Raw genomic sequence first — 239495 nt, 5'->3', positions numbered from 1 at the left:
GCGCGGGTTGGCGGTCTCAGACGCGGAGGCAGCTGAGATTCGTCCTCCACCACCTGGATTGAGGCGAGTCACTGCACCACCATGAGGACTTAGAGCACATTGGGAATTGGGCATTCCAAATTGGGTGTTCCAAACGGCCACACATGAGACGCGAGTGCCCTTCTCCCTTCAGAATTCCCACTTCAAGGGCTCAGCTCACTTCCGTTTGGAATTTGCTCAAATTGTAACAATCACTGGCAGAAGAAGATGGATGAGCATGACAAAGCTGCAAGCACGGTCCAAGCTCAGTCACCAGTGCAAGAGTACCCTTGGCACTACTAGGGCTGGGCAAAAAAAGTAAAATAAATTTAAAAAAAAAAAAAAAAATATATATATATATATATATATATATATATATATATATATATATATATATATATATATATATATATATTGTCGATTCAATATCGATTCTCAAAAGCCATGGATCGATCTTTTACTCTATGTGCAACCCTCCACTACAATAAGAGGAAATCACTCGCATTTGCAACCAAATTTCGCGCTATAGGCCTATGACTAAAAATGTATAATTTGCCAATTGGCTGGTAAATGTTTAGATTTCAAATGTTTTAGGATTGTCCCGTATTTAAAGATAAAATGATAGATTTGTCACGTATTTAAGCTGGTCAGATGGCGTCACGGTGAAATCGTTCCAGATCGCCAATTTAACACTGATATAAGTTGGAAAATTTGCCTACGTGGGTAAGGGACTGTCTGAAAAGTCCACACATTGTGCTAAAATGTGCTAATGCTGTGGAGGGTGTGGTAAGGGACCATCTGAAAAGTCCACAAATCGTGGTAAAACTGTGGAGTTTTTCTATATAAATGTTCAATAAGATCAAACAATGTATGTATACGATCATAAAGACAAGTACAGGTGAAAGAAAAAAGAAACAAATAAAATAAATAAAAATGATGAAAAAAATCAAAAATATGTATAAACCATCTAAAATGTATACATATGATAAAGAAGACAAATAATCGAAAAAATTAAAATGAATATAGTTTTAACATATAAATGATGTTTTTTTTTTTTGTTTTTTTTTTATAAGTCATGGGTCAGTTAAGTTCTCATTTTAGCATATAAGAAAGGATATACAATTTGTATTAATAATGCATATGAACTCAACACATTTATTGCTAAAACTCTGGAGGATGTGGTTAGGGGCTGTGATCCGCCCCCCCCCCCCAATATACCAGTATGAGTCGATATCGAATCAAAATCGAATCGAATTGAGAGCTTGTGAATTGAAATTGAATTGGGAAATCTGTATCAATACCCAGCCCTAGGCCCCACCTTAGTGAATTATTTTCCTTTAGTGGAGTTAGTAAGGAATATTACCAAGGACTTTTTCAAAAATCTGCCATCAAATCTGTTTTAATTCTTGCTATGTTACTTTTACTTTTTAAATACTTAAGTACAATTTAATGTGGTACTTTTTTACTTTCAAGTATGTTTCTTGTTAGATACTTGGACATTTAATTGAGTAACATTTTCACTCTGTATCCATACTGTATAATTTTTGAGTACTTTTTACACCCCTGATTAAAAGTATATTAGAATGTGGAGACCGTGTTCAAGGGAGGAAATTTTTATTTTGTTTTTTAAGGACGACTGGACTGGAAAGACGGCTTTAAAATGAATGGCCACTGAGGGAGATTAAATCAGTAAGGTGTCAGTAATGCAACATTGTGGATGCCAACTACCGTAAAACCTCAAAGAAGAAGAAGAAGAAAAAGAAGCGTCTAAGAAATGCCTGTCCAAATATTCTTAATGAGTGGGTTTCCTTTACATGAAGTGTTATTGCACTAATCCCAAAATATGGATTTTTATTATTATTAATATTTTTTGTGTGTGCAGTATATTTAAATCAATAATTAAGTGTAAAAGCTTCATAAACCAATTAGCTGTTCATATTTACCTTAAAGGGATAGGTCACCTCAAAATTAAAACCCTGTCATCATTTACCCACTCTCGTTCCAAACCAGTATGACACAGAAGTTAAGTTGAATGTTAGAGACTGCCTCAGTCAACATTTGTTTTTCCATACAATGAAAGTTAATTGTGACTGAGACTAGCGTGCATTTATCATAATACAGTGTCTAACGTCTCCTTTGTGTTCCACGGACAAAAGAAAGTCATACAGCTGAATTATTAGTGCGTAAATTGTCACTTAGTGCCCATTTACGCCACCACAAGGCAAAGTTGTAACTTACGTACAGCTGGTGCAACCGGCCTCTGGTCATTTTCATCATCCTGTATTTATTGAAAATAGCTTTTTAGTCATCAACCAGTAATCACAGGAAATAATCCATTAAGTGTAACTCAATATAAATACATTGTTGAACGTTTTATTCAGGCAGATGCGTGTGCGCTCGTGGGTCCTTGTATTTCAGCTAAATGTCTGTGTTTTCTTTTTTCCAGGAGAGAAACTTCGATAGCTTTTTGCTTTGGGCTTGACTCAAATTCCCAATTATTTGGCGTTTGGTCAAAGAATTAGCACCTGTCTTCCCCGAACAGAGGTATGTATGCAACAGCGACTTAAAACAGGACATTTGGGGTTCGTTTCTGCTATTATAGCCTGCGGAATTCGCGCTGTTTTTGTTTGCGGCTCTTCCTAGCTAGCAATGCTAAGCTAATAGCCCGTCTACACTGCACGCGACAAACGTTATAACAATCTAATCGCGCGCGAGCAATGTAAATAACTCTCGATTATAATAGGTGTGGTCTAGTTCGTCGCGAATATTTAATCGTAAAGCACACCGTGATTTTCACTCAATCAGCGGAAGAATTGCGCAGTGAGGAATGATGGTTTGCGGCATCGCGCTGAAAATGCGCATTAAGGTTCACATCTGACCGATAGCTCGAATTCATTCAACGCGCTGTATTCGTTCAGTAAATTTACAAAGCACATTAAACTGGACGTTCATAATTACAACCAGATGGATGTGTAGTTACCTGAACCTTCGGCCCCAACTTCAGAAGTCCTGTAAGTAGCCTAATTTGTACAGTATTTGTAATGTGTGCCAACGTCGTAGTAATAAGCTAATAATTGGTAAGTGAATAACTTCTGAATTATCAGGGTTTTTGATGACGGTTGGTACACTCTCTCGCAAATATTAGCGCTGTTAATTTTATGCCTGTACATAATTTGCCATGCACTAATATATACAAATTTTATGTATCAGTTTCTCTGGACTGACTATTTATAGGTATGTGTTTGCGTTAAATGAACATCTGTTTTATTTTATAAAGTACTTACAACATTTCTCCCAAATTCAAAATAAAGTCATTTATTTGCAGAAAATGACAACTGGTCAAAATAACAAAAGATGGTGTTTTCAGACCTCGAATAATGCAAAGAAAACGAGTTTATAACACCATACTAATGTTTTAACTTGGCGTTCAGAAATCAATATTTGGTGGAAGAACACTGATTTCCAATCACTGCTTTCATGCGTCTTGGCATGCTATCTACCAGTCTTTCACATTGCTGTTGGGTGTTTTTTTTTTTTTTTATGCCACTTCTGGAGACCTGGAGAGGCCTTCAAGCCACAGTGTCTCGCCCCCACTTGTGAAATTTGGTGGAGGATTGGTGATGATCTGAGGATGCTTCAAGCTGGAATCGGGCAGATTCGTCTTTTGAAGGATGCATGAATCAAGCCACGTACAAGGTTATCCTGGAAGAAAACTTGCTTCCTTATGCTCTGACAATGTTCCCCAACTCTGAGGATTGGTTTTTCCAGCAGGAAAATGCACCAGATCAAGACCCTGTCATGGCCAGCCCAATTTCCAGACCTGAACCCCATTGGAAACCTCTGAATGTGATCAAGAGGAAGATGGATGGCATAAAATCACTCAACAGCAATGTGAAAGACTGGTAGATAGCATGCCAAGACGCATGAATGCTGTGATTGGAAATCAGGGTTATTCCACCAAATATTGATTTTTCTGAACGCTAAGTAAAAACATTAGCCTTGTGTTTAAAAAATAAATACAAAGATATGCATTATTCGAGGTCTGAACACTACATCTTTTTATTTTTCTCCCCAATTTGGAATGCCCAATGCGCTCTAAGTCCTCGTGGTGGTGTAGTGACTTGCCTCAATCCAGGTGGTGGAGGACTAATCTCGGTTGCCTCCGTGTCTGAGACCATCAATCCTCACATCTTATCACATGGCTTGTTGAGCGTGTTACCGCGAAGACACGGCGCGTGTGGAGACTTCACGCTATTCTCTGTGGCATCCACGCACAACTCGCCACGAGCCCCACCGAGAGCAAGAACCACATTACAGCGACCACGAGGATGTTGCCCCATGTGACTCTACCCTCCCTAGCAACCGGGCCAATTTGGTTGCTTGGGAGACCTGGCTGGAGTCGCTCAGCACGCCCTGGATTTGAACTCGTGACGCCATGGGTGGTAGTCAGCGTCTTTACTCGCTGAGCTACCCAGGCCCCCCCCCCCTTTTTTTTTTTTATTTTTATTTTTTTTTTGTGTTATTGAGCAGTTGTCATTTTCTGCAAAAAAAAAAAAAAAAAATGCTCTAAATGACCAATATTTTTATTTGGGAGAAATGCAAGTACCTTTATAGCATAAAACAAATGTTTACATCAAGAGAAACTGGTAATTTTGCAGTCTCTATTTTTTTCTCCAGACTGAGGTGTCTGTCTGTCGCACACTATGGACCTACACTTCAGAATTTGTCATTGTTTTTCTTTTCCCAGAATGAAGCTACCGAAACAAAGTAATGCATCATAATAAAAAGGATTTGTTTTTATCTATAAAGAATTTTACATCCCCTCTTTAAAGATTGTTTTAATGATTTCTTTTTTTCTAGAAGGTTTCATAGCCAAATAAAAAGAGAATTCCAATTTTAATGTTTTTCTGTAAAATACATAAACTTCATGATACTGATTTGATTCATTAAAAAAAAAAAAAAAATGGGTGTTTTGTAACTAATCTTATCTTGAAAATGCTTTGAAAATATTACAAGAACAAATGTTTTATGGTAAATAAAATGCAGCAATTAATTATTGAAGACATAATTATTGTTCCTGTCATCTGTATTTGGAAGGACAAACGCTACTTTTGAATTGTCATTGGAGTAAAGAATGCTTGTTCATACAGTTTCCATTTAAGATGAGAAATAATCTAAAACAATAACTCTGGTTTCAGTTTAAAAAAATAAAAGCTCAACAATAGTATTAGTATTAAACCTTGGTTGTCTGAGGTTCTGAGCACTTTAACCAATGTATCAAAGTCTGTAACAAAACAAACAGATTCAACATCTTAAATACAACCAGGAAGTGAGACTACACTGTTTTACCCTAGGCTTGCTTTTTTTTTTTTTTTTTTTTTCAGCAGCGGTGCTGTTGTGCGTGCATCCACAAGCCCACAAAGCTGGACCAGTGTTAATGTTTTTGGTCATAGCATTGATTTTGAGGGTGGGATGCATCTGTGGGGGGGAAGCACCTAATTTTTAGAAGGCTAAATTGAAATATTCTGAGTGTGAATAAGATGGGTCTTTACAGATTCCTTTCATCAGGTTCCTACTGATTAAACTACAGTCATCTCTTGTAATTTCTGAAGGCAAACAAAACAACTTGCATTTTCAGAGAGCATTACAAGAGTACAGATTTTACACAGAGGGAAAACCGATAGCTTGGTCCATAATTATGAAATTAGGAAGGCACTAACTGATTGTTCATCCTACGTTTTAGAAATGAGCTCGCGGGCCACTAGAAATGAAGCGAGTTGACACTTGTTATGCTGTGACGTCACTAAGTAAGAGTGTGTGTGTGTAACGGATGGGCACGAGTAGTCTGGTACTCGGATGTGGCAGCAATGATCGACGGTGATCATGCATGATGTGACTTCTTAATTCGAAATTCAGCGATTACCTGACAGTTAAACACGTGTCAAAGAGGGAGCTTATTTTTAGTGGTTTAAGTGCTTGGCGCTGAAACCCTATTGTAATTGTTAAGATTTTTATTATTCCGCCACAAAACTGATTGGGCAGAGCAAACCGTAAGGCCTAGAGACTTGAAACTTGGTCAAATGGTAGTAGTATTGCTCGCTACTCAGAAACACTAACTTGGCCAAATTGGTCAATAGGGGGCACTACAGCGATCAAACGCGAAACTGCTCATAACTTCTAGACCGTTTGTAGTAGACTCAAGTGCTTTTATACCATTGGAATCCTTGGCCCAAACAAAACGTATATCTCAGATTTCATTTCCACCTATAAAAATTTTCCGCCATCTTGGATTTTTCATAAAGCATACTTTTGTGAACTAGTCCTAGGTTTTTCGTCCGATCGGGACCAATCCAGTGCCAAACGATTCCATGGAGACTCAATATCAAAGTTATAAAAAAAAAAAATTGAACTTTCGATTCGAGCTAGCTACGGTATGCGAAAACATCGGAAGTAGGAGTGGCCAATTTGACGTAAATGGCTATAATTCTTGAAGGAAATGAGATCTTCACCAAACTTGGCATGCTTATTTTAAGAGGTCGATCTTTGGTTGGCCAGAAAAGTTAGCGAGGTTTTGCCACATGGTGGCACTATAATACCAAAAAAATTGAAATTGGCTGTAACTATGAAACCGTTAATCCTATTGACTTCAAAATTTGCATACATTGTCTTTGTCTCAGGTGCTATCATTGTCTGTATGGACATTCACGTATGATGAAAAACATGGCCGCCATCGGCCAATCAAATTTCAGCAGCTATTACACAAGGCTAACAATGACCAATCGGAACGAAACTTGGTGGACCTATTTGACTCTTGGTCTGAGAGGGTTGTGCTAAGTTAAAAAAAAATCGGCCACTAGGTGGTGCTATCACGATATTTGTAGGTGTTAATGGTTGTATATAATGCAGTGTTGTGAAAAAACACAAATAATATCACCTGATAGCTCTTCTCATTCTAAACAACTTTGCTTCAAGAAGCATTGGTGTCTTTCAAACCGTTCTATAAATATTTCAGATAATGTTAAAAACCTACTTATGCAAACTTGTCCTAGGTTTTTCACCCGATCGGAAGCAAACCAGTGCAGAAATATACTCTGGAGTCTGATTATCAATAATTATAAAAAAAAAAAAAGCTGACATTTCGACTCGCGGTCGCTAAGTGGTGCCAAAACATTCGAAAAGGGCGGGCCATTTTTACTAAAATGGCTATAACGCCCGAACGAAATTAGATTTTTACCAAACTTGGTACGCGTGTGTATGAGCTCAATCTGAGGTCACAGTAAAAAAAAAACAGCAGAGTTTGGCCACTTGGTGGCGCTATAACAGGAAAAAAAACAAACCGCTCTAACTACGCAACCGTTAGTCTGAGTTGAAAGTCGACATGCAGTGTCTTTGTCCAAGGTGCCATGAATGTCTATGAGGACATTGGCGTATCTCAAAAAACATGGCCGCCATCAGCCAATGAAGTTTGAGCACCTATTAGACAAGGTTATTGGAGGCCGATCGGCACAAAACTCAGTGGGCCTGTTCAACTCCTGGCCCTAGAGGTCTGTGAGAAATTTGAAAGAAATCGGACACCCTTTACCCTTTGGTAGCTATAACAGTGTCATTTGGAAAATTGGTGTGGTCAAGTGAACAAATAAGCCCAAATTCCTAAATAAATACTCAGAACTTAATGAAATTAGCTGAGCACATGTGACATATGATTCTAAACAAGCATGCAGGCTTTTATGGAAATCAGACCATAGGTGGCGCTATGAGCTTTAAAGAGCTTTAAAAACCATATATTTCCTTAGTAAATTGGCTGTAAATGGTCTATTCCATCTATGATCTAGATGGTTACATGCTTGCTAAATAAAACACAATACCTTTTTACGCATGTGCTTAAAGGCCTTAAACCGCTTGAACCCCATTAATTGCTGCTCACAGCTATATTTAATTTTGAGATTGATTATGTTTGAGGGGTACATTAGTTATGAGACGTCTCTGACAAAGTGATATATGATGCTGCAATGCTATCGTTACGATAATAGTGTAATTAACCGTGTTTTGAACACCCGTCTCTGCAAAACATTTGCTAAACACGTTTTGTCATTTAATGTAAGAACTTTGACTTGTTAATGGATATTATTCGATAAGTGAATGTTCGTTACTGACTGTAAACCTCCCTGCCCTAAGTAACGTGGTAGTTGAAGATTTCCCCACGAGTTTCAAAGTTAGAAGTCCGACAAAGTGTCATTCCGTTGCACTTTCCCCAGTTGAAAGGTGGAAATTCCAAGTCTCCGAGTTGAATGAAACGCTTCATGAATCATCACAGCAACAACAATATGGAGCATCGCAGCTTTTCCCACAGGAGCGAACACTTGGACACACACACCAGGCGTGTGGCAGTGGACTCGACACGCTGCAAATGTTTTAAACGTCTAGAGAGAGCGCAGCTAAATGGAACAGAATGCAGCGTCTTCAAAACTTAACTTCAAATTCACGCCTATTAAAAACGCGACGGTTATGGCGTTTCCTGTTCAGCCAACCGCGATTTGAAAATGGACTGTTCAGACAGACACTAAGGGGCCGTTTACAGGACAACATTTTCAACTAAAAACAGAAAACTTTTTATGCATTTTGGCTGTTAGTTTACACGACAACGGCGTTTTGGGGCCTGAAAACGCAAACTTTTAAAAACTGGTTTCAAAGTGCATGTTTTTGAAAACGATGCAGTTATCGTCTCTGTGTAAACACAAAAACGCGAATTTGTGAAAACGATGACGTCATACGCACGCGTGTTCAGTCTATAGGCATGCACGCGAGTATTTCAAAACAACGCGCAAAACATTCAAAGCTACAATGGCGGACTACAGAACTGTGTTTGTGCTGCTCAAGACTTGTAGTATTAAAGCAACATCATCTGTCCAGACAAAATTGCTCTACTTTCGCCGTCTTTGTTTGTATTCAACGTTCTGTGGAAGAATGCTTATGTGCGCAAGTGCGTAGTGTTTCTTTACAAAGTGACATCGCCAACTACTGGCCTGGCATGCATAATACAGCGTTTTTAGTCATTTTCGCAGATTTGTGTGAACGGGAATCGTTTGACAACGTTGTCGTCTGTATGCGAAACTTCAGAAACGCGTTTTTAGTACATCGTTGTCGTGTAAACATACCCTAAAAAAAAACTAGTGTGTGCTTACTAAGATAATTACGGTAACCTGAAGGAAGAACAGACAGACGCGCGTTGTGCACATTCCTTCATTGAGTTGGGCAGCGAATCTTCACATAATACATAATATAATCACAATCATATTTTGATTATGCAATCTTTTGTACATTTTGTATTAGATTATTTTATAACAGCCTATAAAAATGAATAGATGATGCACTGGAACAACAAGATGCAATGTAGCAGCCAAAGAAGTTTGTCAGGCATGTTGTTCTATGTATGTATGTGTGTGTGTATAATATAATATATATGTGTGTGTGTGTGTGTGTGTGTGTGTGTGTGTGATATATATGTATGCATGTGTACATAACTAATATATATGTCATTGCCCATTGAGTAATTAGTTCGAGTACTCGAGTAGACAAAATGAATCCCGTGTATCTTTCGCGGTGTAGAAAGCGCACAGCTGACTGGGGCTGGCAAGCATTATGATGCGTCAAGTATATTAAATTAACCATGTGAAATCCCAACAGCGGCGCTCATAATTCAGCAGTGGCACAGCGCAACAAAATATTTCACTACTGAAATCTCGTTATTTTACAAATTTCTCTTTAGTGACCGTTTCAGTAGTGACCATTTTAGCTAATTTTGAGCATAACTCTAAAATGCCTGGGGAATATGTGTTTCAGTAGTGACAATTCTTAAAGTTACACACTGATTTTTTCAGACTTTGAGCACATTTACATTAAAATGATGGGATCTAAACTACTCACCATAGGGCCATGATGGGCAGGGATGCAGTCTAAATTCCTGGTCCAAGAATTCAGGAGTGTGGCTAAAATCAGGCTGAACCAAAGGACTAAAACATTTTGTGTTTTGGTTGTGACATGAGAATGAGGGAAAATTAGCATTTTTAAATGAAGTGTAATTAAACCATAAATAGAATCCTAAATATTTTTCTTTTAAAAGAAAGCAAAAAGATCTTTTTAAAAACTGAAAAAATGAGAGAGTAAGTATTTTAATAAATTGAAATTTAGGGTTAGGTTTTGGGACAGCCACCTTCTAATAGAAAGTACTCTATAAATTAGGTTTTTCTATAGATGGCCTACATCTCAATGCCTTGGGTTTAAATAGATCATAACATTCTCATGACACATCCAATATTGGAATTCATATACTTTTTAAAAAAAAGTTATTTTATTGTGGGACCGCAGTTTACACCAGTTCTGTAGAATAGCTCTATTATTTTATGATTGTATCATCCCACTAAATGACTCTTAATATACCACATGAAGTACATATTTTTTTTTTTAATTGTTTAATTTGGAATAAAATGATTTTTTTAAATATATATGGTATTTGTGAATCACATTTTTGTTTGTATTGTTAGCACATCCATTTGTTCTTTGTAGATCTTCTACTTCTTGGATTAAAAAGTTTAATTTTCAGTATACCTGATTAATGATTTAAATATGTGTTGTAACATAAGTAGTTTGGGATTTTGTCCACACTAGCTGACACCCTGTATTAGTAGATATTTGCACCTTATAAAGAATATAAGTCAGTCTTTGTTTATGTAGATTGTAACTGCACCATAATATGAAATTTAGCCATTACCTTTTATTTTAGGGTTAAAACTTATTATGATATATTGCAAGCTGATTCTGTACAGTCTTTACATGCATCTTGCTTTTATAAAAACAAATATTGTCTGTACTTTCCAGATTTGCGTTCATTTAGTGGCCCACAAGTCATGTCTGGTATAGCGTTAAGTCGTCTTGCACAAGAACGAAAGGCTTGGCGGAAGGACCATCCTTTTGTAAGTATAAGGTGTTTCAGATCATTGTTGTTCAGCTGTCATACAGATGTGTAAAGGGAGATTATTCTTTTGTTTTGGTAAACGCTTGAAGTATGGTTTTCAAGGCTTTGCGTAAAATTGGGGGGACTTTACATTACAGTTCCCAGTCAACAAAATGTTTTTAGAGAGATGAATTATTAAGAACTGCAGGATTAGCCTTTGGGAGGGAAATGGCAAATCGGTTGCTTAAGAGGGTATTTTCCATTCATGGTGAAGTTGTAACATTTCATGTAATTTAAGCTCCTGAGAAGTCATTATTGAAACTGTAGGGTTGTATTTGTACAAAAACAAAATGTCTGTCTGTCTATCTATCTTTTGCTTTATTTTCAGGGTTTTGTAGCTGTACCAACAAAAAACCCTGATGGGACTATGAACTTGATGAATTGGGAATGTGCCATCCCTGGAAAGAAAGGGGTAAGAGCAAATATGTAAAAGGCAAAATTTATTTTTTGCATTGAATGGCAAAGTTTTTATTTTACAGTATGGAGAGCACCACAAAAAAAATAGTGGATGCTTGCTAAATGTTTTTTCCAGTCTGCTATTAGACATGTTTTTTCTCCTCCCAGTTTGAAGTATTTATTTTCTTCTCAGACGCCGTGGGAGGGGGGCCTATTCAAACTTCGGATGCTCTTCAAGGATGACTATCCTTCCTCTCCACCAAAGTGTAAATCAGATGTTCAGTGGTGCTAATTCAGTGTCTGCACTTTGATGTGTGCATGTTCTAATTGTGCCAACTTGTTCTATATTGTTATGAGGCCGTCTCTTCCTTCAGGTAAATTTGAGCCTCCTTTATTCCATCCGAATGTATATCCATCTGGTACCGTGTGCCTATCTATTTTAGAGGAAGACAAAGACTGGAGGCCTGCCATTACAATCAAGCAGGTAAGCAAAAAGTTGTCTATTTTCAAACGTGCTAGCTTGTCAGAGATGTAGTTCTTGGGTTACTTAATTTTTTTTCCCTCAACGAACAGTCATTAATGTGGAAATCTGACAGATGTGACATTGAGTTGCATATTGGAATATTCAGTATGGCATCCCTGGAAAGAGAGATACTTTTATTAACAAAGGTAAAACAATAATTGCCCAACATTGAAACATTTAAAGGAATGTTCCGGGTTCAATACAAGTTAAGCTAAATAGACAGCATAATTGATCACTACAAAAATGTATTTAGACTCGTCCCTCCTTTTATTTAAAAAAGCAAACTCAAGGTGACAGTGAGGCACTTACAGTGGAAGTGAATGGGGCCAATTTTGGAATGTTAAAATACTCGGTTTCAAAAGTATAGCCACAAGATGTAAACCATATGCATGTAAACATGATTTTTAGTGTGATAAAAATCACTTACTAACCTTTTATAGCCGGAAAGTTATAGCCAATTTTACAACTTCGTTACCATGACGATGTAATGTCGACAAACTCGCACGTACGATCAAACCGGTATGATTACACTAGGCTGGGCTCAGATGCGTATGATCAGACTGGTTTGATCTGCGTTCGTGCTGCTGTTTACCAGCAAAAGAGGGACTGAAGCGGTATTCATAATGAACCAGTTGCTCAGTCTTTTCAGCATCACAGTATCTTTTTTGTTTTATGTTTCAAACAATCAATAAATAAAAGTATAAAGCCCTTACTGTCGGAGCGCACTGTTTTGATGCAGCGATGTTTTCTGACATCAAAGAATATACAAACTAGTCAGTCCACTCGAGTCTTCTACCATTCCTTCCGTCACTCATTCTAAACACTTCCTGGGCTGGAAAAGTGTAAAGGCTAGTTTTTTAGAACCTTCTATGCACCTCATTTTGTATGCTTATGTGATGAGATGAACTCCGAATCCTATCTTGCATTGCAACGAAAATATGGCGGTGTGCATAGCCAGCAAGTGCATTCGCGATCGCATCTTATCTATCATTATAAACATCTAAAAACCACATATGTTTAATATAATCTTACGTTCAGTGCATCTGCTGTGAAGTGCGTTTTTAAAAAAAAAAAAAAAAAAAGCTACATTATGAAACTTTTTAAATAATGTTATTGAGGGCAACAAAAATCCATCTTCCAAACCATGTCTTTACCCAAATACACTTTGATAAACCTATAATAATGATTTATATTTTAGAGCTGTTGGGACGGATTTCGTGGGGAAATTGCATACATGTGTCATTTTGCCCATGCGTGTTGACGTCATCTCCGTACACAGAGAAAATAATCTCCAGCTACTGTATATTTTATTGATATGGTTGGTTTATGTATAGTTGTGTAATCCTACAAACACACAAACATCTGTGTGTGGTGAAATACAATAATTATACTGTAAGTGGTGCAGAACGTTTCACTTGCTAGCACACGTGTGCAATCATTTTATATATCCTTTAGTCCTAGGCTTGCCAAGGACATGTGAGTCTTGAAACGATGTTGACCACTGGTTGGTAACAATGACGATCTATAAATTAGTTACTACATTGGTCTATTTGGCCAGAATATCCTGCAGTTATAAAAACTTTACAACATTTGACCTTATCAGACTAGCAATTGGTATGTCTAATGTTAACACACATTGCCTAACTTTTGTAGTGTAATTTATTTCAAAACATCAATGTTTCCAATAAGTCAAAACAACAGCAGAAGATATGGCACTTACCTGCTCAGATGACCTGTTTTCAGATATCCATCTTTTCGTTATTTATTTGTCCATTCGCTCTGAAAAGATATCCTATATTCATGTGTACACCGGTGCCTCGAACCACATTTATCCACGCAGAGGAGCAGAGCCGGAGCACAACTTTCGTCATTACCAAAACAATATTCTTCCGCAAGACGCATGCGGTTTTATTTTGAACCGCTAGAGGGCCAAAAGTTACATAGTGTAGCTTAAGTACTGCGTGTATTAAAGAACTCATGCTGGGGGGGTTAAATTACTGTAAACATGACAATTGAAACCACTTTACAGATAACACATTTCAACAGAAGAATTAATGCAAGTGCTTTTATAAAATAAGCTTAACATTTCTGTTTAAACCCTTCAAAAATTGGACACATTCACTTTCATTGTCTCCATTCAATTCCGTTGTAAGTGCCTCACTGTGATCTCTTGAGTTTTGCTTTTTTTTTTTAAAGAAAAGGATGGACAAGTCTAAATTTGTGGTGATCAACATTATGCCACAAATGCTGTCGATTTGAGCTTAGTGGTTACCACAACTAAAACTCAGTTTTAAGGTGCGGTCACACTAGGCTTTGAGCATGCAAATTTTTTTGGACAATGCAACAGACCATGTTATGTGGGAGGGCTTCTCAATATCACAAATAACCAATAATATTATATTAAAAATTAAAATATTGTCTACTCCCTTTCCTGCAACAAATCTCGCAACTTTGAAATATGTATCCTTTGAGCCAAGATGTCAACGTGTGACATTTCGGTCTCCTATTGGTCGTGCATCCTCTTTGGTACACAGCGTAGTGCGACATGTATTCGCAAGAGCTTGCGTTTCCGCTGCATTTGGATGTGTTTGAATGGAGCACGAAGTGTAGTGTGACCTACTTAAGTCATAATTTCTGACTGTGTAGTTACCGTGTTTTGCCTTTGCAGTATAGATAGATTTTGTTAAATACGTTTAATTTGCACATGCAGTCACCTCTGACATGGTTTAAAAATATATTTGAAGTTGAATCATTGTTAAGTTGGATTTCATGCAAGTTAAATGCAACTAACTGGTTTCAGGTGAGATTTAAGATATTCAGTATTTTAACTTCAAATGCATGCATTTGGATTCATTTGGACTACTGGGATGTTGAGAATCTCCATAATTAGACTGCACCATGTACTCCTGAAGAGGGCAGTATTATCTCACGAAGTGCCACAATTTATGTAAAGTCCTTTCTGTATCATTTGTTTTTCTTAGATTTTGCTAGGAATCCAAGAACTCCTTAACGAACCAAATATTCAGGACCCCGCACAGGCTGAGGCATACACAATTTACTGGTACGCATTTCCCAATGTAAATAAGGTTGCTTGCAATTACATATTGCCTTTCGGTTAATCTTATGTTTGCATTTCTGTTTCAGCCAAAACAGAGTGGAATATGAAAAAAGGGTCCGAGCACAAGCCAAAAAGTTCTCTCCATAAACCTCCAAGATTTCCCATTGTAATGGAAATTGGTTTTGACCAGGTCTCCTCACCCCAGTTACTTCTCCCTTACAAATCATATCCATTTCATACTAATTTCTTGATGGGCTTAAAGAAATGAATGTGTTGTGCCATTGTCAATCCACTGATGCTCATTCTAACGAACTCTCTAAGGGTTTTACAATTTGCCCTTTTTGTATACTGTTGCCATTTGGGCTAATCCACAGTAAAGCTCACACCGGGTTGTGTGAGGAATTATTTTTTTTATTTTTTTGTGGGGTTACTTGGTAACACATTGCAGTGCTTAACATTTACAACAAAAGGCACAATAAACATCCACATTGCAGAAGAAATAGTATTCCACAGATGAAGAGGTATGAGCCTAAAACTGCTTTCATTTCGCAATTTTTATTTTTTATTTTTCTCTAGATTGCCCTCCTTTAGTCTCTTTCATGGTTTTAATGATTTAAAACTTGCTATTAATGTCAGTATTTCAACTGCTGTATAATGATACTTTTATACTTTAAATTAGTCTCTAGAGAAATATCCAGTCCTGATGCAGGCAGTGTATGAAGCATGTACCATTCAGTATGCTAGCATTGTGCTGCCTCGGCCGTCTATACCATTAAAAACACTTAAAGGCCTCTGAATCAAATTGAAGGCAGGTTAGTTTACCGCTGCATCAGTCTTGTTGTGTTTATATGGTGTTTTGTTCATGTAAGTGTATAGAGTAAATAAAAATGTTTATACAAAGCCAGTTGTGTGGCAGCAGGTACATTGTGCACAAGTTTCAAACCGTGTTGGATCAGTTTCCACCATCCTTGAAAGGTAAGTCATCACGTGGTTCTTGGGCTGGAAATGATTATGCCAGTGGCATAGTTTATTGGCCAAGTTTGCTTTGCTGTTGGCATAGATTTTATTTTTCTAAAGGCTGAATCTGTTTTGGTTTGCATTAGACTTATTACATTTAGACATCTGGAAAGATTGTATTGTGTAAGTTAGAGTGTTAAAATGGAAATGGGCCGTGCCTAGATTTTGCGTGTCGTTGTGGCACCTATTCTAAGATTATTTATTGGGCCTAGCAGACAGTGCTTGTCCCTTGCAAGGTCAGTGTTTAGTGTAGGGATCTAGCCAGATGGCTTTTGTGCCCATGAGACTCTCATTAAAGGTGTAACACTGGCTGGCCCTGAATTTCATAAGACTTCTTTTAACTGAAATATATTAAAGCAGGAGAATTTCCATACTAATTATGTATTCTTCCTCATCAAGGTAATGTTTAATCATGCTGACATTAACTTTGCAAGGTGTTACTGTGCGCATTCCCATGAGAATTGCAGTGCTCGCAACTGTTAGCTTGTCAATGGGGCAGTGGTTGCTCAGCGGTTAAGGCTCTGGGTTACTGACCAGAAGGTGGGGGTTCAAGCACTGCCAAGATGCCAGTGTTGGGCCCTTGAGCAAGGCCCTTGACCCTATCTGCTCCAGGAGTGCTGTATCATGAGAAAAAAAATAATTATTTCACTGTATATGTTCAAATGTATAATGTGAGACAAAAATAAAGGCTTCTCCTCTCGCAGAGGAGGTTTCTAAATTCTGATCAGTAAGGTTACCTGGAAACTGTTAGCAAGAAGTCGTTTCAGAGTGTGGAGACCAAAAGATCTGAAGACGTTGTAATTGCTTGAAGGGGATTTTTAATGTGGAATGTCTTGAGTTAATGGTTTTAAACTCTTGGATAGCGTGTTTTGATCTTTTGCAAATATGTAATGTGCATGGGTTTTTAAATAAAATCTACCATTAAACTGACAATATAATTGTCACTGGCAAAGGCAATTATCACTACTACTAAGGCCTACTGACACCGTATTAGCCAATGTATTTTGATAATTAGGATCTATACAAACATATCTCCTGAATCTTAGTCACTTATGCAGCTTGTGGGAGTTCTTGCAGTAACGTCAAGAGCCTTAACTGCCATCTTTGAGTAGCTGATTAAATAAGATTAACACACAATGCAAATTACGGTTCTGCAATGCAAATTGAATCATTAACAATGCTACCAGCATCCTCAAGCACTTCATCGTTTTTACTCATATTTAGGAAGGTGCCACTGATATTTCCTTTGTCCGTGTTTCATAAATGATGATTGCCATTTAAAGACCTAGATATTTTTCCTCCTGACGTCTGTTTCATTTTAAATGCCTTATTTCCTCTTTCCAGAGTTGTTTCATTTAATATCAATTTAGGACTCGCTGGATGTAATGGGAAATTGCTCAGGTGTTCAGGTTTCACCATCTAAGACAAGGAAGAGAAATACATTTGATGTATTGCCCTCCCAAAACCTGGTTGTTCAAATCAGAGCTGACATATGAAAATCTTAACAAATGATACCTCCGCCTGCTGACGTACAAACTTCTCAAAGTACGTTTAAACCAAAACGCCCAGCTCAATGTCCCCTTTTCCTGCAATCTGTCACAAAACTAAAGCTGTAGTTGATTTAAAGATGCTGTTAGCACTTGAAATAGTCTGAGCTATCTGGGATGGTTCACTAACGACATGCCTACGGAAACTAATGAAAGAACCTTTTCCTCAGATCAAAAACCAAGAGATGGTTATCTGCAGTCATCCACTGAGGGATCAACCACACCTGATAACACTTTAAAATAAGGTTCTATTGGTTAACATGAACTAACAATGAACAACACTCATTAAAAATTCATTCATCTTGGTAAAGGTTCATTTCAACATACTAATGCATTTTTAAAAGCAAAAGTTGTATCAGTTAACAATAGTTAATGCACTATGAACTAACAATAAAATTTTTATTTGTATTAACTAACATTAAAAAAGATGAACAAATGCTGTAAAGAATCTATTGTTCATTGTTTGTTCATGATACCTAATGCATTAACAAATGTTAACAAATGGAACCTTATATTGTAGTGTTATCCCACACCTTTAAATTATAGCACTAGTGGTCAACTGACATGGGTTTTAAAGACTAAATGTTCATAGCTAAAGATCAAGGTGGCCAATATAATGCTAATATGTACAATACATCTTATTTATAGCAAATAAGATGTTCCAAATGATTGCAGAATTTAAATAAGCACATACTTTACATATACAGTATTGTTAATTGGCCAATGCCGATATATTGGCCAATTGAATGACTTGTTCTGACATTATAGCATTGATTACATTATGTAACCTTTCATTTATGGAGGTAGTAATTAAATTTCTCAGCAATATTTGGTGCATTAGTTGAAATGTACTTTATTTTAGTATCCTCAGTGCCAAGAAATAACTTTCCTGTATTTGTGTCTTGCTCTTTATAGAACAGAGCACTAATTCAACTTGTGAGATGTTTGTGAAGCCTTTCAAATTAACTCGATTTCTGCTTGAATGACTCATGTGATTTGAGCTGCAACCAGGTAATAACAAATAGACATATTTAATTATACAACATTTTGCAGTGCTGTATTTATAATGAATAAATGGTTGGAACAGCCAAAATAATTGATGGAAAGAATAAGCAAGCATATATATTTAGCAACTAGCAGAGTGTCCTTTTAATGGTAGAAATTAAATTGCTGTTGCCACTGAGTTTATTTAGAGTGTTTGGTGTGGGGTGTTGTTGCTTTCAGATAATGTTTTGGTTCACCAAAACTATTTCAGCCCCTCCTGCCTACCTTAAATGAAAGCAATTTCCTATCTCATGTTGTGTTGCATTTCTTCGAACAATGTAACTTTTTGAGGCTTTGTCATGATCGTTTATGATTGCACCATGGAAAGCTTATAGTATATGAACGCTTACAATTATACTAAAGAGCAGGGTACTTCTGAAACGTATTCCACTACAGATTACAGAATACATGCTGTAAAATGTAATTTGTAATGTATTCTGTTAGATTACTCAAGGTCAGTAACAGATTCTAAATACTGGTAGATTTTTTTCACTTGTTTTGACTATAAAAACTCTGCCAGTACAGTAAGACAAAATACACGTTAAAAATACATTCTCTGAAAAACACTAAACGGTGTTGTTTCTAAAACTAGATAAATCTAATTGATCTTGTTTTAAGGATTTTTGCAGGAAAATAATACAAAAATTATCAAGAATATGATTTTTGCCCTAATATCAAAGGTCTTACTAGAAAAATAAGAAATTATAATAAAAAAAATATGATCGTGCCTGGTAACGTGCATGTAAAATGGCTAGAAATAGCATTTTAGCTTAGCGTGAAGCTGACAATTTACACAAGGTTTATTTCTATTTCTTCTGCTCCAAACGTACTTCAGACTGTACTTCTCTGTCTGCTCGTATGAATGTAACACATCATAAGAAAGTGTTTCACCGCTGTTCAAATGCACTTTGGATCGCATCATTTATATGTATAAATGTTTTCCATCTGAAAGGACTAAATATTAAATGAAACAAATGACAATAAAATGCAAAGTAATCTCTTCAGTAATCAAAATACTTTTTGAATGTAACTGTATTCTAATTACCAATTATTTAAATTGTAACTGTAGTGGAATACAGTTACTTATAATTTTGTATTTTAAATATGTAATCCCGTTACATGTATTCCATCACTCCCCAACCCTGCTAAAGAGTGGTCCTGATGGTGATTCTACAAAATTTCAAGTGCAGTCTATGTGGAATACTTGAAAGAAATATTTTCATTGATTCTTTAAAAGTGTTGTGTATTTGAATAGAAAATGGTACACAGCACCACAAGTGGATTGGTGGAAGTGGAAACCTGTGAGCTTCAAAGCACCCATCAATTGCAACAACACGGGCTATTAATAAAGTGCAGATCTTAATTCTCCATGTTACAAGCACTCAGCATTTTCGAGTGTTTCGAGTCATATCATTAACCTTAAAAGCTGTTTTATTCTACATGGAGAGGGTCCCCTTATGGGGGCGGCCATGTTATGATCACATGACCAGCCAAATATAGCTGAGTTAATCTCAGTGACTGCCTTGTTATTGGACAGTTTCACTCTTGGATTAAATTCATCATGGCTGACAGTGAATAGTGAATTTCTACAATGCCATCGGTAACTGAAAACTACTGCATTTGAACAAAGCTGCATCCAGGTCCCTTGGTGTCAGTGCAAGTCCAAGACGACGTCAATGAAATATTACTGAATGCACCTATAAGATAAAGTACATATGTATCATTTGTAAGTGGTTTTGATATGGTTGTGTAACTTAATATCGAGTTTTTTTCCACTCAGGTCCTGTCTGTGCATTGAATTTGGGGCGAATGGTCATAAGCCCTTGCACCTGAATAGTTTATTATACAGGCCCAGGCAAGGTATGGGGGCTTATGAGGACTAGTCGATGTTGGTAATAAGAGTTATTGTTGTGGTTACAGTTTTGTTCTGTGTTAAATTATGGTGTTTTATTTGAAGTCCCCATCATGGATATTAGTGTTCCTTCTAACTTATGAGAACTTTGCTCACACTACATACAGGTGCATCTCAATAAATTAGAATGTCATGGAAAAGTTCATTTATTTCAGTAATTCAACTCAAATTGTGAAACTCGTGTTATTTAACCCGTGTTAAATAAATTCAATGCACACAGACTGAAGTAGTTTAAATCTTTGGTTCTTTTAATTGTGATGATTTTGGCTCACATTTAACAAAAACCCACCAATTCACTATCTCAACAAATTAGAATATGGTGACATGCCAATCAGCTAATCAACTCAAAACACCTGCAAAGGTTTCCTGAGCCTTCAAAATGGTCTCTCAGTTTGGTTCACTAGGCTACACAATCATGGGGAAGACTGCTGATCTGACAGTTGTCCAGAAGACAATCATTGACACCCTTCACAAGGAGGGTAAGCCACAAACATTCATTGCCAAAGAAGCTGGCTGTTCACAGAGTGCTGTATCCAAGCATGTTAACAGAAAGTTGAGTGGAAGGAGAAAGTGTGGAAGAAAAAGATGCACAACCAACCGAGAGAACCGCAGCCTTATGCGGTTTGTCAAGCAAAATCGATTCAAGAATTTGGGTGAACTTCACAAGGAATGGACTGAGGCTGGGGTCAAGGCATCAAGAGCCACCACACACAGACATGTCAAGGAATTTGGCTACAGTTGTCGTATTCCTCTTGTTAAGCCACTCCTGAACCACAGACAACGTCAGAGGCGTCTTACCTTGGCTAAGGAGAAGAACTGGACTGTTGCCCAGTGGTCCAAAGTCCTCTCTTCAGATGAGAGCAAGTTTTGTATTTCATTTGGAAACCAAGGTCCTAGAGTCTGGAGGAAGGGTGGAGAAGCTCATAGCCCAAGTTGCTTTAAGTCCAGTGTTAAGTTTCCACAGTCTGTGATGATTTGGGGTGCAGTGTCATCTGCTGGTGTTGATCCATTGTGTTTTTTGAAAACCAAAGTCACTGCATCCGTTTACCAAGTAATTTTGGAGCACTTCATGCTTCCTTCTGTTGACCAGCTTTTTAAAGATGCTGATTTTATTTTCCAGCAGGATTTGGCACCTGCCCACACTGCCAAAAGTTGGTTAAATGACCATGGTGTTGGTGTGCTTGACTGGCCAGCAAACTCCCCAGACCTGAACCCCATAGAGAATCTATGGGGTATTGTCAAGAGGAAAATGAGAAACAAGAGACCAAAAAAATGCAGATGAGCTGAAGGCCACTGTCAAAGAAACCTGGGCTTCCATACCACCTCAGCAGTGCCACAAACTGATCACCTCCATGCCACACTGAATTGAGGCAGTAATTAAAGCAAAAGGAGCCCCTACCAAGTATTGAGTACATATACAGTAAATGAACATACTTTCCAGAAGGCCAACAATTCACTAAATGAATTTTTTTTTTTTTTTTAAATTGGTCTTATGCTGTATTCTAATTTGTTGAGAGAGTGAATTGGTGGGTTTTTGTTAAATGTGAGACAAAATCATCCAAAAGAACCAAAGACTTAAACTACTTCAGTCTGTGTGCACTGAATTTAATGAGTTTCACAATTTGAGTTTAATTACTGAAACGAACTTTTCCACAACATTCTAATTTGAGATGCACCTGTATATCTTTCAAATTGAACATGCAATATGTGCATTATGGGATAATATCTATGAGAAGTTCAAGAAAGGCTGAAGTAAATGAACTGAGTTTGCTTAAAGTTCATTTGTGGCTTTATGTAAGCATTCAGTTTAATGCAAGTGAATGGATGCCATGAACGTGGGTTTGTGTGATTCTACACATGATTGGATGTAGTTGAATTTTACTCACTTTACTCACTCAGTATAATATGATATAACTGATAATGACGTGTAATATATATCTGAAATCATACAACCACTAACCTTAATTATTCTAATCAAAAAAGCCTTTTTTTTTTTTTTTTTTTAAACAAATTTGGCTTATAGAGAAATGGAATCAATAATACTATATCTAAATTCAAATATTATGAGCTTTTTTTGGTTTATAGCCTTAAAATGAAGATTCTTGATGACGTCAATCCCAAGCCATATCTGTTTTCATCTATGATGCTATGATTTAAGCTTAGCTATGAAATCAATGAAAGTAAATAACCAGTGGACATTTCCTCTTATTCTCACACCACCTTGTGCACAGGTAATGCTGTTAAGAGCTTCCTCCAGCTATTTGGAAATCCTTTGCTGGGAAACAATGCCTGGGTGGTGCTTTGTTTTATTGGCTCAGCTAAAGAATAATTTCAGTGTACTGAGAGGCACCTCACCCCAGCAACTACATAATGAATGTGTCCGAGCCTATTTATAGTTGCGGGGAAAGGCATGGCGATGTGGGTGGTGTACATGGGTGAGGAGTACTGTTGATGGTGGGGTGTAAGGACTGAGCTTGAGGGGGGGTGGTTGTTGGGGGTGTGGGGTTGGGGTGACACCTTGCATTGGCTTCTGGTCTTGAATTTTGAAGCTTCATCCATAGATGACAAATAGTGAAATATCCTGCAACAGGGTCTGATGTACAACCCCAATTCCCCTAAAAATTGGGACAGTATGAAAAATGCTAATGAAAACAAAAAGTGATTTTTAAATTATATTCACCCTTTGCTATATTGAAAGCATTACAACTACACATTATATTATATTTTACCTTGTGAATTTCATTTTTTTTTTTTTTAATGTGCAGTAATTTCTTGCAACACGCTCCAAAAAAGTTGAGACAGGCATTTTAAGACTAATAACAATTTGATGTTGAAATAACAAGGCGATGTGAAACAGGAGATGTTAAACAAGTGAGGCAATCGTGTCATAGTATATATGGAGCCTCCAAAAACAGCCTAGTCCTTCAAGAGCAAAGATCATTGGAGACTTGTCAATTTGCCAATAGATGCTTCAGAAAATAATCCAACATTTTGAGAACAATGTTCCCCAAAGACAAATTGGAAGGATTTTGGGCAATTCAGTGCATAATATAGTTAAAAGATTCAAGGAATGTGGTTAAATCTCGGTGCGTAAAGGGCAAGACCAAAACCATTTCTGAATGTGCGTGATCTCCGATCACTCAGATGTCACTGTCTTAAAAAACGTCATTCATCTGTAATGGATACCATGAACATGGGTTTGTGTAAACCTTTGTTAGTCAACACCACTCGTCACTGCATCCACAGATGCAAGTTAAGACTTTACTATGCAAAGCAGAAGCCCTACGTCAACACTGTCCAGAAGCGCTGCTGACTTCTCTGCGCTCGTTCTCATCTTAGGTGGAAAGTAGAACAGTGGAACTGTGTTTTTTGGTCCAACGAGTCCACATTTCAAATAGTTTTTGAAAAACACAGCCGTCATGTTCTCCAGGCCAAAAAGGAAAAGGACCATCCAACCAGGTCCAAACGCCAGTGTCTGTATGGACCAGTGGTGTCTCAGTGCCAATGGCTTGAGTAACTCGCACATCTGTGAGGTCACCATTAATGCAAACAGATATTTACAAATTTTGGAGCAACATATACTGCCATCCAGCACGTCTTTTCCAGGGACGTCCCTGCATTTTCCAGCAGGACAACACCAAACCACATACTGCCTGGATAACTGCGTAAGTAGAGAGTGCGGGTGCTAGATTGGCCTGCCTGCAGTCCTGACCTGTTTCCAATTGAGAATGTGTGGTGCATTATGAAGCACATCATAAGCAAAATGAAGTCCCCGTACAATTATGAAGCTGAAGACCTGCATAATGGATGAATGGGGGAAATTCCACTTTCTAAACTTAATAAACTTGTGTCTTCAGTGTCCAAGTGCTTATTAAGTGTTATTAGAACAAATGGTGATGTTTCACAGTGGTAAACACTCAACTGTCCCAACTTTTTTGGAGCGTGTTGCAATCATCTGATTTGAAATCACTGTACATTTAAAAATTAAAAAAAGAAAATGAAATTCACAAGGTAAAACATCATATAATGTGTAGTTGTAGTGCTTTCAATTTAGCAAAGGGTGAATATAATTTACAAATCACTACTTTTTCTTTTTATTAGCATTTTTCATACTGTCCCAACTTTTTCGGAATTGGGGTTGTAGTAATAAAAGCCACAAATTGAACCGTCCAGAAACATATGATCTTCAGAGGAATTTCCAGATTGCTCTCCGTTTTTCTTCTGTACAGAAAGTATTTCCCATTAAGCGACTCTTGGCTGTGTTTTCGGAATAGTATACTACGATATTATACTTACTATTTTTGAAGTACATAGTATGTATGCTGTAACCAGTATGCAAATTTGTATACCCTGAATACCTACTACATTTGTCAAAATTTGCAGTATACAGAGCACAATTTCCACTTCGTGATTTTTTTTTCTCACTCATTATTTTGTTATACTTACAGCAGTTAAGATGGTTTTACACAAAAGGAATAAAAAAAAGCAAAATAACTATTTTATTTCCAAGATGATAACTGGATGGCACTCACAAGCATTGTGATGAGGTCATGTGACATCAATGAAGCATATTACTGTTTGAAACGATTATCGTGGAATAACGCCTACTGTTTCACTTACTCGCCTACTTTTTTTTTTCTTTTTTTTTTTGTGGATTTTCTCCCCTTTTTCTCCAATTCCCTAAGTCCTCATGGTGGCGTAGTGACTCGCCTCAATCCGGGTGGCGGAGGACGAATCTCAGTTGCCTCTGCGTCTGAGACCGTCAATCTACGCATCTTATCACGTGGCTTGTTGAGCGCGTTACTGTGGAGACATAGCACGTGTGGAGGCTTCATGCTACTCTCCGCGGCATCCATGTGCAACTCACCACACGCCCCACCGAGAGTGAGAACCACATTATAGCAACCACGAAGAGGTTAACCCATGTGACTCTACCCTCACTAGCAACCGAGCCAATTTGGTTGCTTAGGAGACCTGGCTGGAGTCACTCAGCATGCCCTGGATTTGAACTTGCGACTCCAGTCAGCGTCTTTACTCGCTGAGGTACCCAGGCCCCCACTAGCCTACTTTTAAAGAATAGTAGGCAGTATACAGTACATACTGTAGTAAGCTAGTATTCTACTCTGAACATAGCCCTTAGATGCATCCCAAAACACACACTTCTGCATTATTCTATGTCATTTAAGTAGTGCGAGTAGTATGTTAACACTGAAAATGCAACAAAAAGAAGTGTACTATACGAGTACCTGGATGATGCACTTCAACCATCAAAACGGAGTGTGGAATGTTGGACACTTTGTTCATTCAGCGCTCGTAGCTTGCTGTACGTTGCGGAATGGACGGCGTTACCTGGCTGCGTTGCTGGTCTCACAAAACATTTGTAAATAATGGAAAATTTTGTAACTAGCGAAAAATCAGTAAAGACAGCACCTTACCAATGTGAGTAGTATGCTTTACCAATACCCCATACTGTGTGAATATGTACATTATTTGAGAAACAAGTGCTGAACTAAGGTTGGCTTAACTGCGCTAAAGCTAGCAGCAGCACGTTCGCATGCATTTGAAACATCACTTCCATCAGCTGTTAAACGGCGAATGCATCGATGTAGTAAAAAGCTGTGTCCCAAACGACACACTATACATTATGAACTTACGTGTATGCATTTTCAAAGTGTAGTATCATCCCAAATGGAACACTTCACATTTTTTTACTACACGGACACATTTGCTGTTTAACAGCTGATGGAAGTGACGTTTCAAACTCAAGCGTTGTGTTGCCGCTAGCTTTAGTGCACTATCCACCCTCAGTTTAACACTTACAGTGCATCCGGAAAGTATTCACAGCACTTCACTTTTTCCACATTTTGTTATGTTACAGCCTTATTCCAAAATGGATTAAATTCATTATTTTCCTCAAAATTCTTCAAACAATACCCCATAATGACAACGTGAAAGAAGTTTGTTTGAAATCTTTGCAAATTTATTAAAAATAAAAAATGAAAAAAATCACATGTACATAAGTATTCACAGCCTTTGCCATGACACTCAAAATTGAGCTCAGGTGCATCCTGTTTCCACTGATCATCCTTGAGATGTTTCCACAACTTGATTGGAGTCCACCTGTGGTAAATTCAGTTGATTGGACATGATTTGGAAAGGCACACACCTGTCTATATAAGGTCCCACAGTTAACAGTGCATGTCAGAGCACAAACCAAGCCATGAAGTCCAAGGAATTGTCTGTAGACCTCCGAGACAGGGTTGTATCGAGGCACAGATCTGGGGAAGGGTACAGAATTTCTGCAGCATTGAAGGTCCCAATGAACACAGTGGACTCCATCATCCGTAAATGGAAGAAGTTTGGAACCATCAGGACTCTTTCTAGAGCTGGCCGCCCGGCCAAACTGAGCAATCGGGGGAGAAGGGCCTTAGTCAGGGAGGTGACCAAGAACCCGGTGGTCACTCTGACAGAGCTCCAGCATTTCTCTGTGGAGAGAGGAGAACCTTCCAGAAGAACAACCATCTCTGCAGCACTCCACCAATCAGGCCTGTATGGTAGAGTGGCCAGACAGAAGCCACTCCTCAGTAAAAGGCACATGACAGCCCTCCTGAAGTTTGCCAAAAGGCACCTGAAGGACTCTCAGACCATGAGAAACAAAGATTGAACTCTTTGGCCTGAATGGCAAGCGTCATGTCTGGAGGAAACCAGGCACCGCTCATCACCTGGCCAATACCATCCCTACAGTGAAGCATGGTGGTGGCAGCATCATGCTGTGGGGATGTTTTTCAGCGGCAGGAACTGGGAGACTAGTCAGGATCAAGGGAAAGATGAATGCAGCAATGTACAGAGACATCCTTGATGAAAACCTGCTCCAGAGCGCTCTGGACCTCAGATTGGGGCAAAGGTTCATCTTCCAACAGGACAACGACCCTAAGCACACAGCCAAGATAACAAAGGAGTGGCTCCGGGACAACTCTGTGAATGTCCTTGAGTGGCCCAGCCAGAGCCCAGACTTGAACCCGATTGAACATCTCTGGAGAGATCTGAAAATGGCTGTGCACCGACGCTCCTCATCCAACCTGATGGAGCTTGAGAGGTCCTGCAAAGAAGAATGGGAGAAACTGCCCAAAAATAGGTGTGCCAAGCTTGTAGCATCATACTCAAAAAGACTTGAGGCTGTAATTGGTGCCAAAGGTGCTTCAACAAAGTATTGAGCAAAGGCTGTGAATACTTATGTACATGTGATTTTATTTGTCCCGTTTTTTATTTAATACATTTGCAAAGATTTCAAACAAACTTCTTTCACGTTGTCATTATGGGGTATTGTTTGTAGAATTTTGAGGAAAATAATGAATTTAATCCATTTTGGAATAAGGCTGTAACATATCAAAATGTGGAAAAAGTGAAGCGCTGTGAATACTTTCCGGATGCACTGTACATTTCAATAATATACATATTCACACAGCATGGTACAATGGTAAAATGTTTTACTCACTTTTGCAAGGTGCTGTCTTCACAGAAGTTTCGCTAGTTGTTATATTCTCCATTATTTACAACTGTTTTGCCAGATCACCATCGCTGCTGGTTACTCCGCCCCTTCTGCTATGTTGGCAAGCCGTGTGCACTGAGTGCAGGAAGTGTCCAACATTCCACACTCCGTTTTGATGGTTGAAAAAGTGCATCATCCGGGTACTATTAGTACACTTCTTTTTGTTGCATTTTCAGTGTAAACATACTACTCTACTTACACTTCAAAATGATGCAAAATAGTGCAGTGTGTACGAATATAGAGTGTACGGTTTGGGACACACCTAAAGTGTTCAATTTGAGATGATGCAACACTTTTAAAATTCATACTACACTACATGGCTGAGTGCATAGTGTATATTGTAAATGCATAATGTATAGTGAATCATTTGGGACACTTTTCCTGAGTGTGCGCTAGATTTGAAATCTTTTCAACACAGAAGTTACACAGAAGACTTCCGCCCCCAGGGGCACTCCTTAATGCATTAGATGAAGAATGGCCCTGTGATTGAACAGCCTGGGGCTTGACTTCAGTCTGAGAGTCCCTGTGCGAGACTTTAAACAAAATTAGCAGCTGGCATTTGGCAATGATTGCATTTAGTTTTTTGGAATTGACTTCTCAGATCTGTCTGTTTAGAATGACATTTGGCTCGTCCAATAGCTATGTTGACATTCATTTAGGTAATCACGGTTTTACAAGTTGAAATCATTAACCGCAGCTCAATACAAGCAGCTAATTGATTAAGAAAGGTACAACAATGGATTATTTATTGAGAGTTCCATGATGTATTTCGGCTTTAGTTTGATACTTAATGTAAATCTAGCTATTTTTCAGCTAGCTGTATTATCACTGTACTTTGTTATATTATCCTGGCATTAATAAAAAATAATTCCGCAAACTAGTCAATACTGAGTACATGCACACATGCTCACATCTTACCAAGCTGAGGTCATGTAAAAGCCTTAAAGTGATAGTTCACCCAAAAATGTAAATTCTCTCATCATTTACTTACCCTCATGCCATCCCAAATGTGTATGACTTTCTTTCTTTTTTTTTTTTTTTTTTTGCAGAACAGCAATGAAGATTTTTAGAAGAATATCTCAGCTCTGTAGGTCCATATAATGCAAGTGAATGGTGACCAAAAAGCACATAAAGGCATCATAAAAGTAATCCATAAGACTCCATTGTTTAAATCAATGTCTTCTGAAGTGATATGATAGGTTTGGGTGAGAAACAGATCAATATTTAAGTCCTTTTTTACTGTAAATCTCCAGCTTCGACCAGCCCCGACCAAAAGGTGGTGATATGCACTAAGAACCAATCACCAAAAAACAAAAGGAGAAGAATGTGGAAGTGAAGTGAAAATGGAGATTTATTGTTTAAAAAACCACTTAAATATTGATCTGTTTCTCACCCACACCTATCATATCACTTCTAAAGACATGGATTTAAACACTGGAGTTGTATACTTTTAAGCTGCCTTTATGTGCTTTTTGGAACTTCTCAGTTCTGGTCACCATTCACTTGCATTGTATGGACCTACAGAGCTGAAATATTCTTCTAAAAATCTTAATTTGTGTCCTGCAGAATAAAGAAAGTCATACACATCTGGAATGGCATGAGGGTGAGTAAATGATGAGAGAATTTTCATTTTTGGATGAACTATCCCTTTAAATTGTTTCCATTTATCAGCGTATGGTCATAAAAAATGTAAGTAAAAAACAGTCAGCACATATTTTTGCCCATTGCCCCGATTTTGCATTGCATGATAACACCATTACCAGCACTCTTAGTGGCTTATCCAATGTGCGCAATTGTTGTGCACATGCCTGTTGACATTTTTACGTTTAAGGCAGAGAATAATCCGATGAGTTAAAGTGTCATTGCGCTGTCAGACTTTTGGAATAAGCTGATTTTTGATAGTTATCAATGTATTGATGTGCATGTTAACATACTCACTGTTGAGATGGTGTTTCAAATACAGCTGCTGAGGGAGTAACAGTAAATTTGGCATCTCTCTCTCCCTTAATTTTTCCTCTTTTGGAAAGTCATGGTGTATCTTTTACCTATATAAATGCCAGCTGTGCCATTTAACCTGATGATCCAAACCCAGAAATGTAAAAAAGGGTCAATTTAAAAGAACATTTCTATGTATTCTACTCTTTACATCTACGCTCCTTCTCATGTGCTCCTTTAAATTAACCCTGTCAAGTGAAATCAAAAGATTTCATCATTTGACAGAGTTATGTTAAAGAAAAAAGAACAAAAGATTTGATAGATTGAAAGGAGTGGAGGTAATTTTCCTCATGTGTGCATATCAGAAGAATGATTTGCAAAGCCTCGTCAATGTTCTGAGCTTCTTTCTTACCCTGAGCACTGAAAGCATCAAGATTCATCATATTCTCGAACATATGTGTCTGAACACAAGGCTCTCACATGTTTGGTCTATGACAGCATGAGTCGCCGCACTATTTAGGAGCGCAGGTCCATAATTCTGTTTTTCTCATACTAATAAATGTCTCAGATCTACAGTCTGCAGGATAGCACCTCCTCCTACCACTTTGTCAAATTGGAATAAAATAGTAGAGACCTACATAAATGCCAAGCCTTGGCTGGGGTTTCTTTCAGCAAACTTTGTTGGAACAGCGCTGAACACGAAAGTCTAGAGATTTTTATGGAGGTTCTGGAAAATTTGCCCTAGTTGTCCATTGTTGGCAAACCAGTGAGGGAGAGTCAAATACTGAGCTTCAGATTCTCATCTACTGATTAATAAAATGGATGTAGGCTGTGCTGTCTGTGATATTCATCTGTTTGGCAGGCAATACTGATGCAGCACATGGAGGACCTGTTATGCTCCACATAATACAGAGTACATGTTAAATGTTCACACTTATTTATACATTGTACCTGCTGTAAACTGGTTCTCAATTCTGATTTAAAATATTTTAGTTTCTAAATATTTTATGTTCTAGTATGTCAGATCCCTGAAAACAGGTTTGTTTGTGTGATCTACACATGAGAATATTGCAAAGCCCATCTCTCTGTTCAAAAGCACAGAGCTGACAGCCCCTCAGCAACAGCTCAAGGCATGCAAAGTATTCTTGCACTTCCCTTTACCATATATGGATCACACCGGTGCGCGCGAGAAGACAGGACAACAGCTCAGAGAAATTAAAACGTTTTCCTGTCATCGGATGCGGACAGATTAACGTTTATCGCTTAGTTCACATCTCCCGTCTTAAAGGGGTATACCACCAACCAGTTGCGTAGAATTGATGGGCGAAGAAAAGTCTGAGACGCACAGAAGCATCGCATAGCCGTGAATGAGACATCCACAGGTGAGCTGCATGTTTCCCCCCCCACCCCCCGCTGTACATGCATTATATTGAGCACATGATATACATTCGTAAGACATAGTGAATTATAGTCAAATAAGCGTTAAGGAAAGGATTATTTGCTTTATTCGTGATCTACGAGCATGCAAAATGTTGTTTACTCTTGCTAACATGCACGTCTTTTTTTGTTTTTGTTGTTTTGTGTGTATATAATATTAAATCAAAATATTGTATGATTTATGAGCTGCATAAATGGTTTATTGTGCATTTAAGGTCTGTCCAAACTGATTAAGCTTTTAAAGCATGTGATCTAATGTTTCAGGGTACTTTTACTCTTGTTACTGCTTTCAGAACTCAGTTTATGTATTATAGTATACTCGTTCACCACCTGTAGCTATGTCGCAACAGATGTTATGAATGGTAAAGTAGCGCTCAGATGGCGCAGTTTGACAGCAAGAGGGATTTTTTGTCTAAATTGACTGACAACGCCTTAAACCGGTACCATCGTCTTGATTTTGTCATTTCAGTGAGAAAGAACAGTAATTGGACAAAAGTAGAAATATGCATGATTGTGCAATATCATGCATACCCTTTTATTAAGTTTTATTGGTCTGTATTGTGTTGAGCTGTTCAATTTTTTATTTTATTTTATTTTTTTAATACTTTTTTTTTTTGCTAAGTTATATAATGATACAGTACATAACATGGTGGACATGAGTTCAAATGGATAAAATCAGTCTTATGCACAAGAAAGGAAAACATAAACATAATTGAATGACTTTTAAAATGGATTTCCAAATGACAGATTTAAGCCTTAATCACAGAGGAAATCTAATGCAGAAATAATCGAAAGACGGGCGTCTGCATAACTTAGGGTACCCATAAAATAAATTCTACATTTAAATGCTAACACATATCATATTTTACCCCAGAGCAATGTATTGATGGTGCAGTGGTGCATAAGGGAGTTAGTCGCCAAGACAACAGCACATATAAGACAATGCTGACAATCCAAGCAAAATAATGTAGCAAGTGTGGTATATTCATTTAAACAGCTCAGAGTGCAAAAACTTCTTAAGAAAACAGCTTGAAAATTAAGTTGGAATATATATATATTTATATATTAAATAAACAAACACAACTGTTGATCTGTGCAAAATTAAAGTGATTGTAAGTTGCAGTAGGAAAATAATTTTTGAGACAGTAGACTGTTTAATTTCTATCTTTTCAAAGGATTATCTATCCTGTTCATGTTCAACAACATCTTTTATATTGTCAAGAATTTAGAAATATTGTATACAAGATTGAGGTGTCAAGATGCAAAATACCTTTTTTTTTTTTTTTTTTTCTACGGTGAATGTTAAAAAAAATAAAAAAAACTTGCTCAAACTCTTGTTCCACCATAACTGAATGTGAAAGCTCCACAATCTTTCCTTTGGTGTCTGATTGACAGCTTATGTCTGTGCTGTTCTTAATGGGGGCTTCAGCAGACGTGTGAGCACAGCTTCCTGCCACAGGTGAAAGACAGCTCTCCTTTCTCTTGTCTCTCTGTCTGTGAGTTGTTGGCTTTGAATGCCTCACTGGTGCTTTAGAAAAACAAGTGGAATTGTATTACTTTATTCTCTTTCTCTATGAATTTTAATGCAGTCTTTTACTAAAAACAGCAGGCGTTCTGCAATCAAAGAGCTTTGATTTAAAGTGAAACCCCATTTTATTATAGCTGTTGGCTTGCAAACAAATTTTGATGTTCCAAAAAGCACATAAAGGCAGTATAAAAGTAATCCATATGACTCCAGTGGTTAAATGCATATCTTCAGAAGGGATATTATAGGTGTGGGTGAGAAACAGAAGAATATTTAATTCCTTTTTTGCAAGAAATGATTCTCCCTGTCCAGTAGGGGGTGATATGCATGAAGAATGTGAATCATCAAAAACAAAAGAAGAAGAATGTGAAAGTTAAAGTGGAGATTGACTGAGCAGGGAAGAGAATTTATACTAAAAAATGGACTTAAATATTGATCTGTTTCTCACCCATACCTATTAAATTACTTCTGAAGACATGGATTTAACCATAAGTCTTATGGATTACTTTTATTCACTTGCATTGAATGGGCCAAAACAGCTGAGAAATTATTCTACAAATCTTAATTTGAGTTCAGCAGATGAAAGAAAGTCATACACATCTGGGATGGATGAGGGTGAGTAAATGAGATTGTAGTTCAAAACCAAAACCTGAAACCAAAGCTTAGCTAGATATTTACAGCTATAGTTTTCATTATTGGGGGACCTATCCCTTTAACAATATCCTATGCTGCTATGCAAGCACTGGGATTTTCTTTAAGAATTGCAAATCTAGTTCGTTTTATTCTATCATACAGTGCATCCGGAAAGTATTCACAGCGCTTCACTTTTTCCACATTTTGTTATGTTACAGCCTTCATTATTTTCCTCAAAATTCTGCAAACAATACCCCATAATGACAATGTGAAAGAAGTTTGTTTGAAATCTTTGCAAATTTATTAAAAATAAAAAATGAAACAAATCACATGTACATAAGTATTCACAGCCTTTGCCATGACACTCAAAATTGAGCTCAGGTGCATCCTGTTTCCACTGATCATCCTTGAGATGTTTCTACAACTTGATTGGAGTCCACCTGTGGTAAATTCAGTTGATTGGACATGATTTGGAAAGGCACACACCTGTCTATATAAGGTCCCACAGTTAACAGTGCACGTCAGAGCACAAACCAAGCCATGAAGTCCAAGGAATTGTCTGTAGACCTCTGAGACAGGATTGCATCGAGGCACAGATCTGGAGAAGGTTACAGAAAAATTTCTGCAGCATTGAAGGTCCCAATGAGCACAGTGGCCTCCATCATCCGTAAATGGAAGAAGTTTGGAACCAGCAGGACTCTTCCTAGAGCTGGCCACCTGGCCAAACTGAGCGATCGGGGAGAAGGGCCTTAGTCAGGGAGGTGACCAAGAACCCGATGGTCACTCTGACAGAGCTCCAGCATTTCTCTGTGGAGAGAGGAGAACCTTCCAGAAGAACAACCATCTCTGCAGCACTCCACCAATCAGGCCTGTATGGTAGAGTGGCCAGATGGAAGCCACTCCTCAGTAAAAGGCACATGACAGCCCTCCTGGAGTTTGCCAAAAGGCACCTGAAGGACTCTCAGACCATGAGAAACACAGATTGAACTCTTTGGCCTGAATGGCAAGCGTAATGTCTGGAGGAAACCAGGCACCGCTCATCACCTGGCCAATACCATCCCTACAGTGAAGCATGGTGGTGGCAGCATCATGCTGTGGGGATGTTTTTCAGCGTCAGGGACTGGGAGACTAGTCAGGATTGAGGGAAAGATGAATGCAGCAATGTACAGAGACATCCTTGATGAAAACCTGCTCCAGAGCACTCTGGACCTCAGACTGGGGTGACGGTTCAGCTTCCAACAGGACAACGACCCTAAGCACACAGCCAGGATAACAAAGGAGTGGCTATGGGACAACTCTGTGAATGTCCTTGAGTGGCCCAGCCAGAGCCCAGACTTGAACCCGATTGAACATCTCTGGCAAGATCTGAAAATGTCTGTGCACCGACACTCCCCATCCAACCTGATGGAGCTTGAGAGGTCCTGCAAAGAAGAATGGGAGAAACTTCCCAAAAATAGGTGTGCCAAACTTGTAGCATCATACTCAAAAAGACTTGAGGCTGTAATTGGTGCCAAAGGTGCTTCAACAAAGTATTGAGCAAAGACTGTGAATACTTATGTACATGTGATTTTTATTTTTCCCATTTTTTTTTTTTTTTTTTTTTTATTTAATAAATTTGCAAAGATTTCAAACAAACTACTTTCATGTTGTCATTATGGGGTATTGTTTGTAGAATTTGAGGAAAATAATTAATTTAATCCATTTTGGAATAAGGCTGTAACAATGTGGAAAAAGTGAAGCACTGTGAATACTTTCCGGATGCACTGTATGCCATCAGCCTCAAAATATATTATCGTTGTTCTACTATGAATTTTATTAACCAGCCTGACAACTGAAAATGTATATATATATATAAAAAAAAAACCTTAAGAGACAAAAGCTGCTTAACAATGTACTCAAAAGAAAACCAAACAATATTTAACTGGCTGTCAATGTTTAGCATTCAGTAACACAACACTCTAACAGCAAATGACTGTCATTGAATGACAATCTAATTTGTTCCTTCACATGGTGAGTTTAAATGCAGGTAAACATCTCAAATGCAGCTAGGAAAGACAGCTATAGCTACACATTATTTTCTTTTCAACAAGACCCACAGGGCTTCAGGTTCAATCGATCCCAATTGCAAAATGTCTGTGTGGTATTATGTCTGATGTTCACATTGATCAACATTGCAGATTGGCTCTTTGAAAGTGGCCTAGTGAGGAATAAGCTGGCATAGATCCCCTGATGGCCCCATACACCTTTATCAGGGCCTGGAGGATTACTGGTCTTATCGGCTCCTAGATCATAATGATATGTGCCCCTGTCCCTCCCCTCTGCTCCCTCTCCCCTGTAGAACCAGGTACACAGAGGAGCACTTTTGATTTGGCGCAATACAAGCAAACATATGTCACACACCTGCAACACCAGTCCTGCACCTATTGCACTTATGAGCTGCTGTGTCTGTCTTTAGTCATACAGGTAAAAACTGATGACATCCCTGCCTCATGTTTTCACTCAATGGTCTCACTCAGCTCAGGCTATTCCACACCCACACAACTAATGCTGCTGACATATTTGGAGAAAGAATTGTGTGAAAGACCAGCATTGCCAGACATCAGAATATGTTGTGTTGGATGCTGGTCCCTAGCATGGGATGCTGGTGTTCCTACCAGAATTTTTAACTAGCTTAAAGGTGCACTCAGTAACTTTTTGCTCATGCCATCTTGGACTTACAGTGACACCTAGTGGTGTGGAAGCAGCATCATTCAAAATCAACAGTTTTCAGTTACAGATGCCATTGTAGAAATTTCAGGTCAATTTTTCAAGTTTGGACTTTGGGATCGGGTTTGTAATTTATGAAAAATATAAAGGACTTCTGAACTTGTTTCGCCCATGAGTTAGGGACCGTTCTGTAGCATCTGGACCAATCAGACACACAATTATTCATTATTTAATTTAATGAATAATCCAACAGACGTCTCAAGACAGTAACAAGCAAAGGTCCAAGTAGGCCCAAGCAGACTCCGAGATGTCTGCTCTCCCACTAATCATTATCAGCTCTTACTCCCCCTTTGCTGACACTGGTCCAGCAACTAGTGGACCTCAGAGACATTCCAGATGGGGGAAGGTAGCCACATGCAAAAGCAAAGGAATGTGGCTGAGAAGAAACTCACTCCATTCCCCCATAGGAAAGACACATAAAGCCCATAAAACAGACTTTTCTTAATTAATTTATAGACAAACTGTTCTATAAATGAACATGCATATCCTCAGGACATTGTGTGTATGATTATTACTGTCTCGTATAGTATCTTTTGTACTGTATACTATTTTGAGCATGCTTTATGACAGAACCACTAGATAATGTAAAATTATTGGTATCATGCCTCCTATCAAATTAATCCTTGTGTGATGCCCTAAACATTGTAGTATAGCATCCCCTTATAGCATGCGTTGTATGCTTGTTATATTAATCAGAGCATAAAGGGGCACAAACTGCTAGCTTACTCCAATCATGCGAATGAGTCAGCTTCCAAACAAAGGAACATTTCCCGCTGGAAAATGGCACTTTTCTTATTGGTCAAGCCAAACTCAAGAGGAGTGACCTCCCTCAGGAGTTAAAGTGCACTGTCGGAGTGACCTCCCTCTCTCTCTCTCTTCTCTCTTTCTCACTTCTGCTCATGGTTGCTCTTCGTGTGGGACGGGAAACACCCGGTCCGACCGTGAGGTCACGGGCCGGCAGGCCTCAAACACATCAAGCCATGTGTAACTTCCTTGACCATAACAGAGTCAAACTAACACTGCAAGTTCATCATCATTTCTTCATTAAACGCGGAAGAAATTGATTGCAACTTCAACACCATCGACTCAAAGAACCATCAAGACTTTCTCCTGAGACTGCATCCGGGCGCTCTCTCAACAGCCAAGGCATTACAAGTATCGTACAATTAACTAACTAAACAGAGGTTTAGTATAAGCTGTGAACCCCTTTGTTAACAAAGGTTCTTTGAAGTAAGAAACTGATGGTTCTTTCAGATGGTTAAATGACTCTTTTCATAGCTTCATTCCCCGGTTCTGTTCTGGTTTCATTCACTTTCACTTTTCCATTTCCCATGTATGCATGATTTGTGTGTATGTGTTTGTTTAGATTAGTTTGTTTAGATATGTGTTCGTGATTTAGTTTAATAAAGCTTTTGTGTGCATTCTTGCGAGCTGATTCTGGTCTGCAATACCGAGTGATACTGAGAACAGATTAATTGATTGTAATGTTAATTCAGCTACATCAAGTTAATTCTATTAACTGATCCAAATATTTATAATTGATGTCACTTCAAAGCTGTACCTAAATATGTGTGATATTATTTTCAATAAGCCATGAGAATAATATTACTCCAATAACAGAATTAATCATAATTCCCTTATTAAAGCTAATTTCTTACAATAGAAATTGTGAGCAGATACAACGAGACGTCGTATTACGATTTTAATGGTGGAGAATTTTATTCAGACAAATAATCTAGTTGTTTGTCATTTATCTAATTTATAATGGTTGTTGAACACGACTAATTCCATTATAAATTTATTTTCATAATAATGTAGAATAAGGACAGTTTAATTTAATTCCTAGCTCTCACATACTGCTTCCCTACATATAATGGTGGAGGTACGCGGGCACTTTAACCCATCCTGTGTACATTTATACTACCAAATTCGCTACAGTTCACACCGAACGTGTTTATGCATGTGTCTGCACTGTTTTTCCATTGTTTTCCTATGTAATCATGCACTGGGCAAATGTCCTTGACTGCTGCACTGTGTCTCGCTGTTTCTTCGGTGTCTCACACAGGACCGGCCCATTTTTAGACACGATGTCATGTTAAAAATAACTTGCACCTGCATTCTGTTTCATTCGTTGCGCTGCGTCTAGACTGTTTTTAGCGCAGGTGTCACAAAGATTTAACATTTTGAACAAGTTCAGGCTGCAAAGAGGTGACTGTTACAATGTTTAACATTATTTCAGATTGTTCTGCAACAAGCAAAGTTTCAGCGCTTGATAAACGGCAATGTTTTTTTCCCCTTTTACGCTAGTGTGCTGAGGGGCCGCCGTGGCTTGTATGTTTACTGTTACAATACTGTTACAAATGTTGCCTACGATGTTTAAATAAAATACAGACTTTTGCAACATGGTGAACATTACATTGCAGCATTAGAATATAAACTCTAGGTGAAAGTAAAGTAAATAAGACAGAAATATATTACTATTGCATACAACAAATTAGATTAGATTAGATTAGATTAAACTTTATTGTCATTGTGCAGAGTACAGGTACAGAGCCAATGAAATGCAGTTAGTATCTAACCAGAAGTGCAAATAGCAATATGTGTGTGTGTGTGCTCAAAGTAATAATAATGTATCATATTATAATGAAAAAGTGGACAACAATGAATAATTGTTGGGTTAAAATAATAATAATAAAACTGAATTCCAAATTGTTAGTGAGTGAAGTAGTAGGTTTTGTACACACTGTTCATAAAAAAAAACAAAAGAATTTTTTAAAAAATATATGTAGGTAATTTTTTATTTATTTATTTATTTTATTGTCGAAAAAACTGGAAAACATGCATTAATTATCTTGAACTAGAATTTTATTTCATTAAACATTTTGAATGTACTTGGCTACAATGGCTAATAGGATGAATTTAAAATTGTGATTTAAAATAAATTTTATGCAATTTTTTTAAGCAAAATTTTCAAAATAGTGCCCCGGGTTGGTTGGTTGCTTGGGGCCTCAGAAATCGTAAACACGCCCCTGACAGTCAGCCATGATAAATTTAATCCAAGAGTGAAAGAGTCCAATAACAAGATGGCTACTGAGATTAAGTGAGCTGAGGGCGCCCCTCCCCCATGTAGAATGAAATGGCTTTTATAAAGTTACTGATATGACTAGAGTACTCATCTCATGTGAGTGGTCATGATTTTATACATGTTTCAAAATTACAGTTAATTTCTTTAGGAGTACAACTTTTTAATGGGGAAACAATTACTGAGTGCACCTTTAACCAGCAAGCCTCCCTTTTATCAGAAAGATCAAGTAGGTTGACAACTTTTTTTTTTTTTTGCTTTTTTTTTTTTTTTTTTTACTAGTGAACAACAACTCTAGGTCAATGAAACAAACAAAAAAATAAAAATAATTTTTTTCGGGTCTATTATTCAAAAATACATTAAAATCCGCACAAAATTCATGCAAAACAATTACTTAAATATGAATTTAAAGTAAAAAATAGCTGAGTGGTGTAACTGTAAAATTTAATTAAATTAATAAAAGTCTCATTAAAAGTACTGAAAAAAGGGTTTGGAATAATCTTTTATTATTATTAAAAAAGCAGTGAAACAATTTTGTTTAAAAATGATTGAATATCTTTTGTCCACCACATCAAAGTCAAGTGGAGTAACCAACATGCAGGTAGCAATTCTGTTGTCATATGACCAAAACTATATAAATAAATAAATAATAACAAAAAAAAAAAAAAAATATTTGAAGATAAAAAAATAAAACATCTGATATTTTGACATATTATGAAAAGGCACATTTTGTTGAGGTCAAAAAGAGTAACCCCTTACAAAACTTATTTTGACAATTTTATTACCTTGAAAAATATGTTTGAATTTTTTTGTTGAAATTAATGATTATGTGCACTCGTTTATTCAAGTGCAAGGAATGCATTTTAATACCATTTACTTAATGGTTACACCATTTATTTGTATTTGTATTTTTTTATTTTTTTATAAAATGCTATAAATGTTTTTAGTCATATGTCATACTTACTTGTCAAAGACCCCTATGCTGGTCCACCAGCAAGACCAGCACTAAATCAGCACTAATTAGAATAAACCAGCTTGGTCTAAGCTGGGCTAATAAAGGTGTTTTGTTTTGGAGGGCCTATTTGATTGGATTACATTGTGGTTGGAAAGGTTAAAGTTTATTCATATATTTTTTATGTGCATGTGTGCATCATTTCATTATCCAAATGAAAAAATTGGCACCCTTAAAGGCAACCTTTTACCCCACCATTCAGAGCTTCATAATGAGAAGGACACTTGACATTTCGGCAATTTCATGAAATACTGGAGAAACGGTTATGGCTCAGTCTGTCAGTGCTTATGCAAAAAGACTTCATTGTGAAAGAAGAGTGCTGTGATTGCATCTATGACAATCACAGGGCCTGCCATCACAAATTATTATGAAAACAGTGTCCCTATTGGACTACTTTGCAAAGAGCAAGATGATATGTAAGGAAAATTAAGGATAAGCAGGGATCTATGTGAGAAGATAATTAAATCAATAAAACAATTTTGAAATTAAGGAACTGAAATTGATATATTTTACAGTACTGCAAGTTTGAGAAATGAAAGAATAGAAACATATCTGATATTAAATGTGACTGGGGCACTTTTAACTTTCACTAGTGAGATTTGGAGTCCTTTGATTTAAACACCATTTTATTAGAGCTGTTGGCTTGCAAATGTCCATCCATTTTTTTCCATGCCTCACTAAAATCATGACAACTTGTGGTCATTTGCCATTTATTTTATAGAATAATCAGCTGGCCCAATTTAGTAGTGTAAATTTCTCTCCCTAGTTTGAGAAACCTTCCTGAAAGTAGCAGTTGTTCCACTCTGATTTCGACGATGAGTTATTTCTAACCAACCTGCCTTAGTAAATTTCAAATAAATCTGGAAGAAGTCATGATGTTCAGCAATAGTTTTTATTCTATATTATTCTTATTTTCTTTTATTCTATCATATGACATCATTTGACAACTGATATTATTATTTACAATTATTATCATTCTGCTATGAGCTTGACTACTGAAAAATTATAGCAGGAGGCTCCTAAAAGCCTCCTTTTTTCTTCTTCTTTTTTTTTTTAATCATTTTCTCACCCTCATGTTGTACCAAACCTTTATGGCTTTATTTCTTCTGTGGAACACAAGCGGAGATGCTCTTTTCCTTACAATGAATGTGGTTGGGTACTAGGGGGTTTCAAGCTAAAAAAAAAAAAACATCAATATAGGACCAGAAAAGTAGTTCATGTGACATTATATGCTAAGTATTCTGAAGCCATACAATAGTTTTTGTGAGGAACAGAACTAATTTAGGTTGCACTTTATTTTTCAGTATGTGTACTTTTAGTAAATTTAAGTCATTATTCACCAACAGTCTTGGTGACCATTCACTTTCATTGTATGGAAATGACTAGCTTAGACATTCTGTTAGATAACTCCTCTTGTGTTCCATATAAGAAAGAAAGTCATAGGGGTTTTGAACGACATGAGGGTGAGTAAATGATGACAGAATTTTCATTTTTGGGTGAACCATCCCTTAAAGGAGCTCCTCAAGGACCCAAAATAAAACCAGATGGAAGAATAGAAACATATATCTGATTTTGCTTAGCTGATTGGGGCACTAACAATTGAGTTTAGGAAGGGGGAGTCCAAAGACCCTGAAGATGCCAAATCTTTCCCAAAATCCCTAGGTCACCATTGTCAGTTTAACTGCCCTGACAAAAGGTGATGAAACCTGATTTGTGCAGCTTTTGTTGAATCCAGTGTACCTGCACTGGTGGCTCCTCTCGCTCCACTTTTACCATAGAGAACCCTCTATCCCCAGCGGAGAAGCATTTGACTGCCAGCCTCACAATCTCTCTATTGAGCAATGGTGTAATTCAAATGACCCTAGAGTCTATGCGAGGGACAGCAGCTCAGCAGCAGGGACAACTGCTGGAGAAGGAGCTGATGTCTGTGCTTTTGGCTACGGCAGAGCTCCCTTGGCAGCTGTTACCTTGTGTTTGGTAACACGTCAGTTTGCGCCTTTCATGGGAGTGATGACTGAGATGGAGTGACATCCAATTCAGATGGTGGAATGCATAATTGAAATGAGTTCACCTGGGAAGCAGCTGCTCGCTGGCCTGCTAATTGCCTCCAGTAGGAGCTAAGAGCTCAGGTGAATGCACTGCTGTGCCGTTCAATATGTGCTACTTTCCATTCCTGTAAAGCAACTGGTGGAATTTGTGCTCTATGCGGAAAAATGCTGTGATTCTGCGAAACTGCTTTGCTTTGTCCAGTTCCCCGACTTCTCTTAATGCACGTCTGGTCAAATTACGGGAATGTGAAAAGCAAACACATACTCTCCTCTTGTCCTGCAGGGTTATATAGACAGAGAGAAGCCATACAAGAGCTTGGGCTTCACATTAACCCAGATAAAAAACAGCCAAGACTGACTGGTGACCAGCTTAAAATACCAGTTGAAACCATATTATTGCATCTTATTTAGAGGCAAAGAAATCTCGTGTAGCCAGAGCAAGTGTCCAAGAACCGCCCACTTAGACAGGAAGAGCCGTCTTAATGACATATACACATCACATGCTGTTTAGGTGCGGGGTTATGTGAGATACAGTATATCATAATAAAAGACCGGCATGAGAATGTTTTTTTTTGTTTGTTTATTTTAAATAATAGCGTGGCAGTGTCCACGAGTGAGTTGCACAAAAAATGTAGGAAAATGTGCAGAGAATCCAGCCCAGAAAACCTAAATGCAGATTATTTCACCGACATAACTATGTAAACAAAGCTGAATATAAATTTAGGCTTGTGGATATCCAATTTACTTGCTGCTACGTGCCTCAGACTCAGAATATCTTGAAAAGATTTGATGTCACTTAACTGGCAAATCTAGTCAGTCTTTCATCCTCACAAGCGCTCATTGAATCAACCTGGTACCTTGTGAACACGACTCTGTTTCCAGTCGGACTGATAAAATAATCCTGTGTGCTTTTATGTTGTTTTCATGTCATGTCATAATTACTGTAATTACGAGATGGCAACTCGGAGGTTCTACTCAGAGCCGTTAACGTCCTCAGGCCTTGTAAGTTATTAATTTCTATGGCAACACTTATAATGCCAAAACGGTTTTGTTGTTGATAACAGTAATATGTTTATCACTATATTAATTCACCTCGATATGTTTTTAAAAATGTTAACGAACAAAAAGAAATGCTCCAGGCATCAATGACATAATAAAATAGCATAAAATTAATGATTAAGTAATGATGAAATGACGACTGAATTTTTTAATGTTTAGTCTGGGTTAAAGGTGCTGTAAGTGATTTTTTCATGGAAAAGTATTTTGCTCATTCTCATAATGTTGTCTTTGAAGCGGATCATTGAGGCTATGATTCATAATGTTTGTCAGTTGAGAGCGCTATTGTGCCACGGTTGAATTTGGCAGCCACAGTAACAAACAATGCTGCTCTTTTGGTCTCAAAATATTCTTTGGGGATGGGGTTTTGGAATGAGGGGGCATGGCTAATTCAACGGCTCAGTGACGTGAAAGCTTCAGAAAGCTAAAATCACTTACAGCACCTTTAAACAGAAATATGTTCACTACCTTCAACAGTTGAGGCCGCTTCACATGACGTCATGAAGCTTACATAGAATTCTGAGTTTACAACTTGTAATTATGAGTTCTACGAAGACGCAAATGCTTTTTACAAGTCGGAATCTCGTTATTATTGTAATTCTGACATGACATGAATGCATCATTACTCACGGAAATTCTATCAATCCAGTTCATGGACTGTGGCAGTCCTTGGCATCTGTTATAACTGTTCCCCACTTTTTGAAAACTTGCCCCTCCAATCCCTAACACTGACACTTTTTGCCTGCCTCACTTTATGGGAAATAATCATCATATTTTGAGAGTTTCACTTAACTTGTCGACTGCACAAAGAAAATATGCTAACTGGCCTGGTAAATCGAAAGACCAAGCAAAGGCCAATACTAACTGTTTGCAATGGCCATGTCTGAACAAGCATGCAATCGTTAGGAGGTAATATTTCTCTGGCTACCTGCCTTTTAGACTGCCTTTCAGAAAATTCGATTTCAGCTAGACCTAATAAATATTTGGCCAGGCTCAACAAGACCAAGGGCAAGAGTTGGTCAGGCTGGTCTGCCAGCAACAAAAAACAGTGTGTACCAGCAATAAACCATCATTCTACAAAGACCATCTTGGAATTTAAGCTGGCACAAACTTGTCTACAGTGTTTTTTCCAGCTTGGAACTCTCTTTAACTTTTAAACCACCTACAGAAAAAGTCAGCCTTACTCCCAAAACCTGTCACTCCAATGTAGCAGTGTGGAGTGAAGCAAAATTCACTGGAAACATGCTAGATCTCCAAGCAAACATAGAACCATAATCGTATTTATGTCTTGGATACACAGAAAACAACTAATACAACAGTGGGCTTCATAACTCTTCCACATTAACATTTAAAGATTTGACAAAAGAGAATGTTTACTGTCATGAGATGAAAGAACTGTTTGTACATCTGCATGCAACATCTCAATCAAAATGATATTCCACCACTCATTCTGTCAGTCTCTTTCGCTCGTGCCTTACAACTTTCATTTTTCCCCCTAATTTTTTGTTTCTCTCCACATTTAGAGATTGCTTTTCCCTAAGATGTGACTGCATGTGGCATACTAGTGAGTCACTCGCACTCTGTAGCTAGAATGAAGTGGCTGTTCTTCACAGCTCTCAAACTCCTCAGGTTAAGAGCACAGAGCGTAAGCTTGCCATAATGGCCGTAACAGAGCTTGTGTGGAATTCTTACTGTCTCCGTCTGTGCCAAATTTGCATTCTCGGGTGAAAAAAATCACCAGCGTTGTGACATTGAGAGTAATTGCAGGCTTCGCTTCTCACACCAGTGACCGCTCGCTGCGGCTGAGACAAATGTGCCTGACACATACATCAATTAACGCTGGACAGGAGCCGTGAGCGGCCTATGCAAAGTGTGTTTGTAAGTAGATTATGAGAGGGAGGGATGATGCCTGTAATTACTCATTGTGCCCGTTGTGAGCACAATCAACGGCCGGCCTGAGAGGTGGACACTCTGTTAATTGTTGTTTCTTTTTTTCCTCCACTCCCAACTTTCAGAGAAATGCAAGGGATTGTGATAATGGCCCCCACACGTATGCTCATTCTCTCACCTTTTCACCTCTCCCGCTGTGTAGCTGATGCAATGTGTGGTCTTTGCCACAGATAGTGAATGAGCATGTCGACGCTGCTGGAACTGAAAAGCAGTGTGCTGAGGCAGGTGCAGAGGAGTCATTCCCTGAGGACCAGGAGGGAGCCACAAGCCTCCACCTCCAGTGGTGTTGGAAGTCCCCCGACTCTCGTACGCCGCTGTGGGACCATGGTACACAGGTGAGATAGTAAATTCTTGAAAATAAAGGTTCCAGTTAGAAGAAGGGTTATGTCATAGGAGAACTTTTTATCATAGGAGAACCTTTTAAAGAGTGCCACAAACAATGGTTTACTCTCCAGTTCTTTAGAAAACTATTTGTGTACTTGGGCTTTAAAGAAGCTAAAACCAATACGATATGAAGAAACTATAATGTAACTAACACTGAGAGCTTTCTAATTTCCAAAGTAGGTCTAGTCGATTTTACGATTTCATTCGAATTAACATTTTGACATGATTTTCATTTTATTAAAATCAAGGAATCAAAGTTTTGCGTGAAAATATTAGCGAACGCTATATTTAGATAGTTTGTTAAAAAAATAAAATAATTATACCGCTTGGCTTGATGCTGCTCCGAATCTGATTAGCTGCACACTGAAGGTTATTCACATTAGGATGACCTCGTGTCAAAGTAAGGTGGTAATATTTTCAGTGCAATTATACTAAAGCAATATTACACTCGCAATTGTGCTGTATGGCCCTACATCAGTGACTCGGCCAGCTGAGTGCCACAGGTAATAACAGCTGTGCTAATTTAAGGCCATACAGCACGATTGCAAGTGCGATATTGCTTTTATACCACAGTTCAAAGAACAAATAAATAAAAAAAATATGAGGAAAAACTATTGACTGTCACAGACTAAAAAGCATTTGTGCATGGAAATACTTTCTTACGCCACGGATCAGGATCTGCTGTCGCTAGTTCAAAAGATGCGCACAAGCCTCCACAGCTAAATCGAAACCTTAACTTCAGAACTAGTAACGACGGCTTGGGCTGTTTCTAACAAGTTATTGGAGAAACAAGGATCTGTGTGTGTTTGTTTGTTTGTTTGTTTGAGAGAGAGAGAGAGAGAGAGAGAGCAAGAGAGAGAGAGAGAGAGAGAACAAGAGCGATTGAGCTTGTGTGATTATCTGCATCAGTAGTGCAGTATTAGTCAGCTTGCTGAAGATAATAGAATTCAAATACATCCTATTTATTCTGTGTAAAAATAGCCATCCTAGCAGGGGTCCCCCTCGAGTATTTCATGGTATCTGGTGCACAAATCATTCACTATATAAACCATTCTCTCCTTCGCCATGTTGATTATATCTCCTCACAACGTGGAAACTCTGAAAATCTGAGTATGTGTGATTACTCCGTCGTTGTGTCTCTCAGCTGTGATAAGTCTTAATGCTGAATCTGTTAGTTTAACTCTATTTCCCAGCTGTAGTAGTGTAGTAGTAATCTGAACGATCATGGAGTGAGAGACAATGCTGGTGACGTCAAAGAAACCGCTTGCTGACTGGCGTGCACTACCTCAATACACGTCAAACTAAACTGGCTCATAACACATACAAATTTTCTTTTGTCACTGGGAAAAATGAAAAGATATGCATCTTTTACACATCTGCACTGCTCTTAAATTTTAGTTTAGATTGCCACAAACACAAGCGGAGTGATAAAAACAGTGAAGCGTCTGAGTGCTGATGGTGTGAGACATCAGTACTCATGAAACATCTCTCATCCAATCAGATTCAAGGACCAGAACTAACTGTTGTATAAAGTGTAATATTATACAGTGTGACTGCAGCTCGACTTCGTCCAGCATATATACACATCATCTGTCCATAAATAGCTTTGCCGTTGTGTGTCTGTCAAGTATGATAAACAAATGTTTTTTCCTCTTTTCTTTAAATACCAATATTAATACGCTATGGATTCATTGGGAGAATTACAAACCTCCAATGCTCATTCTTTTACCATGATGATACAGATAGGTTGCTAATTATTGCTTTGATCAGTGACATGTTTGAAGCTTTCTGCATTTACAGTATAGTCAACATTTGGGAATTAATCACTTTGACACATTTTGCAATTTAAAATGTAATATGATAATAATTTAAATTATATAATTTCGCTGCACTGCTCAGAATATTTCACACAGCGCTGAATGAAGCGGTGAATGCAGACTAAAACGCTGTCTTTTGCGGTTTAGTAATCGTGCAAGGACATATTGTGTTATTAATCTTTATTCAATCAGTTGTGCAAACTTAATGGATACCAGGCCTGAGTCTGCAGGTTTCAAAGTGTTTTGGATGACTTTTCTTTTATCCATGTCCATTTTGGCACATTTGAAACGCAAGTTCATTTCCCAATCTAAACTGAAAAAAAAAAAAAAAAAAACTTGTCTAAACTGGGTTTATGGGTTTATGATTCTAAAGTTCATACAAATGGTTTTATATACTGGTAATGAATACTTGCTAGATAAGCTTGATAATTTCTTGATTGATTTCTAGATAACTTTCTAGATAGACTTGGTTTACATAAAAATTGGCTTACAAGTATTTAACAGTATTCTTATAATATTATTTCTGAAAATCTACAATAGCTTATTTTACAAGTGAAAGATATTAAACAAGTGAATTTATTGTACATTTGCACTATGTTGACAACTTCTTGTGTTGTGCACTTTGTTTATTTTTGTGTGTTTTTCTTGCACACCTAAAGAAAATGTAATTGTTGAATTTTCTTTATTAGTTAACTACAATTAAAAGTCGAAATATCGTGAATCGTCCTTAAGTTTTAAAAAAGCAAATTTCGTTTTTATTTCCTTTTCTTTTTCCGGGTGTAAAACATTTGATGTTTTAAATATAAAACACATACACAAAAAAAATCATTCTTGATTAAAAAGATGATTACCTAAGGGACTGCAAAGAAATATTCCAATTTAAAGACACTGTGAAATACAAATTTAAGTTTTGTCTCTTAGTCTATGACTGTTAACGATGAGGCCCTCTATATGAGACCATAACAACTTTTCGCAGATACACACTTTAACACACAGTTTTTCTCTTATTTTCTTTTCTCTTCTCTTCTAGTAAAATGTGTCTCATCCTGTACATATGTTTTGTCCAATATGAGAATGTCTCTCTCTCTCTAAATATAAATATAAATACAGTACCACCTGCCTCTGTCTAACACTAGAAAGAAGCAAATAATGAAAGATTAACTTTATTTTCTTTTTCCAGCCATCAATTGGTGGGAGGAAGTGGCTGGAATATATTCATTCTGAAAGTGTCTTCATTGATTTTGTCCATGGCTGTCAAGTGTGGTTTAGCTGGACTGTGTAAACTGAAGGCTAAATCCTATTTAAAAAACTAAATAAAATAAGAGTGATAAATGAAGATTAGCTCTTATACTTGTACTGGAACCCACGTAATGGAGGTTCCCGTCTCCGAGACCCTACGAAAATGTCTGGAAGTCATTTGATCTGACCCTGGTCAACATAGTGAAGAAAACTGTACTTGCCAAACCATTTCATGGGGTCTATAAGAACCTTGAGAGAGACTGTATATGTTAATACATCTTTCAAGCAGAGGCCTTTTATTTCAATGTTTTTAATGTTTAAGTTTTGTATTGATCTATTAACTTCCCCAGATCTTAACAGATGGTGGGATGACTGTCCACGAACAGGCCAGTGACTCACTTAGCTCTCGGACGCCTACTACATCTATACTACATTGATGCTTTGAGAATGACTAAATCTCAACACCTTGCTCTATCACATTTCAATTTTATCAGTGTTAAGAATCCAGAACAAGAACGGCCTTTGTGTGGCTCATGCAACAATTCCCTTTCCTGCTCAATACAGTATTACAAGGCCTTTTCTTTTCCATTCAGGCTTGGTTTTCAGACAATTTCAAGGCAGCACAGACCGATATGGTCTCTGTGTTTAGCAAAAAAAATGATAATGCAAGGCAGTTTGATCTTTTCGAAAAAGGCAGAGAAAGTCTTGAAACTGGGGCTATAAATATCACACAACTAAATTGTTTCTCAGCGCTTCTCCATCACAGCCGCAGGATAAAAATGCAAAAGATAGTAGTCAAAATACGTATTATCTAGATTGTACTTTCACTGAAAAAAAATCTGTATGTTTTCCCGAAAAATATCTAAAACAAATTAAAACAATTAATTTTACATGATAAGCAAAGCTGCATAAGACAAATAGTTTTATTGTTATTATTGTTTTAACAAAATTTAGTATGCATAAAACAAGAAAAAAACGTTTTTTTTTTTCCAATGGGGAAAAAAAAAATTTTAAGAAAAAAATGGTTTTATGCATAAAAATAAAAAATTATGCAAAATTTAGTATGTATAAAACAAGAAAAGCCAATTTACCATGGGTTAAGAAAAATAACCTTAATTTAAGATATATTGTTTGAAAATAAGTCATATTATTTGTGTAGTTTTGCTTCTCAAGTAAATGTATCATTTTGTAAGATTGTTTAGATATTTGTAGTGGAAAACAATACAAACAGACAGATTTGTTTCCTCCCAGGTCATGTGACCATTCATATAAGTCATGTCCATAAATATTGGCTGACTGGGTTTACTGCTGAAGGTAAACAAAGTGGATTGTTTTTTCAGTCATCCACTCAGTCTGTCTTATTTTGATTTCTTTTCGACTGATATCAAAGCCAATCGTAATGATGGGCATATGAACATTGAGGTTTCTATAGCAACCTAAATGTCTGTTTACCACAGCTGCTCCTAAAATATGAGCTGCTTTATTTTTAAAGACTGCTTCTACGTTGTCTAGGAGGGAAAAACACCTGTTACATGCAGCACAGAACTAAATGACTGTTTGCGCTCGATTTGATATACCTTCTTCGCTGTTGTGTTTTATACGATGTGTGGGGGGAATTTCTGCTATTTATGGCTAAACATAAATAGCCCCCCCCCCCCGCCCCACCCCGCCCACACACACATACACCCCCACACTATTTTCTTAAAAAAAAAAATTAAATAGTTTAATTTACTTATCCTCCTGTCGTTCCCAACCTGCATGCTGTAATGTTTTTCTGTGGAAGAATCATCTTGCAAGTCTTATTGATACAAACACTCGATTCAATTAATAGTGACCTTGTCACCTTGTTACAAGCTATAAAAAGGACAAAAAGCAGAAGAAAAGGACAATAAAAGTATTCCATATGACTTGTGTGTTATATTCCAAGTCTTTTGAAGCCATACAAAACCCAACAAACCCAATTTAAGTCGTTATTCACTGATAACCTTACTCTCCAATGAGCCATTAACTCAAGAACTGCTGTGACTGGATCATTGAGTCATTGAGCATGAACAAATCATTCTGTACAATCCATTCTCCACATCAACTAGTTCACTGAAAAGAACCATCTCAAAAGAACGATTCATTCAAGAATTTGGACTTGAGTTAAACTCACCGAAGAGTATCAGTGAATAATGACTTAAATTTCAGCATGTTTCTCACACAAAGCCCTCAAATGATGTCAGAAGACTTGAAATATACAGTAGCACATAAGTCATATGGACTACATTTATGTCACTTTTATAGTGTTTTTTTGTCCTTTTTGGAGCTTAAGAGCTGTGAATATTGCAGTGTGAATATCCTTAAAAATTGCTCCTTGTTGTGTTCCAGGAAAAAACAAAAAAGATAACAATATGCAGGTTCGGAACAGCATGAGGGTAAGTAGAAAATGACAGAATTTTAATGTTTGGGTGAAATATTCCTTCAGCTAGCAGCTGTACTAGACAGGACTCTGATTTGTGTGAGACACTGTTGCCTCAGGCTTTATGACTGTCATCATTAGGTGTGCAGGAAGCCGTTTGTCTCCTTCATTAGCACCAAAGAGAACTAATGCCTCTGACACAGACACTTACTCATTAATATTATGCAAATGGTACAAAGCTGTGCAGAGCATCCCTTTCCTGTGAACTGTATTCACAGTACATGTGACTCTGATTACAGCCTATGGGAGATCTACAGATCTACATGTTTGAAAAAATATGTTGGTGGAATAGACTGCACGAGGAAGCTTCCTCCTAGCTCACTCCGGCCGAGATGAAGAAGGGGTTTTACAGCCCCTACTTCATTGTACCGAAAAAAGGCAGTGGGTTGCGGGCAATCTTGGACATGCGAGTACTGAACCGGGCTTTACACAGACTCCCGTTCAAGATGCTGATGCAAAAAAGCATTCTAGTGAGCGTCCGGCATCAAGATCGTTTCGCGGCGGTAGACCTGAAGGACGTGTACTTCCACGTCTCGATTCTACCTCGACACAAACCCTTCCTGCAGTTTGCATTTGAGGGTCGGGCGTATCAATACAAGGTCCTCCCTTTCGGCCTGTCCTTGTCCCCTTGCATCTTCACAAAGGTCGCAGAGGCAGCCCTTGCCCCGCTAAGGGAAATGGGCATTCGCATCCTCAACTATCTCGACGATTGGCTAATCCTAGCTCACTCTCGGTATGTGTTGTGTGCACACAGGGACCTGGTGCTCTCGCACCTTAGCCAACTAGGGCTTCGGGTCAACTGGGAAAAGAACAAGCTCCTCCCGGTTCAGAGCATTTCTCTTCTCGGCTTGGAGTTGGACTCAGTCTCGTTGACGGCGCGCCTCATGAACGAGTGCGCACAGTCGGTGCTGACCTGTTTGAAGGCGTTCAGACAGAAGACAGCAGTTCCACTGAAACTGTTTCAGAGGCTCCTGGGGCATATGGCATCCTCAGCGGTGGCCACTCTGCTCGGGTTGATGCATATGAGACTGCTTCAGCACTGGCTTCAGACTCGAGTCCCGAGATGGGCATGGCACCACGGGACACATCGCGTGGCCATCACGCCGATCTGTCACCGCCTCTTCAGCCCATGGACCAACCTCACATTTCTACGGGCAGGCGTTCCCCTAGAGCAGGTCTCCAGGCGCGTCGTGGTTATGACAGACACCTCCAAAACGGGGCTGGGGCACTGTATGCAATGGGCACGTAGCCGCCGGCTCATGGATGGGCCCGCGGCTACGTTGGCACATTATCTGCCTCGAGTTGCTGGCAATTCTGCTCACCCTGCGGAGGGCAAGCATGTGTTAGTTCGGACAGACAACACAGCAATGGTAGCTTATGTCAAGCGTCAAGGTGGTCTGCGCTCCCGTTATTTGTCACAACTCGCCTGCCGTCTACTCATCTGGATTCAGCAGCACCTCAAGTCGCTGCGAGCCACTCACATCCCGGGGGACTTCAACACTGCAGCGGACGCGCTGTCACGGCAGGTTACCCTCAGGGGAGAGTTGAGACTCCACCCTCAGGTGGTCCAGCTGATTTGGAGTCGATTCGGGCAGGCACAGGAATACCTGTTCGCCTCCTAAGAATCCTCCCACTGCCCGCTCTGGTACGCCCTGACCGAGGCACCTCTCGGTATAGACGCACTGGCACACAGCTGGCCCCCTGGACTTCACAAATATGCATTTCCCCCAGTGAGCCTACTTGCACAGACCCTGTGCAAGGTCAGGGAGCAGGTTGTCCTGATAGCACCCTACTGGCCCACCCAGACATGGTTCTTGGACCTCACGCTCCTCGCGACAGCCCCCCCGGCTAATTCCCCTGAGGAAGGACCTTCTTTCTCAGGGACGGGGCACCATCTGGCACCCGTGACCAGACCTCTGGAATCTCAATGTCTGGCCCCTGGACGGGACGTGGAAGACTTAAGTGGCTTACCACCTGCGGTGGTAGACACGATCACTCAGGCTAGGGCCCCCTCTACGAGGCGCCTGTATGCCTTTAAGTGGCGTCTGTTCGCTAAGTGGTGTTCTTCCCGACGCAAGGTTCCCACGACCCTTTTTAGGGACCAGGTGGTGAACCTGCAAGCGCTGCCCCAGGAGGAGGCAGACCCAGCCCTGATGTTGCTGTGTCCAGTGCACACTTTACGCATCTATTTGGATCGCACACAGAGCTTTAGAGTCTCTGAGCAGCTCTTTGTCTGGGCCTCTGCCCCAGTCACCATGTTTGTAGAAACTCCTCCCCCATAGAGTAGGACCTACCATGGGACTTCTCCACATGACATACCTCCGACAAAGTTCGGCAAGACCATGTGACGTATTTCCACTCAAATTACCCCCCCCCTTTCTGGGCGGGGTGTGGTCTCCGCGGTGTCTTCCCCTTGGGAGGGACACTCCCCGACGTAGACCTGGTGGCCCCAGACAGTTAATTCCTTTTTTTTGGGAGAGGAAAAAAAAGAGGATAAGAGGCCATGACTGGGCTAGCCTGTCTCTATCATTTGGGCAGTCGACTTGTCCCCAAAGGGCCGTTTGACACTCATAACAGCATTGGGGGAGGTTACGTGTCGGCCTGGTGCGCTGGCCAGGAGGCACACAGTGGTCTGCCCGTCACACACCACCAGTTCACGTAACACAGTTTAGCCAGTTGCAGCGTTTCATATAGGGACCCCTAGTGTCACTACATCAACACAATGTCGAGTGAGTGACAGATAGGGAACGTCTTGGTTACTTGCGTAAAAAAAGACGTTGTGTCCCTCCTGCCACAATGCTGAACTACCTGCTGAAATGGCCGGACCCTGTCTCGGCTCCTCAGCACAAAACCTGAATGAGTGGTTGCATACCAGCTCCTTTTATACCGGTATGTCTGGGGGAGTGGTATGCAAATACAACTCGCCAATTTTCATTGGCCTTTTATCAAAGACCAGAGGTCACATTGATACCCCCGAAAGAGCGATTTGTCATCATTTTAAAGGCAGAATGAGGTGGGGAGTTTTCTAAGGAGCAAGACACCGCATCAATACAACCTTTTTATTAAATCACATCAGTGCTAAGGTGACAAAATGTCCAAGTGAACATTTTTGTACCTCAGAATAAGTGAGTCTATTCTACACTATTGCTCTGAAGCAATAAAACTACTGTAGATGTATTGTTGCTTAATACTTTTCTAATAATAAAGGAGTAGTGAACTAAGAATAAAGGACATGTGTGCTTGAACCATGACCATAAATTAAGCTTATCTAGTAACATTTATTTTACATTTGAAAGTGATTATTTAACACATATTGTGAATTTAAAGGTGCACTCATTATTTATGAAACATTATTTGTAGAATATAATTTTTGAAAAATATGTTTAAAATGATGCACACTCACATGAGATGATAAAGCAACTTCAGTCTATAGTATATGGTGCTTGATGCATTTTCATGAGCGCTACCAGTTTGAAATAATTTGACCAGCCGAATATTGCTAATTTATTTTGATAATCTCCTGTAATTGGAATTTTCTCTCACAAAATATATTAATCATAGCTGACTGCGCATAGTGCATTTCTACAATGGAATCAGTAAATGAGAACATCTGCTTTTTGCATGAAAAAATGCATGTTCCTCACAGAATGCTATCTTATGACATCAAAACACTTTTACTAGTGCATGACATTTAAGGTGGTACATTTTAACATTCAGAGTGTCTATTTGCACCCCAGTGTAAATAGCATCTGCCACACAGGGCAGCTATTTGCACCCCAGTAGTCTGGTGAAACCACAGAAATATACGACAAACTCACCAAAAGATGTCGCTGCAGTGGCGTGAGGCATAAAGACAGTGAGTGAATGTGTACTGTTGTCCTAGCATCCGCGGTTCGATTCCGCCTTTTGTCCCACTCTTTTCCCCATCTGATTTCCTGTTTCAGCTCTTAATATTTCCTTTAATACTACTTAAAATAATAAATAAAATTAGTTTAAATGTTGATTTCATCACAGTGATTTAGTCACGGTGAATGTCGGGGAGTGCAGAGAAGGGTTTAATCTGGAGACGGGGTCTGTCGATCGCACTCGTTCCCGTGGCTCGGCATTGCTTGTGTGTAGATTGCATCATTGTATTACTAATATTGTAATAACCATGTTTTTTGGTAGAAACCGTAATTTTAATGCAATTAGCCATGGTGTTAGTACAGTAATATGGTGGTAATATAGTAACCATGGTTAATTTTGTGGTTACTGTACATTTTCAACAAAATAAAATGGTGAAAGCACGGTTACTGTAGTAAAACCAAGGTTATTTTTCTAAGGAAAGGTTAAGGTTACACTGTAAAAAATGTCTGTAATTTTAATGGTAAAAATGCTAAAGTAAAAAAAATGTAAATTAGTTAAAGAGTAGTTACTGTAAAATATACGTAAAGTTGTTAAAATATATTTAAAAATACAATACATGTAGTTTTACGGTAATATTTTGTAAAAATTAAAAAAAATTATGTAAAAAGTATGATTTTCCCATATAATTAACAGTTAAAATTTATATTATGTTTAACAAGAGAGTACATGTACTTTTTACGATAAACTATTGTTAAAATTATGGTAAAAAAAAAAAAACAGTAATCGGCATTCCCAGAATTCACTGCGTGACCCATTACATTTCATTATATTTTATGGGAATAGTTATGTTTCTAATTTTTAATATTAGTTATGTACTTTGGGGTGTCCTGTGTTATATTTGATGTGTTTACTTAATGTTTATTGCATTATTTTAATTTCACATGTGTTACCCTGATGGTGTTTAGTGTTTGTGTGAGTGACACTGTCTCTTCATGCTTATTGGTCATTGCTCCTGGAAGGGCGACTATTGGTGAACTTCATGTCATCATGTGCCCTTCTGTAATTACTACGGTGATTAATGATGCATTCTAAAATGAAAAGCAGAGTTATACACTTTCAGAAGGTTAATATATTAAGTTTATCATTTAATAATATAAACGATGGTACTGCACCGTAAAATATATTTTAAAAAACGTTTTAAACTGAAAAATGTACAGGTTGTTCTGTAAAGTTGTTTACATTTTTACTGTATTTTTAACATAATTATTCTGGCAACCATAGCTGCCAGCTGTTTTTTTTTTTTTTTTTTTTTTTGTAAAAAAACAGTGTAAAAAAACTTTACAGTGTAAGTTTAGGGTTAGGGGTTAATGTAGTTTGTCTGTGGGACTCTAAATAAACATAATAACACACTGCAGTGATGCCCATATACTGTATGCTAGTAGTTAAATATGGGTGCAAATAATATTTTATAATATCATTATTTGCACCAGGTTGCAAAAAACATCTGACACTGTGCACCAGGGTGCAGTTACTATCTACCATTATTTGCACCAGGGATGGGGTGCAAATAATATCTGCCACTTTTTGCACTGGGGTCTAAATAGCATATACCATTATTTGCACCAGGGTGCAAATAGCATTTGCCTTTAATATTAGCATTTCATAACCAACAACAACAAGTTTTTTCAAATGCAATCAAATTGTGCAGTAACTCAAATGATAGAGTGTTGAACTTGCAAATGTGATGCAAAAGACCGGGGTACGAGTCCAGAATAACAAGCGAGTTGACACGTAAGATGAAAGTGTCATAAAAGTATCACAAAATGATGTGGTTGTTTCAGCAGTTGTGTTTATCATTTGCTTTTTTTATGACACTATCGGTTAGGTTTAGGTTTGAGGTTTAGGGTAGGGAGGTAAGTTTTGTTGATTGACAACTCGAAAGAGCATTTAGATTAAAAACCTCATCAGTTTGGGAGAAAATTAAATAGCATTTTGCACCACACATTATACAGTTGCAATCAAAATTATTCAACCCCCCTGACCAGCAATGCATTCTGGTGATGTGAATTAAAACACATCAACTAAAACCTCAGTGAACAATCAAAGTAAGTTTTTAATACACATTTGAGTGATTTTGAGAACAAAGAGTTCAGTTTTCCCAAATTTTAAAATAAAAAATAACTAATTATACTAAAATAACTCTCCACAATTGTCATGTCAAAAATATTCAACCCCCAAAGTCAGTCATTTGTGGAGCATCCTTTATCCTTAATAACAGCAAATAAATGTTTCAGGTAAGTGTTCTCAGGCTTCGGACACCTCTCTATTAGAATTTTACACATTTCTCATGAGCAAAAGCTTCCAGCTCATTGACATTCTTTGGTTTCTGTGCTCCCACTGCTTCCTTGAAATCCCAACAAAGGTTTGCAATGGGATTTTAATGATGGACTGAAAGGACCATTTAAGGACATTCCATGACCTATCCCTGAACCAGATTTTGACCAACTTGGATGTATCCTTGGTGTTATTGTCTTGCTGGAAAGTCCAGTGATCACTGAGCTTCAATTTACACACTGAAGACATCACATTTTCATGCCAAAATGGCCTGACACCTGAAAGAATCCATGGTGTCAGTCACATAGTCAGGATAGCGTTTCTTGCAGCCGCAAAACACCTCCATAACAGGACTGACCCACCTCCATGCTTGACTGTGGGGATGGTGTCGTTCTTGTCATCACCTTGTCATCTTACTCCAGATGTACTGCTGACCCATGGGTCTAAAACTCATTTTCAGTTTAGTGTCATATGTCTATAAAACCTTCTTCCAGGACTCCACAGGTCTTTCCTATTACTTCTTGAATATTCAAGTCAACATTTCCCTTGGTGAAGTTTTGCTTTCTTCCACACCCCAAGAAGGTTGCTGTTGTACCATATTTAAAAAATGTATGAATGGTGCTGCCAACTTTGTTAATTGGAAATTGAAGTGCCTTGGAAATGTACTTTTAGCCATGACCTTTCTTGTGTAATGAAATAATCTCCTCTATTAACTTTTGGGACAGTTTTTTTTAATTGCATTTTTTGCATAGAAATACATTTTTGCTTACAACGCTAAACTTAAATTTTAAAACTTAAATAAGTGCCATTGCAGATTGATGACTTAATTTTGTTTTAAAACAATTACTTGTGTAGCCTTACATATTTAAGAAACAGCTACATTCAATAGGGGTTGAATAATTATGACAAGGCTGTATTTAAAAAAAAATCCTGCTATTTACAATTTACAATTGGGAGGTTGAATAATTTCGATTGCAACTGTATTATTTAGCAAAAAATGTCAACATAATTGTCATGAGATCAGGCTGAATAATTTGATTTATGACAGTCCAAATTATTCATGCTTCACTGAGATAATCAGAGAATGTGAGAAATACAACAGTATCTGAGCCTTGGTATGTAAACTTTATAAAGCTGTGACCGACATCTAAATGACCTGGTTAAGAGAAAGATCTCATATTATGATGCACCCACAGTACACTACGGAAAATATGAGGAATATGGCTGATTGGCAGAAGCACTAGAAATTAGCGTAATCATATGCAGTACAACCTGAAGGGCTCGAATGGAACCAGAGGTAATGAGCTCCATCCAAAAGTTTATTTCCTGTTGTGTGGGCAAGTATTACTTTCATTTTACATACTTAACATTTCATTTCACAGGGCATATGTCTGACTCATGAGTGCCAAGCTGTATTTTCTGAAGTCAAGTCTATGGTTGGTTGTGCATTCATGCCTGTGTGTGCGTATGTGTCTGTGTGCGTGCATGTGATATTTCAGTAAATAATTTACTTTTTCATTTTTCTGTCTCTGATACAAACTTTGATGTCTGAGTAATGAAAATAAACAATATGGCTAAAATAATAAAAAGCTTAATGGAAAAGTCTGTTTCCTAGCAACATAAATGTGGACAGCCAAATAAGCTTTGTGCCTGTTTGTGAGTGTGTGTGTGTGTCACTTGCACTCGTATGAATCATAAAAGTTGTAATAATCCATGCCTCCCATGCAATCACTTTCAAATAAGAACTGCACAGAAATGTTGAAAAGCTTTGATTGGAGATCAAAAGTCAAGACGGAAAGTGTTCATGACTCCAAGCATCACCCACATCATTGGTCTTCACCCATAACACTCCCAGAGGAAGATTTTATGGCTCATAAGATGCTCTTTCATAGCTTCTGAGACTTAATGAAGCCTGATGTCACAGATGGTTCTCCTAAAATTCATTAGAAGACATAACAAGACACATAGGAGGCAATTGTCTGACCACCAAATCAGACAGAAGGAAACGGACAGTCAGGACTGCTGAGAGGATTATTGGTGCCCCCCTGCCCACCCTCTAAGAACTGTACATCTCTAGAGTGAGGAAACGTGTAGGTAGAATCACTCTGGACCCCACACACCCTGCCCACTCCCTTTTTGAACTGTTGCCCTCTGGCCGGTGCTAAAGAGCACTGAGCGCCAGGACATCCAGACACAAGAACGGTTTTTACCCTCAGGCCATTTTCCTCATGAACTGCCTCAGGACTCCCCCATAGTGCAATAATGTATAAATATGTCATGTACATATGTAAATTCACATATTTAATTCAATAACTGTTCATACCCCTACCTTGCACATACATTACCACTTGCACATGTACATATGCCATTCTATTATATGTCCTATTATTTGAATGTCGATTTATACTCTTACCTTGTTTTATTTTCTGTGTCTCACTGTAATATTCTGTGTGCACTTGTTTCTCCTATCACCAAAAACATTCCTTGTTTACATGAAAACACTTGCCAATAAAACTCATTCTGATTCTGATTGTTGATATATAAGAGTATAATGCTACAAAATTAATGCAGATATTAAACCCTTACAAAAATGGTTAATTTGCGACAGATGGGTAGTTAAAATGTGTCACATTTGTAACAATTATTACCAGAAGTTTGCAGCAATTTGCATTATAAATCATTAGTCTGTGGTTATAACAACATGCAAAAAAGGATGATTTTCATGCAATACTTGCCAAATAGTGAGTCATTTCACTTTACATGTTATAAATGTTTAATATCACTTGTACATGCATTTTCATAGATTACACATGCATGACAAGAAAGGCAACAAAGTGACAAGGAAAGTGGCTACACAAGTGAGTTAAGACATTACAGAAATATAAACACAAAGCGGACTGTAGCAAAATGACATAATCTCTCTTTTTAAATTTACTATAATGATCTATTTTTCCTGCATTGTGTCATAAATCCTGAATTAGGGCAGTTTATTTTTTGATTTATATACACTACCGGTCAAAAGTTTTGAAACACTTGACTGAAATATTTCTCATGATCTTAAAAATCTTTTGATCTGAAGGCATATGCTTAAATGTTTGAAATTGGTTTTGTAGACAAAAATATAATTGTGCCAACATATTAATATATTTCATTATAAAACAAAAATGTAAAAAAAAAAAAAGGTTTTGAAATTGATGACTTGGACCAAATAATAAAGAAAAGCAGCCACTAAGTGCCCAACATAGATGGGAACTCCTTCAATACTGTTTGAAAAGCATCCCAGGGTGATACCTCAAGAAGTTGGTTGAGAAAATGTCAAGAGTACATGTCTGCAAATTCTAGGCAAAGGGTGACTACTTTGAAGATGCTAAAATATAACACAGTTTTGATTTATTTGGGATTTTGTTTAGTCACAACATAATTCCCATAGTTCCATTTATGTTATTCCATAGATTTGATGACTTTACTATTATTCTAAAATGTGAAGAAAAAAAAAAAAAAAGTATAATAAAGAATGAGTAAGTGTTTCAAAACTATTGACCGGTAGTGTAAGTACGAGTAAGTGATTTATTTAGCATTTACAACATGTTAACAAGTTAAAATGCTCACTATTTGGCGAGAATTGTGTGAAATTTTTATTCATGTTGTTATAACTGTATATAAATGATTTATAATGCATTTGTAAATAAATGATTAGTCATTAAAGGTATAGTTCACCCAAAAATGAAAATTATCTCATCATTTCCTCACCCTCATGCCATACCAGATGTGTATGACTTTCTTTCTTCAGCAGAACACAAACAAAGATTTTTAGAAGAATATCATAATGTGAAAGTATAGTATAAGTGAAAGTGTAGATTTATGGTAAAAATATGACTTAAATATTGATCTTTCTCACCCACACCTATCATATTTCTTCTGAGGACATGGATTTAACCACTGGAGTCTTATGGATTACTTTTATGCTGCCATATGTGATTTTTGATGCTTCAAAGGTCAAGGACTTACAGAGCTAAAATATTCTTCTAAAAATCTTAATTTGTGTTCTGCAGAAGAAAGAAAGTCATACACATCTGGGATGGCATCGGGGTGAGCAAATGATTAGATATTTCTCATTTTTGGGTGAACTATCCATTTATTGAACCCTTTTATAATCCCTTAACAAAGGGAATATTAATTTGATTGCATATACTTTGAGTTTTGATTGATTTTTTTTTTTTTTTTTTTGATTGATTTTACTAATATAAGCACAGTTTGTGATGTTTATGAGATCTCTTCTGGAATCTTAAAAGTGCTGAAAGCACCTTTTGTTTTTACTTTTTTCTTTAAAACTTTAAAAGTTCTACCCAACACATATCAATGGGAAATCACGCATGTCTCCGTGACAGCCCTTGGTTTAAAAAAAAAAAAAAAAAAAAAAAAAATGAATATTGTGAATATTTTTTTTTTTCCTGTTTGGGTTTGCTGACGTGTCCTTGGAGTTAGCAATGTGATAATGTCTAACTGACATGTCTTTAAAAATTAGCAAAACAGCTGAAATCACCTACAACACCTTTAAGCAAAAGTGTTCATTCTTTAAGTGTTCATTTGCTCACCATTCTTATTGCTGTCTCTGAGATATGCTTTAGAAATCTCATTTGCAATTTCTCTTTCCCAAGGGGAAGAACAAAATAGTCTAGACAGTCCTAGATTAGCCAGATTATTATGTAATATATAGCCTAATTTTCTGTATATTTATAAACAAATGTATGTATACTCAAACTGTCAGCCCTAATTCTTCTCCAGAGGGAATCCCATGTGCGCTCTGTTGGATATCTGGAGGCACACGTATCTAATGCACGCCTGCTGTGATTGCTGTGATGTTGATAAAGAAATTATGTAGAGTACTTGGGCAAGTAGGATAAATAATGAAAGAGAGGGGGTTGGAGAGCTTGTAGGGGGTTTTTGACAGCTGTATGGCCATATTAATACATTCTCCCCTCATTCCTCCACACTCTACTGAAGTCAGCCAGGGCAGAGCAAGAGAGATGGTGTTATTCCCTAGGTGCTCCGGTCTGCCAACCAATCCCACATTGAATGTGATATCATCACCATGACGACCGGGTCTGGAAAATTCGCAAATAGCAGGGGTCCAGGAGCTCACCCTGCTTTGCCGGAGAAGCACGTCTCCCTCCCCCTCCCTGGATCGCCTCACGGTACAATAAATGAAGTTGGACAGTGTGGAAGAGTCTTGATCATAAGCGACAGGACGCAATTGTATACTTGTTGCATTGATGATGTTTAAACAGTGTGGCAGTGACACTAATGAGGACAGAAAATATCCATCCTCTTCTGATCTCCATGGAGGCTGTCTCTCTGAGATGTGCTTCAAGTTGTTGATTTTCAGGCTTTTCAGAGGGATGGGAAGGCCTGTCACCTCAATCCCCAGTCAGCACAGGCATTTTGTAGATAAACTAGAAACAACACAGTCCATGACAAGTTCTCCTGGTAAAATCTGCTGTGAAAGTTCACCATCATGTTTGTTTGTTTTGCTTGGCTGAGCCGCATCTGGTTTCTGAGCCTGTTCTTTCTGATGAGTAATACATTACCTGTCCTTCTAAAAAGACTAGCTAATACCAGCATGCTGTTCCAGGTTGGTTTATGCTTGTTTTGTGCTGGTCTAGCTGGAGGACATCATAGCCATGCTGCTCAAGTCAAGTCATTTGTATTTGTATAGCACTTACTGCAATACAGTACAAATTGTTTCGAAGCACCAGCACAATTTAGCTGGTGAAGCTGCACTGAAAAAAAAGTTAACCTAAAAATGTGCTTCATGTGGTACAATCTAAATTAACTGGTTTAATTCAAGTAAAAAATAGGTTACCTCTTTTTATAGTGTGGTTGGTCAAGGAAGTAATTCTGGTTAAGCTAGTTAAGCAGCCTGGTGAACACAACCTTAGTCTTAACCTCCTGAGACCCGGGCACGACTATTGTGTGCATTGTCCATTTCCCTTTTTGATTTGCAGCTAGTAGCACCTAATAAACATGATTTTTTTTTAGAGCAAATAGTTTTCCTAGAAATGTCACATTCTCGGTGAGTTCGCCGGTTTGTACTGTTTTTTTTGGTTGTCTTTCCCTCATGTGTGTCAGTTGCCACCACCCTTCAGAAGACTGATGGCACCTGTCCCCATCCTTAACACTCCCGATCTTTCACGGCAGTTCATGGTGGAGGTGGATGCGTCAGAGGTCGGTGTTGGAGTGGTTCTGTCGCAGCGCTCTTCCTCAGAAGATGCATCAGAAGATGCATCCATGTGCTTTTTTCTCTTCACCTTACCCCAGTAGAGCGAAATTACGACGTTGGTGACAGAGAATTGTTTGCTGTGAGGCTGGCTTTGGGTGAGCATCTTAATTCCAGACAGGCACTGTTTTTCACGCGTTTCGACTTCGTACTCTCGTACTGCCCAGGCTCAAAGAATATTAAGCCCGATGCGTTGTCTCGATGTTTCAAAGTCGAGACCTCCACCATCCCACCGGATACCATTCTACCCTCCTCTCGGGTAGTGGACATGGTGTCCTGGGATGTGGAGGCTAAAGTCCGTTCCATTCCACGCTGCGCAACACTACCTCTCCTGCCAAGTGCCCAGAGAGTCTGTTTTTTGTTCCGCGATCGGTCAGGACACATGCCCTCCAGTGGGACCACTCTTCCAATGTAGCTTGCAATTCAGGGGTGGCTTGCACTCAGGCGCTCATTAGACAGAGTTTCTGTTGGCCATCGCTAGTTCAAGATGAACGCCTGTTCTTTGCCTCTTGTCCCATTTGCGTGTCTAATAAGACCTCCAGTCAGCCCCCAGCCGGGCTCTTCCAACCGCTGTCAGTCCCTTCGAGACCCTGGTCACACATAGCCATGGATTTTGTTACCAGTCTCCCCCCATCCCATGGCAACACAGTCATTATGAATGTAGTGGACCGGTTCTCGAAGGCGGCTCATTTCATCCCCCTCCCCAAATTACCCACATAAAGGGAGACAGCGGTTGAAGTCATTAACAACATTTTCCACATTCATGGCCTCCTGCTTGATGTGGTTTCTGACAGGGGATCCCAGTTTGTGTCACAGTTTTGGGCAGAATTCTGTCGACAGCTGTGGGCTACCATGAGTTTATCTTCTGGGTTCCATCCCTAGACTAATGGGCAAGCGGAACGGGCCGGTCAAGACCTTGAAAGAACCCTGCGCTGTGTGGCTTCTCGTAATCCGTGTTCTTGGAGCTCTCATTTAGTCTGGGTCGATTATGCCCAGAATTCCTTGCCATTGTCGACAGGGTTATCACCCTTCCAGTGTAGCCTCGGGTACCAACCCCCTCTGTTCCCCACCCAGGAATCCGACATTTGGGTCCCATCTACACACGCATTCATTCAGAAGTGCCGTCGCACCTGGAAAATAGCCAGAGAAGCCCTCCTCTGGACTGGCGACTGTATTAAGAGGTTGGTGGGCCGACACCGGTCTAAGCCCCCAGCTTACCTGTGCGGTCAGAAGGTCTGGATGTCTTCCAAAGACGGGGGCAGTTTACTGTCACGGTCTTGGTGAGTTCGCCAGTATGTTCTGTTTTGGTTGTTTTTCCTACTTTTCCCTCAGACTGACGGCCCTCCCTCATCTGTTTCGTGTTTTCTGTGCTGATTGCCAGTCTCTGCCTGTGCCGTTGGATTCTGGTTACCAGCCATCCAGTATCTTCACTTGCCATCAGCCCCGCATATTCTTCACCTGAGGGTTCCTCAAGGATCTGTTTTCCACACTGCCACGATGCATACACTCCTATGAACACACTCTTCATCTTCACGCTGCAGTCGGTGCCAGGATTGTCGCTGCTTGCCAGCTTTTTTTTCCCTTCAATTTATTGAGTTCAATAAACTCTGTGAACTGTTCCTCCGCACTTGGATCTCTTGTGTTCTCTCTGACAAGAAATGTATGTCCTCATATGGGGACAGCGGGACTAAGTTGTGGACCAAGCTATAGAAATTCAGATTTATTTTTATTTTTTTTATCAAATTGATTAGGTTTCCAGGAGTGTTGGTTATTCATGTTTTTAAGACATTACAGGCATTACAGCTGATTTTCTGTAAACCTTCTTTGGAACAATGTGTATTGGCACAAATAATAAAAAAAAAAGCACAAATAAAAAACTATACAAATAAAAATGACTTGATTTGATTTGACTTTTATGTTACAATGTTTTCTCTAATTTGGCAACAAAATCTCAATCTCTTTCCACTGTCAAACAAACAAGTGATAGCCAGTGCTGTAGCATTTTACCAGTCAGAAATATACATAAATAATTCTGTTATGGCAGCATCGTCCATGTAACTTTGGGTACTTGGAGAGGAAGAGAGCAGATGCAGGAGTAGATCTTTTAATAATAGACATAGGAGTGGAACAAACGCTGGAGTAGGAACAAACGCTGGAGTGGAACAAACTATAAAGCTAAACATGATAACATAACACAACGTAACACTTCAAGGACTGACAGGGAATGAACAAAACAGGAGGGTATTTATACAAACAAAGGCTGATGATGAAATGGAGGACAGGTGAGGATGATAGGGAACAGATGGAAGTGATGAGGGCTGTGAATTCTGGGAAATGTAGTCTGGGGGGAAACTTCAAAATAACAGTCCTTGGGAAACATGAGGGAGACAGACTGTGACAGTCCAATAGTTGCCAACCATGTTAAAATAAAATTTAGAATTATAAATTCGGAATGTACTGTATATACTGATTATCATTGTCCTGTGACTGCAAACCATGTTGAGTGGTGCAAACGTCATCTGCAGCCTGAAACTTAACTTTTGACCAGAAGTTAGGAGTGAATGAACTTGGCTGAATAGGAAAGCAATAGAATGCTCCCTTGCTCCCTATTTAGTGAATTACTCAATATCCAGTGTGTTGTCTGACTACACTGGTCTCAGAACAGTTTGAAAGCCCCCTTATTTTCATCCTAACTCCATACAGCCTCTGAAAGCAACATTTTCCAGTTTTGGATGTTCTCTTGTTCCCTAATTAGTGAATGACTTAACCTCCAGTGTGCTGTCTGTCTGCACTGGTCTCAGAACAGTTTTAAATGCACCTTATTTTCATTCTAACTCCATATACTGCCTCTGAAAGCAACATTTTCCAGCTTTTGGATGCACCCATTGATTCTCCATGGTGATAACACACAGAGGATATACAGCAGGATTTCCTTGGTAAGTTTGACCCAATGTCCTCGTAGGAGGTCATTGTGTTTAACAGTGTGCTGTTTTGCTATATATCGCTGAAATTTTCAAAATGACATTTCAGATGTTACTCTTTTGACACAAACAGGTTTCAATGTAAAAATTAAATAAGGTTTCTTACCAGATTTAGTTTAGTTGGAGTGTCTCCTAAAGACAAACTTCACTGAGATTAATGTTATGTTGTTTTTTCACATTATTCTGAGTGTCAAAAGTAGAACCCTTTAATGACAACCTAGAATATCCTGAACTGAGATCACGCAGGGTTGCACGATAGGCCTGTTGTACCTAAGGCTGGTTTTAGAGTGTAGAGTAAATTACAAGAAGTACTTTTAACTTTAGTGTTGTGCTAAGTGAATTAAAAATGTATCATTTTGACTTTTCCTCAAACTGTGGCCATTGTCTAAAAGTAAAATTTCCATTTGTCCTCATCCTGTCATATGTCAACGGTTTCAGCATAAATTTGACAGTTTGACAATTTATTACCACTTCTCCATTTATCTATGTCCAAGTCATAACATGTCAACCAAAACAAACATTTGCTGGATGCCTGTCAAAGATCTCAATGCTGTTGCTCTGCTTATCCTATTAGTGTGAATGAATAAGACTCCAGATGAGCTCTCAGCATATACTGTATGTGATTGTGATTACAGTGTAGAAAAAATACCCCAGTCTCTACTTGAAGAGAGACTCCTTTTGAAGCCTCATTATATAATTAAAGGTAAACAAAGGTACAATGTTTCATGACTGAACTGATCCATCTTTATTTTCAGGGTTGCCAGGGGAAATGGGGAGTTCTTTGACCGCATGAATAAAATCCTCCAGAAACAGGATAGTCTGCTGCCTGCCAGCCAAACTGAGGTAACTTCTTTCTTCAAAAGATTGGGCTTCCCTGCTTTTACCAGGGTGTATCCTTTTCACTAATCCCCCAGTATCCTCAATCCAAAGGCTTTGTTCACAACGCACACAAATCATTTCTGATTGTTAGGACTGACTGTCATTTTGCAAGTGATGAAATCTGATCCATTTGTACAGACTGTGTAGTCAATATCTGGTGTATCTACATTGGTTGCAGTTGTAATGATGTCAAGTCAAGTCATTTTTATTTGTATAGCTCTTTTCATAGAGCACATCATTTCAAAGCAGCTTTACAGAAAATTATGCATTAATATCTGTAATGTCTTAAAGTCCTCACTGAGCAGTTTAAATGAAAAACGTGACTGATAATTATGCTTTAAAAAATATTTATCTTTAGGCCCCCAGTGAGCAAGCCAAAGGCGACTATGGTATGGTACCCAAAACTCCATTAGTTGGAGAAAATAACAACAACAAAAAAACCTTGGGAGAAGCCAGGCTCAGCTGGGGGACCAATTTCCCCTCGGGCTATACAGCATAAATACAGTATAATGCCAATATTAGTTTGTATTAACAAGTTGTGTATCATTTAAGTAAACTGAGTAGATGTTTATGGGCAATGTTTAAAACTAAAGGATATGTATGATATAAGGGTCAGCACAATGCCATGACACTTTCTCTTACAACAATAGAGAGTAGCTTTCAGCGTGGACAGAAAAGATGTAAAACTGGAAGTTTTCTTTATACTGTGTCCAAAACCGCAGATAAGTTTACTTGTCACTACATAGTGAATGTCACCTAGTTTGCTATATGAGGAAAGAGTGAGTGAAAAATGTGGCGCCAAAAAAAGGATTATTAGTTGTAAATTATGTAATACAGTCAACGGAAATGCACACAGTATTTTATTAACTGTACCTCCTAATCCAAACCGTAACCCTAAACCTAACCATCAGTGAATGATATATATACATATATATATATATATATATATATATATATATATTATTTTTTTTATTTTTTTTTAGCTAAAATAAAGTGAAAATGCAGCCGCTGACTCGCCCTCATCAATGAATATGTGAACATGATTATTTCTTGTCTAGGGGATTGCTTGTGCAATGTGCTATTAGTAGCGCTAGAGGGAAATGTAGTCACATCTAAATTGATGCAAAAATGTCTAATAGGGGATGGCACTTGTCAGTAATTCAGTTGAATGGGTTTGATTTCAGGGTACATGAACTTTTTAAAGTAACATGTCAATTTCCCGTGTGATCATGTTGATTCTAATACAGCTCCAAAAAATATTGGACAATATGTATGACAATTCATACAAGCGTCTTGTATGAAATAATGAAAATGACTGTCAAATGATTGTTCCAATGGAGGCTTGGATCTGGTTTGTGAACATCTGATTAAAAAAATTTTTTTACAAAAGAAAATGCACGTATTTGAGTCGGATACTGCATAAACGTCAGATTTTTGCTGCCTGTCTGAACAAAGCCAAAGAATCAGGCTGCATTAAAGTAGAACTATCTTGTGTTTTTCTGCGTTAGATAATACAGAAGTGGTAGGGTGAATAGACACATTGAGTTTGGGGGTTCAGATTTCACGCTCCCTTCGGTGGAACTGCAGCCCCTCTCTACCTCTCAAATAAAAACAGCAACAGAGTTAATGTGCTTGAATTAGATGTTTATTGAAGAGCTTTCCTCTCCCACTGTTCTCGCAGGAAATGTTGCAAAGGACAGCAATCAGTGTTGCCTCCAAGTGAATCTTAGTGTTAAAAACATCATTATTACTTAAATGGGCAATAGTAGTGAGTATTCAGTGGTTAGAGAAAATGTGTGAATGCTATGGGGTTCTATATAGTCCTGAAAATCTGATTAAACAATTAATATATAAAATGAATGTCTTTATTGAAGACACTGATACAACATCCATATTTTATTTTTAATTATATTTAGAAACTGGTGGTACAGTACCTTCTTTAGAAGCAATGTTTTCCACTGTTGACTGAATAAATGCACATATCCTATGGTAATATGCAGTAATTCACAGGTTGACTTCACTCTTCACTTCTTAGTGTACGTCGCTGTGGTGCTATCAAAACATTTCTATTTATGTTTGAGTAGCCTGTCCAGCCCGACACAGCAACATTGACTCAACCAGTGGTGTGAGTTTGGGGTGGGACTATCTGTTTGTACAACCGATGGAAGAATCTGTTTGAAAAAAAGTGATTACTTTCACAGTTTCGTTTGATGACACTAGTATTGTTGAAATTTTACACTTCAGCTTCAAGGCATTTCTCTTTAAAAGCGCTTCACGTCATTGAGACATTTGTGCTGTCTAGCTTGAACTGCTCACTTCAGATCACGTTACAACATTTAATTTGGTTAAGGTCAAGACTTTGACTTGGTGAGAATACAACATTTTTCCTGGTTCCGCTTTATGTACTTGTGTGTGTGTGTGAAGGGTCACACTGTTAAAACTTCACTTCAAGAACTGGCATCCTGACATTCTCTGTACATTTTGCTGAACAAATCAAATAAGTGCCATTCTTCTCATTTCAAGGGAGGGATAAAAAAAAAAAAACCTTGGTGCAGCACGCAACAATGAAAATGATATGAGGAAATGTCATGTAATTTGACGGGATAAAAATTTCAGCTGACCTACAGTAGATGACAGACAATAAACAATAAATGCAAGGAGAATAAAGGTAGATCATAAAGAAATACTATACACAGTGAATGGAGATGAAGAATACAATTCAAATTCAGTATCCTCTCAATGACCACAAGTGATCCAGTTCTTAGGCTGTAAATCATGATACTCTTACTACCATATGGCCAGTCTGGTATAAGGTTCTAATGTCGGAATTCACCATTTTGCTTTTGCTTCTCTCAATTATGCTGTAAAGTTCAGTTTTAATCTCATCTTGTTGGTACATTTTTCCACCAGCTGTCTGAACCATTCAGGTGGTCTTTGACAAAGCTCATATGGGCAGCAATTTTCTTTTAGGAGAGCAGTGAATCCCTCTTTAATAACTTCTTATGTACGCCACTCTTGCTCAGTGTTTTCCTTACAATGGATTCATGAAAACTGACAAAAGTCAATGCAAGAGTTGCTCACAAATCACCAGCTGTTATTCTGAGCGTGTTTATGACTTTCTGAAGTATTTTGCTTCAGGTTCATGACCAATTGACCAATTCTGGAAAATCACTTCTTGAAAGAGTAAGAGGCCATTTATATCGAACTTATTTTTGTGTGCATCTGTGATCTTTTTATTGTATTTTTTTATGTAAACATGCACTAGATTGGACGTTTTTTACCGTTGTGCCATGCAATTCGTTGTCTTGTGCAGAAGCACTATGTTTTAAGATGCACTGTCAAGTTAAAAGAATTTAACCAAAAAAAATAAAATAAAATAAAAACATTTTTTCGAAATTCTGACAGAAATTCTCTTATAAATGAGCCGATAACAACCTCAGTAGCTCTATCATTGGAGAAAGCACAACTGTCAACTGAGTTTTACAACAGTAAATCATAATCCAAGGTACTTCAAAGTATACAATGGTACTACCATGTACATGTCCAAAAAATCATTGTAGTACCATGGCAACATGATGAAAAACTATGGTAGTTTTTGGTTAGTGTAGAATCAAATACTTTTCTATCTGAGCCTTTCAGAAATCACTTCATAAGCCTTGTGAAGACCATACTTTGAAGATAGAAACCTGAAACTCTTACTTGATTGTCAGGTCATTGATTAGAACATTTGGTTCAAATTGCTTCCCTCAGAGTCCTAAATGTGTTGTAGATTCACAAACTGTTCCCATCAAAAAATGTAAATGATGTATCATTGTGTTCAATTATAAAGAGAGTGGAGAGTTTATTGCCATGTTACTGTTCAGATCCTCTTCGTCTATTACCATAACTGAGCTCATATTTTGGATAGAATTAGAAATGTCTCATTGAGAATAATTCTAAAGGGTTTATAAAGTATTCTCTCACAGCTCATTGAAGCCATCAAATCTACGTGGTTACAGAGCTTCTGAGCTCATTGTTAAGCACAATTAATGGTCTTTCCCACTCATCGTTGATTAGATCACCTCTTATCTTTGTTTCTATCGGTTCTTCATCCTCATACATATAAAGGAGGACAGCAGCTGCACTCCTCCACCCCCAGAGTGCAAGGACAAGGCTTTTGTTCCAGAGAGAGCAACCAGGGATGAGGTGAGTCTCATGGTTATCCTTTAAAAAACATTTTGAGTGAAAACCATGAATGATTCAGATAGCACTAAACAGGCACATTTCCTTCTGGTGGTACAAAATGTACACAGATGTTACACTGTGTCCTTATGAGATATGATGCAATAGGATTCCAGCGAGAAGTAATTTGTCCAGGGCATACCTGCCAACACTCCCAATTTTACTGGGTTTCTCCTGTTTTTCCACCCGTCCTCCCGCTGTACTCCTAATTTACAATTTCTCCCGATAAACTCATGATTTTTCACATCCACACTTTGCTCAAACGGGATCGTAAATATGAAATATGCATCCTGTAACGAATCAATACAGTACATGATTTGTCCCGTAAGCTGGCCAGATGGTGTCACAGTGAAATCGTTCCAGATCGTTAATTTAATTATATAAATTGGAAATTTTTCATATGGTGGGTAAAGGTTGCTGAAACGTGCTAATACTGTGAAGTATGTGGTAATGGACCATCTGAATACATGGTCAAGTACTTGGTATTATTCATCTTCAATATAGTATTACTGACCGGTACTGCCGCTTCCTATATGTATATTACGCAGACAGGCTGCCATTCCTCGCACATACGAACTGTCAATGTACAGTTAATGTACTATGTGGAGCAGGATTTTGGACCCATGAGAATTCACAGTGGGTGGGGCTACCCAGTGTGACTTCGCAGAAATAGAAACCAAGCGATCAATCATATGTCCTGTCTCATCGTTTGTCGCTGTTGCGGCATCGTTAGAAAAAAAACAATGATTAACTTGAAAAAGGTACTTTTTGTCGCTTTATCAAGTCACGTTTGTTTAGAACACAGTGTTACACTGAAGTTTTGATGAAGGTTACACACTGCTATGATATATTTGAAATGATATTATAAAAATTGTTCTCTTTCAGCTTGACTTGTTGTATGAGGAGGCGATCTACACCGTGGTCAATCGGGTCGGGGTGCCATCGCCTGAGTATGTCACAAATGAAGGGGACATTTTCAGCTACCTGCAGAAGGTGAAATAATTATTTTCTTTGTTGACCACATCGTACATGATTCGAACACTTACAAATGATGTAAAAAAATTAAATAATAAATCAAATAAAACAGAAAACAGAAAAAAAGCAGTGGGGCTGTACAACAAATCCCACAACATTTTCATAAAACCACAAACATCACAATATCTGTTGTTTACAATTGCACTCCAAATCAACTAAGACTTAAATAAATATCAAACTCTGATTGATTTCTAAATAGAAATGAAACAGACAGAAATATTTGTTTCATCTTTTGCTTTCAAAGTGCTTGCATTCTCTTGAAAAAGGTAATCCTTGAAGGGATTGTGGGGGAATGGTTTTGGTGGTGGTGGGGAGGTTTGTTTACTTTGAGTTGATTTTATGAGTTGGAGCAGATGCTCTTGACTCAGACATGATTAAACATCAAATCCCATGACCAATGGGGATTGATGTTCGGTGCTAATATTACACCAATTAAGCCCCTGTCACTCTAGAGGAGTATGATTCCATCCTGAGACCTCCAACGAGGGACTCCCTATGTTCTGAAACTGCCTTGTTTGTTGTTTTTAACTTGACACAGCGTCTAAAAATGTGGCGGTCCTGTGAGAGACACTGAAAAATCAATGAGTTGCGTCACAATGGTCAAAGAATGCCGTCATGTTTACATAGATAAGCTATTGAAAAACAGTGTGGACCCATGCATTCGGTGTGAACGGCCCCTTACTTGTCTCTATGACTGCGGCCCATGTGTATTAAAGGGTTAGTTCACCCAAAAATGAAAATTCTCTCATTATTTATTCACCTTCAAGCCATCCCTGATGTGTATGGCTTTCTTCAGTGGCAACAGGTCCTACGTTTGTTGTGTCTGATGTGTAATATTTTTCTTCTGATTACATTTTGCCTTGACCACTGACATAACCTGACCTTTGATTGCCTACAATAACAAGCAAAGACCCATTTTACAAGGAAAATAATTTTCTACACTCACAGTCTGTGAATTAGATTAATTTGTTTTAACCCTAAAATGCATACGTAACTATACCCCCTAGAATGCAAATGGGTCAAAAATGACCAGGTGTAAAAATTAGAAGATTATTCTTCAAGGGAAATAATTACAATGATAATTGTTATAATAATTAACATTATTAATTGGTTAATATATAATGTATTTTATTTAAGGCAGCGGTTATTTGCACTAAGTGCGATATAGATGCTATTTGCAGTAAGTGTAAATAGCAAAAAAAGCATATTTTTTGCACTAACTGCAAATAGTGTTAGTTGCTATTTTCACCCCTAATTTAACACTAACATACAGTTTAGGGGCATCACTTGCAGAATGTTTATTGTGTTTATTTAGAGTCCCTCAGACACCCTACACTGACTCCTAAACCTAACCCTAACCTTCCCTTAATAAAAATTAACCATGGTTTTACTACAGTAACCATAGTATCACCATGGTATTTTGTAGTAAAATCATAGTAACCACAAAATTAAACATTGTTACTATATTAACACCAAATCATTGTAGTAACACCATGGTTAACTGCATTAAAACTATGGCTTCCAGCAAAAACCTGGTTACTGCCATAATACTGTAGTAAAACCATGGTTAATTCCTTTCTCTCAACTCCCAGACGGTCACTGTGACCAAATCACTGTGAGACAGTCAACCTTAATATAAATTTTTAGTTATTATTTTAAGTATTCAAGGAAATATTAAGAGTGGAGAAAGGAAGCAGGATTGGGAAAAGTGGGACAAAAGGAGGAATGTAACCCTGGTTGTAAAAAGCACATCCACATAGTCATTTTACACTATGCTATTGCAGTGACACTTAGGCTGCATTTACACTGCAAAGCTTAATGCACAGATCCGATCTTTTGACCATATCTGATTTTTTGTCCCGTCTGTTAACATTCACTGAAGACACGACTCGTATCTGATATCTGTGTTTACATTAATCTCCCGCCCAAACTCAAATGATTCCTGTGAGAATGTGGTCCAGGAAGCATCAGGAATTAGTATTCAGAGTCCATATCTTGTATTATTGACTAAAGTTTTGACAACTATATACAAATTTCTGGCCAAAAATTTATATACAAAAAGAACAGTTGAAGTTCTTATCCTCTGATCCTCATCACAGAGGTTCCAGTTCAGAACTCATTCAAGACTGAAAGAACAGCACTTTTCATCAGAAGGTCCAAACCATTTGACTCTAACAGGAATAACACAGGGGCCATACACATAACTTCCACAAGACTGGCCGGGGGTGCCAAATTCTGCCCCGAGCCTGAGACAACATGTCTGTTCTGACTGGAATCTCCCAAGGCACTTTTTCCAGGAGAGTGACCAGAGTCGAAAATCATACTTGAAATGGTCAAAACAGCACCACTAACAGAAGCTGAACCTGATCCTCCCGAAATCTCTGCAGAATCGCGTGCAGCAGACTGTTTGTTGGAAACGTGTAAAGACACCATTGTCAGCCACTGATGCGCCAACGCATCGATGCACAGAGCTGCCAGGGGCGAGAGGGGAAACCAGAGGGGACAACGTGACGTCTGCCACATCCACTCTGCCAAACCTTTTCCAGATTTGTTCCATAATCTGAGGATATAATGTCCACTCTCCAAGCATCAAGCCCTGTCTGGACAGGAGATCCGTCCCCAAATTCAACCGGCCCGGAACATGCAAGGCTTGTAGAGACTGCACATTTTCCCGTGCCCACAGAAGAATACACCATGCCAGCCACAGCATGGCATGAGTACGCACTCCTCCCTGGCGATTTATGTAGGACACCACCATCCTGTCGTCCGACTGGATAAGGACATGTTTCCCTGAATCTCTGGGAGGAAAACTTTTAACGGCAGCAGCACCGTGAACATCTACAGACAATTTATGTGCCAGTATTGCCGCTGGCCCATCCAAACCCTGTAGGCTGGATGACCCTTGTATACAGCGCAAGAGCGAATGAATTTCCTGAATCAAAAACGGGGCTTCTCGAATAAAAATGTCTGTTGGAACAACCCTGTTGAACACCGGTGGAGTTCACCTGAATTGAATTATGTAACCATGCTTTTTCATTCAAATTACCCAGCTCAAAATGCCCTTCAGATGCTGCCAAGCAGACAGACAGGGAGACAAAGGGAGACAGTTTATGTACCAATATTGCCGCTGGCCCGTCCAAACCCCGTAAGCTGGACGACCCTCATATAAAGCGCCCCAGCCCGTGGGGGAGGCGTCTGTCATTATAGCTTTTCGGCAACACACCTGTCCCAATGGAACGCCCAACAACAGAAGGTGGGTCCGTTTCCATGATAACAGAGTTCGGTAGCACCCATGCGTCACTTTGAAGAGATGGAACGCATGTGTCAGTGGTTGAAATCCCTTTGTGGAGTTCACCCAGCACTGAAAAGGTCTTGCATGGAACATGCCCAGGGGAATGACAGCAGAAGCCACGATCATGAGCCTGTGAGATGTTCTTGTAGGGCCCTAAATTGCTCAGATGGCTGAGAATGACAGCTTGATGTTGGGCAGCAAAGTCTTCGAGAGGGCTAGCACCAAACAATCATCGAAATAATTCAAAACGCAGATGCCCTGAAGCCTCAAGATCATCAAAGCCGCATCCATGCATTTTGTGAAAGTGCGTGGTGCCAGTGCAATCCAAACGGAAGGATTTTTTCGGGACCATAAAATAACTGCTGTAAAAGCCGCACTCTCTCTGAGAAGGGGGAATCTCCTCTATTGCCCCATTTTCTAAGAGAGAATGAATTTCCTGAATCAAAAACGGGGCTTCTCAAACAGAAACGTCTGTCAGAACAACCCCGTTGAACACAGGCAGAGTTTGCCTGAAATGAATTACGTAACCATGCTTTATCATTCAAATTACCCAGCTCGAAATGCCCTTCAGCTGGTGCCAAGCAGACAGACGGGGAGACAGAGGGATTAATGCATGGCTTTTGCCTGCAGCGCGACCTGTAACCACTTAGCTTGGCTTACTTTTGTGACTGCCCCTGAACCAGCGCCACAGCACAGGGAAGCCTTTGCTCCTCTACTACTGAGGCTGGTTGAAGGGAATTTGATAATGTTTTTGCCTTTATTGTATGCAGGCAGAAAAGATGAGCACCCTGAGATGCCTTTACAGCAGGGACATTGACAGAATAAACCTTTTCCCTGGTATTTTGTATGGGGAAATGTTTATTTGGGAAAACTTGTTCACCACAATGGCCCCAGCATTCTTTACGGGGGGACAACGTGTGGTGCTTATGTTCATTGTGTGTTTTGTGTACACTTGTGTTTTATGAACTTTGAATTCTGATATGCATGTCTTGAGACCCTTGGTCATGGAGACAGAGGCTGAATTCGGAATGTGAATTTTTAATGCGGGGGGAAACTGAACTATATTCTGGCTGTCAGGTGTTCAAAGTGTGAACAACGGCAAACTCAACCCGATACTGTCTGAAGGGCAAACAGGAATGACATGGATATGTTTGTACAGTCCGGTTTCGTTCACTGAATGGGGGCTCACCCTTCGTTTCACTGCAAGTCTGTCAGGCTCGCTTCTGCTGTTCTGCCAGCCGTTTAAAAGGGGCCGGTCCAACATCCAAATGCTTACGTGGACGCGCCCGTAATGGTGGGAATGAACAAGGACCCCAATCCTTCTGAGGGGGTGCAAAACTCATGTCCAGCACCTTTTGCGGCTCTCTGGTGGGGCAATGTGAAGATAACGAATGTGAATGCACCGGAGCTGCGGAAGACATTTCTCTCTCTCTACGAGGAAGCATCTGTGGAATGCGGCAGTGTGTTGTTGCACAGCGTGGAATTTTTCCACCACCGACTGGACTGCATTACTGAACAGTCCGGATTGTGACACAGGGGCATTCATTAGAAAGGCCTTGTCCTTGTCACAAATATCTGTCAACATATGCCACAGATGGCATTCTGCCTCCACGAGGCCCGCCATATTCCAACCAATAGCACAAGCAATGTTTGGTAGCTCTTAGTGCCAAATCAGAAGCTCGGCGCAGTTCCTTGACAGCCTCAGCATCCAGTCCAGATCCCTCGTCTAAATCCCTCATAAAATGGGCCTGGTATGCTTGTAAAACTGCCAGCATGTGCAAAGCTGTAACCGCCTGGCCCGAAGCCTGGTAGGCCTTTCTCAACAAGGACGACGTAACTCTGCACGGCTTCGAGGGAAGAGTAGGCCTTGATTTCCATGTGGTCACCAAAGAAGGAGAGAGATTGGCAGCCAGCGTCTCTTCCATCGCCGGGACCGAAGTATATCCGTGGTTGAAAGCTCGATACACATTAAAAAACTCAGAGGCCGATTGATTTGTAATCCTGGCCATATAAGTTTGATCCCAGGACTTTGAAATCTCGCGATTGAGGTCCGGGGAAAAAGGGAGCGGCCTATGAGGCGTAGCTGCATGCTGGCCTGCTGGCCCACTAAAAACAGTCATCCAAGATCGATTTACTATCCTCCAACTGGGCTTCATCCGGTTAATCCAGGTGTAATTTTTCCACTGCACGTGAAATAACCTCCAGCAATTCCACATAATTTGCTGAAGGTCTGGAAATCCAACCGCTAGGAGGCAAGGCTTAAGCCTGGCCATCGTTGAGATCCTAGGAATCCGATGCCATAGATATTGGGTCCTCATCCTCAGCACCGAAGGAAACCGCAGTGCTGGCCTCAGGGCTAGGACACAAATGTCCACGTGTAAACTCCATGGGAGAACATCTAGCCGAATCTGGAGAGAGTGACAGAGAGAACTGTAGATCAGCCTGCTGCTCAACTCCCATCTCCTCGGTATCCGCGCCGGCCTCCCACGAGTCAAATGTCCGCATGGCACTAGCAGACACGCGGTCTGCACCAGCACGCGGCTTGACCGAATTTCAAAAGGAGGCGAGCCTTTCACGGAGAATCCTGATGTTCATTCACAATCACTGTGGGCAATCCGATCCCTCCAACGGGGCCTCCGCATGGCAAAAACCCAGACAGGCAATGCACATGTCGTGGGAATCTTCACCGATGATGAACCGTGTGCACGGAGGTAAGCACTTCCTAAATTACATCCTGTGTTGCCACTCAAAAAGGAGAATAATAATGATCCTCACTTCGAGTTGTTGGTACAATACAGGCCAGATGAGATCGTGCACTGAAGAACAGAAAATTTGACTCGATGGTGCGAAGCAAGCTATTTTATGGAGCCTGTGACGTAGCTCCCTAGGGGTGTCGCTTAAGTGCCATCAGCCAGTAAACTGGTGTGATTGTATAATGGCTTCAGACCACGTGACACTCATTGCGTGTCCCAATGCGATTACCCAGCTCGAGTTCCTACGAAAGGGAACTTATTCGTCCGAATAAGGCTAGAAGTCAGCAGTGGTGTGACCAAGTCCACATGTTTGACGACAGGGAGTGGGTACAAAACATAGCCTCAACAAGAGAAGCTTTGAGTTTTTGTGCGAGCACCTACAGGCACGTCTGCTTCATAAGGACACGCAGTTAAGAAAAGCCATGGGGAATCAGATATGCGTGTTTAGACATAGGTCAGATGTCCAGATATCGGACGTGTATCTGATTTAAAACCACATTTGGAAGTGGCTCAGATCAGATGCGAAAAAATCAGACCTTGTACGGATTTTTGCATTTACACGTGTGCAAGAATATCCGATCTGTGTCAGATGTGATTAAAAAATCACATTTTTTGTGACCATGTAAACACAGCCTTGGGATAGAGTTTGTCTTTAATTTCTGTGTTTCTACTAGACTACTGGAGTGCAAATAGCCGCGCTGTGTGCCAGGTGCTATTTTCACCTAGTGCAAATAGTCACTCTGCTTATTTTAATTCTGAGGAGTTTCACACATATTTAAAAAAATGTAGTAGATGTTTTGGGTGAAAATATACAGAAATCTTTATTACAGTAATATGGCCCATCTCCATTTCTGGTTGTACCATGAAATGTCTCAGCAACCCTACTTACACATACATGTATGAACAAATGACTAGGATCACAAGATCACAAAGATGGCAGGACTTGATATACTTACATACAAATAAATACGCCACGAACTTGGCATTTAACATATCATTATCTTACATACTATAATAGTTGGATAATAAAAACAATCCATGTATTACAAGTGTAATACCAGTTTGTACTGAAAACCATGCATATACATTTATGGAAACTAGGGTAGTGTTGCAAACTCCATCTAATAAAAAAAATGAAAAATAAAAAAAAAAAAATATATATATATATATATATATATATATATATATATATATATATATATATATATATATTTTTTTTTATATATATATATATATATATATATATATAAATATATATACACACTACCGTTCAAAAGTTTGGGGTCACTTGCCTGAAATGTTTCTCATGATCTTAAAAACCTCTTGATCTGAAGGCATATGCTTAAATGTTTGAAATTAGTTTTGTAGACAAAAATATAATTGTGCCAACATATTAATTTATTTAATTACAATACAAAAATTTTATAAAAAAAAAAAAAAAAACGTTTTTGAAATGGATGACTTGGACCGAATAATTAAGAAAAGCAGCCACTAAGTACCAGCATATATATATGGGAACTCCTTCAATACTGTTTAAAAAGCATCCCAGGGTGATACCTCAAGAAGTTCGTTGAAAAAAATGCCAAGAGTACATGTCTGCAAAATCTAGGCAAGGTGTGGCCACTTTGAAGAGGCTAAAATATAACATTGTTTTGATTTATTTTGGATTTTTTTAGTCACAACATAATTCCCATAGTTCCATTTATGTTATTCCATAGTTTTAATGACTTTACTATTATTCTAAAATGTGAAAAAAATAAAAAATAAAGAATGAGTAAGTGACCCTAAACTTTTAAATGGTAGTGTATATATAACTAAATGTTAAAATAGTCAGTTCACATGGTCAAGGATACCTGAATTGAAACATTTTTCAAGTGTCAGATGAAACTTCATGTAAAAATGATTTTTTTCAAATAAAAGTATTTTAGGGTTAAAAAATGAAAAAATGTAGAAGCATTTTAACTATGCATTTCCTATTCAATGTTTTTTTTTTTTTTTAATTACACAACTATTGCATTACCATAATCATAAATGGTTGAGGCCTAAAGCTATAATGTCTTCATATATTAAATATTTTTTTCTAGAAACCAATAATGTCCTTGATGACTCTCTCATTCAGGTCTTTGATATGGGTCAAGAGGAACACAACATTATCCTGCAGAGAGTGAGAGAAGCCAAGGTGAGGGTCTTACATAAATTTTGTCCCGTACTGCACACAGGGATCCCACACCTTTTGACCAATGAATTTCCATGACTTTTACATGACGTTTCCATTCACTCATGATAACTGGATAAGGATTTTCAAAAATCATTTTATAGCCATTGCACTCACAAAGAGCAATATCTAGCCAACTAAATATTTTAGAGCTGAGCATTTCTAGATATACTGTGTATACATACATATATATATATATATATATATATATATATATATATATATATATATATATATATATATATATATATAGGATATAGTATATTTACAATAGCAAAGCCCATGACTTTTAAAGACTTTATTAATTTCCATGACATTTCCAGGTCTGGAAGTTTTTAAATGACATGATATTTCCAGGCGACCCTGTAAATACTCTAACTCTCTTCTTATCAACCTTTTGCAATGACAATCAGCTTGATACCAAGTGCCCACTTCTTATTTCTTAATGGACAGTTTTCACTTTTTTTCTTTCTTATCAAGCAGTGTTGGGTAAATTACTCAAAAATAGTAATCCACTACTAATTACTAATGATTTCTTTAAAATTTTGATCACATTACCTAACTAATTACTTCATTGAAGAAGTAATCACATTACTAATTACTTTTTTTTAAGTTACTTTCTAAAAAATATTCTGCTCAACAAATTCAAACAAATGTCTATATTTCCTTCTTGTTCATTGTTACATACAAGTCAAACACTCAGCACCTCACATTTCTCCTTCACAATGACTTGTTACGGGGCCATAATTCATGTATTCTACATAAATAATACATTCGAAATATGCATAATCCTTTAATGTACTTTAAAGTAATTATATTAATTGAAAGTCTGTAACTGTAATCTGATTACAAGAATTTGAAATGTAATGTTTTACATTCCTTTTTTTTACTTAAAAGTAATTGTATTATAGTAATTAAATATTTTGTAATCAGATTACACCCAACACTGCTTATCAATAAGGGCTAAAGAATTTTTCAAAAAGTGAAATACTGTATATCTTAAGAGAGGCCCTTTTACTCAACAGAGCACGATTAATATATATATAAAAATAAGTTTTTAATCTTTTACGAGACTGCAAAGAAACTTCAAATTGTCACTTTAAAAGATTCCCCAGGTACCTCTAGTACACTCTTAAAAGGTTTTGAAGAGAATGGAAAAATGTTGTGCTACTTGAATGTTCTTTACAATGATCCAAGCCTTCATTTGCACAGCAGTCTCCCTTCACCTGTGTTACACACAATATGCTCACATCTAACACTTGAGAGAGAAAACTTCCATTGATTTCTTTGCTCCCAACAGGCCTTGGCTCTACAGCATGGCATGCTTGCATTTATTTTACTGTGCACTCACCCAGGTGCCGCCACCATGTCAAACAGCAAATGAAACATGTTTTTATTGCTGCTTTGGTGCCATTCTAATCAATGTCTGAAATGTTCTTTTGTAGAGAGCCAGCTTTTCTCTCAGGGTCTCTGTAATGAAAGGCAAAAATCTCATGGCAAAAGACGCCAATGGTAAGATGTTTTTGCCTTTCGTAGCTTATGTGTTTTTTTTTTTTCTTTTTCTGGATTCTAATATCACATCCTTTTGATGCACTCTGAAGCATTTGATTTTTTTTTTTTTTTTTTTTTTTGGAGATTCCAAAACAAAAGAAATAGCAAGACATTATATCTAAATTTAGACATAATATGCTAATCCTTCTGAAAATCATCAAAGGACATTTTATTTATTTTACTTGATGCATCAAAGAGTTGTATTAGCGTTATGCTTTATTTTGTCTGCAAAGCTCTTTTTGTAGATCCATAATAAAGTTGTTCAATCATGATGTCAATTTGTTGACCAACCAGGGAGGCTAATTTGCCATGGATTCCTCAGGAATTTCCAGCTTTTATAATAGCGGTGACTGATTACTGAGTAAAATCTGTGGTTAACATTATCAGTAAACTTTCCTGTTTTGTTCTACAACATAAAGTTCACAGTCATAATTTAAATGTGAATAAATAAATAATATTATAATAATCTTGCCAACACAATCCTCCTGCATCCATCTTGCTATGCAAATCTATGGGACTCATCTGACCAAATTTGTAATGTTTTTCACCCCTCACAACACTCTTGATGTAACACTAGTTAATTACTGCCATAACTCCCAGCTATTTTTTTTCTTAAGAGAGTCACTTCAAGCAGGGCCATAGCTAGTGGGGTGAAAGGTGGTAATGATTCTAGGGGCCCAAAGGTCCAGGAGGCCCCACAACATATTCTAAACTGTATTTTTTATAGGAAAGGGGCCCAGAGCAATATACAGCCAGATTACCTTGCTGTCTTCAAGTAATGTTAATAACCACAAACCTTCTTTTACTCATAAATCAAAAACCGCTCTTCTAAAACAAATGAGTAATTCCAGAGGGAACCGATGGCCCAGAAATGCTAATTCTATTTTGAGTTTAGGACTACAAACTAAACTGCTCTATTCTAACTATATTAATAATCTAACAGTGAGACGACAAGCTGCCGCTTTCAGTAAAATAGGCCATTTGTTTGTCTGTACTTTGGTTTAGTTTATCCTGACTTATATTAAATTAACCAGCACTCATCTTTACCTTTGTCAAACTGGTTGGTGTGTAGGCTACAGTGACCCCTACTGCATGCTGGGAATTCTCTTGGGACAATCGCCCAAAGAGACAGAGGAGAAGAAGGAGAGGAAGTTCAGCTTTCGCAAGAGACGGGAAAAATTAGAGAAGCGTTCCAGTGTTAAGGAGGTACTTGCGGGCAGAGATATCCAGGTGACTGATGTCAAACCTGAGACTCTGAACCCGGTGTGGAATGAACACTTTGTTTTGTAAGTATCTTTCTGATGGAACTGTAAGAATAGAACAGATATTATTAGATATGGATATATATAATGTGAATCCATATTAGATATGGAAACATCTGTGAAAACTAGGCCTACACAGAATCCATGCCCACAGAACTTTACGGAAAACTCTGTAGATTTCCACAGAATTCAAACCTCATCATTCATAGTTCTACACATCCCTCTGCCCTGGCATGTTTGCCTAATTCAATCTATTTGGTAGAATTCCCCAAACTTTCCCCCAAAATCAGTACATTAAATGTGAATAAATGCTGCAGATTCCGTCCACTCATTATAATGAAACCAATTAGAATGGAATTGTGCCAACATTTGAAAATGTGTGTCTTCCGCAGTGATATTGATGATGTTCACAATGACCTCCTGCATTTGGACATATGGTAAGATGAGTCAACATGTCCTTCAGAATGAGAACAGTCATCTGGGTTAAACCTGCAGTCAGTTTTTCTCATCTCAATGCTTGTTATTTTCCCTCTCTAGGGACCATGATGATGATGTTTCTGTTGCTGAAGCTTGTAAGAAGCTGAATGAAGTCAGTGGACTCAGAGGAATGGGCAGGTAGATGAAAGTCTATTATCTTAAAGCTAATGAGCCAGAGATACAGTTGAGTACAAACGTCTGAGTCATATTTGGAAATTTAGGATTCAATATCTAATTTAAACTTGGAAATAAACAAAGTTTTAGGATTTGGAACAATTTCAAACAAAGGAATTTTATAATGCATAATGAAAAATAAATGATTCTGCATTTGACAGTGACAGTGTTAACATCTTTGTACAAAAGGTCAGATTTTCTTGCCTCCATTTAAGCACAAAAGATACTCTTTTGAACATTTTCAAATCACACTGGGATGACATGGTTCATCATGTTTTGGACTTGTGGAGTTCATGTTGGCTCGAGTGCCTGCTGTCATTAATGCAAAAGGGTGACATACCAAATACTAAAATAATCTCAAATTTATGTCAATTTATTATTATGCTAATAATATAATATTTAATGAAAACTTTTCTATTAAATTAGAAAAATGCAAAAGAGAAGCATTTTCACTAGTCTCTGACTTGTTGACTCCACTGTATGCCTGAAAAAAAATAAAAATAAAAATAAGAAAATGGCTTGAATGTATGATGTCCAACTCAAATGTGTGAACAAATCATTGCATCATACTATTAGATATTTCAAGCAAATTGCCAAATCCGTGAGGGCTAACGGGGCCGCCGCGTCAGGAAGTGAGGAGAATGCTGATGACTTCCTGGGATGTATCAACGTCCCACTGAATGTGAGCTCTAATTATCCACACTTACCCCTACAGTGGTGAAGCAACCCTTATCTCATCCAGTTCGTCATTCAATCTACATTCATACCACATTCTTTCTCCCACTAGGAGATCCCAGTCATTGGTTATGATAAGTGGTTTAAGTTAGAGCCGAGGTCCAGTGCCTCTAAAGTTCAGGGAGAATGTCACCTGATTCTCCGCCTCTTCACCACACAGGTACTACTGCTCACCTGAGGTCTCAGGACAACTATTATGGTTAATGGTGGAAACATAAATCCACATCCAGGCATACATGTGGAATTTCAATAGTAAAAGCCTTTATTATAGGGGCTACATCGGTGCGTTTTTAAGATGTAGCACCTATAATAAAGGCTTTTTATACTGAAATTCCATGTGAGTGCCTGGATGTGGATTTATGTTTCCACCATTTTTTTCATGTAATAAACCCCCTTTCCAGAGCACCTTTGGCATTTTTTGATATCAGATGTGCTCTTGGACATAATTTATTTTCAGTTATGGTTAATATTCTATTCATTTTCACAGATGGATTTTCTATGCTTTCTTTTACTCAACAGAGAGACACGGCATTATGTAAAATGGCCTCTAATGTGACCGTTCACAAGAAGATGCTGAGTCAGATTCTGGAGTACGAACACAATCAAATTCAGGTTGTGCTTTTTATTAGTACTAGATTCACTTTATGGGCATCTACAGTGCCCCCCATTTGACAATATTCTTTTGACAGAATATTGTCAGAACATATTCTGACAATTATGCTACATATCAGATCAGAATGTTTGAATGTGTTTGCATTATATAACAAATCATTTAACAAACGAAGGGCCCTTTTTTTAAAGAGATAGTTCACCCAAAAATGAAAATTCTCTCATCTTTTACTCACACTCATGATATCCCAGGTGTGTATGACTTTCTTTCTTCACCAGAACACATTTAAAGAAAAATATGAAAATATCTCAGCTCAGTAGGTCCTTAAAATGCAAGTGAATGGAGATTTCTCTTTTGAAGCTCCAAAAATCACAGACAGCCAGCATAAACGTCATCCATACGACACCAGCTGTTAAGTTAATGTCTTCTAAAGCGACATGATCGCTTTTGGTGTGAAAAAAGATAAATATTTAAGTACTTTTTTAAACTCTAAATCATGCTTCCGTTCTGCAGCGTTACACGCATGTCACGTAATTGCATTGGCATTTGAAACACGTGAGAACTGACGCACGTGCGTCACAGTACACCGGAATAGCAGCGTTGTTTTCAAGTGAGGAGGAACGCTTACAGTAGCTTGGTTGGTTTTGGTTTAGGTATTTATTTGTTTCTTTACTCACAATGGTGTTTTTGTGTGCTTATCCTGGATGTCTCAACCGAGTGGAAACGTGAGATTACGTCTGTATTATGGCAACGTGAATATGTCACACGAGAGACCGCTTGAACTCCACCCTCTCGTGAAGCTTACTGAAAGCTTTGGATAGTAGTTAAAAAGTACTTAAATATTGACATTTTTCACACCAAAAGTGATCGTATCGCTTTAAAAGACATTAATTGAACTGCTGGAATCGTGTGGATGATGTTTATGCTGACTGTCTGTGATTTTGGAGCTTCAAAAAAGAAATCTCCATCCACTTCCATTTTAAGGACCTACTGAGCTAAGATATTTTCCTATTTTTCTTCAGATGTGTTCTGGTGAAGAAAGAAAGTCATACACACCTGGGATATCATGAGGGTGAGTAAATAATGGGAGAATTTTCATTTTTGGGTGAACTATCCCTTTAAGAGCCCTAGCGCTAAGCGCAGCACTGTGCCATATGTTATAAGTGCAAAGTCAATGGGAATGCCCATGACATTTTTTAATTTTTGTGCAAGCGTGCGCTAAGTCTAGGTACAAGTGGGTTTAGTGCAATTTAATTTGGAGGTTCTTTTCCGGTTATTTCAGCATCTGCGTGCTAGTACATTATATAGTCCATTCCCTGTCAAGCTCCAGCAATCTCATATACCAAATCCAAACATTTTATCCAACTTCTTCTCCAGGAACTAAGTTTGGACTTTGAGCTGAAAACAGACCTGGTTTTAAAAAATAACAAATAGTGCAAACACTCCCACCCATGCCCACATGTGCTTTGCGCTGGCATGAAAACTGCATGCAGAATTAGCGCTTTTGCGAAAATTGGATACAATTTAGTGCACAATCATTGAGTGTAGTGCTGCGCTTTGCGCACTTTCGAAAATAGAGCCCTAAGTGACATTTATTTTAATGAAAGATAGCACAAGCACACTTTTCACAAACAAAAAGAAGTTTAAGTTTTAGATGTGTACGATCTAAACCTGTTGTTACTCTGCTAGGACACCAGTGTGAGCTTGAGGGGAACTGACTTAATACATCCATTAAAAATCACCAGTTGCTTAAAAGTAATTTCAAAAATGGCTCCCAAAAGTTAGTTCTGAGAAAACCTTGTTGCATCACGTGTTTGCAGATGCTACTTGGTTTGATATTTTTATTTCTAATGCAACAGTTTTTTTACATTGTGTGACATTAATCAAATTAATCTCAATTAATCACATATCAGTATTTGCTAAGAAAGGCCCCAAAATAAAGATAAATTAATATATAGTAAACAAAATTATCATAAATTTAATATAATTTATATAATAATACAAAGATATTGTATTATTGTGAATTGATTAGACAATACAAAAAGTGGCTTTAGAAGTTGAGATAATGTCAAAATACTATTTATATCCATATCAGTTTTAACATAAGCCCAGCACTAGTCTACAGTTACAGCAAGTCAATTTGCAATCATTCAGTTTGTCTGAAATAGACTGTTCTTACAGAATGTGTTCTTGCGACTGTCTTTGCTTTGTTTTGTTTATATACACATGTGCCAGACTGACATTTTTGGAGCATCTCGCTGTGGTTTTGTCACATTTCACTGGTTTTCAGCATCTGGCACCATAAATGCTGCCTTGTTAGGGCACTGTGCAAATTAAATGTAGTTTGAAAAATGGGTCACAACACCTCTGCACGTTGCCTCTGCAGCTGGGGCAGTGACTGCTCATGTGTTACATGATCAAGCTTGAATCAAGTACTGTACAAATTTCTCAGTTGACAGGGAAATTCCTTATCACGTAATTACAGAATGAATGGGCATGATTAATTGCGTAATTTTTGTAATGCATAATTTACAGTGCCTTGCAAAAGTATTCAGACCCCTGACCAATTCTCTCATATTACCGAATTACAAATGGTACACTGAAATTTCATTCTGCTTGATATTTTATTTTAAAACACTGAAACTCAAAATCAGTTATTGTAAGGTGACATTGTTTCCTTTGTTGGGAAATATTTTTATGAAAAATTAAAAAAACTGAAATATCTTGCTTGCATAAGTATTCAACCCCTTCACATTAATATTTGGTTGAGCCACCTTTTGCTGCAATAACTGATTTAAGTCTTTTGGGGTACATACAGTATGTACCAGCTTTGCACACAGTGACGAAGTGATTTTGGCCCATTCTTCTCAGCAGATTTGCTCCAGGTTGTTCAGGTTGGTTGGTGACGCTTGTGGACTGCTATTTTCAAATAGTGCCACAGATTCTCTATAGGACTGAGATCAGGACTTTGACTGGGCCACTGTAGGACATTTATCTTTTTGTTCTTGAGCCACTCCAATGTTGCTTTGGCCTTGTGCTTGGGATTATTGTCATGCTGAAAGGTGAATTTCCTCCCAAGTTTCAGTTTTTTAGTGGACTGATGCAGGTTCTCTTGCAGTATTTCCCTAAATTTTGCTCCATCCATTCTTCCTTCAATTCTAACAAGATTCTGGGTCACTCACATGCTTTCTGGCAAACTCCAGACGTGCTTTCAGATAGTACTTTTTGAGTAATGGCTTCTTTCTTGCCACCCTCCCATAGAGGACAGTGTTATGCAGTGCTCGTTGACTGGTGCACCATTACTCCTCTCCCAGCCACTGAAATCTGTAGCTCCTTCAAAGTGATTGTTGGCCTCTCTGTGGCTTCTCTCACAAGTCTCCTTTTTATTAGAGCGCTAAGTTTTGAGGGACAGTCATTTCTTGGCAGTGCCTGGGTGGTGTGGTGCATCTTCCACTTCCTGATTATTGATCCAACTGTGCTCACTGGGATATCCAAACATCTGGATATTATTTTATACCCTTTCCCTAATCTATGCATTTTTATTACTTTATCTCTAACTTCTGTGGAATGCTCTTTGGTCTTCATTTTCCTTCAGATTCACATCCTGACCAATAATCCTTCAACAATGTATTTTTTATCCAGAAAATGTGATTGCAACTTTAGTGATTCACAGGTTGATGCCAATGGTAATGTAACTGTGTCTTCGTTAGGGCAATTTCTTTCATCGGTATAACCTGGCAGCTTCCACAGCACAGGGGTTGAATACTTATGCAAGCAAGATATTTCAGTTTTTATTTTTATTTTATTTTTTATTTCCAAACATAAAACCAATGTCACCTAACAATAATTGATTTTGAGTTCCAGTGTTTTAAAATAAAATATCAAACAGTATGAAATTTCATTGCACCATTTGTAATTCAGTAATATGAGATAATTGGTCAGGGGTCTGAATACTTTTGCAAGGCACTGTAATTAATTGCACTGAATTACTGCCTTAAATTGACAGCCAATTACTTCTTGAAGCCACTGTATTTCCATTGTACATTTATGTGAGACAAAAAGCTTGCCACAAATAATTGCACCATTTTACTTGCAGAAAGAGCCTTATAACTGGAATGGACAGGTGTGTGCGGCTGCATGGACCATGCTGTCCCATCATGCAGTGCAGGCTGACCTCTCCCCTTTGCAGCAGGCCATCATGTGTGTATTAAACATTAAACCTTTAGTGAGATCACTGCACACCAGTGAGACACCACGCAGTTGGCATGTTTATTAACATGAGAATGACAGCATGCAAACAGCAAATGCTTTTAACACCGAGCCCCATCCTGATAATCGCTGCATGTCCCTGCCCACAGTGCGACTGGCACTAGTGTGTAAAACGGATGTTTTTGTGTGTGTTTGCAGCCGTTGGCAGTGTTACAGCAGTCATCACCGCTCTCAGAGGATGAGCTACGCTCTGCTCCTCAGACTGCTGAAAACAGTGGAGGCAGAGTGGGAGGATACTGCCGTGAATGGGGAGCTGGTGGGTTTTAACAACAGCTCGCTGACCCTGAATGTCTGGGCATGTTCATGCACCATAATATAATAACTGAGCTTTGGCTCTAGAGTATAGAGCTCTGCTAAAATACTCTGAAAGGGTTAGTTCACCCAAAAATGAAAATTCGGCATTACACAAATGAGGTAATAACGCAAGCACGCCCAAATATTTAATGCTGAATGCAATTTTCGAGGCCACAATTCTCGATCTTACTGGTTGATTCTGTGTTCTATGGGTGGAGGGTTCAGCAGACTACCATTGTCTAGTATACTTTACTGGGACTGTGTTTTTTTTAAGAATCAGTTCTTGAAAATATCTGACTACACCTCACGCCTTGATATATGGCCAGTTATAGCACTCTTCTCCATAAATTTATCATCATTTGATGAATTACTGCTGCCATGATCAATAACAAATGTACACAAACATCTCTTTTTGATATAAAATTCTATTTATAGCACAGCGTCAGTTGTGGAAGGCAAATAATGCTGAGTTTTGTCAATAAGGTGCAACCAAGAAAAAGCCTAATTTATATGAGTTGAGGTGTGTTTGCACTGAAAAGAATGACAATGACTTAATTTACTGTAAATACTCATTGTGCCGTGATATTTCACTGCATTGTGTACCTGCTTAAAGAAAATTGCTGTTGCTTCATGAATAAGATGCAGGTTTTTGTGCTGTAATACCACACGCTAAACTGACACAACTGTTTAGTGAATTCATCTCTGAATGTCTGGGTGCTTTCACACATTGTAATACATTGACTGAGCATTGACTCAAGTGCTCAGTGCTCTGCTAAAACACTCTTAAGAGGCTGTGGAGTTTTAAACATTGAGGCTCTAGTTTGGAACTAATTCTTTTCATCTGGGTCTAATCTTTAATTATGTGTTTGTGAGTGCAGGAGGGTCTCTTGGCAGAGAGCTTCAGGCTTTACTGTGATTACTGCCTGTATCAAATGAAGAGCATGCGTCAAGTATTCCCCTGCAACAATTCATCTGCCATCATACGCTGTGAGCTTATGCTGAGGTAAACTCATAGCCACATAAAAAAAAAATAATTTAAAAAAACCACACAACACTTGCACCCTACAAAGATTCATGAACTTGTACACATGTAGGAGAGACTGGGGACACTTGTAATGAGAGCAATTGTATCAGACTAAATTTCTTCAATCATAATTATGCTAAAAAGATGACCACATGTCAATCTAAAAAAAAAAGAAAAAAGAAAAAAAGAAGTGCTTTGTTTGGTAAATCTTAATTAACTAGTTTGTTTTAAGTCAAAATCCTATTTAAAATCACTGAATCAAACAGAGTACATCAGGTTATGCCAACAAAACTAATTTTAAGGGTTAGATCAGGTAGAAATAGCTCATTAGGGTAACAACTGCAGGTTGGTATTTTTTACATTGTACACTTTCGGTAAAGTTCTTGCTCTGCCTAAAAAAAGGGAGTGGAATAATTTCACTATGTGATACATTTTCAACAAAAAACTGATTTCGACTTTTTTATGTCCAACATTTTTATCCTGCTGTTTAGAGATTTGATGCCTTTGAAATTCAAAAAAAAATGTATTTCTTGGTTGTTGGTCACAAGTTTATATGAATGACAGATGTACACTCTGTCACTGGTTAGATACAAAATATTATCATGGCTGTGACATCTGGGTCAATAGCAGGGCTGTAACCAGAACATGTAGAGTGGGGGCTTTTTGTTTTCATTGGAGGCACACTTTTTTATGATCTGAGACACACAGATAGACCAAAACAATTCCACACCCAATACAAGACAACCCAGTCACTAGTTATAATCGAAATAGACCAAGTTTATATATATATATATATATATATATTTATAAAAAGTTTAATAACACCAAAACACCACACAAACAAAATAGTCCAGCCTACAACAACTGCGATAAATTACACCACAGCATATTTGCATTTATGTAACATACTTTAATTCTAACATGGATTTCATGCTCAAACATTAAAATAAAGCCATATGTGAACACATTGCTGATTATTAACTTTTATTTATAAGTAATAATAATAAGGGTGTTTATAGTCATCAGTGTTTCATTCTGTGATCCTGCATGTCAAATATGACTAACAAATATTTTGATAAGTTTGCTACATTAAAAGTTTGCACCCAGTAGTCACTGATGCACAAATGCTGATATGTTCTATGTGTCTAAAGTATATAAAGAGAATAAACTAGTCTTAATCAACTCACCCAGAAACCATGATTCAGCTTATAACAACTTAAAATATAAAATATAATCTACATGCACAATAAACAATAGTAAAATTCATTACATCTCTTGACTGTTAAGTTTTTACATGTTTTAATAACAATGTTCTTTAATAAAACTAGCCATAAGCATATTTTCATTACATTTGGTTTGTCATTAATAAAACTTACATTTAGCTGCAAGCTCGTTCAAATCCTCGGTTCACGCATGCTCATAGTATCAGCAGCTCCTCTGTAATCCTTGACAAACTTTGACAGTTATTTGGACTGGCTCATTCGGTTCTTTTTGAGTCAGACGTGACCGAGAGGCTGAATTTTGTTTTTAGGTTCAGTAAACGATCTAGTAACTCGTACGAGCCACCTATAGCCTGTATGAATCCAACTTGTTCATTTCAAACTCGGTCTCAGGCTTCTAGTAGTCTGCATTTAGTGTTGTTTTAGTAAGTTGTTGCTGATACATAAGTTAATGAAATTCTGATTTCTTGATGTCACAAATGTCCATCACATTTAGCTTCTTTAAGTCTAATTTAAAAATACAAACACAACTAGAAAACTAATAAATTATTAATAATTTGTATTGGTAAAATCATCGAGTAAGAATGCCTATTTAATTCTGGATATTTTAAAATTATTTTTAAAATAATTCCAAAATAACAGAATCAAACATCTGTAGGTTTATAAATGTTTATTCGGCTACTGCCATTAACATCTCAACACATTGCAAGTTCCTGGTAATCCTCGGCAAACTTCAACAGTTAGTGGGACCGGCTCATTCGGTTCTTTTTTAGTTGGACAGTTTGACGTGCTGCGTAGCCAGTACAAGTACTTCAGCTCTTCGTCTTGCATCATCAATCTAGAACTATTGTTTGATTCAACACAATTTCGTGAACCGGCTCGACTGGTTACTTTCTGAGAATTGGCTCAAAAGAACGATTCATTCAAGAATTGGACATTACTATTTGCGAAGAAAGGAATGGTTTTCAAATGCTAACTTACTAATTGATCATTTCTTGCATTTAGGGGTGCACTTCCCCCTAATGCCTGTCCTTGGCAACAGACCTGGTCAATAGTAAAACTTGTTATGAAATAGCGATTGCATTTTATGACCGCATTAAAAACAATTTATCTTTAAAATAAATAATGAACAAAGAATCTAGTCGAAGACTGTTTTTGACTCACCAGCTGATTAACATATTTCACTATTTACTTATTTCAGATAATTACAATGTAGGTCCCACAAATGTTTGCTTTAAAAACATATAATTCCTGACAGCTAAAAGAATTTGTATAATTTAAAGGTGAAAACTACACCATATTGCACGGCGCTCTGGATTGCTTAATTCTGATTGTTCAATGGTGCCATCTAGTTGTCTGGTATCTCTGAGTAACAACCGCACATCCGAGGATTAAGACATGTCAAAACGCTCGTACGTGTATTGCGAATCGTCTTTTTTTCTTCTCGGATCACTGTGTGATCTCTACAAGTAAGCTAATAAAATAATTTTATCTCAAATCAATGTTTAATGTCCATTTATTTATTTATTTATTTGGCAAGTAATCATGTAATAAGATTCATAATGAGCAGTCAGTCATTAATTACAAAATGAACACCAACAGAACTCTGCCCCAAACCGTAGGTGCTGTAGTTATGTTATTATAAATTTGAGATGTATAAATATGCAAAATAGAATAATAATAAAAAAAATAATATTTTTAAAGTGTTACAATTTCCCACTGTAACAATCGCCAATATATTACCACATATCACTCTGATTTCTTGAATTTAATTAAATATTAGGATCTTGTCTCTCTCATTGTAAATCTATTAATGCTACAGTTACTTTGGAAACACATAAATGTTCCTTATACCAATAGGTGACAGGTAGATTTGTAGTAGTCTGTGAGTTGTGAAGGAAAGGAAAATAGGAAAAAATTTACAATTACCCCCAGTCTCTCCTACACAGAAACCAACATTTGCACAGTCGATTTCTAGTCAGAGGACCAAAATAGATCCATTTGAATTCAGATATTTCTGTCATCATTGAAGCAGCTGTCTGTGCAGGCTCATGGTGATATGCCCTTTCTGACTCCTCTGGGTAGATCTGTACTGGGTAGCGGGACACGCAAAAATTGATATCCTGTGGGATTTTCCCAGTGTTGCTACTATAATGTAGTACAGTACACTGGCCTCAGAGACACATATACACATACATAGAGCACAATACATGCAGTATCCAGACAGTGTAGTTTAAACTGAATGTTCCTTGGATATTGATCTACTGTGTATGTGTGGTTTAGGAGCATTGGTCACATGCAGTCAATGGCAGCCTTTAGATTGGTGTGTTCAAACCGCAATGAACTACACTTGGAGATAGCAACAGTTATAAAGGTAATCCAGACCAACAATGAAACATATAAAGAGTGATTTTAAACACCTTTAGTTTTTGTATCTGCAGTATACAATATTATATAATGGCTCATACATTATTATTACTCATAATTTTTGGTTTCTTTGCTTGTTCCTGAATTTAGAGAGGCACAGTTGAGTGGTATGAAGGAATAATATCAAACATTAAACCAGATGAAGGGGTAAGTGTTGATTTTATAACAATTGCCAATAAAAAGTGTTTTCAAACATGATTTCATCCATATAGCTACACCATATGCAAGCAGGCAAAACTAAAATGAATACCTAATTTCAATGGCCCTTATACTTTTTTATATTACCCAGCAGGAATTTTAAATGTGGAACAAACAGAACATTTAGTATTGTGTGTGTACATAGGCATTATTTTTTATTGTATTATGGGATATTATATATGAAAAGGCACACTGCTGTGGATAGGGCTCCTGCAGTTTCATTATTTGCCATAATAACTGAACAACAAAGTGTTGGTCTTGTAATGTTTCTGTAGACTCTTGAGGAACAGTTGAGGCGTTTGGTTATGGTGGTAGATGCTGTTTGTGTTGATGTGCAGAGAGGGCAAAATGTCTACAACAAGCTTTATTACAGGTAAATTCTGTAGCACTCTGCTTAAAGGGATAGTTTACACAGAAATGAAAATTCTGTCACCATTTACTCATTGGCCCTCATGTACTGGTTACATTCACCATGCAGTTACACTGAACAGTGACTGGAGCTGTCAAGCTTCAAAAAGGTGAAGAAAAAAAAAAGTATCATAGAAAGCATCATAATATTTGTCCATACGACTTACTGTACATTCCAAGTCTTCAATAGCAATAGCCTTGTGTAATGAATAGACCAAATTTATGTCATTTTTCATTGATAATTTTCCCCTCCAGTGGATTGTTAACTGCTGCAACTGGATTATTGAGTCAGTGATTTGAACTTGAGAACTGAATCATTTTGATCATTCAGACCAGTTTTGAGAACTGGATCAACCATTTCATTGAAAAGATCCAACTCAAAAGAATGATTCTTTCACAAATCGGACATTGCTTTTCTCATGAACCCTCATGAATATGCCAAGAAGAGCTAGAGCAGAAGTCATGATTTTCAGTTAATAACAACTTTAAATTCCAGTCTGTTCCTCACACAAAGCTATCTTATGGCTTCAGAAGATTTGGAATACATTTGTATGTACCAGCAGTTGTATGGACCACTTCTGCATTCCACAGAAGAAAGTCTTATGAGTTTGGAAGATGAAGGCGAGAAATAATTACAGAATTTTCATTTTTGGGTGAACAGATTAATTTTAGAAATTAAATGAAGCATTTAAAGGAATATATGGGTTCAATACAAGGTAAACTTAATCAGCAGCATTTGTGGCATAATGTTGATTACCACAAAAATTCATTTTGACTTGTCCCTCCTTTTCTTATAACAAAAAGCAAAAATCGAGGTTACAGTGAGGCACTTACAATGGAAGTGAATGTGGCCAATTTTTGGAGGGTTTAAAGTAGAAATGTGAAGCTTATAATTTTATTAAAGCACTTACATTAATTCATCTGTTAAAACTCATGTATTATTTGAGCTGTAAAGTTATTTAAATCTTAAATTCTCCAGGATAACAGGGTTTATGGCATTACGCCATGGCAACAAAGTTGTAAATTTGATACAATTTTACACAGAAAAGGTTAATATGCAATTTTACCACACTAAAGTCATGTTAACATGCATATTGTTTATGTCTTGTGGCTATACTTTTGAAAAAGTTAGTATTTTAGCGATTACGCATTGACCCCATTCACTTCCATGTAAGTGCCTCACTGTTACCCACATTTTAGCTTTTTTTAAAGAAAAGTAGGGATAAGTGGAAATACATTTATAAAACATTATGCCACAAATGTGGTCAGCTGAGCTTAACTTGTATTGAACATGTAGTATTATTTAAAACAAAACACAGAAAATACATTGTTTTGTGTCTTCTCTTTCAGCTCTGTGAAGGTTGACTTCTTCAGTATCTCCTACCGGCAGTTAGAGAAACTTGTAAGTATGAGAGCGCCCCTGGGAACACTTACAGATCTCCGTTAAAAATAGTTCCTGCTTAGATAAACAGGAGTTGAGCAACAGTGAGGGAACTTGAATTTTCTGCTATGTCTCCAGGTGGCAGATGACGTGAGTGTTGCGATGGAGCGAGTATGTGGGAACCTGGAGCAGGAGAGTTCTCGGCTCACCCAAACGATGGGAGAGACCCTGTTTGAGCTCTACATGTCTCTTAAGACTCTCAAACGCTTCAGGGAATTCCTGCCACTCAAGTGAGTCATTGGGGTCCTCGTGATCCATCTGTGAGGGTCGACAGCTAAGAGTGCTAATTCATGGAAAGAGTAGTTCTCTTAGTCAGAGGATGACTGTACATGCGGGTTGATAGATAAATTATTTAAGGTCATAATTGGCTTTTGTACTCTTAATGAGTACAGTATTGGTCAGTAATGGTGATTTGGATTCGGTCATGTCTTTTCAGAGATACTAAGACGTTGGCTCTAGCTGGATTTCACAACTGGTTCAAAACCTCTATTCACAAATGGTTGCAGATTGTACATGAAAGGTCCACTGACAGGATCCGTAAAGCAGTGGAGATGGATCAGGTAAGCTGACAGCCAAACAAAGGATAAATAATTATGACAATGGCAACAACTGGCCAACCAAATTAGGATTTTCAATGGTGATGTCAGTATCTAGAGAGCAGGGTGGCTGATGGCCATTATTAAGCCTTTATAATCATTATGATAGTGCCATTATGAATTATTTTGATAGGGTTTGGGGTTTTTCAGAATTTTCCATCTAAATGGCATTATGTAGAGAGCAGGGTGGCCAAAGGCTGATATAAAGCCATCATACCATGGGTTGGTAACCTCTTGCACACATGTCACCATTGGATTTACTGTTTATGCATTAGATTTATAATGGATTTTTTTATCTTCAACAAAGTCACAATAATGAACAGAGTCTGCTTAAACAAATACAACATAAACAATTATACATTTTAATGTCTTTATTGAGCGCAATGTATAATTTTTTATTTTTTTATTTTTTTATTGAACACCCGCAATTCTTAGATGATTCATTTGATCATTTACACAGTGTACTTTGGCTTATGATGCTTTTGCAAAACACATCTAATTCAACTCATCAACTCTTTAGTAGGGACTACATGAAATGAAGTTGCAGTGTCAGATAAGGAAAACTGAATCTGCGTCTGATACAAAATGCACATTGTTGGAGGCATTAATATTCAGAAAAAGGCACTTAAAAATGCAATAGATCCTTTCATATTACCCTCCTCAAGTGAGAAAAATTTACAGTTTACCTACCAACAGTAAGAGTTTGTAATTTATGTCTAAAGCATAGCATATGGTCTATTTTAAGTGTTTGTCTACTATGAATGTTTGAATGGTACAGTTGGAGCCGATCCAGAGTCAGACTAAACACAGCTCCTCGGCGGTGGATGTTACAACATGTTTCAGCCAGGTTCGGGAGTTCTGGGTCCAGCTGGCATGGCCTGATTCAGCGGGAGCCTTCATTTTCATCACATGCTTGACGGATGTGAGCACAACTGAACTATCTAAGCTCCACTTTCATCAGCACACCATTTATGCTTGCACAGCTGGAGAGCTAAAGTCCAAAAATACTGCAAATAAAAAGCATGTTAGTAATGGAAAGGAGAATTGATGGTTTCATCCACATAACGCAATTCTTTCTTGGTGTGTGGCAGAATTTCTGCAGTGAGGCAATGTGTTATGCTGAGCTGATCAAGCACAAGATTGAGAGGGGCCAGCTAGGACAAGACCACAAGAGCTTCATTGTGCAGGTACAGCCTCTGGGTGATGGGGGTTTGGCTTTTATTATGAGTGAAGTAAATGTCAGCGATGAGTGTTTCTCCCTGACAACACTGACGTCTCAGCGGTGCACCTGTGTCACAGTGTTACTGGCCTCATTAGCGCCCCCCCTTTTTATTTTTACACTACAGTATGTGCATGCTATCACCCTCTCTCCACCTCATTTAGAGTATTTAGTGCAGAACTATCTGTTATGTTTACACAATCACTGCTTCTGATTACCTTATATGCATTTAGAATGTTATGTTTTCATCTGTGGGTCGAGGTGCAAGCTTTCTATGTACAGTGGAGACACAGGTTAGCCTTTGAGGCGCTGTTTCTAATGCTGCGTTCCGTTCAAAGTCAGATGTGGGATATTCCTACTTGAAATCCCTGACCTCCGACCATAAAGGCATTCCAATGCCTGATGCTAGGAAAATGATGGCAGAGTAAAAACTGCAGTGCTACCGTGACGCATGACCTTACCAAAGAGCTTACGTCATCCCTCTAATGAGTGCACGATGTATGGAAGCGAACATTTGTAGTTAAAAATATATAAGTATTGTTTTGTATCTCAAAATATTCAATCATTTGCGTTCAGAAGAATTTTATTTGTCGACTGGAGTCCTGTGGATTATTTTGATGCACCCTAAATATGCATTTTGGACCGTCAAAAAATGGAGTACATTCACTGGCATTATTTAGAGGAGGAGGCCTGAAATGAAATCCTAAAAGTCTTAAATTCTGTTTTGATGAAGAAAGAAACTCAGGTACATCTTGGATGGCCTGAGGGTGAGTAAATTATAAGCAAATTTTCATTTTTGGGTGAACTATTCCTTTAATTAATCAAATTAATTACATTTAATCTCATATCAATATTTACTGTGAAAGGCCCCCAAATAATGGTAATTCAGAATATGATCTGCCTGGTCCTTGGTTTGACGAGACATGTTGCCTGTACTGCCCCCTACTGCATCATGGTTGTACATCAAGCTTGCATTGGAACATTCCTTATTATGGAATTTACATATTATGGAACGTACAAGTCAGGGGTTCATTTCTTTGACAGATAATTTTTCATATAAATCGACAGCCCTAGTAATGATAACTACAGAGCACATTTTACTCATAAATTGAAGATTTTCTCAAATCGAAAATTTGAAATTCCATAGGAACCCCATGGTTCAATAATGCTATATTTTTCTGGGATTTAGGACTACAAACTGAACAGCTCTATTGCTGAGCGCACAATAAGGAGGTGAAAGCTGGAGATGTATCTACATATCAGACACAGTGTGTCTTACCTTGTTAGCGCCCCCCTGTTCATTTTTGCATTATATTTCTCTCTCCCTCTGCCCCATTTAGACCTTATTTTCTGTCTTCTTTTCTTCCCACTTTTTTACCTCTCCTTTCCTCATTTCCAATCTCCCCTCCTCTTCTTTCCCGGGCTCCTGCTTTTGCACAGGTTTGCATTGCTCTTAATAGCACAGAGCATGTGCGTGTTTACCTGGGGGGTCTGCCACGGGAGCTGGACTGGCGGGGGGTCCAACAGGCCATGGAGGAGTCGTGCGGTTTGGAAGGGAAGGAGCAGGTCAACAATTCTTTGAATGGGCAGCTCTACAATGCTGACATCGACCTGCAGAGGGAGGCTAACCGCCTAATCACACACCTTACTGATAAGGTAATGGCAAACACATTATCAAGAGCAAAGCTTAACTGCTAATAGAGCATATTATATCAACAGCTTCAGTACAGTCATAAGTATAGTACTGTGAGATGCAATGTGCAAGACACATGCACTGCACAAGAATGTGTGATATGCTAACGCTGTTATCTGTCACTTCAGGCACAATGTGGTTTAACCATAGAACAAGGTCTGGATCAACATTCTTGGTTGATAGGAAAATTTATATGAGACCAACAAAGCATAGCTCTAACCCTAAACCTAGCCTTACCTAGGTTCAGCTTTTAAAGAGCCCATATTATGCTAATTTACAGGTTTTATTTTAGGGGTCTACTAGAATAGGTTTACATGCTTTAATGTTCAAAAAACATATTATTTTTCTCATAGTGTACACTGCTGCAGCACCTCTTTTCACCCTCTGTCTGAAATGCTCTGTTGTATCTCCTGTCTCTTTAAAGCCCCCTTTCCGAAAAGCCTAGTCTGCTCTGATTGGTCAGCTGGCCTAGTCTGTTGTGATTGGTCAACCACGTAGAGCGTGTGTTGGAAATGTAACGCCCCTTACCATAACCTAGTTTCAGCTCCCGAGTCTTCCTGAGCAGCTGTAAACACTACTGTAACTATGGTAACAGTGGCGTCAGTTTTTGCTGTACCAGCTCTAGCCCGAGTTCGATAATGAAAGTTTGGAAGAACAAGCTGATCGACCCGAACCACCTTCGCAAGCACAACTTGAGCAGGACATTTCACAGTGGTAAGTTATAATTTTGTAGCTTTCTTACAAGTACACTGTTGATTATTGTGAACCTAACAAAGCTTCAAGTAAAAGACACATAGTGCATCTAAATTAGTCATCTTTTGCTGGAATGGGTGTAGCCAAACTTTTGTTGCCCGAGATATGAACGGAGAACAGAGGCTTACTCCCGGTTAGTGAGCAAGTTCGCCGTGGCTACTGTGGATAGCGGCCGTAACATTACAGCTTGTTATTATATAATTATATAAGACTCTTGAGATCGACCATTTTGTTACACAGTTTTAGGTAAAAGCCGGCCCACAGCTGAATAGTAAACCCTTACCAAAACAATAACATTACATAGCAAGTTAGCCGAGCACTGCCGTGGATTGCAGAAGTAAAATGACCATTTGTAAAAATAAATCCATTTCCACACTTGATCACTATTCATGATAGTAAGAACAACAAACAATCTGCATAATTCTATAAAATTTTAGGTAAAAGTGGGCCCGCAGATGATTAGCAAAACTTCTTCAACACAATAACATTAGCTATCAGGTTAGCAGAGGCCTACAGCTGTGCACTGGTTGTACACCGTAGCTACAACACAAAACTCCGCATTTGAACTCTCGGTAACAGATTAATCCACAAATAATCAAACATACTAACAGGTTGTGTTCCTGAAGCACCAGATTGTCCCAAACAAAGTGGCAACTGCACCATCTTTCAGGGGTAACCGACTTGAAAATACAGCATTGATTGTGGTTGTACTGCTGAGGAATAGTGGTAAAAATAAATGTGAAATTCTGTTGTGCGCTAAGTTCAGGAGCGGGTTTGGTTATTAGCAATAATTAATAATTATCAAAGATAAATATTAATTATTAAAATCAATAGAACATTGATTAGAATCAATGTTAGCTTTTTAATCCTTTAAATCAACAATCATCAAAGATAATAATCAATTGTCAAATTCAATAGAATATTAATTATTAACAAAGATAATCATTAATTATTCAAATCAATGGAACATTGATTAGAATTAACAATAGCTTATTGATCCTTCAAATTCAACAATCATCAAAGATAAATATCAATTATCAAAATCAATAGAATATTAATAAGGATTAATATCGCCGGGGCATCACCCTGGAATCAGGGACTAATAACCAGACAGTATAACAGTCTCAATATTAGATTGTTCTCTTAGGAAAATCGACTTCCGGAGAACATCGACATTCAAAGGCAAACGTCATGGTTACTTGTGTAACCTCCGTTCCCTGATGGAGGGAATGAGTCGTTGTGTCGATGTAGTGACACTAGGGGTAACTCTTGGGAGCCTGAGACACCTCTGGTCTTTGATAAAAGACCAATGAAAATTGGTGAGTGGTATTTGCATGCCACTCCCCTGGCCATATGGGTAAAAAAGGAGCTGGTATGCAACCACTCATTCAGGTTTTATGCTGAGGAGCCGATATAAGGTCCGGCCATTTCAGCGGGTAAATCAGCATTGTGGCAGGAGGGACACAACGTCTCGTTCCCTCCATCAGGGAACGGAGGTTACACAAGTAACCATGACGTTCCCTATCTGTCACTCACTCGACGTTGTGTCGATGTAGTGACACTAGGGGTCCCTATACGAAACGCCACAGTTGGCTGAACTGTATTACGTGAACTGGTGGTGTGTGGGAGACAGCCTCCCTTCCAACCTCTCCTGCAGGAAGGAAAGCACTGATCCGACTGCGCATCTCTGGGGGTCTTCCCGTCGGGAAGAACACCACTTATTGAACAGACGCCACTTAAAGGCATACAGGGACCTCATAGAGGGGGCCCTAGCCTGAGTGATCGTGTCTACCACCACAGGTGGTAGACCGCTTAGGTCTTCCGCATCCCGTCCAGGGGCCAGACATGGAGATTCCAGAGGTCTGGTCGCGGGTGCCAGAGGGTGCCCCGTCCCTGAGAAAGAAGGTCATTCCTCAGGGGAATTTGCTGGGGGGGGGGGCTGTCACGAGGAGTGTGAGGTCTGAGAACCACGTCTGGGTGGGCCAGTAGGGTGCTACCAGGACAACCTGCTCCTCGTCCTCCCTGACCTTGCACAGGTCTGTGCAAGTAGGCTCACTGGGGGAAACGAATATTTGTGCATGCCAGGGGGCCATCTGTGTGCCAGCGCGTCTATGCCAAGGGGAGCCTCGGTGAGGGCGTACCAGAGCGGGCAGTGGGAGGATTCTTGGGAGGCGAACAGGTCCACCTGTGCCCGTCCGAATCAACTCCAAATCAGCTGGACCACCTGAGGGTGGAGTCTCCATTCTCCCCTGAGGGTAACCTGCCATGACAGCGCGTCCGCTGTAGTGTTGAGGTTGCCCGGGATGTGATTGGCTCTCAGCGACTTGAAGTGCTGCTGACTCCAGAGGAGGAGACGGTGGGTGAGTTGTGACATACAATGAGAGCACAGACTGCCTTGGTGGTTGACATATGCTACCGTTGCTGTGTTGTCTGTCCGAACTAACACGTGCTTGCCCTGGATCAATGGCCGAAACCTCAGCAGGGCGAGCAGAATTGCCAGCAACTCGAGGGAGTTGATGTGCCAATGCAGTCGCGGGCCCGTCCACAGGCCGGCAGCTGCGTGCCCATTGCAAACAGCGCCCCAGCCTGTTTTGGAGGCATCTGTCGTGACCACGACGCACCTGGAGACCAGTTCTACAGGAACACCTGCCCGTAGAAACGAGAGGTCGGTCCAAGGGCTGAAAAGATGGTGACAGACCGGCGTGATGACCACGCGATGTGTCCCATGGCACCATGCCCATCTCGGGACTCGAGTCTGAAGCCAGTGCTGATATGCATCAACCCAAGCGGGGTAGCTACCACCGAGGATGCCATATGACCCAGGAGCCTCTGAAAAAGTTTCAGTGGAACCGCTATTTTCTGTTTGAACACCTTCAAACAGGCCAGCACTGACTGGGCGCGCTCATTCGTAAGGCGTGCCATCAAAGAGACTGAGTCCAGTTCAAAACCGAGAAAAGAGATGCTCTGAACCGGGAGGAGCTTGCTCTTTTCCCAGTTAACTCGAAGCCCTAGTCAGCTGAGGTGTGAGAGCACCAAGTCCCTGTGTGCGCACAACATGTCTCGAGAGTGAGCTAGGATTAGCCAGTCATCGAGATAGTTGAGAATGCGAATGCCCACCTCCCTTAATGGGGCAAGGGCAGCCTCTGCGACCTTCGTGAAGACGCGAGGAGACAGGGACAGGCCGAAAGGGAGGACTTTGTACTGATACGCCTGACCCTCGAATGCAAACCGCAGGAAGGGTCTGTGTCGAGGAAGGATCGAGACGTGGAAGTACGCATCCTTCAGGTCTACCGCTGCGAACCAATCTTGATGCCAGACGCTCTCCAGAATGCGTTTTTGCGTCAGCATCTTGAACGGGAGTCTGTGTAAGGCCTGGTTCAGTACTCGCAGGTCCAAGATTGGCCGCAATCCACCGCCTTTTTTCGGTACGATGAAGTAGGGGCTGTAAAACCCCTTCTTCATCTCGGCTGGAGGGACAGGTTCTATCACGCCCTTCCGTAGGAGGGTAGCGATCTCCGCGCGCAAGGTAGCAGCGTTTTCATTCTTGACCAAGTTGAAGTGAATACCGCTGAACCTGGGCAGGCGCCTGGTGAACTGAATTGGGTAGCTGAGTTGGACAGTCCGGATCAGCCATCGTGACGGATTGGAAAACGCAAGCCACGCATCCAAGTTCCGCACAAGGGGGACCAAGGGGACAACGTCGTCGGACGTACCGGCAGGTTGGGCCTCGCGGCGGGGCAGAGCTTGAGGTGCCACACCACATTGTGCTGAGTCTAGGGACATCGAAGCACTTACCTGGCTCCTTGTGACCACCCCCGGAACAGCCTGGGAGGAAGAGGCCTGTCGACTGATGACGATGACGACTGTGCACACCGGGTTTGTGACTCAGGGAGGAAGGAAACTGCTCTTTTGCTGAACTGTTGGGTACCGCAGCCACTTGGGCATGTGGCGAAATCAAACAAAAAGGTAACAAAAGATTTTCCACCCAGCCCTCCATCAGGGGATGGAGTGGTCGTCTTACCGGCTCCAGGTGAGTGGGTTCCTTCTTCCTTGGGTCACCCGTCTCAGGGGCACTTTGATGACCTCTGTGGGTTCTTAGGCGCCGCCTGTGAGACAGGTGGCATCTGCTTCCTGCGGTGGGCTCCACGCTGGGGCTGGGCCGAAGGGGCGGGCTGCGGCGGAGCCGATCCAGTCACCGCGGGGGGACGCCCTTGGCAACGAGCAGACGGGGTGCGGGATCTTGAGCCGCGCCGGGGCAGGATGTGCCGGATAGCCTCCTTCTGCTGCTTTACCGCCAAGAACTGCTTGGCAAAGTCCTTGATGGTGTCGCTGAATAGGCCAGCCTGGAAAGTGGGGGCAGCAAGAAACCGTGTCTTGTCGGCCTCACCCATCTCGACCAGGTTGAGCCAAAGGTGGCGCTCCTGGACCACTAATGTGGCCATCGTCTGCCCGAGAGACCGCGCTGTGACCTTCGTCGCTCGGAGAGCGAGGTTGGTCGCCGAGCGCAGTTCCTGCATCAAATCTGGGGCGGAACTAACCTCGTGCAGTTCTTTCAATGCCTTGGCTTGGTGGACCTACAGGAGAGCCATGGCATGCAGGGCAGAGGCGGCTTGTCCAGCAGCGCTGTAGGCTTTAGCTGTCAGGGACGACGTGAGCCTACAGGGCTTGAACGGAACCTTAGGGTGTCCACGCCAGGTGGCGGCGCTCTGCGGGCATAGGTGCACCGCGAGCGCATTATCCACCGGGGGAATCGCCGTATAGCCCCTGGCCGCCCCGCCATCGAGGGTAGTGAGAGCGTGAGATCTGCGGAATCGGGGCCGGGCAGTAAAAGGTGCCTCCCACGATTTCGTCAGCTCCTCGTGCACTTCCAGGAAGAAAGGCACTGGAGCGGGGCGTGGCTGCTTTGAGCGGCGCTGCAAGCCCAGGAACCAATCATCAAGCCGCGAGGGTTCAGGGGAGAGCGGAGGGTTCCACTCTAACTCGATGCTCACGGCCTCCCGGGAAAGCATATCCATCATTTCGGCATCAGCCTGTGACTGGGCAATCGTCCCCGAGGGGGGGAGCCCAGCTGAGGCTTCTGCGTCCGACTGGACAAGCCCGCTCTCCGATGCTGCGCTCCAGAGCTCATCATCTACGCGGGCTCCGAACAAAAAGCCAGACTCACCGTGAGACTAGCCGGCAAACTCATCCAGAAGCCCGACTGGGGCAGACGAGTGTGCTGGGGAATGGGAGGTCCGCGGGGGGATACCCGGCGAAGGCGATCCCATTGGGGTCCCCAAATCGCCCCCAGTGCTAGCCACGCTGGCCTCATACCCGTAGATAGAAGGACCGAGGCGTTGCCATGGTCATGTTCTCGCAATGAGAACATGAACCATCCACAAACGCTGCCTCCGTGTAGGTTGCGCCCAGAAACGAAAGACAGCGATCATGACCATCCGAAGTTGAGAGATAATGACCACAACCAGGAATAACACACAATCGGAAAGGCATCTTTAAAAAGACGTGTCTTTAAAAAGACGTTCCATGTGTGCTGCTCTTTTAGAGAAATATACTCTTTTAGAGGAAAAAGCTCTTTCAGAAACTATACTCTCTTTGTTTTCTGCCGAAGCGCCCAGGGGCGTTCTCTGCAGTGCACCAGTGCAGAGGAGGGAGAAGCCGCTGAAATGCACCGTCAGATCCAGCAGAGGTGAATGAACAGTAGAATTCAGCTCAATGAGCATGACCGTTCGGCCCTGAAGAGAAAATCTGAATGAGTGGTTGCATACCAGCTCCTTTTATACCGGGGGAGTGGCATGCAAATACCACTCGCCAATTTTCATTGGCCTTTTATCAAAGACCAGAGGTGTCTCAGGCTCCCAAGAGTGACCCCTAGTGTCACTACATCGACACAACGTCAAGTGAGTGACAGATAGGGAACAATGAAGGCTTGAATCCAAGCACTGACATTCCCAGCCAGCCCTTGACACAGGTGTATGCAAAACAAACCAAAACTCTTCTCTTTGAAGTATAACAAAGTTTATTGATGCAGTAATATCAATTAATAATCAATACAATGCAGTCAATAAACTTCCGACTTACAACTACAAACTAAACAGTGACATGATCAGATATGGTAACCAAAATAAGCCTATAACATATGAGAGGAAGGTATGTGTGTGTGTGTGTGTGTGTGTGTGTAAGGAGTGACACGCACAAAATGGTGAACGTGACTCTCGTGGAGGGTGCGTCACGCATGATTTCCGGCCAGAGAATATGGCTGCGAATGTGGGTGGAGAGAATCCGGTTAATGGCATCTGCCTGTTTACCGCGTGTCTCTGCTTGTACGATAACTTGGAGACAAAGCTGAGCTTTATCACCAAGTTATCTACTAGCTAAATGTGTGTGTGGGTATGTTTGTGAGGGGTCTTGTGTGTGTGTGTGGTTAGTACGACAGAGAGAGAATTAGGTGGCACCAAAGCCGGTTTTGCGATCGTAGGAGAGAAAGCAGCTGTTACTTTAGCACTTAGAGACGTGGTGAACGGCTCATAAACCGTCCCGCGGTCTTTGGTTCTTTAATGGATAAATTCAGTGTGCCGGTCTCATCCGCGATGGCGGAAATACACAACAGTCCAACGTGGTTGGACTACAACACAGCAAATCTCATTTGTGATAACAGTACATTACATTAATACCTTAAGTATTATTAGCAGCAATGAGCGGACTCGGCGGTCCATAAACTGTACAAGCAATAACCTTGATACACAAGAATAACACACTATAATATTCTATCTCTGCCCAGACATAAACCTCTTACTTGAATCGCGTGAGAACGCAGGTAGAATGTGTGTTTGTCCGTTGTTTGACCCCGACTCAGTTCCTCGAGGCTCGGGTGATGACTGGAGGCCGTTTCCTCGCTCTGTCGGCGGGCGGCACGGCGGCTGATTCTCGGCGGGCTGGCGGAGAAATCAGCGACGTCGACTCAGTTGAAGAGGGAAGAGAAATTTTCTTTCTTCACTTCTGCAGGCAAACGGATGAAGATGCGGATTGGTCTCCTTCAGATCCGTTAGAGTATTCAGTGGAACACAGAGTTATCTCAACTCGTCCAGTGAGATGGAGATTGTATGGCCACATTTTCAAGTCGTACGTTACTTCCTTGTGCAACAAGGCTACTAGTGATGGGTCGTTCATGAACTAATCTTTTAACGAGTAGTCTCAGAGAGTGATTCGTACATTTTGTGTTGGCCGCGCATGTGCATTGCACAACCTCGTTTGTTACGTGAAAACCGCATAGGAGACATAAATGATTAGTTCACCTCTCGAGTCTTATGGTCCGAGTCGTTCGTTCTTTTGTCACGTGACAGCCGTATATGCTATGCATTGCTCACACAGGAAACAGAAATTATTAGTTCACCTTTCGAGTCTTATGGTCCGAGTCGTTCATTCTTTTGTCACCTGACAGCCGTATATACTATGCATTGCTCACACAGGAAACAGAAATTATAAGTTCACCTCTCGAGTCTTTTGGTCCGAGTCGTTCATTCTTTTGTCAATTGACAGCCGTATACGCTATGCATTGCTCACACAAGAAACAGAAATGATTAGTTCACCTCTCGAGTCTTATGGTCCAAGTCGTTCGTTCTTTTGTCACGTGACAGCCATATATGCTATGCATTGCTCACACAGGAAACAAGAATGATTAGTTCACCTCTCGAGTCTTATGGTCCGAGTCGTTAGTTCTTTTGTCACGTGACAGCCTTATACGCTATGCATTGCTCACACAGGAAACAGAAATGATTAGTTCACCTCTCGAGTCTTTTGGTCCGAGTTGTTCGTTCTTTTGTCACGTGACAGCCGTATATGCTATGCATTGCTCACACAGGAAACAGAAATGATTAGTTCACCTCTCGAGTTTTATGGTCCGAGTCGTTCATTCTTTTGTCACTTGACAGCCGTATATGCTATGCATTGCTCACACAGGAAACAGAAATGATTAGTTCACCTCTCGAGTCTTTTGGTCCGAGTCGTTCATTCTTTTGTCACGTGACAGCCATATACACTATGCATTGCTCACACAGGAAACAGAAATGTTTAGTTAACCTCTCGAGTTTTATGGTCCGAGTCGTTCGTTCTTTTGTCATGTGACAGCCGTATATGCTATGCATTGCTCACACAGGAAACAGAAATTATTAGTTCACCTTTCGAGTCTTATGGTCCGAGTCGTTCATTCTTTTGTCACCTGACAGCCGTATATACTATGCATTGCTCACACAGGAAACAGAAATTATAAGTTCACCTCTCGAGTCTTTTGGTCCGAGTCGTTCATTCTTTTGTCAATTGACAGCCGTATACGCTATGCATTGCTCACACAAGAAACAGAAATGATTAGTTCACCTCTCGAGTCTTATGGTCCGAGTCGTTTGTTCTTTTGTCATGTGACAGCCGTATATGCTATGCATTGCTCACACAGGAAACAGAAATGATTAGTTCACCTCTTGAGTCTTATGGTCCGAGTCGTTCGTTCTTTTGTCATGTGACAGCCGTATACACTATGCATTTCTCACACAGGAAACAGAAATGATTAGTTCACCTCTCGAGTCTTATGGTCCGAGTCGTTCGTTCTTTTGTCACGTGACAGCCGTATACACTATGCATTTCTCACACAGGAAACAGAAATTATTAGTTCACCTCTCGAGTCTTATGGTCCGAGTCGTTCGTTCTTTTGTCACGTGACAGCCGTATACGCTATGCAGTGACAAAAGAATGAACAACTACGACAAGAAGATTCCAGAGGTGAACTAATCATTCTGTTTCTCATAATTTGTCCTTGGCTGCATTATCAATTTTTCCTTATTGGGACTATAATCAAAGTTTGCGTAAGTAGACGTGTTGGGGGGTATTTGGCTATTGAAAATGTAACATTTTAATTTAATTCTGCTCAAATGAACGAAATGAATGAAATAACTTGAATAAAGATTCTTTCATTTTGCTGAACGAGACTCAAAGATTCAAGTCAGTAAAATGATCCGATCTTCCCATCACTAGAGGCTACACCTGAGAGCAGCGATGAGTAATGTCTACGCATGGCACGCAAAGTTGCTGGAAGCGATGCCCAGAAGGATCTCAGAGGTATTTCTACTCCCTGTGACGTCATGGTTGAGGGGCGTTCTGTTGTGTGCCTCATCCAATAGGAGTTGAGAGTTTGATCCTTTGGAATTTCACACATAGGTGTAAAGTGAGCAAGGCTTCATGGGATTTGTAGTCTGTTTTGGACTCCCTTTATTTGATTTTGGCATGTTTGTTATCAGTATGATTTTATGACTGTGTATGTAGGCCTCAGTCAGGCTTTACGACTGTGTGCAGGCCTGCCTTTGTCTTATATCTGAATACATGAGGCCCAACACTTCAATTCATCTTCCTTTGGTAGTCCAAACAAAGAGGTTTTGCTTTTGCAGTGAAGAAAAAAGCATCTTCTTTTTGACATGGCGACAACACTTAACCCAACTTATCCTGGCTTCGGTTATAACTACGTTTGTTTGAGGGCGGGCCAAAGTTGCCCTTAGGCGGGCATTATGAAAATGTGTTACATAGTGACGTAGATACTTTTGTCTTGTAGTTCTTGAGCAGTGTTGTCTGTGGGAGAGAATAACTCCCTTTTGCATGGACTTTGTGCTTTGAAACTTTGCAGACCTTTACATGCACAAAGAGCTATGTTACACATTAAAGGAAAGGTAAAATCCCAAAAAGCATAATAGGGCCTCTTTAACAGTTCACCCGTGGGCCACCCACAGCCCGTTTACTGACCTGCTGAAGCATACTGCACACAAAATGTTTTTCTGATCATGGAAAGCTCCAATCTGATTGGCTAGACCAATACAGAGTTTCTTTGAGTGAGGCTGTCCGATGGGACAGAGTTTTGAGGCCATTAATCATTGATTTGCTTTGTTTTCAGAGATCTATCCATTTTCATATTTGCTTGCTACTAAATATCATGTAAATATGTAAATGTAAACTGTGAATAGTCATTGTCAGTGTGTCTCTTTCTGTCTAATTGAAGTCAAAGTTCTAGCTTTGCAAGACAAAGCCTAACTCTAAACCCATCCCAACAAGTATACTTGAATGATTGAAAGATAGGAGTGTTGTTTCAGACCTCAATTCTAACTTCAACCCAACCCCTAAAATCTGAGGGAAATATTTGGCTGATGTTCCAGGGTCATACTTTATCTTTGCCCTGCTCAGATGCTTCCTGAACTCAGGAGATGCATTCAACACATCAGCCTCTCTCCAGACTCCATCAACAATGATGAGGTAAGAGCGAATAACCCAAGAGCAACATTCAGTTTCCTATCTGTCACTCACTCGACTTTGTGTCAATGTAGTGACAATAGAGTTCACTCTTGGGAGCCCCAAACATCTCTGCATTTTGGAAAAAAGGCCAATGAGAATTGGTGAGTGGAATTTGCATGCCACTCCCCCGGACATACGGGTATAAAAGGAGCTGGTATGCAACCACTGATTCAGATTTTCTCTTCGGAGCCAAGCGGTTGTATTAAGTGCACTGAATTCAATTCCCTCCAAAGACACACCTCAAAACTGCTGGATTTACGGCGTATTTCAGCGGCTTCTCCCCCTCTGCACCCGTGGAGTGCAGAGAAAGCCCCTGGATGCTTTGGCAGAGCAAAAATAAGAGAGTATATTCTAAAAGAGTATATTTTCATTCACAAAAAGAGTGGCACACACGGAACATCTTTTTAAAGATGTCTTTCCGTTTGAGTGTTATTCCTGGTTGCGGTCGTTATCTCTCCGCTTCTGAAGGCCACAATCGCTGTCATTTACGTGTCTGGGCACTGCCAATGCGGAGACATCGTTCATGGATGAGTCATGACCTCATTACGAGAACATGACCATGGCAACGTTGTGGTTGCGACTTGCCTTCGTAAGAAAGCAAGCCACCCCAGCGGCTATCTGCACCGGTCCATCTACCTACGGGTTTGAGGCCACGTCGGTTAGCACTGGGGGCGATTTGGGGACATCAATAGGATCACCTCTGCTGGGTATCCCCCCACGGACCTCCCATTCCCCAGCATGCTCGCTTATCCTGGTCGGGCTCTCGGACGAGACCACCGGCTCGTCTCAGCGCGAGTTCGACTTCTCGTTTGGAGCTCAGGAAGACGATGAGTTATCGAGCGCAACATCGGAGAGCGGGCTCGTCCAGTCTGACGCAGAGGCTTTGGCTGGGCTTCCTCCTTCGGGAACGGTCGCCCAGTCTCAGGCCGATGCGGAAATGACGGACATGCTTTCCCGGGCAGCCGCGAGCGTTGGGCTAGAGTGGAACCCTCCACTTTCCCCTGAACCCTCATGGCTCAATGATTGGTTCCTAGGCTCAGGGCGCCACCTACGGCCATGCCCTGCCCCGGTCCCTTTCTTTCCGGAAGTGCATGAGGAGCTGACAAGATCGTGGGAGGCACCTTTTACTGCCCAGTCCCGGTCTTTCAGCTCCCTCGCTCTCACTACCCTCAATGGTGGAGCGACCAGGGGTTATTCGGTGATCCCCAGGTGGATAAGGCGCTCGCATTGCACTTGTGTCCGCAGAGCACTGCCACCTGGCGCGGGCGCCCGAAGCTCCCATCCAGGGCCTGTAGGTTTACGTTGTCCCTGATGACTGTGGCCTGCGGTGCCACTGGACAAGCCGCCTCCGCCCTGCACTGGCACTGGCTCTCCCGCAAGTACACCAAGCCAAGGCTCTAAAAGAACTGCACAAGGGTAGTTCTGACCTGGGATTGAGGCAGGAACTGCGCTCGGCAGCCGACCTAGCTCTCCGGGCGATGAAGGTCACTGCGCGGTCTCTTGGGCAGGCGATGTCCACCTTGGTGGTCCAGGAGCGGCACCTTTGGCTCAACTTGGTCGAGATGGGAGAGGCGGACAAGGCACGGTTCCTTGACGAACCACATTTCCCAGATTGGCCTGTTTGGCGATGCCATCAAGGACTTTGCCCAGCAGTTCTTGGCGGTGAAGAAGCAGACGGAGGCCTTACAACATATCCTGCCCCGGCACTGCTTAAGACCCCACACCCTGTCTGCTCGTCTCCAAGGGCGTCCTCCTGCAGCAACAACACGGATCCGCCACAGCCCGCCCCGTGGCCTGGCTCTGGCATGGAGCCCTCCGCAGGAAGCAGACGCCACCTGTCTCGCGGCCGGCCGCTAAGAAACAGAGGAAGGCTTCGAAGCAGGGAGGAGAATATTTTATCACCGCATGCCCAGGAGGCTGCGGCACCCAAAAGCCTGACAAAATAATTATTTCCTCGTCTCCTGGGTCACATGTCCAGTGCGCACGGCCGTCGTCACGACCACCGTCCCATTTTGGCAGGTATGGTGCTCCAGCAGCAGATCCCCTGCCCCTGTGCGCCCAGCTGTGGCACAAACATGCCCGCACGGGATTGGTTCTGGTGGACTACGGGGACAAGATTCCTCCTCCCCCCTCCTCGGCCAATCTTATGGTGGGTGGCAGGAGCCAGGTAAGTGCTTCGATGTCCCTGGACTCAGCACGGCCATGGGGCTCGAGTCCCCTCGACGTGGTACCTCGAGCTCTGCCCCGCTGTGAGGCCCCACCCGCTGGTACATCCGACGTGATCATTCCCTTGGTCCCCCTCACCCGGAGTTTGGGCACGTGGCTCGTGCTTTCCAACACGTCACGATGGCTGACCCAGACCGTCCGACTCGGCTATGCAATTCAAGTTCGCCAGGTGCCCGCCCAGGTTCAGCGGCGTCTGCTTCACCTCAATGAAGGGCAAGAACGCCACTACCTTGCGTGCGGAGATCGCTACCCTTCTGCGCAAGGGCGCGATAGAGCCTGTCCCTCCAGCAAAGATGAAGAAAGGGTTCTACAGCCCTTACTTCATTTTACCGAAGAAAGGCAGTGGGTTGCGACCAATCCTGGGCCTGCGAGTACTGAATTGGGCTTTGCACAGACTCCCGTCCAAAATGCTGACGCAAAAACGCATTCTAGCGAGCGTCCGGCATCAAGATTGGTTCGGGGCGGTAGACCTGAAGGATGCATACTTCCACGTCTCGGTCTTACCTCAACACAGACCCTTCCTGCGGTTTGTCTTCGAAGGCCAGGCGTACCAGTACAAGGTCCACCCCTTCGGTCTGTCCTTGTCCCCTCGTGTCTTCGCAAAGGTTGCAGAGGCAGCCCTTCCCCCGCTAAGGGAAGTGGGCATCCGCATCCTCAACTATCTCGATGACTGGCTAATCCTAGCTCACTCTCGAGAGTTGCACCTCAGCCGACTGGGGCTTCGGGTCATCTGGGAAAAGAGCAAGCTCTCCCCAGTTCAGAGCATCTCTTTTCTCGGTTTGGAGTTGGACTCAGTCAAGATGACAGCGCGCCTCACGAACAAGCACACACAGTCGGTGCTGAACTGTCTGAAGGCGTTCAGATGGAGGACAGCGGTTCCACTGAAACTTTTTCAGAGGCTCCTGGGGCATATGGCATCCTCAGCAGCGGCCACACCGCTCGGGTTGATGCATATTAGACCGCTTCAGCACTGGCTTCAGACTCGAGTCCTGAGATGGGCATGGCACCGCAGGACACATCGCATGACCATCATGCCGATCTGTCGCCGCCTCTTCAGTCCTTGGACCGACCTTGCATTTCTATGGGTAGGGGTTCCCCTAGAGCAGGTCTCCAGGCATGTCGTGGTTACAACAGATGCCTCCAAGATGGGCTGGGGCAATGTATGCAACGGGCACACAGCCGCCGGCTCCTGGACTGGCCTGCAGCTGCATTGGCACACCAACTGCCTAGAGTTTTTGGCAGTACTGCTCGCCCTGCGGAGGTTTTGGCTGTTGATCCAGGGCAAGCATGTGTTGGTCCGGACGGACAACACAGCGACGGTAGCGTACATCAACTGTCAAGGCGGTCTACGCTCCCGTTGCATGACACAACTTGCCCTCCATCTCCTCCTCTGGAGTCAGCAGCGCCTCAAGTCGCTACGAGCCACTCACATCCTGGGCGACCTCAACACTGCAGCGGACACGCTGTCACGTCAGGTTACCCTCAGGGGAGAGTGGAGACTCCACCCTCAGGTGGTCCAGCTGATTTGGAGTCGATTCGGTCGAGCACAGGTAGACCTGTTTGCTTCCCGGGAATCCTCCCACTGCCCGCTTTGATATGCCCTTACCGAGGCACCCCTCAGTATAGTTGTGCTTCCCTGAGGAAGGGTCTTCTTTCTCAGGGATGGGGCACCATCTGGCACCCGCAACCAGACCTCTGGAATCTCCATGTCTGGCCCTTGAACGGGACTTGGAAGACCTAAGTGGCCTACCACCCGCGGTGGTAGATACGATCACTCAGGCTAGGGCTCCCTCTACGAGGTGCCTGTATGCCTTGAAGTGGCGTCTGTTCACTAAGTGGTCTTCTTCTTGACGTGAAGACCCCCAGAGATGCGCAGTTGGATCGGTGCTTTCCTTCCTGCAGGAGAGACTGGAGGAGCAGCTGTCCCCCTCCACATTGAAGGTGTATGTAGCTGCTATTTCGGCTCATCATGATGCTGTAGATGGTAAGTACTTGGGGAAGCACGACTTGATCATCAGGTTCCTGAGAGGCGCTAGGAGGTTGAATCCCTCCAGACCACGCCTCATCCCCTCATGGGACCTCTCTGTAGTCCTTCGGGGTCTACAGGGAGCTTCCTTTGAGCCCTTGGAGTCAGCTGAGCTTAAGGCACTCTCTTTGAAGACTGCCCTCCTGACTGCGCTCACTTCCATCAAGAGGGTAGGGGACCTGCAGGCATTCTCTGTCAGCGATCGTGCCTGGAGTTCGGTCCGGGTTACTCTCACATGATCCTGAGACCCCGACCGGGCTATGTGCCCAAGGTTCCCACGACCCCTTTTAGGGAACAGGTGGTGAACCTGCAAGCACTGCCCCAGGAGGAGGCAGACCCAGCCTTGGTGTTGCTGTGTCTGGTGCGAGCTTTACGCATCTGTTTGGATCGCACGCAGAGCTTTAGAAGCTCCGAGCAGCTCTTTGTCTGCTTTGGTGGACAGCGGAAAGGAAGCGCTGTCTCTAAACAGAGGATCGCCCACTGGGTCATTGACACAATCGCGATGGCATATCAGGCTCAGGACACGCCACCCCCTGCGGGGTTACGAGCCCACTCTACCAGGAGTGTGGCGCCTCTTTGGCAGACATCTGCAGAGCAGCGGGCTGGGCAGCACCCAGCACCTTTGCGAGGTTCTCCAATCTCTGGGTTGAGGCAGTCTCGTCCTGTGAATTGTCAGGCACGAGCAGGTGAGTTCCGGGACAGCTGGCTGGGTGTACCGCTTGCGCATAGTGCCTTTCCCCTCCCTTGAGGTGAAGACGTGCGCTCTTGACTCCCAGTCGTGTTCACAGACTGTGATCCCTGGATGACTTTCCTCCTTAGCCCTCTGGCAGTTGAGTTTGCTGAGAAACTCACTGCCGGCCCAGTACGTGCGCTAATGAGACCCTGTACTGAAGTAGGTGCTCCACATGTGCTGGTTCCCCGAAGGCGACTCCATGTGATGTCTTCCGCAAATCATTTCCCTGTCGGTAAACTGCATCTTCCTTGGGAAGAGACCCCTCTGCCCCTGGTCGCCATGCTCTGTAGAAACTCCTCCCCCTTCAGGTAGGACCTACCATTGGACCTCTCCACATGACATACTTCCAACAAGACTCGGTAAGACCATGTGACATATTCCACTCAAAATCCCCCCACCCCCTCATTTTGGGCGGTGTGTGGTCTCCGTGGTGTCTTCCCCTTGGGAGGGACACCCCCCAGTGTATGGCTCCCAGTTGGTTAACAAATTCCACTCTTCTTGGGGAGAAAAGAGAGGAAAAGAGGCCTCGGCTGGGCTAGCCCATCCCTGTTGTTGGGCAGTTGACTTGTTCCTGTAGGACCGTTCAATGCTCATAAAAGCGTTGGGGGAGGTTACGTGACAGCCTGGTGCACTGGCTACGAGGCACACAGCGGTCTGCCCGTCACACACCACCAGTTCATGTAACACAGTTCAGATAGTTGTGGCATTTTGTATAGGACCCCTAGTGTCACTACATCGACACAACGTCGAGTGAGTGACAGATAGGGAACGTCATGGTTACTTTCGTAACCTCTGTTCCCCGATGGAGGGAACGAGACGTTGTGTCCCTATTGCCACAATGCTGAACTACCTGCTGAAATGGCCGGGACCTGGTCTCGGCTCCTCGGCACAAAACCTGAATGAGTGGTTGCATACCAGCTCCTTTTATACCCGTATGTCCGGGGGAGTGGCATGCAAATTCCACTCGCCAATTCACATTGGCCTTTTTTCAAAAAAGCAGAGGTGTTTGGGGCTCCCAAGAGTGACCCCCTAGTGTCACTACATTGACACAACGTCTCGTTCCCTCCATCAGGGAACGGAGGTTACGAAAATAACCATGACGTTTTATCAGATCAGCATAATTCAGCTTTGGCCTAACATGTATATTGCATTTCCATGTGTGTCTGTGTCCTATCTTCAGGCAGTGGCTCCTCTGATGAAGTACCTGGATGACACTCTAGTCATCCTCAATGAGTCACTGGTTAAAGAGAATCTAACAAGGTAATTACTTCCTTCATTTAGTGACAGTGGCAAACCTAAGGGTTGAAGTGAAAACCTATCATTGAAGTGATAACAATAATGACAGAAATTTTCACTTAGGAGCATGTTTTTCAAGTAAATAGTGCATTATGAGGTGAGCTGAGTGGAAAATGACTGTGTACCGAAGGTCGCCGTGTTCGTGAGCATAATCTTTCTGGTTGTTGTGTGTACCAGGGTTCTGCAGAGCCTGTGGGAGCTGCTCCTGCGCATGATCCTGGACACTGTGGCGGAGAACAGAGGTGTCCAGGTGGAATTTTACGCACGCTTCCAGTACACGGTAGAGGTCAGTGCAGATGAGTCATAAACAGTGTTATGTCTTTGCAGCCAGAGCTATTGTCAGATCCTTTTGATACTTAGAAAGTGCTGCTGAAAGCCAATTACACTACATGGTCAAAAGTATGTGGTCACCCACTTTAATTGAAAGGTTTGACTATTTCATCTACACCCATTACTAACAGATGCATAAAATTAAGCATACAATTGTACAATCTCCTTAAACAAATATGGCGACACTTTACAATAGGGTTGTAGTCATTATCATAAATTTCTAGGAATACATTTAAGGTTTTATAATGGATATGCCATGTTGGTAGGTTTGATTTTGGTGGACTAGATCTACTTGAGGCTGTGGCACACTCACTGCGAAGTTTGAAACAGCTGAGCAACAACATACTGTTTGTGAACATAGGCGATACCGGCCACACCGCTGAGGGAGGCATTTAGAGGAGCATTTAAAATATGAGGACACTCAAGACTGCATGAAAAACATCAACTAATATGACTTTAAACTGTGTTATCAATGACTTCATGCCTCATTCTATGAGTAGAATTCACACGAGATCAGTTAAAGGAGCTGATCAATGATTATTATTGAAAGTAACAAACTGTATATGCAATACATAATGTGTAAGTTGTAATGTTTACCTTTTCATTCATGGCGCTAACACGCTATACGTGGCCATAATATGCACAGATTACACTGTTATTGTAATTTTTTAAAACACTGTTACTACTGTAAAGATGGGTGTATAAAAGAGGGTTAATGGGCAGAATACAGAATGAGAAAGAATGATGATAGGCATATCTTATTTTGGACAGATATTTTAATGGCTTTCGGCTGTAGATAGCACATGAATGCATGGGCAGTCAAGAGTATTTGAGTAGATTTGATTCCTTTTGTAGACTAATTAAACAAAAACATTGCATTGGAAAATGTCTCTATGCGAAAGATCTAGATGTAGGTAAATTTGCACCAGCATGTGCTGTGTTCATGTTGACTGATCTTAACTAACTGAAAGGGAATTAGTTGTCAGCCTCAAAGTAGGTGGAGCCTCAGGTCACACCTACCGAGGACATGGACCAATGGCACTAAGAAGGTGTTTAGCAGTTGGTACAAAGTTTTCCTGAAAGTTCAAGCTGGCGAGCTGTTACAAACCACCAAAACAAACTAAAAAAACATATTCTTTTTGGCCAGATTTTGTTCTAAATGATGTCACACCCATTCGTTCTTCGATTTCGTATGAAGTATATTGAGGCCTTTATACTGCTGCTGCAGGTGGTGCTTGGGAGGAGTGTTTCAGAGAAAAAAACTCTTGTTAACAATGGAGGCGATTTAAATGTTAGACAAAAGGAAAGTGTGCAAGTTGAGTGGCTAACAGATTACATGTCAAAGAACCTATGAACCCCAATGAACACCTTTGGGATGAATTGGAACAGACTGAAAGCCCCATCGCCCAACTTCAGTGCCTGACTTCACTGATCCTCTTGTGTCTGAATAGGAGCAAATGTTCATTTTAAACATTCAAAAAGCACATACTGTATGTAGTGTTCTGGTTTCCACATATGTTTGGCCATATAGTGTATGTGTACGGTCAGCTTGTAAATATGAAGGGTTTAAAACAAGTGTACTACAAAGGGCAGGTATCCCCTTGCCCAGTTTCCATCAGCTTGCATTCACACTCATGGTTTTCACTCACAGCATCCTTGGCATGTTCAAAGCACATTAGATATTTCTCAATGTGCTTGACCGAAGCTCAATAGATGTCCCCACTAGTATTACAATATGTGAGATCTAGTATTCCAACAGAGAGGTACTGGCAGAAACTCACAACAGATTTACACGAAAACTCATGAAATGCTGCGCGAGTGTGTGGGCTGAACATGTTGTTTGCCATATACCATAGTTGGTCTGTTAGCATAACAAGTCTCAAGAGTGTGTTACCAGAGTATGTGCAGGTCTGCTGGTCTCTATGTAGTCATGTCATGGAAAAAGATACAGAAAAACTAAAATAGAAAGAAAGAGGGAGAAAGTTGACTTGTATTGATTGTCAGTCTGGTACAGCAGACTTATGATAAGACATCTTGATGCTATACTTTTTTGTGCAGACACTGGTGCGTTTTTTTAATTCTGATGGAGAAGGGCTGCTCCTAGAGGACCTTAAAAGTGGAGATTATAAGGTAAGGACTTGACCAATGGCATGGGCTTAAGCACTGAATGTTTTTGGTAAAACTGAAGACACATCTCTTCCACAAGCACTTTACCAGACCACAACCATATCTCTTCTCTGTTTGTCTACTTGTTTGCATTTCTTACTTCTGATCTAGAATCTGTACTACTCTAGCTACTCTTGGAGCTTGGTAGTGTGATCCAGCAGATATTGCTTATTATGTTTCTTATTTTTAAGTCACTTTGGATTAAAGTGTCTGCTAAATAATACATGTAAATTACTAAATGTAAAGCCCTGAATGTTTTTATCAACTTGTTTTCACCAGAGGACAAGTTTTCATGCTTGGTCATTTTCATCACAATTAAATCCATCAAGGCTGCAATTATGTTCTATAATTAAGGAAAGCTAGACTTTGGACCACCGGCATTAGTTAAAATATCATTATTATAATATTTGCATATTTTTTCTTATTCTGCCATAAAGTGGATGCTCGTTTACATTTTGGCACAACATTCAGCTCTGAAGAACACACCAAAAAATTAAACATGTTTGTTGGCATGGTCAAAGTTTCCCACCATCCAGAAGTAATAAGCACCACATATTTCACAGACATAACTCTGAAGACAAAGTGGAATACACAGCTGTGCTTAAGGAGTTAGTTGGCAAACAAACTTTGTCAAATCCAGCAACTATATTTTTTTCTCAGAAGTATATTTTTAACAGCTTGCTAACTTCAAAACAACACTTAAAAACACCCGGCAAGTGACATCATATTGCCATCAGGTTACAGTGTGCATTAGACTATGGAAAGCCATAAGAGACAAAATTATTTTTAAATACAGTGTTTTAAAATGCAATGATTTCCAACCATTGTTTAGGTCTGAGTCTGAGATTAAGGTTAGTGGACCTTTTTAGTCTTAGATCTAGTAATACTGAGAGAATTACTCATTTATCATAATGCTCCAAAATGTATAATAAAATGTATTATATTCCAATATTTCAAATGTCAAAGGATGGCCCCACATGCATTCATTTTGGTATGCACTAAACCCCAAATATCCGCTGACCCTAGGACTGCCCCTGACCAGTGGTACTGACCAATGCTGCTAACAAAATGATTTCCCTCTTTCATCAGGCCCTGGACGATGAGTTGCGTCTGAACAAGTGCTCCTCCTTTGAGCTGATCGAGCAGTATTTCCTGGAGAAAATCTCCCAGCAGGTGGGTAGGAGTCCTGCTGAGCTGCCACTGCTTTCAGCACCAGCCCTGCAGAGAGAGGAGGTGTTGATTAGGAGCACAAATCACAAATACTATTCCTTCCTCTGATGATTAAAAGTTTACATCCATCATTTCCCCTTTGACTAAGCGTTCTTTGCACTGTGTAAGATTTTTAGTAAAGTCTCTGACTGTGTCTGAAATTCCTGGTGAGCTGACTCGCTTTCTGCTGCCGACATGGGCAGCTGTCTATTTCAATTGCATCCTAACCAAAAAGAAACTTTATTAACATTGTTAAAGAATTCTTAATCATATTCGCATTTGCACAAGGATTAGTGAAGTCAAAACTCTGTGTCTCTTGACTGATCGCATTGACAAAAACCTGAACTATTCCTTTCAATGTTCATTCATGCCCACAAAACAAAACAATAAGTGGACTGCATACCTTACAGTTGATTCTAGAACTATTATGCTGCTAAGCTAATTAATAAATTATCTAATAATTAGTTTATACATGTAAACATAGCACACACAAATAATGGGTGAAATTAAACATTTTAAATTGGATGAAACAATTTCCTCTTGATACTTCTCTGTAATAAACACAATATAATAAATATTAGCCTTGGCTTCGTCAGCCATCTTGGATGTCATTTTTCGCAAAGTTTGGAAATTTAAATGCCTTATCCATGAATGATACATGAAATAAGGCTGCACATTTGTGAAGTATGTACCAGTTGCATTATTTTGCTACCTACAATTTGAAACAACATATGTATCAGGGAAATGCCCATGAATATCCAAAAATAATGTCTTGGTAAGCAGCTCACTAGGTTTTGAGACAACCTCTATTAGTAATATTTTCACTAAACCAAGCAAATTGTAGAGTCCCAACATGGTGGTAATCTGTTATTAGATCCAAACTTAAGATGCTGATTTTAGAAATATTTTTTTGCTTTCGACTCTTATAAGTAAGGGATAATGGACAGTCAGCCGGTTATTATCACAAAATAAACCCCAACAGGGTCATCAGGTCTTGTATCACCATCATCTTGTCATCATCTTCTTGTATTTATTTTGCGATAACAACTGGCCAACTGTACATTATCCTGCTTATTACATGGCTACTAACCAAATAAAATGTAAAATTTTGATTCACGATTAAATTATGTAATTATGTGAGAAGAAATAAATTGCTGAACAGCAGAAATCCACCTCCGGTTTGCACTGGAGTTCTGTTGGTGTTTATTTTGTGAAAATTATTGTTTCACTCCTCATTATACCTCTTATTACAAGACTTCTTGCCAAATAAACAAATAAATGGACATGAAACATTGATTTGCTTTGAAATTATGTAATTATGTGAGAAGAAAAAAAAATCGCTGAACAGCTGAAGTCCACCTCCGGTTTGAGTCAGATTTCTGTTGGTTTATTTTGTGAAAATGATTGTCTCACTCCTCATTATCCTGCTTATTACAAGACATCCGGACAAATAAATGGACATGAAACATTGATTTGCCTTGAAATTATGTAATTATGTGAGAAGAAAGAAATCGCTGAACAGCTGAATTCCATCTCCGGTTTGCGACAGTTCTTTTGATGTTTATTTTGTAAATAAGGACCGTCTGACTGCTCATTTACAGCTTATTTCAAGACTACTTTACAATAAATAAATAAATGCACGTGTAACATTGATTTTAGATTCAATTATTTTATTAGCATACTTGTAGAGATCGCACATTGATCCGAGAAGCAGGAAAGATAACTCGCAAATTCACAATACCTGGATGAGCGGTCTGATTTGTGGCTGTGCGGTTCTTAATAAGAAATATCTGAACACAAGATGGTGCCATTGACCAGTCAGAACCAGGTATTCCAAAGAGCTGTGAAATCATTTGTAATAATTTGTAAATGCACATTTGCTTTACAGCGAATCCTAAAGCACAGTCGGTTTGGTCGTGTCAGTGTGAAGTGTTACTATGATGCCCCTGAGCAAAGACTCACTGTGGAGATACTGCATGCAGCTGATCTCATTGCACTAGATGCTAACGGTAAGCCTGTGTGACAAATGTTCCTTTGTTCTCCCTTCTTTGATCTGAATCTGAATTGGACTCATCATTTCTGCCTTCCTAGGCCTCAGTGATCCATTTGTGATCGTGGAGCTCTGTCCTCATCACCTCTTCCCGACAGCTCGGAGTCAGCGCACTCAAGTAAAACTCAAAACTCTGCATCCTGTGTTTGATGAGCTTTTTTACTTGTGAGTACCTGACCAACTCCTCACTCACTCACCACTCGGTCACGATAGTCAATGAGTCCTCGTTGAGAGGTCAGCTTGTTTATCTTTTTCTTCTTCTTCTTTTTTTTTTTTTTACTTTACAGTGGTATTTTAATTAGCATGGAACAATCCTCTTGGAAAAGTTGCATCTTTCACTTTATCTTCTTTAAAGCACTACTGTTACAGCCTTACGTAATCAGAAGCACATCTTTGGCCATTGCGTCTTGAGTTGCACTGTTTTTTTTACATTTTGGCCATGAGCATTGCATCATATAATGGCTTTACTTTATCGGTGTAAGAAGAAACCAGCTTAAGAATAAACCAACACAAGGACATTTTTGCCCATTACCCTGATTTTGCATTGCATGTAGGGGAGAGCAGGGCACAAACTAACACTTTTTGGAATTCTTAAGTTTGTGTAAATGTACTTGTGGTTCGATGTATTTTTCTTTTTTCACATTAATTTCACACATGTCTATTACACATATGTGGTCTTGTTTCATGAATACAGCGTATACTTTTTTCGCAATATACCTCGAAAAAAAGAAAGTGAAATGTTACAATGTGCCCCGCAGGTGAGGTGAACATGCCCCTGTCGGCGCACACTGGGATTTAAACCTGGCTGGTCACTTCTGCTGGCGATCAGAGAATTAAAAGACTATGTAAGATGCTAGCTAAAAGATTGGAGATTAAAATTATACCTAGTTTGCCTCATTTTAAATAAACAGTGTGGCAGAATGATCCGCCCCTCTGGCTCGTCATCGTCGCCCCACCTCTTAGGGCCGCCCTTCAGCCAGGCTCACGACGGGAGTTGGGCGGGAGAGCGAGAAGAGGTGCATAATTAATAAGCCTCATTTGGTCAGCGGTGAATGAGGCACACCTGATGGGGATAATGCTTCATCACCACTGTCTTTAAAACGCAGTGCGCACCTCTTCTCGGGGAGCCGGCTTCAAATCTCCATGTGTGCACACACTGTCATCCTCGCACGCCCAAGACCAGAGCTGGGAGGGATCGGACGAGCGGACGAGCGGACATGCTGCCGGACGCCGTAATGAGTCGCCGGGGGTGAACAGCTCACGTTGCCGCCGACGGGTTAGATGCCAGGCCGCCTTCCCCTCACGCTTGCCGCGGGCCTGGGAAGACAGGCTGCCAGTGACGCCGCCGCCCAACGCGCCGTGGACTTTGCAGGGGAGCGTGAGCAGCCGACTGACCCAGCCCGTGCCTGGGCTTTCCTATGAACACTACCCCACCCCTTTCACGGAGCCCCGTTCACCGTGAGGATGCCAGATTCCCCCTTTTATTATGAACACTATTCCCCCTTGGACACTTTATTTCCCCTTTTGGACATTTTTACGTTTATTATTGTTTCCAATAAATGCCTCTCTGAGGCTTGATGCCACACCCACTGTGTCTGTCTTTTGCTCACCCTGCCACAGTGGTGGAGAATGCGGGCACTTTTGTGGGCAAAGACGGCACAGTTGGGCACCAACAGTTACGTCACTCTTCCCCTCATTCGCCGGTTCGATGGAAAGCCTGGAGTGGGACGGAGAAAACACGAGGACGGCCTCCCAGCTGCAGCAAACTGTACGTGGCATTTAATAAGCATTTACCCTGTAGCTGGCTGAGGCTGTCATATTAATTCATGTTTTTTCTCTGTTCCCACCTGGGTGCGAGTGAGAGGAGGAGTTGGCCCGGAGAGGTATCCCCCTTACGTCCACTCTGACCGTAGGGCCTGGTTGAGGAAGTAGCATTCACGTGTGGGCGGCTAAAGAGTGTGCACCTCCGGCTCTGGATTGCATGATTGGATGTGAGCATGGGAGGTTCCGACGGGGTGACACTTGGGGGGGAGATGTGGCGGAATGATCCGCCCCTCTGGCTCTTCAATGTTGCCCCGCCTCTTAGGGCCGCCCTTCAGCCAGGCTCATGACGGGAGTTGGGCGGGAGAGCGAGAAGAGGTGCATGATTAATAAGCCTTGTTTGGTCAGCAGTGAATGAGGCACACTTGATGGGGATAATGCTTCATCACCGCTGTCTTAAAAATGCAGTGCGCACCTCCTCTCGGGGAGCCGGCTTCAAATCTCCATGTGTGCACACACTGGCATCCTCACACGCCCAGGACCAGAGCTGGGAGGGATCGGACAAGCGGACGCGCTGCCGGACCCGTTCTTCAGACCTCCGGACGCCGTAATGAGTCGCCGGGGATGAACAGCTCACATTGCCACCGATGGGCTAGATGCCGGGCCTCCTTCCCCTCACGCTTGCCGCGGGCCTGGGAAGACAGGCCGCCAGTGACGCCACCGCCCCACGCGCCGTGGACCTTGGAGGGGAGCGTGAGCGGCCAACTGACCCAGCCTGTGCCTGGGCTTTCCTATGGACATTACCCCGCCCCTTTCATGGAGCCCCGTTCACCGCAAGGGTGCCAGATTCCCCCTTTTATTATAAACACTATTTCCCCTTTTGGACATTTTTACGTTTATTATTGTTTCCAGTAAATGCCTCTCCGAGGCTTGACGCCACACCCACTGTGTCTGTCTCTTGCTCACCCTGCCACAACAGTAAAAACAGAGATGAAAATTTACTTTCATGTGAATTTGTACTTTTGCTACTTTAAAATGAACTTTTGGCGATATCTTCCAAAGTTTTTTTTATTTGTTTTTTTATCTACACAGTGTTGATATGGCAACAAGTAAAAAAAATTACGTTACGTCTTACCAGCGTGTGTGGAAACATTTAAACCACGTGTTTTACAACTAGCCACGCGTTCCCCTAAACAACTTAACCGGCATTCACGGCTTATCCAATGTACACAAGTGTTGTGCGCATGCCTCTTTGAGGTTTGTAACCAAAAACAGAGAATCACGATTACTTCAGATGTCATGTAAATGCAAATTTGTTGCTTAATCTGTTTTTTTTAAATAAACTGACTTTTGGGAGTAATCAGCATATTGATGTGATTGTAAATGGGTTCAGTGTATTGGTGTGCATGTTAACAGGCTCATTGAGGCAACCCACTGACATGTTGATTTTGAAAAATGTAGTTATCCCCATACAAATAACATATCCCCAACTCACCACTACTATGTAGTGAACAGAACACTATTTGTATTGACTTTATGAGTCCCCTTGCTTCTCCACAGCCATGTTAGCCCTGAGCAGTACAGGCACAGGTGTGCCTGCCTGACCTTCACTGTGATGGATTATGATTGGTTGTCCACCAATGATTTCGCTGGCGAGGCCTTGGCCCCACTGAGTGACTTCTGCTGGCCAGGCAGACCGAGTGCCACGCCCGCTGGAAAGACCCTTCAACCCGTCATCCTGCACCTGTCCCGCCAAAAACCAAGTGGTACGCTGACCTGTCAATTTATCTACCCACCTGTGACATGAGGCAAATTTCTTTTAACAGTAAAGATAAACAAATATTTACCTTTTCTCAGAACTAACATTACTTACCTAGTCTTGACCAACTGGCCACTAGGTCATCTTTAGTGGAAGTTAGTTCCCCTCAAGATCACACAGGTGTGCTAGCATATGTAACGCCTGTAATTGATGACATTATCTAAGATTCACTATGATTTAAAACCTGAAACTGTTAAAATATTGGTTGTCTTTGTCTTGATTTTGAAGAGTCTAATGTATTATTTTAAACCTATCTTCTTTATGTTTAAATACTGTGCTTGAAAAACGTGGTTGTGCTATATGACCAAAGTTCAGCCATGCAACTCTATGCGGCGCAAGCTGATAGGTTCTTTGACTTTTATCTGTTAGCAAGTCGGTTTGCTCACATTACATTGTACACATTTGATAGAAAGGAGGAGGCGAGAACCGGCTTGACAATATAAATAATATTTTAATAATAAAATAAACCAAAAGGACAAACACACACAGGTGTCGGACAGCTGTCCGTAACTCTGTCTCTGTCGTGCTGCCGTCTCCGGTCGGCTTTATCCCTCTCGGGCTTAATCAGCCTTATTAGGGGCCGGGTGTACGGAATCACAACCCGGCCCCACCCTCCACCCTGCCACAGACATGTTAAGCCAATTAGCTCTCATGGTGTAAGCTGATTGGTTCTTTGACTTGTAATTCGGTAGCTAATCAACTTGCGTCTCTCTCTTTGTTTAATATTTATATGGCTCAGTTTTGCAGACAAGCCAGTTTCACTACAGTGTGATGCAAGAGTTTTTTCTCTGAAACCCACCTCCACCCCAGCTTCACTTGTCTAGATCTGCTACATAGGTATTTTTTGTTATGTCTATTTGTGCAGCATTATGTCATACATGCTCGATGCAGCATGTCTTGCATTTTGCCTAATTGAGCAGCAGCATGTCCACATGCTAACTCAATATGTATGTGTATTTTCTAGCTGTAGCAAGTCTCTGTACTTGTTATGCAGCAGCAGCAAAAGAAGCAGCAGCTTAGCAGGTCTAGTCCGCCAAGACCAATATCCTATCAATATATCATACCCACCTTAACATGCTAAATCTTTCCGGTAGTTGTCATGGCTGAACTTTCAAGTAAATGGTTGTATATTTAGTTATGAAATGCAATAACTTAATACATTTTTAATTGTGGTTTAATAGGATAGACCTAAAAATGAAAATTCTCTCATCAGTTGCTCACCCTCATGCCATCCTAGATATGTATGACTTTCTTTCTTCTGCTGAACACAAAAGAAGATTTTTAGAAGAATTTCTCAGCTCTTTTGGTCCATTAAATGCAAGTGAATTGGTGCCAAAATTTTGAAGCTCCAAAAATCACATAAATCAGCATAAAAGTAATCCATAAGACTCCAGTGGTTAAATCAATGTCTTCCAAAGTGAAATGATAGGTGTGAGAAACAGATCACTTTCACATTCTTCTTGTGTTTTTGGTGATTCACATTCTCCATGCATATTGCCCCCTACTGGACAGGGAGAAGAATTTCTAGCAAAAAAGATAATAAAAAACAATTATTGCTATATTATATATGACAAAGTAAATAAATTATTTTATTGATATGAAAATGTTTGAAGATATGGATTAAAACACTGGAGTTGTATGGATTACTTTTATGATGCCTTTATGTGCTTTTTGGAGTGTAAAAATGTTGGCACCCATTCACTTGCATTGAATGGACCTACAGAGCTGAAATATTCTTCTAAAAATCATAATTTGTACTCTGCAGAAGAAAGAAAGTCATACACATCTAAGATGGCATGCGTAAATGATGAGAGCACTTTCATTTATGGGTGAACTATCCTTTTAAGTGTCTAAATACATTTTAGGGCCAGTGTATATGTGACTTGCTCCATCATTTTGAGTAACTTTGACCCAGAAACACATTTTTAAAGCATTATATCTAAGATTTTAGTAGAAACACAATAATTAAATCATTAGAAAGCTGAGATTTAATCATTTAATTGTTGTTGTTGTTTTTTGTTTTGTTTTGTTTTTTGTTTTTCCTTTAGTGAACAATACACTAGTGTTTCTGGATCAAAGTGACTCAAAATGATGAAGCATGTCACATAATATTGTTATTCAAAGGTTACATCAAATATTAACATTAATACTAACATGACAGTGAAGTCAGTTGGACTTTTAAGATCTCATTGTTATGTCAGCATTCCATTTAACATTGCTTGACACTTAGTGTCTGTTGTAGCCTGTCCAATATGATTTCGTTTTTCTCTTGAAAGGATTTCCAATTACATGTGTCATTCCCTATTGAGAGGTCTGCCATCAAAACATTATTTTTGTGTCTGGTCTGATGGATTCATTTCTGACTTAGGTATTTTTATTGATACAGAGAAGCCCATCATGAAGATGCTTGAGGCGAGAACAGGAGACAGAGAGGCGCAAGAGTTTGTACGAAAGCTCAAGGAGATTGAGAAGTCAATGGAGGAAGAGTAATGTTTCCCCTGTAGTGCACGTATTTCTGATGTAGTCTTTTTTTACTTGTTGTACCATGTTTACTCTTCAAATGCAAACTCTTTTAAATGTGTATTTTTCGTGTTTAAAGATCAGTATTTTATCACTGTTCAGCACTCTGTGCTGTGGTTTAATGTTGAAGCCCACTGATGGAGCATATTGTTAATAGAACTGTATGATTTTAGCAGTAGAAGGGACTATTTTGAAAAAAAAAAAAATGACACAAAAGTGTATTTGAGGTACAGATTAGCTTGTCTTGAACTTTGAAATACTGAGGAGACAATAAACATATTTTACTTTTGAGGATTTTCAACAAACAAAACAAACAAACAAAAAAAAAGTACTAAAATGTATCTATAAGCCACAGTTTTGAAAGTGTAGCACAGGGCAGGAAAGATAGAATCTTGATAATTTTTCGTGTAATCAAAAAGCAAGAACCTATACACTAATGTTTACCTTATTATTGATCGAAAGTGTTCTCTGTTCACTCTTATCAAGGAAAATACTTTCAGAGAATTTGTTTAAATCTTAAACTGTGAATGTCAAGTATTTGTCCTTGAATCAATCTGGGTTGTGTTGAGATTTTATTGCAGCATTTCTGTAAGATGTTGTCTTTCCTAAAGAATGTATTTGTTTATGCCAAGTGGTTCTTCAATTTATGGGTTTAGTGTTTTATTGTATTTTTCTCTGCCAAAATTAACAGTTTTTATTGGTAGTAAATGATTATAGAAAAATTAAGGTCTAATTTAGGATATTTCTCACATTACAAAGGCTTCTTACTATAATTTTCGGGATCACTTACAAAAAATACTGTCGTGATACACTGTTAAAAAAATGTTGTCAGTTAACTTGTAGTAACATCTAAGTGAACTGGTTTTATTCAAGTTTTAAAAAATATTATTTAATATAACTGACTTCATTAGGTTACACCAATGCAAGTAATGTTTAAGGGTTAAGGAATAGTTCACCCATAAATAAAAATTTTCTCATCATTAACATTAGCCTCATGCCATCCCAGATGTGTATGACTTTCTCTCTTCTGCAGAACACAAAAGATTTTTAGAAGAATGTGTCAGTGTAGGTCCATTTAATGCCAGTGAATAGTGACAAAAATGTTGAAGCTCCAAAAAGCACATAAAAACAGCATAAAAGTAATACATACAACTCCAGTTGTTTAATCCATGTCTTCAGAAGTGATCCAATTGGTTTGGTGTGAAAAACAGACCAAAATGTAACTCCTTTTTCACTATAAATCTTGCCATCAGCGGTCTCTAGGCACCATCATGATTTCCTCTAGCACAGAGCACTAGATGGCGCTGGGAAGTGTAATTGAGCTTGAAATCATGATCGCCAAGAAGATTGCTGATGTCAAGGTTTGTAGTATAAAAGGAGTTATATTTTGGTTTGTTCTCACCCAAAACTGTTTGGATCACATTTGAAGTCATTAATCACAGTCATATGGATTTATTTTATGCTGCCTTGATGTGCTTTTTGGAGCTTCAGAGTTCTGGCCACCAGCTGAACTATTCCTATAACATTTTTTGTGTTCTGCAGAAGAAAAAAAATCATACACATCTGGGATGATACGAGGGTGAGTAATTGATGAAAGAATTGTAATTTTTGTATGAACTATTCTTTTAAGGTAACAACTGCATGTATCCACTTTTAACAGTATACCATGGTACAATGATGGTATCAGATAGTAATACTGGGGTACTGAATAATATACCATTAATTTACTACTGTATTTGCATGGTACTCCAAGGTACAATGGAACTACCATGGTACATGTCCAAGAAACTATGGTGTTCAAAATGGTATCCTTTTTGTTAATGATGTCAGCATACTTTTGTAAGCTTAGACACTGTTGGGAATCATTGGATTTATGAACTTGTTTTTTACAAACATGTTTTTCCATCTCTTCATTTCCAATAGCACTCACCAGATAGAGCTTCTGTTCAGCTGCATCCATTGTAATAGCTTATTACATTTGCTCACGAGATTCTCTCATTTTTTGACCTTTACACTTAGCATCAGCTTTTCACCTCCTGGTGTGTGTAAACCAACAGAAATGAGTCTTGAGAACACACTCACTAATAAATGAAGGCAAAATGCTGTTGAATCGTACTGTAACACTCAGCATCACTGATATTAGTGCTCCAATTGAAACAAGCTCAAGAATGTGATACTATCAGCAACTCTCTGTCTCCTTTGTGACTCCATTTATGGTGTATATGGTGTGTGTGCATGAACGTGTGTGGCTGCGTGCACCTTGAATTCAATAAAGAAACAGTAATGAGTAAAAAGAGTGTTTCTGAAGAAATTTCTGAATATGATAGACCTTCATTTAAACAGGGTCGAATCATTTGTAGGTTTTTCGCAATGCGAACTAAACAGATCTGCACTGCGCTGGCAATTATTTCAGGTGGTTCACTACTACAGTATAGTATGGTCCGGTATACTGTATGATGCATACCAAAATGATTTCTAATTACAAAAAAAAAACAAACAAAAAAAAAATCATAACATAATACATGGTTACACTAGAATTCAGTTTTAGCAGCACTCTCAAATGGTTTTGCTTCAAGATGACACATTAGACATTAAGTTACGACCCAATAGAGTACCAAAATGTTTAACCTACAAAAGTAAACAAAAAGGCCTTAAAGCCAAACATTCAAATGTGTTGATATTACCATGAACTGCATATGTCCTACATATTATGCAAACATATTTATATTACAATAGGAAAAGGCTGAAAAGAAAAACTGACAATTTTGTAAATGCATAATCAAACAGCAGAGGTGTGATTTGCCAGCCTAGTAGAGGGCTATATAATGTATTAGGAAAAACACTGCTCTATATCATATTTAGATATATATATATCACTACTATACAGATAGTGTTGTCATGGAAAAATACATAAGGTGTGGAGTCTATATTTACTACTACAAACCTACAGTACAATACAACTACTGTATGGAGTCACCACCAGATGTCCCCATAGATGAATATTACACGCTTTAATTCTTTGACCAGACACTAGATGGCGTATTAAGGGTTGACTTCAGTTATGTAAACAGTAAAATGCACAACTCGTCCTTAAAGAAAATAACAATTATTGTAAAACCATGTGCCTAATGGCATCACAGCTATTCTTCTAAACACATAGGGCTCTTTAGAGTGCAGATAATGCCATTACAAACCAGAGCAAAAGGGAAACACGCCCACTGGATGAGATGGATATTATCTGTGTTGTGTTGCAGCATCATAATTATGAGCACACTTTAAAGCATGGAGCAGAAACCTAGTTATTAACCCCTGTTATTATACATAGTTATTATGCTATGTATAGATGATTTATTTTAATATTTCTTTGACTTTGAAGTCTACTGTGAGACCTTTCTGTATAGGCTGTGTGTTCTAATCATAAGAACGGAAAAGTTTAGCACCAGTGTTGGCAACATAATGCTTACATTAAGCACACTCATTGGGTTGATACACATACTAGTCTGTATTTCATGTACTATATTTGCATTCCACTGATATTTGTGCATGTCAAGGAGGTTTATTACCTGCAGAAAGCTATTCTTAAGCATTCCCATTCATTTCAATGGCAGTTGCTCAGCTGGCACGTGGCCCACTGAAAGTACTGTGGTGCTATGGTGTTCCTCCTAAAGTCCACTATCATCGTTTTGAGTGTGTTCAGCTCCAGGTTATTTTGACTGCACCAGTCATCTTGGATGAGGCCAATGTCTGTAGTGTTGTCAGCAAACTTCAGTAGCTTGATGGATGAGGCCTTGGCGGTGCAGTCATTTGTGTACAGGGAGAAGTGTAGTGGGGAGAGCACACATTCCTGGGGGCCACCAGTGCTGACTGTACAGGTGCTTGAAGTGAAGTTCCCCAGTCTCACTCTGGGGCCTACCTGTCAAAATGTGTTGAAGTAGCATTACTTAAGTGTGTGTGTGTGTGTGTGTGTGTGTGTGTGTATTGCATTGTTTTGTCACTGGTCTTAGAGTATTCATTGCTAGGGTTAGAGTTGTGTGTTTACTGTGTGTTAAATTTACATTGTTTAAGAGTACTAGCTTTGTTCTGCTAAATAGTAAGGCGTGTCCAGCTTATTTTCACTTAACGACATCATATCAGCCTATATATATATTTAACTTGGTCGCTGATGCAGAAGCGACAGTGGAATTGGCAGCCCTCATGTGAAGCCCTCCTCGTGTGAAGACTAACACGTGTAAAGACCAGCGAGTCTACCTGTGCGAGTCCACCGAGCAAGGACACCGACAAAGCACTAAAGTTCCAAATTCCTATAATCACTCACACCTGTCACTTATGCTTCAGACACAGAAGATAGCTCCTCCTCTGCTAAATTTTTCTCTCTTTCTGTAAGTCTTTGGAACAGTCAGTCAGTGGTAAACAAAGCTGACTTCATTCCTAACATTGCTACCCATTCATGTCCCAACATTCTGGCCCTGACAGAGACCTGGATCCAACCTGAGGATATGGTCACACCCTCTGCCCTCGCCACCAACTTCACTTTCTCCCACAGCCCCATCACACTGGGAGGGATGGGGGAACAGGTTTGCTTATTTCCAATTCATGGAAATTTACTCCCCTGTCATCTCTGTGTGACAATAACTCCTTTGAACTACATGCAATTACTATTACCCATCCTGTTAAAATCCATTTTGCAGTTATATATCGCCCTCCAGATCAGTTTGGAAACTTCTTGTAGGAGCTGGATATGTTGCTATCATCCATCCCTGACGATGGTAGCCCACTCGTCGTGCTCGGTGACTTCAACATCCACCTGGAAAAACCTCAGGCTACAGACTTCCACACATTGCTTTCCTCGTTTGATCTCTACACACGCAACTGCACTTCTGATCATGTTCTGGTTACACCACTGAACACTTCTGATCATTTCTTCCTTAGTTTTAACCTTAATTTACCTCCTTGCCTAGGCACCTTCGCTCTCTCTCACCCACTCATTTCTCTGCTATGGTCTCATCCTCACTTCTGTCCTCTAGACAGTTCTCTTCACTTGACATCAATAATGCTACTAACACCCTATGCTCAACTTTAACATCTTGACTAGATAACATCTGTCCCCTCTCATCCAGGCCAGCCTGTGCTAAACCCTCCAGCCCCTGGCTATCTGATGTTCTACGTGAACATCACCCTAAACTCAGTGCGGCAGAGAGGAAATGGCGCAAATCAAAAAATACTGCTGACCTGAGTGAGTATCAGTCCCTGCTCTCCTCCTTCTCCGCTAACATCTCCACTGCTAAAACAGCCTACTACCAGAAAAAGATTAACAATTCCCCTGACACTCGCACACTCTTCAAAACTTTTACCTCTCTTCTCTGCCCTCCTCCTCCCCCTCCCGCATCGCCTTTAACTGCTGATGACTTTGACACATTTTTCACCCGCCAACAGCACACAACCTCCATCTTCCCTCTTTCTTGCCCCTCTCTGAGGCTGAAGTCTGTAAACTTCTCCCCTCCAGTCATCCCCCTACCTGCCCCTTGACCCTGTTCCTTCCAATCCCCTTCAAGCTAGTTCTCCTTCACTCTTATCTGCACTGACACACATTGTTAACACATCTCTTCTCACTGGCACTTCCCCACTACATTTAAGTAGGCTCAGGTACTGATTAAGAAACCCACTGCTTAAGAAACCCACACTAAATCCTGCACTTTTAGAAAACTACAGACCTGTCTTTCTCCTCCCATTCAAAGCGAAAACACTTGAATGAGTCGTGTTCAACCAAGTCTCATCTTTTCTCTCCCAGAACAGCCTGCTGGACAGCAACCAGTCTGGCTTCAAAAGCGGACACTCTACGGAAATTTCCCTGCTGTCCGTTACTGAAGCTCTGTGACTGGCAAGAGCTTCATCCAAATCGTCTATTCTCATTCTGCTGGATCTGTCTGCTGCATTTGACACTGTAAATCACCAGATTCTCCTGTCAACACTCATGGCTAAGGGCATTACAGGAACTGTGCTCTGCTGGTTTGAGTCTTATCTCACAGGTAGGTCCTTCAGGGTGTCTTGGAGGGGAGTGGTGTCTAAGTCTCACCAACTAGCTACTGGAGTATCTCAGGGTTCAGTATTTGGGAACCCCTTTCCATATATATGTCATCTCTGGGATCTGTCAATCAGGCACATGGTTTTTCCTACCATTGCTACGCTGATGGCACACAACTCTACCTCTCATTTCAGCGTAATGATCCTACAGTAGCTGCATGGATCTCAGCCTGCCTGGTAGACATCTCGTGTTGGATGAAAGAACATCACCTCCAACTCAACCTTGCTAAAATCGAGCATCTTGTGATTCCAGCAAGCTCAGCAGTTCAGCACAATTTCACCATTCAACTAAACTCGTCAACGATCACACCATCCAAGACAGCCAGAAATCTTGGGGTTGTGTTTGACGATCAGTTAAAGTTCACTGACCACATCGCAAGGACTGCCCGATTGTGCATATTTGCTCTGTACAACATCAGGAAAATACGGCCCTTCCTAACTGAGCATGCCACACAACTCCTCGTCCAGGTGCTTGTGCTATTCAGGTTGGACTACTGCAATGATCTTCTGGCAGGCCTTCCTGCATGCACAGTCAAACCTCTGCAATTGATCCAGAATGCAGCAGCATGACTGGTCTTCAATGAGCCCAAAAGAGCGCACGTCACACCTCTATTCATCAAACTGCATTGGCTGCCAATGGTTGCTTGTATTAAGTTCAAGGCATTGATGCTTGCTTACAGAACAACCACCGGCTCTGTAGCCCCCTATCTACACTCACTACTTCAGGTCTACATGCCCTCCAGAAGTTTGCATTCGGTGGGGGAACAGTGCCTCATAGTGCTATCTCGAAGCAAAAAATCATTGTCCAGGACTTTCACTTCAACTTTTCCTCACTGGTGGAATGACCTGCCAAACTCCACCCGAGCAGCTGGTTCTCTAACATCCTTTAAAAAGCCTCTAAAGACACAGCTCTTCCGTGAGCACTTGACCCAACCCCTTCTTATTAATAAAAAAATAACTAAAAAATACTCTCATCCTCCTTGCTAGGGTTACTCATCTAAACTTTTTTGAAACTTGTATTACAGCACTTGTGTCACTACTGCCTCCCTAGGATGATTAGCTTCTGTTGTTCTCCTCATTTGTAAGTCGCTTTGGATAAAAGTGTCTGCTTCAGTAAATGAATAAATGTAAATGTAAACATTTTAGCCTCAAGTTCTCATTTAAGGCCAACATTCTTATTGCTTTTAATTATTTGGATTGTACACTAGACTCAAAATAAAATTTTCAGTTCATGTTTGAAGCAGTGGCATAGACAAGGGTGGGCCGGAGTGGGCCTCAAATTAGATCCATTCAAATTAATTCACTCAAATTAGACCCAGGCCCACCCAGAATATTAGAGATTATTCTTTGGCTTCAAATATATATATTTATAAAATAGTGAAAAACATAAATTCTGATTTCCGAAAGTGTGAAAGACCTATTTGAATAGTTCAAATAGTTAAGGACAATTTGGTTAAAAAAATGGGTGAAAACTTGGCCCATCCATTTTTATTGAGGCCCACCCAAAAGTAATTTATTGGCTGTTTGTAATTTACTGTTGGCTACTACATCAAACTTTGAATATCAAAACAGCGGTTTGCTTTTGGAGAATTTGCATTTATGAATATGGTATTTAGTCCACAGGAAGTTGTAAATAAATAAATAAAATATTTAATATAAATAAATAATAAAAACTTTAATATATGTTTGATTTATACGCAACTTGCAAGCAGTTCAGAATCAGAATTCACAGCTACTTTTGAAGGGCCGACAATGCAGAAACTTGCTTTTTGGCAAGGGGCAGGGGCTATCAGGCCGGCATGACCCCTTGGTCCAGTTACTGCATTTTTACCTTTGCTCTCACCTTCTGACTGGCACATGACCAGAAGTTGTTCCATCGAGCTGTACTTAGAGATCAGTATGTGCTGGAAACTGACCTGAAAAGCCCATTTCCAGTCCTGTTTGTGTCCCATCTCTGTCTCATAAAGGCAGCCATGGGCTGTTAAACTCTAAGTGAGTTCTGCTGGTAGTTAGGCTCAGTAGACTATTACACATGATGTGTGTGGGCCTTACCAACCTCACTCACACACTCCCTAAAGCCATAACAACAAAATCCACACGTAATCCAAAAAACGTTGTTGCCATAGTTACTGTGTTTTGCCTTTTAGCCTACTTTGAAATTTAGATTTAAAGGTTTCAATTTGGAGGAATAAAATATTCCAACTGTGCCATTTACAACATATATATTTACAATTCATTTCACATATATTTTAGCAAGACAAAATATAATTTTTGCCATATGTACAACAGTGGCCCGTATTCTGCTGGACATGGGGAAAGGGCTAATTGCATTTCCATTCCTCTTGTCACACATGTTTGCTATGATGGACATCTACTTACACATGGTACTCATCCAGCCTGGATGTAGTGTTGTTAAGCAGACAGATGCAATGGGCCTCCATAACCCCCCTCAGCACTTGTTCAGGGGGCATTGAGGACACTGTCCTGGCTGAGGATCTCTCTGTGGGGGAGCGAGGCCCTCTTCTGAGTGCATGTGTGAGGGCCACATGGTGTTTGGGAAGCCTGCCGCGGAGTGACAGCTCGGTGGGGAACTGTCTCAAAGCAGAGGGGACTGATTAATGAAGAACAGAGGTTATATGAGGGTAAAGAGCAGACTCAGTGTCATTCCAATATCAATATTACACAGATAGAGACATGAGTGACACAGAACAGGGCATGTTTGATAAGATGGAATGCTCTGATATGAATTCCCACACTGAACTGAACACTGACTGAATTATTCAGAGGACAGCCAGAAAAAGCCTTGCCGGAAAACATACAGTACCACAAACAATTGTTTAAAATATGCACCAAGTATATTACTGTAATTGTGTTTTCCATTCCTTTTTACAAACTGATACAAAAATATTTTTTGTTGTAATAGACAGTGTAATTTCTTGTTTAAAAGTCTAAGTTTGATAAGAAAAATGGATTATACAGTATATTGTTTAATATGTTGCTTTTTCTGGATTTGTTTTAAAAAATAAGAATATCAGGCCCTACAACCTCCCCCAGTGTCTCAGTATATGTGTGGGTGTATGTAAAGGGTCAGAGAGAGAGGGAGGGAGGAATGTTGGCAGAGGGCTGTATTCAGGGGTGGGTCTCAGCTTTGGATCTGACTCTGGCAGGTACGTTTAAAAGCACTCTGATCCCACATCCCATATCTGTTCTCACACAGCCATTATCCTCCTTCAGAAATGTAGCAGTAAAGAGTTTCATCAATAGCAGGCCAACTCCTCCCGGCCCTGCCAACAACTACACCTGCACAGCCTGTTCCTTGGCTTCACCTGAGCAGCCCGCACCTCAGGATTAGTATTGATATCACAGTGGATATGTTTCCATTTGAGATTTATCTACACTGGGCTGTCGTTAACCACAGGGTTCGCTTTACTTCTCTCATGTTAAAACTTGTCGTTTGGGAACAGAACTCTTCCCACGGGGAACTTCCAGACTCATATGAGAGAGAACAAGTGAAAGCAAATGCCATCAAAGGCACAGAAAAATTTATGTTCTCTTAAAAAAAAAAAAAAAAACTTTTGCACAGCTCATCGAATCACAGTATAGAATTGAAGGAAACGGACTGTCCTACAAAAGTCATACCAAAATCAGAAAAAGAAAGTTACTCGCAAGCAGTGTTGGGGAAGCTGCAAGTTACTAATACAAATATCTAAATCAGCCTTATCTCATGAAAATTATGTGACTGTGGAGACATTTTGCAAATTAGATAAGTTCTGAGGTGAAATGTCCACTGTGTTGTTGTAAAATCGAGTAAAACGTTCTTCCAAACACATGAGGTATTTAAGGTGAATGCTCTATCGAGTATTAAATCAACAAAACATACCTCTCTACCCTAAACGTTTAACCTAAATCTAACCAATTGCATCTTAAAAGAAAAAGCTAAATTGTTTTGAATATAGCTAATTACGTCCATGACCCCCCCCCCCCAAAAAAAAAGTTGTGTAATTCCTTTGGCTTTGTATGGGGCACATAATTAGATTCCTGGAGATAAAAGCTGAACATAGACACCTGTTGAAAGGCCCTTTGTCAGAAGGCCACAGGTGGTTTGCAGATTGGCTGTGGTGTCGGGGTAATTAGCCATTTCAGAAAAGAAGGTTGGGAGAGCTGGGTTGAGGATTGGCCTGTACAGTGACTCCTTTGTGGCTGCCACAGCTCCTGTCAAAGTGGACAGAAATAATATTGGACAGCTCGCCACTGAGGAATGTTGCTGGGCTGGCGTTAGGGGCTTCGCTCAACCCTCTCCATCGTCCCTGTCGCTCTTGGCTCAGAAAACTTCAGAAAGTGCAGAATCACCCATCATCTCCGCTGAAGAGAAAGACTAAGCCAAACTCTCAGTAAATCTACAGAATAAAGGATATGGCTTGTCAACTACGCCATGTTAGGAGGCTAATGTAAAGCAACACAGAATTTCTGCAGTACATTGGATGCAAAAAGTGCACAATATGTGTATTTTATGTATGTACTAAATCAGACTGATCTCACTGTGAATTCGGTGACAGTAGGTCGAAAGTTCTTTAGTTGAAATCGATCTGTGCTTATTTAAATTTGAACCACTGCACTCAGTGGCATGAGCTGGAAGTGTTGTTGGATGTATGGGCATGTGTGAGCTCCAGTTTCCGGGTGAAATGCCCACAAAGTGGTGCCAAAAGTGAGTTGTAAAGTTTTTAGTTGTTTTTTGTTGTAAATGATGTAATACAGTCAACAGCACACATTTTATTAACAATATGCCCTAACCCAAACCCCAACTCTAAACCTAACCATCAGTGGAGTAAAAATGTAGATAGAAAACGCAACCTCCAAATCATGCTCATCATTGATTATGCAAACATGATTACTTCCTGGTTTGCATGAGATATAATCTGTATATATAATATATAATCCGTATTTTCCTGAGCCACAGGAAAAGGTAAACAGATTTGAATTGATGCAAAAATGTCTGATGGGAGATGGCACTTGTCAGTAACTCAGCAGAATGGGATCGATGTCAGGGTACCGGAACATTCGGTAGCAACATATCACAATCTCCGTCTTGACTCATTATTTGAACAAACTGCAGTTACCACATTTATGTACAAAATGTAATAACTTTAATAACTTTTTCACTTTAATAACAGTTTCACTTAAAAGAATTTTCGGGGTTCAATACAAGTTCAATACAATACAATCGACAGTGTGTTTGGCATAATATTGATTACCACAAAAATGTATTTATACTCCTTTTCTTTCAAATAAAAAACAAAGGTTACAGTGAGGCACTTACAACGGAAGTGAATGGGGCCAATTTGAGGGTTTAAAGGCAGAAATGTGAAGCTTATAATTTTATAAAAGCACTTACATTAATTCTTCATTTAAAACTCATGTATTATTTGAAATGTAAAGTTGTTTAAATCTTTGTTTATGGTCATTTTAGGGCTTACAGCATTTAGTCGTCATCACAAAGTTGTAAAATTGGGTATAACTTTACAAAACAAAAAGGTTATTAAAGCAATTTTATCACACCAAAATTATGTTAATACTTTATAAAAGTTCCAGAAAGAAGGAAGCGGGGTGGCAGTCCAGGTAGAACAGCTTTTATTCAAGCATTTTCAGCTTCACAAACAAGGCACAGGCTTTTCAGCTTCACAAATAAAGATTAGGATTTTCAGATTCACAAATAAAGAAGTGGCTTTTCAGCTTCAATAATAAAGATACAGCTTCACTAATAAAGTGGTTTTTCAGCTTCACACAACTCTCTCCCTCACTGGCGTTCTCGACGGCTTTTCAAGCCCAACTCCGTCATCACTGTTGATCCGTTGTCCGTCAACGAGACACAGGTGTTATGCATCATTAATCACCAGGTGATGGCCCTTACCGTTTCCTCTCTCCCCAGTGACAGACACATGACCATGACCCACTCCACATACGTGTTTACATCTTGTAACTATACTTTTGAAATAGTGAGTATTTTAACATTTACAGATGGGCCCCATTCATGAACCTAGCATGGGTGTCTTTTATGTGACTAATGTATGAACATAAATACCCGTTAAACACTGTGTGTCACAGTAGATATATTGTGAAGAGCTCATGATGATAATTACAAAAAGCACCTGACAGAGCTCCAGAGCTTCTGGGTTGGGAAGTGAGGAACAAGTCAATGAACAGTATAAACATTACATTGTCTGCATCCACCTCAGGGCATTTTTATGTATATGTGGTCTCACTGAAAGCACTTTACATACATAAATGTATGCTAGTCACCATAGCACTTTATTTCTGGAATAGTTGCATCCAAAACCACACAGGCATGGAATCGCATGAGCCTAAACTGTTTTCTTCCCTTTGTCCTTTGTCCTTCTGCAGTTGACGTTGTTCCTGAAACAGAATGGCATTATGCCATTGGTGAGGAGAGGAGCCAAGCAGTCCGTACGTTTCATAGTCTCAGGGGACTTTAGCTTTTGCAATTAATTAGCTAACATTGGCTCACTTCCTTCAGTGCAATCAAATAAAATCAGATTGGCGGACTCATTTGTTTTCCCTGCCCTTAGCCAAATTTAGGCTCTGCTCACAATGGTGCGTGTGGATAAAAGCAAAGAAGCCTGCTCAACAAAAGAGGAGATATTTGGGGAGTGACGTTAACCCGCTTTGAGAGCATTTATGCAGCCGGAGATTTTCATTTTGGGAGTGCTCTAAAGCTGTGGATGTTTGTTCTGTTGGGTGGATCAGAGGGGAAACTGCATGAGTGCCCATTATTGTGGTGAGGTTGGGCCACATGAATCCTCTGTTTATGCCTACAGCTCTGCATACTGAGACATTGTGCCTTCCTCTTCTGCAGTCTCCTCACATGCACATCACTGCTCCAGCAAGCACAACTCATACACTTGGGCTCACGCGACAGCAAGTGGACCAGAACTTTCCAATTAATATTCCTAAAAACAGGGCTGTGGAGTAACGGAATACATGTAACAGGATTACATATTTAAAATACAAAATTATAAGTAACTGTATTCCACTACAGTTACAATTTAAATCATTGGTAATTAGAATACAGTTACATTCAAAATGTTTTTTGATTACTGAAGAGATTACTTTGCATTTTATTGTCATTTGTTTCATTTAATATTTAGTCCTTTCAGATGGAAAACATTTATACATATAAATGATGCGTTCCAAAGTGCATTTGAACATTAGTGAAACATTTTCTTATGATGTGTTACATTCATACGAGCAGACAGAGAAGTAAGTTTGAAGTAAGTTTGGAGCACAAGAAATAGAAATAAACCTTGTGTAAATTGTCAGCTTTACGCTAAGCTAAAATGCTATTTATAGACATTTTACATGCACATGTTACCAGGCATGATCATATTTTTTTATCAAGAAAATTCACGTTGGATCATAATTTCTTTTTTTAGTAAGACCTTTGATATTAGGGCAAAAATCGTATTCTTGATGATAATTTTTGTATTGTTTTCCTGTAAAAATATCTAAAAATCCTTAAAACAAGATCAATTTGATTGATCTTGTTTTAGAAACAACACTGCATAAGATATTTAGGTTTTTCAGAGAATGTATTTTTAACGTGTATTTTGTCTTACTGTACTGGCAGAGTTTTTATAGTCAAAACAAGTGAAAAAATCTACCAGTGCTGAAGAAGTAATCCAAAGTATTTAGAATACGTTACTGACCTTGAGTAATCTAACGAAATACATTACAAATTACATTTACAGCATGTATTCTGTAATCTGTAGTGGAATACATTTCAAAAGTAACCCTCCCAACCCTGCCTATAAACCTTTTCCTGTCATTTGAACACATACATGCTGATAAAAACAGGACTATACATTAGCTGTGTTACAAAATCTAGTGAGCAGCCTTCCTAGACCGCATCATAAGGATCATAGATAGCTTCTGATGTAAAAGCGGTTCCAAAACATAGCTCATATAGTGCCTACTTTTTGAACAGCCTTCCCATCAAGACACTTTCTAATACAAGATACAAAATAGTTATTTTCAACAACAGCTAGATGTGGGTAGTTTATGTGTATAAATGTTGTATATATATTTACAGTATATATATTCACAGACAGGTTTGGGAGGGTTACTTTTGAAATGTATTCCACTACAGATTACAGAATACATGCTGTAAAATGTAATTTGTAACGTATTTCGTTAGATTACTCAAGGTCAGTAACGTATTCTAAATACTTTGGATTACTTCTTCAGCACTGGTAGATTTTTTCACTTGTTTTGACTATAAAAACTCTGCCAGTACAGTAAGACAAAATACACATGTTAAAAATACATTCTCTGAAAAACCTAAATATCTTATGCAGTGTTGTTTCTAAAACAAGATCAATCAAATTGATCTTGTTTTAAGGATTTTTAGATATTTTTACAGGAAAACAATACAAAAATTATCATCAAGAATAAGATTTTTGCCCTAATATCTAAGGTCTTATTAGAAAAAAAGAAATTATGATCCAATGTGAATTTTCTTCATAAAAAATATGATCGTGCCTGGTAACATGTGCATGTAAAATGGCTAGAAATAGCATTTTAGCTTAGCGTAAAGCTGACAATTTACACAAGGTTTATTTCTATTTCTTCTGCTCCAAACTTACTTCAAACTTACTTCTCTGTCTGCTCGTATGAATATAACACATCATAAGAAAGTGTTTCACTAATGTTCAAATGCACTTTGGATCGCATCATTTATATGTATAAATGTTTTCCATCTGAAAGGACTAAATATTCAAATGAAACAAATGACAATAAAATGCAAAGTAATCTCTTCAGTAATCAAAATACTTTTTGAATGTAACTGCATTCTAATTACCAATGATTTAAATTGTAGCTGTAGTAGAATACAGTTACTTATATTTTGTATTTTAAATATGTAATCCCATTACATGTATTCCGTTACTCCCCAACCCTGTTCACAGAATCACCAAGTAACAAGAACGACCTTAAAGGATTAATTTACCCAAAAATTATAATTCTCTCATCATTTACTGACCCTTATGCTGTCTCAAACTCGTATGACTTACATTTCTTCTGTGGAACACATACAAAGATATTTTGGAGGATGTGTGATTTGTTTTTGTCCATACAATATAAGTCAATGGGGTCCAAAACTTAATATTTAGCTTCTCTCTCACCCAAAGCGTTTGTATCACTTTAGAAGTCATGGATTAAACCACTGGAGTTGTATGGATTACTTTTATGCTGCCTTTATATGCTATTTGGAGCTTGAAAATTTTAACACCATTGACTTTTACATTGTATTGACAAAACACATCATACATCCTTTAAAATATCTTTGTTTGTGTTTCGTAGAAGACAAAGTCATGTGGGTGACTAAATGGTGAGAGAATTCTAATTTTTGAGTGAACTGTCCCTTAAATAGAAACAATTTAAAGCTAAATTTGAGTAATCAGACCCTATTTGAACTTTTCTTCCATGATTTAAAAACATCCCATATGCAATTACTTTCTTTTTCATAGTCTTTCAATCAAAACTATGGACAGTGCGCATGCTTACTCAGCACAAGCAGGTTTAATTGAATGCAATTAAAGAAAGAAGGTCCTTCCTCAGGGGAATTCGCCAGGTAGGGGCTGTCGTGAGGAGCGTGAGGTCTGAGAACCAAGTCTGGGTGGGCCAATACGGGGCCATGAGGGTGACCTGCTCCTCGTCCTCCCTGACATTGCACAGGGTCTGTGCAAGTAGGCTCACTGGGGGGAACGCATACTTGCGCAGCCCCTGGGGACAGCTGTGTGCCAGCACGTCTGGGCCGAGGGGGTCCCCCGTCGGAGAATACCAGAGCGGGCTGTGGGAGGTTTCTCGGGAGGCAAATAGGTCTACTTGTGCTTTGCCGAACCGACTCCAAATCAGCTGGACCACCTGGGGGTGGAGTCTCCACTCTCCCTTGAGTGTCACCTGCCGCGACAGCATGTCTGTTGTGGCACTGATGTTGCCCAGGATGTGAGTGGCCCGCAGCGTCCTCAGTCGCCGCTGACTTCATAGGAGAAGACGGTGGGCGAGTTGCGACATGCGACGTGAGCGTAAGCTGCCTTGGCGATTTATATACGCTACTGTCGCTGTGTTGTCTGTCCGGACCAACACACGCTTGCCCCGGATCAATGGCAAAAGCCTCTGCAGGGCGAGCAATACTGCCAGCATACTCGAGGCAGTTGATGTGCCAACACAGTCGCGGTCCTGTCCAGGAGCCAGCGGCTGCGTGTCCGTTGCACACGGCGCCCCAGCCTCGCTTGGAGGCGTCTGTCGTAATGACGATGCACCTGGACACTTGCTGTAGGGGAACTCCTGCCCATAGAAATGCAAGGTCTGTCCAAGGGCTGAACAAGTGGTGGCAGATCGGCGTGATGGCCATGCAATGTGTGCCATGGCGCCATGCCCATCTCGGGACTCGAGTCTGAAGTCAGTGCTGAAGCGGTCTCATATGCATCAACCCTAGTGGCGTGACCGGCGCCGAGGATGCCATATGCCCCAGGAGCCTCTGAAAATGTTTCAGTGGAACCGCTGTTCTCTGCTTGAACGACTTCAGGCAGTTCAGCACCGACCACGAGCGCTCACTCGTGAGGCGCGCTATCATCGAGACCGAGTCTAACTCCATGCCGAGAAAAGAGATGCTCTGAACCGGGGAGAGCTTTCTCTTTTCCCAGTTGACCCGAAGCCCTAGCCGGCTGAGGTGCCTGAGCACAAGGTCCCTGTGTGCGCACAGCAACTTTCGAGAGTGAGCTAGAATCAGCCAGTCATCAAGGTAGTTGAGTATGCGGACGCCCACTTCCCTTAACGGGGCAAGAGCTGCCTCTGCGACTTTCGTGAAGACATGAGGGGACAGGGACAGGCCGAAGGGGAGGACCTTGTACTGATACACCCAGCCGTCGAAAGCAAACTGTAGGAAGGGTCTGTGTCGAGGTAGAACCGAGACGTGAAAGTACGTGTCCTTCAGGTCTACCGCCGTGAACCAATCTTGATGCCGGACACACGGCAAAATGTGCTTTGGCGTCAGCATCTTGAACGGGAGTCTGTGCAAGGCCCGGTTCAGAACTCGCAGGTCCAAGATTGGCCGCAACCCACCGGTACGATGAAGTAAGGGCTGTAAAACCCTTTCTTCCTCTCGGCTGGAGGGACAGGCTCTATCGCGCCCTCGCACAGAAGGGTAACGATCTCCGCACGCAAGGTGGCGGTGTTCTCGCCCTTCACCGGAGTGAAGCGGATGCCGCTGAACTGGGGCAGGTGCCTGGCAAACTGAATCAGGTAGCCGAGTCGGATGGTCCTGTCCGGTCCCACCCTGGCCATGGGTGTGAGTGTGGTGCGACCGGACGCGCGAAGGCAGGGGGCCCACGTTCACAGCGTCTAAGTCGCAGGTGCTCAGTGCCCGGTTACCGTGATAATGGCGGTCGTAAACACTGGCTATGTGACCCAGGGAGTGAGGAAACTGCTCTTTTATTGAGAATGTGGGTACCGCAGCCCGTTCGGGGTGCGGCGAACAAAAAAGAAAGGGAAACCAAGGATTTACCTCCCGGCCCTCCACCGGGGGATGGAGTGGTCTGGATACCAGCTCCGGGTTTGCAGCAGACATCTCGCTCCCTGAGGGCGAGGTCGGGATCACATCGGGATCAGGCTACCCACGTGCAGTTCCTTTAATGCCTTGGCCTGGTGTACTTGCAGGAGGGCCATGGCATGCAGGGCAGAGGTGGCCTGACCAGCGGCGCTGTAGGCTTTGGCTGTCAGAGACGACGTCGTCCTACAGGCCTTGGAAGGGAGTGCCGGGCAAACCCGCCAGGTGGCTGCGCTTTGTGGGCACAGGTGCACCAAAACCACCTTATCCACCTGAGGGACCTCCGTATATCCGTGGGCCGCCCCGCCATCGAGGGTATTGAGAGCGGACGAGCTGGGAGGTCGGTTTCGGGCAGAAAAAGGTGCCCTCCACGGCCTCGTCAGCTCGTCGTGCACTTCCTGGAAGAAAGGGTAATGGCTGGCTGTGAGTGGCACCCCAAACCCAGGAACCAATCATCTAGCCACGAGGGCTCAGGGGAGGGTAGAAGGTTCCACTCCAACCTGACACATGCGGCGGCCCGGGCAAGCATGGCGGTCATCTCGCCGTCAGCCTCAGACTGGGCGGGCCGACCCAAAGGTGGCAGCCCAGTCGAGTCCTCGGCGTCTGACATCGCCAGTACGCTCTCCGATGCAGCGATCGAGCACTCATCCCGCTCCGGAGCTCCGAAAGGGACACTAAGCTGGCCCTGGGGTGAGCTGGTCTCCTCTCAGAACTCGCCGGGGGCAAACGAGCGTGCTGGGGAATGGGAGCCGCGCCCATTGAAGCCCCCAAATCGCCTCCAGCGCCAGCCGGGCCGGCCTCATACCCAGAGGTAGAAGGCACGGCGTGGGGGGCGGCTAGAGTGGCTTTCCCCTGTAAGAAGGAAAGCCGCGACCGCAACATTGCCATGGTCATATTCTCGCAATGAGAACATGAACCATCCACGAATGCTGCCTCAGTGTGATTACGACCCAGACACGTGAGGCAGCACCCGTGGCCGTCGGAAGTGGAGAGATAGCGACCGCATCCAGGAATCATACAAAGATGGAAAGGCATCTTGAAAAAGATGCGTCTTTAAAAAGACGTTCACGTCAATGTGTTTGCTCTAATAGAGAAAATATACTCTTTGCGGGAATATAAACTCTCTTAGCGCTGTCAAAGCGCCCAGGGGCGTAATCTGCACAGATCTGTGCAGAAGGAGAGAAAAGCCGCTGGAATGCGCCGTATTTCCAACAGCAAACGCTTCTTGGGAGGTGAATGGACTGGTAGTGGTAGACAGCTTGCTGACACACCACCGCTCGGCTCCGAAGAAAAAATCTGAATGAGTGGTTGCGAGCCAGCTCCTTTTATACCCGTATGTTCGGGGCAGTGACATGCAAATTCCACTCGCCAATTCTCATTGGCCTTTTCTCAAAGATCTGAGGTGTTTGGGGCTCCTAAGGGCAACCCCTAGTGTCACTACATCGACACAACGTCGAGTGAGTGACAGAAGGGGAATGTTGTACCGACCGACAGTAATTTCCAAGGGTGCAAACCATTCACCAGTTTTAAATTGAAAATATGTCATGAACAGTATACGTGATTTATATGTCATTCATAATTGTGAATGTGAAAACATTAATGGAACAGTTTTCAGTATATCAGGCTCAAGACAAAGAGAGAATATGTGTATATTGTAAATAAACTGAATGAATGTGATCATCTTGCAAGCTTTTCAAGTAACTCTATAAATCTATAAAACACAAAGTAGAGCATTATCACCTACAGATTAAAACTAGAACATGGTGAGACCTGTGACTTGTGGCTTCAGTTGAGATTTTAGGTTGTGGCAAGGACAGTGTCATATATTTTTAATGCAAATATTATTAGGTAATAATTTACAATCAATTAAAGATTTTCTAAATAATTTCTTTGTCTTTAATTCATTCTGAGTTTTGTAAAGCATCTCCTAAGACTCTTTTAAAAGAGACCATTTTATTTTGAGTATTGACAAGAGTCCTTGTCAGGCCTGTGCTGATCCACCAGTTAAAGGAGTTCACCTATAAATGGAAAATGTAATTTTACTCACTCGTTTACTCATACTTGTTCAAAACCCATAATGCTGCTACCTTTTCTTGGAACATAAAAATAGATTTTTTAAGCAGCTCTACTCCATAGAAAAACAGTTTATAGTGAGCAGGAGCTGTCAAGCTTCAAAAAGGACAAATACAATAAAGCACTATTAAAGGTTCAGTATAAAGACATAATAACAGTAGTCCATAAGACTTGTGCATTATATTCCAAACTTTCTGGGGCCATTCAACAGCTTTGTGTTGTATGGACTACTTTTATGGTATTTTAATAATTATTTTTATTTTCTCTTTGGACCTTGACAGGAGTGGTCATTATGAACTGTGTTTGAATGGAAAAGAGCAGTGTTAGTATTCTTGAAGAAAAGATTGTGTTAAGATTTAAAGCCTTTCTTCAGAAAATTATCGCATTCAACGCCTTAACTATTTTAAAGGACCAAAGAGCACTATACTGTATTTGTGACCTCAACACCCGAGACCCCCCTACCCCCAAAATGGTTTGGTCCCCCCCAATGTTCAAGACATGGTTACGGCCTTGATTGAATTTGAAGGACCACCACTCTTGTGTTTGTCTGTGTGTGCCCCCTCGGTCTGCTCTCTCTTCTGTGACGCACTAATACCATCAGTGGCTTAACTAATACAGCAGTGCCCTCCAGGATCTACTGACACTACACTGCAGTAATCTATACTTCATTTCCTATCACTGTTCTCCAAAGCCGGACATTTGCCGGTCAAGCGGTCAGTCGCCAAGCCAAAGTGTCCACAGTTCCTTTCCTTTGATGTCTTTCATGGTCAGCAAATTTACAAAGGCAATGGTATCCATGACCACCAGCAGTGAAAGAAAATGTATGACCCTGGTTACTATGGATGCAGTCTTGTGGTTCATTTGAAGGTCACTGGAGCTCCTCCACTTCTGTCAGAAAAGGTGCTTTCTGCTCTGCTAATGCACAACTTGGCACATTCAATTTATTCAATCACGCCGTAGGAAGAGACACTTACACTCTTAGACTTTAAAAGGCTTGCTGGAGGGGCTTTTCACAGTGCTTGCTACAAAGCTTATAAAGCTTCCTCAAAGATTGCACTAAATTAAATCATTATACTTGACCTTGTAATATTTGAAGGTGCATTTAAGGTATTTTTTATATTTGTATATATTGATAATGTATATATATATATATATATGAAATAATGTGCAATCACATAAGAGGGCACACATTCATGAGCAGGGTTGGGAGGGTTACTTTTGAAATGTATTCCACAACAGATTACAGAATACATGCTGTAAAATGTAATTTGTAATGTATTCCGTTCGATTACTCAAGGTCAGTAACGTATTCTAAATACTTTGGATTACATCTTCAGCACTGGTAGAAACTCTGCCAGTACAGTAAAACAAAATACACATTAAAAATACATTCTCTGAAAAACCTAAATATCTCATGCAGTGTTGTTTTTAAAACAAGATCAATCAAATTGATCTTGTTTTAAGGATTTTTAGATATTTTTACAGGAAAACAATACAAAAATTATTATCAAGAATACGATTATTGCCCTAATATCTAAGGTCTTACTAGAAAAAAAAAAGAATTTATGATCCAACGAATTTTCTTAATACAAAAAATATGATCGTGCCTGGTAACGTGCATGTAAAATGGCTAGAAATAGCATTTTAGCTTAGCGTAAAGCTGACAATTTACACAAGGTTTATTTCTATTTCTTCTGCTCCAAACTTACTTCAAACTTACTTCTCTGTCTGCTCGTATGAATGTAACACATCATAAGAAAATGTTTCACCGCTGTTCAAATGCACTTTGGATCGCATCATTTATATGTACACATTTTTCCATCTGAAAGGACTAAATATTAAATGAAACAAATGACAATAAAATGCAAAGTAATCTCTTCAGTAATCAAAATACTTTTTGAATGTAACTGCATTCTAATTACCAATGATTTAAATTGTATCTGTAGTGGAATACAGTTACTTATATTTTGTATTTTAAATACGTAATCCCGTTACATGTATTCCCTTACTCCCCAACCCTGTTCATGAGTGCCACCATCTTGAGATCATATGACAGGCCAAATCTTGCTTGTTTTATATCAAAAATCCCTTTAAATAAGTCGACACTTGGGATAAATAAATTATGTAAACATAGTAAATAATAAATTGTGTTATAAATTCAGTAAACAAAATATACTCATGGAATAAATGAATCATGGCTGACTGCAAATAGCACATATTTTTACTATGACATCTGTACTTGAGAACTTTTGTTCTTGGATAATGCTGCATCTATACAGCTAAGCACTACATAAATAAAAAATTATTAATGGGTACACCTTTAGCCCTTTATAAGGTATTGTTTCATTTTTTTAAGAACCTTTTGAGTTATATGACCCCTTTAACAGACAGAAGTACAGAATAAAGGCCTGTTCACACCAAGTCTGATAGGACTAAATGACACAAGGGTATACAATATTTGCAAACAACTCTTCACACCAATAATATTCATCCAGATTCTGATGCTACATTTTAGTCAGTCTCTAATCTCTAAATAGTCAGTAGTCAATCTCGAGGGTTCGGATACCTGAATGAATCTGAACAATTAAAAAATGGCCTAGCCACTACAATAATAACAATAAAAAAACAAACAATGGATTATCACAGCATGCCAGATGCTTATTAGATGCATGTTTTTAAAATGTTAATGTTTACACCGTTTTTTATTTTAGTCATATTTTATGTCTTTTGATGAAAATATCCTTAATGTATCAATATTTCGTCATGCCATATTCATTAATTTTAGTCAATTTTACTTGGACTAAAACAGCATGTAATTTTAGTTGACAAAAATACAATTTTGGTTGACACTAATGTGTAAAATGACAACAAAAGTTTTAAACTGTAACAAACCAAACTTTAACCAAATATTTCAACAATTTGGAAAATGTATGGTATAAGCATTTAATAATTTAAACGTATCAGATTTATAAAAATAAACAACATGAAAATACTGTCCAGAAAACCTGAGCTACTTAATAGTATATCATAAATATAGTGTACTAAAGTACAGTATTAGCTACTTTTTAGATGTCACCGTGATGTGAATTCTTCACACTATAGAGACTATTCTGTGTTTTAGCCAATTTGGATATTGCGTTACATGTAGCACATTTTTTACAGAAACGGTGTATTCGCAACACAAGTTATGCATTCTAACTAGCGCTTAACAGTAGTTTAAGTTCACCTGTTCATTTGCTTCATTGTCTGTGCAGACGTAATTTGTAATAATATTTTTATGTTGTGGATATAACCACATTCATGAATTAATCTCATATAACTGTATAGGATGCGTTTGAGTGAGGTAATTAACCTGTGTGTGAAGCTGAGGAGGTCCCCAACATACTGTGAATGGATTATTTGAATCAATTCTTTCTAGACTTTTTATTTAAAGAAAACTGAAAGAAACATTGTTAGTGCATTGTAAATATCTTACAGTATTATTTTTTTCTAATAATATTTTTAACAACAGTATATTAAATTCTACATTTCCTTTTAATTCAAACTTGTAAAAAAAAATAATGTTTAGCTCATAAATGTAAATAAGTAAATGTTCTTTATGATTATTTGTTATTTTGGTAACACTTTAGAATAAGGTTCCATTTGTTAACATTAATTAATGCATTAGGTATCATGAAAAAACAATGAACAATCTATTTTTGTACAGCATTTAATAATCTTTGTTAATGTTAGTTAATAAAAATACAATTGTTCATTGGTAATTCATGTTAGTACAGAGTGAATTAACTTTTGTTAACAAATACAACTTTTGTTTTTAAAAATGTATTAGTTTATGTTGAAAGTAACATGAAGATTAATAAATGCTTAATAAGTATTGTTCATTGTTAGTTCATGTTAACTAATGTTAACAAATGGAATCTTATTGTAAAGTGTTACCTTTATTTTTACAATGCGTCATTAATCCTAAAGTAGAAAACCTTGTCATATTCATTTGTGTAATTTGAAATTTGAGTAAATTTCACTGTTAGATAAAACAAGTTAATTGTACTTATTTTTTCAAAGCTGTTGTTCCCTACATGCACTGGGCTTGAATAATGAATGAGCTTGCATTGTTTTACTGTTTGCAAGTTTTTTTACACAATTTTTATTGTTGATTTTGTTGTTATGTTTGGTAACTTCTTGTTTTGTGAAGTCTGAAGTTCATTTTATAATCAAAATGATCTAAAAAAAAAAAAAATGTATTTGTTAATTGTTACTGTCATCGTGTTTTGTGTACCAAGTGTTGAGCTCTGCATGCAGCTTCCTGTGTTGATCTCTTTGCCAGTAATCAAAGTGATGTTGCAGTCTACATAGCATACTGTATGTCATGTGGTACAGTATTTAATGTATAAATAATGAAAATTCAAAATGTGGAATTTTCTAGTAAAATGTTCATTTAAATTTTACTAAGCTTATTTAAATATCATGTACATCAGATTTTTAAGTAAAAGTTACTGAAATGTTTATTAAATTTACTCTAACCTCAATCAATATTATGTCATGAAATTAAGTAGATTTTACTTAATTTTATATCATTTTACTTAGAAATTTTGAATAAAAATAAATATTTTTAATTTTTTTCAGGGTGGGTTCCAATTAAAATTGCTTGATTATAGTCATAATGTGTCTTTTTGTCTTGTTTTCCTTGTCGTTGACAAAATAATTTAATAAAAACATTTATCAAGAAACATTTTCGCCAGTAATTTAATTGACAAGATTAACACTACAGTACAATATTTTGAACATGGTGTGTAGGCGTTCACAGAGGTGCATTGTTTCATTTTAACATTGTTGTGCATGTTTTTAATGCCAGACATTTGTATTTGGTGTAAACAAGCCTTAAAATATGATGCTTGCAACAACACAGTGATAAAACTTTAAGTAGCATCTTGCTCCAAACATTAAAAGCTCTGATTTGTGCTGGTCTAGCTGGCTGACAAGTGTAGCTTTGCTGCACACCAGCAAAACTTACAGTTGCTGTTGAGGCTGGTTGACTATCATGATCTTCGTGGTGCTTTTCGTTGACCAATGAAATCTTGCAGGTAAAATTAGAAAAAGTAGAAACTAGTAGAAACACCAGCACACCTGCATCCCTTAATGGGGACCAGTCTCCTGAAGACAACATACACTGGTGACCAGAACACTGGTCTTTTCAGCAAGGATCACGTCCCATTTAAAAAACATTATTGCACTGTAAGTGGACCTAACCAGGCAAAGAACTGTCCAGACACCATTTGCATGTCTCAGACAAGAAAGTTCCTGTAAGTCACAGCAATGGAAAAGGTGTTTATAAAGTATCTATCAAGGCCACCCCAAACAAGTCTGAACCCAGTGAAATTGCTCTCCTACATCTTCATTAAACGTGCCATAAAATGTCCCCTTGTGTGAGGCGCAGGCCCGGAAAAGCCATCTTTCTTCTTTCCATCTGACCTCTATAGCTCCTGGTCGGCCAGTTGCTGAGAAACTGTGGGAATGCTTGCTGGGAGACTTCCCTCTTGGGATGCCAGAGTGTGAGAAACACGAATTCCTCAAGGGCTGATGGTCATGAGGGCTTGTGGGTACAGCATGCATGTACTAAGGCTGGCTAGGATGTCAGGAACTCTCTCAGGCCATGTGCGTCCGTGGAAAACCGCATAGAGAACTGAGTCCAGTTTTTAGCATCTGCCTTCCCAACTACTCAAAACACAGCGGCCCCTGAACCACCCTGCTGCCGTGGACCGCAAACAGCCAGAGGGCGGCAATGTGGCCTTTGCTCCACAAGAGGGGGTGAGCAATTGGAGCATTTTGATGGGTGCTGAACAGCTGTTTAAATGTTATCTTAACGCTCTTTCAAAGCGCATAGAAACACAATGTTTCGACAACATGTGGCATTGTCTCAGCTGTTCCTCCTCCGCCAATGCTGATTCTGTGAACTTGACTGAGAGCATGAGTTTTTCTCTTTAAACTCTCATGTCTTTATGACTGCCTCTCTTTTTTTTCCAGGTGAGCAAGTATGACATGAAATGGACCACATTCACTTTTAGTGGTGCTTGCTAAGGCATGACTACTACTTTTGCTCATACTTAGGATTAAAGAAATAGTTAACCCAACATTGAAAATTCTGTCATCATTTACTCATCCTCATGTCATTTCCAAACCCATAGAACTTATTCACAGTAGCGCCATCTTTGATTAATGAAGTGAATGTAAATGAGGCTGTGAGAGATAGACCATCTCTTCAGTGGCACTCATGGAATAAAGCTGTAAAAAGCTCCTAGATCCCATCTTATTTTCCACAACTCATGTTGTCTGGAGTTTTTTTGTCTACTGATTGTTCTTGGAAAGGTATTTTTCAATTTTTGTCCATGGAACGATCCAAAAACACATAATATTACAATACAGTACACTGAAGAGACTGTACTTCTATCCCTCACAGCCTCGTTGTCATTCCCATCAAAACTCAAAGATGGCTGATTTTGAGTAATTTTGCCCTTACAATCTTGACGTCCATTGTGCATTCATGAGTGCAATGATAAAAGCTAATTCACAGTGGCATTGTTTTTAGCGTTTTGCATTGCTCTCTTTAAAGTGAGGCACTATCCACTGCCATTCATTAAAACATCTCCTTTTGTGTTCCCCATATAAAAAAGAAACTCATTTGGGTTTAGAACATCATGAGGGTGAGTAAATTGTATCCTTTAAGGATTTTTCATAACTCCTAACTCCTAAAATATTAAACTTAAAGAGATAGATCACCCCAGATGTGTATGACTTTTTTTCTTCTGCAGTACACAAATTATGATTTTTAGAAGAATATTTCAGCTCTATTTGCCCTCCATACAATACAAGTGAATGGGTGCCAGAATTTTGATGCTCCAAAAAGTACATAAAAGCAGCATAAAAGTAATCTATACAACTCCAGTGGTTAAATCCATATCTTCAGAAGTGATATGATAGGTGTGGGTGAGAAACTGATCAATATTTAAGTCCTTTTTTGGTTAGAAATACTTCTCCCTGTCCAGTAGGGGGTGATATGCATGAAGAATGTGAATCACCAAAAACAAAAGAAGAAGAATGTGAACGTGATCTGTTTCTCACTCATACCTATCATTTCACTTTGGAAGACATTGATATCATTTCACTTTGGAAGACACTGGAGTTGTATACTTTTATGCTGACTTTTGTGATTTTTGGAGCTTCAGAATTTTGGCACCCATTCCCTTGGAGTATGGGGTTGGCGAGTAACGGAATACATGTAACGGGATTACGTATTTAAAATACAAAATATAAGTAACTGTATTCCACTACAGTTACAATTTAAATAATTGGTAATTAGAATACAGTTACATTCAAAAAGTATTTTTATTACTGAAGAGATTACTTTGCATTTTATTGTCATTTGTTTTATTTAATATTTAGTCCTTTCAGATGGAAAACATTTACAGTGCATCCAGAAAGTATTCACAGCGCTTCACTTTTTCCACATTTTGTTATCTTACAGCCTTATTCCAAAATGGATTAAATTCATTATTTTCCTCAAAATTCTACAAACAATACCCCATAATGACAATGTGAAAGAAGTTTGTTTGCAAATTTATTAAAAATAAAAAATGAAAAAAAATCACATGTACATAAGTATTCACAGCCTTTGCCATGACACTCAGAATTGAGCTCAGGTGCATCCTGTTTCCACTGATCATCCTTGAGATGTTTCTACAACTTGATTGGAGTCCACCTGTGGTAAATTCAGTTGATTGGACATGATTTGGAAAGGCACACACCTGTCTATATTAGGTCCCACAGTTAACAGTGCATGTCAGAGCACAAACCAAGCCATGAAGTCCAAGGAATTGTCTGTAGACCTCCGAGACAGGGTTGTATCGAGGCACAGATCTGGGGAAGGGTACAGAAAAATTTCTGCAGCATTGAAGGTCCCAATGAGCACAGTGGACTCCATCATCCATTAATGGAAGAAGTTTGGAACCACCAGGACTCTTCCTAGAGCTGGCCACCTGGCCAAACTGAGCAATCGGGGGAGAAGGGCCTTAGTTAGGGAGGTGACCAAGAACCCAATGGTCACTCTGACAGAGCTCCAGAATTTCTCTGTGGAGAGAGGAGAACCTTCCAGAAGAACAACCATCTCTGCAGCACTCCACCAATCAGGCCTGTATGGTAGAGTGGCCAGACGGAAGTCTCTCCTCAGTAAAAGGCACATGACAGCCCGCCTGGAGTTTGCCAAAAGGCACCTGATAGACCATGAGAAACAAAGCTTGAACTCTTTGGCATGAATGGCAAGCGTCATGTCTGGAGGAAACCAGGCACTGCTCATCACCTGGCCAATACCATCCCTACAGTGAAGCATGGTGGTGGCAGCATCATGCTGTGGGGATGTTTTTCAGCGGCAGGAACTGGGAGACTAGTCAGGATTGAGGGAAAGATGACTGCAGCAATGTACAGAGACATCCTTGATGAAAACTTGCTCCAGAGCGCTCTGGACCTCAGACTGGGGCAAAGGTTCATCTTCCAACAGGACAACGACCCTAAGCACACAGCCAAGATAACAAAGGAGTGGCTCCAGGACAACTCTGTGAATGTCCTTGAGTGGCCCAGCCAGAGCCCAAAGAAGAATGGGAGAAACTGCCCAAAAATAGATGTGCCAAGCTTGTAGCATCATACTCAAAAAGACTTGAGGCCGTTATTGAGCAAAGGCTGTGAATACTTGTGTACATGTGATTTTTTTTTTATTATTTTTTTTTTTTTTTTAATAAATTTGCAAAGATTTCAAACAAACTTCTTTCATGTTGTCATTATGGGGTATTGTTTGTAGAATTTTGAGGAAAATAATGAATGTAATCCATTTTGGAATAAGGCTGTAACATAACAAAATGCGGAAAAGTGAAGCGCTGTGAATACTTTCCGGATGCACTGTATACATACAGTATAAATGATGCGATCCAAAGTGCATTTGAACAGCAGTGAAACACTTTCTTATGATGTGTTACATTCACACGAGCAGACATAGAAGTACGTTTGAAGTACGTTTGGAGCAGAAGAAATATAAATAAACCTTGTGTAAATTGTCAGCTTTACGCTAAGCTAAAATGCTATTTCTAGCCATTTTACATGCACGTTACCAGGCATGATCATATTTTGTTATCAAGAAAATTCATGTTAGATCATAATTTCTTTTTTTCTAGTAAGACCTTTGATATTAGGGCAAAAATCGTATTCTTGATAATTTTTTGTGTTGTTTTCCTGTAAAAATATCTAAAAATCCTTAAAACAAGATAAATTTGATTTATATTGTTTTAGAAACAACACTGCATAAGATATTTATGTTTTTCAGAGAATGTATTTTTAACGTGTATTTTGTCTTACTGTACTGGCAGAGTTTTTATAGTCAAAACAAGTGAAAAAATCTACCAGTGCTGAAGAAGTAATCCAAAGTATTTAGAATCTGTTACTGACCTTGAGTAATCTAACGGAATACATTACAAATTACAGTTTACAGCATGTATTCTGTAATCTGTAGTGGAATACATTGAAAAAGTAACCCTCCCAACCCTGTTCACATCCGGGATGACATGAGGGTCAGTAAATGATGAGAGAATTTTCCTTTTTGGGTGAATTATTCCTTTAAGGTTTATACAGAATACACTTCTCACTTTTATGACTCACTTTTCTAAGTGATCAGATTTAAGATTTTCACCTGGGGTAAGATAAAACAGTGAAAAACAAAACAAAATGGCATCGACTGACATTGAAGAAGGGGCTCGAGCCATATATGGTGATCAGAATATCATTAAGACTTTAAAAGAATGGTCTCTTTTGACTTGGTCTAATAAGCAACCACCTAGCAACCACCCAAAACACCCTAGCAACCTCCTAGTCACCCCATAGCAACCATCCAGAACATCATATAAACCATTTACAACGCCTAAGCATCTTGTGTTTTGCATGGGCAAGCACCACTAACATTTTCTTCATAAAATATAAAAATCAACTTTCACTTTTTCATTCCTGCTTCATTCCTCCAAAACTATTTGCCAAGTTCAGCACACAGACCAGCACTGTGGATAAGCACTAATAAACTTTAAAAAAAATGTGCTTCATGTGATATAATCTAAATTAACTGTTTTTTTTTTGTTTTGTTTGTTTTTTTCCAAAGTAAAAAATTAATAAAATAATAATTCTAATTTAACATGACTGAATCAACCTGACTGCATTCGTTTACATAAACAAAACTAATTTTAAGGGTTAGATTTGGTAGAAATAGCTCCTTAAGGTAACAATAGAAGGTTACAGTGTAATCAAGACTCATAATATCACGTTAGTGTCAGATGACAAATACTGAAGCCTTTGCCATGCCATTAAATAAGCCCCCTTTTCTTTGGCACGGTAATGCTCTGTAAAACTAACAGACGTGCTGAAAAGGAGGGACAATTAAGACTCATTCAACTGGGGCTCTCAAAGCACCATCATTTACTGTCATTCCCTGCTTATAGGGATCCAGTTTCACTCTTGTAATGTGTTCTTGCTGACAACCACTCATGCAAACGAGAGCTTTAACAAATAGCTTTGTTTAATAGACCTGTTTACACACCGCCATCTATCATACAAGAGCTTTGTCAAAAAGGCAGCTTGGTGTGAAATTAATACAACATATCTGAGTAATCTTCCATTACAGCTGATAGAAATCATGTAAATTCCACAGGGCAAGATTATGAAAATAAATTAGGGCTGTAAGCCTTAAAAAAATACAATACTGTCATAATTTACTCACCCTCATGTTGTTTTAAACCCATATGCACGAGCACAAAAGCAAATGCTAGCCTCAGTCACCATTTTCTATTGCATCTTTTTTTCTTCCATGCAATGAAAGTGAATGGATACTTCGGATAACATTCGGCCTAACAGCTACTTTTTTAATGCTCCATGGGGGAAAAAAAGTCACATGGGTTTGACAAATGAGGGTGAGTAAATGATCACATAATTTTCAATTTTATGTGAAATGTCACTTTAAATGTTCTATCTCACTCCATTCATCATGTTCAAACATGTTCAAGGTTACACTAACAGCTCTGTCCTCGCCTCCTATTAGTTTCCAGTGACAAACCAGTGACAAACTCTCCCCTCCCAGAGGTAATCTTTGTTAAAGCAGGTTTATGACCGGCACACATGAAATGAGTGTGGATGTGTGCAGGTTTGGTTTCAATCAAAGAGGAGATGTTTGTTTGGTGAGCACCGCCTGCGGAAGATGGAGCCCAGCCAGGAGAGCAACTGGATCCAGATGCCTGTTAATTAACAACACCAGCCTGTGCACTGTCCCTGTGCTCTTCCATGGCTGTTAGAAGGAACATCAATGTCTGGACTCTGTCTCCCAAATGGTCTCTTTTCTTCCTTTTTTAAATTTATCTCTGCCTGTTTCCAGCTCAGCTCCTCCCAGGTTCCGAGTCTATTTATCGCCATTCCTCTCTTTCATTACTGCACACTTTGTAAACAGACATTAATGAGCCAGATGCACCATACAGGGCACATCCCAGCTGAAAAGACCAGCATGAATTTCCATGCTGGTTCAGGCTGGTTTAAGCTGGTTTGGTGGACTAGAATGCTGTTCCCCAACAAATTAAGCTGGTCAAACAGCATGGTCTTTCTGGAGAAGCTGGTTCACCAAGGAACTCTTGCTGGTTAAGACAGATAAGAAGCCTGTTGGGAACACCAAGAAACAAGCATCCAAAACACAAAATATGTTGGTGACCAGTAATGCTGGTCTGTTCAACAGGGATGGAGGAAGGAATAGTCCACCCAAAATGAAAATTGTGTCATCATTTACTCATCCTCATGTCGTCCCAACCCTGACTTTCTGTGGAACACAAAAGAAGATATTTTAAAGAATGATGCGATCCCTGATTTCCATGAAATGGCAGTTGATAGTGACACACTTCAAAACTTTAAACATCAACCAAAAGTGCCCAAAAAGAAAATCATATGGGTTTGGAGTGATTTGAGGGTGGGCAAATTATGACAATTTTCATTTTTGTGTGAACTATCCCTTTAACCCTAAGAAAATTCCTAACAAACATTCTGTTTGTGTGTGTCCAAAAAGGCCCGGTAGAGTCAAGTAGATATACAGCACCTGCTTTTGATTATAAACATGAACATTGACAATTTACATTTTTCACACTGAACACAAGCTTTAGTAGTAGCATTCCTTTTACAGTAAATATACAGTAAAACCCTTCATTTTGAGTGAAAAAAGCTGATAATTGTAATAAAATGTATCTGTTTGTATCATGGTTTATTTTCCAACAGATTTTTACTTCAGGGCAGATGAAAAATGTGCAAAAAATCCTGTAGACTTCCATTGAAAAGGGGGACCCATATCTAGGTATTAGGATTTCATATAGAATTGGGATGGACTTATTTGACATGGGCACGTCAGCAACCATCTAGCAATGTAATGCCTTAGCAACCTCCAAGCAATGCCCTAGTAACCACCTAAAACATCCGGACATTGCATAAATAAACAATATCATAAAAATTTTATACTTTTTTTTTTTTTTTTACTTATTAATTTATTCATTGTTGTGGAGAATCCAAAGACATTTTGACCAAATACAAGACTGAAATGAGTTTGCCATTGTTTTTAACTCTTAAATGGTAAAAAAAAAAATGACCCAAACAGCACAGGAGGGATGTAATGTCCCAAACACAACTTGTTTATCAAACAACTAAACATGGAAAATAACCATTAATAATTAATTATTTTTATTTCTCAACAGGGGACTCTCAGGCGAGGAAGTCCCAGCAGGGATGACTCATTTTAATTGTAAAAAGTTACGGAAAAACACATTAGAATGAGTGCAACATTGGCCCTATTACTCTGGAATCACTCCATGAAAAAGCAGGCCGCAGACTACAGCTCTCCAAGGAAGGCTGTGCCAAAGTCTGCTGTTTGCCTCCACGGTGTATTTGCTTTCTCTGAAGCAGAGGTGCTATGACATCTTCCTGACATACTTTACACCCTATTACTGTATAACCAAAATTTTTCTCATTCACACACAAACAAACACATCAACACATGAACTCATAGACATACAGTACTGCTCTCATTAATCAGTTCTGTTTTGGCAGAGTAAAACTCGCTAGTGGGTGACACCTGCCAATGGCACAAAGAGAAAGCAAAAGACTGTCAAATTGTTTTGGCTCGTTGAACACCCCATCTGCTTCCTTTTAATTGTGCTAAATGTGCAGCAATTTTGAGTTTTAGAGGAGAGCCATTAAGAGACATACAAGTCCAATGATGCTGCGAGCTCGGCACTGAACACATAAATCCGACAACACTATTTCACGTCACTTTGTGGAGGTTCGTACTAAAATGACTCCTCTTTAAACCATATGCACGCTGAGCTTGCATGAGAAGTGGATAATATTTGACAGAGGTCACACATGACTCAACCGCAAAGACAAGCTGCAAAAAGAATGTATTCATTACATGTAATCATGCAGAGATATTTGTACTAACTCTGGCCGTGTTCCAGGAATAAGCACTGCCGCATACACTGCCAAAATGTTATGCATCACTTGGTGAGGAATCTTTCAACAAAATGATTTAATTTTCCCCTCGCTTGCCATCAACAATAATGATGTCCACATTCAGATTAGGCTCACAATGCGGAGAGAGACAAAAAAGTGTGCTGTGTCAGCACATTCGATAAAATAGTTTGAGGAGACTTTAAAATGTCTGTGAAGGTTAACAATCATGCACTCGTTGACACTGACTTCTTCAATGTCCTCTGTATGGGTTACAGTGCAGGTGAATAGAGTAAAACGCATAAACACATATATCTATGAAATATGAGATATTCCTATGAAATGAGATTTTTGTTGCAGAGTGCTGACAAACACTCATTATAATCGAACACTGATTAAATGCATGCACTACTAATTCAGTACTAGAGTGCATTCAAAAATACAAGCTATGAACATCTTTTACATACATATATATATATTTTAAAGCGGTGTTGCAGAGCAGTGTTTAAGAGAATTAGCTTAACACCTAACACTTGACTGAAAAAAAAAAACATTCCTTAATTTTTATAGTACCCTGACATCCTTTACAGATAACATTGAATAAAATCTGTATGTATGTATATATATATATATATATATATATATATATATATATATATATATATATATATATATATAATTGTCATGTTTTTATGCACTAAACATTTTATTGACATTACATTTTTTTGTGGGTCTCAAGGTGATATAATGGAACAAAATTGGTACTAACCTTTCAGAAGTTCCTTCATTAACTAAAGCTACTTTCATTATGAGAGAAAACAGACACTGCAGTTTGGCTGCAACAGTTTAGTTCTTCTCTAAACAAATGTGAATCAATGACACAGGAATGCAATGTATGTATAGTAGTTATATGTCTACAGTTCTCCTTTCTGTTGAGTAATACAGAGTATTACAAACTCTGCTGACAGACAAGTCCCACTGGAAAAGACTCACGGTTAAGGTTAGGGAACATAGCCTCATGCTGAGCAACTAAAGACAATCTGTAATGAATGTTGCAATGATTATAACATCATCCATCAAAACAAGACGTGAAGGACCAGGACATGAATCATTGTTGTTCCATTCTGCTGAATCACCCAGACGTGTATGACTTTCTTTCTTCTGCTGAAAACAAACATTTTTAGAAGATTTTTAGAAGAATATTTAAGCTCTGTAGGTCCATACAATGCAAGTGAATGGTAACCAAAACTTTGAAGCTCCAAAAAGCATTCAAAGGCAGCATAAAATTAACCCACATAACTCCAGTAGTTAAATCTATATCTTCTGTAGCGATATGATAGTTGTGGGTGAGAAACAGATCAATATTTAAGGTGAATTATCCCTTTAAATGGCTTATTTAGCAAGACTACCATGGTTAACCGTCTTCACCAGCTTGTGAACACAATGGCTATGCTGGTCCACCAGCTAGACCAGAACCAAACCAACACTAAACAGCATGGAAATTCATGCTGGTCTAGGCTGGTCTTTTCAGTGGGGCAATTAAAGAATAGTTCACCCAAAAATAAGAATTCTGTCATAATTGATTAACCCTCATGTTATTTCAAACCCATTTGAATTTCTTTCTTCTAAGGAACACAAAAGAATACTTTCTAAAGAATGATTATATCTCAGATTTCACTACAATGGCAGTTGATAGTGACTCACTTTAAAGCTTAATAAAAGCACCCAAAGGTGTCATAAAAGTAGTCCATGTATCACATTCCAATTCTTCGGAAGTCATACAATTCGCTCTGTATGATGAACAGACCAAAAAGTCGTTATTCACTCAAATCAAAGTAAAATAATGCACTTAAATATGGAGGATATGTTGTTAACATCAAACCTCATTGGTCCTTGCGTGTCTTGAGACCAAACATCATGGTGTCATGTCGCAAGAACACATTCACACAAGTTCAGAAAATAAAAAGTAATATGGGTTTAGAACGACAAGGTTGAGCGAATAATTACTTTTTTAATAATTTTCATTTTGGGATAAACACAAATGCAAGCCATCTAATATAATACACACCCTCGCAAGATTCCAGTGGAAAATGTCTGGCTTCACCATAGCTGTCTTAATAAGTTCACCAGTAAATAATGACCAAGATAATGTACGACTCATGTGAATACTTCTCAAACCACTGTCTTTTATGAACGTCTTTAAATTTCGCTAGCGGCCTGTGTGGGGATTGTGGGAAAGGCAGCTATGCCGGCGCTTGCCAGAACACCGTTCTAGTGCATCCCTAGTGGGTGGTCCTCCTTGCCCAGGGGGAAAACTCTTATTAATGACCCAGTTAGGTGCAGGAGATCACTGCCTTCTGCAATCTAATAAACAGCATGCATCCTAAACTCTGGCATCACAGCAATGCTGTCCAATGTAGGCCACAAATATGGCAGGGCACACAAAGAGCTCCTTGTGTGGGGCTGAGTGGAATGTTTTCTGAGCTTGTTCTTATCTGATGCATCTTGAGGAGAGGTTCAGGCCAGATCATTGTTTCTGCTCTAAACAGGCTGAGAGTGTTGCTGCTCTAGCAGGGCCTAAAGGGGTAAGTTGGCTCCAGGGATGAGTTCTCACCACTGGCTCACTGTGCAGTGATACATTATTGAACACAGCCAGACTGATGGCAAGCCAGTGAGGAGCTTAGTAAGGGAGTAAATACTTGAATGATGCATCAATAAAGATAAACAAATAATATTTGTCTAGGGATTGATTTGCTTACTTAGCTCTATCATCCAAAAGTTCGATCAAGTTCATCCTAAATCCATCAATTATTTGGAAACACAGCCCCAATTCTGAAAAAGTTGGGACAGTATGAAAAATGCTAATAAAATCAAAAAGGAGTGATTTGGAATATGCTTTACCTTGGGAATATCATTGTTTTTTTGTTTTTTTGAAAATGTACAGTAATTTCAAATCAGATGATTACAACACGCTCCAAAAAAGTTGAGACAGTCTAGTGTTTACCACTGTGAAACATCAGCATTTCTTCTAATAACACTAATTAAGCATTTGGGCACTGAGGACACACGTTTTTTAAGTTTAGAAAGTGGAATTTCTCCCATTCTTCCATTATGCAGTTCTTCAGCTGCACAATTGTATGGGGTCTTCGTTGACATCTAATGTACTTCATATTGCGCCACACATTCTCAATTGGAGATGGTCAGGACTGCAGGCAGGCCAATCTAACACCCACACTGTGTGTTTAAACACAGCCGTGCACTTGTAATCCGGGCAGTATGTAGTTTGAAGTTGTCCTGATGGAAAATGCAGGGACGTTCCTGGAAAAGATGGTGCTGGATGGCAGTATATGTTGCACCAAAATTTTTACATATCTGTCTGCATTAATGGTGCCCACACAGATGTGTGAGTTACCCATGCCATTGGCACTGACACACCCCTGGTCCATACAGACACTGGCGTTTGGACCTGACGCTGATAACAGCTTGGATGGTCCTTTTCCTCTTTGGCCCGGAGAACACAACGCTGTGTTTTTCAAAAACACTGTTCCACTGTTCTGCTTTCCATCTAAGATGAAACCGAGCCCAGAGAAGTCGGCAGCGTTTCTGGACAGTGTTGATGTAGGGCTTCTGCTTTGCATAGTAAAGTCTTAGCTTGCATCTGTGGATGCAGCGACGAGTTGTGTTGACTAACAATGGTTTACTAAAGTAATCCAAAACCCATGTTCATTATATTCATTACAGATGAATGACGTTTTTTTTAAGACAGTGACATCTGAGGGATCAGAGATCGCGCGCATTCAGAAGTGGTTTTCTTCTTGCCCTTTACGCACTGAGATTAGACAAGATTCCATGAATCTTTTAACTATATTGTGCACTGTAGAGGGTGAAATGCCCAAAATCATTCCAGTTTGTCTTTGGGGAACATTGTTCTCAAAGTGTTGGATTATTTGCTGAAGCATCTATTGACAAATTGATAAATCTCAAATGATCCTTGCTCTTGAAAGACTATAATGTTTTTGGAGGCTCCCTATATACTATGACACGATTGCCTCACCCGTTTAACATCTCCTGTTTCACATCGCCTTGTTATTTCAACTCGTCAAATTGTTATTAGTCTTAAATTGCCCGTCTCAACTTTTTTTGGAGCATGTTGCAATCATCTGATTTGAAATGACTGTACATTTTCAAAAAACAATGAAATTCACAAGGAAAGACATCATATAATGTGTAGCTGTAGTGGTTTCAATATAGCAAAGGGTGATATAATTCACAAATCACTCCTTTATATTTTTATTAGCATTTTTCATGCTGTCACAACTTTTTCAGAATTGGGGTTGTACCATTTTTTTTATGGTACTTTCAAAAGAGTGGACATATTACAGGAGAAGTGTGTAATTTCTTTGCAAATAAGTGTCACCAAATAGAATTAAACAAATAATTACTGTTCCCAAACACTCCCCTCATCAAACACATATACAGTAGTCTCACCCTAAACTTATGACCATTAGTAAAGCCAATACTGCAGACTGATAACACTGTGAATTCGGCAACAGATCGAAAGTTTTGCTGCTGCAATTGGTCTGTGCTCACCGGTCATAGCTGCAGGCATTGCTCCAAAAAGGGGCTATCACTCCAAATCACCACTGAAGATATAGGGAGCACCTTACCTAACCCTTTCCCTAACCTTAACCGTGAGTGGGAGTGACACCCCTTTTGAGGTTGGCGTAACCTCCTTTTGAAGTAACCACGCCCCCTTTTGGAGTAACCCCACCCTCTTTTGGAGATTCCACTCCCTTTTGGAGGTCGCCGGCCTGCAGCTACAGTATACCTTCTTACATTGAAATGGGAACCACTGCCCCCAGAGGCCAAAGCTGGAAGTGTTGTTGAATGTATGGGTATGTGTGAGCTCCAGTTTCCAGGTAAAAAGCCCACAGAGTGTAGCCAAAAGTGACTTTTTTTAGTTGTAAATTATGTGATCCAGTCAACAGGAATGCATATTTTATTAACCACAAATATGGCAGGTCACAACACCATAACCCAGTGGTGCAGTGGTGACTGAAGAGGTGGGCATACTGTAAATATATAAATTCTTGATAATTCTTTTGTTTTATTTGTGTATTATAAAGTGCTTATCTGTGCATAGAGAAATATACATTTAAATGATCTGATATCACAATAAAAAAAATGCAACACTGACAGCAGTAAAAGACAGAAAAAATTGCACTTGATATATTTATGGGACAACTCAGTTAACCTGCCCATCTGCGTAGAGCATAAAAACTAGCAAGGGTGCAGTGACATTCAGTATTTTCACTGATAGAAATACTGTTCAAGAAAGTGTTGGGACTTTGTTCAGGAGCGGGTTTGGCTATTAGCAATAATTAATAATTTTCAAAGATAAATATTATGATAACTTAGGGACGATAACTTAGGGACAAAGCTTTGTTCTATCGCCAAGTTATCTGTTTGCCAACTGTGTGTGCGGGTATGTTTGTGAGGGTCGTGTGTGTGTGTGTGGTTAGTACGAGAGAGAGAGAACAGGGTGATGGCACCGAAGCTGGTTTAGCGATCGTAGGAGAGACGGCAACGTTAGTTTTATCATTCAGAGACGCGGTGAACAGCTCGTAATCCGTCCACCACGGTCATTGGTTCTTTAATGGATAAACTCAGTGCCGGTCTCACCCACGATGGCGGAAACTCACAAACAGCCCAACGTGGTTGGACGACAACACAGCAAATCTCATTCATGGTAACAGCAGCAATGAGTGGACTTGGTGGTCCGTAAACTGTAAAAACAATAACCTTGATACACAAGAATAACACACTATAATAATCTATCTCTGCCCAGACGTAAACCTCTTGAGTCACGTGAGGACACGGGTAGAATGTGTGTTCGTCCGTCGTTTGACTCCGACTCGGTTCCTCGAAGCTTGGGTGATGATGGGAGGCCATTTCCTCGCTCTGTCGATGGGCAGTACAGCGGCTGATTCTCAGCAGATTGGCGGAGAATCAGCAAATTCAACTTGGTTGAAGAAGGAAGAGAAATCTTCTTTCTTCACTTCTGCAGGCAAAAGGGTAAGATGCGGATTGCTCAGCGGTCTCATTTGGATCCATTAACGTGCTCGGCAGGACTGCAACTAGACACGGCGAATACTGTCGCTGGAAGCAAGGCTTAGGAAGAATCTACAGAGTTTTATACTCTCGTTGACATCATGGTTGAGGGACACGTTCTGTCATGCGTTTCATCCAATAAAAGTTGAGAGTTAAATCCTTCAGAATTTCACACCTAGGTGTAAAGTGTGCAAGGCTTGATGGGATCTGTAGTCTGTTTGGACTCCCTTTGTTTGATTTTGGCATCGTTTGGCTTTGAGTGTTCCAACAGGCCTCAGTCAGGCTTTATGACTTTGTGTAGGCTTGCCTTTGTCTCCTATCTGAGCACATGAGGCCCAACAAAAGGGTGTTCACATTTAAGTCCTCTTAAAAAGAACCAGACTAAATAAATCAGTAAAATAGAAGCATGTGCTCTGTATGTAACACTACAGAGAACAGAGCTGCGCACATGCAGTATGCTCAGCGAGCAGCACGTGCAGACTTTTTATTTTGTAGTTTGAAAATCGCACATCATCATATCGTAATTTCGATTTTATTTCAGTTAGTTGATAAGTCCTACTTGTTACCATGGGATCAGAAGTCATGTCCTACAGGTTGCTCGCACAAAAGTTTGAATTGATGCACAAATATCTGATGGGGGATGGTGCTTGTCAGTAATTTGATGTTGAATATTGCCACATTGGGCTGGTCAAGATCTTCAAACAAACAGAGCAATGTTTTGATAGCATCACAGAACCACAGTTTTTACACTTTTTGGGGGAATCAACCTACAAATGGCTCTGCATATGATTTACAGTACATGACCTTTAAGTCAAAGATGAGATATTAAAGAAACTAAAGATATTTTAGATGGCCAACCAAATCATGCACTCTAAACTGGCAGGTGTCTTTAAATGTTTTCTGCCAAGTATATACTGTATGTCACTTGATGATTGAGTTCATTAATTAAATTAGGGCTCCAACAGCAGTAGTCCCACATTAAACAAACCCAGCACCACACAATCAGGCAGTCAACAAAGCCTGCAAAGAGTGTTGTTGGGACAGTGAGAACAAAGGGATGCTTAGATGCTGCTAGACATCAGCAGCCTGTTACTGTGCATTGGATCTGTTTGCAGTTCAGGCTGTCTTGACATTGTTGCCTGTTTCAGAGATTACAGTGCCGACCAAAGCAGAGCTCCATTCTTGAGTCACGTTCTTGGCAGCAGTGGGCGCTCGGTGGGTGGAGGGAAAAAAACAGAGACTCCCTCAACAAACCTCTACCTCTATATGGGCCCGACCTCAGTTATGACCTCACTATACTGGAGACCCTCTTTTTTTTTGTGGAGTTGAACATAGCTTTTATAACTTCTCTCTCTCTCTCGCTTTCTCTACAGAGCACAACATTCTGGTTTGGAAAGTAATGTAGTTCATGTCGTTCCAAACCCATTTGACTTTCCTCTGTGGAATACAAAGGAGATTTCAGACAGAATGCTCATGTTGTATGGAAAAGAGCAGCAAGTACTTTTGAATGCAACAAGTTCCTTAGAAACAAGTGAAAGGGTGCTGCAAGCTTCAAAAACGACGATAACATTTTACAATAAGATGCATTTGTTAAGATTAGTTAATGCATTAGGTATCATGAACTAACAATGAATAATATGCTTTTTACAGCATTTATTAATCTTTGTTAATGTTAGTTAATAAAAATACAATTGTTCATTGTTAGTTCATATTAGTTCATAGTGCATTAACTAATGATAACTTTTGATATTAAAAGTGTATTAGTTTATGCTGAACTTAACATTAACCAAGATTAATAAATACAAAATATTGTTCACTGTAAGTTCATGTCAATTAATGTCTTATGAAACCTTAATGTAATGTATAACCAAAATGACAAAAAAGCACCATTAATGTAGTCCAAATGGGTCCTTCCCTATATACTATGGGTGAACTATCACTTTAATGAAATGAACTCCTCAGATCTATTATTACTGTCAGTCATGACCTGCTTTTGGGGCCAATACCAATATGAAGGAAGTAAAAGTCTGATTGGGCATTACTTCAAATTCCTCTTAAAATATACCTATTGTTATTCAGAGCTTCAAAGCCCCTTATAAAACACACAGTTGGACTGCAGCCAATTCTGTTCTACTTAAAATTAATCTGGTTCTCAAAAAGAAGACAAGGTTTTGCACTAATCTCGAAAGAGAGCAAACAGTGTACGGCTAACACAATTCTTTCATGGAGCGAGGGTGAGGGTTAAGCCATCTAGTAGTTTGTTTGTTCCAGTGTGACAAGCCGAGTGGATTATCCAGCTGTAGGCTGCATGAAAGCACACACGAATGAGTGTTTTATGCAGGTGAACTGCGATTAAGCAGAGTTGTGTTTGGGTGCGTGTTTGTTCCTGTATGACAGACAGAGATGGGATTTCAAAATTGTACATCTGAGGTTGTTTGTGTGTAATGTTCCATGTGTATATGTGAGGGTTTGAGGGAGTGCCTGGTGCTGCTGATATGGACAGCTCCCTTTGAATACACCCATCAAAATAACAATGGAGATTAGCAGGACTACAGTGGAAAAGAGGCCAATGCAAAGAGTACAGCCCACATGGCATGTGGACACACACTAACACAGTCACAGGACAACTTGACAACAATATAAATGTCTGCCCACACAATTAAACTGTTACAGGATTAAGTCTTCGTTCAGCAGAGAACATACTAAACATTAGTTGCTGCATTTTAAAAGGTGCCTATTTACAACAGTACTGAATTTAGACACAAGCTCCAGATTCACATAATGCTCTCTTCTAGAGCTATTCTAACACAGACAATATGTAGCTAGGAAATTGTTGAACAAAATATTCTGCTATCATTTACTCACTCTCAAGTCATTCCAAACTCTTCTTTCTTTGTAAAATGCCCAACTTGCTCTTTCCATACAATGAGTATGGAAATACAGTGTCCAGTAGCTGTCAAGCTATAAAAATAAATAAATAAATAAAAATCATCCCCTCTCACTTCCGTTGGTGCACATTCAAACCTGCCACAAAGTTAAATTGATGAATGAATTCTTCATGTTTTTTTTTTTTTTTTTTTTTTTTTATGGACATGAATGCAAAACTGAAATAGAAACAAAAAGTAGATTGATTAAAAGATATTATAAAACATATTTTTTTTTTTTTTAAATGTAAACACAAATGTAATCCTAACTTTCACATTAAAACAGCGAATGTATGATAGTGTGAAAGCAATTTGCTACTTTTTCCCAAGCTACAGCATATCCTTGAAGGAACAGTTCACCCAAAAATAAAAAAATTCTCTCATCATTTACTCACCTTCATGCCATCCCAAATGTGTATGACTTTCTTTCTTTTGCAGAACACAAACAAAGATTTTAAGAGTAATATTTCAGCTCTGTTGGTCCATTCATTGCAAGTGAATGGTGGCCAAAACTTTGAAGCTGCAAAAACACATAAAGGCAGCATAAAAGTAATATATAAGACTCCAGTGGTTTAATCCATGTCTTCTGAAGTGATATATTAGTTATGGGTGAAAAACAGATCAATATGTAAATGCTTTTTTACTACAAATTCTCATCCCATCACAGTAGGTGGTGAAATACACAAAGACTGTGGGAGTGAAAGTGAAGATTTTTTTAGTAAAAAAGGACATAAGTATTGATCTACTTCTCACCAATACTTATCATAAGACATTGATTTAACCACTGGAGTCATTTGGATTACTTTTATGCTGGCTTTATGTGGTGTTTTGAGCTTCAAAGTTCTGGCCATCATTCACTTGCATTGTGAGGACATACATATTTTTCTACAAAGCTTCATTTGTGTTCAGCAGAAGAAAGAAAGTCAAACACATCTGGGACGGCATGAGTCTGAGTAAATGATGAGAGAATTTTCATTTTTGGGTGAACTATACCTTTAAGTGCCTTTTTGTTTCTTTGAGCTGCACACTTTAATCTTTATAATCCAAAAAAAAAAAAAAACGTACTTTCAGAAATATCTGCTCAGTAATGCGGTGGGATCTCAAGAGTTTAGTTAGACAAATGTACAGGTCAACATCCAAAAAGTCAGCAAGTTTTGAACAAAAAAAAGAGAGGATGCCAAAAGACAGCTCTGTTGCAAGAGTTCTGCATGAGTCTTCAAAGCAGCTGCTGTCAGACAGAGAGCATCTTATGTTCTGATGTGTACCTGGTTTATATAGAACCACAGCAAACCCTGTATGATTTACTGCATAAAATATATTTATAACCACAGCACTGTGAAGGTCTTACTGTTCTTTCTTTTTTTTTCCTCAATCAGAGATTCATGTGTTACAACTTTAAAGAAGGTATTATATCCATAGCCTATGCTGCAGGAAAAGATGCTGGAGTCAAAACTAGACTGTATCAGTGGTTACTCGTTCAAATTTTTTTTCAGTAACTCTACTTCCTCAGTGCTTTGCACTGACCCATAACGCACTTATGGCTTTGAGCCATACTATGTAAACAAATTGTGTAGCCAAACATGATGTGAGAAGGCTAAAGCATATGGAACAACACCACATTTAGGGTAACATGCTTTTGGGTTATAAACGTTGATTATTTAACTGCCCTCTTTGGTGCACTGCAATACAAGCAAGTTAATACAGAAGCAGGTCCCACATAAAAACCCACTGATGCATTTAATCTGGTGAGACAAGGAAAAGTCAGGGGCAGAAATGATGATAATCAGTGCATAAACAAAGTACATCAAAGTATACGGAATGATAGGGAAATTCAGTGTGTGTGACATAGTCTTACGAACTACAAAATGTGTTGCTGGAGTAAAGGTGAGCTTTACCCTGGAAAATAAGTTACTTTTGGGAAGTCTGATTGATTCCAACTGTGACTGGTAGGATCTCTGGAGGAAGAATGTGCTGGCCGAGTGGCATGCGGCCAGATATACAGTATATATATATATAGGGTTGGGAGGGTTACTTTTGAAATGTATTCCACTACAGATTAAAGAATACATGCTGTAAAATGTAATTTGTAACGTATTCCGTTAGATTACTCAAGGTCAGTAACATATTCTAAATACTTTGGATTACTTCTTCAGCACTGGTAGATTTTTTTACTTGTTTTGACTATAAAAATTCTGCCAGTACAGTAAGACAAAATACATGTTAAAAATACATTCTCTGAAAAACCTAAATATCTTATGCAGTGTTGTTTCTAAAACAAGATCAATCAAATTGATCTTGTTTTAAGGATTTTTTGATATTTTTACAGGAAAACGATAAAAAAATTATCAAGAATACGATTTTTGACCTAATTTCAAAGGTCTTACTAGAAAAAAAGATATTATGATCCAACATGAATTTTCTTGATAAAAAAATATGATCATGCCTGGTAACGTGCATGTAAAATGGCTAGAAATAGCATTTTAGCTTAGCATAAAGCTGACAATTTACACAAGGTTTATTTCTATTTCTTGTGCTCCAAACTTACTTCAAACTTACTTCTCTGTCTGCTCGTATGAATGTAACACATCATAAAAAAGTGTTTCACTGCTGTTCACATGCACGTTGGATCGCATCATTTATATGTATAAATGTTTTCCATCTGAAAGGACTAAATATTAAATGAAACAATTGAAAATAAAATGCAAAGTAATCTCTTCAGTAATCAAAATACTTTTTAAACGTAACTGTATTCTAATTACCAATGATTTAAATTGTAACTGTAGTGGAATACAGTTACTTATATTTTGTATTTTAAATACATAATCCCGTTACATGTGTTCCGTCACTCCCCAACCCTGTATAATATATATATATATATATATATATATATATATATATATATATATATATATATATATATATATTTTTTTTTTTTTTTTTTTTTTTTTTTTTTTTGAGCAGACATTCTGTGTTTCTTTGTTCTTGCACCGAAACTGGGATACACACATGTCAGTAAAACAGTGGCATCATGCACCAATTTTTGTTTTTTAGCACCAGTGGCAGTTACTTGGTTAAGGCACATTCAGACTGAACGTTTTTTTGAGTTAAAAAAGCTAGACACAGCACAACAAATGAAACTGTATGCATGTATCTAGAGGCGGGCTTTTAAAAGCTGAAGTTCTTTTAATGCGACAAGCTGTCCTAAAAATGTGGCACTCCTGTGCGAGACATTGTAAAAAACAGTGAGATGTGCCACAACGGTCAAAATCCCTTTTAGGGCAAGTCAGTCCACTCAGTGGCCATAACTTCCAGCTATTTCTCCTATCTATTTGAATGGGGAAAGTCCAAAATCTTCAAAGGATTTGGTCAAGATTAATATAAAATAATATATTTTAAGTCAGCAGCAAAATCTGACAACAATGATATCATAAATTGTGCTTCATTTTTCAAACTGATCCAGCTAGTGGGCCATCTCTGGCTAAAAGAAATTTTTTTAGACAAACACTAACCCTAACTTATTATGAAAGGTGCATTTTTTGCATTGAAAGTTTGTATTCAAAGAAAAATTAAAGTTGCATTTAAAAATCCTCAAAAAATATGAGGGGGCACAGGCCAGTTTCAATAGGCACGATGCTTTTGCTTTTTGTAAAGCAATTTATGTCAGAGACATGTAAAATGGTCTCATCTTATGTATGGTGGTGTTTTCTTTTCCGCTCAAAGATAAACATCACACTTTTAAAAATCTGGTGTTGTTGTTATGAGTGTACAATACACAGATACTCAAGTCCAAGCGCCAGCGAACGCCTTCATGGAGCTGATGGTGTTCTTCAGTGCAGTTTAAGCCAAAGAACAGAATAGGGTTGGTGTTATCTGATCAAGGGGCCTCATGGCATCTCAGGGCCGGTAGAGCGAGTGTAACTGGGTGGGAGGGGGGCTTCAATTTCTGCTTCATTAAGATTAAATGCAGGAGGCCCCATGCCACTCCACAGCGAGGGGGCTTCTCTTCCAAACAGTTTTTAAGAGTCTTTCATCTGTGATCACCCAGTACAACACAAACACACAAGAAAATCAGATACCTAAGTACACTTAAAAAGCGGTTCAGATCAATGACAAACTAAAACAATGACAGTCTATAATATCTTTACACTGGAAGTGGACTAAAGGTATGATGTCAGCAGGGGTGAAAAGAAGTGGGGCAGTGTCACAAAGAAACGAGAGAGAGCTAGGTAACCAATGTCATTTATATCGTGCCAGGGTGGCTCCTTCATTACTGGTGGATGAGTTCACGGCTAACAGAGGCATGCATTTAAAGCTAATCCCAGCTAAAACTGGATATGTAGAGTTGTGGTGCTTGGAAATAAAATCCATTTCTACCTAAAGCCAGAACACAAGCACTTTAAAGCCAGATAAAGTCCTTTGGGGTTATGCAACGAAACGTCTGAGGCAAAAGAACAAAGGAGCAAGCAAATGTTTTCACAGCATTGGTTCACTTCAGCTCTAAGCGCTCTGTAACATCATAATACCTCTGATCTGTCTGTGAACACACTCCTTAGAATGAGCAAATGTACAGCAGAGACCATAACCACTAGATTTATGTTCCCTTTACAGCCGATACAGCTAGATGCTCTTGACCGGTCGCACCACACCTTTCCTCCAAATGTAAACCTACTAACTAAATTAATCAACATTTCTGCCAGACTTCTCTCACAGTGAAATCGGAAGCACTAAGTTGAATATTCTTTAGCTAAAATCGGTCTGTGCTTACTGAAATACAAAACACTGCCCCCAGTGGTCAAAGCGGTAAGTGTTGTTGGGCGTATATGGACACGTGTTGCTCCATTTTCCAGATATAATGTCCACAGAGGGGCACAAAGAGTTCTCATCAAAAAATCCTCCATGTGCAGCAATGAGAGCTTTGCAGATCCTTGGCATTCTAGCTGTCAGTTTGTCCAGACACTCAGATGACATTTTCCCCCACACTTCCTGTAGCACTTGCCATAGATGTGGCTAGTCTACAGTCTAGCTGATCCCACAAAAGCTCAATGGGGTTAAGATCCATAACACTCTTTTCCAATTATCTGTTGTCCAATGTCTGTTTCTTTGCCCAATCTAACCTTTTCTTTTAGTTTTTCTGTTTCAAAAGTGGCTTTTTCTTTGCAGTTCGTCAGAATCAGCTTTATTGCCAAGTATGCTTACACATACAAGGATGTCTTCCCATAAGGCCTGCACCCCTGAGTCTTCTCTTTACTGTTGTACATGAAACTGGTGTTGAGCGGGTAGAATTAAATGAAGCTGTCAGCTGAGGACATGTGAGGCATCTATTTCTCAAACTAGAGACTCTGATGTACTTATCCTCTTGTTTAGTTGTACATCTGGCCTTCCACATCTCTGTCTGTCATTGTTAGAGCCAGTTATCCTTTATCTTTGAAGACTGTAGTGTACACCTTTGAATGAAAACTTTTTTTTTTTTTTTTTTTTTTTGGCAATTTCAAGCATTGTATAGCCTTCATTCCTCAAAACAATGATTGACTGATGGGTTCTAGAGAAAGCTGTTTCTTTTTTTTACATTTTTGACCTAATATTGACCTTAAGACATGCCAGTCTATTGCATACTGTGGCAACTCAAAACAAACACAAAGACAATGTTAAGCTTAATTCAATGAACCAAAATAGAAAAGTGATTTTCTAGTACCAAATTAGCAATTTAGCATGATTACTCAAGGATAAGGTGTTGGAGTGATGGCTGCTGGAAATGGGGCCTGTCTAGATTTGATAAAAAATGACTTTTTTCAAATAGTGATGGTGCTGTTTTTAACATCAGTAATGTCCTGACTTTATTTTGTGATCAGCTGAATGCTACTTTGGTGAATTAAAGTACCAATTTCCTTCCGAAACAGCAAAATCTGTACATTATTCCAAACTTTTGGCCGCCAGTGTATATGTACTGTGGAAGTACTACAGCAGTTTAAGTACTTTGATACTACCATTTAAAAATTTGGACACACCTACTCATTTTGTATTATTACTATTTCCCACATATTAGTATAATAGTAATGACATCAAAACTGTTAAATAACACAAATGGAAGTATGGGGATTATTTTGTGACAAAAACGCTAAACAAAGCTTCTCCAAAGTAGCCTCGTATCCAACTGGGATGCCTTTAAATAAGTTCCCATGTCACTATATTTAATTACATTTTTAATTTTGTAAATAGTTTTTTTATTTTTTACTAAAGGTTGATAAGATCATGAGAAACATTTCAGACAAGTCCAAACTTTTGACTGGTACAGTATGAATACCATGGTACCAGAGGTGTAGTCAAGACCAGACCCTCCAAGACCCAGACCCAGACCAGACCCTCTAAGACCCAGACCAAGACTAGACCCTTCAAGACCCAGATCCAGACCAAGACCTGTCAGTCTAAAAATCAGGCAGAAAATTTTAATGAACCAAGATGCTGAATTTATTGCAGCAATCATTTGTAAGATTCAACAGTTTATTTTACTTTATTGAACAAGAAACAAGTCAACAATCAAACTTTACCACCTTTTCATGAATATAAAATGAATAAAAGAAAAGTGTAAATAAAAAAGTAAATAAACTTTATTAAATAATTGTGTTTTGACAAGAGTGCAGAACTCAGTCAGTGAGTTCACACTGAATAGGAACACATAAGCTAGCTACAGTGCATCCGGAAATTATTCACAGCGCTTCACTTTTTCCACATTTTGATATGTTACAGCCTTATTCCAAAATGGATTAAATTCGTTATTTTCCTCAAAATTCTACAAACAATACCCCATAATGCAACATGAAAGAAGTTTGTTTGAAATCTTTGCAAATTTATTAAATAAAAAACGGGAAAAATAAAATCACATGTACATAAGTATTCACAGCCTTTGCTCAATACTTTGTTGAAGCACCTTTGGCACCAATTACAGCCTCAAGTCTTTTTGAGTATGATGCTACAAGCTTGGCACACCTATTTTTGGGCAGTTTCTCCCATTCTTCTTTGCAGGACCTCTCAAGCTCCATCAGGTTGGATGGGGAGCGTCGGTGCACAGCCATTTTCAGATCTCTCCAGAGATGTTCAATCGGGTTCAAATCTGGGCTCTGGCTGGGCCACTCAAGGACATTCACAGAGTTGTCCCAGAGCCACTCCTTTGTTATCTTGGCTGTGTGCTTAGGGTCGTTGTCCTGTTGGAAGATGAACCTTTGCCCCAGTCTGAGGTCCAGAGCGCTCTGGAGCAGGTTTTCATCAAGGATGTCTCTGTACATTGCTGCATTCATCTTTCTCTCGATCCTGACTAGTCTCCCAGTTCCTGCCACTGAAAAACATCCCCACAACATGATGCTGCCACCACCATGCTTCACTGTAGGGATGGTATTGGCCAGGTGATAAGCGGTGCCTGGTTTCCTCCAGACATGACGCTTGCCATTCAGGCCATAGAGTTCAATCTGTGTTTCTCATGGACTGAGAGTCCTTCAGGTGCCTTTTGGCAAACTCCAGGCGGGCTGTCATGTGCCTTTTACTGAGGAGTGGCTTCCGTCTGGCCACTCTACCATACAGGCCTGATTGGTGGAGTGCTGCAGAGAAGGTTGTTCTTCTGGAAGGTTCTCCTCTCTCCACAGAGAAATGCTGGAGCTCTGTCAGAGTGACCATCGGGTTCTTGGTCACCTCCCTGACTAAGGCCCTTCTCCCCCGATCACTCAGTTTGGCCAGGCGGCCAGCTCTAGAAAGAGTCCTGGTGGTTCCAAACTTCTTCCATTTACGGATGATGGAGTCCACTGTGCTCATTGGGACCTTCAATGCTGCAGAAATTTTTCTGTACCCTTCCCCAGATCTGTGCCTCGATACAACCCTGTCTCGGAGGTCTATAGACAATTCCTTGGACATGATGGCTTGGTTTGTGCTCTGACATGCACTGTTAACTGTGGGACCTTATATAGACAGGTGTGTGCCTTTCCAAATCATATCCAATCAACTGAATTTACCACAGGTGGACTCCAATCAAGTTGTAGAAACATCTCAAGGATGATCAGTGGAAACAGGATGCACCTGAGCTCAATTTTGAGTGTCATGGCAAAGGCTGTGAATACTTATGTACATGTGATTTTTTTCATTTTTTATTTTTAATAAATTTGCAAAGATTTCAAACAAACTTCTTTCACATTGTCATTATGGGGTATTGTTTGTAGAATTTTGAGGAAAATATTGAATTTAATCCATTTTGGAATAAGGCTGTCAGATAACAAAATGTGGAAAAAGTGAAGCGCTGTGAATACTTTCCGGATGCACTGTACATAAATAAAACAACATGCAATAAATTGATATAAATATTATTAATTGTGATTACAATATAAAGGGAAACAATCTTCAATTATGATTTTAGTCAAAATCGTGCAGCCCTACTCCGCCAACAACTCATAAGAATACTGGCCACTCCTGCCTACACCTGCCACAACGTAACAAGCTTATTGGGTCCCACGGCTACTGCGAGTAAAGCCATGGCCTCTACATGGCAGTTATAACCATAAATCACTAGTGATTGCTTTGTGTTGTTAGACCATAGTTCTTGCACTTACTGTACATTCATGTGATGAGCGAGACAGTGCTTGTGGAAGCATGCATGATGACACAGGCAGAAGTACCTGCAAATTCACAGTAATGATGAAGATGGCATGCAAACTAGTGGTTGAAATAATTATCAAATTTAGTGATCTGGTAATACACTGTGGTCTTAACTAAGATCTTAAGCCAAAATCCAGATCCAGACCAAGACTTTAAGTGTTGAGACCCAGACCAAGACACTGAGTAACAGAGGTCTTGAGATCTGAACCTTAAAACCAGACTCTGTTTTCTCTCGCTTATTATATTTTCCCTCTTGTTGCTCATGTTTTCAGATTTCAAAGTACCATGAGTCCTGAGGTTGCTGGGAAAATCAATATGGAGCACCTGTTGAGATACTCTTGTTAAGAGTCAGCCTTTCTCACAGCAACCAACCAATCCTCCAATTTACCAAGATAAATCACCACAAGGACACTGAAAGTAAATGGCTCTCTAGTCAAAGCTCATGGATCGAATTCACTCATCTTTTAGCTTTTTGTTCTTTTTACAAGCTACGTTCAGGCAGCCAAAGGCACTGACTCTTTCAGCGTCTTACTAAGCTGTCTTTGTTTGAAAAATGAAAAGACCGTCCAGGCAATGTTTTTGAAGGAACTATGTTGTGCAATGTTCCTCTTTTTTTCCATGTAAAGATTCTGCAGTGGTTTCTTAAGAAGGATGTGGTCACTTTCTGTCATAACCAGTTTTAAAACAGACACACTTGGCAAGAGACGATATTGAAGAGGGGGGACACATTTACCTGTCCCGAACAATACCATGCTTACTACAAAATATGAACAGAAAAACAACATCCACTGAATTATGTATCGATCTGAGCTTTATCTGACTAGTACATTCAGGGATGACAAATGCCGGACAAAATGTCCCCCAGATTCTCAGACTTGTGATTCCATCATACGCCAACCTCAACAAGTCAACAAGAGAGTCTTTAAGCGGATGAGGACACAGAAATGAGACCGGAATCTGTGGGATGTTTGGTCAAAAACGATCATGAAACCAAAAGTTGAAAATTCTGTCATTATTGACTCACCCGCATGTTATTCCTTACCCACTTTTCTGCACACTGCACACATTTTTGTAGAATTTTCTCATGCAAACTGATTATGTTTGAACAAGCTTGTAAATGTAGTTTGCTGTCATGCACTATAGTAAAAGTTTTTTCATGTCATAACATAGTATTGTGTGAGGAACCTGCCAAAAAGTAAATATTTATGAATTGATAATTTGCCATTTTACTTGTGATTTGTGTGAAAGGGAATAAAATAATTTGTTGTTGTAGCACCTCTAGTGTAAATTCCACCAATTAACTGCCACAGTACTTACAAAGAGCCATGTAATTTATGTTTTTTTTTTTTGTTTTTTTTTTTTGTGCAAAAATGTAGGTATATTAACATGATCCTATAAGACCAGGCAGCAAATCTCATTCTCCATTTCACATATTCAAACTGATGCACTGGGTTCAGATACGACACATGCCAGAACCCATGGTGTTTGGTGTCAATGACCTGGCATAACGTGAATGAGATTATATAGCTTCAGCGCAGAGAATGATTATCAGTGAATAAAGACTAAAATTCTGCTCTGTTCCTCACACAAAGTGTGGAACAGAATGGGTGTTTCCCAGTCAGTGGGCATTTCCAAACCAGGACAGGCATTTTTAAACTATCAAATGAAAGTAGGAAATCTCTATGCAGTAGGCAAATCGAGTAAAGAGTTTGAAAAATGCCCATCCTGGTTTGAAAACGCCCACTGATTGGGAAATGCCCTCTTTTGTTCTGTAGAGACACCAGTCTCATTGTATGGCTTCAGAAGACTTGGAATATAGCGCACAAGTTGTACTGACTATTTGTATTGTGCTTAAGGGTTTATTGTGCTTTTTTTTTTTTTTGTTTGTTTGTTTTTTTTTGGAGCTTGACCTGCATCAAGATTCTTCAAAATGTATCTTTTTGTGTTCCAAGAGCATACAAGTTTAGAACGTCTTCAAAGTTGGTAATGTTTGGCCTCAGGTACTCAGATAAGAGACAAAGGTAGGCCTACACACAGTCATAAAGCCTTACTGCGGCCTGTAGGATACTAGAAGCCTGATAACCCAAACAGTGCCAAAATCAAACAAAGGGAGTCCAAAACAGACTACAGATCCCAAGAAGCCTTGCTCACTTTACACCTATGTGTGAAATCCTGAAGCATCGAACTCTCAACTCCTATTGGATTAAATGCACGACAGAACGCATCCTTCAACATGATGTCATTGTGAGTATAAAAACCTCTGAGATCTTTCTGGGCATTGCTTCCAGCAACAGTATGTGCCTCGTCTAGATGCAGCCCTGCTGCTCCCAGGTGTAGCCTCGTTGCCCAAAGAAGTAACGTACATACCGGAAATTTTGGCCATACGATCTCCATCTCGCTGGACGAGTTGAGATTTCTCCGTGTTTCACCAAGCATGCTAACGGATCCAAAGGAGACCACCGAGCAATCTGCATCTTCACCCTTTTGCCTGCAGAAGTGATAAAAGAAGATTATTCTTCCCTCTTCAACCGAGTCGACTTCGCTGTTTTCTCCGCCGTCCCACCAAGAATTAGCCGCTGTACCGCCCGCCGACAGAGCAAGGAAATGGCCTCCCGTCATCACCCAAGCTTCGAGGAACCGAGTTGGAGTCAAATGATGGACGAACACACATTCTACCCACGTACTCACATGACTCAAGAGGTTTACGTCTGGGCAGAGATAGATTATTATAGTGTGTTGTTCTTGTGTATCAAGGCTATTGCTTGTACAGTTTACGGACCGCCAAGTCCGCTCGATGCTGCTAATAATACTCAAGGGATTATTGTAATTTACTGTTACCACGAATGAGATTTGCAGTCCAACAACGTTGGACTGTTTGTGAATTTCCACCATCACGGGTGAGACCGGTACACTGAGTTTATCCATTATCCATTACGAGCCGTAATAATGGTTGCCCTTTCTCCCATGATCGCTAAAACCGGCTTCGGTGCTGTCACTCTGTTCTGTCTCTCTCGTACTAACCACACACACACACACACACACACGACCTCTCACAAACATACCCGCACACACATTTGGCAAGCAGATAACTTGGCAATAGAGTCCAGCTTTGTCCCTAAGTTATCGTACCAGCGGAGACACGCATTAAATGGGCAGATGCCATTAACCAGTCTCTCCGCTCACATTTTGTGCACTCCACTCCTTACACACACACACACACACACACACACACACACACATACCTTCCTGCCATGTATTATAAGCTTATTTGTTACCATATCTAATCATGTTATTGTTTAGTTTGTAGTTGGAAGTCGGAAGTTTTTTGACTGCATTGTATTGATGATTAATTTATATTACTGCATTAATAAACTTTAATATACTTTAAAGAGAAGTGTTTTGGTATTGTTCTGCATGCACCTGTGTCAAGGGCAGGCAGGGGATGTCAGTGCTCAGATTCAAGCCTTCATTGTTTCCTTTGAATGTCGATGTTCTCCAGTCGTTGACTTTCCTAAGAGAACAATCCTATAGTGAGAATGCTATACTGTCTGGTTATTAGTCCCTGATTCCAAGGTGGTGCCCCGGCGATATTAATCCTTACTAATATTCTATTGATTATGATAATTGATAATTATCTTTGATGATTGTTGATTTGAAGGATCAATAAGCTAATATTAATTCTAATTAATGTTCTATTGATTTTATTAATTAATAGTTATCTATGATAACACAGTGTAACAAAAGTTTTTTTGTTTGTTTGTTTGTTTGTTTTTTGGGGGGTTCCTGGGTAGTAAGTGTTATTTCCTAATTGCTTATGCCTCAAAAGTATAGAAAATGGCTATTATTCCCCACAAACTTTGCTTTTGGGACCAGGACAATGATATTTTGAAATGTACCTATTTTTCAGAACATTCCAGATAGATTCAGTGCTGAATAAACTTGGAGTAACTTCTAGAACTTTCTAGAACTTTCCAGTAATATAAATAGTATAAATACAGGGGCCTTAAGCCCACCAGTTCAGTTTAGTTCCAGCTGCCTAAGTGGATACATATCTGCATTTTTCTGAGATGGCATCAAGAAGCTACAAGCATCCGGCAGACGCACTTTGCTATGTCTGTGGCCAATTTATCAAGACAAGAGCAAAAAAGTACTCCGTGGAAGCATCTGCTAAGATGTGTGATATGTAAGTCAAGACAAACCCTGGGCACCTCATTTCACCTGTGAGCACTGCAAAAAAACTCTAGAAGGTAAGATGGACAATTGTTGCTCTGAATTTTATGTTATAAAATTTGGTAATTTTTAAAATTGTAAATGTTTTTAATTTTAAAATGTTTTACAATTTTCAATGTTATTGATAATATATATATCATATATGAAAAATGTTGTGAGAATCTCTTACACATTAGTCATGGGTGAAATAAATGTACTTTTGTAGGATGGTACAGAGGGGAAAAGAGAGACATGAAGTTCACTATCCCAAGAATTTTGCAGGAACCCACTGACCACTCAAGCAACTGCTACTTCTGAATGGTGGACCCTTCCAAACATCAGACTGGCAAGAATGCACCTGCTATCACGTATCCGGACGTTCCTTCATCCATCGCCCCGGTGCCACACTGCCATGAGCTCCCCGTACCCACTCCTCCGGAGAGAGAGCAGCTGTCTTTAGAAGAGAGCAGCAAGTCAGAGAGCGAGGAAGACATTGTAGATCCAGATGACAATTTCAGAGGTGGAGCTGAGGAGAGAAACCCATACTACCCAACCAAAAAACCTCAACGACTTGATTAAAGATCTTGGTCTCACCAAGTCCAATGCCGAGCTTTTGACGTCTAGGCTCAAGCAGTGGAACTTGTTGGATGAAAGTTTGCAAGATGCAGATCAGAGGAACCCACTGACCACTCAAGCAACTGCTACTTCTGAATGGTGGACCACTAAACTTTTTCCAGCTTCTTCACCCGTCAAGATGGGCTCTGCTTCTGCCACAATGTGACCAGTCTGTTCAAGGCAATCGGAATCGCCTGTAACCAGAATGAGTGGCGCCTCTTCATTGACAGCTCATCCAGGAGCCTCAAAGCCGTGCTGCTCCATAATAGTAACAAGTACCCGTCTCTTCCCCTGGCTCACTCGGTGCACCTCAAAGAGGATTACAACAGCATCAAGATATTGCTGGACGCCTTGAAGTATGATGAGTACATTTGGGGGCTGATTCGTGAAAGTGATTTACAGTATAATCATAAATCTCGAAAAACGACTCACTTCTAAATCTTTTGTAGTCATTTTTGTATTACTTTATTATAAATACATGTTAATTTGGATTCATATGTTGTTTTTTTCTGACTTTATGTGAACGAAAAGACACAAATTCACCTGTTTTCTCATTGGAAATAGGTAAATTTCAAAATATCACTGTCCTGGTCACAAAAGCAAAGTTTGTGGGGAATAATAGCCATTTTCTATACTTTTGAGGCATAAGCAATTAGGAAATAACACTTATTACCCAGGAATAAAAATTGTGTTACATAGTGTAATAATTAATATTCTATTGAATTTGATAATTGATGGTAATCTTTGATGATTGTTGATTTAAAGGATTAAAAAGCTAATATTGATTCTAATCAATGTCCTATTGATTTTAATAATTAATAATTATCTTTGATAACCAAACCCACTCCTGAACGAAGCATCCAACAGTAAATACTGAAAGAATTCTGGGGTCAACTAACCCTTTAAGCAATATATGAAGTGGTAAGGAAAACAAACAGTGTTCATTGTTCTAAACTGCTGTATCCCCTTATTGACAGAAATATATCAGATAAAACCACAATCATATGACCCAATTACAGCTCCTTGATATGTTGGTGCACATGCATTTTGACGTGTGACATCAATGCCCACAAGTTACCAATAAATCAAACAATAAATATGTTCAGTGCATCAAGCATCCTGAGGTGATCATACAGACCTCCCATCACAGGACAGTCTTGTGAGGAGTTGATCAGTACGGTCATGCTTTAAAAAAAATAAAAAAAAATACAAAAATAAATAAATTTCATTGCTCTCCTTGGCTCAAGCACATCACTTTATAAGCTGATTCAGTAGGGGTCAGGATGTATCCTATATCAAGATACCCAAAAAAAGTCCCAAAACCCACAATATATTCCAAACAGTACTTATTTGAAATTTGAAGCTTATAACTTTTATTTTTTCCAGTTCTATGCGTATTATACAGTAGATACAAACACAAGCACACACACCCTTTGGTAAACTCTGCTGTGGATAGCAGGCCACAGGGAGTGGGTCCAGTACCAGAGAAACCAAGAGTAACCACAGAGTACTGAATATCTTTAATGAGACCCAGTCCAGTGAACACAACACTCCAGAGCACAGGCTTAAAACATGTAATAACAACTGAGCATGCAATAAAACACTTTTAAAAAATGACCAAATCTTTTCTTTAAGTATTGCAGGTTTAAGACAGAAAGGAAATGCCAAATAAAAGGATTACCGCACTAGTCAGCTGTCAAACTCTCTCCTGTCTGTCTGTCATCTACAGTATGTGAAACATATTTAGCTTTAATATATTTAGACTTTATTTAGATTACATTAAAAAAAAAATGTCAACCCATTTCACCCAAAAAGTAAAATTCTGACATTATTTACTCACCCTCATGTTGTTCAAAATTTCATGTGTTTCTTTCTTCTGTGGAACACAAAATGAGATGTTGGGTAGTATGCTAGTCTCAGTCACAATTCACTTTCATTGCATCTTTTGTCCTTATAATGAAAGTGAAAGGTGACTGAGGTTGTCATTCTAATTATGTATAATCTCCTTTTGTGTTCCATGGAAGAATAATGGACGAACTCTCGCGTGACGTTCGTTCTTCTGTTGTAAATAAGCTTCAGAAGACATTCATTGATTAACTGGAGTTACATGGATTAGTTTTATGATGCCTAAATGTGACTTTTGGGCCGTTAAAGTGCTGGCACCCGTGTACTTGCATTATAAGGACCTGACATAGCTCCATCTTCTTCTAAAAATCTTTATTTGTGTTCTGCTGAAGAAAGACAGTCATCAGGGTAAGTGAATAATGAGAGAATTTTCATTTTTTGGTGAACTACTCCTTTAAGTAAATTAGTGCCAAAGTTACAACCAGCTTTTAAACCACTTTGAATTTAATTACTGATGAAGAAAATGAAGTTGAAACTATGAAAATTCAAAACATGGAGCAGAAGTGTCAGGAATTATTCTGTCAATTTAAATGGATGGAAACAATGATGTTATACCATGTGTTTTTACATTGAACCTTGGCTATCTTACATAATACCATATGGTATTTTCCACTGAAGGGATTCTTTGTCCACTGCTTTTGTTGTCAAAAAACAGGTACTGTTACCAGGAGCCAGCGGAAGCAATCGTGGTGACATGACATTAGATATCACCTGCCGACGGCACTAGAACAAGGGTTGTTTGTTCAGCCCACGCTAATAGCTTCAACAACAGTGTTATTGAGACATCTGTTGTTTGTTCTAATGTCAATAGAGTGAATGATATTCAGACACTGTAATTCCCGAAAGTGCCTGTAGAAAGTTACATTCGTAACATCACCGCAAAGCTGATATCGCAAATGACATTCTAAATTTCTCACATCCCCTCACACTGCTTTGATTTTGGGGTTGATTGTGTCAGGAATTAATTACCAAACATGCCACAAACAGATGCCCTCTTCTGGGATGGCCTCGTGTGCAATCCAGAACATCTGCTTCCAGGCGTTTCATTAGAACGTTATTTCTCCACGGGGAGAGCACCACCCAGGGTACTTCAGGGAGAGTCATATTTCCTCAAGAGCTTCCATGCTGCTCCAAAAGTTTGGGAGTTCCTGCTGTGTGAGTGCTCTAAAACCTGAAGGAGGGTCAAAGGAGGAGAACTGGCCCAAGACAGGAACAGGGTTATTATAGTTTAAAGAGGAATAGTTCAATTCTTGGTGATGAGATGCAAAGAGAACCAATTAAGTTTGATATCATTGACATAGCTGTCATATTTGATTTTGATATTCAAATTAATTATTTGATTTCACTTCATTTCACTTCACTTTTATTGTCACACAACCATATACACAAGTGCAATAGTGGGTGAAAGTCTTGTTTGCGTGTAAATGGGTGATTCTCACGAAACCTGACAAGTAAATGTCCTGGTCATATTTAACACCAAATCAATACAAAATAATAATAAATATAGATTCAAGCAGCAATTATGGGGCCAAGCATCAACATGGCAACTATAGCACAATACTATGTACAACCCAAAGAGCTCACAGAGAGAATATGACATACAGAATAAACACACCAAATTAGAATTTGGATTAGGATTCAAACCTATGACTTCTGTTCAACAGTTCAGTGAATGATCCACTGCTCCAAAGAGCCTCAACATTGTCAGTCACCAAAGGGCCATACGAAGCATAGAACAACAAAGCCAAGCATAGCAGTCATCATAATCAACTTTGTATTCATGTAACTTTTCAACAAAGTTGAAAATCAAAATTGACTGGGAAAAGCCCAGCAACCATTCAGTAATCATAAAACAAAAATCTCAGGAACTACAGACATTTCTAATGCAGTGATCAAACCCACGACTCTACGAACTATAGTCAAGAACCTTTCACATTGTGCCACTCAGCCGACAGAGCTTAGCCATGGCAAGGAGACATGCCGATTTTAGAGTCAGCACACAAGTGTGGGTTATTTTTTTTAACGATAGGTGGCACTGTATCCAAGCATTTAAGGCATTTTTAGGACATAATGTTGATGATGCATAACAGTTTTCTTTTAAATACAACAATGCATTCAAAAGATATATATCCATTTTAAACAAAACATATATCAGAAGAACAATTTCATTAAGCAGAATTCAAAAAGCACCAGTATAACAGAAATCATTCCAAATGGTTTGCCTAGGTGTGGATTTAAAACCACGACCTTTCAAACTATAAACCAATGCATTAACACACTGTGCCACTCAGCTGACACGTTTAATGAGTGGCAAAGAGACAATCTGAGTTTAGAGTCAGCACACAAGTGTGCGTTATCTTTTTAACTACAGGTGGTGCTGTCTCCAAACAGTTCAGGTATCCTCATGACATAATGTTGAATGATGCATAACAATTTTCTTTTAAATTCAACAATGCATTCAAAAGATAGAAATACATTTTTAACTAAAGGTATATATGAGAAGAACAATAAGAAGAACAACAAAAATAATATCTGCATGCAGAAATAATCAGGGATAAGCCTTGCAAATATTCAGTAAGCACAATAAAAAGGCCTCCAATACAATGTAAAATCAACTGTAATACTTGTCAAGGTGGAGCTTTGAGCCCAAATCCTTTTGCACAACAATCCAATGTTCTAACACACTGAGCTACTCAGTTAACGTGGCTCATTAATGGCAAAGATACTTCCTGAGGTTAGAGTCAGAAACAAGTGTGGGTTTCCTTTTTAACTATAGGTGGCACTGTCTCCAAACTGCTCAGGCATCCTCAGTACATGATTTCAATGATGCATACTAATTTTCCTTAAAATCAGACAATTTATTCACAAATATATCACTTTTAAATACAATTCAATATGGCAGATAGACAGTATGGTTGATATGGGGAACACTGGTATCGTTGGAATCCTTAGACACCAACCAGAGTAATCAGATGCAAAAATATTGTTTCTATGATATACGGTTCATAAGATACGCAAAAAAGAAAAGTGAATATTTGACATGGTGGCGCTATAGAGTATGTCCTAGAGACCCCAAATTTGGTATGGGGGCAATTCATGACCATCTCTATCAGTGTGCCAAATTTTATCATTTTCCTATGTATGGTTCTATGGGCGGCCATAGGCTCCCATTGGGGAGGAATAATAATAATAAATATAGCTGCAAGCAGCGATGACAGGACCAAGCACCATGGGTCCATTTCCACCTGGTGGCTTTTGGAAAACAATGCAAGGTGGACAAATGCATTTGGCATTTGACATTATTCTAAACAATTTAAGCAATTTGGGTAAGTATAAGAGGACTATTTTAAAGTTGTAAGAGCCACAATACCCAAAATAGTCACATCCATGTGATTAGCCCCCAAGATTAAACAAACATCTCAATTTTGATCTAAATCACACATTGCACACAGAAGATATGTGACACTTCCAGTTTCCCTTTTTTCGCCATTAATTTAATGCCTCACCATGGCAACACTGTTCGATATATCACAAATCTGTTCATAATTTAGCATCTTCAATGTCTTGGCATAATATTGTCTAAATGTGATGACACTGATGAAGTGTTTAACACTGAGCCACTTGGTTGCTATGGCCCAGCCATAGCAAACAGACATCTAGAGTTTAGAGACAGCACAAGTGTAGGTTATATTTTTAACTATAGGTGGCGCTATCTCCAAACTGCTCAGTTATCTTCAGGACATAATGTCGATAATGCATACCAAATTTCTTTTAAATATGACTATGCTTTTAAAAGATATATCACTTTTTAATAAAATTCAATTTGGCGGAAGGACAGTATGGCTGATATGGGAAAATTTTGTATTGTTAAAATTATCATGACCAACAGAATCCATAGACACCAGCCTTGTGATTATGGACATACGGTTAAAAATATATGAGCAAAAATAGCACTTTTGACCCATAGATGGTGCTGTCTTCAAACTTTGCATGTACCCTTAGATCATGGTCTTGATGAAGCATACCAAGTTGTGTTTCAGTAGGACAAAGCACTGCTGAGATATAGCCTCACATCCTATTTCACACCTACCTTGTTAACTATGTGTTTGCGTAACTTTTCAACAAAGTCAAAAATCTAAATTCTGTATTATTCAATCTGTGCGGCTTGGTCTGGAGATTATTTTGATTATTTGATTATTTTTGCCATTTTTTGGGCAAATCAGATTAAATTTCAAGGAATAGTAGTGGAAAAACAATAAACATCTTAACCCAAGATTGCGGCTACTGTAATGGCCAGAGTTTTAATGTATGGGTTTTCTTGGAATCATCCAGAGGAGGGTAATCAGACACAAAAATTTTGTTTCTAGGAAAACGGTTCAAAAGATATGCACAAAAGAATAGATTTTTTACATGGTGGTGGTGCAATAGAATTTGTCCTACAGACCCCAAATTTTGTGTGGTGTTTATTCATACCTATCCCTACCAGTGTGCCAAATGTAATCATTTTCTTACCTGCGGTTCTATGGGCTGCCATAGACACCCATTAGGAGGAGGAGGAAGAAGAAGAAGACTAACGGATAAAATTGGGGCTACAGCACCTTCTGTGCTTGGCCCCTAATAACAATATTAATACTAATGGATACAATAGGTACCTTAGCACCTTCGGTGTTTGGTCCCTAATAATACTAATGATTACAATAGGAGCCTTGCAACTTCGGTGCTTGGCACATAATAATAATAATAATAATAATAATTTAATAATAATAATAATAATAATAATAATAATAATAATTATTATTATTATTATTATTATTATTATTATACTCTAAGTTTAGAACCATTGGATTATTTATTTTTATTTTTTGGCATTGTGATATTATTTTCAGGACACTTGGGTAACTTTTACTCCCTAACTGTCATGGCCATAATACGTCCGGATGTTTACCTTTTACTGTTTCCATTGTTTTCAGGTATGATTGACATTACTGTAACACAGTAAAAAAAAAAGATGCTATTGTACAATAATTTTTACATTAAAATCCTAGAAAATAAAAGGCTGTCATAATGTTATAAAAAAATCATGCCCCTTAATGCCCTAAATAATTTCTTATTTGTTCTTTTGGTTTTGGAGTAATATAGGACCAGGGCATAAAGCAAAACATACAGGTTTGGGGCGATATTAGTGTGAGTAAATAATGATGCAATTTTATTTTTGCCATTTTTTCATTTTACTTTTAATTTTTATTTCACTTTTATATCTATTTTACTTTATATTTGTCCTTTCGATTTAGTTTATTTTTTATTAGTTTTAACTCTAGTTTTTTAGTTTTTTGTTTCAGAATATTTAATTTTTAATTTTAATTTTAGGATATAAGAGTAGCAAAAATTTGTTAACAGACATCATTTACTGTACATATGTTTAACATAATTTAATTTTTCATGACTGTCTAGTGTTATTGCTATCTAGCAGCATTTTTGTGTTTAATGAAGGCAGAGTTGTAAAGCTTTGAAATTTACAATGCACTTAGTATCAGACACAGACTTTTTTTAACCTGGTCTCATAGTCACGTTACTACACCTAAATTTTTGCAAAATAACTTTTATGTGGCTCGTTGTATGTATTGCATCCGTTTCCTGGTAAAATTAACCCTACAGGGATGAAACAACAATCAGTTTTATTTCCTTTCACACAAAATCATAAGTAAAAGAGCAAATTATCCGTTCATAAACACATACTTTTTGCTCTTTTCCACACACAGTGCTACAGTATCTTATGACATTAAAACAATTTTACTGTAGTGCATGACTTCTAAGGGGATACATATTAACATTTGCATTACATAACCAACTACATTTATAAACTTGTTCAAGTGTGACTAACTTGTGTGCAGTGTTGGGTGTAATCTGATTACAAAGTAACTAGTTACTATAATAAAATTACTTTTTAAAGTAGTGTAACACATTAGAATTTAACTTATTGTAATCAGATCACAGTTACTCACTTTTCAATTAAATTAATTAAAATGAATTACTTTTAAGTACATTAAAATTATTTTAAGATGGCATTTAAAATAATATTATTTAGAATAGATTTAAAACATGAATTATGCTCATATACGTCTGTTTGTGTTTCTGTGACAGCTGAAGGAAACAACAATGAACTAAGACAGAATAGAAACAATATTTTCAATTCACTGAGCGAAAAAACAAAAACCCTTTTGTTAAGAGTTAAAAGTAGTAACTTAAAATATTAAAATGTAAATTAATAGTAAAGGAATTAATAATGTGATTACTTTTCCCAAGAAGTAATCAGTAAAGTAATCTGATTACAATTTTAGAGAAATAATTTGTAATTTTTTGAGGATTATTCTTTTTTTATGCAAAATCAAAATAAGATTTTTAACTTACCCAACACTGCTTGTGTGGTAGCTCAACTGGTAGAGCGATGCAAAAGAACAGGGTATTAAAGTGCATGCAAGTCGAAACGAACAAAAATTACGTGATTGCTTTTTAATCTCACATTTGCTTTTATGATACTGTCTGTTAGGTTTAGGTTCAAGGTTTAGGGTGGGGAGATCTGTTTTGCTGATTTAAAACTCAAAGCATTAACCCTAAAAACCTCATCTGTTTAAGAGATAATTTACCTCGCTATTAGCACCACATAGTGGACATTTCACCTCAGAATGGCAGTGATGAGTGTAATGATCCACATAATATAATGTTGCCACACTCAAGTCATTTTCATGAGATCAGGCTGACATTTTTGTTAACTGACTTGTGGTTATTGCGGTTACTTTTGGTGTTTTATATATATATATATATATATATATATATATAAAACAGCTGGTATATCGTAAGTGAATTCATATAGGCCCACAACAAGAACACACAGTCTTAATAATTTTAAAAGCTTAAATTTATTTAAAATATAAAAGCTTGTATATTTATTTTAATTGAAAACTTTATATATCATTCAAAACTATTACAACTAAATATAGGCTACCTTGATTACAAAACGAATAGAGACCCTCAAGATGAATGCTCTCCCTAAGTTTATTTTCCATTTTCAAAATCTACCAGTTAGTATATCACAAAGTGTTTTTAGACAATGGAATATGGAAACTACTTTGTAAATATATATAGGATAATAGGAAACCTAGAATTAGTCTTAAAATTCTTAAGTTGTCAAAAAGGCTTGGAGGACTAGAATTCCCAAACCTAATAAATTATTATAAAGCTGCCCAAATTCAACCGATATTGATTTGGATGAACGAAGAATCCAAAGTGAAATGGAGGAAGATGGACATTTTTTTAAATGGGGGATCCTATTAGTATATCCCTGTTCCTACCCAAACAAAGCAAAAAATTTAAATCAATAGATAATATTTGTATTAATAGTACTTGTAGAATTTGGTTAGAAAAAAAGAACAATTGTAAAAAATAAGAAAGATATAGGTAATTTACAAGAAATTGCTAAAGATCCTGATTTCATGCCAAATAGATTAGACAATACATTTAAGTTTTGGGCAGATAGAGGTCTGAAAAGATATCACCAACTGTTCAATGATAAAAAAAAAATGGATAACTTTTCAAACCTAGCAAAAATTTATGAGCTTCCAAATTCACATTTATTTAATTATTTACAGGTTAAAGTAAAATAAATAAAAAAAAGGAAATGCATCCAATAATAATTATATAATTGATACATACAATACAACTAATCCAATAATTTTTTTTAGGAATTTTAAAGAGTGCACTTGAAAGAGATATACAGGAGACTCTGGATAAAATTATATGAAGATGGGAGGATGAACTAAAAATAAAAATTAGTCAGCAAGACTGGGAAGAAATATCATATAATACATTCCATCCATTTTTTTTATAACACTTGTTATTCAAAGTAAATACAATAGCTGGTAAAAGGCGATTGTTGGAGAAATTGTGGAGAAAAAAAGGCTCATTGAGTGCTCTAAATTGACAACTTATTGGAATGAGGTGATTAGGTTAATTTAATATTTAACTGCACAATAAAATACATCCAGAAAACCTTATTTTGGGTAAAATGCCATTGTCTTTAAGAAATAAAACTGAACAAAATATATTTATGGTAATCAAAATAGCAGCTTTGAAACAAATTACAAAAAATGGAATTAAACCAGAACCCCCTAAATCTTAAAGATGGAGAGAAACGATTTCGTAAATATACCAAATGGAGAAAGTAACATTTAAAATTAATAATAAAAGTCTGGAATGTGAACATAAATGGGATTTGCTTAAAAATATTATAAATTCATTTATATTCATTTATAATATAATGTATTATAAATACATTATATTGATTTTTGAACAAAATTAGTTAAAAATATGAGGTATGATGTCCTATCTCATTTAATATATATATATATATATATATATTATTATTATTATTTTAAAGGAGGTGAGGCCTTAACTTTCTTTCCACTTTATATGAAATAAAATATAACATGTAAATGAATGAATTACACATGTTATTTATAGAATATGTTGTGAATGATTATTTGATATGGTTATTCAAAATAACATCATGTTTTTATATTTCTCTTTCTTGATGTACAATTTGTACATTGTCTTTAGTAAAAAAAAAAAAAAAATTAAGTATAAAAAAAAGGCTAAAATTAATTAATTAAAAAGTGAGCACTTGGAATACTGCATGCAAAAAATTGGTATGCAATAATAAGACTTATTTGTTCTTTTTTATAAAAGGCATATTTTGTGTACTGCTTATATTGCTTATATTATTATAACTTCAAGTAAAATACTGTGGCTGTGTCTCATTTGGAAGGCTGCATGCTAGGTAGGACGTGTCCTTTGAAGGCTGCAGTATACCAAGCGTCCTCCTTTAAACAAGCCTCGTTTAAACGAGATGGTCTTCGTAGGACAAACGGAAACGGAACGTAACATGGTTGCTATGACAGCACGCCACTCTTTAACAAGCAGGAGCACTTTGAGTGAGAAGGGAACAAAGTCCCGTTAGAAGGGAATGTATGATGTACATTTTAGGAGAGTTATAATGATGTAAAGAGAAAAGAAAATAGATTTTACAGGTGTACTTTTAGTCTAATACTTCATTTTAATTATATATAAATATAATTATACATATTATATACTCTGCAACCATCTATTGAGATACTTCAGCTTGGGAATTAACATTCCTTGCGTTTACGGCCAAATTGGCATCATTTTTTTGAAGTAAAGAATTGTGGGTTGTGAGTGACCACGAAGGATACACCTCATGCATCCTCTGAATTCCCATGAAAGAGGGTCGCATTCGAAGTGTCCTACTCGCTTTTATGAAACGAGACAGCCTCGATGACGTATGTGGCCGACAAATGCAACCTCCGGAGGACGCATCCTTCCAAACGAGAAGTACATGAAAGAAAGAAGTAGTTTGGGTGGCATTCACCCCTCTCCATAGCAAGCTTGAGCTTTTAATATTTTAAAAATTATTTTTTGCAGGTATTATATTATTCCATCTTACTGGCTGTTTTGTAGCCTAATATATTATGTTTATATTATCAAAGATATTTTTGCTATGGCTAAAGTAAATGAAAATCAATACAATTTTAAATAAAATAAAAACACTCTATCTGCTGAAAATCTACATTTAGGTTCTCAAATTAATAATTTAACATGAAGAGTCTATTTTGTGGATTTCTCAGATTTTATTTGTAAAGTGTGCTATAAGAGACACGGGGGAGTGACTTGATAGTGTCAGAGATGTCACTTTACTCACAGCTGATTGGTTCAGCATCTGTTAGCGATCTGTAATCCAGAACTAAACCTGTTACAGAGCAGGTTAGCCATGTAGCGTATGTTGCTATGGTGATGAACACTGCTAAAAGGCGCCCAACTTTCATGGTACCTAAAACCTGGGGTTGAGGCAAACTAAACTAAAACTTACCTGACTAGCCACCGAAACCAGCTCATGGTACAGGCCTCAGGTCTTGTTGTATCCCTGTGTCTCAATCAGCTCCCTATGTGGTGAACAGGAATTTGGGCACTGGTAAGGGTGTTCATCCACTGAACACTGGGACACTTTTGACTCAATCACCTGCGACATAATATGAGTGCAGCTGTTATTAATCAGCAACATCGCTGTACAAATGACAATATCGTTCATTTTCCTTGAATATATTCAAACGTACAGTGTTATAACAACAGATAAATGACATAAAGAAATACAAATATAAAGGAGTGTATTTTAAACCTTCTTTTAACAACTCAAATATTTAAAAGATTGTTTTACTTTCATGGTAACTATGAATGAACATATCTTTTAAAGAGAAAATAAGGCTTTGACTTCACAGTTTTACACTTGTAATGACTTGAGTAACTTCAGACGGTCGTGTCTAGAAGGGATCCCTCTTTTATCAACTTCTCACAATGCGCAGTATGTTATGTATGGTCTTAGTATGTGTAACTGTGTTCATCAGTTAACTGTGTTTATCAAAAGAATGACATATAAAGTTAAAGATCAGTTCAAGATGGCTAGCAACATAACAACAGCATGCTTATAAACAACATAAGCATTAATTATACAATATTAAGAGGATAGCAGGATATGTGCCGCAGTGATGTACTTGAGGAATCAAGAATGGGCGGCGAGCGCTCCTCATTGCTGCAAGTTCTGCAGCTCGCACACTTTACCAGACAAATCCCATAGAAAAATGCAAACAAATGTGTCCCCACTCAAGATATACATCCACTGAGGTGCGGATACAATCTTTGTTAATTAAAATATAACATTGCATATGGGCAGATTAGACCCCTAAGCCTCTTATGCACATGGCGAATTAGTTAGCACTATACCACCCGGTCAGACTCCTCTTATCAGAGCTGATTGATGTACTTCTCCACTGACTTACAATATCTCATGACTGACAGTAGCACACATAGAGATGAAGTTATCAAATTTATTATGTGAAATATTTATTTTAGAGCTTGATGATCGTTGCTGTCCGACTTCAAACGCGTGTATAAGCTGTAGAATTGTAGAATCTCATGAGATTGACGAAAGAGGGATCCCTTCTAGACACGACCACTTCAGACATGATGACGTTTCTGGTAAGGGAACATAGTGAGCAATGATGCTCCCTGGTTTTTATGGTGCATTGTGACATTTTTTTAGGGAGCGAAAGTTTCAGTGCACTGGAGCGATTTTGCGAATGAGACAGCTCTTAAAATAGCAGACTCACTGATCAGTGCCCTGACTACTGAACTAGGGAACTGATTGAGACACACTCTATAACTCAGTCTCAGACTTTTTAATCAGGACATGTGGTTGTGGTAGCCCTAGCAACTGCATTTCAGTTATATTCTATTCAGTTTGAAGACATGTTATCTCCAACCTAGTCTCATAGAATGAACGTTACTATAAATACATTTTTGCAAACTGAATTTTATGTGCCTCATTCTATGTTTAGCCACAGTTTCCTGAAGAAATTAACACTAGAGGCGCTACAACAACTGTGCATTTTATTCACTTTCACACAATTAATAAATGTTATTATTAGAGTATATTTATAACTTTATAAACACTTATTTTGAATTTTAAAGCTTGAATTACAGACCCACCTATATTTATACACTTTTCAGTGGGGGCCAGTAGACCTTCGATTCCCTGTAAATAATGTCATTTCTAGTGGTGATCCCTCCCATTAGTGCTTTATAGCCTCAGATGAGGTGTACTGTGAGCCAGCAGTTGTGGTAACTCATTTAACAGAGTGTTGGACTTGGAAGACCAAGGCTAGAGCCTAGCCAAACACGCAAGCTGACACGTAAGGCGAAACTGTCATAGAAGCGACACAAAATGGCATGGTTGTTTCAGAAAATTTACATTTCCTGTCATTTTCTTTTACAACACAATCGGTTAGGTTTAGGTGTTGGTTAAGGGTAAAGATATCTTTTTTTTCACCTCTCATTTGCTTTTAGGACACTATTGGTTGTTGAGGTTAAAGTTTTAGGATAGGAAGGTACGTTTTACTCAAATTTTCCATTTAAAAAAACATTTCACTCGCAATTGGCGCCCCTCGCTGGACATTTGGGAAACCGCAGCCAAATGTGTAATGTAGCACGTAATTTAATTTTGCTAAAATGTTGCCACAGACATGTAATTTTCATGAAATCAGGCTGGTTATCTCATAGGGAATAGGAAAAGTAACTAATAAAAGTGAAGAAAGTGATTCTTGCGCACCAAATGGAATTGCAAAAATCATGATTGTTTCCAATCAGAACACACCACCCGGTCTTCCATTTATCGGTCAAACTCTTAATTTGCTCAGCAAGATTCTCTTCAAATTGTTTCTCTGCCGTGACAGTAGCTGAAATGAAAGAGAATTACAGTAGAAAAAGACAGTTTATTCTAATGCCTTCAATAGCGCCCCTTGTGGCAACACATGTATTTAGTTATCACCCGTGTTTGGACACATTGACTGAATGCAATAACACAAAATTCAGCTAGAAGTGTTAAAGTATGTTTTATCCTTACAGGTGTCGCTTGACATTAAACTGGTAAAGGAGAAAATATTTTAACATCATAAAAAAATCACAGCTTTAACATTTAATGTTAAATTATAAATGGTTTGAGGTTTAATAGGCAGTAAATCCATGTATAACAGAACATGTGATGTACTGTTTTAGTGTATGAACGACAGGGATCTGCAATACCAAGAGGTTTTCCCTTATACAATAAAAGAGCCTTAAACCCAATAAATTCTTAAATGGATTACGTGAGAGCAGATTATTGTGGTATGCACTGCTCTAGCGGCTCTAAAAAAAACTGCAAATGTTGACCAGCTGAAAGTTGTTTGAATGATTCATGGGATGGGAGTTAACCCACATGCAGCCAGAGCGGATATGATGATGCAGGGAAAGGTTCACGCTGTCCACTGCACATCAGCAGACTGGAAGTGGACCGCAGAACAATGCGGCCCCGCCTGATGCCTTTATCAGACAGGAAGCGCTCTGGCCGAGAGGTGGCCACAACAAAGGAGTGACAGGAATCCCTTGCACTTAAAAACAGGATGTTAATCTCAGACTTTGCCGTTGGAACTCCACCTATTTTATGATGGAAGGGAATGTGCATGGGGGAATATAAGAAAATATAACGTGGCCCATAAAAAACACAGTTTAAGAATGATGGCAGAAGGGGATGTTATTTAAATGGCTATATTACGGGGTTGATTTCAGGTCAGCCTTGCAGGCTTACACATATACGCACAGGGTCTATGAGAGGTTGCAACTGCAGGAAAGAGCAGCAGATACACACAGCTGCCAACATTTGTGTGCGGCTTAATTCTTCTGAGTCAAAGATACCGCAACCCCTGGATCTCAATTTGGGTACGCGTGCCAGGGTCGGTCAGGTTTACTAACATGAGGAATGTCTCTTAGCAATGCTGGCCACCAAGGAACAAGGTGGTGTGACGCACACATGGAATCAGGCCATTTTTGCATATTTGTGGTTGCGTGTATAAATAGGGAGGTGTTGTGTACGTGCATGTAGAGATATTATAGGTTTTTTTTTTTTATTTATTTGTTTATTTCATTTTTTTTTTTTATTTGTCATTTCAACTTTTATTTCAAATGTGTGTGTGTGTGTGTGTGTGTGTCCAGGTATTCCCTACATTGTGGGGACCAAATGTCCCCACAAGGATAGTAAAACCTGAAATTTTTGATGTTGTGGGGACAATCAGTCGCCACAACATGAGGAAAAAGCTTATAAATCATACTAAATGATGTTTTTTGAAAATGTAAAAATGCAGAAAGTTTTCTGTGAGGGTTGGGTTTAGGGGTAGGGCTGATAGAATATAAAGTTTGTACAGTATAAAAACCATTATGTCTATGGAGAGTCCTCATAAAAAATGAAAACCCAACAAGTGTGTGTGTGTGTGTGTGTGTGTGTGTGTGTGTGTGTGTGTGTGTGTGTGTGTGTGTGTGTGTGTGTGTGTTTTCTAGTTTCAGTTTAGCTTTAGTTTATCTAAATATTATTAGCCAGTATATTTAGTTTTTATTTTAATTTAAGTTGCAGTATTTTAGAGGCTGCAAAAGTTTATGCGTCAAGTAGGCTGTTCGAATTTGATTTCGGAATTGATGGTATAGATTTCAGACAAATTTGATCAATTCTTAAGAAAAAATTGGGGGCAAAGTGAAATCTTGCATTAAACAGTGCAATATAAAGCATATTTCACAGAAATTATTATAGATAGTATGAATGACAATAGATGTCACACCCCTGAGCAGAATCGATTCCCCTGAGTGGAGTCGACTTTCGATTCACAATAACTCAGAATTGAAGAATTTATTCTTTTTGGACTCCCAGCATAGCATTAACTGATATTATTTAAAGGGATAGTTCACCCAGAAATGAAAATTCTCTCATCATTTACTCACCCTCATGCCATCCCAGATGTGTATGACTTACTTTCTTCTGCAGAACACAAATGAAGATTTTTAGAAGAATATTTTAGCTCTGTAAGTCCATACAATCCATACAATGCAAGTTAATGGTGACCAGAACTTTGAAGCTCCAAAACACATAAAGGAAACATAAAAGTAATCCATACGACTCTTTAAATCCATATCTTCAGAAGCAATATAATAGGTGTGGGTGAGAAACATAACAAAAATTATGTCCTTTTTATTCTAAATCTCCACTTTAACTTGCACTTTCCGACGTAAATGTGAAACTAAACAGAGCTGAAATATTCTTCTAAAACTATTTTCATGTTCATGTAAAAATCATTTGTGTTCTGCAGAAGAAAATAAGTCACACATCTGGTATGGCATGAGGGTGAGTATAAATGATAAGAGAATTTTCATTTTTGGGTGAAGTATACCTTTAAATAAGTTTAACTTTGTTCAGTTTCTCAAGGCTTACAGGTTTTATCACTATCTACTGTAGTGGCATTATCCTGCTCAATGAAGGTTTAATTTTTTTTTTAAATATAGTCTTGTTTTAAAAACTAAAATTAATGTGTGAGTACCAATGGAATGGTAATTTAGTTTCATTTTTTACAGTACGTTAATTTTTATATTTTCAATTTTGTTTTCACTAATGATAATAACATGCACGCATGCACTCGAGTGGCAGTGTGACTTTAAAATAACTCTTGACAAATTACAAAATCCAAGCTTTGGCTAGGTTGGTTGTTTTTTTTTTTTTTTTTTTTTTTTTTTTTTTCTTCACATGAGTAAAACTGCAATTACAGCTTTGATCTTTGTGCCTGACAAACAGTGACTGTTTAGTCCCTTCTAGTTTATTTAGATCTCAGAGCCAACAAGACCAAATAAAGGATACACCCTCCCAGTTGTTCCAAGGGAGGAGATTATTCATTCTGCGGCATTCAGAGAGACACAGATGCTTATCAGGAGACTGCTGGCTCACAGTACACCTCATCAGAGGATAAATAAAGCACCAAGGGGAGGGATTTCCACCAGTAATGATATCATTTACAGGGAATCAAAGGTCTACTGGCCCCCACTGAAAAAACACAAGGGCAGGAGGGCATTTTTTTCAAGATATATTGGCTTAAAAAACTGACATCCATTGCCAGTTATACTTTAAGTCAACATGAAATCAAAATATACTCTTTAATTTCTTAATGCATGTGTCTGGTCTTATTGTGAACGATTCATTGGTGCACATTATTCAAAATAAAATGTGATGTTTTTATAATAATTAATAAATCTGTGATTTTGCACTTCTCTAAATAAAAATAAATAAATAAATAAATAAACATTCCAAGAGCCAAATAGTGTATGCAATTTAACTTCACATTCAGTATGGAATGACCACTTTTCACAATCAAATCAATTCCTGACAGATAAAATCAAATCCCGCCCTTTTTTTCTGGTTGCATATACACTGTTTCATTTGGAAATATGTCATAACAAAATCTATTTTGAACGAGGTTTCACATTGACTTTATATAGTTTAATTCCACAAGCCCCCAATACAACAAACTCAATGCATCAGTTGTCTCTTAAACAGGCAAAAATAGAAGCTGACACACAGACTGGGCCACACCTGCAGGCCGAGACAGGCAGACAGGAACTGCCTCATGTGGGTCCCTCAGGCTGATGGTTCAGACTGGTCTGGCATTGTGACAGGCCTCAGCACGATGCCAGCCTAAAATAATCACACAAACTGAGTGGCAGTTCGTCATGAAGGAAACAGGGCGATTTGATGTTTATGTGTCCAAATGTGCCCTTCAAGTGTCCTTTATAACTCTCATTAGTGCTGCTTGCTGAGGGAAAATCAAGGCAAGCATCACTGAGTGTGTTGACATGCACACATATACGCTGACAACTACCAAAAATCAGCTTATTAAAAAAATCAGACAACACAAGAAAACTGCGTTTAGATGATATTGGGGGGGGGAATTAGGTTATTCTTTTGACATCAAAACATAAACAGTCATGCGCACAACACTTGCACTAATTGAATAGGTCAGTAAGAACACCAGTAAAAGAGTTTACATACAACCCAAAATCAGGGTTATGGGCAAAAATCTACAATACATGTGCAGATAAGTTTATTCTTAAGCAGTTGACTTTACCCCAATAAAGGCTTTTGCATAATCTTACACATTGTCAGCTTATTACAGTAAGCATTATCGTGTGTAAGATCGTGCATGTAAATATGCTCATTTTTACTACTGCCTCTAACCCTACTAGGTTTATATTAAATCTCAGCACTGTAATTCCGCACCATTTAAGCTACAAACATAAATGACACGTCAAATTGTGTGCCTTCTTGAGGAGAGGTGTGCCATAACTTTGCTTAAGATTTTTCAGACATGGTTTCGTCTGTGCAATAAAAGGGCCAAAAATGTTTTTTTTTTTGTTTTTTTTTTGTAAATAATTAAATAAATAAATAATACATAAACATATACTGAAGGAGGGACAGAATATCAAATCAGAGAAAATCAGAATATCAGAGAAATAGGGTGGGGTGTTTTGACTTGCACCACAGTTTTCCTTTGAATATGTAAAAATCTTAACACAATTACACAGCGTATAAGTTACAAACATCCATATTTGTTGTATGAGTGCATCATTACAGATACACAAATCTTGAACTGACATTATACAGTATTCCACCTAATGCCTGATAAAATCCAGCTGGTCACATGGGGGTGGGGATGCTTCATTAAGTGTGTTAGGTGTGAGGAAGAGTCAAGCTGCCGATGGACCTAATCTGTGCCACAGCATAATGGGTTTACAGAGGAATACGCAGCCTAAGGGCTTACAGGCATGTGAGAAGTGATCGGATGTGTGTGCTGTTCCTAGATGTGGCAACTTTGCACCAACAGGATGACAAGCATTGAGCATCAAAGGCCACAGTTATGTCTGATCTCGTTCCTCAGAAAAAACAAGGAAACACCAGTCTTGCCGTGGGTGATGGCTGTTCTCTCAAGGTTTCTTGAGAGTGTTTAAAGTTTCAAAGAGTGTGCAGAGTGACTCCAGCCAGGTCTCCTAAGCAACCAAATTGGCCCGGTTGCTAGGGCGGGCAGAGTCACATGGGGTAACCTCCTCGTGGTCACTATAATGTGGTTTGTTCTCGGTGGGGCGCGTGGTAAGTTGAGCGTGGTTGCTGCGGTGGATGGTGTGAAGCCTCCATATGCGCTACGTCTCCGTGGCAACATGCTCAACAAGCCACGTGATAAGATGCGCGGGCTGACTGTCTCAGACGCGGAGGCAACTGGGATTCGTCCTCCGCCACCCGGAATGAGGCGAATCACTACGCGACCACGAGGACTTAGAGCGCATTGGGAATTGGGCATTCCAAATTGGGAGAAAAAGGAGAAAAATCCAAAAATAAAAAATAAAAATAAAAAAATGTTTTGGATCTTATGGCTGAATCAAAGAGAGCTGCTCTATTGTGCTAAATAGACCAGCTTAGACCAGCATAATCCACATGCTGGTCCAGGCTGCGTAGTCCTGGCCTGGTGCTGGTCAAGCATGCAATGCATGTGCAAATGGTCGACCTGCATGGCTTTATACTCTAATGAACCAGGCTGACTAGAGAAATCTTGCTGGTTAAATTGGTTAAGAAGCCTGGTGGTGACACCAGCACACCAGCATGCCATTAGGGACCAGCATCCAAAACACAGAGACAACAATTACTTTCATTATTTAAACTGTCCATATGTCTCAGTGAGGTCTAATTCTTTCAGAGGAAGGTGACAGCAGGTCAGAGCTTCAGTGTGCTTTGCACTGACTTCTAGGAAGAAGAGAGATTTGAGAGCTTGGGGATAAACAGTGATTTAGACCCGTCCCTGTTTTTACTCAATCCTTTTTTCTCATAATTGTCTGTCAATCAGAATAAAAAAAGATACTTTCCTTAGCAATAAGAAAGTCCTGCTTGCAAATAGAAATAAAAGAATTACTCAACAATACTCCAGAGCAAACATAAACAGACTAACCTGAATCTGGACTGTGGCTAGAATGGAAAATTCCCTGTCAGTCCACAGCTCACAGAAAAACAAACATTGACCTCTCTCAAAGATTTAGTCCTCAGCAGGAAATACTGTAAAGTTAAATAACTTTGCTCACAGCTACTGGGCGGGGCTATGGAAGTTATAAGGTAAAGTAGAGCTGTGTCTCAGTGTGCACACTATCTACCCCAAAGAGTATAGGAGATAAGAATAAGTATGTCTCAAATGGTAGTATGTTTAGAAAAAGTGTTCCAAAGTAGGTCTACTGGTCTACTGTTTCCAGTTGATTTGCAAAGTGTGGATCCGTGCACGCTTTTTTGGCTAATATTGCCCACAATCCCTTGCTCGACGGAGGAGGAGTTTGATGGTTCACGTCAGAACTACAACTGTGAAATGTGAAAAACTACAAACATGGTGGTGACGACGGCACTTTATCAGATCTTAAATGTTTTCACATCTAAGCGTCACATAAGTTTAATGGTTTAATGCTGTGAAAAGAAACTTAATTGACACTGCAGGACAACGGTGCTCCTCGTTAAATTGCGAACGATCAACTACTCCATTTACACAATGAACAAAAAAGGGTTTGAGTAATTAATAATCATTATAATCTTACCTGCAAGCTTTTATGTCCATCTACTGTATTTGTTTTGATTATGGATACACATGATTTTAACATGAGCTTTCTTTCTTGAAAATAATTGTTAAGTAAAAGTGCCTGCTCAATGTGGATTTAAAATGGAAAAATCTTAAATAGAAACATGAATCAAATATACAATTGTGTGTTCTCATTTTATTTTTGCCATTTATTGTATCACACTGAAATAGCGAAGATCAGATTTCCTTTCAATGGACTGAATTGTTCATGACATTCAAGATATGATAGATAAAACTGCATTTTTTACTTTAGTTGATTCCCTGTTATCTTAGTTGATAAGATAACATTAACTTTTCAGAAATATTTATTTCATGTTTTACTTATTAGATTTAATCTGCAGCACATTGTGAACTTCACACATTCAATAGAGATAATGATAATGAAATATTTCATTTTGGATTACACTAAATACACATTACTACATGCATCATAGGATGATTCTAATGGCCCTGGACAGACAGGGGGCCCAGCAGAACACCCAAATCATTTTCCTGCATGATTTTTCTGTAAATGGCCACTTTGCACTGGTTAGCTAAAATGAAGCTCTCACTTGATAATAAATGTAAATCTAGTGTGTGAGATCCTCCTTAAGATGTTCTGTGGTTTATCCCAGAAGTGATTTTTATGCTTTAAATGCGCTTCCCATTTGTACAGCACAACGCAACTCTCGCGCATCCTCGTGCTGACACGTCATCAACCAGGCTTGACTGGATCATGTGGAAGCACTAAACAGCGTGGTACAGACCACAAAGCCTGAATTAAACTGTGAATTTTCTACTTTGAAGCACAATGGGAATGTCAAACATCTCATAAGGCCAGACAGACCCGATATTATAAACAGCGCTAACAAGGAAAAGAAGAGAACACTTAGTGTGTGTCATTACTGTAGTAACACCAACTATAGTAACAGGTAAGATTTGACAGAAATGTTATAGATTCATATCAAAACTACTGTACAAAAAGGGGAAGGAGAACTTTATTATAACAAAGACAGATTAAATTATAGATTTTAAATAAAAACACAGTCCCAACACACTAAAAATATATGAACAAACATTCTAATATGTAGGCTATATGTTAATTTTTATAGTCATTTCTATTAAAGGCAAGTTATTTTGATGAACTTTTTTAACTAAATTTTGTTTTTAGTGTCTCTTACTGAATGTGCAATCATGCTTATGGTGACATTTATTAATAATTAGTAATGTTTAAAAAAAATCGTTACGGGTTGCGATATAATATGGGGGGGGGGGGGGGTGGATCCTAATGGCACCCCTGCTTACAGTATGTTTTTATAATACAATAAACTCTTACATGTCAAAAGATCAGGGAAAATGTAATTCTCATGTCATGACCCGTTTAAGCAATTGTAAAAATCTAGTTCTATTGTGCATGTTTGTTCTCCATGTAGCTGTATACTTTTTCCAAAGGAGGCCCACATTTTTACCTCCCTGACTCAGACAGAGAAAAGGCTTTCGTCCATGCATTTAGCTATCCACACTTACTATCTTGGATCAGATAAAATCATCATGTCCTTTTAAGGCAAAGAATAATGCAGCATACCTGGAAACATGTGAGTCAGATTCCCTTAAATGAGCTCATGCATAGTGCCAAAATTATCAAAAGAGGAAAAGTGAAAAATAAGATAAGTAGTACTGTACATGTTTCGTTCAGTTCAGGGATATCAGAAATACAGTAATTTAAGTACTATATTTATATCAGGAAACTGTGTGGAAAATATTTATTTTCTGTCATTTCCTTCTTTCTTTACAACTCTCTAACATTGTAAAAATGTTTTTGGTGATTCTCTGAAAGCAGGTTCCTATTAGTCTCAAATATTCATCATCATTGCTCATTTCAAAGTCACTTACTGCCAGCCAAAATAAATTTGTCTGTCCTTCATCTTCCTCTCTTTGTCACGCATATTGTAATTATGAATGATTTCTGAATTACACGTGCTGCAAGGCATGTCACACCAAAATGCATTCACTGAGGATTAAACATAAAATACTAATTCTTTAAAACCTCATGAGAAGCTTGAATGAAGCTACAGGGCGTGTAATCTATCACATTGGTTAAATGTGAACGTGGCATAGTTCAGGCAATGACAACCAGGATTACGACCGATGTGATTTGCAAATCACTATTATTAAATTCCACATCACATTGAATTTAACTAAAATTCAGGACACATTAAAAGAGATTAGGCCAATTGTTCTGAGAAAATGGAAGCACAAACCAATATTTGTGCTGTACATGGGTTTCTAAGTATAGTATTATTAGAGAAGGGATAGGCCTGAGCACTGCAAGAAAGCGTCTATCTTATAATACTACAGTATACCGCTATAGTTTTAAAATTGAATGGGACCATATTCTTACATTTTTGGGGGGATGTAGAGACATTAGATAACTTAATCTGAAAAATGGTGATATATCAAAAATGCATATCTTATTATTATTAACATATTTAATTGTACTTCTACTGCTGTGATTCCAACCATGGGAGGGCCAAAAGTTACACTATGGTTTTGAGAATAGGATAAAGTGGTCACTATTAGTGGACAAGGCCATTGTTAAAAGTGGTCATCACATACTCACAACACTTAGCCCACAGAATAATCTCTTCCCAGAGGCTCTGAAGATGTGCTGCTGAGTCATAGGATTGTCGATCTCACTGGAGGTTCCCCCTTTAGGTCCAATGGACGCAAATAATAAAATTAATTTATTCTGTAGATTTGCCAATGATCCATCGTACATTGAAATACGCTGCTTGAAATACTGTGGAAGTACTGTGAGAAATTTCTCAATGTAGTCTTTTAGAATTGGGCAATGGTAGATTGCTAGATACAAAACCACACTATTAGCAAATTGATAGCTCTGTGGAACAAATAATCATATACAGAGTGTAAAAAATAAATTTAAGTATAATTGTATAATTATAATTGCTGCTAATTGTACATTCTAACTGTTCAGTGTGGACAAACAAAAAGGCCCCTAAGTACTCATAAATGGGGCAATAATTGATACATTTATGCCATAAACATGGAAGGCTGTATTCTAAAAATAACGCAGCTGCGCTCCAACTAGATAAAAACACTAGGGTAATTACAGGCTGTTATAAAACGTCTCTCTAATGCTCTGTGGGTCAGGATTTCCAAATGTGGGTCACAAACAGAGATGTGTTTACAGTATATATCTCACTTCTTGTAATCTTTAAGCTTCTTTGAAAACTAGTCACATAATGACTGTGACTTAATGACGGAAACTTCCTAAATCATTGTTCAGGAAAAGTGATGCAAGGCATTCCCTCCAGTTCCTGAAAATTACATGAAAGAGGAAATAGATCATTATACCCATATGATAATGAATGAATGACTAATGATCTTATATGGTCATTGAAACATCTCTTTTGGTGGCCATTGCCAAGATTTTGGTGTATTATAACAGCATAAGGGATTGGGCAAGGATGTAATCAAACATTTAAAGAAACAGTACCCCCATGAAAATTCTCTCATCATTTACTCACACTCATTGCCATCCCAGATGTGTATGACTTTCTTCTGCTGAACACAAACAAAGATTTTTAGAGGAATATGAATGGTGACTGAAACTTTGAAGCTCCAAAAAGCACATAAAGGCAGCGTGAAGGTAATGCAAATGACTCTAGTGGTTTATTTCATGTCTTCTGAAGTGATCCAATCAGTTTTGGGTGAGAACAGACCAAAATAACTCCTTTTTACTGTACATCTTGCCATTGCAGTCTCTAGGCAGATCATGATTTCAAGCTCGATTACACTTCTTGGTACTTGACGCATCCACAGAGCACTAGATGGCACTATAGGAAGTTTAATCGAGCTTCAAATCATGATCGCCAAGGAGACTGCTGATGTCAAGATTTATAGTGAAAGAGAGTTATATTTTGGTCTGTTTTTAATCAAAACCAATTGGATCACTTCAGAAGACATGGATTTAAACACTGGAGTCTTATGGATTTCTTTTATGCTTCCTTTATATGCTTCTTAGAGCTTCAAATTTCTGGTCTCCATTCACTTGCATTGTATGGACCTACAGAGCTGAGATATTCTTCTAAACATCATTTTTGTTCTGCAGAAAAAAGAAAGTCATACATGTCTGGCATGGCCTAAAGGGTGAGTAAATGATGGGAGAATTTTCATTTATGGGTGAACTATTCCTTGAAGATTATGGGGGACCAAATTTAAAAGTTTAATAATTGGCTATTGGGAAAACTCATATAGATCAACTACTGTTCTGAGTATTGGGGTATTATAAATGTACAAAGCTAAATACATTTAAACTCCTCAGTCATCAGATTCGAATTTGTTTGTTGATAATATTCTACATTACAGGTGCATCTCAATAAATTAGAATGTCGTGGAAAAGTTCATTTATTTCAGTAATTCAACTCAAATTGTGAAACTCGTGTATTAAATAAATTCAATGCACACAGACTGAAGTAGTTTAAGTCTTTGGTTCTTTTAATTGTGATGATTTTGGCTCACATTTAACAAAAACCCACCAATTCACTATCTCAAAAAATTAGAATATGGTGACATGCCAATCAGCTAATCAACTCAAAACACCTGCAAAGGTTTCCTGAGCCTTCAAAATGGTCTCTCAGTTTGGTTCACTAGGCTACACAATCATGGGGAAGACTGCTGATCTGACAGTTGTCCAGAAGACAATCATTGACACCCTTCACAAGGAGGGTAAGCCACAAACATTCATTGCCAAAGAAGCTGGCTGTTCACAGAGTGCTATATCCAAGCATGTTAACAGAAAGTTGAGTGGAAGGAAAAAGTGTGGAAGAAAAAGATGCACAACCAACCGAGAGAACCGCAGCCTTATGATTGTCCAGCAAAATCGATTCAAGAATTTGGGTGAACTTCACAAGGAATGGACTGAGGCTGGGGTCAAGGCATCAAGAGCCACCACACACAGACTTGTCCAGGAATTTGGCTACAGTTGTCGTATTCCTCTTGTTAAGCCACTCCTGAACCACAGACAACGTCAGATGCGTCTTACCTGGGCTAAGGAGGAGAAGAACTGGACTGTTGCCCAGTGGTCCAAAGTCCTCTTTTCAGATGAGAGCAAGTTTTGTATTTCATTTGGAAACCAAGGTCCCAGAGTCTGGAGGAAGGGTGGAGAAGCTCATAGCCCAAGTTGCTTGAAGTCCAGTGTTAAGTTTCCACAGTCTGTAATGATCTGGGGTGCAATGTCATCTGCTGGTGTTGGTCCATTGTGTTTTTTGAAAACCAAAGTCACTGCACCCGTTTACCAAGAAATTTTGGAGCACTTCATGATTTCTTCTGCTGACCAGCTTTTTAAAGATGCTGATTTCATTTTCCAGCAGGATTTGGCACCTGCCCACACTGCCAAAAGCACCAAAAGTTGGTTAAATGACCATGGTGTTGGTGTGCTTGACTGGCCAGCAAACTCACCAGACCTGAACCCCATAGAGAATCTATGGGGTATTGTCAAGAGGAAAATGAGAAACAAGAGACCAAAAAATGCAGATGAGCTGAAGGCCACTGTCAAAGAAACCTGGGCTTCCATACCACCTCAGCAGTGCCACAAACTGATCACCTCCATGCCACGCCGAATTGAGGCAGTAATTAAAGCAAAAGGAGCCCCTACCAAGTATTGAGTACATATACAGTAAATGAACATACTTTCCAGAAGGCCAACAATTCACTAAAAATGTTTTTTTTATTGGTCTTATGATGTATTCTAGTTTTTTGAGATAGTGAATTGGTGGGTTTTTGTTAAATGTGAGCCAAAATCATCACAATTAAAAGAACCAAAGACTTAAACTACTTCAGTCTGTGTGCATTGAATTTATTTAATACACGAGTTTCACAATTTGAGTTGAATTACTGAAATAAATGAACTTTTCCACGACATTCTAATTTATTGAGATGCACCTGTATGTCACTGTATTGCTTAGTTATTAGTGCAATTGTTTACTTTAAAAATGTGTATCCAGTAATTTTTTTTTTTTTTTTTTTTTTTTAAATCCAACATAAAATACCCTCAGGTTATGAACTGTCAAGGTCTGTCTGAAGTGCTTATGTAAACATTCAGGTATTTCTGTCAAACAAAACAGACCTCAATTGATTTCTCATAAAAAGAAATGCAACAATGGTTACTTTTCTTATCCAGACTACCAGTGTTAGTGTAAGTAATGCTGCGGATCGGTAATCCTCTAACCTGCAGACTCAAAGCTGCTTTTGTGAATGCTATAGTGAGTGAATGTGCTGCTGAAAGTTGCTGCATGTCACCCCTCCCTCCTCAGCACCCGTCCAATGACTGCGAACTAAGCGAAATCTTATAAATATTAATTAGGCCCGACTCAATTTGCTTGGTTACCTTCCAATGGCGGCGGCTCGTCTCATGATTATTAATAAGATACAGTCGCCGTTGTCCAATAGTGAAAATTTGTCTCATGAATATTAATAATCAAGCCTTAACCGTACTGGGATTAGTAAAATCGCAGGCGGGCCTCTTGAAGAGGACTGTGGGGGAGGGTCACGTGACGTGTGTACACACTGTAGAGTTCAGCACCTCTCGATTCGTAGTAAGCTCATCAGCGTCCTCCCCTTTCCAGAACAAGCTTTGACGGACCAGAGACGAATAGACCATATGCAACTGCGTTTACGCCACAGTTTGGCGCCCTAATCGATCGCTTTTTTGTAGTTAATTTATTTTATACGAAGTCCGGGTGGTCTTACTGGTGATTAGGGCGCATTTGTCAAAGTATCCGAAGAGAAATGTCAATGGAAATACAGCAAAACCCGATGCCTCCGTAGAGCTGTCTCACTGCCAAGAACTGGTCCTCTGGTGAGTATCGTAGTCAGTACCTGCTGATATCGAGTTGTTGAAGGTAAAAGTTGTTTGTGAAGTAACATTGACCCAGAGGATTGCGTCTGCTGTGATGGGAGAGTTCGCTAAAGCGATTAGAAACATATTAGGTACTTTGAAAACACTTCACTGCGCACTGTGTGTGACATATTTGTGACAGTTAAACTGCATCAGACAGGTTAAACTCAAGCGATTGATGCCCGGATGAAACACAAACCAGTGATAATCACTGTTTTGTTCAATTCCAGTCCAAGAAACACATCATTTTATTTTTTAAGAATATTTTTCACCGCCGTATGTTGTCAGAAAGGTGTTTTTTTTTTTTTTTTTTTTTTTTGGTCAATGTTTAGTTTCTGAGGTGGTGGAGGAAATAAGGAAAATTGAAATGGTACACCCTGTACAAGTTCCTCACTCTCTGTTGATGCTTACGGGATGTTCAAAGCTCTTCCAGGCAATGGCAAATATCAGTGAAAATCTGTTTAAAGGGGTAGTTCACCAAAAAATGAAAATTCTCTCATCATTTATTCACCCTCATATCATCCCAGATGTGTATGATTTTCTTTCTTCTGCTGAACACAAACAAATATTTGTATAAGAATATCTCAGCACTGTAGGTCCATACAATGCAAATGAATGGTGACCAAAACTTTGAAGCTCCAGAAAGCACATAAAGGAAACATAAAATAATCCATATGACTTCAGTGTTTAAATCCATGTCTTCATGATATGATAGCTGTGGGTGAAAAACAGATCAATATTTAAGTCTTGTTTTTCTCTGTAAATTCTCCTCCCTGCCCAGTTGGTGGCAAAATGCACAAATAATGTGAATCGCCAAAAACATTTAGAAGAGAAGAGAGCGAAAGTGGAGATTTATAGTAAAAAAAGGACATAATATTGATCTGTTTCTCACCCACACCTATAATATTGCATCTGAAAACATGGATTAAACTACTGAAGTCATATGAATTACTTCTATGTTTCCTTTATGTGCTTTTTGGAGCTTCAAAGTTTTGGTCACCATTCATTTGCATTGTATGGATTTATAGAGCTGAGATATTCTTATATAAATATTTGTTTGTGTTAAGCATAAGAAAGAAAGTCATACACATCTGGGATGGTATGAGGGTGAGTAAATGATGAGAGAATTTTCATTTTTTGGTGAACTATTCCTTTAAACAGATTTTCAGTGATATTTGCCATTGCCTGGAAGAGCTTTGAACATCCCGTAAGCATCAACAGAGAGTGAGGAACTTGTACAGGGTGTACCATTTCATTTGCAGCTTCTTAATTTGACCTTGTTTTTTTTTTTTTTTTTAAACTAATATAAAAAATTCAGAACAAAACAAACCAGATAGAAGTAATGAAGATGTCCTTGACACTCTCAACAAAGGTGTTTACCCTAGTGACACTTGGTAATGAACAGTGATTAGCTATGGGAGGAAAAGCCTCAAGTGCTGTAGTGAAAAATATTTACTATATTTAACCCGAATGTTCTTTGCTCTTTAAAGCCACTATTATTGATATTTGGGTGGGATGAAATGTGTTTGGTTCTGGTCATGTTTGTGTTGTACTAGACAGTGCCACATTATGTGGTAATCAAACATAAATTCCATTCATTGTTTGTCAAAGAACCATTCAGCAAATCGAAAAGCACGACCATGTTATTTTTGTTTGCCTGAAGTTGTAATTTCTCAAAAGTTTAGTCACATATGACACAATGAGACACTAGTGTATTTTGTAATGTACCTGAGTACAAGTGATGTTGCTGGGAAGTCATCTGACTCCATTTTATTGCCTAAACAACCAAAATTCCCAGAGAGGCTACATTACTGTTGGACCAGTGCCTTGCAGGACTCGTAAGAGGATGGAAATGTGCCTGAGAGTTCTGTTGAAGATCCGAGATGTCATATGAGACAGCTAAGAGAAGCATTCCTCTTTGCCTAAAGACACTGGAGAGTGCTTTACACCCAAGCGTGGTCTGGACCGTCCAGCTGAACATGAAAGTATTACATAACCTGTTATCCAATTTTCTCATACAGTAGTCCAGTTTGATCTCACATGTTCTATTCAGTCCAAATATTTCAAAGAAACAGTTCACCCAATAATTAACATTGTGTCTTATTTACTCACCCTAATGTTGTTCCAAACCCGTATGATTTTTTTTCTCCATGGAACACAAAAGGAGATGTTAGGCAGAATGACACCCTCTGTCACTTTTCACTTTCATTGATTGAAAAAAAGTAAAAGATACAGTGAAAGTGAATGGTGACTGATGCTAAAATTCGGCCTAACATCTCCTTTTTGTGTTGCACGGAAGAAAGAAATTCTTGGTTTGGAACAACATGAAAACAACATTTTTGGGTGAATTATTTCTGAGCTTTTAACGTGTAAATTAGACTGATCTGATGGAAGCTATAGGGAAAGCTGTTCAAGTTCACACCCTGACAAACAACAGTGCTCCCCTGAGGTTCTCACTATTCATTGAGCATTGCTAAGACATGATGTACGCACTAAAATGCAATGTTCGCTAGTGAATTGACATGTGCTCCAGCAATAATAACCAAATCATTCTAGGCAAATCACGCATTGATCAGGAAAGCTCATGCACCAAGCATTTGTTTTTCTTGGTTCAAGCATGCCAACAATAAGTCATGCATGGAGAATGCAAACACCCAGGGTGATCTCTCCTGCCGATGACCGTACTGACAAACAATGAGCAAACACGCTTTCCCAAGGGTCAGACCAGAAACCTAATGAAAATATGCACATGAGTTTTGTGTTTTGCAACTTCAGGAAAGTGTTGCAGGCCTTTCTTACTCAAAAGCCCTCTGTGATCAGTTGCTCTGCTGCTGGTAAAAATGAAGGGTGCTGCGGGAGGACGAGAGATAGAAACCGGTGGATTTACTCTTTAAAAGGATAGTTCTCCCAAAAATCTAAATGTATGTCTTTCTACAGTTGAATACAGGAGATGTTAGTCAGAATGACAACCTTAAGCCATATTCAGACGGGATTAGATTTCTAAACAACATTTGAGTTACAATTATTACCACCCGATGTCTGTGATTTCATGTACAGATTCAGACGGGACTAAGATCTCTGTGTTTATTACAGTGGTAGGAGTATCTGTTTTCTAGATGTGGGCATTACAGAAGCTTGAACACATTTAATTAATTTAGGTGATAAAATTAACTTATCTTTTCAACTTTATCTGTCTAATTTAAATAACATATCATTTTAAAAATACATTTTAAATAATTTATTATTTAATTTAATTTGATTTAATTATAATGTATTAATTTTGCATTAGAAATGACTCCTTATAAAAACCCTATTAAAATAAACTTCACATGAGTTTATAGAAGTGGCTGCTTATAATAAAGCCACTGAAATATATAATTATAACATTATGCAATTGAGCTGAGAAATAAAGGTGAGTATCTTACCTGACACTGATTTTACAGTGGCTAGTCTTAGCAGTTTCTGTGATTTGGCTCTCCTTGTTGATTTTATTTTCTTAATTTGTCGGATGGCAAAAAAACAAAATCCATATTAAAAGGTGTGCAGCAAGCAGAAGATTGGTGGACATAAGCACTATTTTAATGGTAGTTCATATAGGTCAAAATACATGAGGGTATGCGTTGTGAAAATGTAATATCAGCAGTCACAGTCTCTCATTCGGATGGGATTAGATTTCTCAGAGGACCCTTGAATTAGCTGATAAAACCGTAGGTAATTTGCTCTGAAATGTTTACAGAGGTCGTGTGTGAAAAACAAACTTGTCAGATTCGGACGGGATTGAAATCACAAAGTAAGTCTGTGAAATACAAATTTCCCTAACCTACCACAGGGAAAACTAATCCCATACGAATAGGGCTATTGTATGGAAAAAGATGCAATAAAAGTGAATAGTAGTGACTTAGAATGTCAGTCCCTAACATTCTACCTATTATCTCCTTTTGTGTTCCATGGAAGTAAGAAAGGCATACGAGTTTGGAACAATGTGAGTGAGTATGATGTTAGAATTTTAATTTTTCTTGGTGAACTATCCCTTTATTAAAATTGCTTGTTACTGTAGAATGCATAAGATTCAGCAGTCTGCTGCAACAACCACACTTACAAACAAGTCAAACTTTAATTATGAGCTCACACGGTGGATTATCCATTCATTAATATTACATAGCTGAATATTAAATACTTACTTTCATTGAATATCTCTATACCAAGACGACTATTACAAGCATGTCTGGTAGTTGCATGGTTAGTTTAGAAATGGAAGAGTACCATTAGCTTAAAAACACTAGGCAAAATGTTTTGTGGCATGAGCCTGCATGGAATAAATTTAACATGCAGTACAAGTCGACTTGTGACATTGTACATTTCTATATTTAAATTTTTAAAAGGTATATTTCACCCAAAAATGAACATTCTTCTCATTTACTCAGCAAACCTGTATGGCTTTCTCTCTTCTGTGGAACAATGTAAGGGATTGACAGCAATGAGTAGAATGAAAGTGCAATAAAATTTAATTGTGACTTAGGCATCCTGCCTAACATGTTCTTTTGTATTCTATGGTAGAGTAAATAATGGCAGAATTTTTTGGGGGTGAACTATCCCTTTGTAGAAAGAATAAAAGCAAATTGCATTGCATCACCATACATTGCAACTGAAAATGCTTGTCTTCCCTCTGTCTGCTTTCTGTTTCCTAACTCCCTTCAGCTGCAAAAAGTGTATTGCAACACTACAATTTTGACTGCAAAGTGCTCAGTCCTTTTCTCCATTTGCTATTCATTTTGCAGCATGCACACACAAAGATCAGAAAATGCAGTCATGTGACATCACTCAGGCGATTCTCAGAATTTGCTTTACATTCCAGCGGGGATACGAGGGGTGTGGAGCAGAACTCCTTCCATCCGCCCAGAGGAGTGCTGACTTCTCCTTTCAAAGTGTCAAGTGCATTTAGCTTCACTCCCACAGCACTCAGTGTCCAGATGCATGGGGAGTCAAGATGTCTATGTTTGTGCGAGGGAGGACCAATTAATGGCTGGGGTCATCAAGAGGTACAGAATGCTGTGGAGTGGATGGGCACTTACCGTTGCAGGCATGCTTGCTCATGTATGTGAGTCTTGAGCTGCAGGCATTAGACTGCCTCTCTAAATGATACGCTTTAAAGCAAGCAGTTGGTTCGCTACCTTTTGCACCCGCTCAGGAATGCTTCAAACTACCAGCCTAGACAATGTTTGGTCATGGTCTTTTGAGGGAGATAAGATGCTGCGAAGTTTGGAAAATATGGATGTGCAGGATGCCTGTCTTAAGATTAGGGCTGCATGATTATGACAAAAATATATTACTTTTATATACAGTATGACAAAGGCCAGGTTTACACCTCATTTTAAGATGCGTTTTGGGTGATCCAATCTCACGTGGACAGGCAAGAAACATCAATGTTAACACCTGGTTGTTTTGACCTCTTGTTGGTGATCGGTTTGAAACAGGACATCACTAAAGACAGGTGCAAACAGGGTTGAAAAGGGTTTAAGATTTGTCCATTTCAACCACATTCGGAGGTGGTCGAATGTGGTCAAATGCATTTGACCACATTGGGCTCGTAGTGTAAATGCTCATTCGTTCGAATGTGTTCGAACAACAGAAGAGCACCACCTACACACCTGTCAATTAACAAATGCGAGAGTTTAACAAGAGTTTAAACTTTGCTGGTTACATGCGGCTTTAAAATGCAATAACCATTTGATCAGAACATTTAAAAAAGCAAATACATATACATGCACAAACGCTTCACGAAACTCCTTTGGTGTGTCTGAAATTAACATACAAGGACACAGATGAGAAGCACACACATATAAAGCTTAGTTAAAACAGGTACTCAAATAAAACAACTGAGAAATCTGCTGTAAGCATCATGTTTGTGCTTAGAATAAATGCAGGTGTACTTAAGATAAACTGTGTGCATGACTCCAGCCAGGTCTCCTAAGCAACCAAATTGGCACGGTTGCAAGGGAGGGTAGAGTCACATAGGGTAAACTCCTCTTGGTCGCGATTAGTGGTTCTTGCTCTCAATGGGGCACGTGGTAACTTGTGCGTGGATCGCGGAGAGTAGCGTGAGTCTCCATGGTGTCATGCACAGTGAGTCACGTGATAAGATGCGCAGATTGACTGTCTCAGAAGCGGAGGCAGAAGACTTGTCCTCCGCCACCCGGATTGAGGTGAGTAACCACGCCACTACGAAGACCTACTAAGTAGTGGGAATTGGGCATTTCAAATTGGGGAGAAAAAAAAAGATGAAGATGATAAACTGCACTTTTTTGCACTTTTATTATGTAGTGATACACTGACGTAATAATGTATGTGTTATCATGAAATCAGAGACCCTTCCTTCGAAATCCCAACAAAAGTTGTCAAAAGAGATGCATATTGCAAACAGGTGTAAATGGTACTGTATCTCGCTTGTCCATTTGTGACCGAATTGCCAAAAATGCATCTTAATACCAGGTGTAAACAGGACCTGATTTCATGATTACATAAATTAAATCATTACATCCCTTTGTTACTGCATGATAATAAAAAGCAAAGAAGAAAAGAATGCACAAAAAAAAAAAAAGACACAGTGTTTCTCCCAGTTATACTTTCATTTAATCTAAGCAGAAATGCGATGCTTAGAGCAGAATTCTCAGTTATTTTAGTGTAGTACTTGTTTTTACTGATTTAGGTGCACAGAAAAGTATATGCACTTTTCTATTTTATTTTTTCCTTTCAGTGCTATGGTTGATTGACAGGTGAGTAGTCTAGGCAGCACTTCGCTGCTTTTTGAATGCATTTGAACGGATGAGCATGTTCTAGTAGAGAACAGTATGAGCCCAATGTGGTCACATGCGTTTTCAAACACATTCGACTACCTCCAAATGTGGTTGAAGTAGACAAATCTCACAGCGTTTTGGACCCCGTAGCTGTCTGTATTCAATTTGTACGATTAATTGTGCAGCCATACCTCAGATCACCAAAAATTGTCACTGGCAAAGTAAATAAGGATTCTTTTGTGAAAGTTGCAGTTAGCAAATGAAACTCACCAGTGCTGCCCTTATTTGCCCCATTGGTTGCCATGGTCACAGGAAGAAGAGAAAAGGACAGGAAGAGGTCTGTTTTGAGTGAGAAACAGAAGGGACCAGGTAATGACTAGGTATTGTATGTAGGCTTGATCTATAGTGTTTGCTACAACAGCAGTATAGCAAAGTCCTTTTGCAATGATTTTTTTGTTCGTTGTTTCTTTCAAAGTAATTCACATGGGAAAAAAAGCACAGCCTTGAAAGCTTTATAGAGTCAGACATTTACACCTGCCCTTTGGAAACTATGTCATCACGTCTTGTTTTCCCACAGTAATTCTTTTCTCCTCTTCTCAACCTGTAGCCAGCAGAGCCGAGTTTAGATTCCCCTTCCAATGAGGAACACAATTTAGCAATGTACAGCAAGGACAGAGAGCCTTTACAAGCTGTTTTATTTCCATGCGATAGTTTACCCTTCTTAAAGTGTTGACGATATATGCTGGTAGTTATATACTGGTTAGACCACAATGTAAAGTGCTGCGTGTACATACTGTGCTGTTGATGCAAAAATAAGTTTTTTGTTCAGGTTTGCTGTAGAGTATCTCCACCCTCTAACAGGAGCCATGGCTGCTTGTCTCCAGGCCAAAACAGCCACTCTGTGACTGCGTTACATAAGCCTACAGAGGAACGCTTACTCAACAGTCATTATATCTGTTCTGATGTACTAAGCATTGTCTGGGAAGACTCCAGGTCACTACCAAATACATGCTGACACACTCACGCAAGCCAAGAATCCTTAGTCAGAGAAAACAGTGCCTTTTTAAGAAGTTCGGTTTGCTTTTTTTCTCTCTGTCTTAACTTTAAAAAAAAAATTTGGAAAGCTTATTACACACTTGGAGCAGAAACATAGTTTACACAAAAAAGCATACCGAAATGCGCACGCATTTCCAAAACGTGGTCTGGTGGATCATGTTTAATGTGCGTTTTTATGTTACTGTGGTGGTAACAAACACCTGTACTCAAGAGGTCAATAGAGTTACCTTTAAAATGTTGTGTCATTCAAATTGATATGTTATTATTCAGATAAGTTGCTATAAATATATTGACTTTCACTTTAACCTCCTCTTTAAACTGTTACTCTGCGATGACAGTTGTTGACTTGAAAGAGAAAACTCATTGTACAAGCAAACAGTTCACACTAATATCCGCTATAGCAACCCTTGAGGCAACGTTGAGAATGCCATGCGTACTGACAAATTTTGGAACGCAACAACACATGAAATTCACGTACTTGCGCAGTATATGTTTTGGTCTTATATGGGCCTTTTTCATGAAGCATGAGCAGAATGTATGTCTGTTTATGTGTAAAACTATGTAAATCGTCCCATTGAATTGAATGTGACAATTAACTTATACATGGATTTATAAATGATAAAGCAGAAATCCATTCTGCTCGTGTTTCATGAAGAATGGCCATTGATCATGTATTTTTTCAATAATAAGTAAGGGATAAACTTGAGTCAGTTGGTCATTATCGCAGAATTAACCCCAACTGGATGGACAGGACTTGTATAATTGCGATTAATGACCGGCTGACTGTAGAGCATCACCCTTATTACATAGCTGCTTACCAATAAATAATTAAGTAGTCATGACATAATGATTTGAGTTGAAATTACATTGTCTTAACATCTGACTGTTAATTATCCCACTTTTTAAAGACTATTTGCCAAATAAATAATAATGAAATATTTATTTGAGTTAAAGTTAATTTATTAGCGTACTTGTAGAGATTGCAGAGTCATGCAAGAAGTAGGAAAGGTGAGTTGCAATACCTGGATGATCAGTGATTGTCCCTGGATTCAGAAACATCAGATCGCTGGATGGCACATTTAACAAATCAGAATGTCTGAATGTGTTGTACAGTAATAACAAATAATGGTCAGAGCTGTGCCACAGTGGGTAGTGCACATGTATAAAGAGCACTTGTCTCACGGGGACCCAGGTTCGAATCTGGCTTGCCTCATGTGCTGATCCCAACTTTAATCTCTTTACCTCCCTATAAATGAGAAAAGCCTCTAAATCCAATAAAATAACAATAATGTAGCCTATGTGCAATAATAAGCATTTCTAAATAGTGAACATAAAAAATGTAAAATGAGTGCTAGCATTGTGATCAGAGAGGGCGTTATGTAATTATATTTTAATGAGTGGAGACTGGCTCTCTGCATGTGCCTGTGCTGTGACCTCACCTTGAACTCTGACCACACACTGTGCATCTACTCCACCACTGACATGCCACATCTCATCCCATAAATCTGGAAGCCTCACAGTCTCAATGCATGTGCATGTGCATTGTCACAGCCAAATAAGCCTTGCTGCTGAGCTGTAGAGGTGACTCGGTTTAAAACTGTTGTTTTATAAGGAAGTATGATGTTGATGTCATACAGTGTTTCCTCCTGAAACATAAATTTCACTAGCATGTGGTAAATAGGATAAACCCCTCAAGGGTTTTTCTGTACAATGCAATATATTGTGCTGCAACATTGAGTTTTGTGCAGTCAGTGAGATGCAATGAATTCGTTCATTTCATATTCAATTAGGAATTCAAAATCGGAAAAACAAAAAACGACTTATTTCATTATTCATTTACAAAACCAATATTAAAAAACAAATAATGACTTGTTTTTTGTAATTTCGATTTAATGCTCAAGTTAAAAAAATAGGAAATTGGAAAAATAGCCACGGGACACGTTTTGATTATTTGATTTCACTAACATATGGCATAAATATTTGATTCACACATATGGGTGACCTGAAACGGCCCTTTCTTCTGATTGGTCAACCTGCACTGTTGTCTTCTCAGTGCTGTGAGACAGAATAATAGTTCTCTGCTGTTTAATTGTTCAGATAAATTAGTCTCAGTTAATATCAAATTCTTTACCATTTATTCTCCCAAACTCACCACCTTCATTGCAGCTGAGATATCTCTCTCATAAAGTAGTCAGACACAGTGCCTACACACAACTGTAAAATGTTCACTGAATGCAGACAGGGTTTCGTCTTCATGCGATTCAGCATTAGGACAATCATTGCTATGTAAAGCAATTGATAAGAGCGACACACACACACACACACACACACACACATACATTATTAAGATGTTTATTAAGATTAATCCCTTTCTCTGTATGCCAAATGTCTTTTCACAGTTATCCTTCTTCGTGCCACACAACTTGTTTTATACATTTATAAGTAGTACCATGCAGTGCAGCTGATCAGTGCACTGGTGGTCCACACTGCACTGGAGAATCAGCTGGCATTCACAGTTAGGGTGACCAGACGTCACTTTAAAACCGGGCAGTCCCGATTTTACAAGTCATGTACTGCGTCACGGAGGACTTAAAGTCGAGATGGGCGTTTTCAGACCTGTAGCTCGTTTAAATTGTTCCGAAACAGAGGCTAAGTTGTTACAATGTTGCATTTTCTTCTTGGTTCGGTTCACTTGCACAAGGTAACATTTCAAAAGAGACCAAAACTGTGTTAATAAATGTCACATGTGAGCAAACTGTCCTCTCATTGGTCAAAGTTTGTGTGCTGTACAGCCAAACAAAATACCGGTTAAAATGATATACCTGCATAAATTTGTCAACTGTTAAAAATTTTCGACTACTGTATATGTCACGGTTATGCAAAGAGCTTCCGCGTGACACAAACTATGCGTTCCAGTCAGAGGTTGCACTGCACATAAAATCCATCACTTGGATGAAAATTTTCGGCATGGTTATTTTTATCTGTCATTAGCTGCTTTTGCGTTATTTCTGTATTGAAAAGTGCCTGTTCTCTTGGACACGGAGCTCTCTCTCCCGTGCACACACACAAACACACATCAGAAAGGGTGAAGTTACGTACAGTAAAGATGTTTTACATCTGTCATAAAGTTGCTAATGTCGTCCTGCCTGTGTTTGTTTTGCCGCCAAGCCAAAGAAAGAAGCGATTGTACTATTTACCTCAGGAATTATAAAGTAACGTGCAGTAATGTCTAAAATAGTCACCAAAAGCTCTATCCACATTTTGATTATGAATTACAGCGACGTGCTGACCGACAGATTTCTTCTCTGCAGATCCATCAAGTATGTTCATGGTTTTTATAGGGATATTATTTGGTGCGTTGGTCCGTTGGGTCGTATTGCATTTTCACCACAAGTGAACCGCTCCAGAGTTCGTTTGCAATCGGTTCGAGACCACCTCGTTCAGGAGGTCTCGTATCGATTGTTTTGGTGCGGATCCGAGTGCGATTGCTTTGTTCATATATGCCTATATGAACTGAACCAAGGGAGAAAACGCTCCAGGTTCCGAATCAAACGCTCCAAACGAGCCAGGTGTGAAAACACCCTTAAGGCAGCTATAGTTTGATTGCTTTAAATAAGCGTTTTAAATTGACATCAGTGTTTTGTGCATTTTTTAAATGAGAAATCATCAAAGAGTATTAAAAGAATCGGTTTATTTTCATTTTTACATATTGTAGTGCAATGAACCAGGCAAGATTCGGTTCAGGGAATATACAGACTTAACGTAAGGTGCATCCAAGACAGATGAGCATTCATGCCAGTGAATTATAACAGCTACAACATTAAATAACAAATGATAAATAATAATAATAATAATAACAAATAAATTGGAAGATATTATTACATTTAATATTTAATATAAGACAATAAGTATTTACATGGCAACGAAGAGTACAAAATTCTAGCTCAGATCATTCCGACATCCATGTTTTTGAATGTGAATATGGGTGGCCTTTACCTACTCGTATACACAGCAGTTTTGTGTGCCTTTTATTATCGGACAAATGTGAAGGTTATGTATAAATGCTGATTTTAAATTCACTGGTTGAGCTTTTAAGAGACAAGCATTCATGAACTTCCTTTAGCATAATTTCCATGATTTGCAAGTCTCTCACACCTAAGCTCCCAGAGCGGGGTAAAGTTATTTTTTATGTTCAATATTTTTTGGATTTTTGGTGGGTGGAGTTTTCAGACGGTCCCTTACAAACCATAGGCGAATATCCAATGAATATCGAACCTAAAACTAACTTTACCCCACAGTTAAACGTAAGCCTATGTCTTTACAGTGTAGACATGTGCTTCAATAGTCTTAAGAATGTATGGTTATTTTCATCATCTCATTTAAAACCATGCCTTTTCAAACCGGAGCAATGTCAAAGACAGCAGGTTTATGTGTAGGGCTGTCTGATAAATCTGGCTACTTGATGAGAGAAATAGCTCAGCTGCAATGAACATGGCGAGTTTGAGAGAATAAATGTTAAAGAATATAATATTAACTGAGACTAATTTATCTGAACAATTAAACAGCAGAGAACTATTATTCTGTCTTACAGCACTGAGAAGACGACAGTGCAGGTTGACCAATCAGAAGAAAGGGGTATTTCAGGCCCACCCATATGTGCGAATCAAATATTTATGCCATATGTTAGTGAAATCAAATAATCAAAACGCACAGTGTCCCGTGGCTATTTTTCCAAATTCCTTTTTTTCAACTTGAGCATTACATCGAAATTACAAAAAACAAGTAATTATTTGTTTTTTAATATTGGTTTTGTAAACGAATAATGAAATAGCCAGTTGTTTTTTGTTTTTCCGATTTTAAATTCCTAATTGAATATGAAATGAGCAAATGATACACGGATTGTGTTAGTCCAGACGTAATAGGCATGCCTTGCCTCTGTCGTTTATGTGTGGTTTTACTTGCTTTTTTTTCTTGCTGTGGTGATCTGAAAGAATAGCAAGGAGGTTTTCAGGCAAAATGATAATATTCAGACACCTGGAATGAATGAAAATGCTAAATTTTAACATGTCACTTCAGCAATGAAGGTGCATAAATTAATTTTTCCACTTAAAAAGTTTTACCATAAAAAAAAATAATAATAATAATAATAATTAAAAAAAAAAAAAAAGTAGTACTTTTGATTAATAAGTCTGAAATGAGATAAAGACTCCAGTCATATCAGTGGCCTAGAAAAAGCTTTTTTATTCTGCCAGGTGGGTCGCCCCCTCATGGTGGCCGCCATGTTGAGAGTACATCACCAAGCATGCCTTACTATTTGTTAGTAAGCACAAACTTTAGACAAACTTGGTATACCTTAAGACTCCAAATTTTTTCCGAATTTATTTTTTTTACTTGTTATGTTGCATGTCGGTCATCATGTGGTAACATCACATGAACACCATGGGTGCTCCTCCATAGGAGCTAGTGGGGGCTGCAGAGGCTAAGGCCAGAAAGATATAGTACTTTATGCAAGTATGCATGCGCAGAATGCAGAAGTATGCATATGCAGATGTTATTATGAAGGTAATTTGCTATAAATATATTGGCTGTAAAAACCTCCTCAGCAATATTCTCTTCAATCTGTTGCTCTGCCGCGAAAGTAGCTTGCTTGAAAGGGAAAAAAATATCCGCTATATCGCCTGTTGCTGCAACGTTGAGAATGCAATGCATACTTTCAACAATGCACAAAATCGAGCTTGCGTAGCAAGAAGCGCCTGTGTTCACGTACTTGCGTAGAGTATATTTTAGCCTCAATGCTGTCATATTGGTTGCTTACAAAGATGAACAGAAGCCAGCGAAATATAAACATGTCATTACTTGGCGCAGTAAAGCACACTAAAATATTTACTAAAGGTAAAAGCTGCTCTTGCCATAAACTATTCATACTCTGCAAAATCATCTTGTCAGTTAACAAATGCATTTTTTTATTTCAAAAACCAAAATATTGCATTAACACACTGCATGTGTTCTATCTTGCAGCTGATTCAGAAAGACAGAGAGGACACTTTTGGAAATCTAGCAATGTGGAGCTGCATGGTTTACAATGAGACAGACGACAGCGTGGACCTCCGGCTCTGCCAGGACTTTGGACTCATTCTGTCTGTCTTCTCTCTGGTGTACCTCATTGTCTGCTTTCCAGTAGGACTTTGCTACAATGTCCTGCTGGTGGTTGTCAACCTTTCCAACAAGGTTACCATGACCATGCCTGATGTCTACTTTGTGAACATCGCCATCGCTGGCCTGGTGCTCAACCTGGTGGCTCCGGTGGAGCTGTTGGGTCCCAGCTTTACACGCTGGCCCATGTGGGAGTACAACAATGAGATCTACATCACCCTTCTCATCCTCTTCAACATCTCCTCCCTGGTCATCATGTACTCCACCACCTTGCTCAGTCTGGACTATTACATTGAGCGGGCTCTTCCGCGCACCTACATGTCCAGTGTTTACAACACCAAGCACGTTTGCGGCTTCATTTGGGGTGGCGCTGTCCTTACCAGCTTCTCTTCGCTGCTCTTCTACGTGTGTAACCACGTCTCCACCAAGATCATTGAGTGCTCCAAGATGCAGAATAAGGAGGCTGCTGATGCCATAATGATGTTCATTGGGTACGTGGTCCCGGCGGTGGCCGTGCTTTACGCGTTCGTGCTGATCCTACGCATCAGGAAGGAGTCCACCCCTTTGGACCAGGACTCTGGGAGGCTAGACCCCTCCATTCACCGACTTCTCTTGGCATCTGTTTGTATGCAGTTCTTGCTCTGGACTCCATATTACATGACCTTAATGGTGCACACGGTTGCCGGATCTCCTGGCAGCCATTCCAACCGGCAGCATGTCACCACGTACTCCTTTCTGAGATGTGTATCCGAATTGCTCGCATTCTGCAGTAGCTTTGCCATTCCCCTCATGTACAGGCAAATGAACAAGAACTTCTCAGTTAAACTCCAGCGGCTTCTAAGGAGTCTGCACTGCAGGGACCAGTCGTGTCCTCACGAACACTCAGCAGTACAACAGGTGGTCACATGAGGGCTTCTGTCCAATAAGACCTGCCTCTCCCTCACTGGCACTTACTACAAAAGCCACAGAAGTCTAGCCAGCGCATGAACCTGGATATATTGTGTGCTGAAAGGAAGTATTTTGCTCACCACAAGGAGTGGAATGTGTCTCTGTGAAATTGTGGAACCTCCATAATACTTAACGACTTAACTTTATTTGTCCATCTCTGTGGTGAATGGGCGACAGAGAAGAAACCACTAAGTGCTGTTTTTGTGTAAGCTCCGTCTATTCTCTGGAACTGGCTTCTTGGGCCTGGGGAAAATCTCAACCCATCTAATGACCCTTTCGGTAGAGGGGGAAAAGTGAACTTGTGTAATGTGTGTAATCTGTTATAGGATATGCTGCATAGCCTTCTAATGTAATGCTTTTAGACTAACCTGTTCCCATTTAGCTCAAGGCCACATCTTGCCCCAGGCTCTCTGTCTTGTGATCCACGACACCATAAGCTCTTCAGTCTGGATTGAGTTTTCTGGTCTCACTTTCCATAAAACCTCACTGGCTAGATTGTAGACTCTAGTAAACGCAATATAATTACCTCAATTTCACACACCAATGGGCATTACATTGGAACGGTCTAACCAACTTTTACAGCACCCAGAAATAACTCAATGAGGCTGATATCAGGGAGCGGGAAAGATGTGTGTGTATGTGTATCAGTGGTTGTGTGCGTTTGTATGTGTGTGTTCTTGAGTGCTTGCTGCTAAGATTATGTGCAACATAAATGCATAGCTGCTCATCCATATTATTACCAACAAAGAGAATCTAAAATAGAAAAATATGTATAGCTCATTGAGAAAAGCTATTGGAATGATCCACCAGACAATGGATCATAGATTTTAAGTCAGCTAGTTAGAGATTTAATCGCCTTTATTCAATACCTTTTCAATCATTAGACTATTACTACTGTAATTATTATCTGTGCACCATGATAAAATAGTTAATAATTCCAGAGAATGATTGTGTCCAGTTAATCAATATTTGAATAGTGATCAAAGTTCTTTTGATACAGTCAAACATATTTGAAAGCAAGCCTGAGATTCAATTAGATTTGCATTAACAGTTGCTCAAACTTGTACTAAAACATATGGTTAATAATTTCTGCAAGTATTGGTCAGACTTCCAAACAACATATTGAGATTTTAACAGCTGAAATCACATTAACCGGGTTAACATTTCATTCAAGTTCAAAAGAAATATTCTTTATAAAAATTAGTATGCATGATTGATTTCATTGTATGCATATACTATATAGAGATATCCATAAATGCTTTCAAAATGGGAAAACAATCATAGACATTTCAGGAAAGAAATATGAGGAATAGCACCAATGAAGCTAGTAAAATTGTATGTCATTATCGAAAATATCTTTACACTTATTTTCTTGGTGTTGAGCCAGTGAATGCGAAATTAGTATATTTTGGAGGAAAGCACTGTATGTGAATGGAAAATGTTCAAAGTCTCATTTAAATCTACTTATGTAAGCAAGGGTAAGAATGTATTTAAAGTCATGAAGGGGAATAAAAACGGTGAACCCTCAATCATAAAACATGAAAACAGCAATCGCAATGTTACAGCTGTTGTAAGCTTGGTAATGCCAGTATGTATAATATTAAGAATATGTATATATTGTACTTAAGAGATTTACTGTAAAAAAATAAAAAAAAGACATGCCATTTTAGATTACAGTATTATTTTTTCAGAGATTTATTTAGATACTAAAGTGTCAGTCATCCTCTGTCCCATACTGCGTCAAAGACTTCAATAAACTAACATAAATATAATTTGACTTGCCTTTTCATTGACTTCCCACATCTAAGAACAGCTTTCCAAATGACAAATGATGAAGCTTGCTTTGGTTTGCGTCATCAAAACAGGTATGGATGACTACACTCACTCACTCACTCATTCATACCAAAGAAAAGAAAGTAATTATGGCTTAGATAACAGATGCCAAAAACATATTTTTCTTGCTCGGTGTGAGACTCAGAATAGTGCCAGGAGCAGAAACCACACTGAAATATTCTTTGGCAGAATTAGTTTGTTTAGTTGCCCATCTGCAAGAAGAAAATACCACATACATTGGTACTGTGAAAATATGCTTTTTGCTTGTTCTTCTTTTGGCAACTGTGATACTTTTTGCAACATGTGTTAAAGCATATTGAACATTTAGCCACTTCATTAAGATTTTATTCAATAAGAGTAGATTTGAAACAAGAGTGTTGGTTCAAATAATTTATTAAAGGTGAAATGTGTGTAACTTGCGGCACCAAAAGAATTGCAAACTTTTGGTTGTTTTCAAACAGATTTCCTAAAAGGGTTAACATGCAGGGATTTTTCAGTTTTCCATTGTTCACAAAAACAAAAAGTCCCGCCCCAAACTCACGCCATTGGCTGAGCAATTGTTGCTGTGTTGTGACAGGCCGGGATGCTCAAACAAAGCTATGTTTAATAGTGCCACAGTGTTTACACTTTTTGTGGAAATCAACCTAAGAATGGCTTACTTGTATTTGATTCTGCATATTAAACTGGGATCGAAGAAAGCGTGTGAAAAATGACATTGATAAAATCACAAACTCACTTTTAAAGGAATGTTTTGGGTTCAATACAAGTGAAGCTCAATAGAGTTATACAAATGCAGGTGTCTCCTGACCTCCTCACATACGTGCTCTTGACATGCATATCAGCTGTTGTTGTTTTTACCTTTGTTTCCTGTTATTTACCGGTGATTACATCTTCTAGCATTTGTTCTTGACAGCAATGGCTCAAATGTGAGTGTTGCCACCTTGTTGATCCACTAATTCGTGCAAATAATTCCAGGGGCATGCGCATTCTGGATTGAAAAATCAGGCTGCATGCGTTCAGTGCTCGTGCACTCTGCTGATGACAAGATTTGCGTCATGTACGCGAACGCTCAGTGTCTGACCGAAGTAGACTTTGGGCTTAAGCTTTACTTGTACTGAACCTGGAACATTCCTTTTGGCGTTATATACAAAAGACAAATATCTTAGTTTAAAGTTTAAACAGGAATACACACTTCATGAAATAACAAGCAGACTACCTCATAGTTGTAAAATGTACAGAACCTCCATCTAGTGTTAACTGTTTCAAATAACATTTACCGAGCGATTCACATAGCTGAGCTAAGAAGTCGTATTGTGCCCGCAGAATCAAAGTACTCACCTGGGTTTTGTTATGATTCACAGAGGGGGGCACCTTGAGTCAGCAGAGTCAGCGGTATGTGCATGTTTGTGTGTGTACGTCTGGAATCGAGCAAGCCGGGTCAGAGTGGGAGTAAACCGAGGGGCCCCGTTCAGGCTTCAGCACTGTGTGCAGTCTTTCCTAAGTGCCTGTGGCATCCCTAAACCAAGCCGCTAAACCCCTGTGAAAGGAGTACATTGTAGACATTCTGAGAATTGTTTCGGTTTCAGAACAACCCCAGCACAACATATCTGCCTATAACAACACAAGAACAACATTGTCCGATATGGAACAATAGAACCAGGGTGAGATTTGGAATGTTAAACAGACAAGGAAGCAAATGGGAAACACGAAAAATTAGGTGCAGTTTGGTGTAATTCTCCTGAACTTTATCGCTTAAAGGAATAGTTCTCCTAAAAATGCAAATTCTGTCATCATTTACTTACTCTCGTGTCGTTCCAAACTCATATGACTTTGGATCATATGATCTGGCCCAAAATAATTATAATAAAAAAACTTTACTGACACAATATGTGTTGGAGTATTTTGTAAGCATTTTATCTTCAGTAGATCTCTCAGTCAAACTGTTCTTGACTGGCCACATTTGTAAATACTTTAGAGGGGCTGAAATTTGAGCTTAACCAAATGGAGGCACCGCTGCATTAAGGACAACCCTTTAATCTACTTTGAAGAGGACCCTTCATAATCATTCCACAGCCGCTGCATGCCTTCTGTTCACATGTGCATGTTCAAACTCTTGCTTTAACCAAAGCATGCTAAAAGGGTTCTGTGCATTGCACACACAACTTAAACAAGTCACAGATTTGCTCGATCTGCCAAATGCAAAACTGTCTAAGCACAGATCTGCTGAACTGTTTTTCTTGTCATTTATTTATTTATTTTTTACATCTGGATAGAATAGACTAATGGAGGAGTTGAATGCCATGGATGCTTCTCTCAATTAATAATTCATGAAGGGCAAATCAGAACTGAATTAAACTGTGTACTTCTCAAGCACAAGCCATAATCAATGTGCCTTCTCTATCTGTAACAAATTCTCCCTACTTTGTTGCTTATCCCGCTACATCACAAGTTCTTTGACTATGAAGTTAAAGAGAGAGTTCACCCAAAAATCGAAATTCGGTCATAATTTGCTCAATTCATATCGTTCTAAACCATATGAGTTTCTTTCTTTCATAGAACACAAAAGGAGATATTTTAAAGAATGTACTGGCCACTATTGTTCATGCAATTAGAATGAATGGGGACTGGAGCTTTCATAAATGTGGCCCATACTACTTGAGCACTATATTACAAAAGACAGACCGAATTTAATATAATTATTCACAAAATATTTTGACATTCACCCTAGTTTTCTAGGAGCGAGTTGATGAGAGAACTAGCAATGCTTGAAAATCTGTCTTATTCACTAACCACCTGCAATCTAGTTCAAGCAGGCCCAATCAGCGCTATGTCTTGAGAATTTTAATTAAGACACTGACATTCCTTACCACGTAAACACACCTCTTTTCTGTGTAAATTAGGCTCATTATAAATTGCAATTCATTTAAAAACTCAATTTACATTGCGCTGTTACCGTCTGTGGAAAGCAGTTTCTAGAAACAGGTGGACGAGATGCTGAGTCACTTCCTCCACCAAATTACTGAAGCATCACCCCCTCTCACAAAGCAACACATGAATGAGAGTTCAACATCCTGTTGGTAATAACCTTTTATGTCCTGTCTAAAGAGAAACCCAGTTAAGGCAAACAACTGTGGCAGTTCTTATTATCACTGATGCTGAAACACCCTGCAGCATGTTTATTCTCTTAATAGCACCTCTCCCTTGACCATTTCAATTCCTTAAAAAAAAAAAAAATTCACAGTTTCTTAATCTGAAAGGCTCTTAATAATTAGCTAGAAATCCGCCCACCGCACAAGCAGTATGTTTGCACAATGAATTTAAATCCCATGGATTGTGTAACCAGTCCCAAATAATGTTCTAACTCCAGACATGAGCTCAATTTACCCCTAAGGAGCTGGGGTCACAAATGTTCTCTAGTCTTGTTTCAAAGTAAAATCGTGCTGAGCTTAAAAGGTAATTGTTTCACAGAGTGGGTGAGCCCAGCTCCAATCAGCTACAGTACACAAGACAACCAAGGTTGCATGCACATTTGGTTTGTCGCTTAAAGTTTTTGCTGTTTGAGTTGGCTCCCTCCCAGAACTTTCGCAAAAATGAGGACAACAATTCCTTTTACAGGGTCAGGGTCAAACCAGGCAATGTAATTGATTCACATAATCCTCTGTAAAAACATCAGATCCTCACAATAATAGAACACAACCTTCAATACCACACCAAAATGGGGAAAAATCATGAAAAGAAGAAAAAAAAAATTCCAGACAATCACAGCCAGGCCAAAAGTGAGATTTTTTTGCTTTTCAGTGGCTTGACCCGGTTTTAAAATTGTCAAGTGTCTGAGATTTGACCCCTTTTTCTATGAGTGTGACATCCTAAAAAATGGGTCAGGAGCTTTGTATTTACATGTCTGGTCTACCCAACCCACCTCTAACTATTCTAACCCTGATAAGCACTGAGAAATTCCGTCGTGGGACCCAGAGTAACCTCTCTTTAGATAATGTTCTTATTTTTCCACCAGAGATTTCTAACCCGGTCTTATGGCAAGTCGTAAAATTAGTATGAGATGGCGAAATCATAGTAAATCCAACGAGTTGGCTTGTGTAAAAACAAATGACTTTTAATGAAATTCTAAACAAAAGTTCGGGAAGAGCCCGATCATTCAGACCTGTCAATCTCGCCAGTTCGTCATTAGTCGAGAAAATCTGGCTGGCGAGCAGTCAAGCCGCGGACTGGATTATGACTACATTTACGTCATGCGTACTGTGCGCGGAGCGATCAGCAACAAGGACACGCCAAGTATACTTTGGCCTTAAACCTAGCCATGATCACTTTTGTTTTCCAAAAAAAGAAAACATGAAGTTTGGAAGCTGACAAGGGAAGCGTATACTGGTTATTGACATAAATCTGTCATTGTATTCTGTTATTAAATATGGAATGATTAGTAACAAATTTTGTTCACTTATGTTTCCTTTCTTAAAATACATTGCGATGCCTGCATTGTATAGATTTAAAATTTTGTTTGTTGATTGGTTGGTCTCCATGCAAATAAAAGTTGTACCTTTTTTTTATACAACAGTTAGTTCTGGTCAATCTGATAGGACGAAACACGTTCCATGAGAAATTATCTCTCATAACATCAGCACTCAGATGCTTCACTCTTTGTCTAACTCCGCTTGTGTTTGTGGTGTTCTAAACTAAAGTGAAAGAGCAGCACAGATGTATAAAAGAGCCACAGCGGGTGTGTGTCTTTTTATTTTTCCCTGTGACATTAAAGGTTTTAGCCAGCAGGTGGCAACAAAAGACAATCTTCATGTGTTATGAGCCAGTTAAGTTTGACGTGCATTGAGTCAGTGCAGGTCAGTAAGCAAACGGTTTCTTTGAAGTTATCATCCGACGGAGTAATCACACATACTCAGGGCGCTTACCTGATACCAGAGTTTCCGCATTGTGAGGAGATGTAACCAACATGGTGGCGGAGAGAACGATTTCTATAGTGAATTACAAGTGCAACAGATATGCGAAATACCCCCGATCAGATGGCTATTTTTACACAGAGAAAATAGGATGCATTTGATCAAAATTCCCATTATCTTCAGCAAGCTGACTAACACTACACTACTGATTGGGAGTCGCGACAGACGCAGGTAATCACACAAGTTCAATCGCTCTCACGCACTCTCTCTCTCTCTCTCTCTCTCTCTTTCTCTCTCTTTCTCTCTCTGTATGGGTAACCCTTTACAAAATATCATGATAATATCATACTGACACTCATAATCACACACAGTTTGTTTCTGTCACAATGTGTCTTAACCAGACGTGATGAATTAAAGATTTTATCCTAAACAGCCGTGACAAGCAACAGGACATTTTATCGATCACTTGGTTCTATCCAAAGTTTAACTGACCAACAGTTGGGTGGCGCCAGGACACTGCTGGACTATTTTCTGGTTCTTGTCTCCATAAGAAGCAATATAAACACCATTGAAACGAGTGATCCAGATGGAAAACAGCAACCATTTTAAGTATTGGTGGGAGTGAAAATAACTTCAGGCTCAAATTGTGCAGTTGTTGGCTGTCAAAACAATTCAAAGTATTTAATGATATCAGCGTAACTAACCTCGGGCCATCGCTTCATGCCATCTACCCACTCGGGTGAGGCACTGTCAAAAGACAATTTAATATGTTTGAGGGTGCATTGCAAAATTATGGCAAATCGACCAAGATCCCCCTTCCCTGCTAGGATGGTGAAACGAGAGAACCTATTGCCCACCCTTAAAGTCAAAATGCCCCCCCAAAGAACTCATCTTAGTACCGGTCCTGGGCTGGGTGCTGTGCTGGGTAGCCCCGCCCACTGTGAACTCTCATTGGTCCGATTCAGTCATCTAAAATAAGCCCCATTAACAGCCGCAGATATTGACAGACACTTTGACAAGAGTTTACATGTATCTCTTAGTACAGCATTATTACCCTCAGATTAGATAAACTACTTTCTCTTTTATCAGTGCGTCAATATAACACAGTCAGACTCTCAGTAGCACACATTCCTTTGAGAGCAAGATATCGATTATTACAGTGATGCATAAATGTGGACAGCTCATTGTTATTGTTTTCCTGCACATACAGTGGTCCCAAAAGTATTTGAACAATTTTTCCGCATCTCAAATGTATGAATGTCTTTGCATTATATAATAAAATGTTGAGCCATGGTGCTTATGTAGGGGCGAAGCACTGCAAAAAAATAACTTATAGTATTAATATGACTTACAGTATATACAATATCTTACTCAGTATATTTGTCTTGTTTTCCAGTAAATATATCTAAATATCTGTGAAACAAAACACATTTACTTGAAAGCTAATACAGACATATTATAAGATAATTTCGCTTTTCAAGTAAATATAAATATTTAAATATATACAGTCTTATTTTTTTTGGAGACTTGTCAAATCAGTGTATCTGTTTTAAGGATGTTTTGAAAATAAGACAAAAATACTGAGTAAGAAATATACATTATATATATATATATTTATTTATTTATTGTAGTGTGCTAGTTAAGTTCGGCTTGCGACATCTCTTTTCTCTGAATCATTTCCAGTTCTCTTACCACTGTATCTACCAATAAAAATGGCAAAAAGGCCAAAATAATAATTCATGAGGAATTCATCACCAACTACAACCTTCACACGAACAAAGTGTAAGAGGTCAAAAAAGAGTGTTTACTTGCCACCCATATCCCAGGGGTATTGTGGTGCCGTACGGCAGTAGGGTGTCAGGCATTGTGTTTTTGCTTCTTGTTATTGTGGAAACAGCTGGACCACAGTGTTGTGCTCACCCTTCAGCTGGCTCTGCTCTCACAGGTGCTGGATCTGTCACAACAATATCTGCACTGAATCACTCCAGGCCACTGACCTCTAACATGCTTGTCTTTGAGAAAGCTGGTGCTCTTATGTCTTGACCACTCAAAATAGCAACTCACAAAACCACTGACCAAACCATTAGAGCTTGAGACAGTATAATGTTACGTAGTCTTATTTTTGTTTTCCCAGGGATTTTTTCTTTTGTTATTAATTTCACCAGAAGAATATTCTTAATTTATTCCTTTATTTTAAACCAATTTATTACTCTTTAACAATGGTTGTGGGAAATATCATCCATAATTTACACTTTGACTCCACCATGTGTTAAAAAAGAAAAGTACAACAGGAGTTGAGTGAACATTCATACACCAAAAGTGCCTTGTTTATCCACAGCAGAACCACAAGTATCGTATGGTCACAATGAGCATTTAATCTTTCTATACATTAATGATTCCTTGTGCTGACATCCTGACTTAAATTCCTGACCTATCTCTTTCTGTTTAAAATGATAACTCTTTAGACATAACTAGAGTGTTTACAGAGCATGGGAAAAAATCTCTGCAGTACATTCAGAATACCTTATATTATGGTGAAATGAGAATTTTATGGACCTAGTCAATGTCATCCTATAGTTGAGGCTGCCTTATACAGTACTAGGCAGAGCATTTTTAGACATATTGTCTCATTGCTTTAATCTTTAAGCCATGTTTCCTGTGTTGTGAATTCATTTCAGAGCTTGTGTCGTTTGTTCTGGGACTGGATCCCATTACACTGCCCATGCTGCGCTAGGAATTTATCATGTATACTTTGTGAACTTTAGATTAAAAGTTATATGAATGTTTTAGGGGAATGTACTGTATATTTATGTGTGCATGTATGTGTAAATGTATCAATGAATGTACAGTATATATGTATGTGTCTGTCTGTCTATCTATCTATCTACAGTGCATCTGGAAAGTATTCACAGCGCTTCACTTTTTCCACATTTTGTTATGTTACAGCCTTATTCCAAAATGGATTAAATTCATTATTTTCCTCAAAATTCTACAAACAATACCCCATAATGACAACGTGAAGGAGGTTTGTTTGAAATCTTTGCAAATTTATTAAAAATAAAAAACAAAAAAAATCACATGTACATAAGTATTCACAGCCTTTGCCATGACACTCAAAATTGAGCTCAGGTGCATCCTGTTTCCACTGATCATCCTTGAGATGTTTCTACAACTTGATTGGAGTCCACCTGTGGTAAATTCAGTTGATTGGACATGATTTGGAAAGGCACACACCTGTCTATATAAGGTCCCACAGTTAACAGTGCATGTCAGAGCACAAATCAAGCCATGAAGTCCAAGGAATTGCCTGTAGACCTCCGAGACAGGATTGTATCGAGGCACAGATCTGGGGAAGGGTACAGACAAATTTCTGCAGCATTGAAGGTCCCAATAAGCACAGTAGCCTCCATCATCCATAAATGGAAGAAGTTTGGAACCACCAGGACTCTTCCTAGAGCTGGCCGCCCAGCCAAACTGAGCGATCGGGGGAGAAGGGCCTTAGTCAGGGAGGTGACCAAGAACCCGATGGTCACTCTGACAGAGCTCCAGCATTTCTCTGTGGAGAGAGGAGAACCTTCCAGAAGAACAACCATCTCTGCAGCACTCCACCAATCAGGCCTGTATTGTAGAGTGGCCAGATGGAAGCCACTCAGTAAAAGGCACACGACAGCCCGCCTGGAGGACTCTCAGACCATGAGAAACAAAATTCTCTGGTCTGATGAAACAAAGATTGAACTCTTTGGCCTGAATGGCAAGTGTCATGTCTGGAGGAAACCAGGCACCGCTTATCACCTGGCCAATACCATCCCTACAGTGAAGCATGGTGGTGGCAGCATCATGCTGTGGGGATGTTTTTCAGCGGCAGGAACTGGGAGACTAGTCAGGATCGAGGGAAAGATGAATGCAGCAATGTACAGAGACATCCTTGATGAAAACTTGCTCCAGAGTGCTCTGGACCTCAGACTGGGGCAAAGGTTCATCTTCCAA

General features: G+C 39.2%; 3 protein-coding genes and 1 long non-coding RNA gene across 8 annotated transcripts; 3 read left to right on the top strand and 1 right to left on the bottom strand.

Annotated features, from left to right (window-relative positions):
- Nucleotides 1-2341: 2341 nt before the first annotated feature.
- LOC127449982 (SUMO-conjugating enzyme UBC9-B) lies at nt 2342-16852 on the top strand. Its single transcript, XM_051713655.1, has 8 exons — nt 2342-2360; nt 2465-2562; nt 10894-10988; nt 11358-11441; nt 11619-11691; nt 11800-11909; nt 14930-15009; nt 15093-16852. The coding sequence occupies exons 3-8, from the start codon at nt 10923-10925 to the stop codon at nt 15151-15153; spliced, it is 474 nt and encodes a 157-aa protein (XP_051569615.1). The 5' UTR covers nt 2342-2360; nt 2465-2562; nt 10894-10922; the 3' UTR covers nt 15154-16852.
- Nucleotides 16853-31252: 14400 nt separating this feature from the next.
- On the top strand, nt 31253-131597 carry baiap3 (BAI1 associated protein 3). Its single transcript, XM_051713665.1, has 34 exons — nt 31253-31392; nt 45690-45854; nt 67614-67701; nt 71845-71922; nt 72844-72951; nt 81158-81217; nt 82699-82765; nt 83877-84090; nt 84459-84503; nt 84604-84681; nt 85294-85399; nt 85505-85612; nt 85972-86064; nt 90159-90262; nt 90470-90587; nt 91504-91628; nt 95153-95243; nt 95387-95443; nt 95770-95867; nt 97253-97304; nt 97422-97573; nt 97780-97903; nt 98718-98861; nt 99031-99126; nt 100599-100814; nt 111820-111888; nt 118093-118172; nt 118386-118494; nt 120597-120668; nt 121794-121877; nt 123802-123922; nt 124005-124128; nt 127285-127490; nt 129930-131597. Exons 2-34 carry the CDS (start codon nt 45697-45699, stop codon nt 130031-130033), a joined length of 3549 nt encoding a protein of 1182 aa, XP_051569625.1. The 5' UTR covers nt 31253-31392; nt 45690-45696; the 3' UTR covers nt 130034-131597.
- On the bottom strand, nt 121368-206322 carry LOC127449993 (uncharacterized). The gene is made up of 3 exons (XR_007898890.1): nt 206251-206322; nt 197727-197876; nt 121368-121922 (listed from the first exon to the last, which is right to left on the bottom strand). It is a non-coding gene; the product is annotated as an uncharacterized LOC127449993 (long non-coding RNA).
- A 7197-nt stretch (nt 206323-213519) lies between these two features.
- Nucleotides 213520-230540, top strand: gpr146 (G protein-coupled receptor 146). Of its 5 annotated transcripts, none has more exons than XM_051713628.1 (3): nt 213520-213778; nt 218673-218856; nt 227686-230540. In XM_051713628.1, the coding sequence occupies exons 2-3, from the start codon at nt 218788-218790 to the stop codon at nt 228727-228729; spliced, it is 1113 nt and encodes a 370-aa protein (XP_051569588.1). In that variant the 5' UTR covers nt 213520-213778; nt 218673-218787; the 3' UTR covers nt 228730-230540. The 5 variants fall into 5 exon arrangements, with proteins under 5 accessions (XP_051569588.1, XP_051569592.1, XP_051569590.1 ...); XM_051713632.1 differs by lacking the exon at nt 218673-218856 and adding an exon at nt 220924-220980 and having other exon boundaries at nt 213521-213778; XM_051713631.1 differs by lacking the exon at nt 213520-213778 and adding an exon at nt 220924-220980 and having other exon boundaries at nt 218749-218856.
- Nucleotides 230541-239495: the final 8955 nt, after the last annotated feature.

The sequence above is a fragment of the Myxocyprinus asiaticus genome, chromosome 13, assembly GCF_019703515.2.
Source record: "Myxocyprinus asiaticus isolate MX2 ecotype Aquarium Trade chromosome 13, UBuf_Myxa_2, whole genome shotgun sequence".
Taxonomy (NCBI): Eukaryota; Metazoa; Chordata; class Actinopteri; order Cypriniformes; family Catostomidae; genus Myxocyprinus; species Myxocyprinus asiaticus.
The sequence above is the reverse complement of the archived record's forward strand: the minus strand, read 5'-3'. Positions and strand labels throughout refer to the sequence as shown.

Excerpts from the sequence above, each read along its gene's own strand:
- LOC127449982 (XM_051713655.1), top strand. The coding sequence starts at position 10,923 with ATGTCTGGTATAGCGTTAAGTCGTCTTGCACAAGAACGAAAGGCTTGG. Across the intron at positions 11,442-11,618 it reads CCATCCCTGGAAAGAAAGGG|ACGCCGTGGGAGGGGGGCCT; the intron begins GTAAGAGCAAAT and ends TTTTCTTCTCAG. Across the intron at positions 11,692-11,799 it reads TCCTTCCTCTCCACCAAAGT|GTAAATTTGAGCCTCCTTTA; the intron begins GTAAATCAGATG and ends CTCTTCCTTCAG.
- baiap3 (XM_051713665.1), top strand. The coding sequence starts at position 45,697 with ATGAGCATGTCGACGCTGCTGGAACTGAAAAGCAGTGTGCTGAGGCAG. Across the intron at positions 72,952-81,157 it reads TTTTCAGCTACCTGCAGAAG|GTCTTTGATATGGGTCAAGA; the intron begins GTGAAATAATTA and ends TCTCTCATTCAG. Across the intron at positions 127,491-129,929 it reads GTCCCGCCAAAAACCAAGTG|AGAAGCCCATCATGAAGATG; the intron begins GTACGCTGACCT and ends TTATTGATACAG.
- gpr146 (XM_051713628.1), top strand. The coding sequence starts at position 218,788 with ATGCATGGGGAGTCAAGATGTCTATGTTTGTGCGAGGGAGGACCAATT. Across the intron at positions 218,857-227,685 it reads ATGGCTGGGGTCATCAAGAG|CTGATTCAGAAAGACAGAGA; the intron begins GTACAGAATGCT and ends TCTATCTTGCAG.